This window comes from Hemitrygon akajei, chromosome 27, assembly GCF_048418815.1.
Source record: "Hemitrygon akajei chromosome 27, sHemAka1.3, whole genome shotgun sequence".
NCBI lineage: Eukaryota > Metazoa > Chordata > Chondrichthyes > Myliobatiformes > Dasyatidae > Hemitrygon > Hemitrygon akajei.
The window spans coordinates 6,840,692-7,108,408 of NC_133150.1; the positions used below are offsets into that span (position 1 = coordinate 6,840,692).

The 267,717-nt window shown below is 41.4% G+C and overlaps 2 protein-coding genes and 1 pseudogene across 4 annotated transcripts; 2 read left to right on the plus strand and 1 right to left on the minus strand.

Moving 5' to 3' along the window:
* Window positions 1–72,116: 72,116 nt before the first annotated feature.
* Window positions 72,117–227,011, plus strand: LOC140717103 (bridge-like lipid transfer protein family member 3A). 2 transcript variants are annotated; one of them, XM_073030318.1, is made up of 21 exons: window positions 72,117–72,312; window positions 119,917–120,079; window positions 121,742–121,780; window positions 122,573–122,664; window positions 137,557–137,746; window positions 139,706–139,843; window positions 144,307–144,477; window positions 147,303–147,480; window positions 151,454–151,540; window positions 153,829–153,999; window positions 167,202–167,356; window positions 173,116–173,257; window positions 185,647–185,840; window positions 190,820–192,342; window positions 198,045–198,232; window positions 209,051–209,226; window positions 210,290–210,440; window positions 217,545–217,801; window positions 219,133–219,241; window positions 220,674–220,834; window positions 221,946–227,011. In XM_073030318.1, the coding sequence occupies exons 1-21, from the start codon at window positions 72,269–72,271 to the stop codon at window positions 222,060–222,062; spliced, it is 4,446 nt and encodes a 1,481-aa protein (XP_072886419.1). In that variant the 5' UTR covers window positions 72,117–72,268; the 3' UTR covers window positions 222,063–227,011. The 2 variants fall into 2 exon arrangements, with proteins under 2 accessions (XP_072886419.1, XP_072886420.1); XM_073030319.1 differs by having other exon boundaries at window positions 167,205–167,356.
* Window positions 122,131–122,250, plus strand: LOC140717450 (U6atac minor spliceosomal RNA; annotated as a pseudogene).
* On the minus strand, window positions 207,486–239,611 carry taf11 (TAF11 RNA polymerase II, TATA box binding protein (TBP)-associated factor). 2 transcript variants are annotated; one of them, XM_073030321.1, is made up of 4 exons: window positions 239,246–239,611; window positions 231,187–231,274; window positions 230,077–230,173; window positions 207,486–207,635 (listed from the first exon to the last, which is right to left on the minus strand). In XM_073030321.1, exons 1-4 carry the CDS (start codon window positions 239,584–239,586, stop codon window positions 207,607–207,609), a joined length of 555 nt encoding a protein of 184 aa, XP_072886422.1. In that variant the 5' UTR covers window positions 239,587–239,611; the 3' UTR covers window positions 207,486–207,606. The 2 variants fall into 2 exon arrangements, with proteins under 2 accessions (XP_072886422.1, XP_072886421.1); XM_073030320.1 differs by lacking the exon at window positions 207,486–207,635 and adding an exon at window positions 227,362–228,616.
* Window positions 239,612–267,717: the final 28,106 nt, after the last annotated feature.

Consider the following 267,717-nt stretch of genomic DNA (forward strand, 5'->3'; position numbering starts at 1 on the left):
GATCACTGCTACTCTTCACGTTATATCTGGAACCATTAGCTCAATACATCAGACAAAATGAAGATATCAGGGGAATTACCATTAAAGGGACAGAGCATAAATTGGCTTGTTACGCGGATGACATTTTGATCTATCTAGGGCAACCAACAAACACTTTACCTAAATTGATGCAATCCTTTGAACAATATGGTCAATTATCAGGATACAAGAACAACATAGATAAAACCCAATTACTTTCATATTACTATAGCCCACCAAGAAAAATTGAAAGTAGATATCCCTGGGCATGGCAAACAGAGTCTTTCAAATATTTGTACATCATTATACCAAAAGATTTGGCAAAATTATCAGAATGTAATTATCAGCCTTTATATAAAAAAATTAAGGAAGATATGGCAAGATGGAACCTGATTCCTTTTTTCAGTCTCAGTTCAAGGATTGAGTCTGTTAAAATGAATATACTGCCCAGGATGTTATATCTCTTTCAGACCCTACCAATAGAGATTAATCAAAATCATTTTAATGAACGGAACAAGATGTTATCAAGGTATATTTGGCAGGGTAAAAGGCCTAGAGTTCGTCCCAAAACTTTGCAATTAGCAAAGGAAAAGGGGGGATGGGACCTACCTTCTCTTAGAGATTATTATTTTGCAGCACAGTTGAGAGCTGTGATATGTTGGTGCAACCCATCATATGACGCTCAATGGAAAAACATTGAGGAGCGGGTACTTCCCATCCCCAGACAAGCAATTTTGGCTGATAACAACCTGCAAAGGTACATAAATACTATTGATAACTCATGGGTGAAATTGACTCTTAAAATATGGAAAACTACTATAAAAGAATATAACCTAGAGGGAGATATTGCAATTCTTAAATGGTGTGCATATGACTTGGATTTTACACCAAATAAATTGGAAGCTAGATTTAAGGACAAGACAGCTAAAGGAATAACAGTTCTTTGTGCATAATGAAAGAAGGAACACTGTTCAGTTTTGAAATGCTTAAAGAGAAACACTTATTAGAAAAACAAGATTTTTATCGATATTTACAGATGCGACAATATGTTAATAAGATGCTTAAAAATATAACCAAGGCAAGTATGTGCTTGATCGAGCTATTTAGAAAAGCATATAATTCAGATAACGGTAGTAGAATCATTTCAAGCATGTATAAGGGGTTGTCAAATCTTAAAACACATTCGACTTCATACATTAAAAGAAAATGGGAGAAGGAAGGTGGGATAATTATATCTGAGGAAGAATGGACAATAATATGGAGGTATCAATGGAAGCGTACCAGTTCACAGAAATGGAGGGAGTTTGGATGGAAAAACTTGATAAGATATTTTATTACACCCTCTCAGAAATCCCATTATGATAATAACCTCCCAGTTTGCTGGAGAAATTGTGGAAATCAAAATGAAAATCATTATCATATTTTTTGGGACTGCCCTGTTATCAAAGACTATTGGAGGGGGATACACAATGCCCGACAAGACATCTTTAAATGTGAAATACCCTTAGAAAGTAAGACCATATATTTTGGATATATACCTCAAGAATGGTTGAAAAGAAATAAATATATAATGAATATACTGTTGGTGGCTAGGAAATGGTTATCACAGGGGAGCCCAACTTTAAATGCATGGATGGAAATTACAATGGACATTTACAAATGGAGAAGATAACAGCATCTGTTAATCATAAGCTGGAACAATTTGATTCATACTGAGAAAAATAGTTTAACTACGTAATGCCTCATAGGCCTGATTTTATTCTCACAAATCAACGAATATGTTGTAAAAAAAAGATCACTCCTTACTTGTACATAGTTTTTTTCCTTTTGCTTGTTTTTTTTCTCCACTCTTTTCTATAAGTGGACACCTCAGATAAATACTTTGTGGAGATTTGTAACATATATGTTTATGATATATATGTACAATGTCTGAAATACATCTTATAGAAATGTTTGTTTGATGATGAACTTCAATAAAAAACATAAATTACAAGAAAAAGAACAGAGGAAGGTATAAGAAAGGAAATTATAAGCCAGTTCACCTAGCCTCAGTGGTTGGGAAGATGTTGGAATCCACTATTAAGGATGAGGTTTAGGGGGACTTGGAGGCGCGTGATAAAATAGACCGAAGTCAGCATGGTTTCCTTATGGGAAATTTTGCCTGACAAATCAGTTGGAGTTCTTTGAGGAAATAACAGGCAAGGTAGACAAAGGTGAGTCAATGGGTGTTGTTTACTTGGATTTTCAGAAGGCCTTTGACAAGATGCCACATGTGAGACTACTTAACAAGACAACAACACATGGCATCACAGGAAACATACTAGCATGGATAAGATTAGCTGATTGGCAGGAGGCAAACAGTTGGAACAATGGGGGCCTATTCTAGTTGACTGCTAGTGACAAGTGGTGTTTGCAGGGGTCGGTATTGGGACTTCTTGTTTTCACGTTAGATGTCAATGATTTGGACAATGAAATTGATGGCTTTGTGGCAAAGTTTGCAGATGATACAATGAGAGGTGAAGGAGCAGGTCATGTTGAGAAGAGGGTTGTCTATAGAAGGACTTGACAGATTGGGAGAATGAGCAAAGAAGTGGCAGATGGAAGATAGTTTTGGTAAGTGTATGGTCATGTACTTTGGTAGAAGGAATGTAAAAATCTGAGTTGCACTGGGACTTGGGAGTCCTTGTGCAGGATTCCCTAAAGATTAGCTTGCAGATTGAGTTGGTGGTGAGGAAAGCAAGTACAATATCTGCATTCATTTTGAGAGGACCAGAATATAAGTGCAAAGATGTGATGCTGAGTCTTTATAAGGCACACTTGGAGTATTGTGAGCAGTTTTGGGCCAGTTGTCTGAGAAAGCCAGTTATCTGCTGGCATTGAAGGTGGTTCATGAGAATGGTTCCAGGAATGAAAGGATCAATGTACGAGGAGCTCTGTGCTTGTACAAAGTTAGAAGAATGAGGGGAGATCTCATTGAAAGCTATCAAATATTGAAAGGCCTAGACAGAGTGGATGTGGAGAGGATGCTTCCTACAGTTGGGGAGTCTATGACTAGAGGGACGTCCATTTAGAACAGAAATGAGAAGGAATTTCTTTAGCCAGAGGGTGATGAACCTATGGAATTCCTTGCCACTGATGGCTTTGGAGGACAAGTCACTGAGTAAATTTAAAGCGGATGTTGATAGTTTCTTGGTTAGTCAGGGCATCAAAGACAGGAGAGAAGACAGGAGAATGGGATTGAGAGGGATTATAAATCAGCGATGATGGAATGGTTGAGCAGACGTGGTAGACCGAATGGCCTAATTCTGCTCCTATGTCTTATGGTCTTCATACCTTTAAATCAGTTGGTTTGTCCATGATCCATATGGTTCTTATTGGGCCAAATCAGTAGTTTAAGTATGTTTCAAGAGGTGTTAAAACCCCTTGTCCCTGTGGCATTTTCAGACTTCTACTGGACCACTTTTTTATCTCTACTCCTGATATTCTCCCTCAGTTGTGTTTGTGTTGGGCAGAGGCCTGCATCAAGTCCACTTTGCGTGAATGAACCCCAGTCATACATTCCTTTCCCCAGAGAAGACACGATTTTTCTTGCTTATCCTGTGGAACACACTGTTTTTCAATGTTCTTCCGCAAGCAATGATTTCTAATTTTACGACAAAGCTGTTTGGTTTGAGTGTGCTCAGTAAAAGGCCAGAATGGCAGCTTAATGTTCCATAGTACAAGTACTGTAGGTGAGAGAGAGGCAGAGGAAAGAGGGGAGGGAGATTATTTGATTAAGAGGAACCTCGTAGTGTGGTCCAAAATAAGATTACTGATGGCTCATCCAGAGAGGTGTTATGGGTGAGCGGAGATATAAGAAGGCGATGACCACATTGTTGTTGTTGTACATTTTTATATTGTCCTTCGAGGGAGAGGGCAGAGCAGGTCCAGTGCCTGAATTGACAGTGGTGAAGTACTTTGGGACCAGTGACCATAGTCTTAAAATAGTAATGGAAAGGGACGGGACTGGCCACAGGTATAGGGTGGTTTCCACGGTATGAATCAGGAGCTTGTTAGAGTTGATTGGAGTAGGTTATTTGCAGGCAAAAGCACCACAGGTAAGTGGGAAACCTTTAAAGGTGAGATGGTGAGAGCCCAAGGCCTGAATGATCTCGGTAGAGTGAAGGGCAAGACTATTAGGAGTATGGAGTATGGATGATGAGGGATATTGAGGCACCAGATCAGGAATCGGCTGCTGGAGGAGTATGAGAGTGCAGAAATGTAGTCAAGAAGAAATCAGGAAGGCAAAAGAAAGGGCATGTACACCAGAAATGATGTTAAACACTGCTGAATCTTGAATCTTTGGCAGAGAAGATTAAAGTAAATCCAAGGAGATTAATTAAGTTCATTAAGGGGAAAAGAATAACTGACTACCCCTAACCAACCACTGTCTTTCCAGATGTATGCTTATCTTGTCCCTCAGCACCCTCTCCAGTAAGCTCCTTGCAACAGATGTTAGATTTATTGGTCTATTGTGCTTAGGTTTTTCCTTACTGCCCTTCTTAAATTAAGGCACAATATTTGCTACCCTCCAGTCTATTGAAACATCACTCATGACTATGGACAATAGAAATATCTCAGCTAGAGCTCCTGTAATTCTTCTCTAGCCTCCCACTATGTCTTGAATATACCTGGTCAGGTCCTGGTAATCCGTCATCCAACACTTCCCCTGTCATGCAGTCTATTTACAAGATCTCCCCATTTATATTTCCTAGTTCTGAAGTTTTCGTTTCTTTTTCCACGCTAAAATTAGAGGAGAAATATTCATTAAGGACCTTGCCTGTTTCCTGCGGTTCTGCACAAATATGTCCCCTTTGGTCTCTGAGGTGTCCTTTTTTTCTCTACAATTACTCCTTTTCCCTTAATATACATGGTTTATATCAACTTTTGATAAGGATCCATGTGATCAGCTACACTAGAAAGTTAGATTGCATGAAATCATTAGATTATCATTATCCAATACTAACTGGATACACATTTGGCTTATGGTAGAAACCAGAAGGTAATGGTGAAAGTTTGTTTTTCAGACCGGAGGCTTGTGAGTCGTGGTGTGCCTCAGAGATCAGAGCAGTTCCCTTTGCTGTTTGTCACCCATATCAATGTGGTGGATAAGGAGGTACAGAGCATGGTTAGTAGGCATGCAAATAGGTGGCATTCTGAACAATGGAGTTTAATTTAGGTAAGAGTGAGTCATTGCATTGTGGGAAGTCAAATCCAGGTTGGACTTTCACAATGAATGGCAGAGCCCTGGAAAGTGGTGTAGAACAGAATAACCGCGGAAAAAGTATACGGTTCACTAAAGATACTAAAGTCAGGGCATCGAGAATAAAAGTTGTGAGGTCATGGTGAAGTTGTACAGACACTGGTGAGTGTGCACTTGGAATATTAGGTCTCCCTGTCATAGGCAAAATCTTATCAAACTGAAAAGAGGGCAGAAAACACTTACAATATGCTGCCAGCACTTGAGGGACTGAGTTAAAAGGTGAGGTTGTATAGGTGAAGACTTTTGTTTCCTTAGAGCAGAGAAGGCTGAGAAATAATCTTTTTGAGGTGTATACAGACAGAGTGAATGCATTCAGTCTTTTTTCCAGTTGTGGTATCAAGAATTCGAGGGCATAGGTTTAAGGTGAGAGCAGAAAGTTTTAAGAGGGCCACTTTATTTGTTGCACTCTGTAGAATGATTGACCAGAGGAAGTCATTAAGGCAGGTACAATAACAATTTTTAAAAGGCAGTTAGACAGGTATGTGGATTGGAAAGGTTTTGAAAGTTAAGGGCCAAATGTCCACAAATGCAAGTTTTATATATACTCCTGTTCTCCAACTCTATATCACCACTTTTTCTGATCCTGTTGAGTATAAAGTTTTGTTTCAATTCCTGTATTTCCTTCTATTTCCCCCATTTGTCCAAAATCTAATTGACTGTTCATCCAATGGCATAATCACATTCTGTAACATTCAAACTTCACTTATTCCTGGATTTCCCAGATGAAATCCTGACATTGCTGCATTAGTAACAGGCTCTGCATGAACAAGTAGGGTTCCTAACCATTGTGGACATTTTCACAGTCAGTTGGTCTCAGGTCTATTACTCCTCCCTGTATTTTAAATACTTCTTGGTGCAGCACAATTTGTACAATGAAATTCAGAGAATCGTCTTTCCCTTATCCACATGCATACCTCGTGTCATTTAATATGCTCTCAAATTATTTCAATTCAAGTCGCTTTTTATTGTCATTTCAACCATAAACTGCTGGTACAGTACACAGTAAAAATGAAACAACATTCCTCCAGGACCATGGTGCTACATGAAACAACACAAAACTACACTAGACTATGTGAGACAGCACAAGGCTACACTAGACTACGTAAAACAACACAAAAACTACACTAGACAACAGACCTGCACAGGACTACATTAAGTGCACAAAATGGTGCAGGGCAGTACAATAATTAATTAATAATAAACAAGACAATAGGCACAGTAGAGGACAATTTCAATATAATAATGAATGATGTAGATGTCAGTCTAGACTCTGGGTATTGAGGAGTCTGATGGCTTGGGGGAAGAAACTGTTGCACAGTCTGGTCATGACAGCCTGAATGCTTCGGTACCTTTTGCCAGATGGTAGGAGGAAGAAGAGTTTGTATGAAGGGTGCATAGGGTCCTTCATAATGCTGTTAGCTTTGGAGATGCAGAGTGTAGTGTAAATGTCTGTAATAGCAGGGAGAGAGACCCCGATGATCTTCTCAGCTGACCTCACTATCTGCTGCGGGGTCTTGTGATCCGAGATGGTGCAGATTCCAAACCAGGCAGTAATGCAGCTGCTCAGGATGCTCTCAATACAACCCCTGTAGAATGTGGTGAGGATGGGGGGTGGGAGATGGACTTTTCTCAGCCTTCGCAGAAAGGAGAGACACTGCTGGGCTTTCTTTGCTATGGAGCTGGTGTTGAGGAACCAGGTGAGATTCTCCGCCAGGTGAACACCAAGAAATTTGGTGCTCTTAACGGAGGAGCCATCAACGTTCAGCAGAAAGTGGTCACTCCGTGCTCTCCTGAAGTCAATAACCATCTCTTTTGTTTTATTCACATTCAGAGACAAGTTGTTTCCGGTCATTTACACTTAGTATTCCAGCCAATATTGTCCCATTAAAATGAAAGCAAGATATATTGTCTCCCCATCCTCAACAGAACCCTGTATTACAACTAATGCAAAAGGTCACCTGCCCACATGAATTTACTCAGTTATCGTTAATTGTGAGGGAGCACACGCTTGGTCGTAAGCTGGCTTCATCGGGTCTCCCTCTTTAATAGAAGTTGTTTTTGTGTACCTAACTCCCTGTTTTGCTCTGCTATTTTTCTTTCACCTTCCACAGCTTTCTTCTCTTGCTTCTGTCTATTATGTTGTCTCAACATTTCCTTCACATAACTCAAACACACTTCTACGACTGAAACTTCTGCAGCTGTTCAATCTCTCATCATACTCTGAAAGATCAGCACATGCTCCAAATTCCTTTTCTGCTCTTGCAGCACCCAAAGGCCATTTTTAAATCATTGCCCTCCTTAAATACCTCATTACCTTCTCCCCTTTTATCAAAGTTCAAAGTAAATTTATTATCAAAGTACCTATATGTCACCCTATACTACCCCGAGATTCATTTTCTTGCAGGCATTCATAGCAGATACAAACAAACACAAAGAATCAACTAAAAGCTAAACATAAACAAAGATGAACAAATAACCGATGTGCAAAGCAAGACATATTGTACAAATACAGAAAAAAATGGTAATAATATATAACATGAGTTGGAGAGTCCTTGAAAGTGGGTCCATAGGTTGTGGAGTTACTGTTGAGTTCAGGAGCCTGATAGTTAAAGGGTAATAACTGTTCCTGAAGCTCATGGTGCAGGATCTAAGGCTACTGTACCTCCATCCAATGGCAGTGGTAAGGTGGCAGCTTGGCTTTGATGGTGGATGTCACTTCCTTGTGGCAGCACTCCTTGTGGATGAGCTCAGTGGTGGGGAAGGCTTTTCCTGTGATGGACTGGGCTGTATCCACTCTCCACTTTCTTTCCATCAGTCTTACTGATAGCGTATTCAGAAAGAGGAAGTCAGAAGAAACCCCTGCCCCCAGAGAGCAGTGAGTAATGGAAAGGGTGAGCAGCTTCAGGTGTCTGAGTGTCAACATCTCTGAAGGTCTATCCTGGACCCAACACACTGATGTAATTACAAAGCTTGCAGCTAGATTTCATTTGGAGTTTGCATCCATACTCACCAACCAGGAAATTACTTTTATTTCTATCTTCTTTTCCTTTTCAGGTTCTTCTGAAGACCCTGACCTGGAGTTACACTCTGACTTCAGTTCTTTGCAGGAATGGGACCTGCTCTCAGGGTCTCACGACCAGCTGCTTTTTGATATCCCAGGGATGCGGCCGGGAAGACTAGCACACCTTCAGGGTTCTGGGATTTTGTGACGCTGGGTATGTGCTAATTCTAGGCCAGCGCCCTTGACTGAAGCATTGTGGGAGAACACGGAAAACCAGGAGCAGTGGGTTAGCCGCCAGGGGTTGTGTGACCAGACAGCTGCGCCGTTCTGGGGCCAACTCTCCCGTCATAGAGCTCAGAAAAAGTGGCACAACAGACTTCTAACATAATAAATCAGCGAGTTGTTTGTTATCTCTCCCCCTCACTATGAAACAGGGATACCTCTTTTTCCCTTATTAGGGAGTGAGAGAGAGAGCCTGTGGTATGTCAAATTATCCTGTGAATGAGTAGTTCTTGGGGTACAGCAGGTCTGTGTCTTTATTGATGCTTTGCTGCACGGTGGAAGGTGCCGATGCTTTTCTGCTGGGGGGGTGTTGTTGTCTTGCTGCTGCCTGTGCATGGGAGGGGGAGCTGGAGGGGGGGGGGCTTTGGAGTTCTAACATTTAACTGTCATTCATTCTTTGGGGCTCTCCTCTGTTTTCGTGGATGTCTGCGAAGAAAAAGAATTTCAGGATGTATATTGTATACATTTCTCTGACATTAAATATACCTATTGAAACCTAATTGTTAGCATCAGAGAGGAGCTACAGGAGACATAAAGTTAACATCTTAGGAACAGCATTTTCCTCTCTGCCATCAGATTGTTGAATGAACCATGAACCATGAACACTACCTCACTTTTTGCTCTCTATTTATATTTCTTATTACAACTTAAAGTAATGTTTTATGCATTGCCCTGTACTGCTACCACAAAACAAAAAGATGAAATCCTTCCGTCAGTGATAATACACCTTATTCTCGTTCTGATATGCTTGTCCTGCAACCTGTCATTGCAGTCTTGTACTTCTTCCTGTTTTCTGACCTCATGGTCACCTTGTTTTTTAGGCAATGACTTGTTTCTTTGTTGACAATGTCACAAAGTTGGGGCTTAAAAGCCAAGATTTTCTTTGCGTAAACAAAGGGTTTCCTTTCCACCTTACTGCTTGCTTGAAAAGTTCAGTACTGACATTGAATCCCCACATAACCTTGGGAGAGAAATTGATGTCCAGTTTTGATTCATGGTGAGTTAAGCATTCTTGCTGAAGGCATCCTTCCTCACCAGCGTGTGTGCTAATGCAACATGAACTTTAATTACCAACTCAGCTACTCACCATTCAGCAGAAAGGCAAAAATACCACGGCCTCACATTTTTTTCCAAGTCTACGTACTATCCTGACTTAGACATAAGCCATCCCTATTTTCTCAGTTCCTTTGTCTCCGCTGCATCTGTTCCCAGGATGAGGATTCCTTTCCAGGGCATCAGAGATGTGTTATGGGACATTCCCAACTGTGCCAGCTTCCTGGATTTAGATGCCTAAATTATCCAGAATATGGATAGCTAGCGTGACCCCTTTAAGAGTTCAAGAAGGTCTGGTTAATGGGCAATCATGTTTTGGGTGTGCCATCTCAATCAGTGCTCAATTGTAAGCCTACTAGTGATATCATCTGACATTTGTTTTATGCTTAGTTCTTGATCCAGTTTGATATCACGTCTCGATCCTTGCTTTGGAAACTCCAGCATCTGAGTCCAAACCATCATTGTCAAGGACTCTCGTCACAGTATGATTGAGCCAACATAGACACATCTGAGTTTTGGAGCCTTTTATCAACTGTGGCCAGCCACAGCAAGAAAATATGAAGACAGGGCCACCATGTGTCAACCATTGCAGGGAGGAGGCCAAAGTTGCTCTGGTGAGGCTGTCGGCCGCTCTGCAGAGCCAGTCCATCTTCCAGCCCCGGAGAGATTCAATGGTGACCCAGGTTCTTGGCACGGCTTCGTCGTCCAATGCTCATTAGTGTTCAAACTTCAGCCATCCCAGTTCCCTTCAGAGTGCAGAAAGGTGGCCCTCATTATCTCCCTTCTGACTGGAAGAGCCCTGGCCTGGGACACCGAGCATTGGGAAAAAGGTCTGAGATTTGCTCAGGTGTTTCGTCATCCAGCTGGAGCCAGCCAAGCCTGGGGGGGACAGTCAGCAGCTGACAATACAATTGAATTTCAGACATTGGGCAAGGAGAGTAGCTGGCAGAGGGAGGCCTTGGTCATTCTATATCACCATGGATTCCGAGATGAACTGAAAAGTGCTCTCACTGTGGGAGAGCAGCAGAGAACTTTGATCATCGTCTCATATTCCGTCTTGGGATCCTCCAACCTGATGGCATGAACATCGATTTCTCCAGCTTCCAGTAATTTTTCCCCTCTACCTTTCTTCATTTCTCCACTCTGGCCTCTTATTTCTTCTCCTCACTTGCCTATCACCTCCCCCTGGTGCCCTCCTCCTTCCCGTTCTCCCATGAACCACTTTACTTTCCTCTCAGGTTCCTTCTTCTCCAGCCCTTTGCCTTTTCCCCTAATCACCTCCATCTTCCTACTTCATCCCCACTCCCCCACCCTCCTGGCATCACCGATCACCTTCCCCTCCTCCCACTTTCTTATTCTGGCATCTTCCCATTCCTTCCCAGTCCTGATGAAGGGTCTCAGCCTGAAATGTGGACTGTTTATTTATTTCCATAGATGCTGCCTGGCCTGCTGAGTTTCTTCCTCATTTTTGTGCATTGCTTTGGAAATATGAAACTTCCTTCAGTGCTGATGAGTACAAATTCCAAATCTCCTGACCTAACAGCATAACAGCAATGCAAAAGAAAGCAGCAATTTGAAAAGGCGATTCTACATCAGTCAAGGGAAATTAGAAATGTGCAATAAATGTCAGACATACTAAAAAAAAAGGAGGATTTTGTGCACGAAATCAGGATGCACAATCATTTGCATGTTTGGTTGGAGCTTCCCAACTACATTGCAATTTCTTTACTGTTCAGAATATAATTTTATAGAAGTTTTAATTTTTCTGTTAACTCACACAACCAACTCTGTATTTGGAATATACATGTCGTTAAAACTACCAGATGTAATTTATAATCTGGCAGGCAAGTCACAAGTCAAGACAATCTCTAGAAAACTTTAAATACTCTTTCAGATCAAACCCTCAGACTTCTCTGAACAAACCAAAATATCAAGCCTATTCATTCTTTCTTGATAGAAAAAGCTTTATATTTCTTTATATTTCTTCAGTGTGCCTACACCACTTTTTAAAATAAAACAACTACTTTTACCTGAACCAAGGTTGACATAAGTTCAGCAGTACTTTTCCATTTTATCATATTCTATGATAATATTCATATTCTATTCTATTTTATCTTTTCCTCTTAAAATCAATGGTTACTAATTTAGCTATCATGTGGCTTTATTAACTACTGGTGTTACATTGTATATTTGTCATTCATGGTAAGATTTTTCCTTAACATATTTTGATTCTTACATGCCAAGTGATAAATGACTGCCTTATTTCCCTCAATTTGACACAATTATCTATTTCGGCCATCTATCAGTTATATGTTCTTTCTGCAAATGTATTAAAATCTTGAAATTTGTTGCAGTTCTTCTGAATACTGACAGTTCCTCCCCCAGCCATCTGCTATCTGCTTCCATCCACAAATTTAGAAATTATACGTTCCAAAGTTTTTTTTACAAAGTTACATATATGTAACCGGGTGACTATCGAATGCTATTCAGTATCGTTAAAAGTCTACTTAGGCATTCATCCAGGTAATGCTAGAATAGTTGTCTGTGCCTTTAAGTGGAGATGGTGACGTCATTATGCACATGCGGGACAGTGGGGAGACCATTTTGTTTTCTGCTGCCGAAGCTGTTGGAATCCAGGTCCCCCAGAGGTGCTAGGCATGGTGAGGAAAGGTGAGCATTAATTTACAATATCCATGTGAATTCATTTATGCTTGTTGGCGAATCGAGAACATCAGTAGTTTGACATGGTTTACATGTGGATGCTTTAGATTTTCACGAGTAAAGGTCTCGACGCTGGATAGCATGGCTTGCAAAGTTCCTTACCAGCCAAGCAGGTTAGTCTTCCTGTAATTTAACTATCAGGCAATATCGTGTAAAAGTTGTGCCAAAGCGTACCTTTTGCCTAACTTTATTGTATCATGACTGATTGTACATGTAACCGCGTAATGTGAACGGCAGGACCTGATTGAAAGTTGTTCATTTTGTTTTCAGACCCTCTTCTGGCACTTAAACATCTAAAACAGATGAAGGAATTAAAACCTGAAAAAGTGTTTGTTGTCCTGAGTGTGTACTTTTCCCCGGGCTACAACACATAAATTCTGAACAACAAAGATCCCATCTGGGGATTATCACTAACATTGCCAATTTTAAATATTTAATACTCATTGCACTAGCCTCATTCTGAATGGTACACTGTTCCGGCCTACCCTGGCTTACTTTCACCTCTAGTCCTGGCTCTGACCTTTGCAGGACCCCACTTTCCAACTTTATAAACTTTTCATTACTTTCTCATTACCTTCTGTCCTGAAGCATTTTGCAACTTGTCTCATGATCTTGCATCCTCTGATATCTTTAGTCCATCATGTGTATCTTGAGTTTTAGAAATCTAGATAAATTACATGCAGATCCCCTTTTGATGTGGTCTGTCCTTCAAAGAAATCAATCAGATCAGTCAAGCAGATCCTAGTCTTCTGAAATTGATTCCGACTATTCCTAAGAACATCAGAAAGAGGACCCGGAATAAGCCTTTGAACCTGCCTGTCAGTCACTGAAATTGCGGTTGCTCTTGGCTATGTGCTATTTTCCTGATCTATCCCTCCATCTCTTATTTCCTTCATTAATCAGGATCTATCCATCTCTATTTGAAGGAACACAACAAATGAGTCTCCACAACCATCCAGAGAGGAAAATTCACGATTATATTTCAAGTTTCTAAATGCATTTCCATTTGTTTTCCTTTGGTACAGATTCCCTTTTCTTTCTGGCCACTGCAGAAAGCTTGTTCAGCTATTATTTCCTGAGCATAACATTCTTTTTAGAAATATCTGCCAATCCTCTGGTACAAAGTATTCACAAATATTGTTAAAGTGTCTCATCATATTCTTTTCTGAATTCTTTTAAATCAAACCAGATCCATCTGGACCAGTTCTATGTTTCACTTTGTTTAATAAGTTTACTTTTTCAGCTCTTCCTATTTGACTTTTATGGTGACTATATTTCCAATCCCAAATTCTGATGTCAAACCTACCTGGCCCATCTCCCTGGCAGTTGTTTAATTTTGGGCATTTCACTTTCATTTCCCGCCACTTATCCAATCCAGTCCTTGGTTGCACTAAGTCCCTCCAAACCTTCCATTTTGATTAACATACCTGCTGACATACATTATTATTTTGTTTTAAGCATCTTAACTTTTACCCATAAAACTGTTTTTGAATCCTCTCCTCATCTTCTCATTTTCAATCTTATACTTTTCTCTTCTGTCCTGCACTTTGAGTCTCTTTCCTTCAATTGTGTTTTATGATCCATAACTACATTGTTACTTTTTTATGAAAATATATTTTTCTTAGGCTCTATTGGGCATATTTAAAACTATTTACATTTCCATCATCATTTGTTAATACTGTCCTTAGGTGCTTTTCCACTGATTTATTTTCAGCCCATAAATATTATCTAGCTCCAATCTTTTATCCTGCTTTTTGTTATGCATGTGGTCATTTCTGTGATCATCATAACATACGTTATTTTATGTTCCCTAACACCTGGATATTCCCATACCTCCTCTGGTTTATTCCTTATTACTATGTATATCCCTGGTCAAGCTTCTCATATACTGAGTTGAAAAGTGGAGGAACCTCATCACTTTATCCCTCAAACCTATCATGAGGGTAATTGAAATACACTGCACCTATTTTTCTGTGGTTAACTTACAGTGTTTTGCAAATATATTTCCACGTCTTCTTCCATTTGTGTTCCAGAAGGTATTTTATTCAGTTGTGAAATATAACACCCCAGCTGGATTTTGTGCTCGAGTGGTTTCAACATATTCTGACTCAGAGTCTACTCATTGGACGTAAATCTAACACATTTTAGACCATACTCAGGTCAAACAGCATTTGAGCTCTAAGCACTGAGAAGTAAATTAGATATTTGTGGTTTAGTGGCAGTACGATGAAAAATCATAAAATTGATTCTTGGTGTCAATAATTAAAGAGACGAATATGAGTTCTAATGAAAGTGAGTAGGCACATATTTAGGCTTCCTTCTCTTCCCAAGCATCCACCGTGAGAATGGAATGTGCCATTGATAATTTATCATGACCTGCCAGCTTGTCCATTCACACATGAACAAGTCCCTGGTCATCCATGGTTTTGTTGTGGATTTACTGCTGAGAAAGGGAAATTTCTTTGACATCAACACCTTGTGCTACTTCCCCCACCCAGTGCATGCAACAGACAGGAAGTGCTGTCTCTCATGTGGGACATTAATCAAATGTTTAATATGTTCTCACAGGTAGACATAAAAAACACAATTTCACAAATATTTTTTTTTAATTATCCCTTGATGTTCTTTACATTGTCTTTCTCCTCTGAACACAGTTGATACTAGAAAATGCTCTTTCACACACCATGTACTTTGCTATTCAATTTCCCTTTCCTAACAGGTACATTTTTCTTTAAATTTTATGTAATTCTTTAATTTTGTGTAAAATATACTTTTATCACTTTGCTGTCTTTCATTTTCTTGCTATCTTTTAATCCTGAATGTCCATTTGTTGAGATTCATTTTCCATAATTTAAATTTTATTTCCTACTTTCCTAATCTGGCTATACCTAATTATAAATTTGGAAATGTATTCATTACTTTGGGCTTTCTGGCATCAGTTTTCAACCACTTTCATTAAAAGATTTGAAAAGAAAGTTTTCAACCATTTCAAATATTCAGTAATGTAGTCCCCTTTTTGGAAGACATTCTAACATGTTCCTGCAGAGTAAACATTTCTTGTCTGCAGAGAGCAATGCATTTACAAATACTATCAAATGTTACATTTTGGCAAATAAGTTCTGCAGTAATGTAGGGAGGGATGAAAAATGAATTAAAAATAAAAATCACACAATAGAAAACTCCCCATAATATGTGCAAAAAAGTTGGATTGACTCTGATGTCCAAGAAAGACATGTTAGTCAGAGCTTCCTACGTGATGGTATTGAGGTTACTGCCTGCAAAGCCCTAAATTCAAAAGGAGATTCGAAGCCCTAAACGATACAGTTATCTATGGTTATTCTTCCTAGAGAGAGGTTACACAGTACCAAGCTTCTATTTAATATTTCAGTAATATTGTAAATATATTGGTTGATTAAGCATTCTTTGTTCATTTCAGCAATTCATAATGGGTTATATGTAGAAGTACATGAATGGCATACGTCATCATGTCACCATGTCATCTGTGTGTGTATTGCTCAATTAAAAGCAAAACAAAATGAGACCTGCATTCCTGACGCTGTGTTTCCTTTCAACTCATTTTATGTTTTGGAGTTACAAAAAAAAAACAACTGGCCCACTTCCCGATGTCATTTCCACTGCAGCTCCTGAAAGGCTCTTTCAGTTCCGGTTCCCTGCCAAGGAAGAGATACTTCCAGCGAACAAAGCCGTCTAAACACAGTTCATTTTATTTTGATTGATACACATTTATGTACAGGCAAATAATCTTTTACACATATTTAACACCCACAGAGGACTTCTGATTTACAAAAGATTTACAAATTTTAAAAAAAATTATTAACTACTAAGGATTTCCAAACAAACTAAAAGAACATACCAACGAGAGGCAGATGAACAAGTCATCCAGCACTGAAACTGAATGATGAGGAATGAATTCCAGTTCTGTTTACTGTCACTCCATTTCTTTTGTCATTCAAGTCAAGTCAAATCACTTTTATTGTCATTTCGACCATAACTGCTGGTACAGTACATAGTAAAAATGAGACAATTTTTTTCAGGACCATGGTGTTACATGACACAGTACAAAACCTAGACTGAACTACATAAAAAAAAAACACAGAGAAAGCTACACTAGACTACAGACCTACACAGGACTGCATAAAGTGCACAAAAACAGTGCAGGCATTACAATAAATAATAAACAGGACAATAGGGCGAAGTGTCAGTCCAGGCTTCGGGTATTGAGGAGTCTGATAGCTTGGGGGAAGAAGCTGTTACATAGTCTGGTCTGGTCTGGTTGTGAGAGCTCGAATGCTTCAAACAAACATTTATACTGTTTTGCTGCAAGTTGACACCATCCACATGTCTTGTTTTTCAGATACCTTTGCTGGGACAAAGTAACTCACACAAATGGTTTAAAAGCTCTGGAGTCAGAGATTCCAGACAGCCAAAATTAATGCTGTTGGGTCTGATTCTCTGGGTACACAAGTATCCTGAATATTGATTGATCAACTGTACCTGTGATCATGGTTGATGTGCTAAGTGACAAAACCAGTCTGGTCTCCAAGCTTCCTTGAATTCAGTCACTATGTTTCAAATAACCTACCCAGTGTTGTCTCGTTGATACAGGCCAATTAACATAAACCCATTATCTTTTGTTGATAAAACATGGGCCTACAAGATCTCACTGTTTACTTGTTTACAAGAAGCTGAGCAAAGAATATTGGTTAGAAATTTAACTTTGTCAAAAACAACTCTGACCGTTTGAAAAGGACATGCTGCACTGCCAGAAAGCTGAGGGACTCGCAAAGTGAGTATCCATCACACCTACTACAGGTAATAAACTGGCCTCCTGTGATTCCCTGATTCCTACGAATAAGAAGAAAATTCAGCTGAGGTATACCACAGCAAGTAGTTCTACCATCAACTGCTTTATCAATGTGGTAGGTTCTACCAGTGTTTATATTAAATTATAAATCAGGAAACAGACTTAGCTCAAAAGAAAGGCCCGGGCTCTCTGAGAAATCACACATTCTCAGATACCGTTTCAGAAGAAGAACTTGTAATTACTCAATAGAATATCACATCATATTTACAACCAGTGGATTGTTTTCATGGGGATTCGCTATTTTTATACATACTGTATGTCACACAAATCAAACTGTTAATTTGATTTTGTTTGGGGTTGAATATTGACACATCTCCTGCTCTATTTCACAACATGTTACAGGATTCCACCTAAACAGGGATGTTGGTTTAATTTTTATCAAAAGCATAGCACTTCAGACCTTACAAAATCTCAGCCATGAGTATTTGTTCCAGTGCTTCGCCTGAAGCCTTTATCTTCTGTCTCTGAGGTGAAAATGCAACCGCTGAGCCAAGCTGTCACTGGACACAGAACTGGGCTCACAGACTGTACATCCAGCAAATTGAGGTCACTGTCATGCTCTGAACAAAAAACCTGAGCAAACAAACACATCAAAAGCTGGGTTATCAGGTTAACATTTAATGTTAACATTGAAACAAAAACTGAGTGAGTTAGCACAAACATTACTCACCGGTGTGATCATCCATGTGGAACAAAACAAACAATCAAGACATTTGGCCCCACAGGGTGCCTACAGAAAAAATGCCAGTTGCTCTCTGATACAATTTATTGGGTGTTGTGAGCCTCAGGGATTCTTACAAAATGGAAGGCAGTACATGAATTATGAATTCATTTCTTTGAAGCAAGCAGTATGTACTGGGGGGATAAAAATGAATAATGTGACATTAAAACAAGGATTGTGCAAACATGGAAAATTCTACAAAAGATATTGAACAGGACATTTCTACTCACATACATATAAAAAGATATTGAACACATACATGTAAAAAGATATTGAACAGGTCATTTCGGGTAGATGGAGTTCGTCTGCCTAGGAATGCAGTCCATCTTAGAGAGGGAATTTTTTTTTCCTGATTTCAAAATTTTCTGATTTCAAACCTCCACTGCCTTGCGGCCATGGGAAAGGCTTTGGGAGTAAACCCTGAGGACAAATCCGGAGCTGGAGTCCCTAAGGCAGTCCGACGTTGCCTTCAATCTCATTCTGGCAACTCCTGCGACGACACTGGTGCCGAGCTGTATCGGCCCTTGCCCTTCCCCTGGACAACATTGGTGTCGTGGAGAAGGGAGACTTGCGGAATGGGCAACTGCCGGTCTTCCATACAACCTTGCCCAGGCCTGCGCCCTGGAGAGGATGCAGATCCATGGTGTCGCGAGACTAACGGATGCCACCATCACATGTAAATAGACAACTGAACATATTCTTCTAAAGTTGATATGTAAACTGCAAGAACATTTAATTTTATTAGATGTAACCAAAAAACAGTGTTGAAATGTTTTCCCTTTTTCATTTCAGTGAGGTTGTTGGCTCTTTAGTTTCTTCGGTTTTCAAAGCAAACACACTCCATGATTTCAGGTAATTAAGAGGTATAACAATGAATAATCTTTTGAGTTATTCAATATCATTTAGCTGTAACTTAAAAACAGAGAATGCAGGAAATGCTCTGCAGCTTCAGGGAGAGAGGGGCGGACTTGATGTGCTGGAAGAATTCCAACATTCTCTGATATTGTCTTGGATGTCCGGTATCTGCAGAATTTTGTTCACAGTTGAATAATGTTTTATTTTGTTATATCTTTTGTTATAATTGTATGGAAATACATCGTCACTGATGGTAAATTACATTCTGAAAAGACTGAAGCTCCATAAAAGAGAGGAAAATAAAAATGATGCAAAGACAAATCTGCCTTCCATTTTGCAGGAAAATTCCGACATGAGAGCACTCAAAATGAGATGTGCTCTTCTGTAATATTTGTACTTCTTTAAACTTCAAACAAAATACCATTTTGGGGCCATGTTTGTAACCATGGTTTTCACGTCAGTAGAAATAGTTCCACTGGGCTGAGTAGCTAAGACACGCATGAAGGCCAGGAACTGGACTTGGTTGTCAGAGGCTGTTTGAGGCGCATGCCAATGGGAACATTTAATAGGCAATGGCTGCTAGTCCCCATTCCCACCCCCCGGCTCTAACAATCTTAAGGAACCGTTTCTAACGAGAGCAGAAGTGGCAAAGGTGAGTTACTGGCACCTTAAAACCAGTCACTTCAGGCAAATGGGATTCATTAGCCATGGTTGACAGCTCTTCTCGAAGAAGGAAAACTCTGATCTCAAACCTCCACTGCCTTGCAGCTATACTCACTCACAGGGAAGGCTCTGCGAGTAAATCCTGAGGAAAAATCTGGAGCTGGAGTCCCAAAGGTAGTCCTACGTTGAGTTCAATGCAGACAGACAACTTCTGCGACGCTGCTGGTACCAAACTGTATCAGTCTCTTCTGTTCCTTTGGGTTCATTAAATGCATGGAGAGGGGGAGCTGGCTCCACGGGCAGCAGCTTGCTCTCCATATCTCACTGCCCAGGCTTGCGTATCTAAACAGCTAGGCTGCAATATCCATGGTCAGCTCAGACCGACGAAGGCCATGCTTATAAATATTCACCTGAAGCTTGATTGAAAGATATTTAGTTTAAACTTTAAGAGCATGAGGTTGGGTGAGACTAGAACTAGAGGTCATAGGTTAAGGGTGAAAGATGAAAAGCTTAAGCTTCTTCACTCAGAGGGTGGTGAGAGTGTGGAACAAGCTGCCATTGGACGTGGCGGATGCAAGTTTGATTTCAAAATTTAAGAGAAGTTTGGATAGGTACACGGATGAGAGGGAGCATGGACGGTTATAGACCAGGGAGATTAATAGTTCGACATGGACTAGATGGGCTGCAGGGATTGGGAAGCTTTTAAAAACCTACAGAGAACAACTAAAAGAATCATGGTGGGGGGGGGGGGGAAGATGAACTATGAAAGCAAGCTAGCAAACAATACTAAAGTGGACAGTAAAAGTTTTACCAAGAATGTAAAAAAAAGAGATGAGAGTGGATATAAAACCGCTAGAAAATGAGGGCGAAGAAATAATAATAGGGTCCAAGGAGACAGCAGATGAACTAAATGAGTATTTTGTGTCAGTCTTCAATGTGGAAGACACTAGCAGTGTGCCAAGTGTTGAAGGGTGTGAGGGAAGAGAAGTTACTATTACAAGGGAGAAAGTGCTCAAAAAGTTGAAAGACCTGAAGGTACATAAGTCTCCCGGACCAGATGAACTGCACCCTAGGGTTCTGAAAGATGTAGCATTAGAGATTGTGGAGGCATGAGTAATGACCTTTCAAAAATCATTGGACTGTAGCATGGTGCCAGATGACTGCAAAATTGCAAATGTCTCTCCACTCTTTAAGAAAGGAGGGCAGCAGAAAGGAAATTATAGACCAATTAGCCTGACCTCAGTAGTTGGGAAGATGTTGGAGTCAATTGCTAAGGATCAGGTTATAGAGTATTTGGAGACACAGGACAAGATGGGATAAAGTCAGCATGGTTTCCTTAAGGGAAAATCCTGCCTGACAAACCTATTGGAATCCATTGAGGAGTTTACAAGTAGGATAGATAAAGGAGATGCAGTGAATGTTTTATATTTGGACTTTCAGAAGGTCTCTGACAAAGTGGCTGCTTACCAAGTGAAGAGCCCACGGTATTATAGGAAAGTTACTGGGATAGTTAGAGTTTTGGATGATTGGTAGGAGACAGCAAGTAGGAATAAAAGGAGGCTTTTCTAGTTGGCTGCCAGTGACAAGTGGTGTTCTGCAGGGGTCAGTTTTGGGACTGCGTCTTCTTATGCTGTATATCAATGATTTAGATAATGGAATAGATGTCTTTATTGCCAAATTTGCAGACAATACCAAGATTGGTGGAGGGGCAGGTAGTGTTGAGGAAACAGGTAGGCTGCAGAAGGACTTAGACAGATTAGGGGAATGGGCAAGGGAGGGGCAAATTAAATACAATGTTGGAAAATGTATGATCATGCACTTTGGTAGTAGAAATAAATGAGCAGACTATTTTATAGATAGGGAGAAAATCCAAAAATCTGAGATGCAAAGGGACTTGGGAGTGTTTGTGCAGAACACCCTAAAGGTTACCTTACAGGTAGAGTCAGTGGTGAGGAAGGCAAATGCAATGTTAGCATTCATTTCAAGAGGTCTTGAATACAAGAGCAGAGATGTGATGCTGAGGCTTTACAAAATATTGGTGAGGCCTCACCTTGAGTATTGTGAACAGTTTTGGGCTCCTCATCTAAGAAAAGATGTGCTGGCATTAGAGAGGGTTCAGAGGAGGTTCACAAGGATGATTCTGGGAATAAAAGGGTTATCATATGAGGAATGTTTGATGGCTCTGGGTCTGCACTCACTGGAGTTTAGAAAGATCAGGGGGGATCTCATTGAAACCTTTTGAATGTTGAAAGGGCTAGACAGAGTAGGTGTGGCAAGGATGTTTCCCATGGTGGGGAAGACTAGGACAAGAGGGCACAGCCTCGGGATAGAGGGGCATCCATTTAAAACAGAGATGTGGAGAAATTTCTTTACCCAGAGGATGGTGAATTTGTAGAATTTATTACCACAGGCAGTATGGAGGCCAGGTCGTTGGGTGTATTTAAGTCAGAGCTTGATCGGTTCTTGATTGGACATGGCATCAAAGGTTATGGGGAAAAGGCTGGGGAGGGGAAAAAAGGATCAGCCATGATTGAATAGTGGAGCAGACTTGACTGACCAATTGGCTTAATTCTGCTCTGATGTCTTACGGGATTGTTTCTGTGCTGCTGCGCTCGATGCCTCTATTACTCTAGGACATACCAAACATAACAAGCTTCTTCTGCCATTCCATGAGAATTCTGCCATTCCATCATGATATTGATGATACTTTACATCAGCTCTACACTCTGCCTCTATCCTGATGTTTCGTGACTGATTGAGAGTCTACATGTCTACCTGATAAATATTGTGAGTTTTCAGAAGACTGTAGGTGGGTATCCTAATTATCACATCTCTGAAAACCCTTCAAAGTTCAAAGTAAATTTATTATTAAAGTACATATTTGCCACCATCTTCAAATCTGGCATTTATTTTCTTGCAGGCATACTCAATAAATCCATAATACGATAATAACTATAATAGAATCAATGAAAGACTGCATCAACTTGGGCTTTCAACCAATGTACAAAAGACAACAAACTGTGCAAATAGAAAGAAATATTAATAATATATAAATATCAAGAATATGAAATGGAAGAGTCCTTGAAAGTGAGTCCAAAGGTTGTGGGAATATTTCAATGATGGTGCAAGTGAAGTTATCCTTATTGGTTTAAGAGCCTAATAGTTGAGGGGTAATAACTGTTCCAGACCCTGGTGCTCTGAGTCTCAATGCTCCTGTACCTCTTCCTATTGGCAGCAGCAACAAAATAATTTGTCCTGGGTTGTGAGGGTCCCCGATGAGGGATGCTGCTTTCCTGCTTCATGTAGGACATGACAGCTTTACCTGTGATAAACTGGGCTGTATCCATTATTTTTTGTAGGATTTTTCATTCAAGGGCATTGATGTTTTCATACCAGACTGTGATGCAGCCAGACAATATACTCTCCAACACTCCTACAGAAGTTTGTCAAAGTTTTAGATGTCATGCCACATCTTCACAAACTTCTAAGGAAGTAGAGGTACTGTCGGCTTTCTTCATAAATTGCACATACATGCTGGGCCCAGGACAGATCCTCAGAAATAATAACACCAAGGAATTTTAAGTTACTGCCCCTCTCAATCTCTGATCCTCTGATCAGGATCAACTCATGGACCTCTGGTTTCCTCCTCCTGAAGTCAATCATCAGCTCCTTAGCTTTTGAGTTTAAGATTAACTATATTCCTTCTCTTTTAGCACCAGGATTAGGTTTGTGATGGTCCACTATCTTTTCACATAGGATAATTATACGTTGAGTAAAAACCTTGGGCCTCAGTAATTAATGTTCATTGCTAAAATGGAGAACTCAGCAGTAATTATTTTTCAATTACTGAAATTAATTATGGGAAATTAAGTGGGAAATTATGGGCTAGTAAAACTGACAGGAGTAGAGGGTAAATTTTTGAAGGTATTCTAAGGGACAGGATATAATATTTGGATGGACAAGTTCTGATTAGGGATAGTCAGAGTATCTTTGTGTCTGGTAGTCTGTATCTAACCAATTTTATACAGTTTTTCAAGGAAGGTTGAGAAAGGAGAGGCAATGTATATTGTCCACATGGACCTTAGCAAGGCCTTTGACAAAATCCCATGTGTGAGGCTAGCCCAGAAGGTTCAGCCATTTGGCATTCAGGATGAAGTAGTAAATTGGATTCAACATTAGCTGAGCGGGAGAAGCCAAAGAGTGGTAATGCGTGGTTGTATATTTCTGGAGGTCTGTGCCACAGAGATTAGTGCTGCGTGCATTGTTGTTTGTCAACTACTTTTATGATAGAGTGGTAAACTGAATGAGCAGATTTGCAGATGACACCAAGATTGGAGGTACAGTGGACAGCAAGGAAGGATATCAAGTCAAAGCTTGCTGTGGGATCTGGACCAGCTGGAAAAGTGGGCTGAAAAATGGCAGATGGAATTTAATGCAGACAAATGTGAGCTGTTGCACATTGGGAGGACAAACCAGGTAGGACTTACACAGTGAGCGGCAGGGTACTGATGAGTGTGGTCGAACAGAGGGATCTGGGAAGACAGATCCATCATCCTTTGAAAGTGGTATCAAAGGTAGATAAGGTCGTTCAGACCTTGTTGGCAGAATGGCCTTTACAAATCAGAGTACAGGAATTGGGATGTTACGGTAAAGCTGTTTGAGTCATTGGTGAGGCCAAATTTGGAGTACTGTGGGTGGTTCTAGTCATATACCTACAGCAAAAGGTATCAGTAAGATTGAAAGAGTACACAGAAAATTTACAACCATGGTGCTAGGACCTGAGGACCTAAGTTATAGGAAAAGGTTGAATAAATTAGGACTTCATTCCCTGGTGTTTTAGAGAATGACGGGAGATCTAAAAGAGCTGTACAAAATTATGAAGGATATAGAAAGGGTAAACGTAAGCAGGTTTTTCCCACTGAGGTCATGGGTTAAGGGTGAAAGGTGAAATATTTCAGGGGAACCTGAGAGAGAACTTCTTCGCTCAGAGGGTGGTGCGAACATGGAACAAGTTGACAGTGGAACTGGTGAATGCAGGTTCAATTGCAATTTCTAAGAGAAGTTTGGACAAGGAGTACAGATGAAAGGGCTAAGCAGGACTATGGTCCAGGTGCAGGTTGATGGAACTTTGCAGGATAACAGTTTGGCATGGAATAAATGGGCCACGGGGCCTTTTTCTCTGCTGTAGCGTTCTACAGCTCAGCAGAAATCCATTAGCATTGGAAACAAGAGTTCAGAAATTCATTGCCATGGCACTCAGGGAGGGAAGCTAAAGCTTGTTGCTCAGGAAGTCAATGTTTTCTTTGGTTTCAGCACTCAAGGCTGATGGCATCAGTATTTATTGAATGCCCTTGCACATTTTGTGTAGATTTTCAATTATTGCAGGCACTGCAAAGGAAAATGTCAGATAGATCGGGCAGCAGCTGGGTTTGAGCATTTTGTAGGACTCTGTCTAAGCATTGGTAAGGAGTCTAAGGTTGTCAGGACTTGGTCAGGTGTTGTTCCGTGATTTCAGATTTGCTGTTTGGTGGATGATTCAACCTGGAAATCGAAGCAACCATGTTCCATACATGCAGCATTGAAAAAGATGATAACATACAAAAGTTTTAGGTCAGGCTGTTTTATAAAGTTGATGGAAGTGTTCTATGTATTCCAATGACGGAGATTCCTGTGAACAGCCTTAAGCCATAAAGGCTTAATTTGATCCTTCAAATAAAAGTACAACCGACCTGAATGGAATACTTGACTGCAATGACTGTGGGTTTCTGCTGGGAAAGCTGAGGAGATATGACATAAATTAAGACATTTCAACAGAAATTGATTAAAGAATAAATCCAAATACTGAAGAATACTATTGAATAAATTAATGAAGAATGTAATCAATTACATCTTGTAAAACTGAGATTAAAAAGTCAGTTCAATCCTATAGAAACATAGAAAACCTACAGCACGATACAGGTCTTTCGGCCCACAAAGCTGTGCCAAACATGTACCTACTTTAGAAATTACCTTGAATTACCCATAGCCCTCTATTTTTCTAAGCTCTATGTACCGATCCAGGAGTCTCTTAAAAGACCCAAATATATCCGCCTCCACCACCGTTGCCGGTGGTCCGTTTCACGCACTCACCACTCTCTGTGTAAAGAACTTACCCCTGACATACCCTCTGTAGCTACTTCCAAGCACCTTTAAACTGTGCCCTCTTGTGCTAGCCATTTCAACCCTGGGAAAAAGCCTGACTATCCACACGATCAATTGCTCTCATCATCTTCTACACCTTTATCAAGTCACCTCTCATCCTCCGTCGCTCCAAGGAGAAAGAACAAGTTCACTCAATATATTCTCATGAGCTATGCTCCCCAATCAAGGCAACATCCTTGTAAATCTCCTCTGCACCCTTTCTATGGTTTCCACATCCTTCCTGTAGTGAGGTGACCAGAACTGAGCACCGTACTCCAAGTGGGGTCTGACCAGGGTCCGATACAGCAGTAACGTTACCTCTTGAACTCAATCCCACGGTTGATGAAGGCCAATGCTCCTTATGCCTCCTTACCCACACAGTCAACCTGCACAGCTGCTTTGAGCATCCTATGGAGCATCCCCAAGATTCCTCTGATCCTCCACACTGCCAAGAGTCTTACCAGTAATACTATATTCTGCCATCATATTTGACCTACCAAATTGAACCACCTCACATTTATCTGGGTTGAACTCCATCTGCCACTTCTCAGCCCAGTTTTGCATCCTATCGATGTCCTGCTGTAACCTCCACACTATCCACAACACCCCCAACCTTTGTGTCATCAGCAAATTTACTAACCCATTCCTCCACTTCCTTATCTAGGTCATTTATAAAAATCATGAAGAGATGGGGTTCCAGAACCGATCCCTGCACAGCACCACTGGTCACCAACCTCCATGCAGAATATGACCCGTCTACAACCACTCTTTGCCTTCTGTGGGCAAACCAATTCTGGATCCACAAAACAAGGTCCCCTTGGTTCCCATCCCTCCTTACTTTCTCAGTAAGCCTAGCATGGGGTACCCTATCAAATGCCTTCCTGAAATCCATATAGATAGATAGATAGATAGATAGATACTTTATTCATCCCCATGGGGAAATTCAACTTTTTTCCAATGTCCCATACACTTGTTGTAGCAAAACTAATTACATACAATACTTAACTCAGTAAAAATATGATATGCATCTCAATCACTATCTCAAAAAGCATTAATAATAGCTTTTAAAAAGTTCTTAAGTCCTGGTGGTAGAATTGTAAAGCCTAATGGCATTGGGGAGTATTGACCTCTTCATCCTGTCTGAGGAGCATTGCATCGATAGTAACCTGTCGCTGAAACTGCTTCTCTGTCTCTGGATGGTGCTATGTAGAGGATGTTCAGAGTTATCCATAATTGACCGTAGCCTACTCAGCGCCCTTCGCTCAGCTACCGATGTTAAACTCTCCAGTACTTTGCCCACGACAGAGCCTGCCTTCCTTACCAGCTTATTAAGACGTGAGGCGTCCCTCTTCTTAATGCTTCCTCCCCAACACGCCACCACAAAGAAGAGGGCGCTCTCCACAACTGACCTATAGAACATCTTCAGCATCTCACTACAGACATTGAATGACGCCAACCTTCTTAGGAAGTACAGTCGACTCTGTGCCTTCCTGCACAAGGCATCTGTGTTGGCAGTCCAGTCTAGCTTCTCGTCTAACTGTACTCCCAGATACTTGTAGGTCTTAACCTGCTCCACACATTCTCCATTAATACACTACATCTACTGCTCTTCCTTCATCAATGTGTTTAATCACATCCTCAAAAAATTCAATAGTCACGATCTGCCTTTGGCAAAGCCTTGCTGACAATTCTTAATCATATTATGCCTCTCTAAATGTTCATAAATCCTGCCTTTCAGTATCTTCTCCATCAGCTTAACAACTACTGAAGTAAGATTCCTTTTTTTGGCTCCTTATTTAAGAAAGGATGTGCTGACATTGGAGAGGGTTCAGAGAAGATTCACTAGAATGATTCTGGGAATGAGAGGGTTAACATATGAGGAAAGTTTGACCACTCTTGGACTGTACTCCTTGGAGTTTCGAGGAATGAGGGGGAACCTCATAGAAACATTTTGAATGTTGAAAGGCATGGACAGAGTGGATGTGGCAAAGTTGTTTCCCATGGTGGGGGAGTCCAGTATGAGAGGACATGACTTGAGGATTGCAGGGCGCCCATTCAGAACAGAGATGCGAAAAAAAATTTTTAGCCAGAGGGTGGTGAATCTATGGAATTTGTTGCCATGGGCAGCAGTGGAGACCAAGTCATTGGGTGTATTTAAGGCAGAGATTGATAGGTATCTGAGTAGTCAGGGCATCGAAGGTTATGGTGAGAAGGCGGGGGAATGGGACTAATGGGGAGATTGGATCAGCTCATGATGAAATGGCAGAGCAGACTCAATGGGCCGAATGGCCAACTTCTGTTCCTTTGTCTTATGGTCTTATGGACTCACTGGTCAATAATTTTCTGGGCTATCTCTACTCCCTTTCTTGTATAAGGGAACAACATCTGCAACGCTCTAATCCTCGGGAACCTCTCTTGTTCCCATTGATGATGCAAAGATCATTGCCCGAGGCTCAGCAATCTCCTCTCTTGCCTTCCACAGTAGCTTGGAGTACATCTCATCCAGTCTTGGAGAGTTATCTAACTTGATGCTTTCCAAAAGCTCCAGCACATCCTCTTTCTTTGTGTCTATAAGCTCAAGCTTTTCAGTCCACTGTACGTCATCTCTACAATCACCAAGGTCCTATTCCATAGTTAATACTGAAGCAAAGTATTCATTAATACCTCCACTATCTCCTCCAGTTCCATACACACTTTTCCACTGTCACAATTGATCGGTCTTATTCTCTCACATTTTATCCTCTTGCTCTTCACATACTTGTAGAATGCCTTGGGGTTTTCCTTAATCCTGCTCACCAAGGCCTTCTCATGGCCCATTCTGGCTCTCCTAACTTCATTCTTAAACTCCTTCCTACTAGCATTATAATCTTCTAGATCTCTATCATTACCTAGTTTTTTGAATCTTTTGCAAGGTTTTCACTTCTGCTTGACTAGATTTTGAACAGCCTTTGTACACCATGGTTCCTGTACCCTACCATCCATTCCCTGTCTCATTGGAACGTACCTATGCAGAACCTCGTGCAAATACCCTGCCCAATAGCTTTATATTTCCCCTTATTCCAATTAAACATTTCCCTAACTTGTCTGTTCCTATCCCTCTTCAATGCTATAGTAAAGGAGATAGAATTGTTATCTCCAAAATGCTCTCACACTGAGAGATCTGACACCTGACTAGGTTTATTTCCCAATACCAGATCAAGTACAGCCTCTCCTCTTGTAGGCTTATCTACATATTGTGTCAGGAAACCTTCCTGAATACACCTAACAAACTCCACCCCATCTAAACTCCTCGCTCTAGGGAGATGCCAATCAATATTGGGGAAATTAAAATCTCCCACCATGACAACCCTGTTATTATTGCACCTTTCCAGAATCTGTCTTCCGATCTGCTCCTCCATGTCCCTGTTACTATTGGGTGGTCTATAAAATCACGTAGTAGAGTTATTGACCCCTTTCTGTTCCTAACTTCCACCCACAGAGACTCGGTAGACAATCCCTCCATGATTTCCTCCTTTTCTGCAGCCGTGACACTATCTCTGATCAACAGTGCCTTGCCCCCACCTCTTTTGTCTCCCTTCTTGTCCTATCTGAAACATTTAAAGCCTGGCTCTCTAAGTAGTCATTCCTGCCCCTGAGCCATCTAAGTCTCTGTAATGGCCACAACATCGTAGCTCCAAGTACTGATCCACATTCTAAGCTCATCTGCTTTGTTTATGATATTCCTTGCATTAAAATAGACACATCTCAAACCATCAGTCTGAGCACATCCCTTCTCTATCACCTACCTATTCTCCCTTTCACACTGCCTACAAGCTTTCTCTATTTGTGAGCCAACCACCCCTTCCTCCATTTCTTTCAGTTTGGTTCCCAACCCCCAGCAATTCTAGTTTAAACTCTCCCCAATAGTCCTCGCCAGGATATTGGTCCCCCTGGGATTCAAGTGCAACCCGTCCTTTTTACACAGGTCACTCCTGCCCCAAAAGAGGTCCCAATGATCCAGAAATCAGAATCCCTGCCCCCTGCTCCAGTCCCTCAGTCACGCATCTCACCTTATCCTCCACCTCATTCTATTCCTATACTCACTGTTGCATGGCACAGGCAGTAATCCCGAGATTACTACCTTTGAGGTCCTGCTTCTCAACTTTCTTCCTAACTCCCTGTAGTCTGATTTCAGGACCTCCTCCCTTTTCCTACCTATGTTGTTGGTACTGTTATGACCCCAGCCCCCTCCTTTGTGAGATTCGCAAGAGCCCTAGTCAAGGGGGGGTCAAATGACCCAAGAGAGAGAGGGAGATGTGCTGAAGACCATGTTCCCCAGGGAAGCAGAATAAAGCGACTCTTTGACTATTGTCTCATGAAAACCACGTGTCCAATGAAATAGAAACTTTAATTCAAAAAGGAAAGATTAAAAAATTTATCTCTTGTATGTATAATTTGATTCAAAAACAGGCAATTAAACAAGGAGTCCATAAGTCAAGACAAAAATGGGAAAGTGATTTGAATATCAAAATTGAAGAAAAAAACTGGTCAAGACTATGTCTTGAGAGTATGACAGATGCAATGCTCCTCAGACAGGATGAAGAGGTCAATACTCCACAATGCCATTAGGCTTTACAATTCTACCGCCAGGACTTAAGAACTTTTTAAAAGCTATTATTAATGCTTTTTGAGATAGTGATTTAGATGCATATCATATTTTTTACTGAGTTAAGTATTGTATGTAATTAGTTTTGCTACAACAAGTGTATGGGACATTGGAAAAAAGTTGAATTTCCCCATGGGGATGAATAAAGTATCTATCTATCTATCTAAACGTTCGATTAAGATTAGTGCAATACAATTTTTTACATCAACTATATATTACACCACAAAAAATAAATTAATTAAACCCAAATTTATCTGATCAGTGTTTCCGATGTAACCAAGAAATTGGTACTTTTTTACATTCTACTTGGTCTTGCTCTAAAATTCAAACTTTTTGGACAAATTTAAGAGTTTTACTGGAACAAATTATTGGAATACAACTTCCACACAACCAAATATTACTTTTACTAGGTGATATTGAAGGGATAAAACCGATATCCAAATTGAATAAATATCAGAAAGAATTTATAAAAATTGCATTGGCAGTAGCCAAAAAAGCTATTGCAGTGACTTGGAAATCGGATACATATCTAAGTATAGATCGTTGGAAGAACGAAATTTATGGCTGTATTCCACTTGAAAAAATTACTTATAATTTAAGAGATAAATATGAAACATTTTTGAAAATTTGGCACCCTTATTTACAAAAGACAGGATTAAATATATAGGTGCTCCGAAGATGAAATAATTGGTTACTTGGGGAAAGAAATAAATATATATACTAAAGTTATTACGAACTCCATGGAGCATGTGGGGATCCTCCAATATCCAGGCATTCCTTTTTTTTTTTTTCTTATTTTTTTAATAGGGATGTTAGGGGGGAGGGGTTAAGGGGATGGGGGGCTGGGTAACACATTTTTTTATACATATTTATTCTGTAACTATTTGAAAACAATAAAAAAAAGTTTTTAAAAAAAAACCATGTGTAAAGCCCTCGGGCAAAGTGGGCTGGTCGCTCAACAAGACAAAAGCCTCGGACATAGCCATTGTCTTGGGAGACACTTTTGTGGGATAAGGAATTGGCCTACGTGCAAAATCTCAGGGCAATGTGAGATGGGTGATGGGGGAAGGATTGCCTTGCCCCCCTACCCTGATGGACATCTACAACCCTGCCAGTCCAGATAAAAGGTGGGCTGCCAAGGCAGGGCGCCAGACGCACCAGAAGACGCACTTGAGATCCTGTGACAGCGTTTAGAGAGTGACAGCCGGTGGTGGGGTTCGTGTGCGTCTTTTCCTTGCCTGGGATTGGCGACCCCACAACGGAAGAATGGCTTTGCTACAGGGGAGGCCACAGATGAGCGTTCATTCCCCCAACGAGGCTCCGACAAACCGAACTCCTCCAGGTTGGAAAACCTGTCGGGTAACTCTTTCATCCCCCCTCTCTCTCTCTTTCTAACAAAAGTGCACCAACGCGACACCACAACCAACGGCGGCTGGTGGAACTGCAGTGATCTAAAAGACTTTTAGATATCCAGCAAACGATATATATCTACATTACCCCTAGACAACTGTAGAGCTTATTTCTGATTGATTATTACTATACCTGTGCTTTAGATTGAGTTGTGTCGACGTATATGATCTGAATGTTTGGTATTAACCATACGTTTGTGCCCCTTTATAAATAAAAATGTTTGAAAATAGTAGCATCAGGCTTCGGTGGATCCATCTATCTTTGCTGGAAATTTACCCGGTTACTGGGGAACGTAACAAGTGGGGTGCTCGTCCTGGATTTGAAACCAAAGGGGAGGGTCAGTGAATCGGGCTGTAAGTCCAAACTTAAATCTGGTTACGCAGGTAGCCAGACAGGAAACCAGCAAAGATGGATGTGGGTGAATTTATGAGAAACCCGACTGTAGAGGCGCTAGGGGCGGCTACCAAATCAGACTTGGTAAATCTGGCAAAGGGGTTAGGCCTCGCAGAGGTGAGGTCATCAATGAAAAAGCAGGAAGTGCGAGGGGTCATAAATCAGTATTACATTGAAAAGGAGGTGTTTACAGCTGAGGATTTGGAAAATATCCCCGAAAAGAGATTAGCGAGTGGGATAGATCAGGTAGAGTTGGAGAAAATAAGGTTGGACCATGATCTTAAAGTAAAGCAGCTAGAAGCAGCTGCAAAGGAAAAGGAAAAGGCTGAGGAAAGGGAGCAGGTGTTCAAACTAAAGGAATTAGAGATGAAACGGGGTCATGAACTCCAGCTAAAGCAGCTAGAAGCAGAAGCAGAAGAGAAAGAGAAACAAAGGAGCCATGAATTGGAGCTGGACAGGTGAAAGCAAGAGCGAAGAGCTCAAGGGCAAGAGAGAGAGGAGGGGTTTGATGTTAGTCGGGCGTTGAGGTTGGTCCCCCCGTTCGAGGAGACGGATGTTGATAGTTATTTCTTGCTTTTTGAAAAGGTGGCAGTGAATCAAAAGTGGACCAGAGAGCAGTGGGTGGCGTTGTTACAAAGTGTGTTACGAGGGAAAGCACAGCGGGCATATGCCGCGTTGCCCCCAGGAGGGGAAGGGAATTATGATCAAGTAAAGGAGGCCATTCTCCGAGGTTACGAGTTAGTACCTGAGGCGTATAGACAAAGGTTCCGAAATAGAAGAAAAGGATGGAATCAAACATATACCGAGCTAGTCCACGAGAAGGGTGTGCTCTTGGATCGTTGGTGCACCGCGGAAAAGGTGGCCGAGAATTATGGGCGCCTCAGGGAGTTATTTTTGATTGAGGAATTTAAAGGTTGTGTTCCGGAAGAGATCCGAATGTATTTAAATGAGAGGACGAATCAGTCCATCTCAGAGATGGCTAGGTTCGCAGATGAATATGCCCTAACCCACAAGACAAAGTTTTCCTCGCCATAAAGTTACCAGAGAGACCGTGGGAACGGTAGAGAAAGTCCGCCGGCTGAGGCGGAGATCCCGCTGGGAGCTAGTGGTAAAATTGAGGAGGAGAGGCAAGACGGCAGGAGAGGTCCTGGCTTGACCTGTTTTAATTGTGGAAAGGTGGGACATATTGCATCTAAATGCTTTGCTCCGAGAAAGGAGCCAGAGAGAGGGAAAGCAGCGATCCCTATCGGGTGTGCAGTGGTAATCAGAAAATCGGCAAGAGGGTCCCAGGGGAGCAGAGAGCGCGAGGGGTCGGAGATTTATATGTCACACGGAACCGTGTCTGTGAGGAAGGGGGACCCGCCAATTCCCGTACGGATTTGGAGAGACATGGGGGCGGAGCTATCATTAATTAGCCGTAACGTATTACAATTCGGACCTCCGACGGGTGAGGTAGCCCTGAGAGGAATAGGAAAAGGGACAGAAAGGGTGTCTTTGCATAGGGTCATTTTGGATTGTGAGCTTGTGTATGGATCAGTTGAAATGGGGGTGCCATCAGAATTCCCGAGAACTGATGTGGATGTCCTCCTTGGAAACAATTTAGCAGGAGGAAAAGTTTGGTCGGCCATGACTATGACCCGCCGACCGGTGCATGTTGAGGCCCCGCCCCTAGAGTCCCCAAGCTATCCCGCATGCGCGGACACTCGCAGCCTGTCGAGAACGGCAGCTGAGAAAGCGAGCAGTTTAAAATTGGCTCAGACATTTTTACCGACCCTGTGCCACGAGGGTTTCGAGAGCGGTAGAATGAGGAATAGTAACGTAAAAGGGGGTAAGGGAGAGAAGGTAGATCCTCCCTTAGTGAAGAGAAAGATCCTAGAGGTAGGAAATAAAGATGAGAAACAGATAAAGCTGTTAAAATGTCCAGGGTTGGACATGGATGATCTGTCTGGTTTGGCAGGACTGTTTGAAGAAGTTGAAAATTCTAAAGGTGTTCCCGATAATGAAATGAGGGCAGGCCTAGATGAAAAGGATGCCATTACCTTGAAGAAGTCTGCTGGGTTGGCAGATGGGGTTGTTTCAGCCCGCGGGGTTGAGTTTACTCCGGAAGTGGGTTGCCCAGAGAGTAACTGGGAGGATCAGGGGAATTTAGAATTTGAAAGGGGTACGGGTATTGAAAGCCTGGAAGAGGCCAATGCCCCGTTTGAGTGTGTCCAAGATGGGGATGCACGTAGTCCTGAACCTAGTCACGGAGCTCAGAAAAAGTCTGAGGTATTTGACTCAGCTGGACGAGACGGTCGTCCTTTTGGAGCAGATAGACTTGGTTCGGGAAAGAAAGGGTTAACCTTGGGGAGTGCGAGTTCCCAGATGGTTGTGCTGAAGGGGGTGTTCAGAGATAATGTGGAGTTTACGAATGGGGAGATAACTGTTGTTGTGGAGGAGAATGGTAAATCTGTAGTTCCCAAATCGAATGAAAAAAAGTTAAAGTCTAGATTGATGCCTGCACATCGATTACAGGTTGATTTGGAATGTAAGGGTGCCTCACATGCTATTGTTATTCAAGAAAGCGCTGTGAGGAAGCCAAAATTTAAATGTGGCCGGAGAAAAAGGTTCGAACTGAAACACATCAGCCTGCATGGTCTTGACAAAAGGGTTAACTACCTGTATAGCATTAAAGAATTGGGTGGAAATTCCCATGATGGACTAGGTTGGGGACACGGAGTTAAGAGAATAACCCTTGTGGAAAGGAAAGGCGGGAGAGTACCTCGCCAAATTACTCAAGTTCCCCACAGGGAGACTCTCCGGAAAAGAGGCGATGGTTAATAGAAAATGCCATTTTTAAACAGCAACGCCAGTTGTACGGGTTTGCGCCAAAGCCTGTGACTAATAAAGACAACCCCTTTGGAGACCTGCCGGTAAAATAACATGACCGAAATGATTAGTATTTGTATAAACTTTTGTAGATGCACCTAAGCTAAGATCACACCTCCTTAGTTTTGTTGCTGAAGAAAATAAATAAATAGGTGGTTATTGAGCTGAAGTTTGATGCTACCAGACTTTAGTACGGTAAGCGATGTTAAGAATTTAAAGAAAGGGACACTGTAATTGTTACCTGTTTAGATACTGACTTGAATGTATAACGGTAGTACTCTGTGAAGAGAGGAGCTTGTGTATTGTGTTAGAAAAAAAATCCTATAAGACTCTGTACCAACTTGTTTTTAACCGCTGGTAAAAAACTTTTAAGAGGGGAGGTGTTATGACCCCAGCCCCCTCCTTTGTGAGATTTGCAAGAGCCCTAGTGAAGGGGGGGTCAAATGACCCAAAAGAGAGAGGGAGACGTGCTGAAGACCATGTTCCCCAGGGAAGCAGAATAAAGCGACTCTTTGACTATTGTCTCATGAAAACCACGTGTAAAGCCCTCGGGCAAAGTGGGCTGGTCGCTCAACAAGACAAAAGCCTCGGACATAGCCATTGTCTTGGGAGACACTTTTGTGGGATAAGGAATTGGCCTACGTGCAAAATCTCAGGGCAATGTGAGATGGGTGATGGGGGAAGGATCCTACCCTGATGGACATCTACAACCCTGCCAGTCCAGATAAAAGGTGGGCTGCCGAGGCGGGGCGCCAGACGCACCAAAAGACGCACTTGAGATCCTGTGACAGCGTTTAGAGAGTGACAGCCGGTGGTGGGGTTCGTGTGCGTCTTTTCCTTGCCTGGGATTGGCGACCCCACAATGGAAGAACGGCTTTGCTACAGGGGAGGCCACAGATGAGCGTTCATTCCCCCAACGAGGCTCCGACAAACCGAACTCCTCCAGGTTGGAAAACCTGTCGGGTAACTCTTTCATCCCCCCTCTCTCTCTCTTTCTAACAAAAGTGCACCAACGCGACACCACAACCAACGGCGGCTGGTGGAACTGCAGTGATCTAAAAGACTTTTAGATATCCAGCAAACGATATATATCTACATTACCCCTAGACAACTGTAGAGCTTATTTCTGATTGATTATTACTATACCTGTGCTTTAGATTGAGTTGTGTCGATGTATATGATCTGAATGTTTGGTATTAACCATACGTTTGTGCCCCTTTATAAATAAAAATGTTTGAAAATAGTAGCATCAGGCTTCGGTGGATCCATCTATCTTTGCTGGAAAATTACCCGGTTACTGGGGAATGTAACAGTACCAATATGTACCACAACCTCTGCCTGTTCTCCCTCCCACTGCAGGATATCGTGGACGTGATCAGAAACATCCTGGACTCTGACACCTGGGAGGCAAACTACCATCCATGTTTCTTTCCTGTGTCCACAGAATCGCCTGTCTGAACCCCAACTATAGAGTCCCCTATCACTGCTGCCATCCTCTTCCTTTCCCAACCCTTCTGAGCCACAGGGCCAGACTCTATGCCAGAGGCACGGCCACTGTTGTTTCCCCAGGTAGGCCATCCCTCCCAACAGAACTCAAACAGGAGTACTTATTGTTAAGGGGACAGCTACTGGGGTACTCTCTAGTACTTGACTCTTGCCCTTCCCTCTCCTGACTGTTACCCACTTATCTGTCTCCCGAGGCCCTGGTGCGACCCTGCCTATAGCTCCTCTCTATCACCTCCTCACTCTCCCTGACCAGATGAAGGTCATCTAGCTGCATCTTCAGTTCCCTAACACAGTAAGGAGCTGCAGCTCGATGCACCTCGCACAGATGTGGCCGTCCAAGAGGCTGGGATTCTCTAGGACTTCCCACATCTGACATCCAGTACAGAACACCGGCATCACAGACATACTTCCTATTCCTATTCTTCACAAGTAACTTAGCTCGCCTCAACCCGTTATCACCAAAGCCCCGTTGAGCCAAAGCCCTCCTACTCTGACTCCCTCCACTCTTTCTGTAAGGATGTTTTTTTAAAAAAAATTCTTCCCACCAGTCTAACTTGCTGATGTCCAGGTGCCTGCACGGTCATGCCTCAATCAAACCGCCAAAGAAAAACTGACCTCTTTTTAAACTCTTCCTGCCGGTCAAACTTGCTGATGTCCCCGCACTTGTGCAGTCGTTCCTTGATCCTATAACTTTAAAAAAATCGTTGTTGCAAGGAGTTATGCTTAAATGCCACTTGTTGATATTGAGTTCCCCGATCTGCACACAACTCCCCCCCCAACACACACACACACACACACACACACACACACACACACACACACACACACACACACACACACACACACACACACACACACACACACACACACACACACACACACACACACACACACACTTATTATTAAAGTACACAACTCTGAAATTCCTCTCTTTCGGGTAGCCATGAAACCAGGCAAGAAAAGAAAGACAGCACGATCAACAACCGCCAAATCCCCCCTCCCACACAAAAACCAAGCAAAACAGATCAGACACATCATCCCCCAAATCCCTCTTTCCACACAAAAAAGAAATACGAACAAAATGGATCAGACATATCAACCCCCAAATTCCTACTTCCGCACAAAAAAACTGAACAAAACAGATAAGGCATTTCAACCCCCAAATCCCCCTCCTTAAACAAAAAAAACTGAGAAAACACAGAAGATAAAAACTAAAAGATTGAAAAAAAAGTCTATAGTCCAAGTCCACATCCAAAATGCAGAAAAAACCTGGCAACACTGCCTGGGTGCAGTGGCAAGCTCTTCTCTCTCTGGTTCAGAATAACCAATCAAAAGGCAAACAGCTGGCACTCACCTTCTGCACTTGCTTCTCCATTGTCACATTTATTGACGAACTATGGAAGCTTTAATCAGTGAAATGGAGCCAAACATCAGCTTGCACCACTTCTGGCAGTTTGCCTGTTACAAGGACCATGCATGCAGCCTCTGCCTCCGGAATCCTTTCAGAGACTGCAGAGCGCTGAACACCCAGTCTCCACACTCACCTTGATGTTTCAATCGCTGCGCTCACTTTAATCGGCGAAACGGAGACTGCAGAGCGCTGAACACCCAGTCTCCCCACTCACCTTGATGTTTCAATCGCTGCGCTCGCTTTAATCGGCGAAATGGAGACTGCAGAGCGCTGAACACCCAGTCTCCCCACTCACCTTGATATTTCAATTGCTGCACTCGCTCTAACCGGCGAACTACAGAGGCTATAATCGGTGATACGGGATCAAACGTTGGTTTACACAACATCCTGCAGTTTCGCACCATGAGGTTCGTGCACGCTGCCCTTGCCTTCTGGAATCCTTTTGGAGACTGCAGAACATTGGAACACCTAAACAGTCTCCAAACAGCAAAATACAGGCTCCAACAGTTCCAGAATCACCTTCAAGATAAGAAACAAATGTAAAACACATCCAAAATGTCTTAGGATAGCGGAGCATCCATTTAAAACAGAGATGTGGGGAAATTTCTTTAGCCAAAGAGTGGTGAATTTGTTACCACAGGCAGCTTTGGAGGCCAGGTCATTGGGTGTATTTCAAGCAGAGCTTAATTGGTTCTTGATTGGACACCACATCAAAGGCTATGGGGAGAAGGCTAAGGAGTGGGACTGAGGAGGGCAGAAAAGAATCAGCCCTGATTAAATGGCAGAGCAGACTCCATGGCCAAGTGGCCCAAATCTGCTCCTATGACTTATGGACTAAAAGACATAAAAAAACTGAAAAAGATGGTTTCTTGATCTATCCAGAAGACATTGACCAAAGGAGCCCCAGATGTTAATTCCTTTTGGCTATGTGATCTGCAGGCAACAAATAATCCTTGTATTTAAGGTCAGTGTAGTCAATATGCACTCTCGGGTTTAGAACATACGCATCAGTTTAATCAACAAGCAGTTTTGACAGGCAAGCCACAGTATCAATGTTATGCTGATTTTGCAATAACAACTACATTTCACATCAAATGTTAAAAGAGATCTGCATCTTCTGGATTAACTTCAGCCTCTATATTAATGCCAAGCACAGTCAATGGATATTGAGCTGTCCAATTTGCTTCGAAAATAAACATTTTCCACCCAACAGTTATTAAAATATTTTATTTTGCGGCAATTTGTTTGCAGTAATTTAAAAAGTCATTATTATCCTTAATCATCTTTAGGGGGAGATAATTACTTCAGGATTGGGCATTGCCCAATTCTCGTATTGTTAGTTTGTTCATTATGTGCCATGTCATATGATGTAGACAATCATTGTCTTTCCATGACCAAGATTGTTTTTGGCAATTTTTTCCACAGAAGTGGTTTGCCATTGCCTTCTTCTGGGCAGTGTCTTTACAAGACGGGTGACCCCATACATTATCAATACTCTTCAGAGGTTGTCTGCCTGGCTTCAGTGGTCACATAACCAGGACTTGTGATATGCATCAGCTGCTCATACGACCACCCCCCATTTGCTCCCATGGCTTCACATGACCCCAATCGGAGTTGGGGGGGGTGGGGAAGCTAAGCAGTTGCTACACTTTGCCCGAGGGTGACCTGCAGAAACACCTTATACCTCCTTTGGTGGAGACCATCTCCACCCTGCTGCTCAAATTCTCAAATACGTAAGATGAAAAATAGAGTATAGTTATATGAGCTTAGAAGAACATGGGATATGCAAAGTTTAGTGTTTTTCCACTTACAGTAGTTCCAACATCATTCAAGCACTGCACCAAATAACTGCCTGGTTTGTACAGTGAAGGTGGTAAACAGCCTCCTAGCTGTTTTGCTCCGGCAGCACCGTCACCATGATAATTACATTGAAAGCTCCATTTCTGTCTGAAGTCATCATTTATCACTATTCAAATTAGATAAAGTCAATGAAATGACTGATATTTCACTTAGGAAATTGTTGCTGATTGCTTTGACTCCAAACCTTATTGTAAAATATCCAAGTGTTGAATTTCTGTTAGAGATTGGAGTTTTATGAAGACGATGCAAACTGCACCGCACTACAGATGGCCATCCAGTACAATCAGTAACTCGATGAGTATCAACTCACATGTCAGCAGCAACGAAAAGTCGGACTTGTAATCCAGCAATGAATTTATTCAGTGGCCTATGATTAACAAAATAGCAAATTGCTTGTGTTTTGCCACAACAGCCGTCTGGGTTGTTCCCAGGACCCTCGTGTTCATGCTGGCCAAACACAGATCCTGTCCTGTTTGCTTCTTGAATTCCAGTTTACTGAGTTGTTGTATTTGCATGCTGTTGAAATTCTTGCAGCAGGCCACTGACATATGAAGCCACGTATTATTGAAAGGAACAGATAAAATAATGAATAGGCTAAAAGCTGCCTAATGTGTTTGGGATTAAATATCTGTCTATTTCATATCGTCTTTCTGTCATGTTTATATTTCCAGAACAAGGCCTTCTCACACAGAACATTAAATATTGAGGATAAAGACATAATTCTTTGCTGAGTGGCAGCAGCATCTGGTAACAAGCCAACAAATGCAAGAACTTGTGATTTTAAACACAACCATTACAAATCAGAGTCAGAACGAGTGCAGCACTGTCTGTGTAGCACAAATCCTGTTGAAAAACAGAAGATTGTGTTTAATGTATTGCTTTGTTACCATAGGCTTTGGATTAAAGTGTGAGTATGAGAATAAATTCCTGAGAGCGAGAAAACTTCTAAAACAAGCAAGAGACAACAGAAAAGCAAAACCAAGAAACAGAGTCCACTAATGTAAACAGGATAACACCAAAGGTTTTGGGGTAGGATTTCCAAAAAGCAGAAGATGTTTGGCATGGAAAGGGAAGTAAAAGATAATGGAAAAGTTCAGCCACAGTTTTATTCAGTGGCAGGTTTGATGGGCTAATTTCTGACTCTTGTCCCTCGGAAAGTTTGGGACTCACACTCATTCAACAAAATCGTGGTCTCCACTCTTCCTTTGGGATCTGTTTAGGAATTAGACCACCAGCATTTTTCAATGTCAGATCAGGAGTGCTAATTAATGGTAACTTTGCAGCTTACTTAGCACATCTTTGTTTACCTGCAGTGGGATAGGCTGAGAGCAAGTACTCATTTGGAGAGAAATTTCGTGAATATTTCTTGAGAAGATGGAAGCACTTGGTGAAAGTGACTTCCACATTCTAATTGCACTCTAAATTCCCTATTGGCATCATTAGTTTTAATAATGATGCACCTTAGTTCAAATTCCTTTCATAAGTTGAAACATCTTGTTTACATTTACCCTACCAAATTAATGAGACAAAGATCTGTAAGGAATGAAACTAGTCTGAATATAAATAAACAGAAGATAACTACATACAAACTTAACTAAAGGAGGCTGCTAAAAGTCAGGGTACATACAAAATCACAGAACTAGAGTATAAAAAGAGAGAGTTTAAAATATTATTTATTCGTGGGGAGAAACTGCAAATAAGTATGAGTTAAACTGAAACACACACTTAGTATGGGTCACCGGAGCAATACTTTCTATGGAAGTTGATAAAAGAGGGGCAGGAAAAAAAATTGTGAAAGTCAAATAATAAAACTTTAATGACATCAATAAAATAGTCTGATAATGAAAGGAAAGTGACAGAAAAATATTCGAACAAATTAGAGACATGAATAGCTGAACGGTGGTAGAGCAGCGTCTGCAATGGACCTGTAGGCAAATGGTTCTGGGTTCGAATCTGCCCGGCTCCTTGCACGTTTTCCATCTGCACTGGGTTGAGCGTCAAACCAGCAACTCAGGCTGATAAAAAACAGACAATTGCTGAAGAAGCAGTAAGGTTGCCACCCAACGTGCCGCAAGGCACGGAAAGGAACACAAGAGACATAAGTAAACTGCAGAAATGCCAACAGTCCTGACAGAACTGTCATCACTTCCTCTATTACCAGACAAAAGTTTAGGATTCTCGGGCAAATGCACAAGTCCTAAACTCCTACAGAATTGATAATTGAAGATTTTTTGATTGTTCTCTGACACTGGACTCCACATGGAGTCCAACAACAAAGTGCAAGCTTTCATTAGTGATGTATCGGCATATAGGAAGGAGGCTGAAAATCAGGTTGAGTTGTGCCACTACAACCACTGGCTCAATTTCTGTAAAACCAAAGAAATGATGATCAAGTACAGAAGGAAGAAGCCAGCTGTTGACATCTCCTAAGAGCCAGTGCTCATGAGGGGACTGGAGATGGAGAGGGTCAGTAGCTTTAAATTCCTTGGCATTAACTTATCAGGGCATCTGTCCTGGAACCAGCACCGAAGTGTCATCACAAAGAAGGCACAACAGAAACTCTGCTTTCTTAGAAGTTTGCATAGACTCAGCATGTCATCTAAAACTTTGACAAACAGCAATGCCCAGGAATGGAAAAGACTACAGAATGTGGTGGATCCAACCCAGTCCATCACAGGTAAAACCATCCCCGCCATTGCGTATACTTACATGGAGCACTACCACAAGAAAACAGTATCCATCATCAAAGATGGATACCAGCTAAGTCGTGACCAAGCAGGAGCTACAAAGCCTCAGGTCCCATACCATCAAGTTCAGGAACAGTTATTATTTTACAACCACTAAGAATCCTGCTCTGGCATGGATAACTTCATTCACCACTATGTAAACCGATTCTGTGACCCACAGACTCACTTTCAAGGACTCTTTACAACTTAAGTGCTCTACTATTTTTTTATTTGCACAGTTTGTCTTCTTTTGCATATTGCTGTTTGGCAGGCTTTGTTTTAGCAAAAGTTTTCATAAATTTTATTGTATTTCTTTTTTTTCTATAAATTCCTGCGAGAAAATGAATGTTAATGTAGTCTATGATAACAGATATGTACTTTGATAACATATTTATTGAATTGAATTAAATTGACTTTATTACTTACATCCTTCATATACACATGAAATAAAAATCTTTACGTTATGTCTCTGTCTAAATGTGCAATGTGCAATTTATGGTCATTTGTAATAAATAATATGTACAACAGGACAGTCAGTATTGCATTGAAATACAATTGTATCAGCGTGAATTAATCAGTCTGATGGACTGGTGGAAGAAACTGTCCTGGAGCCTGTTGGTTCTGGCTTTTATGCTGTGGTACTGTTTCCTGGTAGCAGCTGGAACAGTTTGTGGTTGGGATGACTTGCGTCTCCAATGATTCTTCAGACCCTTTTTACACATCCGTCTTTGAAAATGTTCTGAATAGTGGAAAGTTCACATCTACAGACACGCCGGGCTGTCTGCACCACTCTCTGCAGAGTCCTGTGATTGAGGGAACGACAGTTCCCAAACCAGGCAGTGATGCAACCAGTCAGGATGCTCTCAATTGTGCCCCTGTAGAAAGTTCTTAAGATTTGGGAACCCCTACCAAACTTCTTCAACCGTCTGAGGTGAAAGTGGCACTGTTGTTCTTTTCTCGCCACACTGCCGGTATGTACTGACCACGTGAGATCCTCGGTGATGTTTATGCCGAGGAACGTAAAGCTGTTCACCCTCTCAACCCCAGATCCATTAATGTCAATCCAGGTTAGCCTACCTCCATTCTTCCTATGGTCCATAACCAGCTCCTTTGTTTTTGCGACATTGAGGGAGAGGTTATTGTCCTGACACTATTGTGTTAAGGTGATTTCTTCTCTGTAATATTATTACACTGGACAACAAATTTTTTCAAAAGTGTTGCTTCCTCAGAATTTTTTTTGTTTATTATAGACCGCTTGAAGATGAACACATATAATTTCAGACTACTTGTATCATGTAGGAATTTGGAGAAACAACAAATTAACTTTTATTGAATATAATGTGTTTAATTGCATAATGGTGCTGAAGCTTTGCAGTAGTTCAACTAAGTTAAAATATTTTGTTAATGATTTTCATTTGTACTCAGTGTCTGAGGCTTCTCGCTTAAGTGTCCAACAATAATTCGCCAGCATTGATGGATTCCAGTTGCCCTGGTATCTTTTCTCCATGACCGCAATGTCCTGGTGAAACCTTTCACCATCTCGTCACTAACAGCACCAAGATTTGCAGGGAAGAAGTCTAAATGGGAATGCAGAAAATGAATCTTTAGTGACATGTTGCATTTCATGGTTTTATGTGCTTGAAGCATGCTTTCAAACAGCTGCATGTAGCTTGGTGCTCTGTAGATGTTGAGAAAAATTTCAACTTCCTTGAATACCTTCCATGTGATTTTCTCTGGTCCCACTAGAAATCCTTCAAATTGCCTGTCATTGATGACCTGTTTGCTTTGTGGACCAACAAAAATGCTTTCCTTAATCTTGGCATCAGTTATTCTGGGAAGCATCTGTCTCAAATATCAAAATCCTTCATAGAAAATTTTGTGCCTGGTGATAGCAAATTCTATCCTTATAGTCCTGAACCCAATAATTATTACTAAAACCTGTCCTGCCATGCAGCAGCCACACTGCCTAAGCATGCCCAAGCACACCTGGACAAGATAGGAAACTTTCCAGCCTACGTTAAGTATACTGCAGATACTGTGGTCAAATCAAGATGTACAAACAAGCTGGATGAACTCAGCAGGTCAGGCAGCATCCGTGGAAAGGAGCAGTCAATATTTCGGGCCGAGACCCTTAGTCTGACGTTCATCCAGCTTGTTTGTACGTCTTGTTTCCAGCTTACATTGTAGGCAATATTTTAATAGACTTGAATTATGAATTGAAATAATAAACATAAGTCATTTCAAAAAATGGTGTGTGGTGGGGAAATTTCATGATGATTTTCATGATCAGTAGCCCATAATTCGTAAGAGACACCTGAAGGTATTCAGGAAGCAAAATCTTTGTTGTCCAATGTTATTTGAGATTAGGCCAATCAAGTATTATCATCATCAAAGTTAATTAGCAGATTGGAGCTGTGGGTGGAAACACAGTCATGGGTATACAGAGAGTAAAGGAGGGGACTTAGTACACAGCCCTGAGGGGCATCTGTACAGTATTGAGGGTCAGAGGGGCAGAGGTGAGGGAGCCCACTCCTACTACCTGCCAGCAATCTGACAGGAAGTCTAGGACCCAGCTACACAATGCAAGGTGGCCAAGGTCTCTGAGCTTCTTGTCAAGCCTGGAAGGAATTATGGTGTTGAATGCTGAACTGTAGTCTAAGAACAGCATTCTCAAATAAGCATCCTTCTTCTCCAGATGTGTAAGGACTGTATGTGGAGCTGTGGCTATTGTGTCATCTGTTGATCGGTTGCGTCAGTAGGCGACTTACAGAGGGTCCACTGTGGGTGGTAGCACGCTGCAGCTGTAGTCCTTGACCAGCCAGTCTCAAAGCATTTGCTTATTATTATACACAGGATGCCATGTTGCACTCACCTCAATAATGTTGTTCAGACATGTTACCTTGGTCTTTTTAGGTACAGGGACAATGGTGGATGTTTGGAAGCATATTTTGAACTTCACAAATTTCCAGGACCTAGACCAGGGAACCTGGGTTGCCATACCAACTTACAAATTTACCAAGTTAGATTCTTGAAGGCATTGGTGAACATTCCTCTTATCCTGTATTCATTTGACTGGAAAGGAAAGTATGCTATTTTAATCATTGCCAGAAATTAAACATCTTTACATTTTCAAATATTTGTGATTCAGAGAAAGTCTTCACCAGCCTTGTTACCTGGGTAGACTCAGGGATCTGGCTTAACTTGATGTTCATGCAATTTTGTGGATAAGGTTCTTTTAAGGATAATTGTAAGCCCTTTTATGCAATGAGCCTTATAAATCACCACAGAGAATGCTTTACTGATGAACTTTACAGTGAGGACTCACTCCAAGAACATATAAAAACAGAGCATGAAACATCAATAGCATCTGGTAGCATTTGAGCAGAGAACCAGAGTTAATGATTTTAGTCAAGGTCCTTTTGGCAAAACGAGGAAAAAGAGATTTCTGCATTTTTGTTTTGCATCCCGGCAAATAAATTTGTGAGCACAAACATGATCAAAGAAAATCCAAACCATAGATAATGGGAATTTTAACTACTCTGATGTTAATTGGAGAGAAGTGTGTAAATTGACAGAAGAGTGGAATTATTTTCATGCAGAGAGGATCCATTTCAAACCCAGTGTTTAAAAAGCCAAACAAGACAGAATTTGGTAATGGGTCTGAAAATGGATATAAACCAGAGTCAAAAAGAACAAAAATACAGGAACCGGTAAGAAATAGTGGCCAAAATACAATGAGCTGAATGCAATAATGGTGGAAAGCCTTTGTTCAAAAAATACAGGACAATAGAATGGAGAAAGCCAATGTCAATGGATGAAAATAGATATGAGAACATAAACATGAATAACGATACAGTATTGGCAGATAATGAATAGGAATAACCAGAGAAGCTATGTATTTAACAGAATTCAGGATAAATATATCAAGTTATAAACAAAAATAAATTCAACGCCAATGAGAACCATAGATTCCAAGATACAGCCTTCTGTAATGATGTAAATTCAATAAACTAGCAACACTGATTCTTTATTTAGTACTGCTGACACCACAAATTGCTGCTGATGAACTATAAATTCCCCTTGGAGAGTTAGTTCATCTCAAATTTCAGAGTAGGATGGGGAAACTCTCGTGCTTCTGAGTGTGTCCCAACCCAGCTCTCATGGTGAACTGGCCTGTTCATTTTGCTATATTGTCACTAGCATGAGTGACTCATATCAATTCTTTCACTGTCTCGAGTAGTTGATGCGTGAAACAATCAGAAATTCAACTGTTCAGTGATAAGTAAAAATAGCTTTGAGAAGCTGAAAAGTGCTTTGACATGCATCTAACCAATTTTATACAGATTCATGGGTGCCATACATTTCAGGGCAAAATTCTCTGACTTCCATAGTAATCAACATAAAATAAAATTTATTTCTGTAACATACACTTAGTGGCCACTTTATTAGGTACACGTGTACACCTGCTTGTTCATGCAAACATCTAATCAGCCAATGACACTGCCTATAAAGAGTATTTACCACCCCCCCCCAAGAAGTCTCCATGTTTTGTTGTTTTATGACATTGAATCACAGTGGATTTAATTTGACTTTTTCATGTCAAAGTGAAAACAGATCTCTACAAAATGATCTAAATTAATTACAAATATAAAACACAAAATAATTGATTGCATAAGTATTCAACCCCCATTTAATATGACACACCAAATCAATATTGGTGCAGTCAATTGCTTTTAGAAGTTACATATTTAGATAAATGGAGATCTGTTTTTGGAGACCTGTGTGCTGACAAAGCATTTCAATTGATTGTGAAAAAAACACACCTGTATCTGGAAGGTCCAACTGCTGGTGAGTCAGTATCCTGGCAAGAACTACACCATGAAGACAACAGAATACTCCAAGCAAATCAACAAAAAGGTTTTTGAAAACCACAAGTCAGGAGATGGGTACAAGAAAATTTCCAAGTGTCTGAATATCCCTTGGAATACAGTTCAGTCAATCAAGAAATGGAAAGAATATGGTACAGCTGTATGTACACCTAGAGCAGACCATCCTCAAAAAGTGAGTGACTGTGCAAGAAGGGGCTAGTGAGAGAGGCCATCAAGAGACCTTTGACAACTCTGGAGGAGTTACAAGCTTCTGTGGCTGAGATGGGAGAGACTACGCATAAACAACTGTTGCCCAATTGCCTCACCAGTCGCAGCTTCATGGGAGAGTGACAAAGAGAAAGCCACTGTTGAAAAAAAACTCACATGAAATCTCAGCTAGAGTTCGCCAGAAAACAAGTGGGAGACTTTGAATTCAGCCAGAAGAAGCCACACACCACACATCATCAAAAACATATCACCCTGTGGTGAACTAGATATACCTGTCTGACTGCTCCTGTGGCTCCTCCCACAGACCCTGCTGACTGCTCCTGTGGCTCCTCCCACAGACCTCTGTATAAAGGCGACCGTGGGCTGCTGCTCTTCCTCATTTTCCCCAGGATGTAGTGTTGTTTATTCTTCCAGTCAATAAAAGCCGATATCTCGCTTCCTACGTCTCAGCGTGAGTTATTGATGGTGCATCAATTTTATTGACTGGAAGTTAAAACATGGAAACCATTTTACGCCCAGAATGTTTAGATTTGGACCCCCAGGACCCTGACGCAGCTCTTGCCTTTGAACACTGGCTTGTATGCTTCCACTCATACTTGGAGGAGGTTCGTGCAACCGACCCAGCTGTTAGGCACAGACTTCTCCTCTCGAGGGTCGCCCCAAAAGTTTATTCATTCATCAGGGACCTCTCGACCTACGAAGGGGCGCTTGACGCCCTCAAAAGACAGTGCCTGCGGCCGGTGAGCGCAGTCTATGCCCGGCATCGCTTGGCTACCCGAAAACAGCGGCCTACGGAGTCGACTGCTGAATTTCTCCGAGCTCTACAGGCACTCGCGCGGACTTGTGACTGCAAAACGCTCACAGCGGAACAGCATGCGGAACTCTTGGTCCGAGACGCCTTTGTGACCGGAATCCGGTCAGTGTATTTGCGCCAGCGGCTGCTGGAAAAAGCTGATCTGACCTTACGCTCAGCGATAGAGACGGCTGATACGTTGGAGGCTGCACAGCTGTACGCCGAGGCGGTCCAGCCACGCGATTCCCCGCCGCCACCGGTTCCTGCGAGCGAATTCACCAACGCCGCTGCCAGTCGCGGTATCACGAACTCCCCGACCTCGTCAGGCATAAAACTTTGTTACTTTTGTGGGCTTCGGAAACATTCCAGAAACAGCTGCCCGGCTCGCGAAGCGACTTGTTCCAGCTGCGGGAAAAAGGGCCATTTCGCCAAGGTCTGTAAGTCTAAACCGCGCCCGGGGTCGAGCAGCGCTGCGTCTGAGACCTGGGGGCTGCCATTTTGCATGCCCGGATGTGAACAACCATCTTTGCCAGCGTCACCATGCCCCGCCCCTACCTACCCGTGTGCGACCTGGGAGCCGCCATCTTGCATGCCCGGATGTGAGCGGCCAGAGGGAGATGGACCGGATGGTGGACCAGTACAAACTGAAGGCCACATTTCCCTATCTAGATAACATCACCATCTGTGGTCGCGACTGGTCGGATCACGACGCCAACCTACAACGATTTTTCCAAGTGGCCGAAGCTTTGAACCTTACTTATAACAGGGACAAGTGTGTGTTCAGAACCACACGACTCCCTATCCTTGGGTATGTCGTGGAGAACGGGGTCATTGGCCCTGACCCCGACCGTATGCGCCCCCTGTTAGAACTCCCTCTTCCCACCACTCTCAAGGCCCTCCGGCGGTGCCTGGGTTTTTTTTCCTATTACGCCCAATGGGTCCCCCATTACGCAGACAAGGCCCGCCCCCTGGTCAAGTCTACCACCTTTCCCCTCTCTGCTGAGGCCTGCGCGGCCTTCAGCCGCATTAAAGGGGACATTGCCAAAGCAACGATGCATGCGGTGGACGAGACCATTCCCTTCCAAGTAGAGAGTGACGCCTCTGACTTTGCGCTGGCTGCTACCCTCAATCAGGAAGGCAGACCAGTGGCGTTTTTTTCTTGTACCCTTCAAGGCTCTGAACTTCGGCACTCCGCGGTGGAGAAAGAAGCCCTGGCCATAGTGGAAGCTATTAGGCACTGGAGGCACTATCTCGCCGGCAAAAGGTTCACCTTGCTGACCGACCAGTGCTCGGTTGTGTTCATGTTCAGCAACCAGCAGCGGGGCAAAATCAAAAATGATAAAATTTTGCGGTGGAGAATAGAACTCTCCACCTACAATTATGATATCCTGTACTGGCCTGGCAGACTCAATGAACCCTCTGATGCCCTATCCCGGGGAACGTGTGCTAGCGCACAGCTCGACCAGCTGTATGCCCTTCATGCCCATCTTTGCCATCCGGGGGTCACCCGATTTTACCATTTCATTAAAGCCCGGAACCTGCCGTACTCCCTGGAGGACATCAGGGCGATGACCAGGGACTGCCAGATCTGCGCTGAGTGCAAACCGCACTTCTACCGTCCTGACACTGCGCAGCTTGTCAAGGCCACCCGCCCTTTTGAGCGACTGAGTGTTGACTTTAAGGGCCCCCTTCCCTCCACCGACCGCAATGTCTATTTTCTCAGTATTATTGACGAGTACTCGCGATTCCCCTTTGCCATTCCCTGCCCCGACACTACTACCACGTCTGTCATAAAAGCCCTGCGCCAGCTCTTCACTCTGTTCGGATATCCCTGCTATATCCACAGTGATAGAGGGTCCTCCTTTATGAGTGACGAGTTGCGCCGGTTCCTGCTGGCTAGGGGCATTGCTACTAGTCGAACCACGAGTTATAATCCCCGGGGGAATGGCCAGGTGGAGAGGGAGAATGCCACAGTGTGGAAGGCCACACTTTTAGCCCTTAAGTCAAAAGGGTTGCCGGTCTCCCGATGGCAGGAGGTCCTCCCTGAGGAACTCCACTCTATCCGCTCCCTGTTGTGTACGTCCACTAATGCCACCCCTCACGAACGCCTATTCTCTTTTCCCAGGAAGTCTGTCACTGGGACCACCCTACCGGTTTGGCTGACGTCCCCGGGGCCAGTGCTGCTACGTAAACATGCGAGGAGTAATAAGTACTCCCCGCTGGTCGAGAGGGTTCACCTCCTGCATGCTAATCCCCAGTATGCCTACGTGGTCTTGCCTGATGGGCGGGAGGACACGGTCTCTGTCCGCGACCTGGCACCCGCCGGAGCAGCAGACCACCACCCCGTACACTCCACGGTAACTATGAACCCTGTACCCGAGGTGACACCGCACGCACCGTGCCACACCCAGACTCCTCACGACGCTCATGTACCGGGCATCTCGTACGCGTCTATTCCGGGGGCCTCGCACACACGCGAGGGATCCCTGACACCTCCAGTTGGGACAGAACCAACCCACTCTCCGCCTCCGGTGCAAACACCACCTCCGGCACCTGTGCCATCACCACCTCCGGCACCTGTGCAATTGCAGCCGGAGCTACGTAGATCGCAGCGAACGATTCGACCACCTGATAGACTTAACCTGTAAATATACTTGGGGACTCTTTTAAAACAAAGGGGGGGTGAATGTGGTGAACTAGATATACCTGTCTGACTGCTCCCGTGGCTCCTCCCACAGACTCCTGTATAAAGGCGACTGTGGGCTGCTGCTCTTCCTCATTTTCCCTAGGATGTAGTGTTGTTTATTCTTCCAGTCAATAAAAGCCGATATCTCGCTTCCTACGTCTCAGCGTGAGTTATTGATGGTGCATCACACCCCTACCATGAATCATGGTGGTGGCTGCATCATACTGTGGGGATGCTTCATAGCAGTAGGCCCTAGAAGGCTTGTGAAGGTAAAGGGTAAAATTAATGCAGCAAAATGCAGGGTAATCCTGGAGGAAAACCTGATGCAGTCTGCAAGAGAGCTGTGACTTGGGAGAAAATTTGTTTTCCAGCTAGACAATGACCCCAAGAATAAAGACAAAACTACATAAGAATAGCTTAAAAACAACAAACTTGAGTGGCCAAGTCAGAGTGCAGACCTCAATCCAATTGAGAATTTGTGACTGGACTTGAAAAAGGCTGTTGACTCATGCAATCTGACAGGCTTGAGCAGTTTTGTAAAGAATGGGTAAAAATTGCAGTATGCAGTGTGATGTGCAAAGCTGATGGAGACCTATCCACACAGACTCAAGGCTATAACTGCTGTCAAAGGTCCATGCACTAAATACTGACCTGAAGGAGGTGAATTCTTATACAATCAATTATTCTGTGTTTAATTAATTTAGATCACTTTGTGGAGATCTGTTTTCACTTTGACATGCAATAATCTTTTTCTGTTGCTCAGTTTCAAAGAATCCAAATTAAATCCACTGTGATTCAATGTTGTAAAACAATAAAACATGAAAACTTCCAAGTGGGGTGAATACTTTTTATAGGCACTGTATGTAGCAGCAACTCAAAGCATAAAAGCACACAGACATGGTCAAACCAAACATCAGAATGGAGAAGTAATGTAATATAAGTGACTTTGAACATGAAATGATTGTTGGTGCCAGTCAGGGTATTTTGAGTATCTCAAAAACTGCTTATCTCCTGAGATTTCAGTGCACAACAGTCTCCAGAGTTTACAGAGAATGGAGCAAGAAACAAAAAACATCCTGTGAGTGGCAGATCTGTCAGCAAAAATGCTGTGTTCATGAGAGAGGTCAGAGGAAATTCGCCAGAATGATTCAAGCTGACAGGAGATCAACAGTAACTCAAATAACCATGTTACAACTATTGTATGCAGACGAGCATCTCTGAACGCACAAACTTGAAGTGGATGAGCTATAGCAGCAGGAGACCATTAACATACACACAGTAGCCACTTTATAAGGTGCAGGGGGTGCCTAATAAAGTGGCTACTGAGTGTATTTAATGGCTATTCTCGTTTCTGATTCTTACATTTCTATTCCACTCTCAATCGCTGGGTATTCCCTTGGTGAGATGCTGATGGGTTAACATTGGCAGACACAAGTGAGTATGATGCAATCTGACTTGAAGATGCAACAAGAGAAAAATTAGAGTGTTAGCAGGAAGAGCAGGGGAACAAAGACATAATGCATAATTCTGATTGCAGGTTGTCTTAATAATAAAGTTTAGATCAATTTTGCAATTCTTTCTGGGGACTCAATTGGAAGATAGCACGGTGTGCAGTGAAACTGGGTGAAATCTAGCTTCCAGGTACTAGTGGAGGTTGTTTCAAAATGTTATCATACTCTAGGTCAAGCACAGAGATATACTGTCAGAATTACAAAGTATGGTGTACGGATGTCTCTCTGAAATTTCAGATGATTGCCTCTCTCCAGAAGAAGTGTAATTGTACAAACCATCGAAACCATTGCACCAATTTGATTGAGGGTTTGTTTTGTTTCTGGTGTTTCATCTCTTGCTCTGTTGTGTTGTGCATAATCAACTCCTTTCTGTAGCTTTCCTCTGCAAATTTTTTAACCTTTTGAATGCATGATGGATTTCTCAGAGGCTGAGCTCAGCCGCTTTTTTGTGGAACTTCTGTTGCTCCCTACCACTCTGAGATGAGTGACACTTTATGGAGTATTTGATATTTACAAAACTCACCTCTGATGTGCCTAATGATCTCTTTAAGTCACTGAATTATATCTATCTTCATGCAGTATCCCTTCATGACCTAACCAATCAAGAATCTATCAACCCCTGCCTTAAATATATATGAAGACTTGGCCTCCACAGCTGCCTGTGGCAAAGAATTCCACAGATTCACCACTCACTGGCTAAAGAAATTCCTTCTCATCTCCACTCTAAAAGAACACCCCTCTATTCTGAGGCTGTGTCCTTTGGTCTTAGACTCTTCCACCAAAGGAAACTTCCTCTCCACATTCACTCTATCAAGTTCTTTAAGCATTTGATAGGTTTCAATGAGGTCACCCCTCATTTTTCTGAATTCTAGAGAATACAAGCCCAGAGCTATCAAATGTTCTTAATATGACAAGCCATTCAATCGTGGAATCATGATTGTGAACCTCCTTTGAACCCTTTCCTCTTTCAGTACATCTTTCCTAAGAAAAGGGGCCCAAAAGTGCTCACAATACTCCAAGTGCGGCCTACCAATGCTTTATAAGGTCTCAACGTGGCATCCTTGCTTTTATTTTCTAGTCCTCTTGAAATGAATGCCAACATCCCATTTGCCTTCCTCACACACACTCAACCTGCAAATTAATCTTTAGGGAATCCTGTACAAAGACTGCCAAGTCTTTTTTTTGTATTTTCTCTCCATTTCAGAAAAAGTTAACCCTTTCATTTCTTCTACCAAAGTGCATGACCATACACTTCCCCACACTGTAGTCCATCCGCCACTTCTTTGCCCATTCTCCTAATCTGTCTAAGTTCTTCTGTAGCCTCTCTACTTCCATAAAACTACTTAGCCCTCCACCTTTCTTCATATCGTCTGCAAACTTTGCAACAAAGCTGTCAATTCCATCATCCAAATCATTGACTTATAAAGTAAAAAGAATCGGTCCCAACACCGACACCACTAGTCACTGGCAGCCAACCAGAGAAGTCTCCTTTTATTCCCTCTCTTTGCCTCCTACCAGTCAGCCACTGCTTTATCCATGCTGGCATCTTTCCTATAATACCATGTATTATAGTTTGTTAAGCAGCCTCATGTGTGACACCTTGTCAAAGGCCTTCTGAAAATCCAAATACACAACATCAACTGATTCTCCTTTGTGTATCCTCCTTGTTAATTCTTTAAAGAATTTCAACAGATTTGTCAGGCAAGATTTTCCCTTAAGGAAACCATGCTGACTGTGGCCTATTATCATGTGCCTCCAAGACCTCAAAACTACACCTTTATCAATCGAGGCAAACATCTTCCCAACCACTGAGGTCAGACTAACTGGTCTATAATTTCTTTTCTTCTGCCTCTTTCCCCTCATGAAGAATGGAATGACTTTTGCAACTTTCCAGTCTTCCAAAACCATTCTAGAATTTAGTGATTCTTGAAAAATCATTACTGATGCCTCCACAATCTCTTCAGCCACCTTGTTCAGAACCCTGAGCTAAACACCATCTGGTCCAGGTGACCTATCTACCTTCAGGCCATTCAGTTTCATCAGCACCCTCTCTCTAGTTATGGTAACTTCACACACTTCATGGCACCTAACATCTAGAACTACCTCCGTACTGCTGGTGTCTTCCATGGGGAATACTTAGTTCATCCACCATTTCCTTGTCCCTAATTGCTAACTCTCCAGCGTCGTTTTCCAGCTGGCAACTCCTGACAAGTTCTCTGGGGTGACCTCCAGTGTACTGTTCAACAAAATAGAGGCATAGCTATCAGTCTTGCCTTCAACACTATTTTCAAAGCCCTCATTTATTGTAATAATGCTTTATTGATTCCGAGTAGGAATTTCTTTTGTTACAGCAGCAACAATTTAAAACACAACTTAGCAGTGTGCAGACTTAATGAATAATAATGTACAGAATAATAATACACACAATAAGGTACTAAATAATAAAACAGAGACTATTGTTTGATGAAGTGTATTCTCCGGTCACACAGAGATGAACTGTTGTATATGCTTATTGTATTTGATAGGAAAGATTTTTTGTAACGATCCTTGTGTCAGTGGAGCTGAATGAGTCTGTTTGTAAAGGTGCTCCACTGCTTATTCAGTAGGTCATGGAGAGCATATGCCAGATTGTCCATAAATGACAGATCTCCATCAAAGATTTGAATCTTTCAGGCAAACATGAAATGCATTGTTGAACCAATAGGCTTGTTATTTCATTTTGCTTCCTCATATCAATAGTCCTATTTTGACCTCGATTACCTAAAACAAGAGTGTTTCCATGCTGTAAGTTAATGTCCCCATGAGCCCTTTGAACTGTTAGGTATTACATAGGTTCAGAGTGCCCCCTTGGTGCAGGCCGACAGTGAACACACTGAACTACCTCTTGGGGGTTGAAGTTATGTTTCACAGAAGTTTGAGGAACAAGTGAATCAATATTGACATTGAGCATGTTGGGCTTCCTCTGTGCCTTCTCAATATAGGAACTCACACCACAGGACTGTTCTGCTTGAGCACTTTTAACACTCACCTTACTTGAAGTCCTTGGCACATTAACTTTGGTTATCTGTGCAGCAATTTCTTCCTTCTCCAAAGCTGTTTCTCTTGCACTTCCGGAGGATGTTTGTCCTTTAATAATTGCCATGTAATTAAAGCAGTTCAATCAGCCTGTTTCAATGACAAATAAGAGGAAATCTGCAGATGCTCTTCAGATGTTTTGGATTGAGTCCATGGCATTTTCAAGGGTGAGGGTGAGCAGCCAGAAGTGTTGGTGCATATTGGCACCAATGACATTGGCAGACAAGGTGAGGAGGACCTGAAAGGAGGTTTTAAAGGGCTAAGTAGAAAGCTGAGAAACAGGACCTCCAGAGTAATAATACCTGGATGGCTGCCTGTGAGGGTAAGAATAGGATGATTCGGAGGTGAGAGCATGGCTGAGGAACTAGTACAAAAGGCAAGGGTTCAAATTTCTGGATCATTAGGATCTCTTCTGGGGAAGATATGACCTGTACAAAAGGGGTGGATTATACCTGAACCCTAGGGTCCAATAGCCTTGCAGACAGGTTGACTAGAGTGGTTCGGGTGGGTTTAAACTAATTTGGCAGGGGGATAGGAACTGGAGTGATAGTGCTGAGGATGAGGTAGTTGGTTAACAAACGGACAATGTGTAGTGAAACTCCAAGCAAGGAGAGGCTGTTGATTGGGCAAAATTGCAGTCAACAGGATATTATAGGTGGAAAAAATCAAAAAGGATAATAAAGAACTTAAGGTGTCATATTTGAAGTGCTCTGTAAATGGAATGTGTACAGGCAGATAAACTTGTAGCACAGTTATAGATTGGCAGGTATGATGTTATAGGCATCACTGATTCCTGGCTAGAAGAGGATTATAGCTGTAAGCTTAACGTCCAATGATACACATTGTATCAAAAGGACAGGCAGGAAGCCAGAGGGGGTGGCATTACTCTGTTGATGAAGTATTCTAAAGGTAAGATGACACAACTGAGGTTAAAAGAGAAGTCAAAGCCAACATTAAAGCCAAAGAGAGGGCACATAATAATTAGTGGAACGTTAAAGGATAGGGAAGGTTTCAAATACCAACAGAAAGCAACTAAAAAGTCATTAAGAAGGTAAAGATGGAATATGAAAGTAAGATGGCCAATAAAATTAAAGATACCAAAAGTTTCTTCAGATATATAAAGTGTAAAAGATAGGCGAGAGTGGATATCAGACCACTGATGACACAGCCTTGATGAAGGATGTCATCTCCAAATGTTATACCCAAAGAGAGCCAGTGGAGGATCTGGAACACAGTTATGGGAAAGTTTGGTATATTCCACATCATGGTGTTTATCACCCCAGAAAAGGGAAAACTTTGTGTTGTGTTTGACTGTGGAGCAACTTTTCGGGGAATATCATAACGCTCAGCTTTTACAGGGACCAGATCTTACTAGCTCACTGATTGGAGTTAGAACCAGATTCAGAGAAGAACCAGTGGTGATCCTGGTGGATACCGAAACAATGTTTCATCAGGTTAATATAACAGCAGAAGATGCAGTTCTGCTGAGGTTTCTCTGGTGGCCTGATGGTGACCTCGGCCAACATATGGTGAACTTTAGAATGGTGGTACCTCTCTTTGGAGCAATTTCATCACTGAGCTGTGCCAACTTCACTCTTAGGAAATGCGCAGAGACAATGAGAACATTTCAGCTGCAAGATGGAGTATAAAGTTTCTGTATTGATGACTGTGTCAGTGTCCTCTGAGGAAGAAGCAGTGTCGCTCTTTCATGATCTTGTATCCATTTGTGCTAAAGGCGGTTTTCCATTCACCAAGTGGGTAAGAAAGACATAGCATACTATCTGTGATACCAGAAGAGCAAAGAGCAAAAGACACGAAGGATTTAGACAATAGACAATAGGTGCAGGAGTAGGCCATTCGGCCCTTTTCACCAGCACCGCCATTCACTGTGATCATGGCTGATCATACACAATCAGTACCCCGTTCCTGCCCTCTCCCCATATCCCTTGACCCCGCTATCTATAAGAGCTCTATCTAACTCTCTCTTGAATGCATCCAGAGACTTGGCCTCTACTGCCTTCTGGGGCAGAGCATTCCACATATCCACCACTCTCTGGGTGAAAAAGTTTTTCCACATCTCAGTTCTAAATGGCCTACCCCTTATTCTTAAACTGTGGCCTCTAGTTCTGGACTCACCCATCAGCGGGAACATACTTCCTGCCTCCAGCGTGTCCAATCCCTAATAATCTTATAATTTAGATTTGGATCAGGATATACCTTTGGTGGAGAAAGTACTGGGTGTGAAATGGTGCATTTAGTCTGATACTTTCAAGTTTCAGATCATGATCCAAGATAGACCAAATACCAGTAGGGGGAATTCATAGTATATGTCATGAAATTTATTGTTGTAATGCAGCAGCAGTACATTGCAATGTATCATAATGAAACTGAAAATTATGTTAAGAAATAGATAATGTTGAATTAAACAAGTAATGCAAAAAGAGAAAAAAGTAGTGAGGTTGTGTTCATGGATTCAATGTCCATTCAGAAATCTGGTGGCAGAGGGGCAGAAGCTGTTCCTGAATTGTCGGCTGTGTGCCTTCAAGCTCCTGTACCTCCTCCCTGATGGTGGCAATGAGAAGAGGGCATGTCCTTAATGATGGATGCCAGCTTTTTGATGCATCACTCCTTGAAGATATCCTGGATGCTGGGGAGGCTAGTGCTCCTAATGGAACTAATCAAGTTTACAATTTTTTGCAGCTTATTTTGATCCTGTGCAGTGTGCATCTACCCCCCTCTCCCACCAAAAAACCAGATGGTGATGCAGCCATTGAGAATGCTCTAACTGTAGAAATTTGCGAGTTTCTTTGTAACTGCATCAATATGTTGGGCCCAGGGAAGATCCTCATAAATGTTGACACCGAAGAACTTGAAACTGCTCATTCTTTCCACTTCTGATCCCTCTATGAGGACTGGTACATGTTCCTTTGTCTTACCCTTTCTGAAGTCCACAATCAAATCTGACTGACATTGAATGCCAGGTTGTTGCTGTGACACCACTCAACCAGCTGATATATCTCACTCCTGTACAGCTTCTCATCACCATCTGAAATTCTGTCAACAACCGTTGTGTTATTAGCAAATTTATAGGTGGCATTTGAGCTGTGCCTAGCCACATAGTCATGAGCATAGAGAAAGTAGAGCAGTGGGCTTATCACACATCCTTGAGGTGTGTCAGTGTTGATTATCAGTAAAGTGGAGATGTTATTTCGAATCCATACAGACTGGTCTTCCGGTTGGAAAGTGGAGGATCCAGTTGCAGAGGGGGGTACAGAGGCTCAGGTTTTGGAGCTTTTTGATCAGATCTGTAGGAATAATTGTGTTAAAGGCTGAGCTGTCGTCAACAGACAGTAGCCTGACATAAGTATTGGTATTGTCCAGGTGACCCAAGGCCGCATGAAGAGTCAATGAGGTTGCATCCACTACAGACCTATTCTGATGAAAGGCAAATTGCAGTGGGCCCAGCTGAGGCAGGAGTTGATTCCAGCCATAACGAATCTCTCAAAGCATTTCATCACCATAGATGTGAGTGCTACTGGACAAAAGTCATTAAGGCAGCTCACCCTGCTCTTGTTGGGAACTGGTATAATTGTTGCTCTTTTAAAGCAGGTGGAACTTCCAGCTGTAGCGATGAGAGATTAAGCATGTCTTTGAACACACCCACTAGTTGCTTGGCACAGGTTCTCAGAGCCTGACCAGGGACACCATCTGGGCCTGTCACCTTGGAAAGGTTCATCCTCTTGAAAGACATTCTAATGTTGGCTTTCGAGACAGAGGTTACTGGGTCACTGGGTGCTATAAGAATCCTCATAGCTGTAGTTTTATTCTCCCTTTCAAAGCATGTATAAAAGGCGTTAAGCTCATCTGGGAGAGAAGCATCACTGCCATTCATGCTGTTTGGTTTTGCATTGTAGGAAGTAATGGCCTACAATCCCTATCAGAGTTGACATGCATCCACTTCTGCCTCTAACCTCCACTGGAATTGTTGTTTTGCTCTTGAGATAGCCCTCTGTAAATTGTACCTGTCCTTCACGTATAGTCCTGGGTCACCAGACCTGAATGAATCAGACCTATCCCTCAGCAGACTATGAATTTCCTGGTTCATCCAGATTTTGATTTGAGTATGTACAGTATTTTCTTGTAGATACATGCTCATGCACACAGGTTTCAATGAAGTCAATAAGAACTGCGACATACTCATTCAGACTTGAAAGTGGATCCCTCGATATGGTCCAGTCCACCGACTCAAAGCAGTCCTGTAAGCGTTACTGCATCTCCCAGTACTTTCTTGGTCCTCTTTACTGGTGCTGCAGTCTTCAGTCTCTATCTATATTCAGGGAGTAGAAGTACAGCCAGCTGATTAAACTTTCCAAAGAACGGGCGTGGGATGGCACAGTAAACGCTCTTGATGGTAGTATAACAGCAGTTCAGTGTGTTGGATCCTCTGGTTCTACAAGTGATATGCTGTTAATAATTATTTAGAGACTCCTTCAAGCCAGCCTGGCTAAAATCCCCCAAAATGATGGGGAAAGTATTGGGTGGGCTGTTTCATGCCTGTTGATTATGTTGCTCAGTTCATTCAGAGCCTGTTTGACACTGGCCTGAGGTGGGATGTGCACTGCTAGCAAGATGATCACTGAAAATTCCCATGGCAGATAAAATGGATGACACTTGATCATGAGATGTACCAGGTCGGGTGAGCAGGACTGGGACAGAACTACCACGCTTGTACACCACAAGGAGTTAATCATAAAGCATACTCCACCTTCTCTGCCTTTAAAAGACTCAGCAATCCCATCTTGGCAGTGAATTGTGAAGCCAGCAAGCCATATTGTTGCTTCCAGAATGGCGGGGGATTACCATGTCTCCACGAAACAAAAAACATGGGAGTCCATAATGTCCTCTGGTACAGCAATGAGATCTTTGATTTTATTTACCAGAGACTGTAGGTTTGGAGCAGAATAGTCAGTAGAGGTAGTTGGAATTCTCTTCTCCTTAAAAAAGCTTTTAATCTAGCACAGCATCCTCTCTTCCACTGTCTTAAAGGGGAATCGCTGTCTTAAAGACTTCAAAGTTGTGAGATGTTTGAAACCCTTGGATTTTGGAAAAGTTACTGCTGTACAGTTGCACCACTTTACAGATGCAAGTGAAAATGGCTATGGAGGACTGGCCTACCTGTGTGCTGTCAGATACACAGTTTTTTTATCATGGGAAAATCTAGGGTAGCTCCATTGTAGTCAGTTTCCATCCCTTGTATGGACCTGATCATTGCAACAATGGCAAGCCATAGGGACACATTGTGGAGGAAGGAGTTTCACGTGCAACTTCAGGACTCAGTGTTTTGGATTAATAGTACTTCTGTGCTTAAGTGTTGTTGTTGTCGTTCGTCCTTCAGAGTCGAAGACGATCACGACTTCTGTCAGGTGGAGGGTTTGTGACTGTGAGGCCAATTCGGGCCCTGAAAGCTCGCCCACATGTGGGACACAGGAGGGTAGGTGCTGCAGTGGAAGTGGAGGTAGCTCGAGCCATGCGTGTGGCGCGTTTCCTCTGAGCCTATGTGGTGTGTCTGATTTCTGCTGCATACGCTCCTTTAGTGGTCCTGTTCCATCAAGTTGGGCGGTCCAGAGCAATCGATTCCCAGCTACTGGGATTGAGGTCTTTGAGGCAGTCTTTGAAATGTTTCTTCTGCCCTCCAACTGAGCGCTTGCCCTGGCTCAGCTCAGCAGCTGTTTTGGTAGTCGACTGTCAGACATCCTGATGACATGGCCAGCCCATCTGGCTTGGGCTTTCTGTAGGAGGGTGTAGACGCTGTGGGCGCTAGCCCACTCCAGGACCTCTGTGTCTGGGACTTAAGTATATCAAGAATGAAACTTCAAGGTTCCGTACTTTTGTTGCTAACAGAGTTTCAAACATTTTTTAGATCTCACAAGAATCTCAATAGAGGTATATAAACACTTCAAACAATCCAGCAAATGTGCCCTCTAGAAGGTTGAAGGTAAAGGCTTTCCCGAAGAATGAGACATGGGTGTTAGGGCCTCAGTATCTTCTTCTGCCTGAAGGCAAGTGGCCTGTGAATCCTGACTGTTCTGGAGAACTTCTGTGAGATGATCTGGAAGTCAAGAGGATTGTTATAAAGAATGCCATGCAGACTGAAGAGGAGCTGGGTGCATTAATATGTATATTCCATCACTTCTCGTTTTGGACTTGTTTGAGGAAGGCAATGGCCTGGATTCTTACATTTAAGAATCTGCTCGTTTCTTAGTCGGAAGAGGAAGCAATTGAACATTGTTCTTACTTTGTTTGACTTGGATGAAGAACAAGGGTATTCTTTGGAGAAGTAGATAAAGAAGGCCAAAGGTCAGATCAGCTGAGATTGTCTCACAGTGGAGGATCTTCGAAAGACTGAATCATTGTTTTTTTCCAAAGAAGGATTATTGGTTTTTAGCAAAGAAAGAGTTTTCCAGATGAATTCTCACATCATGCAGGAACATGGGAGAGATTGATCAGGTCTGTGTGAAAGGTCCTCAATTCCACCATGAAGGTACAGAATGTTGACAAAGATGGTTCACAGTTCCCTGTGAAGTAGAGATGATTATCAATGGTTGGCCAATTACTAAAGCATCCTCTAACCCCAATGATTTGGAAGCATTAACATCTAACCATCTGTTGCTTCTGAAGACCTCACATTCCCTAGCACCAGGAGAGTTCTAAAAGGAAGACATTTATGCTCATCATTAATGGAAGCAGGTCCAATACATGTCAAACTTGCTTTGGAAAAGGTATATTCCAAGGAGTATTTACCACAGCTACAGGAACACCAGAAATGGTCAGGTATAAAATGCAATATCCTCCCAGGAGACACTGTACTTATAGTTGACAACACAGCACCTCAAAACTCATGGATCATGAGTAGAGTCATCCAAGTCTTTTCAGACAGAAGACGATTTGTGCAACAGGTGTGCATCAAGACCAAGACCTAGACAGGCCTATAACCAAGTTTGGTCTTCCACAGGAGACAGACATTTGAGGAGTTACAGCTCTAAAAACTTCATGACTTTGACTTGATAGAGAATGGTGGTAAAGATCAGATTCAGATTCAGTTTATTGTCATTTAGAAACCACAAATGCAATGCAGTTAAAAAATGAGACAACGTTTCTCCAGAATGATATCACAAAAGCATATGACAAAACAGACTACACCAGAAAATCCACATAATGTTTGGCAATCCCCAATCCAGAGTCCGGAGAGGCTGCTGTGTATTAATATCGTGCTACCGTCTTAGCGCGTTCTCCGGAAAGGAGCTCCATATCCACCAGACAAAACAAGACCAAAAACTAAAGCTGCAAGACCTGCACAAAACCACATTGTTACAACAGTGCAAACAATAGCATAATTGATAAAAAAAAAACAGACCATGGGCACAGTAAAAATAGTCCAAAGATGTGTGTGTACAGGGCTACGCGCTGACAACCTCTGGCCCAGATGACTGTTGCACAACTTGTCTGGAAGAAGAAAGAGGATATCTGCATGAATGTTAAGACGTTTGCCCTCGAAGATTTCATACATCCTATTTGAAGTATTATGTAGTTGTAATTATTATAGTGTAATAATCAGGGGCTGGGATGTAGAAGCCATGTATCTATTTTTTGTCTGTCTGTATTGTATTTCGTGTTGCGAGTTTATTAGAGGTACGGTAGTCTGTCACATGGGTTGGGGCATAGTTAGCTACTTGTTGTTTGGCTGCAGTCTGAACTGAAACTCGGCTGTTGAAACCCTGGCATTTATCTCTTCAGTACTTGACTAAAAATATCTGTATCTTGTTACATATGGCTAAATTAAAATGGGTTTCACAAGAATGGCCTCAAGGATGATTCAGAATATCAGCCTGGTGCTCTCAATCTAAATATTGTGCACCATTGCTCTAAATGTTGAAAATCTCTCCCTACCAACTCTGTGGGATTTTATTCACATGAGAAGGCAGCTCACCACCATCAAGGCTTCTTTGCAGTGGACCATAAATTCTGACTGTGACTGTGTTGTCAACATTTTATTAAAGAATAAAAATGTGATTTTTTCCCTCCGTTTTTCTTGCTTCATTTAAACATGAGCTCCTGCTCCTGCCTCCCTTATTACCATAACACAAAAGTTCAGGAACACCACCACAGCGAGAGTGAACTCAGGCAGTTGGTTTCCATTCTATTGATTTCTATTCTCTATAAGTGGACTGCTTTCCCAAGATAACGAGAAAATTCAGTCCCTGCTTCTGATTTCAACTTCAGAAATTCAGACTTGTGATTATCAGTTAGGCTATGGTTAAGCTTCATCTTCCAGGCAGCTGAACAGACTACTGTTAGGTCTAAGGTCACACATTGAAATCTGCTGCTTGAGACACTTGGGGGAGCTAGTGCTGTAAAATATGTGGACTCAGTTTTTAATCTTTAACAAAGCCAGGTTTACAGACTAAATAGTACTCATGAGTCACAAGGAGTTCACTGCATCTAATTTATTCAAAGCTTCTTTACAAAATGCCTCAAGAATTTCCAGCGTACATTACTGCAGACTACATGACATAATCTTTTAAAGGATGACAACCTGAAAGCAATATTTCACAAATGACTCAACTTCCTCTGAAAATAGACCTGAAACGATCCATCATATTTATCTAAGTCAGCAGATTTGGAATCATTGGTGTCATGTGAGCTGAAGTCATAATGCAGTACAATCGATCTCCACACTATCTTCTCACCTTGACAATAATCAGGCTGGTTACTCCTGAACAGTACCATCAGAATCATAAAGTCACACAGCACAGGAACAGGCAACAAGTCTGTGTCAACCCATTAACACAAATCCCATTCATTCTCCCCATATTTCCACCGCTTTTTCACAGACTTTTACCACTCAGCTGCTTACCAGGGGAAATTTACTGCACTGAGATCAGGAACTCAGCAGTTCTCGTGTTATTGTGCCACTCCAGCTGCACTACTCCTACAGCTGGACTTACCCAAGAAACATCATCACTCTTGCAGTCTTTAAGGTTAAGTTGTCAATACAGATTTTAGTGAATTTCTATCCAGATGTATATAATTCCAATACCCTCTTACTTCTGTTCCCCATGGATGCAGACTGAAATTCTTCTCCCCTAGTCATGTGGTGTAAGGCTTTCCCTGTGCAAATTACCTCTTGTCCACTTCCCATTCCAAATTAATGAAGAGATTTAACTGTATATTATATCCAGTAGGATTATACTCAAATTTGGAAAATTGCTCTGTCCTGCAGCCTAGGAAAGATATTTCACAGCAATGTTTGATTGACCGTGATGGGTCAATCGTGCTTCAACCGTGATGAAGCATCGTGCAGGGTGCTTCGATGCTTTCTTAGCATGTGTTAAAAGGATGGGAAGGACAAGTAAAACAACATTTTATTTTATTGCCCTTTTATAAATCATTCAAATCATGACCTAAAATGTAGATTATCTGATATTTGTGATAAAATTCATGATAAATCACAATTCTGATGTGTATATTCTGATAGCACACAAGCCTGAAAGCTCTATTTCAATTAGCTGCCATTAATTCAGTACTAACCACGCAGATCAGCTGGATTGGCCTTTTTTGCTACTCCCACTCCCCATTGCACTTCCTTTTTTAAATTGGTAAATGCCAGGCCAGGAGATAGATCCTCTATTTTCATTTAAATATGGGACGCCTCAGTGCCAAAGTAGCACTGCTAGAGCTTGGAGCTCAATTCCAGCAACCTTTGTGAGAAAGTTTGTACGTTTTTCCAGTTGTTCGTGTTTTCCCTGGCTGCTCTGGTTTCCTCCCACAGTAAAAGTATGTACCAGTTAATAGGTTAATTAGTCACTGTAAATTGTCTTGTGCGTTAAATCAATGGGTTGCTGGGTGGCGTGAAAGGGCCTGATTTATGTTCTATCTGTAATTGATAAATAAGTGCTCCTAATAATCGCTTTTTCAAATTTCCAGTGCCACTACCTTGTGTCCCCACTTTCTACAATCTTAGTTGACAATACACAACATCCAAGATGAAACAGTTTTATATCTTCATTCAGAATTTGTCCAATGAAGCAATACATGCAAAAAGAGAAGCTAATTGTACCAAACTAATGTGGCTGATCCACTGCTCAGTAAAATTCGTGACCCACACTTTCAGAAAGTGATCAAAAGTGTAGCATTCCATTGTGTTCTTTGAAAAATGCGGGCTTTATAAACATTCAAGCCGAGAGGACACGCGGAGAGATAGTTTAGCCAAGTTTCTTCCTTCTCTAATAAACTGAGATTTTTTTTGTTGCTCAATAAAACTATGATCATATTATGACTCATAGAATGTGTGGAACTCTTTCGAATTATTTCTTCATAAGTTATGAAGGTCTGTTTAACTCCTTTGACAGTGCTTGATAACACATTCAATCAAAATAAAGGTTAAATAGAGAGTAGATGCTGGGAATATTTTACCTGCCCTAGATATCCGCAATGTGAATGCGAAATTCCATTGAAAATACTCCGCACTCAATCCTGTTGAAGTGTAATGTATAACATACACCCATTGTAACCACTGACGTTCTACTTGAAGACCTGCACAGTAATTTACAATTGTGGCTTTGTTACATTTTGAAACAGATACTAGACAGGAGAGGAGTGGACTCAGCACCAGTTGCTCAAGACAGGAAGGGTGTGAGAACGCAAAACTTTCTGGAAGTTCTGAGAGGAAGCAGCAGTTTCAACAATTTGGCAAATGGAGATTTAATCTGAAAAGTAAGATCTCTCAGAAACAAAGATATTCAGATCAAAAGGAAGAATAGCCAGGACAGTCAAGTCATACTGAACCTGTATCGATACACTCTTGTATGTAGAGATAGCATTCAGCTTGAGAGGAAAGGAGAATTGTACATCAATTCTCTCAATCTCAAGTGAAGATATTTCTCCACAAAATACAGAATTCAGAGCCTTAGTTATTAAAATTCTTGGTCAGGACCATCTGTGCAATTGGTAGGAATTCAATTATCAAACTATCATAAATGAAGGTGGGAAAGGGACACTGGTTTTATGCAGCTGTCTTAATCTGTATTCATACACTTACACCAAGGATATTTTTCTGTAGCTCAGTCTATTTGTAGTTTGATAGTGGGGTAAATTATCTTTTGACCTCTGTAGACGTTATTCTGATCTGTGCTCAATGTGATGTAGTGTCCTTTTAATGACATGGTATCCACCTGAGCATTATGTCTGAATGCTCTATAATCAATATCACAGTCTTATTGAGGCAGGAGGAATCTCTGATGCTGCTATTGTGGGAATGGCTGACTCTAGTCTCAGAATAGTCTTAGAAGGACTTTATTCCCTGGAACATAGAAGAATGAGGGGAGATTTGATAGAGGTATATAAAATTATGATGGGTATAGATAGAGTGAATGCAAGCAGGATTTTTCCACTGAGGTTAGGGGAGAAAGAAACCAGAGGTCATGGGTTAAGGGTGAAGGGGGGAAAGTTTAAAGGGAACATGGGGGGGGGGCTTCTTCACACAGCAAATGGTGGGAGTGTAGAATGAGCTGCCAGATGAAGTGGTAAATGTGGGCTCACTTTTAACATTTAAGAAAAACTTGGACAGGTATATGGATGAGAGGTGTATGGAGGGATATGGGCCAGGTGCAGGTCAGTGGGACTAGGCAGAAAAATGGTTTGGCACAGCCAAGAAGGGCCAGAAAGCCTGTTTCTGTGCTGTAATGTTCTATGGTTCTAATAACCAACAAAACCTTGTGGTTAGTATCTAATATGAAAAGTCATCACAGTAAAAAATGAGCACACACTTCCAACTCTGTCTGGGTGTAGTTTTCTCACTTACAGTCAGTGTTCACAATGCTTAAGCAACAGTTGATTAAAACCCAATAGTTTGGAAGATTGTGACGAAGTTTTCACACAAAGCTTATACTTCAGTACAAAATTTGATGCACAGCGTTTTTTCCCCAAACAGATTTTTGGCCTTTTGTCAGTTTTACCCATGACCATGGCTCATATCTCTTTGCAGGTTGGTGAAGCAGGGTTAACATTGTGACAAATTGGGCATGATCTTCAATAACATCTAAAAATGAATGGACTTGATTCACGTATTTCCTTCCTCTGTTGATGGTATCAACTTACAACTTAACGAATGTGTTCTCAAACAAAATTCCTTTTTCACAAACTGACAATTAATCCTTTTTAAGTTTTGCTTTACATTGATGCAGTCTTCTCAACACTTCCTTAAGTGCATTAAGGACTCCATCCTTTTTGCTGTTGACATTGGACTACTGTCATGATTACACAGGTAGCACTGAATGCCATGCAGCATCTTATCCATTGGTGTCTGAAACATTTTAAGCAATAATTTTGTTATACAAAGCAGCTTGGTATATGAATACAATCCCATATGGATGATCATTGTTAAGAGATGTTGATTCCTTTCAAAAAACATGGGGAAAACCGAAATAGTGATGACTGCTGTGTCATTCCAGTGTTCTAATCTTGATAAGTTGGATGGGGATATTTCTTGTCACCTTCTGTTTTGTTAAGTGTAACATTACATCCATGCAGTCTTATCTGATCTGATGAGTACTGTCCAATCAATTTGTGCCACAAATATTCTGTATGGCTTTAGCCTATTTAATTGAGCTTTCAGTGTATTGTTGCGCTGGTTTAATTCTATAGGTCATTTTGTTACATATGTATGTAAGCTTTCTGATGCACCATCAATAACTCTCGGAGACGTGAGGTGAGAGATAGGCTTTTATTAGCTGGAAGAGAGAGCACTATCAGAAGCAAGAGACCATCACACAACATCCTGGAGACTGAGGGAGGAGCAGTGCCTCCAATCGCCTTTATACAGGGGTCTGTGGGAGGAGCCACAGGAGCAGTCAGCGGCGGGGGGGGGGGGGGGGTGTCCAGACAGGTATATGTAGTTCACCACACTTTCTGCACTTCAATCTCATTTAGGAATCCTTCAATATGCCTCATTATTGTTTTGGATACTTCCTTAGATGTCACAGTGGATCCACACTAACAATGTTATTCCCCTCCAGCCACAACCATTCCAAGCAAAGTTGGTCTGTTTACATGATCTGCCTCAATAATTGGTAGTCTTGTCTTTTGCCTCGGATACACATTCCACTTGTTCTAATGTTCTCAGGGTCTCACTCGGGTATGTTCTCATTTTGTATCAGGGTAAAGGCACTTGAATATTTCTTTTTATTTATAAAGATCAATGAAAAGCAACAACTTGGCACTCAATGTCAGTAAGACGAAAGAGCTGATTGTAGACTTCAGGAAGGATAAGATGAAGGAACACAAACCAAACTTCATAGAGGGATCAGAAGTGGAGAGAGTGAACAGCTTCAAGTTCTTGGGTGTTAAGATCTCTTAGGATCTAACCTGGTCCCAACATACTTTGCTTAGAGTTTGAAGAGGTTTGGCATGTCAACAGATACACTCAAAAACTTCTATTGTACTGTGGAGAGCATTCTATCAGGCTACATCACTGTCTGGTATGGAGGGGCTACTCCACAGAACTGAAAAAAGCTGCAGAAGGTTGTAAAACTAGTCAGCTCCATCTTGGGCTCTAGCCTACAAAGTACCCAGGATATCTTTAGGGAGCAGTGTCTCAGAAAGGCAGAGTCCATTATTAAGGACCTCCAGCACCCAGGGCATGCCCTTTTCTCACTGTTACCATGAGGTTGGAGAGACAGAAGCCTGAAGGCACACATTCAGCAATTCAGGAACAGCTTCTTCCCCTCTGCCATCTGATTCCTAAATGAACATTGAAGCTTTGGACGCTACCTCACTTTTTAAATATACAGTATTTCTGTTTTTGCACATCAAAAAAAATTTATTCAATATACATAATTGATTTACTTGTTTATTATATTTTATTTTATTTATTATTATTTTTCTCTCTCTGCTAGATTATGTATTGCATTGAACTGCTACTGCTAAGTTAACAAATTTCATGTCACATGCCGGTGATAATAAACCTGATTCTGATTCTGAATTCCCACAAAGAAATTCTCTGCATCTGTGTTACTATTCAAGTTGATGACTTGATAGAACCATAGAACATTACAGCACAGAAACAGGTCTTCTGGCCCTTCTTGGCTGTGCCGAACCATTTTTCTGCCTCGTCCCACTGACCTGCACCTGGACCATATCCCTCCATACACCTCTCATCCATGTACCTGTCCAAGTTTTTCTTAAGTGTCAAAAGTGAGCCCACATTTACAACTTCTTCTGGCAGCTCATTCCACACTCCCACCACTCTGTGTGAAGAAGCTCCCCCCCCCCCAAAGTTCTCTTTAAACTTTTCCCTCTTCACCCTTAACCCATATCCTCTGGTTTTTTCTCCCCTAACCTCAGTGGAAAAAGCCTGTTTGCATTCACTCCATCTATACCCATCATAATTTTATATACTGTACCTCTATCAAATCTCCCCTCATTCTTCTACGTTCCAGGGAATAAAGTCCTAACCTATTCAACCTGATGAATAATCTTCACTTAAAACTTAAATTTTTACCAACACCAGCAAGAAGAATACAAAATATAATGTCCTCCTGACATTGTTTCTTTATAATACCATTGTGTAAACTTCCCTTCTGTGGCTTGGTATGTAGGTGCTTTCCTTCCATTGGGATACAGCTTGACTGCCCCCACAGCACTCAGCCTCCTGTACTCAGTTCAGACTTGCCAATAGTAACTGTACACCCTTGCTCTCTACAGTCAGAAATCCGGCAGATCTTTACTGAGACACCAGGGCTCCGTGGTTCCTCCAGAAACAGGGCACAGGCTATTTGCATCACTTACATTCACATGACCCAAATTTTTCAGCCAGTGTTGCTGTTTTCTGTCGATATATCATGCTTACACAATTGTTCTTTGCCTGCTGAAATTCCTTTCTATTTTTAGGGGTCATTTCCTTTGGTGTAGCTAGCTCGCCTCTCTATTTGAATATTAGATCTTGAGTCGTACCAGATGTGCTCATTCACTCGTGGACAAATAATCTGTTGGAGGAACACTGCAAATTGAGCACCATCTGTTGGGGGAGGGGGGGGGGAGGAGAGGAAGAAATTGCTGGCGTTTTGGGTCAAAACCCCACATCAAGACTCCAACCTGATGCATGGTTTTGATGCAAAGTGCTGACAGTTCCTTCAGTCTCTCCCCCCTCCCCCCCAACCAAAAAAAAATTTACTTTCCTGCGAGGTGTCTCCAGCAGACTGTTTGTTGCAGTGGATTGTAGCATCTGCCCTCCTGTGTCTCCAGCTGACAAATCTGTCTCCACTGTATGAACCAGGAACTCATTAAAGTTACAATGTCATTGTTAATTGGTTTATCATTGTCATACATACAGGGAAACAGTGAGCAGCTCTTGTTTGCAAGTCCTTCATACAAGATTACCCCACACATCGAGGCAGTACAAGAAAAAAAATGCAATTTTCTGAACAGTTTTATAGTTGTTTCTCCTAAATTCTGGTGAAGGTTTTCCCTCATCTCTGATGGCATTGGACTGAACTCTTACTTTATTAAAAGTGTCATTCACCAGCTGGTTGAGTTTTCCAGCATTACACAAAAATATAGTCCTATTTTGACTAAAGCAATCATCTTTTTAGGTTCATGTATAACTTAATTCCAAGATCTTGCCTTGCTATCTTTATCTATCTTATTGTATGAAAACACTTCCATAAATTTATAAATTGAAGAAGCTCCTACATAGAGTAAAAGCATCACCAATGTTTCTGATCTAACTGGTCTGGGATTGGGCCTCCATTTTGAATTGTTCACCACTTCAAGTTTACTGTATATTTAAAATCTACAGCCAGTTTTGTTTGCACTGCCTTTCACATTCCTGATTCAACAACAGTAACTTGGCACAATTTATTGTTAAATTATTTTTGACTGATTGCAGATATTCAGGCCAACCCTATCAAGTAAACATTGCAGCCACCTCTGGGCCTCGACGACTTTGTCACGTGGCGGCAGATTCTTTTCAATCCCCAAAGTAAGTGATCCAAATGAGTTTAATAACCTCTGGAAAAGTCTAGTTGACCATCCAGAAACACCGTGACAACTGGAACTCCAAGTTTGTTAAGTTTATTCGAAGGATCTTCTCAGACTACCCTGTCCCTTCCTTGGTACAGTACTGGCCAAAGGCACAATCCCCAAAGTCGGAAGGCTTTGTCCTTCACAACAGACTTTACATGCAAGCGTCTTCAGATTTAAATGTGGGGGAAAGCCGTGATTTTCCATACAGGATGGAAAATGAAATACTTTCGATTTAGCGAGCGCTAGAGATTGGTGCGTGCACTCACCGAGAGCCCCGGGTCTCGGAGGAGGTCTGAGGCGGCCGCCTCGCCGGGGTTCCGACGCTGGCCGCCAGGTGGCGAACGGGGGCCCGGTCTCCGCGGTGCTCGCCCCAGCCCATCTTGCCGGCAATGGGCGGTCATTTCAGTGGGATGGTTGCTCGGCAAACGGAGAGTACAACCGGCGTCCGGGCGTCGTGGCCGGCGGCCTTGGGGAGATGCTGAAGGCCTGACCGGTTTGGCGGATCTGCGGTCGGGAACGGGCGCAGTATGGCTGGGCTTATCAAGAAGCAAATTCTCAAACACCTGTCCAGGTAGGAGGCGGGCAGGTTAGTGTGGGCGGGGGTCGCTGAGGACAGAGGGAGGTGACCGGAGGGGCAAGGTTACCCAGGAGACAAGGTCAGGGAGGCGGTGGGAGTCACCGAGGAGAGACGGGGGACCGAGGTCACGAAGTGGAGAGGGAGCAAGGAGGTGTGGGGAGTGGTTTACCGAGGGGAGAGGGGTCAAGGTGTTGGACAGTGCCATGCTGAGGGTCATTGAGGGGAGAGGTGTATGGAGCAGTACAAGTGGTCGGGGTAGTGGGAGCTATGGAGAGAACAGGGGGCAAGGAGTGGGATAGAGGGTGGTGGTAGTGATGGAGGAGGGAGGGAGGAAAGTCGCAGTGGAGAGAGGGCAAAGAGCTGGGTAGGGGTGTGGGGATCATGGAGGGGAGGGGATAAAAATTTGGACAGGGGTTGTTGGAGAGATGAATGGTGGGAGATCACAGAGGGAACAAGGAGCTTGGGGTGAATGTCCCAGTGATGGTGGAGAGATAGGAAGAGAGAGAGATTATGAGGAGTAGGGACAAAGAGCTGGGCAGGAAGATGCTGGGGTCATGGAGGGGTGCTGAAAGGAGCTGGGTACAGGGACAGGAAAGTGTTGGGGTCAAGGAAAGGAGAAGGAGGGAGAGTGGAGGTTTTATAGATGGAAGGTGGAGGGAACAATGGAGCAAGAAGTATAATGGGCTTCAGAGTCTCAAGAGAAGGGTGGAGGTGGTCACAGAGGAGCGAAGGGGCAACAGGTAGGGGCAGAGGATTCTGGACTAATGGAGGAGGAACTGGGTATTTGGGTGCTGGAGGTCATTGACTGGAAGGGAGGTTCTGGAGGGGAGATAGGCTCACTGATGGGAGGTGGGATAGGTTTTCTGAAAGGATACATGACCTACATTTGATGGATATTTCCCTTTTTTTAGTAAAATGTGTTGGGGCCTTACAGAGGTTAAAGGAATAGATATTGTGACTCCTCTTCCAAATACTATGGTTTATGAAACATTCCTGCAGATCTGAGGGTGGTAAATGTCATGGGATAACAGAGAGAAGTTTGGGGACCGCAGACCAGTTAGCCAAGCATCAATACAACTGGAAATACAACAGTCTATTATCAAGAAAGTGATGACAATGCTTGTAATACGTTAGTGGGATTAGACATACTCAACATGGATTGAAAAATGAGTAGTCATAATTGCCATGAACTGGCATTTCCTGAGGATAGAATTGGTAAAATGGATAAAGTTGAACCATGGTGTACTTGGATTTTCAGAACATGTTTATAAAGTCTTATGCATAATTTTGCTTAGCGTGCAAAATTAAAATGAATTGATGAGAGTAATGTATAGGAAAGAATTGAAAATTCATTGTCAGATAGGGAACAGAGAAGTAATAAATGGGGCTTTTCAGGATGTCAGGTGCTGAATGGTGGGATCTTATGGGGAGCAGTGCTTGAAACCCTGCTGTGAGCCACAGTTATCAATGATTTAGATGTGGCACCCAAAATGTAATTTTTTTTCTAAATTTATCATTGAGACAATGGCTGAGATTGTGATTTGTGAAACAAACGCAAAACGTTCTAAGGCAATTTCGACAAACTGAATGAGTGGCAAATGCAGTATAGGTTGGATAAACATGAAGTTCTGTACTACAGTAGGAAAAAAGGACAGTATTGTTTTAACAGATGTACAAAGGGATTATGGAATGCTTGTATACTAGTCACCGAAAGCAATGATACAGTTGCAGCAAACAGTTTGAACAAATGGTATTATGACCATTATATGAAGAGCACAGGGACTGGCATGCATTAATTCAATTATACAAATTTTTGGTAAAATCATACCTGGTGTATTGTGTACAGTTATGGTGCCCTTGCTTGCTATTGAGGGAATTCAATGAGGATTCAGCAAAGAGATTCTTGGAATGAGGGGAACTGTTGAACGTTGGGAGGTTGGGTCCAAGTCGCACTTGAATTTGGGGGAATGAGATGAAATATTGAATCAGAATTTTGAAAGTTAATGCTTTGCAGGTTGATACAGGGAGGATGTTTTCTCTGGCAGAGCAATCTAGAACAAAGGGTCAAGGGGCCTCAGTTGATGAAATTTCTTCACTCATGGTGGTGAACCTATGGTATTCTTGTCTATAGAATTGCTGAATATGTGTGAGGAGAAAGATGGATCACTTGACACAAAATGTATTAATGTAAATAGGGAGTGGAAGATGGTATTGAGATAGATTGTGTTGAATTACAGAATAGGCTCAAAGGGCCAGTGCCTGCTTGAGCCCTTTATCTCTTCTGTTTCTAGGAATGGATGATAAATTACTGCAGCAGTTTGATTGGAAAATACTTATAATTTTGACTTTTTAAGACTGTAGCATTACCGACAAAACTGAAACAGTGAGAACCAAATCTGTTTCTCCATTCACTAAAGTGTGGTGTGTTCTGTGTACTGGAACTGAGCATATAGAAACAGGAATAGGTTGTTCAGAGTCTTGCATCTGTTCTGCCATTTAATTAGATTATAACAGATCTTTACCTTTGTGCCACTTTCCTGCATTAACTCTGAATTCCTCGATTCCTTTAATATCCATAAATGTTTTGATCTCTTTCTCAATTGCACTTGGGGATTTAGTCTTTACAGTCCTCTAAGGCAGTAAATTCCAAGGGTGTCAAACTCCTTGCCTCAGTATCAATAGCTGATATATTTTGAGATTAGACAGTAAACTATGAAATCAATGTCAGCCTGCTTTTAATCCCCAAATTAGAATCTTGTTTTAGTTTTTTTTGTTCTCCTTAACTGCTTAATCTCAATCTGTATAATCCCTTCATCCCAAAACCCCAAAACAATGCAACTGCTGGAAATAGCAACCTTAATTGGGGATGTGACATGGTAGTGTAGTGGTTATCATAACGTTTTTCAGTGGCAATGATCAGGATATCAACAGTTTGTACATTCTCTCCATGACTGCGTGGGTTTTCTCTGGTGCTTCAGTTTCTTCCCACATTCCAGAAACGTGTGGGTTTGAAGGCCAGAAGGGATTGTTACTGTGCTGTATCTCTACGAAGACGTTTGGAACAGGAATTTATCATTCTGATAGCTTGGTATCAACAGATTCAGTGTTCCTTCTATCTCAATTGGTGAATGGACGTGTGATTGAGATACACAGATTCACAAGTCATGAAAGGTTGAAAGACTCGTCAGATTGACTCGTCAGAGATGTGAGGTTTGGTTCGAGGAGATGAATGGTAACGTGAGATTTTGGCTGTATCCAATTCTGTTATCCTTTGTGCATGACTGTTGGCTGAGAGCAAAAATTGACCGAACTCTGCTTGTAGCGTATTTGGCCAGATACCACTGAGTGCATTTCATAAATATGGGAAAGATGAAAACCTTGAGAAGGGAAAATAGAATGCTAATTCTGTTTTGTTTTCATGTTTTTTTTGTAATGATTTAACATGAAGACATGCCGGAGTCTAATTCACTGTACTGTCAATGTGTCATGTTGGAATTCTTTGTTGCTTGTTATGTATTTTTTAAACTTTGAAGCCCAAGTTTGCAATGAGAGACTAGACTTAAATCATTGCTAATGAGTGTTTTTTGTGCTTTTGTTGTTGTGATGTTCAGTGCACGTATGGTAATCTGCTAATAGGTTGGAATGCATAGCATTGTAAAAACTGGATGTGTGCCTCATGAAAATTAGCTCAGAGGGTATGACAAGTGTTAGAATATGGAGTAGGAAATATAAAGAGATTTGAGATGTGGCACATTGAAGTAGGCTCAGTTGAGGCATCTGAATAAATAGTCTTGATCTTGTTGACTAAAATCCGGAAACTGCTTGTGCTTGTTGGTGTGGGCGATGGTTTGTTGTGGAACTGAAATGCCAGAAGTTATTTTTCCCACTCTTTTGAATTGTCAACACTTTGAGCAGCGGAGAGCATAATCCAAATACGTAGCCCAACTAGATCTGTCGGTGGATGATTGTAAGTCTGCTGAAAATATAAAAATCTGTGCCCCTTGTTTTTGAGAGACTGGAAATGAGGGCAATGCTCGGTAATTGTCGGAAAGAGGGTAATTGAAGTAACAATGACAATTTAAATTTGGGGGAAGACATTTAAGATGTTTGAGCTGGTATTGCTGAGTGTTCCCTCAGTCAATTTTCCAATGCCCCTCCAACAGCTCCCTGCCCACCCTGTTCACAAAGGACCTGTCCTAGACCTTGTGCCATCAACAAGTTTTATTCAAGGAAAAGATTATATTGTGACCTCTTCAAGTCATGCCAATCTTGCTTTACAATTTTTGGCCATAAATCTTTATTGAAAAAAATTGTTTATTAAGATCAGAAGTTGCACTAATTATGGCCATTCTTAAACATTCTCCTTGCTTTTTTGTAGCCTTCATGCCATTTTCTAGCTGAGAAGAACAACCCTTGTTTTATTTTATTCCTTGTTACTGAATCATGATCAGCATACCACCTGCAAAGCCTTGTCTTTTGTAGACCCTGGAGCCCTTCAGTGACTTTTTGTTCCCTTTGTACTTTTCATTTACTGAGGTGAAGCCATCCCAAAAGACATCTAGGCACTTGCTTGCCCCTCGCTGCCACCCCTCAAGTATTTCACGCTTCTGACATCCAATATTGGGAAAGCAAAAGTGACTTCTATACAAATCATCAAGAAGATTTATTGTCCGACTATCAACTCCACTTTCAGATCACTGTTTTATACCAGATAGTGATCTGGTGATGAGTCAGGTAATTTGACATCTTGCTGTTGCTTTCAACTCCAAAATGAACTTATGACCATCTATCATTCAGGTGTCTATTTCATCACTATTATCACAACAACTACATCACTGCAGCAAATGGGATAAAGCAAAATCCTCAGCTTTTACATTTTTGTCTCTAGACTGGAATATTCTGAGGCCGTCTTTCATTCTGTATAAAGTTGTATCCATCCAAGTTTTGCTCTATGTACACTGTAGAAGTCTTGTTCATCATTTAGCATTGTGATTTGTTAAATTGTACTTGTCTGAAAACACTTCCATTTTGATATACAAGTCTTTGATTTCAAAGTTTCCCAAGTTGTTTAGTCTTCCTACTTCTGTATACTGTACTGCTTCAATATGCAAGTATTTAATTGTCTTCTCTTTTGTGAGTAATTTATTTAATTGTTTCACCATTGGCAGTTCTGCCATCTTTGCCCTGTTCTGGAATTTTCTCCTTAAACTTCTCCTTCCATTTTTTAAAATTCTTCTTCAAAAAACACCTTCCTCTTTCATGCAGCATTTAGACATCTGTCCTGAAATTTCTTGATATCTGATCAAAAATTATTGTTACTGATCTTGACAAGTGATCACATGCTTTCTTTATTGAAGACACTATGGATGCAAATGATCCCAGTTTACGAAGTGAAGGTGGTCATGTAACAAATAATACTAATATGTAATCAATGCTGTTTTAAAGTAATTTTGTTTTAAGAAATTACATTTCAAACAGCTAACGTTTCTAATTTGTCTTTGCATAATTAATAGCTGAGAGCAGATAATCTCAAATGAATATTATACTGTGTCCTAAAAAGCCTACTGAATGCTACATGCTCCTGTGTTTTGCTGTGTTAATCTTTGACTTTTATGTAATGTATTGCATTTAATTGTTTTGATTTTAGTAATTATGCATTCAACGATTGTGATTTGGTAATACTTGATAAAAAAATATTCCTGCAAATATTTATAACAGTGTATGGGAACAAATGATTTGTCAATCTTCAAGAAATTAAGGAATTGAAGAGGGGATTTCATGGAGGAGCTTCAAAGTTTTTGTTGGCCAGATAAGGATGTTTGGTGTTTGGGACTTCATTTGAGTTAAGTTATGAGGAGCAAGGTTTTGGCAGAATTCAAGCAATGGAAGAGGTTTGAAATCCTCAATGTTTTGTTATTTGAGCTTTTGATTTACATTTTAATCTCGTTTTCCTGCTATCTCAGTAGGAGTTGGTGGTGAAACAATTTATGAAGCAATGTTTGTGATTTTTAGAAATTAGTTGGATGAGGTATAATCTCCTGAAAGCCGTCTCATGGGCGAAGGATATTCCAAACCAAATTTGAGTCAACGGAGAATGTTAGACAGCTGCGGCAGGGATTGAATGCTATCACCTCCTCCAAAGCTAAATCAAGTGATATGGGAGACATCAGGGTCTCGCTTCCAGATGAACTGAATGCCTTCTATGCTCACTTTGACTGTCAGAGCATCGAGAAACAATTGCAAACCCCCACGTCTCCTGATGAATCTTTTTTCTCAGTTTCTGAAGCTGACGTGTGGGCTGCCTTCAGGAGGGCGAATCCATGGAAAACATCCGGACCAGACAGGGTACCTGGCCACATACTAAAGACGTGCTGACCCACTGGCAGGTGTTTTCAGAAGGTAGTGGATTTGGCCCAGTACATCACGGGTAAATCCCTCCCAACCATTGAGCCCATCTACATGGAACACTGTTGTAGGAAAGCAGCATCCATCATCAGAGATCACCACCACTTTGAAGCTCTTTTCTTGGTGCTGCCATCAGGTAGAAGGCACAAGAGGTCTCAGGGCTCACACCAGTAGGTGCAAGAACAGTTACTACCCTCAACTATCAGGGTCTTGAACAAAAGGGGATAACTACACTCACATGCCCATGCATTGAGATGTTCCCATAACCAAGTGATCTCACTTTAAGGACTCTTTGTCTCATTATCTCATGTTTGTGTTATTTATTTCTATTTGCATTTGCACAGTTTTTTGTCTTCTGCACTCTGGTTGATCTTTCATTGATCCTGTTGTAGTTACTATTCTATAGATTTGCTGAGTATGCCCACAGGAAAATGAATCTCAGGGTAGTATATGGTGACATATTTGTACTTTGATAATAAAATTTACTTTGAAGTTTGAAGTAGAAGGGTGGGTTAGTCAGTTTGCAGCTGATACGAAGGTTAGTGTGTTGTGGATAGTGTAGCAGGCCGTTGTTTGGATGTAGACGTGGGTTGTGCAGTGGCCGCTGAAGTTCTTGGAGGAAAGTATGGAGAAATTCAGAGGTTTTGTTTACACAGAGCAGTAGGGGCATGGAACACACTACCGGGATGGTGGCAGTGACATTTAAGAGATTGTTAGAGAAGCACATGAATGAAAGAGAAATGGAGGGTGATGTGAGAGAAGAGAGTTAAATTGTTCTTTGAGTAGGTTAAGAGCTCAGCACAACACGGTGGACTGTTCCAAGTTCTGTGATAAACACTGACAAAATGCTGGTGGAACTCAGTAAGTTAAGCAGCATCTATGGAGGGAAATAATTAGTCGGTGTTTCAGGACCAGACCGTTCATCAGGATTGGAAAGAGAGGACAGAAGCTAAAAGCCTTTAATTGTTCTTCAGCAGTTGAGTTCAAATGCAATATGAAATCCTGGAGCTACAGTTTAACCAACTTGAAGTGGTTTGTTCTTTTGTATATAACCTCGAACTTTAATGTATCATTACACATAGTACAGGATTAATGGGTTTATCCAATTTGCAGATCTGAATCAAGCCTGATGATGGAGGGGGAGAAGTTGTTGCTGAGATGGTGGAATCTATTTTCCTTGAAAACGCCTGTTAATGTATGATTTAGATCAAAAGACACAGGAGCCGAATTAGGCCATCTGGCCCATCGAGTTTGCTCCACCATTCAATCATGGCTGATGCACTGTTTTCTTCTTCCTCCTCAACCTAGTTCCTGGCCTCCGCCCTGTAACCTTTGATGCCATGTCCAATCAAGAACCTATAAATCTCTGCCTTAAGTACACCCAATGACCTGGCCTCCACAGCTGCATGTGGCAACAACTTCACCACCCTTTGGCTAAAGAAATTTATCTGCATTTCTAAGGTCATCCCTCTATCCTGAGGCTGTGACCTCTTGTACTAGACTCTCCGACCATGAGAAACATCCTTTCCACATCTACTCTGTCTTGGCCTTTCAACATTGAATTTCTTCTGGCATTGCATTCCAATTTTGCAGCAGTTTCCTCTGTTTCTTGTCACAAAGTGTGAGCTCTGTCACTGGTTCATTTTGCTGTCATTCAAATAGATATTTGCTGGGACTCCTTTACAATGATGAAGCAATTGTATGGAAAGGCAATTAAGTGTTAGTTGTAAGCAGTAGTCTCTATACTTGGGTGTGATGAGGAACTTATTCCAATTTGTTACTTATGGAAAGAAACGTAAAAATATGAAAGCTTGAGGTACATTGTAGTATTCAAACTTGCGGAATGTTACAACCATCCCAAACTTGTGGAACTCGCTTATCTACTTTACATCATGTATTTACATAATCTTTTTTTTGTCAGTTATTTGACCTGTACATTCAGGAAAGCTTCTGTTCTTAAAGGACATTGGTATTGTAGAATGCTACAATATGAGAGGAGGTGATTCAACCCATCAGGACTGATATTTCCCGAAAGAGCACTAATTTAGTTCCACTGATTTTTTTTCAATTTTACTGTAACACTTTTTCTCCTTGGAAAAGAGTTTCTTCTTAATGAAGCAATCATATTAATTTTTGAACAATCTGATTGAACCTGCCTCAATGACTATCGTCCAGTAGCACTTACATTCATTGTGATGGTGCTTTGAGAGGTTGGTCAACTCCTACCTGAGAAGCGACTTGGATCCACTCCAATTTGCAGACTGTCACAACAGGTCAACAGCAAATGCCACTTCATTGGCTTTTCACTCAACCCTGGAGTATCTGGACTGTGAGGATGTATCCATCAGGATGCCCGTCATTGACCACTGCTCAGCATTCAATCACCCCCTTAAAACTAATCAGTAAGTTTCAAAACCTGGGCCTCAATACCTCCTTGTGCAACTGGATGTTCAGTTCCCTCACTTGTAGACCTCTGTTAGTTTGGATTGGCAATAACTTCACCTCCACAATCACCATCAGCACGAGTGCACCACCGGCTATGTGTTTCGACCCCTGCTCTACTCGTTTCATACTTGTGACTGTGAGGCTAATCACAGCTCCATTGCTATATTCAACTTTGCCGATGACACCACTGTTGTGTGATAAATCAACATAAAGGAGGGAGATTGAAAGTCTGACTGAATGATGCTACAGCAACAACCTCTTACTCAGTATCAGCGAGACCAAGCAGCTGATTTCTGACTTCAGGAGGAGGACACCAGAGGTCCGTGAACCAGTCCTCTTCAGAGGTAGAGAGGGTCAGCAACTTTAAATTCCATGGTGTTATCATTTCAGAGGATCTGTCCTGGATCCAACAAGGAAGTGTCATTATGAAGAAAGTATGGCAGCACCTTTATTTCCTCAGAAGTTTGCAAAGACTCAGTGTGACATCTAAAACTTTGACAAACTTCTGTGGATGTGCAATGGAGAGTATATTGACTGGTTGTATCTTGGCCTGGTATGGAAACACTCACGCTGTTGAATGGAAAAGCCTACAGTCCATTCTATCACTGGTAAAACCCTCTCCACCACTGAGCACATTTACAGCGAGCACTGTTGAAAGGACCTCACCATTCACGCCGTGCTCTCTTCTTGCTGCTGCCATCAGGAAGGAGGTACAGGAGCCTCAGGACCCATAGTACCAAGTTCAGGAACAGTTATTACCCAACCGTTAGACTCTTGAACCAGTGGGGATTACTTCATTCAACTTCATTTGCCCCATCATTGAAATATTCCCACAGCCTCTGGACTCACTTTCACGGACTCTTCACGTCCTGTTCTTGACATTTATTGCTTATTTATGTATTAATAGTACTATTTATTTTTCTCTTTATTTTTATATTTACACAGTTTGTTGTCTCTTGCACACTGTTTGCTTGTCCTGTCTTGTCGGGTGCAGTTTTTTTTATTGATTCCACCTTGTATCTACTGTGAATGCCCATAAGGAAATAAATCTCAGGGTTGTATATGGTGACATATGTGCACTTTAATAATAAATTCATTTTAAACTTTGAATCAGTTCTTGGCTTAATCTGCTTTGAAGAGAATGACTTTATGTAAGCTAGTTCAGTAAGCTGCATAACTGTAATTATTCTTCCCTGGCCACCACTTCAATAAGTCTTTTCTGCCCAAAATTGAATGCGCAATTCCACATGAAACTTGTTAGCTTATAAAGATGTGGCATAATTGTTGTCTGTACTCCACCACCTTTTTTACAAAAAAGGCTGAGTATCTGCAGGCTTACCTGGCAATCATATCATATTTTTCAATGTGTATTCACATCTCTGCTTCGAAGTTCCATATCCATTTTGAAATTGTACTATTTTGTACATCTTGCCTTCCAATTCTGCCAAACAAAATATATCATTTCACCCTTCTCAATGTGAAGAAGACACACCTGCGAGGTAACATTAACCAGTCCGTGACCATATGCCATTCATTGCAACCCTACACATTATATGCTATATTTGAGTTTTATGCCACTTGCAGGCTTAGAAATTATGCTCTGTGCACATACTCATCAAAATAAATAATGCTCCAAATGCCATTTTCAGTGGAATGCCACGCAAGTTCCAGTGGCCTGAAAGTTGACCACTAATTTGCTAATTTATTACTTAGCCATTTTCTTGATCTTGACTTTAAAAAAAACACTAACATTTTTTATTTCATTTCAGTGCTTTATGAAAACACATCAAAAACATAGCATGTTGTTGGTTATTTAAATAAATTAATTTGCAATTCTCAACACAAAAGTTGATTCTACTAAATTGAAAGCTGTGATGACAATTACAGATTAGTTTTGACTTAAATTTGTCAAAGAAATAATTAAAGTAGTTTTTCTTGTGAATGTAATTTTGTGCTTTAATTTGCCTGTTTCCAATCCATTCCCCTCCACTTTTGAATGGAGTAAAATGATTGAAAATATAACGTCATGATTGTGTATTGCAAAAATTTATGTTTTATCAGTGGGGAAAGGAAACATCTTTCCAGTTGTGACCTTGGTTTTTTTTTAAAATCATGGTCAATTAAAAGCAACAAATTTGAATACTGTTAATTTTGTGTGCATGATGCTAGAATACTTCATCCAATGGGGATTTACTTTGCAACTGTATTTAAGGTGGAACTGCACCTACATAGTAACATTGTGAAATGTATAAAAAGATAATTCTGAAAATTACTGTTACAAGCTGGCTAATATGCAGACAAAGTTATGACATTTGTTTATGACAGTTCTTTACATTTCCTCCCCTGAAGCCATTTGTGACTCCTCCTGTGCTACTAAACTTTAGCGAATCTGTATAGGGGACCATGGGTAACTGTGGTTTTAACTTCTTGACAAAATTGGTCTTCGTAAGTTATCGTCTAAAACAGGTGGCCAATCTTTTACATTCCATGTGTAAATTTTTTCCACGCATGAGTTCAGATGCAACATACAACTCTCATACCCCCATTCAATTCTTGTAATAATATGTTAATAAAGATATGTTTAGCATTTTACATGATATATTTATTTAATATAGAAGCAAGATGAACACTACTTAAGGAGACTTTTAACAAATATATTTTGTCTTCTTTTGATTTCTTCCTTTTCTTAATCACATATCCTTTCCGTAACTCAGACCCAAGCACTAGCTTCAGTTTTCCTTCTATTTCAGTCTGATGTTGTGTTTTATAGTGTCTATTAAGATCATGTCTTCTACTGTGTGAGAAAGTGTTTTCACAAACAATGCACAATGGTTTTCCTGACAGACCCGCTATAAATAAGAACTCATTTTCCCAGTGTTCATTGAATTCATGCTTACTATCACTTTCTACTTTTCTTTTGCTCATTTTCTTTTGCACTGTGATGGGTAACTGAATGTAAAAACAAGGCTTAATTTTTGAAAAAGTACAAAACTACAAATGTTCACAAAGGGTGAACAAAGCACAACTCCGTAGCGCACGAGTGTCAATTGTAAACTGACTGGCAAAAACCTGCGACGCACCGCCGGTGCAGACGCCTGGCACCTCAGGATCAAACAAGTATCAAACGTGTATTGAACAGTTATGGAACAACTGCAGAACAAAAGTCCTTCTTTCCCAGTTTGACTCATTGAACATTTTTAAAATTGAAAACAGATTAATTTGAAAGAAGATAACATTTGCCAAAAGATGTGCATGAAATAATAAAATCATTAAAGATAATTGCTAAGTTTTAGATTTATTCTCAGTAAAACATTTCCAAGATGGCGGTGCGATGTAGCTTGCAGTGGCCACTCTGGAGCTGATTATCTGTTATTTGTGAAGTGGGGTGCCGTGCGCAATCATAATCGATTGAAAACGGACGTGGGAGCACGGAGGAACATCAGGAAATCTCCAGGAAGACCTTCTTCGTTGCTGCTTCTGCTGCTGTGAGGTCCGGGACTCTGGGAAGGTGGCCGTTGGCGGGGCCATCTTAATACGCTCGGCAGAGGATGGTGCTCGGAGAAGCTGTGCCAGAGGGGATTGTCATCGACTCAGAGGTTCGACGGACTCGGAGTCCGCTGCAGTCAGGTCGCTTTCGGTGTGTGCTGCGTCTGCAAGGCTGAGTTGGGCGGCGCCATGGAAGCCCATAGCGGGGGTATTCCCTTCTGCCGCCGGTGTGGGATGGCGGGTCTGTCGGGACCCTGGGGACTTGTGGAAACTGTGTGGTGATTTCTTTTGAACTTACAGTCCTTTAACATCTTTGGACTATTTTTACTGTGCCCATGGTCTGTTTTTTTTTATCAATTATGCTATTGTTTGCACTGTTGTAACAATATGTTGTAACTATGTGGTTTTGTGCAGGTCTTGCAGCTTTAGTTTTTGGTCTTGTTTTGTCTGGTGGATTTGGAGCTCCTTTCCGGGGAACGCGCTAAGACGGTAGCGCGATATTAATACGCAGCAGCCTCTCTCCGGACTCTGGATTGGGGATTGCCAAACGTTATGTGGATTTTCTGGTGTAGTCTGTTTTGTCATGTGCTTCTATGATATCATTCTGGAGGAATGTTGTCTTATTTTTTAACTGCATTGCATTTGTGGTTTCTAAATGACAATAAACTGAATCTGAAAACCCATTTCTAGTTCAAAGCTACTTGAATTCCTGTTACAGATTTTTTTTCTACAGATCGGTGTGTGGTTAATACTTCTGCCGGATGGTCAAATATTGAACAGGTGATTACTTGGACGGGATGAGCCCATCACCATTTTGCAAGCATGCCGTAGACATCACAAGTTGTAGATGGTTTCCATGTCTGGTAGTTGTTTCCCAGCGATGTTCTATGCAGTTCTGATCATTTGCTGTACTGATTTGTGGTTGATCTTGTTGTAGCTAGTGCACCATTTTATCATGCAGTAGGTCAGTATGCTCTCAATTACACATTGGTAAAGATTTACCAGCAGCTTTTTGGACTAATTTGCTGTCGCTGAACTCTTGAGATAGTATAGGTGCTGCTGAGCCTAACCTGCTAATAAGGAGGTGTTGGTGTTCACTCCCGAGAACTTAAGGCTGGAGACCCTTTTCCACTGTTTCACTGTTTGAGTAGTGGAGCTTCTTCATACTTTTTTTAATGTCCTGAAATCAATAACCATTTCTTTGCTTTTTAAAAAAAATGTTGAGTGAAATATTGCAATGTTATATGAAAAATTCAGTCCTATTATTTTATTAAATAAAATTGCTCAATTCTTCTTCATTTTACCAGTCCCATTACTGGGAACACTTAATCGTTGCTGTGGAATTTTTTTGACAATCCTGATGGTAGTCAGAAACCAATTCCTGGAAGTAATAGTGGACATGACAGACAGTAATGTTTCATCCAGCTGCTTTTTCAAACTTCCCAGTAAATCTTCAAAGTTTGAGAACATATTCCGAAGATTTGTGATCTGCTGTGAAAGAAAAGTGTTCCAGTCATCTAACGACAGGTCCATGCTTGCTTAAAGCAAGCACACCACCTCTTGTTTTAACTAATCTCAGTCAAATAATTTTGTGTACATGCTCAACAGTTAGCCTCATTGTCAATCTATGTAGTTTAAGTCATCACTTTTCCTCAGTAGAACATTTGCTCTTTCTGTCTGTGTGATAACTACAGGTTATTAAAATAGGTATTAATCTTGTGGCTTTCTTTGCATTTTTTCCATGGTCTTTTTTAAACAAACATACAAAAGGTCCTCATCTACCACCCCAGTATCTTCCACGACCAGCATATAATTCCGATTCCCGTTTCTCCCCCCTCACTTTATCTCCTTCCCTACCCATCACTCTCTCTGGTGCTCCTCCCCCTTCCCTTTCTTTCATGGTCTTCTGCCCTCTCCTACCAGATTCCCCCTTCTCCAGCCCTTTTATCTCTTTCACCAATCAATTTCCCAGCTTGTTACTTCACACCTCCCCCATTCCCAGATTTGTCAATCACCTACTACATTGTACTGCTTCCTCAGTCCTGATGAAGGGTTTTGGCTTGAGACGCCCGCCGACTGTTTACTCGTTTCCATCGATGGTGCCTGGCCTGCTTAGTTCCTGCAGCAATTTGTGTGTGATGCAAAAGGAATGTTGGATATGCCCCCCCAGTCAAACTTTTGAGTGAGTCACAGTACATTTTGATTTCTGAATTCCATGTTGACATTTGAATACACAATTTACTTTCAGTACAAGCCTCTTTTTTTTCATTCTCATTTATTAACATGTCATCTCTCCTGTTCAAAAGTGTTAAGTTATAGACATTTGTACATTTATTTGGATGGCATATGTGAATAACATCAGATCTATCTGCAAGATGAAAACTCATTTTTCCATTGTATCCAGGACATTATGTAAGAGCAGCAGTGGCCCCCTGGGCCTCAACCTTGCCCTGCAATCAATATCATCATGGCAGGTTTGCTCTGAATGTTCTAACTGTGGCCCAAATTGTCTGAAAACTTGTGGTTTGCATGTCTTGGGGCTCATGCAAAATTATCTCCTGTCTCCCATCTTGTCAGAAACTTCCTGAAAATCTAGATTTGTCAGTTAAGTAGTGTTAATCCTACAATCTTGGTAGGGCTGTTCATGAAATAAAACCCTTGCCAAATATGTTCATCATACAAAGATTCAAAACAACGAGGTGACATGGTGGCTCCAGGGATCTCTGGTTTGATCCCAACCTTGGGTATTGACTGTGTGGAGTTTTTATGTTTCTCCTTTGATTGTGGGTGCTGGTTTATAATAATAATAATAATAGTACTTTATTGATCCTGAGTGAGAAATTATTTTGTTTCAGCTGCAACATTTAAAACACAGCAATAATAATTACATATAGTGAGAATATCAATTAGTAATAAAGTGCAGAGTAATAATAATATACACAATAATTTACCAGTGTTCATTACTGTGCAATAATAATGTATGAAATAATAAAACAGACTATTGTACAATGATGTGTGTACTCCTGTTACACAAAGATGAACTGTTGTACATGCTTCTCGCATTTGGGAGAAAAGATTTTCTGTAACGATCCTTGTGTCAGTGGAGCTGAATGAGCCTGTTCAAAAGGGGGCTCTGCTGCTTATTCAGTAGCTCATGGAGAGGATATGCCTGAGTGTCCGAATGGATTACAGTTTGTTTAGTAACCTCCTCTCCACCACTAACTCAAGAGTCCAGGTTGTAGCCAAGAACAGATCCAGCCTTTTTGATGAGTTTATTTAGCCTTTTTGCATCACCAGCACTAATGCTGCCCCCCAAATGTAAACCACGAAGAAGAGCTCAGTTGCTACAACAGACTGGTAAAAAGACTCCAACATCCTGCTGCACAGGATCTCAGCTTCCTTAGAAAATAGTCTGCTCATCCCCTTCTTGTAACAGCCTTGGTGTCAGTTTTCCAGCCGAGTCTGTTGTCGAGGTGTATTTGTACTTCACCCACCACCACAACTTCTCCCAGAATGTATGCAGGACTTGTCTTAGTCCTCTTCCTCCTAAAATCACTCACCATCTCCCTGGTTTTGACTACATTCAGGAGTAGGTGATCCTCCTGCACCACCTGACAAACTTGTCCACCAATCCTCTGTACTCTGATGTGTACCCCATCTCTTATTCAGTCAACCACCACAGAGTCATCAGTGAATGTCTGCAAGTGACGAAACTCAGAATTCTACTGAAAGTCTGAGGTGTACATTGTGAACAGAACCAGAGACAGGACAGTCCCTTGTGGCGCTCCGTGCCACTCACCACCATCTCAGACAGAGAACCAGAGAACTACCCAGCCATACAAACTGGGGTCTATCTATTAGGTAGTCAGTAATCCAGGAGATAGTGGATTTGTCTTCGACCATCCTTTTCAGCTTCATCCTCAGAAGAAGTGGCTGGATTGTATTGAAGGTACCAGAGATATAAAAAATTATGGTTCTCACAATGCCACCAGCATCATCCAGGTGGGAGTGAGCTCTCTGTAACAGGTAGATGATGGTATCACCCATTCCCACATGAGGTTGGTTGGCAGACTGTAGCGGGCCCAATGAAGATCTAAGTCAGGACCAGCCTCTCCAGCAGCTTCATCAGGTGAGATGTGAAGGTAATTGGTCTGTAGTCATTAAGTTCAGATAGAGTCACCTTCTTGGGTATAGGAACCAAGCAGGCCCTCTTCCATAGCACCAGTATCTTTTCCTGACTCGGACTCAGATTGTAAAGGTGCTACAAAATACCAGACAGCTGGCTAACATGGGTCTTCAGGACCCTGGGGCTGATATCTTCTGGTCCAGCAGCCTTGCCTTGATGTGGTCTCTCCATCTGTCTCTTAACCTGACCTGTCAGGCAGAGGAGGGTGCTCAACCCAGTGGAAGCAGGATACTCCAGAGTTGGAGGGTTTGGAACACTAACACTCACTGGAGGGGTGGGGACAGGGAGAGTGTGTGGTGTCGACAAGTGGGTGAGGGTGACAGCAGGAGGTCCCATGCTGAATCTGTTGGAAAAACAAGTTCAATTCATTGGCCACATTCGGACAACCCTTGATCTTCCTTTGCATTACCTTGAAGCCAGTGATCTGCTTCATGCCCGACCACACACCCCTTATGTTATTCTGCTGGACCTTGTACTCCAGCTTCCTCTTGTAGGATCCTTTACACCCCCTCAGCTTTACCCTTATTTCCACATATGCTGGTTGGTGAATTGGCTGCTCCATGATTACTCCAAAATGCTAGGATGTGGCCCCAGAATCAGGAGTTACTGGACAGGCAAGGAAGACTAAGTTTTATGTCTAGCACAGAATTAAGAGACAACTGGTGAAATTGTTGGTTTTGGAAGCCAGTGTGGGCCTGATGACCCACATGACCTTGTGTTGTAACAAGTACTTATGAGATTTTGAGGCTGAATAATGTTCAAAATAAAATTGTAGACAATACTGAAAGCAAACCTGATTTACTGACCCTTGGAACAGTGACTTGGAACATTCACTGTGGAGTACAATATATTGCACAATAAAATCTGCTTTTACTTGTCATGAGCTACAAAATTAATACGGTATACTGCAGTGGTCACCAACCTTTTTAAGCTCAAGATCCCTTACCTCGGCCTTAGTGAAAGGCAAGATCGACCCCAGATCGATTAGTTACACGCATGCGCACCGGGGCAGAAAAGACCGGAAGTAAAACCCCGCAACCCGAAAGTAGAAATAATGTATGTACACCAGGGGTCACCACCATTTTCTGCACTGCAAACTGGTTTAATATTGACAATATTCTTGCAGACCAGCTGACGGGGGGGGGGGTTGTTAAACACGACCAGAATACAGCAATACTCGAAGCAGGTCCCTTATGTCCAATCTATTCCACAATTTAGTTTACGTGGCTCTCAGCAGTTAGCTTCTGTCCCACTTGCTCATGTTTTTTTCCGCTGAAAAAACTCAGTGGGTTTGTCTTTAAGTGCAGGGTGCTTGGACTCAGGGTACCGAAGCAGTTTTGAGTGCTTCATTACCTCATTAGACAGCCTCCGGGCCCGAACTCCAGCCTTCCGCCTGCCCACCGCCAGATGCCTTGGCCAGGTGCGGCAGGTCATGGGTGGGGTGAGAGGACAAGGTAAGGGGTAGAGGTCCCCTTCCAGGGCCACGGCGGTCGCAGTCTGGAGAGAGTGACTGACCGAGTGAGGAGTGCGACAGGGCACGTGTCTGCCCCCCTTGTAGGACCTATCGGCTGACAAAAGTTTGGCTCAAGGGATGACTTTCAGTAGATCGCAGCAAGGTAGCTGCTCTGCTACTTACGAAACCCTGAGCCTGAATTAGATTGTCTGCAAATATTTCAGCACCGGGTTCCCCATGAACATTCGGTGTGCTAAACAGTTTTAGAGGTGGTGCCCATCTGTCCGTGCTCCAGGCCAGTAGCAACAGCACTTCTCGCCAGCCGCATGAGGCACCAGTGGTCCCTGGCGTGAGGGTATCACTGCGTTTAAGTGACTGATGACCTTGTGTGCGTTCAATTTCAACAATGGGCATGACAGGGAATGAGGAAAGGTGCAACTGAATCATATCGTTTCCTCGCGGCCCGGTTGTTGGGGACCACTGAAGTACACTGTAGTGCGTGTCGGGGGGAGCTACACACATGTGCACTGGGCCGAAAGAACGGAACTAAAACACCGCAACCCGGAAACAATCTCTCAACAGTATTTGTGTGTTTATTTTTCATTTTTTCGGGATCTACTGGGAAAGTCTTAAAGATCTACCAGTCAATCGCGATCGACGGGTTGGTGACCACTAGTATACTGTATCAGGAATTCACTTTCTATCTGCTGCACTTGTGGAAGAATAATTCAGAGAAACTGCTAAGAAAGCATCATAATCAAAAATATTCACATTGTTTACACATTACATTCTGTCTTACAGTCTAACTAGGAATTGAGTTTGCTGACATGATTAAGATTTCTAAATTGAAGTCATTCTTGCTGCCTTTGCTTTGTGAATTCTGAACTATTCAGACACATTCCACAATTAATGTTGTCCTTGGTGTGGGAATTTCACTGGTAGCACTTTTTTAAATGTACCTAGTATTTTTGGTGGTTGCAATCCAGATCTTTCCCACACATGTCGAAGGTGAACTTGACTACTGAGTGTGCCAGTTGTTGGCCAGAAACTCAGTGAAATTAATAAGCACTTCCTGAAATACAAAGAAAAGCAAGCCAGTAATCTACCAAAAGTTTTTTTCAGATACGTTGAGAGCAAAAGAGAGGTGAGGGTAGATATTGGACAGCTGGAAAATGATGGAGTGGTAGTAATTGGGAATAAACAAATGGTCGACAAACTTAATAAGAATTTTGTGTTGGTCTTCTCTGTGTAAGACCCTAGCAGAATGCCAAAACTGCGAGTGTGTCAGTGGGCAGAAGTGAATGCAGTTGCTATTACTAAGGAGCAGGTGCTTGGGAAGATGATGGTAGATAGGTCACCTAGACCAGATTAATAAAACACCATGGTTCTGAAAGATGTAGCTGAAGAGATTGTGGAGGCATTGAAAGTGATGGTCATAGAAAAGTGCAGCACAGAAACAGGTCCTTCTGCCCATCCAGGCCATGCTGGAACTATTTAAAATGCCTGTTCCCAATGAATTGGACCAGGACCAAAGTCCTTCATATCCCTTCTATCCATGTACCAATTCAAACTTCTCAAACTTTGAAATCAAGCTTGCATAGGCCTCATGCTGGCTGTTCATTCCATATTCTCAGGACTCTCTGAGTGAAGAAGTTTCCCCTCAAACTTCTTACCTTTCACCCTTGAGCCACAGCCTCTGGTTGCAGTCCCACCCAACCTCAGTGGAAAAAGCCTGCTTGCATATATCCTATCTATATCCCTCATAATTCTTTATACATCTTTCAAATCTCCTCTCCATCTTCTACGTTCTAAAAAAATCCAGTCCTAACCTGTTCAATCTTTCCTTTTAATTCAGGTCCTCTAGACCCGGCAGCATCCTTATAAATTTTCATTGCACTCTTGTTTGCATCTTTCCTGCAGTTGGTGACCAAAACAACTCATAATGCCTCACTGACAAATTATGCCTCACCAACATTCAACATAAGGTTCCATTTTCTGTACTCAGAAATTTGTTGATTTATGAAAGCCAATGTGCCAAAAGCTTTCTTTACAACCTTATCAACCTGTGATGCCACTTTCAACAAATTACATACCTGCCATTCACGGTGTAAAACTGACCCTGGTTGGTCCTACTGTAGTGGAAAACCTCACACTTGTCAAAATGGAATTCCACCTGCCATTTTTCAACTCACTTTTTCTTTTTTTTTGTAATTTATTTTTTTATTGAAGTTCATCATCAAACAAACATTTCCATAAGATGTGTTTCAGACATTGTACCTATATATCATATAATCATATATATCACAAATCTCCACAAAGTATTTATCTGAGGTACACACTTTTAGAAAAGAGTGGAGAGAAAAAACAAGCAAAAGGGAAGAACTATGTACAAGTGGGAGTGATCTTTTGTTTTTTTACAACAGATTCATTGATTTGTGAGAATAAAGTCAGGCCTATGAGGCATTATTTAGTTAAACCATTTCCCCCAGTATGAATCAAATTGTTCCAAATTGGATAAAATTCTCTTACGTTTGATTGGATTTAATAGCCCATTGACATTAAAAGAAATGAATTTTACCTCGTCCTTGGCCATCTGTATTTATCTGTCAATGTATCATTGAAATTAGAATAAAACTTCATCGATCTACTCCCTGAACAAATACGAACCAAGAAACACAGATAATAACAAAAATGGCAACGAACGTGTGATTCCAAGGCTGAGGTCACTAGTAGATGCCCCTGCATTGAGCTAGAGGAAATGTCTAGCTGTGGGGGATAACCCCTTCCTACTTGTGAGTTGAGGGCCCCCAATGCAGTATTCATAAAAGTCAGTGAACAAATCCATTACACGCACGCACGCACACACGCACACACACACATCATACGTATATATATATTCTCATTTTGGTGGGGAAAAAGGTGTAAGTGAGCAAATAAAGAATAACAACTAAGTAATATAAAAGGCAACACGAGTGAATCTGCAGATGCTGGAAATAAATAAAAACACAAAATGCTGGCAGAACTCAGCAGGCCAGACAGCATATATGGGAGGAGGTAGTGACAACGTTTCGGGCCGAAACCCTTCATCAGGAGTGAAGTAACATGGGATGGTTGTGGGAGGATAAGAAGTGGGGGGAGGGATAAAGTAGAGAGCTAGGAAGTGATAGGCTGGAGGGAAATGGGCTGGGGGAAGGTGGAGAATTATGGGAAATAAAAGAGAAAGAAAGGTAGGGCTGGGGGGAGATTATAATGAGGGGGGGAAAAAAGAGAGAGAAAGAGAACCAGACTAAAATAATAGATAGGAATGGGGGGGCAGGGGTATCAACAGAGGTCTGTGAGTTGGATGTTCGTGCCGGCAGGTAGGAGGCTACCTAGGCGGGAGATAAGGTATTGCTCCATCGACCTGCGTGTGGCCTCATCTTGACGGTAGAGGAGGCCATGGACAGCCATATCGGAGTGGGAGTGGACCACTTTACGTCACCTCTGTAGATGCTGTGTCTGTCTCCCAAGTAAATACAGATGCAAAGATGTTAAGATCTCGCCCATCTGTTTTGATTCCACACATTCTGATCTCCAGAAGAGTACTTCTGCCCCTTGCAATCCTTTTGCTCTTAACATACCTGTAGAATCCCTTTGGATTCTCCTTCACCTTGTCTGCTAGTGCAACTTAATGCCACCTTTTAGCCTTCCAGATTTCTTTCTTAAGTGTTCTCTTGCATTTCTTATTCTCCGTAAGCACCTCATTTGCTCCCACTTGCCTACACCTGATATGCACCTCCTTTTTTTCTCTTTACCAGGGCCTCAATATCTCTTGAAAACCAAGGTTCCCTGCACTTGTTGTCTTTAATTTTCATCCTGACAGACTTTGAGAGTAGAAGCTTTGTACTCTCAAAATTTAGTTTTGGAAGGCCTCCCACTTTCCAAGTACACCTTTACCAGAAAACAGCCTGTCCCCATTCAAGCTTGCCAGATCATTTCTGATGCCATCAAAGTTGGTCTATCTCCAAATTAGAATCTCAACCTGCATATCAGGTCTCTCTTTGTATATTTACTTCGAAACTAATGGCATTGTGGTCACTGGATGCAAATTAGTTCCCTACACAAACTTCAGTCACCTGCCCTGTCTCACTCCCTAGTAGCAGATGTAGTATCACATGCTCTCTCATTGAAACTTATACGCACTGATCAAAGAAATTTTCCTGAACACGTTTGATGAACTCTATCCCGTCTAGTCCTTTTACAGTATGGGATTCCTGGTCAATATGGGGAAAGGTAAAATCACCTACTATAACAACCTTGTGTTTCTTGCAATAGTCTATGATCTCTTCACAAATTTGTTCCAAAATCCCTTGTACTGTCGGGTGGTCTGTAATGTAGCCCCATTAATGTGGTCAAACCTTTATTATTCCTCAGTTCCCATAATGCCTCACTAGTTGAGTTCTCCAGTCTCTCCTGACTGAGCACTACAATGACATTTTTTCCTTACCCATAACGCCATCCTGAAAACAAGGGAACCCCGAAATAGTGAGCCCTGCCCCTCCTGCACCCAAGTTTCACTAATGGCTACAACTTCATAATTCCAGGTGGCACTTAGAGTATTGTGAGTAGTTTTGGGCTCCTTATCAAAGAAAGGATGGCTGGCATTGGAGAGGGTCCAGAGGAGTTTCACACGAATGATTCTGGGAATGAAAGGGGTGATGTATGAGGAGCATGGACCTGTACTCGCCGGAGTTTCAAAGAATGAGGGGGGATTTCATTGAAACCAATGAAATATTGAAAGGCCTAGGCAGAGCAGATGTGAAAAGGATGTGTACTATAGTGGGTGAGTCTTGGGCCAGGTGGCACAGCCTCAGAACAAAGGGATGTCTATTTAAAGTGGAGATGAGAAAGAATTTTTTTAGCCAGAGGGTGGTAAATCTGTGGAATTTGTTGGCTCAAGTAACTGTGGAGGCCAAGTCATTGGGTATATTTAAAGCGGAGCTTGATAGGTTCTTGATTACTAAGGGTTTCAAAGGATACTGGGAGAAGGCTGGAGAATGGGGTTGAGAGGGATAATAAATGAGCCATGATAGAATGGTGGAGCAGTCTTGATGGGCTGAATGGCCTAATTTGTTCCTATCATAAGGTCGTAATAGGTCCTCCGCAAATTATTAATAGGGCAAGCACCAGTAATATTTGCCAGTAGGTATTTACACTGGGGCCGGGAAGTATGTACTAGTTTGAAATGACTTTGCAGCTTTGTAGTCATTGTGTTCTGTGTGACGTGCCTCTTGAGTGCTGTTTATTTGCAGTTGTGGTCACCCGCCCACAGCAGTGTGTGTGATTACGATAAATGACTGTCCAGTGAAGGTAGTTCATGTGAGTGTGGATGGCTTGTTAATGTGTTGTGAACTGTAAGCAGTTGCTCAGCATGACTCCATTGTTCGGTTACTGTACCCAGCAAGTGTACTCTCGGGAAATATTGGAGAGCCTCATTGAAATGCTTTTAAATTTGCTTGATGACACCACAGTCATTGGTTGAATCAAAGGTGGAGATGAATCAGCATACAGGATGGAGATTGAAAATCTGAATGAGTGGTGCCACAACAGAAACCTCTCACACAATGTGCCCAGCAAGCCCAGGGAGTTGATTATTGACTTCAGGAGAGGCAAACCAGAGTCCCCATTGGGGGATCAGAGGTGGAGAAGGTCAGCAACTTTAAATTTCTGAGCCCAGCATGCGAGTGCAATTACAAAGAAAGCACAGCAGCACATCTACTTATAACCATATAACACTTACAGCACGGAAACAGGACATCTCGGCCCTTCTAGACCGTGCCGAACGCTTACTCTCACCTAATCCCACAAACCTGCACTCAGCCCATAACCCTCCATTCCTTTCCTGTCCATATACCTCTCCAATTTTTTTTTTAAATTACTTACTTCCTTAGAAGCTGGCGAAGATGTGGCGTGACATCCAAAAGTTTGACAAACTACTATAAATAACATATTTACTGGTTGCATCACAGCTTGGTATGAGAAGACCAATGCCCTTGAATGGAAAAGCCTGCAAAAAATAGTGGATACGGCCCAGTCTGTCATGGGTAAAGCACTCCCCACCATTGAGCACATATATACAGAATCTGTTGCAATCAAGAGCCCCCACCTTCCTGGCCATTTACAATGACCAGTTAACCTACCAGTACATCTTTGGACTGTGGGAGGAAACCCACATAGCCATGCGGTTAAGTACAAACTCTTCAGTGAGTGCCCATCCAACTATATATGCACATATCATGCAGTTAAAAAGTTTGATTTCCAACCATAGCTAAAGCCTAATTCCATTTCCTGTAAGTTTTAATTTGAGTGTGGAGTGGGAAATTAATACAGGAAGTGTTCAGGACTGCAACATATTCATGTGGTAATTCAATTTTCATTTTAAATTAGTTTTGAATTGGTTTACCAGTTATGCATAACAATATTACATACTCTAGAGAGAATTGAACTGTGGCACTTTTACTTTTGGCAACAAATTTAAACCTTGACCTACGTATCATTGTGGTTGAGTTGCTAAGTCATGAATATGTTGCATGAAATCCTCTTGAGCTTCCAGCCGGGTATAAGTGTCGATTTTTACTGACTCTTCGATGACAGGCTCCACCATCTTCATCAGGGATGATGCAAAGGCATGGTCTAGTCCAGTGGTATACAGGTAATCCCCGAGTTACGAACGTCTGATTTACAGACAACTCGTACTTACGAACCAAGGAAGGAGAATGCTGTCCGCCATTTTAAGTCATTGCCGTTGACACTGTGTTGAGTGTGTAATTTGTATTTTGCTTAAATTTTTCTTAGCAAGATTCACCCTGACCCCAGCCGCCCTGTTCCGTGGTGGCACAGTGAGATCAGCACTGTGCTTGAGAACAGAGGTTCCTGAGTTCGATCCAGTGACAGATCACCCCCATGTTGGGTTACTGTCGATCCAGTGACTCCCATACCATCCGTGCCAGGTTGGTGTCGAGCTCGCAACTCGACCTCGTGAAAAAATCACTGCCATCTCCAGTTTAAATTCCCATGCGGAATATTGTGGAGGATCAAATATAGTACCCAAACCCAGCACAGCCCCCACTTGTCCCATTTAACCTGTCTCAGTGCGGTGGACCTTAGAGTGCGGTGGACCTCAGGACCCTGTGGACCTCAGGAGCCAGTGGAGGTCGGGACCCGCCACCCACAGTGTTCCTGTTCTGTTGATGGGAAGCGATCGCGATTGAAAATAAAGTGGAAATAATAAAGCATTTGTAAAGAGGTGAAACGCCATCGGTCATTGGAAAAGCATTAGGCTATGGTTGGTCAACGATTGGAACAATTTTGAAGGATAAAGCATGTGAAAGGCCAGCCCTGATGAAAGCTACAATTATTACTAAGCAACGCTGTGGTTTAATTATTGGAATACATACGTTTCTTAAGTGTATATGCTTAGAAAGGTAAAATATGTACTATATACTAAGACAAATGTTTGACTAACTGATGCTAAATAATACCAGATGTACTTGTTCCGACTTATGTACAAATCCGACTTAAAGACGGACTCAGGAACAGAACTCGTCCGTAACCCAGGGACCGCCTGTATCTACTGAAATCCCATTCTCTATCCTTCCTGATTAGTTCATCCTCAACCAATCAGGTTTCCGTTGTCCCACCTTTAAAAAAAATTTTATTGCCGTTCTTACATCGAGCGAGACCTTCATCTTTGTTAAAATTCTGATACTTCAGTCTTATTTCAGTGGCTTCCTTCAGGCAGTTCCAAAAGCCATTGAAGAAATACCAGATTTTTGCCATCCACACATCTGTAAGGAAGCTCAAATCCCAGTTTATGTGTGTCAAAGATGACCTGGGACTGAGGACTGCTGTGAACACAGAACCGTATATATCAGCTAGATGGGGTGCCCTATGGAGCGCATTTCGGTAATAGACAATAGGTGCAGAAGTAGACCATTCAGCCCTTCGAGTCTGCACCGCCATTTTGAGATCATGGCTGCTCATCTACTATCAATACCCGGTTCCTGCCTTGTCCCCATATCCCTTGATTCCCCTATCCATAAGATACCTATCAAGCTCCTTCTTGAAAGCATCCAGAGAATTGGCCTCCACTACCTTCCGAGGCAGTGCATTCCAGACCCCCACAACTCTCTGGGAGAAGAAGTTTTTCCTTAACTCTGTCCTAAATGACCTACCCCTTATTCTCAAACCATGCCCTCTGGTGCTGGACTCTCCCAGCATCTGGAACATATTTCCTGCCTCTATCTTGTCCAATCCCTTAATAATCTTATATGTTGCAATCAGATCCCCTCTCAATCTCCTTAATTCCAGCGTGTACAAGCCCAGTCTCTCTAACCTCTCTGCGTAAGACAGTCCTGACATCCCAGGAATTAACCTCATGAATCTACACTGCACTTCCTCTACAGCCAGGATGTCCTTCCTTAACCCTGGAGACCAAAACTGTACACAATACTCCAGGTGTGGTCTCACCTGGGCCCTGTACAAATGCAAGAGGATTTCCTTGCTCTTGTACTCAATTCCCTTTGTAATAAAGGCCAACATTCCATTAGCCTTCTTCACTGCCTGCTGCATTTGCTCATTCACCTTCAGTGACTGATGAACAAGGACTCCTAGATCTCTTTGTATTTCTCCCTTACCTAACTCTACACCGTTCAGATAATAATCTGCCTTCCTGTTCTTACTCCCAAAGTGGATAACCTCACACTTATTCACATTAAACGTCATCTTCCAAGTATCTGCCCACTCACCCAGCCTATCCAAGTCACCCTGAATTCTCCTAACATCCTCATCACATGTCACACTGCCACCCAGCTTAGTATCATCAGCAGACTTGCTGATGTTATTCTCGATGCCTTCATCTAAATCGTTGATATAAATCGTAAGCAGCTGTGGTCCCAATACCGAGCCCCATGGCACCCCACTAGTCACCACCTGCCATTCTGAGAAACACCCATTCACCGCTACCCTTTGCTTTCTATCTGCCAACCAGTTTTCTATCCATGTCAATGTCTTCCCCCCAATGCCATGAGCTTTGATTTTACCCACCAATCTCCTATGTGGGACCTTATCTGGGGAGATCAGTCAAAGCAGAACATTGCAACGCAATGACCATGTGATTGACTTTGGCACAAAACCACTGTGCTGCGCCAGTGGCTTTGGGACCTCCTGGTGAAGGAAGCCATTGAAATAAGACTGGAGAATAAGAATTTTAACAAAGACAAGGGGAAAGCGGAAGCATGATTGGTTGAGGGCGAATCAATCAGGAGGGACCGACAGAGTTCAATGTATATTTTGCGACTGGATTAGACACACCTATGCATCATCCCTGTGAAGATGGTTACCTTTGTCATTGGAACATCAGTTAAAATCGACACCTGTGCCCGCTGGAAGCCCAGGAAGAGTTTATATGTCATATATGCCAGGAAAGCTCAAGATTTTGCATGAATATATAGTAATAGAATAGTTTAAAAAAATTAAAAGCAGGAGCACGCTATTCAACTCCACAATTTTCAATTTGCATATGAGAGCAGGTGATTTACACTGACCACAGTTAATTGTTAATTCATTTATTGAGCTATTACCATGTGCAAATTCACCTGTCCAATTTTCTGTGCTAACTTCTGGATATTTTAACACAAGTATGAACACAAAATAAAAGAACACAAAATAAACATGAAGTATAACATTAAAAATGCTGAAACATGGCGGGGAGCTGGAAGAAGTTCTAATATCAAGTGATCATGCTATAACTGAGGAAGCAAAACTAACTTGGACTGTTTTTCTGAAGAAGAACATCTTGAAAGTAAACCCTCTGAAATTGAACAGTTAACACTGCAGTGCATGTGCTGTTGTGGTTCAGCTGCAAAGTACGTGAATATATATTAATAGAATAGTTTAAAAGAAAATAGAAGCAAGAGCAGGCTCTTCAACCTCACAATTTTCAACACTTTCAAAGAGACTACACCAGTTGTATTTTTTCTCTCCTCTCACTTTTTAACATTCCTAACATCCTAAAGCAGGGTCTTGGCCAGAAATGTTAGCTGCTCATGACCATGGATTCTGCTCAACTTGCTGAGTTTCTCCAGCATTTTGCGTCTGTTCCTATGGAGCAGTTCCCTTCCATCCCCATCAATCACTCCTCAACACTCTCCTAACTGAAGGATGCAACACCTGTACTTTTGTCTTAACTTTTAATGTCTTTCGATAAAGCAACAATTCACTTCCACTTCCATCTGGTGATGTGCATTCAGTTTCCCCTACAAAGGAAACACAGGTGACTATTTCAGTTCCCTGTTGTTTCACTTCTCTGTCCTTTCTATTTTCTGATCATTCTGTCTGAGCTACTACATCGTTCCAACAAGGCCAAGTGTTTGTTTGAGGAGCAACACCTCATCTGATGAGCCATGTTGTACCCTTTGTTACTCAAAGTGGAGGTTTAAAATTCGAGATGAATCAAGTTAGCCAGTTCTGCAATGAAGTTATCAATTTATATTATCTCAACACTCTCTTCAGGCATTGCCTATTATTTTTAAAACAGAGAAGGTAGAACAATACAGCACAGGAACAAGGCCTCAAACACATTGTGCCTGCATTGACCATGATGCCAATCTAACTTGCCCCATCTGCCTGCACGAGATGCATAGCTTTCTATTCACTATCTAAATGTTGCTATTAGATCTGCTTCTACCACCTCCTTGCTATATTGTTTCAGGCATCCACCATTTTACTTCTTGCACATCTTCAATCTTTCTCCTCACCTTAAACCAACTCTGACTGTCCTTTCTGTCTGTGCCTCTCATAATTTTTATCTCTTTCTGTCAGGTCCCCCCCACCTCTAATTCTTCAGAGAGGAAAAATATACTTGTTTAATCTCTCCTTGTAGTAACTAAGGCAATATATCGGTGAGCTGAGCCTCTTCTGCATCCTCTGCAAAACCACCTAATCCTTCCCACAGTGTGGTGACCAGAACTGTGCACACATCCCAAATGAGGTCTAATCAAAGTACTGTATAGTTGCAACATTGAGACAGCATTTTGCAGTATGAAAACGGGTCCTTTGGCTTAACTTGTCCATGCTAGTCAAGGTGCCATTTATTAACCTGAATTTAGCCCATATCCTGATCTTTTTCTATTCATGTATTTCTCTAGATGTCTATTAAACATTGTACCTGTACCCTCCTGTACCTGTTCGTCTGGCAGCTTGATCCACATTGTGACTTCCCAACTTTTATATTCAAAGCTCTAACCAGTGATGGCATGCATGATGTACAGCACCTTTACCACCCTTTCCGCTTGTGTTGTTATTTTCAACAATGGTCAGACCCTAAAATTCCTGTCATTTTTCTGCCCAAATTTCCAACTGATTAATATCATCAGCCCAATGTAATGCTGTAAATATAGCAAGATTCTAGTAGTGGAGCAACTAATGAATTTGACCTTCTGAATTGTCAGGTGCATATTGCTGCATGCAAAGAAGTGTGGGATTTAAAATAGTTCATTATAGGAGTCATAGAGCACTACAGCATATAAAAAGGCTCCTCGGTCCACTAGACTGTGTCAAACTATTATTCAGTCTCGTCCCATAGGCGTGCACCTGGACCATAGCCCTTCATAACCCAACCTTCTGTTAAGTGTTATCCAACCTTCTCTTAAATGTTGAAATCAAGCTGGCAGCTTGTTCCACACTCAAAACATCCTTTGTCTGAAGTACTCCCCTCAGTTATTGACTGCAGGAACGGGGTAGTGTGGTACATATGATCCTTTCTTTCTTTTTACAATATTTTTATTCAGAAGAAAAAAAAGATTTACAGAGTGCAACACATAGATACATCTCAACATAACTTGTGTACATTCATATATTGTAATAAAATTGATCAAAATGTTATAGCATAACACAGAGTATACCACTCTGTAATCAAAAATTTAAAGATAGGTCATACATCATAAAATAATTTTTTTTATATTAAAAAAAGTCAACCCCCTACCAACTACCAAAGAAAAAAGCTGATGGATGACAATGGATAATTAGAAAAAAAAACATTCACTTAAGAAGAGAAGATAAAAATATACATTAAAAGTCTGTGCACTGTTAAACTTTATAAATTGGAAAAGTAATTTAGGAAAGGTCCCCAAATATCATAAAAAGATTGTTTCGAATTTAAGACTGAGCAGCGGATCTTTTCTAAATTTAAATACGACATAATATCACGTAGCCATTGAAGATGTGTAGGAGGGGTAGACTGCTTCCATTTAAGCAAGATTGCTCTTCTTGCTAAAAGAGAGGTAAAAACTAAAACCTGTAGGTTAGGAGTATTTAAAGTTATAACTTCATTTGCAATAATACCAAACAAGGCAGTAAGGAGATTTGGGTCAAATTGGACCCTAAAAAGTTGAGAGAAGGTATGAAATACTTCCCGCCAAAACTTTTCAATTGTAGGGCAAAACCAAAACATATGAATTAAAGAGGCATCAGCAGAGTTGCATTTATTACAAAGTGGAGAAACATTCGGGTAAAAACTGGAGAGCTTGTTTAGAAATGTAAGCTCTATGAACCACTTTAAATTGTCGAAGAGAATGACGAGCACAGAAAGATGATTTATTAACCCATTTAAGAATTTTATTCCATCTATCATCAGAAATCTGACAATTTAGGTCATCCTCCCAAGCTTTTTTTATTTTATCTAAAAAGTCTTGTCTAGAATCAATCAACAAGTTATAGATACCGGTAATAGAACCATTAACAAAAGGTTTTAAATTTAAAAGATCGTCCAGTAAATTTTTATCAGGACCTATAGGAAAAGTAGCTAATTGGAAATGTAGAAAATCTCTAATTTGAAGGTATCTGTAAAAATGTGATTTGGGAGTGCAAATTTATTTGATAGTTGGTCAAATGAAGCAAGAGATCCTGAAATAAATAGGTCCCAAAAACACTTGATACCTAATTCATCCCAATCTTTAAAGACTTTATCAGTCATGGAAGGAATAAAAAAAAATTAAGGAGAATGGGAGATGATAATGAAAAATTCGCTAAACCAAAAAATTTTCTAAATTGAGACCAGATCTTTAAAGTTTGCTTAACAATTATGTTATCTGTTGTTTTATTTGCTGAAAAAGAAGAGTATGATCCAAGAAGAGAGATAATAGAGGAATTTTTTACAGAATTAACTTCTAAGGAGACCCATGATGGGCAATCTTTATGATAAATATAATAGGACCAAAAAGTAATATTCCTTATATTGGCAGCCCAATAATAAAACCTAAAATTGGGTAGTGCTAGTCCACCCATCTCTTTATTTCTTTGTAAGTAAACTTTACTTAAACGAGCTTGTTTATTATTCCAAATATAAGAGGTTAAAATTGAATCTAAAGAATCAAAGTACGTCTTAGGAATTAAAATAGGTAAGGCCTGAAAAAGATATTAAAATTTAGGAAGAATCTTCATTTTAATCGAATTAATTCAGCCAATTAGGGATAAAGAAAGAGGGGACCATTTAGAAAGTGTCTTTTTCACATAATTCAATAAGGGGTTTAAGTTTTCTTTGAATAAATTCTTGAAGTTCTTAGCAATTGTTACACCTAAATATGTAAATTGACTTGTAACAACTTTGAATGGAAATTTGGCATTTGATGACATTAGGTCATTTAAAGGAAATAGCTCACTTTTATGTAGGTTCAGCTTATATCCTGAAAAAGAACTAAACTGGGAGATTAAAGAAAGAATCAAAGGTAAAGAAGTTTCAGTGTTAGAGATAAAAAGTAAAATATCATCAGCGTATAATGAAATTTTATAAGACATACCTTCCCTTAGTATACCAGAAATGTCCTTAACTTCTCGAAGTGCTATTGCTAAGGGTTCTATAGCTAAAGCAAAAAGTAAAGGACATCCTTGTCTAGTTCCCCGCTGTAATTTAAAGGGCTTAGAAATTTGGGAGTTAGTAATAACCTGAGTGGTAGGAGACAAGTAGATTAATTTAACCCAACGAATAAAATTAGGCCGAAAATTAAACTTTTCTAAGGTCTTAAAAAGATAATTCCACTCAATCCTATCAAAGGTTTTTTCTGCATCTATGGATAATATATACTCTGATATTTTTTTGGATGGTGAATATATCACATTCAATAACAAACGTATATTAAAATGTGAGTAATGATTTTTAATAAATCCTGTCTGGTCATGTGATATAATAGATGGTAGAATATTTTCAAGTCTTCGAGCTAAGATTTTGGCTAAAATTTTTGCATCAGCATTTAATAAAGAAATCGGTCTGTATGAAGAACATTCAGCTGGATTTTTATTTTTTTTAAGAATAAGAGAAATAAAAGCTTCATAAAAAGATTGAGGGAGTTTACCTGGTTTAAAGGACTCTGATAAAACAGAGGATAAATAAGGTGTAAGTAACGTAGTGAAAGTTTTATAAAACTCCCCAGGAAAGCCATCAGGTCCTGGGGTCTTACCAGAATGTAAAGCACGTATAGCCTCAGCCACTTCTTCATTGGAAATAGGCTGATCTAACTGTGTTAGACTATCAGCAGACAATGTAGGAATGTTGATATTACTGAAAAAAGCATTCATATAGGTATCATCTGAAGAAGAGTCAGACTGATACAACTTAAGGTAAAAGTCTTTAAATACGTTGTTCATTTCAGAATGGTCGGATGTCTTAGTTCCATTATCTTAAAAAATTTCTGTGATTTGACGATTAACTGTAAAAGATTTTAAGCGATTGGCCAATAAACTACCAGTTCTATCCCCGTGAATGTAAAATTGAGTTTTATCTCTCAACAGCTGTCGTTCAATTGGGTAAGTCAGCGGAAGATTATACTTGGATTGGATTTCAATACGCTTATGATATATACTTGGATCTAGAGATAGGGCATACTTTTGATCAAGATCTTTTAATAGCGCTGCTAGGTCAGACCTTTCTTTGTCAGCTTTTTTCTTTATATAGGTAGAGTAAGAGATAATTTCTCCACGAATATGCTTTAAAAGTATCCTAGACTATATTACCAGCAGTATCTCCTTTAAAATTTTCTTTAAAGAAAAAAGTAATATGGTTTTCCAAAAACTTCAGAAAATTTTTATCAGATAACAATGATAAGTTAAAACGCCAACTTCTGTTTGGTACAGAGTAAACAGGTAATCTTAACAGGTGCATGATCAGACAAAGCAATCTGCTTATAATCACAGGATCGTACCAGTGGAAGCAAGTTTCTATCTATAAAAAGAAATCAATCCGAGAGCACATATGATGAACCTGAGAGAAATATGAATATTCCTTTTCTTGGGGGTGTAAAAAACGCCACACGTCAAGAATACCACATTGAGATAAAAAAGATATAAAAAGTAAGACTGATTTATTAGTGACGGGTTTTACTTGAAGAGCGGTCTAATATAGGGTCAAGCCAAAAATTAAAATCTCCACCCATCACGAAGGAATACCGATTCAAATCAGGCAGAAAAGAGAAAAGACGTTCAAAGAACAAGGAGCCATCTGTATTTGGAGCGTATACATCCGCAATGTTACGAACCCCGTAACTGGGTCACTTACCAGCAAAGATAGAGATGTCCGTTGAAGTTTAATGGGACTATTTTTAACAGTATTTATTAGTAAAAATACACAAAAATAATATCAATGCAAACATACAGATAATATATGTCGTCAATACTAAATCTAAAAGTGCGGGTATAATAATAATCAATAAGAAATTAGCTCTATCATTGTCTAGGGGATAACGTATTGTCCGATGGAAATATAAAAGTCACTCAGTTCATTCAGGCTGCAGCTTTTTGGTTGGAGAGAGAGAGAGACAGATTTTTGAAACTTGCCGGCTTTCCTTTATCCGATCTTGATCCGTATTCGTCCTTTAGCGAGGCCGTTCCATGGAAGACTTGTCATCCGGGCAAGGATGGACACACACAAGCCCCCACCGGTCTCATACATTTCTCCTGGTGCGTCTGAAGGGGTTGTTCCCCAGACCCTCTTTTATCCTTACTCACGGGGTCTCAGATGTCAGTCAGGTTGGGATGATGCAATCCCTCAACCAGCCCACTCAGGTCACCCCCTGAGGGCTTCAATGAATAGTACAGTACTCAATACACAATTCCGTCTCCAAGAGGCAATAGCCGTTATCAATGGTTCCGCCTTTCGGAGGCCAGGACACATTCCAAACCTGTCTATTCTGGACGTGTCTCTCTCATTTCCTGGGTCCCTGACCCGAATTAATAGCGATCTTGCGATTCTCACAAAGGAGGGGGCTACTTTGTACCCTCAGAGTTGTGGCACATTCGTAACACCCCCTTCCTTCAACGCGTTTTTACCATCGGTAAAAATGAAGTAATACAGAGTCTTACAGGATTTTAGAATCTAACACAATACAAAAGTTTTTTTTTCACTACAGAGTAATAGTTATACATTCAATTCAGCATCTAAACAGTTAATGATTACATTGTCACTTCCTTTAATATCTTAACATCTTGTATCTTACTAAAGTCTTGTAGCTTCAGACTTCAATTTAATAACCACCTATTTTTATTTCTTTCCTTCAGCAAACAAAAACTAAAGAGTTGTGATCTTAGCTTACGTGTATACTACAAAAGTTCATGCAAATACTAATCTTTATTTTACTTTCAAACTTAACAGTCAATCTTCCATGGGGGTTATCTTTATTAATCACATGCTTTGTCGAAATCCCTTAAAACCGGATCCTGCTATTTAAAATGGCAGCCCGTCAACCCTCGCCCCTTTTCCAGTTAACTCCCACGTGGTGAGCTTGTGCACCATGGCGAAATAGGCTTTTGCCCGCTCCTTTCATAGGAGTTATTTTATCAACAATGTTTTCCAAACTTAGACCATTTTCCGAATTTCCACACAATTCTTTAAGTTTAAGCAAGTTGCTAGTTTTCTCTTCAGGACCCTTCATGCTATTCTCAATTTAAACTCTTTGTTCAAACAGCATTTCGAATTCTGCTTTTTCACACCACACTCTTGAATAACAATAGCGTGTGGGGCACCTTTACATTCCAACTCAACCTGTAATTGATTCGCAGGCACCGTGTTACCAAGCCCTTGTCTCTGTAGCCTGGTTGCTGCTTTTGACCTCAATCCAGACTTTAAATTTTCTTCATTCAATTTGGGAACTACACTTCCCTTTTCCTTCAATAATAATATTCACCTCACCACCTTTTATCTCCTCACTAACTTTTAACACACCTTCGAGCACAAACAACTGGGAATTCTCACTTCCCACTATTACCAAGGTTAATCCTTTCTTCACTGAACCAAGTCCATCTGACCCACAAGGACTGCATTCCTTTTCAACTGAATCAAATACCTCAGACTTTTTCTAAGCTCCATTACTAGGTTCAGTACCACGTGCATCCACATCTTGAACACACTCAAATGGGACATTTGCGTCTTCCAGGCTTTCAATACCTGTACCCTTTTCAAATTCTAAATTCCCCTGATCCTCCCAGTTACTCTCTGGGCAACTCCCTTCTGGAGTAAACTCAACCCTGCGGGCTGAAGCAACCTCATCTGCCAACCCAGCAGACTTCTTCAAGGTAATGGCATCCTTTTCATCTAGGACTGCCCTCATTTCATTATCGGGAACACCTTTAGAATTTTCAACTTCTTCAAACAGTTCTGCCAAACCAGACAGATCATCCATGTCCAACCCTGGACCTTTTAACAGCTTTATCTGTTTCTCATCTTTACTTCGTGCCTCTATAAATTTTCTCCTCGCTAAGGGCAGGTCTACCTCCTCTCCCTTACTCTCTTTCACTTTTCTATTCTCCGTTTTTCCACCCTCTAAACCCTTGTGGTACAGGGTCGGTAAAAACGTCTCGGCCAAATCGATACTGGCCTGATTTAAACTGGTCTCTTTCTCAGCTGCTTTTCTCGACATGCTGCGAGTGATCGCGCATGCGGGATAGATCTTGGAATCTAGGGGCGGGACCTCAACACTCACAGGCTAGCTCGTCAGCTTCATTGCTGACCAAACCTTACCACCGGCTAAATTGTTACCAAGAAGGACGTCCGTGTCAGTTCTCGGGAATTCTGATCACACCCCTATTTCAACTGGTCCAGATACCAGCTCACAATTTATAATGATCCTATGCAAGGGCACCGTTTCTGTCCCTTTTCCTATTCCTCTCAAAGCTACCATTCCCATCTTGCGACCAAAATCCAGTACCTTACTGCTAATCAATGACAGTTCAGCTCCCGTGTCTCTCCAGATCCGCACTGGAACTGGTGTGTCTCCCTCTCTCAAAGACACGGTTCCTTTTGAAATACATTGCTCAGACCCTTCTCGTACTCTGTCTACCTGGGGCTCTCTCGTCGATTTACTGATTACCACAGCACATCCTATGGGGACTGCTGCTTTCCATTTTCCTGTCTCCTTCCTCGGAGTAAGGCACCTAGATGCAATATGTCCCCCCTTTCCACAATTAAAACAGGTCAAGCCAGGAACTCTCCTGCCGTCTTGCCTTTCCTCCTCAATCTTACCACTAGCTCCCAGCGGGACCGCTGCCTCAGCCGGCGGGCTTTCTCTACCGTTCCCACGGTCTCTCTGGTAACTTTCATTTGAGGAAAACTTTGTCTTGTGGGTTAGCGCATATTCATCTGCGAACCTAGCAAATTCGGAGATGGACTTATTCGGCTTCTCATTCAAATACATCCGGATATCCTCCGAAACACAACCTTTAAATTCCTCAATCAGAATTAACTCCCTGAGACGCCAAAAATCTTCTTCCACTATTTCTGCTGCACACCAGCGATCCAAGAGCACACCCTTCTCATAGGCAAACTTGGTATATGTCTGATTCCACCCTTTCTTTAAATTTCTGAACTTTTGTCTATAGGCCTCAGGTACCAATTCATAGGTCCGGGGAATGGCCTCCTTTACTTTCTCATAATTCTCAGACTCCTCCTCCATGGACAACGCCGCATATGCCCGTTGTGCCTTCCCTTTTAACACACTTTGTAACAACGCCACCCACTGCTCTTTGGGCCCCTTCTGATTCACTGCCACCTTTTCAAAATGCAAGAAATAACTATCAACATCCATCTCCTCGAACGGAGGTACTAACCTAAACTCCCGACTAACATTAAACCGCTCCTCTCGGTCTGACCCTTGAACTCTTCGCTCTTGCCTTAACTTCTCCATATCCAAGTCATGTTGCCTCTGTTTCTCTGCCTCCCTCTGGTTCTCAGTTCTTTCCCTCTCCTTTTCAGATCTCTCCTCTTTCTCAGCTGCTTCCAGTAGTTTTAACTGAATTTCATGCTCTCTTTGTTTCTCAGCTCAGTCCTGTTCTTTTTCAGCTCTTTCCTGCTCCCTTTTCACCTCTAACTCCTTTAGCTGGAGCTCATGCTCCCTGTTCCTTTGTTCTGCGTCCAGCCTCAGTTTCTCCAACTCTAACTGAGCCTTCCCACTAGATGGTACCTTTTCAGAGATATTTTCCAATACCTCAGCCGAAAACACATTCTTCACAATATAATACTGAGTAATGGCCCTCCGCACCTCCCGCTTTTTCATTGACAACCTCACCTCTGCGAGGTTTTGTCCTTTCGCAACATTTATCAAGTCCGACTTTGTGGCCGCCTCTAGCGCCTCCAGAGTCGGGTTTTCTATAAATTCATCCACATCCATCTTTGCTGGTTTCCCGTCTGGCTACCTGCGTACCAGATCCAAATTTGGACTTACAAGCCCGATTCACTGGCCCCCCCAATTTGGTATCAAATCTCGAGACGAGAACCCCAAGTTGTTACGAACCCCGTAACTGGGTCGCTTACCAGCAAAGATAGAGATGTCCGTTGAAGTTTGATGGTACTATTTTTAACAGTATTTATGAGTAAAAATACACAAAAATAATATCAATGCAAACATACAGATAATATATGTTGTCAATACTAAATCTAAAAGTGCAGGTATAATAATAATCAATAAGAAATTAGCTCTATCGTTGTCTAGGGGATAACGTATTGTCCGATGGAAATATAAAAGTCACTCAGTTCATTCAGGCTGCAGCTTTTTGGTTGGAGAGAGAGAGACAGATTTTTGAAACTTGCTGGCTTTCCTTTATCCGATCTTGATCCGTATTCGTCCTTTAGCGAGGCCGTTCCGTAGAAGACTTGTCATCCGGGCAAGGATGGACACACACAAGCCCCCACCAGTCTCATACATTTTTCCTGGTGCGTCTGAAGGGGTTGTTCCCCAGACCCTCTTTTATCCTTACTCACGGGGTCTCAGATGTCAGTCAGGTTGGGATGATGCAATCCCTCAACCAGCCCACTCAGGTCACCCCCTGAGGGCTTCAATGAATAGTACAGTACTCAATACACAATTCTGTCTCCAAGAGGCAATAGCCGTTATCAATGGTTCCGCCTTTCGGAGGCCAGGACACATTCCAAACCTGTCTATTCTGGACGTCTCTCTCTCATTTCCTGGGTCCCAGACCCGAATTAATAGCGATCTTGTGATTCTCACAAAGGAGGGGGCTACTTTGTACCCTTCGGCCCCTCAGAGTTGTGACACATTCGTAACAGCAAATACGATTAGTTTATTCCCAAGTCTACCCGAAACAATAGCAAAGCGCCCATTTGTATCAGAAATCACATTATGTGGAATAAAGGATAAATTCTGATCAAACAGGATAGAGACGCCTTTCGATCTAGATTGAGAGGGTGAGTGAAAATGTATACCCTTCCATCCTTTGAAAGAACGTGAAATATCATCTTTACGAATATAGGTTTCTTGGAGAAAGATTATATGAGTTTTAAGTTTCCGGATATAAGAGAAAATCTTATTTCGTTTAACAGGGTTATTTAGACCTTTCACATTAGAACTGAGTATATTAATAAAAGAATCCATCAAGTATCCTTTAGTAATGTATAAAAGGTAATCACAGACATGTATATAGTGAATAAGTAAAACAGTAAAAAACATCCAATCAGCTTTATAGAAGAACCCATTTCCCCCCTCCCTCCCCCCAAAGAGAGAAATCAGCCAAGGGAGGCTGGAGACTAATTCTAACGTTCCCAACCCAAAACTCCGGTGGCTCCAGAAAATATATATGTATAACTGCGCTGAATAAACGATTGTATATATATATATATACACACAAAAAAAATCAAAGTAAATAAGTTTGCTAATTACGATTAAAAAACCATGGGAAAATATAAGTATTAGTCTCGGTAAAAAAGGAAAGACAGATAAGGAAAATCAAATATGGAAAATCAATAAGTAAAACAACATATACTCGCGGGTGCAAAAAAAGAGTAAAGAAACAAATAGAAGATAATTAAAAAGGGAAGTGGTTTAGATAGCTTCCTACATAACACTGAGAGAATATAACGTATTGTTTAAAAAGAGCTGCGAAAAACAGCAAAAGAGAAAATGGATGCAGTCTGCCTGCATATTTTGCATAGTTTGAAAGATAACAAGGCGCCAGTTACTTAGTCAAACAAATGATTAAGACTTTGTAAAACCAAGAAACTTTGTTATCAACAAAATGCCAATTACTTGATTGAACACCTGAAATTAAAACATTTAACATAAAACAACTCAAAGTTGAATTTAAGGATGGAGACTTCGTAAAAGTTTCTTAACTTCTTCAGGCTTCGTAAACCAAGAAACCTTATTATCAGAAGTAGTAACCTTGAGTTTACACGGATCTCTGGGAGAAAGGTGACAGCCAAGCTTAAAAAGATCAGACATGACCTCTTTAAAAGCCTGTCTAGCTCCAAGAACTTCGGGTGGATAATCTTGAACGATCCGAAATCGTTGATCACAAAATTGTAATATACGTTTCTTCCTTGATTCACGCAGGATCTGTTCTTTAATCTGATAGTCATAAAAGCGAATGATAATAGAGCGAAGTTTGGCAGTGTCCCATTGATAGGTTGATTACCCTCCAGTTTTTCAGGAAGTCCAAGAATTCTTATATTGCACCTTGGGTTCCTGGTCTCCAGATCTGTAAGTTTCTTCAGTAACGCGTTGTATTTTTTAAGCTGTTCCTTAGAAATTCTCTTGAAACCTTTGATATCCTTCTGCAACACCAGCAGAGATTCTTCATGTAGCTTAATACGAATTTCGTGGTCATTCACAGTCTGCTGTATACTTCCAAGTTTCCGATTAAGCGTTTTCAGTTCAGATTTAACCAGGTCGAAGGAATTCTGTAACAAATCAAACTTGGATTCCAAGTCATCCAGTTTATCCAATTTTTTTTGAGTTTCTCTGACATTTGTTGAATTATTTCAGTCAAAGTCTCTAAAGTAGTCTCTTTTTTGACAGCTTTCTACTCATGGTGCTCTCACCGAGATAGGTTTAAACAGCAAAGTAAGCAAATAATTTTGGAGCACGTAGCTAGTGCAACCTACTCCATTACAGCCACCGGAAGTCCCCCAAATGATCCTATCTACATTGACAGTGTTAAGATTAAGAAGGCTGAGAGCTTCATTTTCCTTGGATTGAAAATCATCAACAGACTGTCCTGGTCCAACACAAGGATACCGTGGCTTTCTTGCTCACCAATGCCCCTGCTTCCGCTAAAGAAATTGTTCTATCCTCATTGGCACTGAATGATTTTATTGATGTACCAGAGAAAGCATTCTATCTGGATGCATCACTGTTGTGATGGATGACAACTTCTCTGTCTGTGATTGAAACTGTGAAGCATTGTGGACACAGCTCAACACATCATGGAAACGAGCCTCATCTCCATTAACTGTCTACTCTTTTCTCTGCCTTGGTAAAGCTGCCAGTGGAATCAAAGACTCTTCCCATAGAACCATAAAACACTACAGCACAGTACAGGCCCTTCAGCCCTCCATGTTGTGCCGATCCATATAACGCGTAAAAATGAAACATACCTTTTTTTAGTAGAATATAGTACAAGGCAAATAGCGAGTCATTAATGAACTGGGGCGGTGGGGGGGGGGGAGGAATCTGAACACATCTCTAAATAAGTAAATGACTAATTTTAACCACAACGCACATTCATTACAAAATAAGCTTGCTTGGCACCCAATATTAACTTTTATTTTTGTTTAAAATTTTCTTCTCATCACATAAACAATAAATTTGCAATTCAAAATTAATTTCACTTTAACAAACATTGCTTCCTTTACCCTAAATGATCTTCCTTTACCCTCATGACAGGCAATAATTAAGATAATGATGTTGAAGCTTCTTCCCCATCTCAAGCATTTAATTTTAAAAACTTGCATTTAAACAGTATCTTTCACATTATTTTCAGACACATTTAAAATGCCAATAAGATATATATCTAAAGTATATCTGTACTGCTGCTAATACTCAGTGCCTTGAGGTCGCGCTTGCAGGTGTCCTTGTAGCGCAGCTGGGATGTTCCTGTTACATATATTCCGTCATACATTCCTCTGATGTTGCCTGTGTTAGCAAGCAAAGCCCCTACCACCCAGCACAAGGAGAGCTTCTACATCTATTATAAGGCTGTCGAATGGTTCCCTAGTACAATAAGATGGAGTCTTGGTCTCACAATCTACTTTGTTATGACCTTGCACCTGATTGTCTACCTACTCTGACATTGTTATTGTTTTACATTGTACGGCGAATGAATTATTCTGTATGAACAGGATGCAAGTCAAGCTTTTCATTGTATCTTAGTTCTTATGACAATAATATTACAATTACATTGGTCTCTGTGACTGAAAATTTACGGTTCACATCAGAACTAGTGGCAAAACTATTTGGTAAACAGTATAAAAAGACTTGGACCAAGTTACATTTGGTTTAAAAGCAACCAACATTCAGTGTCCATTTTATTAGGTGCACCTGCTTGTTAAAGCAAATATCTAATCAGCCAATCATGTGGCAGCAACTCAAAGCATAAAAGCCTGCAAAGGTTCAGTGACTTTGACTACAGCGATTGTTGGTGCTTGATAGATTGGTTTGAGTGGGATTTTTAAGCAGAGCAGTGAAGTCAGAGGAGCAGGGTGGCCAACCTTTTACATTCCATGTGTCAATTTTTTTACGCATGAGTTCAGATGCGCCATACAACGCTTGTACCTCCATTCAATTCTTGTAAAAATATGTTAACATAGAAATCATGTGAAAAAATTCACGTACGGAATGTAAAAGATTGGCCTCCCCTGCAGAGGAGAATGGCTGGCTGGTTCAAGCTGACCATGTGTTACAACAATGGTGTGCAGAAGAACATCTCTAAATGCACAACATGTCAAAGCTTGAAGTGGATAGGCTCCAGTAGCACTCCTCCCTCAGTGGGTCATGAGTTTGTGCCTCTGGACACTGTGACTGTGGAGTCCAATGAGGAGTGACAGTCCTTGCCACACTGTATAGCAGAATGCTGAGGCAGCTTGGGCACGGAGCATTCAGCGGGCTTTCTTTTTCTCTGCTTGCTGCATCAGAGTGGTCTTGTACCTCGAGACTCTTCTTCACCTCCTGCTTCCAGTCACACTTGTCTGAGGTGACTGACTGCCATGTATTAGTGCTAATACTAAGGGCCTTGAGGTCACGCTTGCAGGTGTCCTTGTAGCGCAGCTGGGATGTTCCTGTTACATATATTCCGTCATACATTCCTCTGATGTTCCCTGTGTCAGCAGCCTCCTGGACCTTGGAGCAGAGCTGGAGCCAGTAGTCATTGGCACACTGCCTGGCAGCCTTTTGAATGTTGTTCCGGGTGCACCGGAGCACTTGCAGGTTCTTCTCTCTAGGAGGGGATTTGTACACTGTCAGTGTTTTTCTCTTCTCCTCCATCAGACGCAACAGCACTTCAGAGTGAGCCTCAAACCAGTCAGCAGACTTGACTGTCTTTTTTCTGAAGGCAGATATCACAGTGTTGTAGATGATGTCCTGCAGGTTTTCCCATTTCTTGCTGACATTGGTGTTGGGAGAGCTATATTCGGAGAAGACAACAAACATGCACTTTATTAGGTATAGGACAAATACAAGCTATTTCAGTACACTAAAAAAAAATTGTAATTTTTAGGCCTCCGCATTTAAAATTGCACGACATGAAAGCTATTGATTGCTATTTTACAAAGGTCTACATTGAAATATTCAAATTTTAAACCTCCTTGTTAAGCATTGACAAGTTTAGCTGCTACCTTTTGGTAATTTATTGTTTATAATTGCAATGGTGTCATGCAGTGAAGAATTTTGACAGCTTAAATGCAGGCTCTGTTGTAATGAAGTGACATTAGTAACTGCAGCAGAGGCACTTGCCATTGTTGTTGATAAAGCAGCCTGTTATTTGTTTGTCAGTTAATTGCACAAGTCATAAAGTCACATAGAATGAGAACGGACCTTTCAGCCCAACTTATCCATACTAATTAAGAAACCTATGCTAATCCCAGTTTTGTGCACATCTCACTAAACCTTTCCTATTCATGTATGTGTTGAAATGCTTTTTTAAAAAACTATTTCTTTCAAATGATAGAATGATAGATCTTTCAAATATTTCTCGTTTCACCTTCAACCTTTGTCCACAAGTGTTATGATTCCCCCTATCCTTGGAAAAAGACTAACCATCTACCCTACCTATGCCCCTCAAAATGTATAAACTTGCTGTTAGGTCGCCCTCAGTCTTCTGGACTGTAGCACATAGTTCCAACTTATCTTAGCTCTCCTTGTAATTCAAGCCCTTCATTCCAGACAGCACCCTGGTGAATTATTTCTATACTCTTTCTAGCCCTACCATATCCTTTTCTATTGTTTGGTGACCAGAATTGTACAAAAAAGTCTAAGTGTGGTCGAACCAATGTCTTGTACGTGATGTCCTATCTTTTTCTCAGTACCACTGTCTATGCAGGTAAGCATGCTAAACACCTTCAGTACCAAATGAACTCTTCTTGGGCTTCCAGCCGGGTACAGATATCAATTATAACCGACGTTTCAATGACAAACTCTGCCAACTTTATCAGGGATAATGCCCTAGCATGTCTAGTTTGCTTGTATTTATACCCCTGTAGTCTGTCCCTCCTGATTGGTTAGTCTTGATCCAGTCAGGTTTCCGCTCTCCTACCTTGTCTACAATCAAATTTTATTGTCAACAATTTTTAGTTGGAGCAAGGCCTTTGTCTTTGTTAAAATTCTTTTCCTCTGGTTTTATTCCAATGGCTTCCTTCATCAGGCAGTCTCAAAAGCCACTAGTGTGGCACAGTAGTTTTGTGCCATCAAATGCAGTGTTCTGCTACCGCCAATTTCTCCAGGTAACCCAACGGCTACACTTGCTATGCTCCTTGATGTGGGTTTCCACCATGCATCCCATCTGGCCGATATACGCTGCTCCACATTCACGGGGAATCCTGTAAATGGCAGCCAACCTGAATCCCAGGTCATCTTGGATTTGAGCTTCCTTATGGGTTTGAGGATGGTATTAATCTGGTATTCCTTCAGGATCCTGGCGATCCTTCCAGAAACTGGGAAGACAGGTGGTAGGGATGGATTCCTCCTCATTATTAGGTTTCCTGGTTTTTCTGTCAGCTCTTTTGAGGGCCTGATTAATTTCCTTCATTTTGTAGCCATTCTGTAGAAATGTCATGTGTAATCGTCTTATTTCCTCAGGAAGACTCTTCAGGTCCGGAGAGTGCATAGTTAATCAAAGTAGAAAGAACTGCTTTACATTGGGAGGCATAATGATGACTGTTATTTTTGAGCTATAAGTATGTGTGAGTGGGATTTCTTCTAAATGTCTTGTTCTTTATCCAGAGATTATGACCCCTCTAGATTTCTTAATTCTAGATTTCCAAGTTAGGGAAGCATCCTGGATTTGGTCTCTTTCTCTGTCAGTTTTTAAAATTTCAGTTGGATTCACTTTCATTTTAAAGTCCAGAATATACATATCTTGTGTCTTATTTATCCTTGCATTGCAATTCAGATATTTCAAAGACCATATAATGTACCTGCCTCAATGAAAATGTATCCCTCCGAGGTTAAAGAGAACAAAACTGCCCACAATACTCCAGGTGTGATGTCTCAAAAGCCCTTCCTAATTGGAGCAGGATGTCCTTAATATTACTGCCTCATTTCCATTTCTCCCACCAATGAGTAACTTCATATTCATTCATATTATATTCCACTCCCAGTCCTCAATAGAGACCCAGATGATATTTTTTGCCCACCTATCTAATATAGTTGAGTTATCTTGAAACCTTTTGCATCTTCCTCACAATTCATAATCCAATCCAGTGTGGAGGCATCAGCTGACATTAGAAATACCCTCATCAATATACATTCTGAATAACTGAACCCAAAGCACTGATCACTGTGTTTTGACCTCAGTTGTTACCTGACACCCCAATAAATTTCTGTTTTCTGCCTTTAACCAATTTTCAATTAATGCCAATACAGGGCGTTTTAATTTAATGCTTTTAGCTCAGGCTTTTGAAACATTTCAGACCATACCTGCTCATTTTCACTGAGCTCTTTTACTTGTTACGTCCTCAATTATTTTTCTGTGGAAAAACACTCTGCCTTCCAGAAATCCATGATTTTCATTTTAAATCAGTTGGTATTTCCAAATTCTACATCCGTCTTATTCTTTATGATAGCCTTAGTATAGTTCCCAAAGCTGACATTTGGCTAATCAATCTATTGTTTTCAGTTTTCTCTCTCCACCCTTTTTCTTGAAATAGTGGTCTAGCATTTGTCACCCTTCATCTGTAGAAGTAAATTTTCTGGAAAATAATAACCGGTGAATTTACCGTTTCCATGGCTACCTCTTTTAAAAACCTGTGATGAAAGGAATCAGACCCTGGAGATTATGTGTGTTTATTTTATCTAACATGACTTTTTATTAATAATGATTGAGAATAATTTGTCACCTTCATTAGATCCGTGGTTCCCTAACATTTCTGTGAAGTTATGTGTGTCCACTTCATGGAAAACACAGCAAAGTTTTCTAAGTTCTTGAACCTGAGCAGCATTAAGGATTTTCTGCAGTTTGCAAGATTTAATGCAGTAACAGTCAACTTTCTGATCACTAGATGGATTAAATTGAGCAAGTGATATAACAAGTGCATATGGAAATTTTAACTCCAGATTTAATTGGATGATGTTCTCTAATATGTTGTTCTAATTTGTCTGCCATTGTATAGTGTAAACTTTTCCTTCTATTCTTTGGGCTTGCCTGGAAATCCAGTGGCTTCATGGCTTCACTAAACATTTTGGAACTTGCTGACATGTTTATCGTGTTTCATTTCAAACTGCCACTGGAATCTTGCTCCAAACATTTGTCTCACCAGCCTGTAAATTGTCATATAATAGCAGTCCTGAAAGGGATGATGTAAATAAAGGTATAATTAATATCCGTACAATGCATATACAGTACGAAGTAAGAATTGGAGAGGTTAACTAATATTGGGGAGGAAGGGTGGTAATTTGGAAATCCTGAAGGGTATTTGTTTTTGATGGGGCTGATGACGATTTATAAAATAGACATGCCAATGGATTTGCACTGCACATCATAAATTGATGTGTTGACTGAAGGTGTGTTCGCAATGATGCAATTGAGTCCAAATATTTAGTAATCAAATATTTGGAAGTTAAGGTCTTTATTGGGCAAATTAATGACCAAGGCCTAATGAAGTGAACACAAACACAGGCATGGTTTAGTGTTTCTGAAATCCTTTGCTAGGGTCAACAGTAAACAGAAACTGTATTGTTAAGGATGCATTAACATTTTTCTTGACATTTTTGGAATATAAGAATCCTGTGTGAAAGATTGCAAAAATGAAAGCTATATCAAAATATCTGAAAAATTTGAAAGCATTTGTGATCTGCATACTGTATTGCGATGATATTAGTTCATCTGTTAAAGTAAAATAATTTACCTGATGCTAAGTTCTTGAACATTGTGGTGCAACTTTGAGTAGCTGTCACATGCTGCTTAATTGTTGAATTTTGCTGAATAGAATAAATGTACTCTTTCAAAACCACAAAGTTTAACACTAGAATTTAACTATGTGGGTTGCACACAAGCTTTCTATATGATCAATGGTCCATTGAAGTCAAGACTTAACATTTTGCTTAATTGCAAATCCATCGAATTGCATTGCTGAAGAATCCATGAAAAGTTCCATTCTCCATCTTCCATAAACTTGTAAACAGTTGAAAAATCAGCAACTTGCATAAAATCTCACTCTAACATTGTCGTTCTACAAATTCTTTCAGGTGCTCATTCTAAAATTCCTTTTGAGCTTACCTTTCATTCATTCTCTCAGTCTGTTTGCTCCATTTTTGTGGGGACCAAAGATGGCTGATATGTTCAGTTTTCTATTTCTGTTCTATTTCAGTTGTTAAGATTCAGCTTTAGTTCCTGCTTTTATTGTCTACAGACCCTTGCCAACGTCCAATGAGTTATTTTTGGTTTTATTGTTTGTTCCTTTTGCTGTTTAGTCTATCATCTGATGTGCCCCTCCTCCCCTGAAAAGAACAAGTACAAGTGCAGATCAGTGTATTTTTTGCTGCAATAGTGCCTTTGTTTAAATTTACTTTGGAAGGAGAAGTTTTAAATAATAGTCCAGAAATCTTAACTTCTGATATGATTTGAATGATGTATGTAATTGACAAAATTAATTTTTCAGGTTTACAAAGAACCTCTCACCTGACAAAATCAATCTAAGTACGCTCAAAGGGGAAGGTCAACTGACAAATCTGGAGCTTGATGAAGAAGTATTGCAAAATGTCCTAGATCTGCCCACGTGGTTGGCTATCACCAGAGTGTACTGCAATAAGGCAGCCATCAGGGTAAGTTGTATATCTTTGGATCTTCACTGGCATGGCTATGCATTTCATCATGAAATATAAAATTGTAAATCTTAGAAAGCATGACAAGATTTTTATTTTTGATGTGGAGGTAATTTTTTATTTTATTTAAAAGATCTTTACCAGTTCCATTCTACTTCATAAAGGTTATTCCATAAAACATGATCTAACACTAATTGATTGTGGTTTCAATTGACTTTAAACTGGCTGGACCTTTTATGGGCTGTGTGCCAATCATTGTTGTGAGCGATGGCCAAGTAGACTGTCTGCTGCACATTGATCTTGTTATAACAGAATAGCGATGGAGAATTGATTACGCTGTTCTTCATCTAGATTGTAATTGACATTGCAAGTACTTGCTTCTGGCATCTGGTGCAGCTCTAGTTCATACTGGTTTTGATGCTATTAATCACGGGCTACTCAGAACATTTATGAGAATTTCAGATTTATTTATTCATTTACGGAATGCGGGCATCGCCAGGTAAGTCAGCATTTATTGCTCATCCCTAGTTGCCCTTGAGAAGGTGGTGATGAGCTGCCTTCCTGAACTCCTGCAGTCCCTGAGTTGTAGGTACACTCACAGTGCTGTTAGGGAGGGAATTCCTTGATTTTGACCCAGTGACAATGAAGGAATGGCAATGTGTTTCCAAGTCAGGATGGTGAGTGACGTGGAGGGAGACTTCCAAGTGGTGGTGTTCCCAGGTATCTGCTGTTCTCATCCTTCTCGGCACAAGTCCCCAGATGTTAGTAAGGAAGACTTTGCAGGGTTGACAGGGCTGGTTTTGCTGCTGTCGTTTTCAGCGCTGAGATCAATGCTGAATTGTCCGTCTGGGTTCATTCCTTTATTATTTTTTTAGTGGTTGGATGCAACTGAATGGCATGTCAGGCCATTTCAGAGGGTGTTTCAGAGTCAACCACATTGCTGTGTGTCTGAAGACACATAAAGTCCAGACCAAGTAAGGAGGGCAGGATTCCTCTCCTGAAGGACATTGTGAACCAGATGGGTTTTTATGACAATCAACTTAGTTTCATAGTCATCAGATATTTTCATTGATTACAACATGAACAGCAGTGAAAAGAATCCTTCTGTGGCAAATATTAATGACCATTTTAAAGTAATTTAGTTGTACCAACAAAGGATCTTTGAAAGCTTAATGGATGAAATAAAACAAATCCATTGATGTTATCCTGTAATGACATTAATGTGGAAAAAGCTATCTATTTCTTGAGGTATTGTTCCTGAATGATGACATCAAAGAATGTTAAAAATATAGATTAAGAGGAGAAATATTATTATGAGGCACATGCAGTTTAACTGACATTATTGATGTAGCCTGTTTTGGAATTAAAAATTGTAACTTGAAGAGAATTGAATTGATTAACGTCCTTGATGGAATTAATCAATTCAATTCCCTAATGTCAATCATAATTTAGATTTTATTTGCAGCTGTTAAAATAAATATTCATGATATTGCAATCATGCTTTATGGCTGGGTTAAAATTTTGTCTTGTGGAATTGCAGAAGAAAATAACTTTGAGATGAACAGGAAACTGAACTGCATAGCTCTTCATTTTGAAGTCTGCAATGGGAAGAAGGTGCTGCTTGCTAATTTGTTAAACAAACTGCATTCTTTTTTAATTCAGATACAATGGACGAAGCTCAAGACCCATCCTATTTCTCTGGTAAAGAGGATTTTCTCGATTTAGATCACATCAGTTTAGTTCAGCTTTAACTAAGTACTGCATCCCATAATTGCCAATATTATGTATTGCTTAACAATTTGCCTGTTAGATTTGATTTTAAGTTTAATATGGGTTGGGTTTTGTCCTTTCTCTCTCTCCATACCAAGATATCCCCAGCACTCCTCAATCTTCCTACAGCTTTAATTTTACAGGTAGGATTTAAACAATTGCCCATGATTTGGAATGCATATCAAAATTAAAATGAGATTAGTGTTTTATTTGGTAATGCCCTCTATCTTTAATTTCTTGATCTAATTATTTTCTTTTGGCAGCAAATAACTAAAAGATTAGTGTGGTATGAAAGGAGAGAAGGTTAGCACTCCCCTTGATAAGGGTGGAAGGGGCCCTAGTGGCCTTACAACACACAAATGGTTAAGGCATTGCTTTTATTAATTAAAAAAAAGATTAATAGCCTCATGTCATGCCTGAGAAGGTCAAAGACAATGCTGATAATATCAAGCAAAGTTGAAATCTGCTATCAAATAAGTGTATCTTCCTAAGATGAAATAATTAAGCAATAATCACTTGTTGCAAGGAAGGACTATTTTGTATTTGCACTTGGTGCTTCTATCACTCTAAAATAGTAACATTCAGATAATTTGGTACTGTATTTCTAAATGAAATCTCGATCAGTTGTGATGTAGCTCTAGAAATTTTCTCTGAACTTCAGGGTGAAATTATCATTTATTTGCATTTGAGCATGTTCAAAACTGTTCCTCCTCTTTTCTGTAGTTCCTTGATAGAGTTGAGGTAGCAATGAGGACTTGTGAGGAACCTCGTCCTCCAAATGGGCCCTCTCCAATTGCCATTACAGCAGGTCAAAGGTCAGTATGTATTATTGTATACATGGAGTAGTCCTTAATGTAAAGCAAAAACATGACAACCTAAATGAATGCAAGGACAACTGATGTATAGTACTCTACTGTAGTATGCTTAACTATATTATATGTACTTAATGTCTGTGATTCTCAAATTGGGGAAAATAAGCTTTACATTTACTCTGCATCTCTGCATACCTCCAATACCTATCACTAAAAACTTAGCATTTGAATTACAAATTTAGTCAACCTGTAAATAATGATTTCACCAAAGAGCAATGAGGTTTATTGTAAGCTCATCTCAAATCTTGTGTTGACTTCAATAACTTAGTTGTGATCTTTTTATCTAAATAGTGTCTTAGATCTTTGAATAGAATTGTACTGACATTACTGGTTCAAACAGATTAACATTTCATTGAGAATCTGATACCTCTGATAATGAAATACTCAAATAACATTGTTTGTCAATCAAGTCATCTGCTGACCTTGACGAGAAACTTTCTGGATGAGTCACATATGGTGGCTAGAGAACATGACAGAAGCCATCCCTCTGCCAAAATACAAAGGCTAAGAGTGTTATGGAATGCACTCTGTTGCTGAAAAGAGCAAAATTTCAAGACTTGAAGCCCAAAGCAGCCAACTTGCAGTACTGCAGTTGCCACTTGAATGTTCACTCCTGCTATCATAGCTATCTCTCTGCTATCACAGCTGCAGAGTTGACTGTCAAGAAAATGGTGTGCAGGTTTCAAAGCTTCATCAACAGTACCTCCTGAATGTTTAATCACCACGTTACAGCACAGAAACCGACTCTTTGGAGCATCCAGTCCATGCTGACCTGATCTTCTGTCAATTCCCAACTACATGCACCCAGACTGCTTCCCTCCAAACCTGTCATTCATCCAAACTTCTCTTAAATATTCATTTGAACCAAAACTACCACTTCCGCTGGCAGCTTGTTCCATACTCACCATCTGAAGTTTCTCCAGATTCCCCTTAAATATTTCACATTTCACACAAAATCTGTGTGCTCTAGTTGTAGTCTCACACAACCTGAGGCTGCATACATTCACTCCATACCCCTCATAATTTTGTACACCTCAACAAGATCACCTTTCATTCTCTTGTGTACCAGAAGCCCTTGTCTATTCAACCTTTCCCTATCACTGATGTCCTCAAGTCCGGACAACATCTTTGTAAAGTTTCTCTGCCCTCTTTCAAGCTTATTGGTATGTTTCCTGTAGGTAGATGATCAAATTGCACACAATACTCTTAACTTCAGCCACAACGTCATCTCATCAATGCCAAAATTAAAATTTGGATTAAATATTATCCAGAATATGAGCAAATAGTTGGTCATTTTAACAATTTTCATATAAAAATTAAACAATATGCTTTTCTTGCCTACAAATGATGATTTACTTTGGTACATGTGCAGAAGGTAGATTCTTCAGTATTGAGGTTCTGGAGTTGCCATAATGTGAGGGTTGTAATGTCAGAGTGCTGTTCAGAAATTGCCAGCAGAGTGCAACCTGAAGGTTTGGACATTTACATTTGTACTGCTATTGTCAACCTTGTGGGTTCTTTATGGGGAGTTGCTAGCATTGTTTTTTAATATTCACTTATGGGATATGGTATTGTCCCAGGATTTGGAAACACTGTTGATTAAGGAGCAGAAAGTATGTGACCTGAGGGAAGCTTGCAGGAAGGCAGTGTGCCCTTAACCCAGTCACCCATGTTAAATCTGTGGAAATAGAAGATTGACATGTTTGGCCTCAGCAAATAATTAGTGATCACTTTGCAGATCATAGTGTAAGGACAGTGTTGGGAGTGATTGTTCATGATGGTGCATTGTCTTCACTCCATGAGAATGTTTTCCGACAGAATTTCCTTTAACTTCAGTTATAATAGTTTCCTTCATTCATGCACTGCATTCATGTCTGAAGCCTTTCATCCAGAATTCAGTCTGGAGCAAAGTAGGCCTGGACTTGCACCCATAATTTTGAGAGTAGCCAAGGTAGTAAATAACAGAATTGAAATCTGAAGCACCTGGATAATTTACCACATTGTTTGGTAACTATGCTGGAACATTTTGGTTTGTGTCACACTAGTTCTGGAGAGCATGTCGTCAAAGGTACAGCTGAAATACTTTCATGTCCTAAGTCCTTTCCTGTTTCTCACAGCATCATTTACTTCCTCGTATCAAGTGCATTATTTAACTTTTTAACGAAATGCTTCTCTAAACAAGGCTGCAGCATATGTGACTATATTTAGCTCAAAGTGATACTTGAATAATCTTGTTCAGCATCCTTCTGCGATCTCCTGCCATAAGCCATCCAAGGAATTTGATTTGCTTCACTAGTTGGATCAATTCAGATAAGAAATGCAAGAAAGATATGTAACCAATTTACAGCATAAGATTTCAATTGTCCCTCATTAAAGATGGGATAAACAACACTTTAAATGCATTGGTGTCGTAAACATGAAGGTTATTGCCAGAAGCTTAATATTAATCAAAATGTTAAGTCAATTTTTTTTTCAGAAAGGCATTAACAGCTTTATGGTTCTTATTGGCAGTCATTCCGAATAGCTTGAAATTCAAAATTTAACCAGCGGATGATTTAAGAATTAATTTTCATAACATGATATGTACCCAATGAGCTGGTGGTACAAAACAAACTTTGACTATTTTTGTATCTGTTTGAAAATGTTGAGATGCAATCCAGCTTTCTGTCAGTACACCTCAGTATTTCTTGCATATAATTAAAGGTTCATTTATTATCGAAGTATGCAACTCTGGATTTCTTCTTCCCAGGTAGCAATGAAACAGAGAAGGAAAAAAAGGCAGCTCCCACGTCCCACCCACACACATAAAAAACTGAACAGGCACATAACCCCAAAATCCCCCTCCCCACTCAAAAAAAAAGAGAAAGATTGGGTGAAAAGCACAGAAAATTTAAAAAAAACTATAAGACTAGGGGGGAGAAAAGTCTGTAGTTCAAGTTGTTGCGAACGTGCCACAACTCTGAGGGGCCGAAGGGTACAAAGTAGCCCCCTCCTTCTTGAGAATCGCAAGATCACTATTAATTCAGGTCTGGGGACCCAGGAAATGAGAGAGAATCCTCATGGGTTTGGAATGTGTGTCCTGCCCTCAGCGAGACAAAGCCACGGATACCGGCCATTGTCTCTTGGAGCCGGAATTGTGTATTGAGTACTGTACTATTCACTGAAGCCCTCAGGGAATGACCAGAGTGGGCTGGTTGAGGGATTGCATCATCCCAACCTGATTGACATCTGAGACCCGGTGAGTAAGGATAAAAGAGGGTCTGGGGAACAACCCCTTTAGACGCACCAGGAGAAACGCTAGAAATCCCGTGACAGCGTAATAGCGACAGCCGGTGGAGAGCCCACGTGCGTCCTTTCCCGTTGCTGGGATTGGGGCCTTACCACGGAAGAACGGCTTTAGCTAAAAGGAGAAACCACCACCAATGGAGCTCTGGAAGGATTGACATCATAAAAAGGAAACGCTGGCAAGTTCAAAAATCTGTCTCTCTTGACTCCAACCAAAAAGCTGCAGCCTGAATGAACTAAAGTGACTTTTATATTTCCATCGGACAATACATTATCCCCTAGACAACGATAGAGCTTATTTCTTATTGATTATTATTATACCCGCACTTTTAGAGTTAGTATTGACAACGTATATTATCTGTATGTTTGCATTGATATTATTTTTGTGTATTTTTACCAATAAATACTGTTAAAAATAGTACCATCAGACTTCAATGGACCTCTCTATCTTTGCTGGTAAGTGACCCAGTTACGGGGTACGTAACAACGTCCACATTCGAAATGCAGAAAACCTGGGCAGAGCAGCAGGCTCTCCCCTCTCCGGTAGCAAAACGATCAAAAGGCAGGCAGCCGGCACTCATCCTCTGCGCTCGCCACGATCTTTCAATCTCCCTCATTGCTTCAATCAGCGAAATGGAGTTGAACATTTGCTCATGCACCATCCCGCTGCCTGTCCGACACAAGGTTCACGCACGCTTTCTCTGCCTCCCAGAATCCTCTCGGAGACTGCAGAGCACTGGAACACCCAAATGATTGCCAAACAGCAAAGCACAGGCTCCAACAGTTCCAGAATCGCATCCAAGGTGAAAAGCAAATATAAAAGGCAAAAAAGAAGTGAAATATATGGTGCACAAATGAGAGAAAGTCTGCAGATGCTGGAAATGCAAGCAACACGTACAAAATGCTGGAGGAATTCAGCAGGCCGGCAGGATCGAGTAAACAGTTGACGTTTCAGGCTGAGGCCCTTCATCCCAAGAGTTCTCTAACTAGAGTTGTTTTTTTTTAAGAAGCTGCAACATTACCTTGTCAGTCGTGAACTCAGTCCTGCAGCTGATGAAGGCCAACACATCATAGGCCTTCTCAACAACCTTTTCAACTTGCGTAGACACCTCCAGCAATCTATGCTTCATCTGTTGCTCCACACTGTTAAGAATCCTACCATTAACCCTGTATTCTGCCTTCAAATTCAACCTTACAAAGTGAAACACTTCACACTTTTTTTGGATTGAATGCCATCTGCCACTTCTCAACTCTGCATCTTGTCAGTGTCTCATTTCAACCCATGACAGCGCTCCACACTGTCTAGAAGTTTTGCCCCAGCAGAACTGCTCTTGCATTTCAGTCTTTGAGCATACTTAAGTTCAGCACAGCGTAGCTTGTACCAGAGTGGAAACAAAAGCGAATCATGATTTGCACCCCCAACCACTGACTGGTAAGAGACAAAGAGAAGCAGTTCAAACAATAATAGGCCAGTGCCAAGATGGATGAACCAATAGCTGTTTTGTGAGATGGTATATGTTTGTTCTACAAGACATGTTCTTCACGTTAAAGAACATTCAGTGGTCTTCATATTAACCAAATGATTACAGCTTGATTCAGAGACACAAGAGAGCAGATGTTGAAATGTGGAGTGTTATGATATCAGCCCCCTCCTTTGTGAGAATCGCAAGAGCCCTAGTGAAGGGGGGGGGGGGTGTCAATGACCCAAGAGAGAGAGAGACGTGCTGAATGCCGCGTTCCACCGGGATGCAGAATAAAGCGACCTTGACTATTGTCTCATGAAGACCACGTGTAAAGCCCTCGGGCAAAGTGGGCTGGTTGAGAGAGAGATTGACACCTGCGATCCGGTGAGGAAGTATAAAGGAGGGTCTGGGGGGGACGACCCCTCCAGACGCACCAAGGAGACACGATAGCAATCCCGTCGTAGCGGGAAGCCATTTTGAAGGAAGCCACGTGTGTTAGATTCCGAATCGGGAGTCTGTGGCTGGAATCACGGAAAATTGCTTTTAACTAACAACAGGAAAGCCGGCTCCCCTGATTCCACGGTTTTGCTTCGTAAGGACCCGGGCAAGTGTTCCTTTTCTCACCAATCTCTCTCTCTCCAACACGGGAAACCCAGCGGTTCCCAAAAGGCTGAAGCCTGCCGACTTTTGAATGACTGTTATATTTCCAAATGGACAAGATATTATCCCCTAGACAACGATAGAGCTTATTTCTGATTGATCATTACTATACCTGCGCTTTAGATTGAGTATTGACGACGTATGTTATCAAAATGTTTGTATTAACCTTCCTTTTGTGCCCCTTTATAAATAAAAACGTTTAAAAATGGTACCATCAGACTTCAGTGGACCTCTCTATCTTTGCTGGTAAGTGATCCAGTTACGGGATACGTAACAGGAGCAAAAAAAAACTAACTGCAGAAGGATTCAGCAAGTCAAGCAGCACCTTTAGAAGCAAATGGGTTGTTGACTTTTGAGGTCAAGACCCTGAAGCAGGGAAGATGGTGCATTGATGCATGATGCATGCATGCCATTTGGAAAAAGACACAATTTATTTCAGAGGTAGACACAGAATTAATTAACATATAGGATATTGGTCAGTGATGAGTTTGCTGAAGATACCACACACTCACCTGATCGAGTAATAACTCCATCTGGAACTCTAGTATTTCAGTTCCGAAATGAATAACATAAGATGGTCTCACAGATTACCTCTGTCTTGAGGAGAGGATGACGTTAAATGGATTTATTCATCATGTTGGTCCTGCTACAGACCTCTGGTATTTATCTTCAGGTTGCAGTGCATGGTGGCTCTATCAAACCGCTCATATAAATGGGCATTTGGTGTACTCCATCCAGAGTGCATTTTCTGCCTTTTCTCTTCTCACTGCATCTGGCAAGTGATGGTCAACATCAAGGAGAGTTTCATCAGCTGAGTGAAGACTAATGGGTGAAAATTAAGACATGGTTTCCTTGCGCATTTATGATCTGATGCCATGTGACTTCATTGTACTTGGAGTTACTACTAAAGATTCCCAGACACACTCCTTTTGCATAACCTTGAACCTTGTCCAGATCTGCCCTGCCAGTAGGGAAGAATGAAACCAATGATTTTTGTGGAGGAATCAAGCATGTTATTTGTGAACTGTGATTCTGTGCTAATACTCTCAGATTTTTGAAGAACTCTGTCTCAAGTTAAACACCAGTCTTCAGATGTTCATGATCAGGACTTGGCAAGGTTGACAAGGTTATAAGTGATTTTGCTTTGTCTGAATATTGTGCCACATTCAATGTTAGATGTTTTGTTGGATTTTTATTCTGGAATTTTGATTTCCTTTTATTCTGGGGTTTTCTGGTACAGAACTATCAACACTTCCTCAGAAAATTTAGGTTGAAATGCTATAAGTTATTCAAGAGATTGGGTGTGGTATTTGGACCCTCTCAAATGTATGCTGTTTTGTATTTGCATAGAAGTAAAGATGTGCTAACTCTGTATTGTTAAGACCATAAGATATAATAGCAGAATTGGGCCATTTGGCCCATTGAGTCTGCTCTGCCATTTCATCTGGCTGATCTATTTTCCCACTCAGCCCCAATCTGTTGCCTTCTCCCCGCATCCCTTCTTGTCCTGACCAATCAAGAATCTTTCAACCTCTGCCTTAAATATACCCAATGACTTGGCCTCCACTGCCGCCCATGGCAACGAATTCAACAGATTCACCATTCTCCTGCTAAAGAAATTCCTCCTCATCTGTTCTTAAAAGACATCTCACAATTTTGAGGTTGTCCTCTGGTCTTAGACTACTCCATCAAAGGAGACGTATTCTCCATTGAGGCCTTTCAACATTTCATAGGTTTCAATGAAGTCACCCCTCATTCTTCTGAATTTGAGTGAGAAGAGGCCCTGAGCCATCAAATGCTCTTCCTGTAACAAGCCTTTCAATCCTGGAATCATTTTTGTGAACCTCTTTTGAACTCTTTTCAATATCAGCACATGCTTAGATAAGGGGCCCGAAACTCCTCACAATACTCCAAGTGAGGCCTCACCAGTACTTAAAGTCTCAATGTTACATTCATGCTTTTGTATTCTAGTCCCTTTGAAATGAATGCTAACATCGTATTTGCCTTCCTCACCACAAACTCAACCTGTAAATTAATCTTTAGGGAATCCTGCACATGGACTCCCAAGTCCTTTTGCACCTCAGTTTTTTTTGTATTTTTTCACCATTAGGAAAATAGTCAATCCTTGCATTTCTCCTACCAAAATCCATGACCATACACTTCCTGACACTGTATTCCAACTGCCATTTCTTTGCCCATTCTCCTAATCTGTCTAAGTCCTCATGCAGCCACTTGACTTCCTCCTCCACTCTACTTACCCCTCCACTCGTCTTCATATCGTCTACAAACTTTGCAACAAAGCTATCAATTCCATCATCCAGTTATTGACATACAAAGTAAAAAGAATCGGTCCCAACACAGACCCCAGTGGAACACCACTGGTCACTGGCAGCCAACCAGAAAAGGCTTCCTTTATTCCCACTCTTTGCCTCCAGCCAATCGGTTACTGTTTTATCCCTGCTGGAATCTTTCATGTAATACCATGGGCTCATAATGTATTCAGTAGCCTCATGTGTGACACCTTGTCTTAAGTATACAACATCCACCAATTCTCCTTTGTCTATCTTGCTTGTTATTTCTTCAAAGAATCCCAAAAGATTTGTTTGGCAAAAGTTGAACCTTGAGGAAACCATGCCGACTATGGACTATTTTATCATGTACCTCCAGGTACTTGAGACTTCATCTTAATAATGGACTCCCAATCTTCGCAACCACTGAGGTTGGACTAACTGCCCTATAATTAACTTTCTTCTGTCTTTCTCCCTTCTTGAAGAGTTGCTTTCTGTTGATTTTTAAAAGCTAGCCATCCTCTAATATTTGCAATTTTCCATTCCTCTGGAGCCATGCCAGAATCAACTAATTCTTCAAAGATCATTATTAATGCCTGCACAATCTTCTCAGATACCTCTTTTGGAACGCAGGGGTGCAAACTATTTAGGCCAGGTGACTTATCTACTTTCAGACCTTTCAGTTTCCCTGAACCTTCTTCCGAATAATGGCAACTTCAAACACTTCTGCCCCGACACACTCGAACTTCCAGCATGCGACTTGTCTTCCACAGTGAATACTAATGCAAAATACTTACTCAGTTTATCCACCATTTCCTTGTCCCCCATTACTACCTATCCGTCTTCATTTTCTAACAGTTTGATATGTGCTCTTGCCTCTCTTTTTTTTCATGTTATATATCTGAAGAAACTTTTGGTATCCTCTTTGTTATTGGCTAGCTTACCTTTGTATTCCATCTTTTCCTCTATGACTTTTTTTAGTTGCCTTCTGTTGGTTTTTAAAAGCTTTCCAATCCTCTTAACTTCTCACTAATTTTTACTCAATTATGTGCTCTCACTTTGGCTCTCATGTGTTGGCTTTGGCTTTTCTTGTTAACCACAGTTTTGTCATCCTGTCTTTGGAATACTTCTTCCTCTTTTGGATGTATATATCCTGTGCCTTCCGAATTGCTCCCAGAAACTCCAGCCATTGCTGCTCTGCCGTCATCCTTGCTGGTGTTCCTTTCCTATCAATTTTGGCCAGCTCCCCTCTCGTGCCTCTGTAATTCCCTTTACTGCACTTTAATACTGATACATCTGACTTTACTTTCTCCTTCTCAAATTGCAGAGTGAATTTGATCATATTATGATCACTAGCCCCTGAAGGTTCCTTTATCTTAAGCACTTTACTCGATTACAGTTCATAGTGCAATACCCAATTCCTTAGTGGGCTCAACCATTAGTTGTTCTAAAAAGCCATCTCATAGGCATTCTAGAAATTCTCCCTCTTTGGAACCAGCACCAGTCTGACTTTTCCAATCTCTTGCATATTTTTGATATTTAAGACTTCTGCAGAGTCTTGCCATCTTCAGAAGTTTTCTGATGACTCTGCCATAGTTGGATGCATCAGCAAGGGAGATGAGGCCGAGTACAGGGCTACGGTGGGAAACTTTGTCACATGGTGTGAGCGGAATCATCTGCAGCTTAATGTGAAAAAGACTAAGAAGCTGGTGGTGGATCTGAGGAAGGCTAAGGCACCAATGACCCCTGTTTCCATCCAAGGGGTCAGTGTGGACATGGTGGAAGATTACAAACACCTGGGGATACGAATGGACAATAAACTGGACTGGTCAAAGAACACTGAGGCTGTCTACAAGAAGGGTCAGAGCCATCTCTACTTCCTGAGGAGACTGAGGTCCTTTAACATCTGCCGGACGATGCTGAGGATGTTCTACGAGGCTGTGGTGGCCAGTGCTATCATGTTTGCTGTTGTGTGCTGGGGCAGCAGGCTGAGGGTAGCAGACACCAACAGAATCAACAAACTGATTCATAAGGCCAGCGATGTTGTGGGGGTGGAACTGGACTCTCTGACGGTGGTGTCTGAAAAGAGGATGCTGTCCAAGTTGCATGCCATCTTGGACAATGACTCCTATCCACTCCATAATGTACTGGTTAGGCACAGGAGTACGTTCAGCCAGAGACTCATTCCACCGAGATGCAACACTGAGCATCATAGGAAGTTATTCCTGTCTGTGGCCATCAAACTTTACAACTCCTCCCTCGGAGTGTCAGACACCCTGAGCCAATAGGCTGGTGTCTTGGACTTATTTCCACTTGGAATAATTAACTTATTATTATATAATTATTTATGGTTTTATATTGCTATATTTCTACACTATTCTTGGTTGGTGCGACTATAACGAAACCCAATTTCCCTCAGGATCAATAAAGTATGTCTGTCTGTCTGTATTAAAATTCTCCTTGACTATTGTAACCTTGCCCTCTTTGACATGGTATTTTATCTCCTGTTTTAATTTGTCGACCACATCTTAACTCCTGTTTGGAGGTCTGTATATATCACCCATTAAGGTCTTTTTACACTTGCAGTTCCTTGGCTCCACCAAAAATGATTCAACACCTTCTAATCCTATGTTACCCCTTTCTAATGATTTGATTTCATTTTTTTACCAATGGAGCCACCCCATCACCTCTGCCTATTTGCCTGTCCTTTTGGTATATTGCTGTATCCTTGGATGTTCAGGAAAGGGGTGTTGGCAACATTTAATTTCAAACTGCAGTGGATTTGATTTGAAATTTTTAAGGCATTCTGATTGATCCTGTTTCATAGCTGCTGTGTGTCATTGCATCTCACTGCATCCATACATGTAGTTGGTGCTGAGAAGTAACTACCTGACTTGATAAAAAGAAATTACAAACAACTTTTTATTTGTGACATTGGCACTGGTGTAAATATTACTAAATTGGCTCTGGTCTTGTACCCCAGTTATTCTGTCAATGTTGCATAAGTAATGCAGTTTATTTATGTAAATTAATGAAGTGATAATGGTTTTGATTACTCCTTATTGTTCCTGCCCCTTAAGGCCAGTGGTCCCCGAAGGTGGCAGCACAGTTCAGGAGATGTAGCAAACACAGGGATGTTGACTTCATTAGTTAACACAAAATTCCAGCTGTATCCTAATTAAAATTTTATATATTTTCACTGGAACCTTCCATATTCTCTATTTCCTGGCTAATGGAGATAAGCATTAGGTATAAAAGTCAGGGTTTCTTGATGCAACTTGTATGAAACTTCAGGACATAGCTGGAATATCGGATGGATTTAATTGCACTGGAAAAGGTGTCAGAGGTGACCCACCAGCATGTTGCTTGACAGGTTGATAGTGTAAAGAATGAAATTTTTCCCCATAACAGAGGTGTTTAAGGCTAAAGACCTTGGGTTGAAAGTAGGATTTAGAGGCTGAGAAGAGATCTGAAGAATTTTTTTTAACCTTGAGTGTGTTTGCGCTCTGGAATGCACTGCCTGAGAAGGTGAGGTCAACGCTCCTGCAGAATTTCAGAATTATTTGGATGAGCACTTGAATCACCAAAGTAGAGTCCACTCCTGCTGCTGTAAACTGGTAGGAGGTGAAAGGTCCTTGATGGTTGATGTACATGTAGTGGACCAAAGATCCTCTTTCTGTGCTATAGGCATACATTGCCTATATATATTGAAGTGTGGAATAGCTAAGATTGTTTTCCATTTCTGAAGAATTACTAGTATTAGGATGTTCAATGTGATTGATTGATTGATTGATTGATTGATTAATGTTAATATCATTATTCTTTGACTGTGTTCTTCCATGATAGAAAATAGAGTTCTAAATCAGACTCTGGATTTTACTGAGATGGTCTATTTTTTTTTAAGTATCCATGCTATTTCCTTTTTAATGACCTAATAGTTATAGCATCCAATTTTCATGAGATAATCATCTGAAGTAATCACCTAGCTAACTTAAGGCTTCAATGTTACAATAAGGTACTGCAACCTGCAATTATTCTAATAGTACCTCATCTTGATTTAGTTCATAATTTGTGAATCAGAAGTCACATAAATTAAGGAGGAAATCACATAATCACAGGGAAAATAACCTTCATTCAAATGGCACGATGATTTAAACAGTTTCAGAATTTGTATGAATATTTATGTATGTTTAAATGTATTGATGAACTCCATCAAAAGCAAGAATAACATGGACCTAAGCAGTTAAATTATACAAAGTTTTATTTTTACCATTTGAATGGTAACTAACTGTTGTTGGAAATTTTCTTGAAACTATCCATATGCTTGTGTCACTTGTGATAAGTTAGTTAATGAGGGAAAAAAATGAACATAATTGAAGTAGTCCCAGTCAATGGAATAATTTTTTCTCTATATTGTTTGTGAGTTGTCACTAAGCAAGCATGTAATGATGTGTAAGAAATATATTTGCTATATATTTCTCCAGTAAAGGTGTGTACCTGAGAGAGTGACATGGATGCTTAATTGTAATTAATGGCAAGAGAAAAAGGGAAATGTAATATTGGGTTTGCCACTTACTTGGTCATGAAATCCAACACGTTTCAAAGTGGCGCGCTCCTCTGTGCATGTGCACATATTCTTGCATTGAGAGGGAAGTTGTTCAGCAACTGTTCAGCCCATTCATTGTTTTTTAACTGGCTGTACACACCTTTCAGGCATCTCCTACTCCCACATTTTGAAACATGGACTCATTCTGTCTCATCCAGCTTAACAAATGCAGTACTTAAAAGTATTGAGTTTACTTCTGAATCGTTCAGGTTTATGTGCAGTTGCCAAACTTTAGGAGGGAGACTGAGGCAGGGATATTATTTCAACATATCTTGCAGTGCAGCATGTGTGCACCTGCTCATTTAAGTAACATTTTGAAATTGCATTTGTTTGGAATAAGAAATTGGTACTGATCATAGTTACTTTTTATATAGTGACAACCTGTTTTGTACACATTTTAAAGTAGCTGAAGGAATGAAGCCCAATGTTAACTTGAGCACTTGCCTTTCAGTTAGGCATGGTGCAAGCCTGAGTTCATACTGGTTTCAGCAAATTCTGTTAAATCAGCTATTTCTTTTTGTAATTAGGGGCACACCATTTCTCCCTATCCCATGTATCATTCTCTGTCGCAATCAACCTTTGTTTTGTATTTCCTGAAGCACCATAAAGAAATTAAAAAATAAATTAGGATAACCACAAATGTGCACAGAAAATTTTGACAGGTAAAACGAGGCAAAAATGCTAAGGTATTTGATAAATATTTGAAATGAAAGAGAAAGAGGAGTGTTGGTCCTCATGAAGAAGAGTGAAGTTCTGAATGAGTACTTTCCATTGTCTTCATGGAAATCGAGTGCAAGGAGGAAGCACATTGGAAGAGGAGTAAAGATGTCCTAATATTGGAATCTAAACATAAATAGGATCCCTCGTAGGGTTTTATTATCTTTAAAAATAAATACATGGCTATACCTGGGTAAAATGATGTAAAAGTTGATAAAACCAACAAGGGAGGAAATGGCATAGCTCTGATACTGGTGATGAATACCATCATTTGAGAGATTTCAGTGGGCAAATTATTGGAAAAATTCTGAGGGTGTGGAAGGACTTGGGCCACAAGGATTGCAACGGTTCAAGGTGCTCCCATGTGTTGTGAGGCAATTAATGGTGGGTAAGAGATTTTGAATTTCTTTTGTAAAGTTCACAATGGAGATTTGATGGAAATTTAACTATTTTCCACACAGTGCTAAGAAATTCATAAGTTCCTCTTTAACTGAACTTAGTGAACATGAAGTGTTTTTCTTGTAGTCAAGTTCCAATGTATTATTTGATTATAAATAAATTGCCTCTAACTTCCACCCTGCCCTTAAATTCACATGGTCCGTCTCTAACACCTTCCTCTCCGTCTCCATCTGTCAACCAACATCTTTTATAAACCCGATTCCCGTGGTTATCTCGACGATAACTCTTCCCACCCTATCTGCTATTAAAAATACTATTCCCTTTACTCAGCTTCTTCACTTCATCGGCATCTATTCCCAGGATGCAACTTTCCGTTCCAGGACATCAGATAGTGTTCCCCTTGTCCTTGCCTCCTACCCAATGCCCTCCGTATCTAACACATTATCCTCCGCAACTTCAGCCATTTCCAACGGGATCCTACCACTAAGCATACCTTTAACTCCTCCTCCTTCCTGCTTTCCACAGGGATCGCTCCCTCCACGATTCCCTTGTCCATTCATCCCTTCTGGCACTTATCCTTGCAAGCAACCTAAGTGCTATGCCTGCCAAACACCTCCCCTCTCACCTCCTCAGGCAGTCCTTCCAGGTGAGGCAACACTTCACCAGCGAATCTTCTGGGATTGTCTATTATGTCTGCTGCTCCCAATGTGTCCACCTCTACATTGGTGAGACCCGTCATAAATTGGAAGACTGCTTCATCAACCACTTCCGCTCTATCTGCCACAAGTGGGGACTTCGCATAGGCCAAACATTTTAATTCCAATTCCCACTCCTGTTTCAATGTGTCAGTTTGTGGCCGCCTCTTGGGCCATGATGAGAGGCCACCCTCAGGGTGGAGGAGTAACACCTTATATTCCATCTGGGTAGCCTCCAACCTGATAGCATGAAGATTGATTTCTCCTTCGGGTAAACAAATACCCCCACTTCCTCTAAGCTTTTACCTTTTCTCATTTGCCTATTATTTGCCCCGGGTCACCTGCTGCATCCTTTCTCCCTGGTCTACTGTGCTCTCCTATCAGATTCCTTCTTCTCCAGTCCTTGACCTTTTCCACGCACCTGGCTTCATCTGCCACCTTCCACCTCCCCCTCCCCCCTCATTTTATTCTGGCATCTTCCCTCTTCCTTCTCAGTCCTTCAGTAGGGTCTCAGCCCGAACCATTGACTATTTATTCATTTCTATGGATGCTGCCTGACCTGCTGAGTTCCTCCAGCATTTTGTATGTGTTACTATGTTTCCAGCATCTACAGAGTTTCTCATTCTTATAATTAGATTTAATCAATTAGAATTCATTGTGTTTTTTTAAATAGAGGCATTCAATTTCATGGTAGCAAAATATTGTTTTGTTTGTTTCTACAGTGAATATGGCTTTGCTGAAAAGGTTGTAGAGGGAATGTCCATTGTAGTAAATTCTATTGTTGTTAAAATTGAAGCAAAAGCATTCAGCACTTCGTTTGAGCTATGGCAGCTGCAAGGTTATAGTGTAAATCCCAAGTGGCAACAGAGTGATTTACGATTCACAAGGATTACAGATCCAGAACGAGGGGAGGTAAGGATTCAATACTTTTTCCAGCTGCTAACTTGACACTCATGGGTAGTTGAAATGGTTTGAACTGGCCCATAATGCTGAATGAGCTGATTATGATAAATTAAATCCCATATCTTCCACTGAGGCAGTTCAATGATTATGCTCACAGATCCAGTTGTAGAAATGCTGTCCTGCTTTTCAAATTGAGATGGTAGAATGCACACCTTTTTTTTACTGGTGTGTGTGTTTTTACTTTGTCCACGTGGTAATTTTATGGTATAGGACACCCTATCTATATGCAGGGTCATGTTCTGATGGGTGAAGCGGACTCTGGACTTAAAACCTTATTACCTTGGCCAATAAATATCCTTTCTCATAGCACTGGGAACAATGTTTAAAGTTTGGGTAGGAGTGGGTACTTGTTTTTCATGATAACCAGCTTCTAATCAGTTGATATTCAATTAACCCTGTCAAACCTTTCAACTAACAATGTGGTCTCTCACCTCTTTCCTCCAATGCTGTGAGATAAACAACTGTATATCTACCACCCACTCCATCATATCAACTGTAAACTTCATTTGCCAGTGGTGTGAGAACTATTTTCTGAGTCAAAGGATAATCGCAGCTCAGTTCATCACAGGAGGCTTATCAGCAAGCTGGTTGGTGTTTGGTCACAGGATTGACATGCTGGACTTATTCAGTCATATGAGCAGAAATGAGGAAAGACCAGAGCAGCATTCAGCTGTTGTCCCCAATTGTAACATTGGGAAAATGTTGTGAATTCAGTGTGCACATCTTCTTTGCACCAGCGTTCCTAGCAATTTAACCATGTTGCTTACAGAGGTACAGTAACAGCTTTGGGTTAATGAGGTTTCCTAGTCTGCTTCAGAGTGAATTCTTAGAAGGAAGTTCATGTGTAACTTTGTTAAAAAGATAAAATCAATTCCTCTAATTTCATTAAGACTTCACACAGAAAAGGATAGCTGAGAAAAGTTGGTAACAGTGATGAATGTATGGGCAGATTGTTTAGCATTTCTTGACTGGCCCTGTTTATGTTCCACCTTTTTCTGGTGTTGTTTGTATGAAACCACATTTTTGGTAATAACCCCATTTCACTTCTGCATTCTAAAAAAGGCAGTCTGAAAAAAATCTTTTATGTTTGCAGCATGTTAGCAGGGAAAGTTTCTGAATTAGACTACAATGGAAATAGTGAGATTTTTCAACAAAACTGAATCAGTGTATATTCAGCATCAAAATTGGTTTCCCAAGTTTGAGATATAGTGATCATGAGTTGTTACTATAAATTGTTAATATTCAAAGTGTCTTTTTAGAGCAATGTTGAGTTAAAAGCTAGTGCCTGCTTTCTGTTTCAATAACTCTTCTATTGGGATAATTTTATTTAAATATTGTACATGAATTGTTTTGCTCATGGTAGCTCTGGCGAGAAAAAGCACAGTTGTTTTGTGAAGTAAGGGCATGGATCTAGGAATACTAGAATGGTCTCAGGAGCCCCTTCTGAATACCAGTAAGATTATCTCCTATGGACTCAATACACCTCCCAAAATAAATGAGTTGAATGTTTTGATAGCTGCAAGAAATTAGTTTTGAAATTAGGCAGTACAGCTGTGTACACAAGGACTATTCTCTATTGAAACTGCGATTTCAAAGGAGCTGCACCATGCAGATATTTGTGAACTGATCATGTTGTCTATCCACCAAAGACATCTTTAATTGTCAATGGATATTCATCAAAAAATAGAATTTTACATCTGTTTGCGATCTGTTTTTTTGGGGAGGGGGAGACTTTTCAATGCTTTTTACTGCAACTCGAAGCTTTTGAAAAGATTTGGGCCCTGTCCTATGAGTATGCCAATCTGTGGATAGCAAATCAATGGAGGACAAGGGTTATGTGTAATTTTAGTGACTCAGTACTTTTTAGAATTAGAATATTCTAATTTGAATTTTGCCATGTTTACACAGGTTTTGACTTTTAAGGAAATAAATTGGCAAACACTTCGTATTGAAGCTGATGCCATCCCAGGTGATCAGAGCATTATCAGCACACCGCTAAGACTCATCACCAATCAATCAAAAATCAGACTTGTACTTAAGAGAAGGGTATGTACTTACCAGTTTTCACTGTCATATCCTTCGTTCATTGAATTGTCTGGTGATAAACAGACCAAAACAAAGTGCTTTAGCACTGCTTTCTTAAGTGTTCCCAAAGCCTGTGCTTGTTAGCAGGTGTATTATGTCAAGTTCCTTTTGGCAAAGCAATCACTTGAGCATTGTGCTTCGCGGTATCATTGTTGGTATGGATTGTGTTAACGTGAGAATACCTTGTACTGTTTTATTATATTAAGAGACGTCAATTAAATATTAAAGCATTCCCAAAAAGCACAACAAAAATGCACATCTACTTAACTCTTGAAGGAGATGTTGCTCAGTGATGCTTCCAGTCATTTTAGTAGTTTCTCAGGTTACTGAAGGAGGCCAGTGAAGGAACTGAAGACTTAACCATAGATGGAATGGAGGTTGGTTGATAGTGAGGTGATGCACTTATGCACTTTGTGGAGACCTGAGAAATGATGAGATGGACTTATGCGCCTTGTGCAGGTTTGAAGGATGATAGCAATTGTGTATTTAATATTTCAGTGACATTTGAATAATGTTTAAGCATTCTTGTTCATTTGAATAATTTATTATGGATTATATGTAAAGGTACGTGAATGGCATACATTATCATGCCATCAGTATGCACCTCCTAAAAGTGAAAATGAAACTAAGACACCTCCTGGTCTTCCATATTTTTGTTGCAATTAGTTTTATGTTTTGGAGTTGCAAAGCATAACAATGATTCGTGCATAATCCTGTGTCCCTTAGTTCCCACTGTCAGCTCTTGGGTCCTTGGAGACTCCATCTATCTTCTACTCCACCTTCCCTGAAAACCACAACCCTCCCCTTTCCTGAGACACTACAAATCCTCTTTCCCCTCTCTGATCCCAGCTCTCAACTATGCTGGGTCTTCCCTGTTCCTTCTTACCTTCTCCTCCCTGAGGCAGAAACGTTCTTTCCTCACCTTTGTACCCCTGTGCCCACAGCTCAGTGCTTTCTGTGCCCACAATGATGCTGAGCTCTCCTGCCGCCTCCATTTTCGTGCTTACCTGCACCGATGACCCATTTTCCTATCTTCAACCCTCCTCCTCTTCCAGGACACACTGCTCTGGTCTTCTGTCTGCCATGGATCTTTTCATTAATAACAGCCAATAAGACATCAACCGTCTTGACTTTACCACTCCTCTCCAATTCTAACCTCACTCCCTCCAAAAGCACTGCTCTACTCTCTGCATTAATCCAAACCTCACCATCAAACCCGCAGATAAGGGGGGGATTCTGTAGTAGTCTAGTGGACTGACCTCTACCTTTCTGAGGCCAGGTGACAACTGTTAGACACCTCATCTTTCTTACCCCTTGAACAGGATCCCACTAAGGAGCACCAGGGCTTTGTCACCCGCACCATCACTGACTTTATTATCTCTGGGGATCTCCCATCCACTGCCAGCAAACTCATTTCCCTTACCCCGCACCTTCAATTTCTACTTCCTACCCAAGATCCACAAGCCTGTCTGTCCAGGTAGACCCATCGTTTCAGCTTGTTCCTGCCCCACCAAGCTCATATCTGCATAACTCAACTCTGTTTTATCCACCCTGGTCCAGTCCCTTCCTACCTACATCTGTGACACTTCACACAGTATTGATCTTTACAAAGATTTCAAGTTTGCTGCCCCGATCATCTCATTTTCATTATGGTTGTCCAGTCCCTATACACCTCCATCCTCTATCAGGAGGGCCGTACAGCTCTCCACTTTTTTCTTGACAAAAGACCCAACCAGTTTCCCTCTACCTCCACTCTCCTCCATTTGGTGGAACAGGCCCTCACTCTCAATAATTTCTCCTTTGGCTCCTCACCCTTCATTCAAACCAAAGGTGTAACCATGGCCTTTCGCATGGGTCCCAGCTGTGCCTGACTTTTTGTTGGTTATGTGGAATATCCCATGTTCCAAGCCTACACCAATGTCACACTCCAACTTTTCCAGTGCTACATTGATGACTACATTGGTGCTGATTCCTGCGCCCATGCTGAGCTCATCGACTTCATCAACTTTGTCTCCAACTTCCACCCTGCCCTCAAATTTACCTGGTCCATTTCCAACACCTGTCTCCCCTTTCTCGATCTCCCTGTTCCTATCTCTGGAAACAGACAGTTTATCTACTGACAGCTTTTACAAACCCACTGATACTCACAGCTATCTGGACTATACCTCTTCCCACCCTGTCACTTGTAAAAATGCTATCCTCTTCTCTCAATTCCTCTGCCTGTACCGCGTCTGCTCTCAGGATGAGACTTTTCATTCCAGAACTAATGAGATGTCCTCCTCTTTCAGAGAAAGTGGCTTTCCTTTTTCCACCAGCATCTATCCGGCAATGTGGAAAAACTCCAACCCAGCCATTTACCACCTGCTCCCAATCATCAGCACAGTAATGGAAGGGGTCATCAACAGTGCAGCATACAGCAGCTACTGGGCAATAATCTGCTTACGGATGCCCAGTTTGGGTTCCGTCAAGGCCACTCAGCTGCTGACCTCATCACCTCCTTGATCCAAACATGGACCAAAAAGCTAAGCAAAGAGGTGAGGTGAGAGTGATTACCCTTGATATCAAGGCAGCATTTGACTGAGAATGGCATCAGTGTGCTCTAGCTATAATGGAGTCAATAAGAATTAGAGGGGAAACCCTCTGCTGGTTGGAATCATACCTGACTCAAAGGAAGATGGTTGTGGTGGTTGAAGGTCAATCATCTCATCCTCAGGACATCACTGCAGGAGTTCCTCAGGGGAGTGTCCTAGGGCCAACCATCTTCAGCTGCTTACTGACCTTCCTTTCTTCATAAGGTCAGAAGTGGGCATGTTCGCAGATGACTGCACACTGTTCTGCACCATTCGTGACTCCTCAGATAGTGAAGCAGTTTATACCCAAGTGCAGAGGGATCTGGACAGTATCCAGGCTTGGGCTGACAAGTGGCAAGTAATGTTCGAGCCACGCAATGACCATCTCCAACAAGAGAGGCTCTAACCTACGTCCCTTGACATTCAGTGGCATCACCGTCACTGAATCCCCTACTGTCAACATCCTGGGGGTTACCATTGACAGGAAACTGAACTGGTCTAGCCATATCAACACGGTGGCTTCCAGAGCAGGTCAAAGGCTAGGAATCCTGTGGCGTGTAACTCACCTCCTGACTCCCCGAAGCCTGCCCACCATCTACACGGCTCAGGTCAGGAGTGTAATGGAATACTCGCCACTCGCCTGGATGATTGCAGCTTGATCAACACTCAAGAAGCTTGACACCATCCAATACAAGGCAGCCCACTTAACTGGTACCCCTTCCACAAGTATCCAATCCCCCCCACCATCGACGGACAGTTGCAGCAGTGTGTACTATCTACAAGATGCACTGCAACAACACATCAAAGTTCCTAGGGCAGCACCTTCCAGACCCACGACCACTACCATCTTGAAGGATGAGAAGAGCAGATACCTGGGAACATCTATCACTTGGAAATCTCCCTCCACGTCACTCACCATCCTGATGTGGAAACATATTACCACTCCCTCATTGTCGCTGTGTCAAATCATGGAATTCCCTCCCTAACAGCACAGTGGGTGTACCTACACCTCAGGGACTGCAGCGGTTCAAGAAAGCAGCTCACCACCACCTACTCAAGGGTAACAAGGGATGGGCAATAAATACTGGCTTAGCTGGCGACACCACATCCCAGAAATTAATAGATAAAAAACACTGCTCTCTTCTGCATCCCTTCCACTTTGCGCACATCTGCCCTCACCCATCCTCCTACCACTCCACCAGAGACAGGGTTCCTCTTGTCCTCCAGTAGGCTCAAGGTCCAGCACATAATTCTCCATACCTTCCACCATCTCCAACAGTGTTCCATCACCATGCCTCCAACTTGATGGTATAAACATCGATTTCTTGAACCTCCAGTAATGCCCCCCACCTCCTCTCCTTCACCATTCCCCATTCCCATTTCCCTCTCTCACCTTGTCTCCTTACCTGTCCATCACCCCCCTCTGATGTTCCTCCCTCTTCTCCTTCTTCCATTGTCTTCTACCCTCTCCTGTCAGCTTCCCCCTTCTCCAGCCCTTAATCTCTTTTGCCCATCAGCTTCCCAGATCTTTCCTTTACCACTCCCTCTCTCCCGATTTCACCCATCACCTGCCACTTTGTACTTCTTCCTCTCCTTCCCATAGCATTCTCTGTGTTGCTTGGATTTCCAGCATCTGCAGATTTTCTCATCTTAATGATTAGTACAGGTTTTGATGTGGTTGCTATCAGTTAACTACATAAGGAAATAGTTCCTTAATGGAAGAAGGGAGTCAGAATGCCATTGGTAAACGTCTGGGCTTTGACCACTTTGATTACTAGCATACAGGGGAAGAGTTTTACAAAGATTACTCCTTAAACAGCTGTAGGAAAATAATAACTTCTGCTTTCTTCCCAGGTGAAGGATTGCAATGTAGTGGGCTCAAAGCTCATGTTCCTGTTGGATGATTTGCTATGGGTTCTCACTGACTCACAGCTAAAAGCAATGATTGAATATGCTCAATCTCTCAGTGAGGCCATGGAGAATTCTGCCAAGCAGCGGAAGAGAATGGCTCCAGACACGGCAGGGGTTAGTGCAAATAAAAATGAGTGGTTTGTTTCTAAGTAATAAAAATTAAGAAATGTATCAATTTGCAAGTTTTCTACATTTCATTTAACTCTTAGATTTTTTTTCAGTGTAATTCATTCGATGTTATTTTAAATTTAGAAGACTTTATGGCAGTGATGAAGTATTTATTTACTAAATAACAGTGGTATTTTTATGCATCCACCTAAAATGGAAAGGTAATTTTTGCTGGAAATCGACAGGCAATAAAACCAACCATCAGCCTTGCAGTATTTTGCAACTTACCAGATTGTAAGTGAAGGAACCATGTAATACTGCATCACCCTAACCGAGGGTGAATTTTGCAAGGACTGCAAAGGAACGCCATTAAACAACACATTGTTTGTCCAGTTACATTCAATCAAAATCTCAGCTGTATTAAGTAATGACCATGAAATTTGAATATCTCCAGCTAAAACCACAAATAGGAGACCAAACATGTAAATTTTTTTCACTAGCAGAGATGATACGGGGGACTACTTTAAACCAGGGGTCACCAACCTTTTTTGCATCGTGGACTGGTTTAATATTGACAATATTCTTGCAGACCGGCTGACGGGGGGTGAGGTGTTAATAACGACTGGAATATAGGTGATAAGTCAACTATGAGTCACTTATAAGTGGCTAATACACTCAACTTTGTTTCTAATCTAATGTTTCATATCTAATGAATTTAATGTTAAACACACAGTGCATATTTTCCTCCCATGAATATAGTGATAAGTCAATTATAAGTCACTTATAAGTCAATAGCATCATAAAATTTTAAGTAACGTTTGGATATTAAACACACAGCGCATATTTTCCTCGTATGAACATAGAAAATCATTGCAACACACCAAAATCACTGAATCTGTGGGAGCCCTGGGCTTGTTTCCCTGCAGCGAGGCGGTCCCTTCGAGAGGGGTGATGGGAGACAGCAGTACTCAAAGGGGGTTCCTTATGTCCAGTCTATTCCCCAATTTAATTTTCATGGCTCTCAGTACTTGCTTCTGTCCCACTTGCTCACATTTTTTCTGCTCAAAAAATTCAACGGGTTTGTCTTTAAGTGCAGGGTGCTTGGACTTAAGGTGCCAGTTCTGAAGCAGTTCTGAGGGCTTCATTGCCTCATTAGACAGCCTCCGGGCCTGAATTCCAGCCTCCTGCCATCAGATACCTTGGCCAGGTGTGGCTGGTTGTGAGTGGGGTGAGAGGACAAGGTAAGGACCGGAGGTCTCCTTGCCGGGGCCATGGTGGTCACAATCCGGAGAGAGCGACTGATCGAGCGAGGAGGAGTGCGACAGGGCGCGCGCCCGCCCCCCTTGTAGATAGGTAGGATCTATCGGCCAACAAAAGTTTGGCTCAAGGGATGACTTTCAGTAGATTGCAGCGAGGTAGCTGCTCTGCTACTTACGAAACCCTGAGCCAGAATTAGATCGTCTGCCAATATTTTAGCACCGGGTTCCCCACGAGCATTCAGTGTGCTAAACAGGTTTAGAGGCGGCGCCCATCTGTCTGCACTCCAGGCCAGTAGCAAAGGCACTTCTCGCCGGCCCTGTGAGGCGGCCAGTTACCCAAGGCCAACCAGTGATCCCTGGCGCTAGGGTATCACTGTGTTTAGGCGACTGATGACCTCGCGTGCATTCAAGTTCAACAGTGGGCGTGACAGAGAATGAGGAAAGGTGCAGCTGACTCGTATCGTTTCATATCGTCAAATCATATTGTTTCCTCATGGCCGGGTAGCACATGCTTTGCAGCCCGGTACCGGTCCTTGGCCTGGTGGTTGGGGGCCACTGCTTTAAACAGTGATTTGCATTGTTGAATATACTTTGTCATGCAAGTACAGAAACATAACCGATGAATGTAGTTCGATGGGGAACGAAATATTGAGTACACTCTTATTGTGATGCTGATGGCCTTGAAAAATAAAATTGCAATAATTTTGATTTCTATGCTTTATCACTCATCTATTCTCAGCTATATTTGTAGAGGTATTTGTGAATGTTTGCCACAAATTATAGTCAACTTATTTTTTTTCAGAACATACAACTAATAAATCTAAAAATATTTAAAATTTTGGGTGGGTGGAAGCACTTTTGTGAACCCGTATTGTTTTTTAATGACCTGAGAGGGGGAAAAAAACAGTATAGTTTCATTTGCAATGTTAATTTGCAATTTATTTAAAAATTAATTTACAAATTAATTTTTGCATCCTGTCTCTGAAACAATGATGACAGAATTCCAGACATGGTTTCAAATCGATAGAGTGCTTGGGTAAATGATCTTTTACGGTATAAAATGTAGGTAATCTCCTTACTACATTAAGTAAAGAAACCATTCCCTGAGTGGTACCATGAATTGGATTTTGCCAATTTTAGTACATATGTGATCACAAATCACTGCCTCCTCCATTTCAATATGTACCTCTAGCTTTCAATTCCGTTGCTTGAAATTCTGGGAATGGCTTCCAATGTGAAAATTTGAGAGGTCTTGTGGAGGGTCTTAGTTCCAATCACCGACCGTTCGTTTCCCTCTAGCTAATCCAGTATTTTGTGTGTGTTGCCCCATCAATCATTTGCTAAGTTATGCCTGCATTGAGTGCATCCAGCAACATTCATTCCCCTACACTGGGCAACACCGAGTCTTTGGCAACTTATGTGAGATTTTTTTTTACAAATTTTATACTTTCAGAGTTGATGGTTTTTCAATCAGTTAAGTAGTTGCATGACTGTATTTGTATTTTATTAACAGTTTATTGCAGGTGAACAATAGCCTGCACCAGTTAAAGTTGTGGATGTCATCTTTTACAGACTAGTGGCCTAGCAACTAGTACTCACCAGCAAAGAACACCTCCAGCACATACAAGTAACAGCTCAAACAGCATTAGCCAGTACTTTGAATTATATGATGTGAAAGAATCATCCTATCATAGTCAAATCTCACGGCTGGATTTACATATTTGTGACGATGGTCTCCCAGTGGAAGAAGGTACTACTTATGCTTGATATATGACAATAGCCAATTTACGTAGACCAGTGGTTATTCAGTAACATAGCTTCTTGGGAGAGGAGGTTTCCCATGAAGAAGGCACATAAAGTTATTGTGCTTAATATTGTTAGGTGTAAAGAAATGTGACATCGAAGTAATTGTATGTACCTATTTAAAATTCTGTTTTAGGGATAGTTTGATGTCCTTTATAGCTATTCTTTAAAACCTCAAAAACAATCTTGGCCTTCAGTGCAAGAAATTCTCTGTTGTGACTAACGTGAAACAACGGCCTTGAGTGCTTTTGGGTGTGTCAGAAAGATCACATGTTGTTATCTTTGAGAAAAGCAGATAAATCAGATAGAAACAAAATATGCTAGAAATACAGCATCCTTGAAAACAGGGCTGACATTACATTTAGACTGCCAGTACCGCCATTAACTGTAATGCAAGGATGTAAATGTTTCTCACTTTGATCCTCCCAACAGGATGAGTAGTTTAAACATTTCCTGTGTTAATTTCAAATTTCTACTATCCTACATAATTTATTTCTGCTAAATTGTGCAAAACTTCCGAGATGTTAATCCCTTAACTAATATGCAAAGAAAAAGATAGGTCTGGTCTGATGGTTGAGATTCTGAATTGGAGAAAGGCCAATTTTGAAGGTATCAGAAAGGATCTGACAAATGTGGATTGGGACAGGCTGCTTTCTGGCAAAAGTGCACTTGGTAAGTGGGAGGCCTTCAAAAATGAAATCTTGAGAGAACAAATCTTGTATGTGCCTGTCAGAGGTAAAGGTAACTGGTGTAAGGAACCTTGGTTTTCAAAAGCCATTAAGGCCCTGGTTAAGAGGGAGGGGGAAAGGAAGTGCATAGCAGGTATTTGCAGATATGAACACATGAGAAAGTACTTATGGACTACAAGAAATGCAAGAAAACACTTAAGAAATCAGAGGGCTAAAAGAAGGCATGGGGTTACCCTAGCAGACAAGGTGCAGGAGAATTCCTGGATTCTACAGATATGTTAAGAGCAAAAGGATTGCAAGAGACAAAATTAATACTCTCGAAGTTCACAATGGTAATCCATGTGTGGAACCAAAAAAGATCGGGGAGATCTTAAATAAATATTTTGCATCTGTACTTGCTCAGGAGATGGACATAGCGTCTGTCGAAGTGAGGCAAAGTGGCATCAGTTTCATGGACCCTTTATCAGATTAGAGGAGCAGTTGTTTGCTGTATTGAGGCAAATTAAGTTGGATAAATCCCTAGGATCCTTGGACCTTGCGGGAGGTAAGTGTAGAAATTGCCAGGGCCCTAGCAGAGATATTTACGTTATTCTCAGTGACAGATGAGGTACCGGAGGATTGGAGGATAGTCAGTGTTGTTCCGCTGTTTAGGAAAGGCTCTAAAAATAAACCAGGAAATTACAGAAAGGTGTGCTTGACATCAATAGTGGGAAAGTTATTGGAAGGTATTCTGCATGAACAGATACATGAGGAAGTTATCAGGAAAGTGGATAAAGGCAAAGCAGTGGATGTAGTCTACATGGACTTCAAGGCATTTGACAAGGTCCCGCATTGGAGATTGGTGAAGAGGGTTCAGTCGCTTAGCAGTCAAGATGAGGTAGCAAACTAGATTAGACATTGGCTTTGTGGGAGAAGCCAGAGAGTGGTAGTAGATGGTTTCCTCTCTGAATGGAGGCCTGTGACTAGTGGAGTGTAGCAGGGATCAGTGCCGGGTCAGTTGTTGTCGTCATCAACATTCTGGACGATATTGTGATTAACTGGATCAGCAAATTTGTGGATGTCTCCAAGAATGGAGGTGTAGTGGACAGCGAGGAAGGCTATCTCTGCTTGCAGTGTAACCTGGAACAGCTGAAAAATGGCAGATGGAATTTAATGCAGACAAATGTGAAGTTTTGCACTTTGGTAGGACCATCTAGGGTGGGTCTAACACAGTGAACGGTAGGACACAAAGTGTGGTAGAGCAAAGTGATTTGGGAATACAAGTCCATAATTTGTTGAAAGTGGCGTCACAGCGAGATCGCATCATAAAGAGAGCTTTTGAACATTGGCCTTCATAAATCAAAGCATTGACTACAGGAGATGGAATGTTTCTGAAGTTGTTTAAGACATTAGTGAGGCTTAATTTGGACTATTGTGAAGTTTCAGTCACTTATCTACAGGAAAGATGTAAATAAGATTGAAAGAGTGCAGAGAAAGTTAACAAGCATGCTGCTGGGTCAGGAGGACCTTAGTTGATAAGGAAAGATTGAATAGGTTACAAGTTTATTCCTTGGAATATAGAAGTTTGTGAGGAGATTTGATAGAGGTATACAAAATGAAGGGTAGATGCAAGCAGGCTTTTCCACCGAGGTTAGGTGGGACTATAACCAGAGGTCATGGATTTAGGGTGAAAGGTGAAAAGTTTAAGAGGAACATCAGTGTAAACTTCTTCACTCAGAGGGTTGTGAGAGTGTGAAACAAGCCTCCAGCATAAGTGGTCTATGTGAGCTTGATGTCAATGTTTCAGTGAAGTTTGGATAGGTAAATTGATGGTAGGGCTAAGGTCCTGTTGCAGGTCAATAGGAGTAGGCAGATTAAATGGTTCATAATGGACTAGATGGGCTGAAGGGCCTGTTTCTGTGCTGTACTTTTCTGTATCTATATAGCTAACCTTGATAAAGCAGATTATCTCATATTTGTGGAATTGTGTTGTGTGAATTATCTAGTTTCTATCAATAACTGTACTTAAAGTGTTTTAGCAATTATGTGCTTCCAGTTGTCCTGAAATTGAGAAAGAAATTGAATCCAAGTTTTGATTCTACTTCTAATTTTCCTTGCAAGAACTATAATTTGGGGAGGGTGTTATGTCATTCAGGGTAGCCATTTATTCAAGCCTGCTCTTAGAGAACAAAAACAAATAGAGAAAATAGCACTGCAGCTTAATAGCAGCAGGAGACTGCTGCCAAGCAGTTTCTAACTAGCGTCAGATGCATGTACTTGTGTAGTGGTAAGATACTAGACAGTGCTCAGAGCAAAGAGTTTTTATATAGTGTCAGTTGTGTGTGCCTGTGTTCAAAAAGCAGTGATTTCTGTCACTAATAGTTGGTGAGAAATAAGCAGTAAGACAATTCAGAACTGTTTTGCTCACTGCAGTTTCAAGCATTCAGGCTTGGAGATACCAGAAACGGCCGGCATTGAAAATGAAATGATTTCACAACTTCACCAAATTAGGAATTACGAAGAATTTGAAGGTATCGACAATCATCTTGAATGTTGTAATGAAAACAAAGATTTGGAGGATGAAATTGGATGCAGTAGCATTGTGTGAAGGCAGTCCATTATCTACATGAGGTTTCTGTGCTGATTTCTTAATCAAAAGAGCGTGGCAGTGTTTGCTGAACTGCTCTCGATAACTATAAGGAACAGTTTTATTTTTAGTACTGCACAGTTTTTATAGTACTGTAGTAGTATTGATGGTGTTCTAATTTGTTTTGTATTTCATTTCAAAATATTATTTGTTACTCGTTTAAATGGTAGTCTGTCTTTTTTATACTTTTTAAACTATTTCCGTGAAACTTCGGCTAATTGGGACTAATTGAGCCAAAATGTACTGGTACTGATCAGCCAAATTAGCTGGAATCCGTTTTACATTCTTGAGGGACAAAGTAAAATCTACAAATGCTAAAAGCACTAAGTGTCTCATACACCCTTGCCAACACAAATGATACAAATCAAAACAAGAAGCTGCATTGTTGGAAATGTAAAATAAAAACATAATACTGGAAATACTTATTAACTCAAAGCATCTGTTGAAGAGAACTGAGTTTTGGGTCAAAATGGTAACTATAAACCTGAAGATCTGATGAAAAGTCTGTGATTTGAAATGTTAAACTGATTTTCTGGCAATTCTGTTTTTTATTACTTAATTTGCACCTCAATTTTACCTGTAAATTCTTCTTATTTTTCGTGCAGGAGGGTCCAAACATCGAATAGCTGGAGGAGCTATACAGTTAACATTTAAAAATTTGAGCCTGGATTACTACCCCTTCCACTGGGCAAGTGAGTGGTTTTTAGGCTAAAAGAATTAAAACATCAAATAATCAGCCTTTTTTTTTAGTAAAAATAGTGAAAGGTAATAGAGGAAGCACTAATGGAATGGAAGTTTAAGGAAATTTGATTTGCATTGAAGTATTTGCTTGCTGTTTCTGGTTAGGGTAGAAGGTGGATATGTTTTGGTACAGAATGTGTTATATGTGAGTGAACACAATATATGGAATATGGTACATGATCTTGTACCGCAGTTTGAGATTAGCAGGTATGACGTTGTGGGCAACAGTTGTGGCTGAAAGAAGATTATAGTTGGGAGCTTAACATCCAAAGGTACAGGTTGTATGGAAAGGACAAACAGGTAGGCAGTGGGTGTGGCGTGTCACTGTTGGTTAAAAAAAAATCATATCCTTAGAGGTGACGTAAGTTAGGAAGATGTAGAATCCTTGAGTATGTTAAAAAAAACTTCAAGGGTAAAAAGGCCCTGGTGGGAGTTACCTACAGGCCTCTGAACAGTTGCCAGGATGTGAGCTACACTAGGAGATAGAAAACACATGTCAAAAAGGCAATATCATGGGGGATTTCAATATGCAGGTAGATTGGGAAAAGCAGGTTGGTGCTGGATGCCAAGAGAGAGAATTTGTAGAATTCATTGAAAGCTATCGAATGATGAAAGGCCTAGAGTGGATGTGGATAGGATGTTTTCTATACTGGGGGAGTCTCGGGCCAGAGGGCATTGCGTTAGAATAGAGGGATGTCCATCTGGAATGGAGATGTGGAGGAATTTCTTCAGCCAGAGGGTAGTGAATCTATGGAATTTGTTTCCATAGGTGGCTATAGACGCCAGATCATGGGGTGTATTTAAGGCAGAGCTTGATAGGTTCTTAGTCAGGGTATGAAGGGTTACAGGGAAATGGCAGAGAAATAGATCAGCCATGATGAAATGGTGGAGTGGACTTGATGGGCCAAATATCCTTATTCTGCTCCTCTGTTTTAGGATTTTATGTATGTTGCCTTGAGTTATGCAAGCATATAGAAAGTACACATTCACATTCCTATTAAAATGCAACAATTCCAGGCTGCTGGTGGTAATAGTCCACAGGATAGGATGGAGAATTTAGCTGACAAATGTGCTAATATTATCCACTTCCCTCAGACCAACAAAGTTATAGTTGAAGAAGAAACAAGAAATTTTAGATGTACAAAAAAGCTGAATGAACTCAGCAGGTCGGGCAGCATCCATTGAAAGGAGCAGTCAACGTTTCGGGTTGAGACCCTTCGTCAGGACTGATGAAGGGTCTCGACCCAAAACGTTGACTGCTCCTTTCAACGGATGCTGCCCGACCTGCTGAGTTCATCCAGCTTTTTTCTACATCTTGATTTGACCACAGCATCTGCAGTGCACTTTGTGTTTAAGAAATTTTAGCTTGAGTACAATAAATCCCCTGAGGCTGAACACCAGAAACTTTCATTCAAGAAGCTCCAGTATAAATGTGGGCTTAGTTATACTGCTGATGTAGATGGTCAGACCCCTGAGTACATATACCTGGGGATACGAATGGACAATAAACTGGACTGGTCAAAGAACACTGAGGCTGTCTACAAGAAGGGTCAGAGCCGTCTCTATTTCCTGAGGAGATTGAGGTCCTTTAACATCTGCTGGACGTTGCTGAGGACGTTCTACGAGGCTGTGGTGGCCAGTGCTGTCATGTTTGCTGTTGTGTGCTGGGGCAGCAGGCTGAGGGTAGCAGACACCAACAGAATCAACAAACTCATTTGTAAGGCCAGCGATGTTGTGGGGGTGGAACTGGACTCTCTGACAGTGGTGTCTGAAAAGAGGATGCTGTCCAACTTGCATGCCATCTTGGACAATGTCTCCCATCCACTCCATAATGTACTGGTTAGGCACAGGAGTACATTCAGCCAGAGACTCATTCCACTGAAATGTAACACTGAGCGTCATAGGAAGTCATTCCTACCTGTGGCCATCAAACTTTACAACTCCTCCCTCGGAGTGTCAGACACCCTGAGCCAATAGGCTGGTCCTGGACTTACTTCCACTTGGCATGATTAACTTATTGTTAATTATTTATGGTTTTATATTGCTATATTTCTTCACTATTTTTGGTTGATGCGACTGTAATGAAACCCAATTTCCCTCAAGATCAATAAAGTATGTCTGTCTGTCCGTTTAACATTATTCCAAGAGAGTGTTTTTTAACTCACCAAAGGGATTTTGATCTCCATTCCTGAAGTTTTAATTATCATTGAGTTACAAAGCTATGTGTCTCCTTTTGCAGATGATAGTTGTAAACACTGGGTTAGGTACTCTGAAGCCATGGAATCCAGAGCACAATGGGTCCAAGACCTGCTGCAAGAGTTTCAGTCCAAAGTACAAACAATAATAGATCACAGTGAGGATGCAACAGGTGGGAAATCTCCAATGAAAGAATCGCCCAGTAAATGGAAAGGTATGCACTTTACAGCTGGATTTTCATAAAAATGGCTGAACTACTTTTTCTATGGATACTCATTTGAGAATATTGAAGTCTAAGATTGATGGAACTTCAAGTACAGGATTAGCATGATATTACTGAGTGGCAGAGGAGATTTCAGGGGCTTGTAACTTATTTTTGTTACAAATTTTTCTGTTCACAAGGGTACTCTAATACTTAAGTTCTGACAAATCACTATAGTTTTGTAATGTCTATTTGTTAAGAAGGGCAACAACAAATTAAAGATTTGGTTTGTGTTTCAAAGCCCAATTTTATCTCTACTAAAATATCATATTTTTGATCTTGGTCTTGTGGAAGTTATTTCAAATTTTATGCAAAGAAAATATCTACCGGTAATTTACACACAAAAGACAGTTCATTTGACACAAACACATACCCTACATAGCAGTGCTCCACAGAATGCTCGTTTGTTATACTGATCTTAGTCCTCAGGTCCGAACACTTGTGTATCCTGTGCTTTAAGAAAACGGCATCTCCTCAGCGATGCACGGCTCTGCTGAGAGCCTGGTGCATATCCTTAACAGTAGCCACATCATTCTGGAGGAACTTAACAGGTCAGGTGGTATCTGTGGCAAGAAATAAACAGTTAACATTCCAGTACAAGGCCCTTAGTCAGGTTTGGAAAGGAAGGGGGCAGAAGTCAGAATAAGAAGATGGGGAGGGGGAGCAGTATTAGCTGGCAGGTAATAAGACAGGTGAAGGGGAAAGTGGGTGGGGAGGGGGTAATGTGAGAAGCTGGGAGGTGATAGCTGGAAACAGGAAGGACTGAGGAAGGAGTCTGGATAGGAGAGGACAGTGGACTATGGAGGAGAAGGAAGGAGGTAAGGGCCAAGAGGGATGTGATGGGGGAGGGGAGGTGAAGAAAAGGAGTAGAGATGGTGCAGAGGAGTTTCACCAGCTTGATTCCAGAGATGAGAGAGTTAGACTGTGAGGAGAGATTGAGTAACCTGGGACTATACTCGCTGGAATTCAGAAGAGTGAGAGGAATTATTAGAGAAACATATAAAATTATGAAAGGGATAGATGAGATAGAGGTAGGGAAGTTGTTTCCACTGGTAGGTGAGGCTAGAACTAGGGGACATCGCCTCAAGATTGTGGGGAGTAAACTAAGGACGGAGATTAGGAGGAACTGCTTTTCCCAAAGAGTGGTGAATCTGTCCAATGAAGCAGTGGAGGCTACCTCAGTAAAGTATATTTAAGACAAGGTTGGAAGATTTTTGCATTGGGGAATTAAGGGTTATGGGAAAAAGACAGGCAGGTGGAGACGAGTCCATGGCCAGATCAGCCATGATCTTACTGAATGGCAGAGCAGGCTTGACGGGCCAGATTCCTGCTCCTATTTCTTGTGTTCTTGAGTTCTTATGTTTCTTCAAACTGAGTTTGCCCTTATTGTGGTAGTGGAGGAGATCATGAACTGTATGGGAGTGGGAGGTCAAATTGAAATGGGTGTCCGCCCTTGGCTGTTGCAGAAGGATGAATGAAGTTACTCAGTGAAGTGATCCCCCAATCTGTGTTAATCTAATCAATGCAGAGGAAGCCACACCAGATACAATTAAATGACTCTGACATACCATGCAGGTGAAATTCTGCCTTACCGGAAAGAACTATTTAGGGTACTAAATGGTGGTCGGGAGGAGGTGCGGGGGCAGATACAACATTGGGGTAAGTGGTGAGAGATGAATGGATAAAGTAGTCTAAAGGGTGATCTCTGCAGACTGCGGAGAGGGAGGTGAGGGAAATGTGCGTGGTGGTAGAGTCTTGTTGAAATTGCAGAGAATGATGTGTGGGGTTAGACAGTCTTAGCTCAAAATGTCGATTGTTTATTTCCCTTAAAGATGCTACCTGACTTCCTGAGTTGCTTCAGCAATTTGTGTGTGTTGCTGAAGATTTCCAGCATCTGCAGAATCTCTTGTGTCTGTTTTGGTGAATATCCTTGCTTCCTGCTTGATTTGCTCGAGCAGTGAGTTGTTCATGGTTCACTGTGCAGACCAGTGGTTGCTCACCATTGACCTATCATGGCTGTGCAATTGATCAATGTATTCCAGATGGACTGAACCAGTGCTGTTTGAAGATTGAATACAAACGACAGGGTTCTATTTCAATCCCTGTATTAGCTCAGAATCTGAAGTGCGGTGTTTGCCGCCTTGCTGCCTTGAAAAGAAGTTGCACATCTGCATCCCGAGGTGGCTGTGTTCTTGGACCCATTTAAACTTGCATCCTTTAGTTTTGTAATTTATTTTTTTATTGAAGTTCATCATCAAACAAACATTTCCATAAGATGTATTTCAGACATTGTACATATATATCATATAATCATATATGTCACAAATCTCCACATAGTATTTATCTGAGGTGTACACTTATAGAAAAGAGTGGAGAGAAAAAACAAGCAAAAGGAAAAAACTATGTACAAGTAGGGAGTGATCTTTTTTTTACAACATATTCATTGATTTGTGAGAATAAAATCAGGCTTATAAGGCATTATGTAGTTAAACCATTTTTCCCAGTATGAATCAAATTATTCCAGCTTATGATTAACAGATGCTGTTATCTTCTCCATTTCGTAAATGTCCATTGTAATTTCCATCCATGCATTTAAAGTTGGACTCTCGTGTGATAACCATTTCCTAGTAAGAGTCTTTTTACCAGCCACCAACAGTATATTCATTAAATATTTATCTCTTTTCAACCATTCTTGAGGTATATATCCAAAATATATGGTCTTACTTTCTAAGGGTATTTCACATTTAAAGATGTCTTGTTGGGCATTGTGTATCCCCCTCCAATAGTCTTTGATAACAGGGCAGTCTCAAAAAATATGATAATGATTTGCATTTTGATTTTCACAATTTCTCCAGCAAACGGGGAGGTTACTATCATAATGGGATTTCTGAGAGGGTGTAATAAAATATCTTATCAAGTTTTTCCATTCAAACTCCCTCCATTTCTGTGAACTGGTACACTTCCATTGACACCTCCATATTAGTGTCCATTCTTCCTCAGATATAATTATCCCTCCTTCCTTCTCCCATTTTGTTTTAATGTATTAAGTGGAATGTGTTTAAAGATTTGACAACCCCTTATACATGCTTGAAGTGATTCTATTACCATTATCTGAATTATATGCTTTTCTAAATAGCCTATCAAGCATGTACTTGCCTTGGTTACATTTTTAAGCGTCTTATTAACATATTGTCACATCTGTAAATACCAATAAAAATCTTGTTTTTCTAATAAGTGTTTCTCTTTAAGCATTTCAAAACTGAACAGTGTTCCTTCTTTCATTATGTTGCAAAGAACTGTTATTCCTTTAGCTGTCCAGTCCTTAAATCTAGTATCCAATTTATTTGGTGTAAAATCCGGTTCATATGCACACCATTTAAGAATTGCAATATCTCCCTCTCGATTATATTCTTTTATAATAGTTTTCCATATTTTAAGAGTCAATTTCACCCATGGGTTATCAATAGTACTTATGTGCCTTTGCAGGTTGTTATCAGCCAAAATTGCTTGTATGGGGATGGGACGTACCCGCTCCTCAATGTTTTTCCATTGAGCATCATATGATGGGTTGTAACAACCTATCACAGCTCTCAACTGTGCTGCAAAATAATTATCTGTAAGAGTAGGTAGGCCCCATCCCCCTTTTCCTTGGCTAATTGCAAAGTTTTGAGACGAACTCTAGGTCTTTTACCCTGCCAAATATACCTTGATAACATCCTGTTCCATTCATTGAATTGATTTTGATTAATCTCTATTGGTAAGGTCTGAAAGAGATATAACAGTCTGGGCAGTATGTTCATTTTAATAGACTCAATCCTTGAACTGAGACTGAAAAGAGGAATTGGGTTCCATCTTGCCGTATCTTCCTTAATTTTTTTATATAAAGGCTGATAATTACACTCTGATAATTTTGCCAAATCTTTTGGCGTAATAATGCTCAAATATTTGAAAGACTCTGTTTGCCATGTCCAGGGATATCTACTTTCAATTTCTGTTGGTGGGCTATAGTAATATGAAGGTTTTATCTATGTTGATCTTGTATCCTGATAATTGACCATATTGTTCAAAGGATTGCATCAATTTAGATAAAGAGTATGTTGGTTGCCCTGGATAGATCAAAATGTCATCCGCATAACAAGCCAATTTGTGCTCTGTCCCTTTAATAGTTATTCCCCTGATATCTTCATTTTGTCTGATGTATTGAGCTAATGACTCCAGATATAATGCGAAGAGTAGCGGTGACCATGCACAACCCTGTCTCATGCCCCTTTCTAGGGTAAAACTATTTGATAAATATCCATTGATTTTAATCCTAGCAGTAGGGTTGTCATAGTGTCTGTATAGTTTTAATAATTGTGACATCCTTTAGTTTTGATTGTCTCAATTCATTCTTATTTTTACAGGTGCTGTTTATCCCCCATATATTGTTGAGCACCGATGTTGGAAAATATTATTGCTTCAAAACATAATCATTTACAAAAATTTTCTAAATAGATTTTTCTGGATTTTGGTGCAAAGGTGGTCTGTGCTGCAACATTTATGTTTAATGATTGTGATCCATGCTGTTCTAGTGAGTCATTTGTCATTGGAGTGATTATAATCTAATGTACATTTGTGATAAATTAAGTTGCTATATCAATAGATGAGACACTTCTGATATCATAGCTAAATTGCATTTCCTCTTGGTTTTCACAACTGCAAAAGGACTCCACAATTGCAGTTCTTTGTAGAATCTAGCTGTTAGCTTTGTGCTACAAACATGGAATTTGGAGAGGGGGTGGAAGATGAATGTCATTCATATTTACTTTGATCAGCATAAATTAAGCTAAATAAACTGGTTAATTTCTGCTTTAAACTGATTTTAAAATATATTTCACTGCACATAGAATGGGATACTTCAAATTAAATATTTTTTACACTAGAGATTTTCCATTGCCAACTGGATTTTAAAGTGTTTTTGACTTTATTTTGATAATTCACATTATGAATAAATGGAAATCCCCTGCACTTTTGTAACTTTTTGCTTTGAAATGCTCTTGGTTGTTTTGCAAGTAATCACAGCAATCACTCTAAGCTAATCACTTAAATTTACCTTTACCTGTTATTGGCTGAATCCATTATGCTAAGAGTTCGCACCAATGGATCTACAAGAAGGACTGGGGCAGATTAGTACAAATCCAATTATTGAAAGCATCTGCTACTACTGTACATCCATTACAGCTTTTCTTTCAGGGTGGCACTGGATCTGTTTAGATGACTGACTTGAGCCAGCTGTGCATGTTGTGTTATTAACCTTCTGATCAAAAAGCAAAAGTTATGTTATGGAAAAGTAGCATGGCAAATGGCAATTACTTTTCCTAAAGTATCTTAAAGGACGTGCCATTATATACTGGACTTCAGTCTTTGCGTTTCTACCATTCCGAGAAAATCCATAAATGGTAGATGTACTATATTTTCTTTTGTGTTCCTATTAAGCAGAAAAATTCAAAGAATTTCCACTGATAAGCAATAATAAGTCAAGTGCTAAGCTCATATGAAAACTGATGTTTGTAAGTTCCTTGTACAAATATGGGACATTCAATACTTGAACTTTTCAAGTTTAAGTTCAAGCTCATTGTCATTCAACCATATACATGTCTACAAACAAAACAGGGATCATCTGGACCAAGGTGCACAACACATCTGGCCAAGGAAGGGCATTACAAGTTGCACACAGCCTGTAATGGTTAGCTCATGTTACTTTTATAATTTTTGGATTAATTAGAACTTGAAGTGGCAATATTATGAGTTCTGGAGTATTTCACAACTGAATTGTCAAATAAACACTGTTTGGTTCTGATGTTTTGGAATGGCAATGCAAATGTTGATCTAAAAAGGCCATAAAAAATTGATTCTCTCATCCGGTTTGTTAGTCTGGGAGTTCAGCAGCAAAAAGGTGAATGCTTTCTATGTGCATAAATTTCAGGAAAAAATTATTTATCTAAGCTACTTCTAATTAAAGTTTGAATTAGAACTTTAAAAAATTAATTATTTTTGGTTTGAGTTCTCACTTTCCTGTTGGTTTGCCTATACAGATGAATGAGTACTTTTTATTTTCTCAAGCACAAAAAAAACCCTTTAAATTATCTGGAATAAACCGTCATACCTATCATGTGCTCAGAGTCAGCCAATGCACTTTACAATGAGTAACTGTAGAATGAATTTGAAACATCATTGTCTGACAGTAGGTTGCACACATGACTTAATATTTGTTTGAGTGGGAGTATTTGCCAGCAATCTGTGAGAGTCCCTTCAGACTGGGAATTTCGTGGTTTCCAGCCCTGTCCTCAGCCGCCCCCACGTCCAGGCAGAGGACTTTCCCACTGCCACTGGGACCTGAGCTCCGGACTCCCCTTCCCTCATCACAACTCCCCAGTTCCTTGTCTTTCAGACTCCCCGTCACCCTTTTGGTTCTAGAATCTCCATCTTCCTCCCACGCTCCCTTCCCTAAACACCTCACCCCTTGCCTCTCCTCTAATGTCACTGACACTTTTCCTGCCACCACCCCCCCCCCCCCAATCCCACCTCTTACCCCTGCTGTGTCTTCATTATTCTATCTGGACTTCCCCTCCCTGAGGCAGAATGTTCTGTCCTCAGCAAGGGCTTGCCATGTTCCTTTTTGCCTCTACCTTGGTGAGTTCTGCGCCAGCCATGACGTCGAGCTCTTATGTCAGCTCCATCTCAGAGCCCACTTCTTTGGCAAGAATTCCCCACCCTGCATCGATAGGCCCTTCTCCCATCACCTACTCTCCTTCTCTTGTTGACACCTAGCTTTGGCTCTTTACTTGTTCTGGATCTTTACATCTCCACTCGTCTTCAGCACTCTTCTCTTCAAACCTTGTGCCTTCCCACTACTCTCTCTGCACCAATCCCAATCTCACCATCAAACATGCAGACAAGAGGGGCAGTTGTAGTGTGGCAGACTGACCTCTGCCTTGCTAAGGCCTGACAGTAACTCTTATTTACCACTAGAAGAGGACTGCACTCAGGACCATCAGAAAGTTGTCTCCAACACCATCATGAACCTCATCAACTCTGGAGGTCTCCCATCTGCAGCCACCAAACCCATAGTTCCCTTACTCCACACTGCTCATTTCTTCCTCCTACCCAAGATCCACAAACCCAAATGTCCAGGTAGGCTCATTGTTTCTGCCTGCTCCTGTCCCATGGAGCTCGTGTTCTCACATCTTGACTCCATTTTATCCCCCTTCCCACCTATATCTGCGACACTTCATGTGCTCACAATCTTCTCAACTATTTTCAATTCCCTGCCTCTGATCAACTCATTTTCATTATGGGTGTCCAGTCCCCATACACTTCTATACCCCATCAAGAAAGTCTTAAAACTCTCTGCTTTTTCTTGACAATGGACCAGACCAGTTACCCTCCACTAGCACCCTCCTCCGTCTGACTGAACTGGTCATCACAACTAATGATATCTCTTTTGGCTCCTTTCACTTTCTCCAAACTCAAGGGCACCCACATGGACCCCAGCTACGCCTGCCTTTTCAATCCCTATGTGGAACAGTCCATGTTCCAAGCCTTTCCCGGTAATGCTTTCCAACTCTTTCTGTGGTACATTAATGACTGCATTGGTGCTGCTTCATGCACCCGTGCTGAGCTCATCAGTTTCATCAACTTTGCCTCCAATTTCTATTCTGCCCTTAAATTCACTTGGTCCAGTTCTGACACTTCCATCTCCTTTCTTGATCTGTCTCCATCACTGGAGACAAACTGTATCCTGATATTTTTAGTAAAAAGGCTGGATCATTTTTGGCTGCAACCCAGACTCTTTTAAGTTAGTGGTAGAGATGAGTTCACTTAGAACACTGTTATTCATTATGGACGATCAGGTACATCCTCTCCATGGCCAATTGAGTAAGCAGTGGAGCCTCACACTTTTGAACAGGCTCATTCAGCTCCACTGTCACAAGGATTGTTACAGAAAATCTTTCCGACCAAATGCAAGAAGCATATACAACAGTTCATCCCTGTAACAGGAGTACACACATCATTGTACAATAGTCGACTTGTTATTTTGTACATTATTATTATTGCACATTGGTAATTTATTATTTTATATATTATTATTTTGTACTTTATTAAATTTTGCAGACTAAGTGTATTTTTAACTGTTGCTGCTGTAACAAAATAATTTCCCACTCAAAATCAATAAAGTAATTATTATTATTATTATTATTATTCGTAAGCCACCAATTCCCACGGCTGTCTTGACTCTACCTCTTCCCATCCTGTCATTCCCTTTTCTCAAATCCTCCTTCTCTATGCACATCTGTTCCTATCCTTTCCTTTCCAGAACATGTCTTTTCTTCAAAGAACGGGGTTTCCCTTCCTCCACCATTGATGCTGTCTTCATCTTCTCCTCTATTTTCTGGACATCCACACTCATCTCATCTTCACAACACCTCAATGGGAAAAGAGTTCCTCTTCTCCTCACCCACCATCCCGTGAGTCTGTACGTCCAACACACAATTCTCCACAACTCTGCCATCTTCAACAGGACCCTGCCACCAAACATGTCTTTACCTGCCCCTCGCTCTTCTCCTTTCACAGGGATTACTCTCTTCATGATTAGTGTGTCCATTTGTCCCTCTCCACTAATCTCCCTCCTGGCACTTACACTCTTATCCCCACAGTATTAGAGGTGTTACACGGCCAATTTGCCTCCTCCCTCACCTCCATTCAGGGCCCAAACAGTCCTTCCAGTTGAGGCAGCATTTGACATGCAAATCTGTTGGAGTCTTCTACTGTAACTCGTGCTCCCGATTTGGCCTCCTCTACATTGATGCGACCTGACATAAATGGGCAGACTGCTTTGTCAAGCACCTCAGCTCCAGGTGGAAAAAGCGAAATTACTCAGTGGCCAGCCATTTCAATTCCTGTCCCTGTTCCCATTCTGACGTGTCCATGGCCGCCTCTTCTGCCACGATGAGGCCACTCTCAGGTTGGAGGAGAAACATCTCACATTCTGTCTCAGTAGCCTCCAACCTGATTGCATGAACATCAATTTCTCCAACTTCAGGTAATTTCATTCTCCTCCCCTTTCCCTATGGCCTCTTTCCTCTTCTCCTCACTAGCGCATCACTTCCTTCGGTGGCCCTCCTCCTTTCCTTTCTCTTATGGTCCTCTAGCCAAAGAGTCCCCAACCTCTTTTATGCCATGGACCAATACCATTGAGACCATAAGACAAAGGAGCAGAATTAGGCCATTCAGCCTATCGAGTCTGCTCTGCTATTTCATCATTCAACTCCATGCACCTGCCCTCTCACCATATCCCTTGTTAATCAGACCAGTCAGGAAACTATCAACTTCATTTTGAATATACCCACAGACTTGTATTTCACTGCAGTCTATGGCAGAGCATTCCAGCAAGGTGTCTGTGAACCCCTGCTCTATCTCTCTTTTCAGATTCCTTCTCCTTTCGACTTTGCCATTTATCACCTCCCATCTTAATTCATCCTCTCTCCCACATGCGCCTGACTTCACCTGTCACAATCAAGCTTGTCCTCCTCACCCTCCCCTGACGTGTCTTGGCTTGCTGATGTTGCCCGATGAAGATGATGCTTCCATAGATGCTGTCTGACTGCAGAGTTAGCCAGCATTTTGTGTGTAGATATCATCAGGAGGTTTACATTATCCATGTGTAATGCCTCATGGAAGTTGGTATCATCAACATCTAATGTTAGTTTAATGTCTGAGTGCTGTAATTTTTTGATTAACTTCAAAACTCATGAGATGTTAACTGGTTCAAGTGCTCATTTCCAGTTCCCTGAGAGTCATGTAGATTTCTAATAGTTACCAGTCTTAATAGAAGAAGCATTAAGTATTTTTTGAATGATTATAAATGAAGGCATTCTCCTTCCATGCATTCTTAATGCATGATTTGAATTACTCCATTTCCAATTAAGATGGTGCCAACTTTGTGAGTGATACGAATGAAACATTTTTTCAGCAATGTCATTTTGGCATTCTTACAGAAATTAACTTCATAGTGTACACTACAAGAGGCCAAGTTTTTTGTCAGGCAAGAAGGTTTATGATACCTGGGTTGATTTTTTTTAGATTATCATGGAAGAAAATTGGCCTGGTGACGAGAATTAAAATTGACAGCTGAACCAATTTTCATTACACTGATGTTGCAACCACATTTTGTTTCCAATTACTTTCTAAGTAATACAGTGAATTCACACTTCATGATAATGCAATATTTTTCTTTTTGGTATCCATGTTCCAAGTAGTAAGGTGGGTGGCAATTTCTGCTTTGCAAGCTACTGACAATTCACATGACGTGATCAAGGTTGCAGAGTATGGCACAGTAACAAATAAAAGGCCAAATTTTCAACAAAATTAGTGAATGTTCACTTGGGAAAGATAAAGCTGGATTGTTTTCTAAACTAAAACTATACTGGACACAATTATTCCCCTTAATAACATTAAAATAATTTATGAGATGATGAATTTGCTTTCAGGAAATTACACTTTTTAATTACTCCTTTTGCTGTGATGGTTTTTTCAATCCACTTTCAAAAGATTTGAATAAAATTACAGGGACAAGTATGAAAGGCATAGTAGAATGCATGTCCAAAATGATTCTATTAAACATCTTGCTGTTAGCAATGACTCTTCTGAGTAATGTATTGGGAGAGAAAATCTGAATAGAATGGGTTTGAATTTCATTCTCGGTTGGTAGAAACTGTGTTTTTACACATTTTAAGTTTGCCTTTTCAGATATGTCATTCTTCCAATCATTAGACTAAAGCCATGTTTTGTTTTTTTGCTCTATTTTAGCTAATTCATAATGATTTTAATTTGACTAGTAATGATTAACAGGTGATCTTGAGCCTAAGCCCTAAAATGTACTTTAAGAAAAATAAAATGCTTGTATTAATGGAATTATTTAGCAGAAGTGTTCTACTGGAGCTTCATGTTAAAATCTGAGATTACCTGGCAGATGCGTGAAGCTGTGTAATGTCTTGTATTGCTACAATCTTGATTTTTCAGTTGGTATTATTGAGACGAGTTATCCTACTTTGAACTGTAAAGCATTAATCCAGTGTTACAGGATTACTCCCAGGCAAATCGAATGTGACATGCTTCAGGTTTCAATTTTTTGAGTTCTTCACTGATAGCCAACGCTATCTGGAAATACATCAGTGAATCCACCACATTGGACTTTTCTGGTATATAAAAGTAGCATTAAAGTGCTTAGGAGATTAGGAAGGCCAAAAGAGATTGTGAAGTGCCCTTGGTGAGCATGGTCAAGGATAATCCAAAGGCATCTTGTGCTTGTATTAATAAAGAGGATAACTAAGATGGTGCTCAAATGTGAAGGAAGGAATTTGTGCTTGGCGTCAGAGTAAGTGCTGAGGTACTAAATATGTGCTTTGTGTCACTGTTTACTGAGGAGGAGGATTTGGAGGATAGTGAAAACACAGTGGGCCATGCTAATGTGCTGAGAAATTTTGAGATTGAGGAAGGAATTCTGGATCTTTGAATAAGCATTAATTTAAATGAGTCCTCAGGGCTTTATGGCATATATTCTAGAATACTGAAAGAAGCAAGTGACAAGATTACTGGGGCTTTGACAAGGATTTTTGTGTCCTCACTAGCAACAGGTGAGGTCTCAGGTGAATGGAGAGTTGTAAATCTTGTGCCTTTGTTCAAGAAGGCAAATGGGAATAATCCAGTGTGCCTTGCATCAGTGGGACCGAGACTATTGGCGAGAATACTAAGGGGTAGGATTTATGCCTGGCTTTCTTAGGGACAGTTAGCATAGCATTGTGCAGGGCAAGTCATGTCTTACAAGCTTAGTTTTTTTTTGAGGAGGTGACAAAGGTGCTTGATGAGGGTAAGGCAGTGCAAGCTAGCAACATGAACTTGAGTAAGGCCTTGTGCTATTTTAATTCAGAAGTTAAAGATATATGAGAACCAGGGTAAATTGCAAATTTGAATTAAGAACTGGCTTGCCCACAGAAGAGAGAGAAAGGCTTGAGGGGTGGTTGCTGTTGTTGGGGATTAATGAACATTGGTGTCGCACAAGGATTGGTGCTGTGATCTTGCATCAATGATTTGGATGAAGAGGTAGATGGATGGATTAGTAAATTAGACTGCAAACAGTAAAGGACTACTAAAGTACAGCAGGAAATAGACCACTACAAATATAGGCAGAGGAGGAGTAGCAGATAAATTTTAATCCAGACAAGTGTGAGGCTCTTTGTGAGATCAAATGGAAGGAGAAAATATAATGTTAATGGTAAACCCATTAATAACGCTGATGTTCAGAGGGAGCTTGGGTGTCAGTCTATAGTTCATTGAAAGTGCATTGACAAGAGGATAATGATGACAAATGATGTTTAGTATCAGGTGAAGAAGCTTACCCGGATGTTGCATGAATTGGAGGCTGTGAACTATAGAGGAGGGTTGGACAAACTTGGATATTCTCCTTGGAGAGTTGAAGGCTGAGGGGAAACCTGATGGAGTTGTTAAGAATTGTGAGTGGTGTGGACAGTTGGCATGGGATGGAAATATAAAACACCTGAGGACATGCTTTTTAGGGAAACAAATAAATTCAAAGGGAATGGATGACACAAAGGAGAAAGACATTTGGTATAAATCAGCATAATATTGTACACCTCATGACCTGTCGAGTGCCATACTGTTCCATGTAATCTTAAGTGAGAACAGCCTTGTCTTGTTTTCAGCATTTGAATGGCCTGAGGGCATTCCAAACACCCATGAACCAGCAAGAATAAAAGGAGAAAGGAATCTGTTATGCAGCTCTTGAGACTAGAAGTTTTTCCCTTAACTTTTTATCGCAAATGTTTGTCGATTGAGGTTTTGGATACAACTATTTTATGCTTTTTGCTCCTGAATGGCCGTATGGTTTGTTTTGAAAAATATGTACCCTTTATTTCTAGGCTACCCTGCCAGAAAAAGAACAAATTTATTGTGTCACAACATTAAATCATGCATCATGTTTTAAATTTGTCACATAGAATTGAAGCCCTGTGCATAAAGTACCTGAAATACAGAAATTTATACCTTAAGCAGTGACTTTTAGTTTTGGCTGTTAAAATTTCTGTTCTTGTTGACAGTAGGGTCACCAGGTTGGAAGGCTAGTTCTGCTTATAAAAGACGAGCAAGTGACCAATCGACAGGAGCTACTTCTCCTGATTCTTGTAAAGTGCCATGGAGTAAGCTGCTCTCCAGTTGTGTGGTTGTCCGTGTTGATGACTTGGACGTTTATCAGGTAAGGATGAAGAATTGACATTGACTTCATGTCTTTTCAATCTAATAATGATTGGTTCTGCATTTATGAAGTATATATTCATGGATCTGTCAACTTTAGAGATGAGGAATAACTTCAGTCTTGACTCTTTATAACCAGACTTTTCTCAACTCAAAGTAAAAGGATTTCAATATATTATGCATTGTAAATACATAATTTTTTCTCTAGAGCCATTAATCTAAATTGAAACTTGCAATTCTGTTTCAATTGACGAGTTAATGTGGAGCCACCATCGACTGTTAGATGTAGTACCAAACTAGCAAGCTTAGCCTCTGAGGTCTTGCTGACAGTGAGTGAGAGGATGTTGATGTTGTGGCACCACTTGGCCAGATGTTCAATCTCCCTCCGATATGCTGATTCATCAGCAAACCTAGGTATGGCATTGGAGCTGTGCTGAGCCTCACAGTCATAAGTAAAAAGCAAATAGAACAGAAGGCAAAGCAAACAACCTGTGCTGATGGTGATTGTCATGGAGATGTAGTTGCCAATCCAAATTGACTGGATCTACAAGTGAGGAAACCAAGAACCCAGTTGCACAGAGATGTATTGAGGCCTAAGTCTTGGAGCCTATTGATTAGTTTTGAGGGAAATGTCAAACTGTTGTCAATGAAGAGCATTCTGATGTATGGATCCTCAGTGTCCAATTGTTCCTGCAGAGTGAAGAGTCAATGAAATGGTACCTGCTTTTGAGCTGATGTGATGGTAGCCAAATTGACAGATTATTCATTACATAACAAATGAGTATTATCTGTCATTCTAAATAGTGTAAGAATTTAATCCAATGTGAAGGCATCTGTTCCTTTCATGTGTTCTGAGTCTATTTTACATGCCTCTGTTTAATAACCTATTTCATTACATTAATCTGTTGGAAGTTGTTCAGAGAAAGTTTAACTTCTGACTTTTATTCTCAGATGGACACTGACTTCACAATGTTAGCTTTTTACTTTTAAAGTAACTAAGTCAATAATAAAAATGTTTTTTTTGTTTAGAGCTATTGATGTTAAGACACCTTACTCCATTGAGTGCACATTGAAAATCTGCAAGAAGTGTTTCAAACTATCTGGAATGCTTGAATTTCTCTTAGATATTTCAAATAATATAATTGAGTTGATTTGAAATGCACGTATCCAAATTTTTTTAACAAAATAGTTAATTTAACAAAAAGTAGTCCATTTAACAAAATGTAGTGCTACTCATGAGCATCTGTTCCAAATCCCTTTTGCAAAGGACAAAGAAGATAGCAAATTTGCAGCACAACATACAAGTCAAGTCAAGTCACTTTTTATTGTCATTTCGACCATAACTGCTGGTACAGTGCATAGTAAAAACAAGACGCCGTTTTTCAGGACCATGGTGCTACATGAAACAGTACAAAAACTACGCTGAACTACGTGAAAAACAACACAGAAAAAAAAAACACTAGACTACAGACCTACCCAGGACTGCACAAAGTGCACAAAACAGTGCAGGCATCACAATAAATAATAAACAAGACAATAGGACAGTAAGGTGTCAGTCCAGGCTCTGGGTATTGAGGAGTCTAATAGCTTTGGGGAAGAAACTGTTACATAGTCTGGTCATAAGAGCCCGAATGCTTCAGTGCCTTTTCCCAGACGGCAGGAGGAAGAAGAGTTTGTATGAGGGGTGCATGGGGTCCTTCAAAATGTTGTTTGCCTTGCAGATGCAGCATGTTGTGTAAATGTCCGTAATGGCTGGAAGAGAGACCCCGATGATCTTAGCTGACCTCACTATCCTCTGCAGGGTCTTGTGATCCAAGATGATGCAGTTTTCGTACTAGGCAATGATGCAGCTGCTCAGGATGCTCTCAGTACAACACCTGTAGAATGTGATGAGAATGGGGAGTGGGAGATGGACTTTCCTCAGCCTTTGCAGAAAGTAGAGACGCTGCTGGGCTTTCTTTGCTATGGAGCTGGTGTTGAGGGACCAGGTGAGATTCTCCATCAGGTGAACACCAAGAAATTTGGTGCTCTTTATGATCTCTACCGAGGAGCCGTCAATGTTCAGCGAGGAGTGGTCGCTCCCTGCCCTCCTGAAGTCAACAGCCTGACGAAGGGTCTCGGCCCAAAGCATCGGCAGTGCTTCTTCCTATAGATGCTGCCTGGCCTGCTGTATTCCACCAGCATTTTGTGTGTGTAGCCATCTCTTTTGTTCACATTCAGAGACAGGTTGTTGGCTCTGCACCAGTCTGTTAGCCCTGCACCTCCTCTCTGCAAGCTGACTAATCGTTCTTGTTGATGAGACCCACCACGGTCGTGTCATCGGCGAACATGATGATGTGGTTTGAGCTGTGTGTTGTGGGTCGTGGGTCAGCAGAGTGAACAGCAGTGGACTGAGCACACAGCCCTGGGGGGCCCCCCGTGCTCAGTGTGACGGTGTTGGAGATGCTGCCTCTGATCCGGACTGACTGAGGTCTCCCAGTGAGGAAGTCTAGGATCCAATAGCAGAGGGAGGTGTTCAGGCCCAGTAGGCTCAGCTTTCTAATCAGTTTCTGAGGGACGATAGTATTGAATGCTGAACTGAAGTCTATGAACAGCTTTCGAAAGTACGTGTCCTTTTTGTCAGGTGTGTTAGGGCCAGGTGGAGAGTGATGACAATGGCGTCTGTTGAAAGGTTGGGACAGTACGCAAACTGCAGAGGGTCCAGTGAGGGGGGGGCAGCAGGGTCTTGATGTGCCTCATGACGAGCCTCTTGAAACACTTAATGATGAGGATGTGAGTGCAACGGGACTGTAGTCATTGAGGCAGGACACTGAAGACTTCTTCGGCACGGGGACCATGGTGGCGGCCTTGAAACACGTTGGCACGGTGGCGCTGCTCAGGGAGATGTTGAAGATGTCAGTGAGAACATCTGCTAGCTGGTCTGCACATCCTTTGAGCACTCTGCCAGAATATTGTCTGGTCCAGCAGCCTTCCGTGGGTTGACCCTGCACAGGGTTCTTCTCTCATCAGCCACAGTGAGACACAGCACCTGGTCATTTGTAGGAGGGGTGGACTTCCTCGCCGTCACGTCATTTTCCGCCTCAAAATGAGCGTAGAAGTTATTCAGCACATCTGGGAGGGAGGTATCACCCACACAGTCAGGTGATGTTGTCCTGTAGTTGATGTCCTGAATGCCCTTCCACATGTGCCGCGTGTCGCAGCTGTCCTGGAAGTGGCTATGGATTCGCTGGGCGTGTGCACACTTTGCCCCTCTGATGGCCTGGGACAGTTTGGCCCTCGCTGTTGTTAGAGCTGAATTGTCGCCTGCTCTGAATGCAGAGTCACGGGTCCTCAACAGCGCACACACCTCCGCTGTCATCCATGGCTTCTGGTTAGCACATAGAGTGATGGTCTTGGACACAGTGATGTCACTGATGCACTTGCTGATGTAACTAGTCACTGATGCCGTGTTATACAAAGTATAACAGCAAGTTGAAGAAAAACTAGAATGTTTACAATGTGTTTATCATGATATAGAATGATTACAGAAATTGGAACATTTAAAAATCTGTCTATCATACACAAATGCAGTGACATTGCAGACGGACACTGGGTGCAGTGGACAGTATAATGATATTTGTTGGATGATTTGGATGCATGGCTTTATAGTACCATAGGCACTGGTTCAAATTACATGCAGCAGTTTATTAATTAACTGAATTTAATTCAATCAGCATTGGTGGCAACGAAAGGGCAAGCCATTGTAAACTAGTTCACCAACGTCTTTTACAGCCAGAGTCTTTTGATGTTGGCTTAGCTGCCCTTTGACCTCAGACCTGCAGTAATACGGTTTACTCTTAAGTCTTTGAAATGATAGAGCCAGTCTTTCCAATAAACCAAATCACTGCAGTGAAACAAGACCTCTGTAGTGTTGTTCTCACAGATGTACTGGATACTTCATTTGTATAAATGTCTAGTAGACCAGTCAAGACACAATATGATGTTGTCATGCAACACACACAAAATGCTGGTGGAACACAGCAGGCCAGGCAGCATCTATAGGGAGAAGCACTGTCGACGTTTCGGGCCGAGACCCTTCGTCAGGATATTGCCATTCTCAGTTTCATAGTTTTCAGAATGTGACTAGTTCGAACAAGACACGTATATCTGAGGTAGTGCTATTCTGGAAGTAGGAAGTCATGGGTGTCCTCAGTATTAGCCTGGCTCTTTGAAGCCTCGTGGTTTAAGTTCAACTGAGGAAAGCAAATCCTCCTCTAGTTGCATCAGCTGGCTTTCCTCAATGGATGAATCTGGCTGAGTAAGTCAACACAACTGGGAAATTCCAAGTCCATTATCTCAGGCAGCTTGTTGGTGACTCTTGCTGCCAAGCTAGCCAAGTCTTGAAGTCTGTAATTGCCGGAATGAGCCTGCATTAGTTAGCAGGGAAAGCATAGGGATAGGTTTGGATGTATGCAATTGTCAGAAATCCTGAGTATGATGGTGTACAGGCGAACATTACACAGAACTGTAGAAGTAAATCATATCTCCATACCAAAGCCATTGTTACTGTGTTAGTTTGTAGTAGCACTATGCTAATGAGAAAGATTCAGAATTAATATGTCAGTATAAAACCAGATGTCTGTAAGGTGCCCTGGGCCATCAGCAATAAAACTGCATTGCTGCACAATCTGTATTCCTCGTGTTCTAGTGTATTCCTCACACCACCATTACCCTGAAGCCAGATAATGAATCCTCCTTCAATGAGTGCAGTCGAATATCAGGAATAACCCTGGGTGGATTTAAAATAGGTGCCAATGTAAATGCGAGTATTTTGCTAAACAGCTTGGCAAACCTGCAGTCTTGCTGCTTCTGTCGAAGTCACTAGTGGGGTAAATGCGAAAAGATCATGCTGAAACATTTCCAACCACCTTCAAGTGGACGATTTAGCTTGGCCTCAACCTGAAGTTCTTACTAATTCAGAAGCCAGGCAGTTCATTCAGTCCACGTAGGACATGTAGATTATGGGGTTGGCAAGATCCCAGCTGGAAAGCTGAAGGCCTAATTTCTAATCACTGATGTAAAGGTATCATCAACTGCACCTTTAAGTGGTATTGACTTACCATTAACATACATGTTTGTTCAATTTGTGGCTTGCCAGGAGCATACCAGTCCAGGTGCAAGACAAAGGAGCTTGTAGTAGGACAGCTGCAAGTATTTTTTGAAATCTAAAATATTTCAAGACATATTAAACCACATATTAATATCAATATCACAGATTTAATATTTTTAGAAATCTGTGCTGTTATGTTTAACATTGTAACAGTAGAGGTGTATTTCTGAAAAATCATCCACTGCATTTCTCGATCTCATTAGAGTAACTGAGACCCAGTACCTTGAGATTCAATTTCATCAATAATTGACCTGTAAATCTGTTTTCTACCACTTTCGTCCTGGCAGTCAGGAGAACAGCTGCATCTGCATCTTGGTAGCTTAAGTTTTCATGAGGGGCGTTTTGTGTGTTTTCCAGATCTGTCATTCCACAAAGCTGTTTATAATTATCACATAAGTATTTAATGTTTTACCTGCTGAATCTGGCAAAAAAAATCCCAATTGTGTGTTGTTTGAATTTCCAGCATCTGCAGATTTCCTCGTGTTTGCCCAACTGACATCGTTTGTCTCACTATTGATCTACCTGGGCCAGATTTTAATAGTGGTTAAGAAAGAAAATGAATCCTAGTGCTGTGTGTGCTGATGCTATTTCAGTATTTTATTTCATTCAAGGTCTCAGCAGCAGGACAGCATGGTAAGAAGCCTACAACCTTACTCTCCTGTAACAGGGTATCCTACCATCTTCCACCCGACATGTCAGCAATTCACATTGAATTTACTGAATACTATTTCCCTGACAGTAAAGAATTTCCTGGTAAGATTTTGATTAAATAATTTCTCAAAATGCATTATATATGTGCCAAGCTTCAAGGTAATTGCTGTATATATTATTGATTATTAAAATGTTTTGCTATGCATCCAGTTGCATAATTACCATATGTTGCTATTTTATGGGGAAAGTCATGTTTTATTATCCTCAGAGCAGAGAAGCTGATACATAACAACGAACTATGATGCGTTCAATCAGTATGGCAATTGAAATATGCACTGGAATCAATTTAAATTCATTTGAATGGAGTTCAGTGTTTACCTGTGTCTTAACCACTATATAGTATGTGATTTGAGTAATATGTTGTATGAATTTGATGGAATATATTTGGAATCTGTGGAATTCCTTGTCACAGACAGCTCTGGAGATCAAGTCATTGGGTATATTAAAAGCAAAGGTTGATAGGTTCTCTATTTGTGAGGTTGTGAAAGATTACAAGGAGAAAGCAGGAGAACAACATTGAGAGGGATAATAAATCTGCCATGAGGGAATGTGGAGATACTCAGTTGTCCGAATAGCCTGATTCTTCTCCTATGTTTTATGGACTTAGAATGATTGGGAAGTGAATTTGTTTTATTGAAGCTCTCAGTCTATAAGCTGTAATAAATGGAGAACAGTAAAATCAGAATTGGTTTAATGCCACTGACATATGTCATGAAATTTGTTCTGCAGCAGCTATCGGGTTGTAAACTCAAAGCTGAGTTTATTGTTAGATCACAAGTATATGTGTGGAGATTGAGGATGATGAGTCCACTGTAACACATCCTCAGGGGCATTCAATTGTCCTCAGCCGTGAGCACAAGAGTTGTGTCTTATAATGGGTTAAAACAGTGAAATACCTAAATGATCAGAGCTGGTAATGAGATTGCATGAATTGACAGGAGCAATCAATTTCCAGCTCAGCACCAAGAACTATGATGCTCAGTATTTGGTGAAGGAAAATGGAGAAGAAAAGCTACAACAAGATGAAGATGGACTAAATAGGATTGAGTTGAGTCTGGGTCTGACACAGTACCATTTCATTGGAGGATAACAGAAGAACTAGGTGGAAGATGGATTTTGAAAATAGGATTTACCTGCGTATCAAATTCTGGGACGGTATGCAAATCTGTGATCACAGAGAACAAGGACCGACCCTAATGAAGAAGGACTCTGAGACCGTGAATCAAAGACAAATCAAGAGACCAAACTTAAGTTGATCAGCTTGTGTTTTGGACTTTGTGTAAATTGTGCAAGGTCAAGGAGATATCTCGGAACAAGATAGATTAGCTGGCTGAGTCGTGTCGCAGCAACAAACTCATACTCAACATCAGTAAGACCAAGGAAAAGTAAGTCCAGAGAGAACATGGCAAGGGATCAGTGGTGGAAAGGGTGAGCATCTTAGTCACCAATATCTGAGGATCTATCTTTGGCCCAACACACTGATGGTGGCTCTAATTCATTAGCAGTTTGAGATTTGGTATGTTATCAAAGACTAGAAAATTTCTACAGATGTATGATGGACAGCATCTTGACTGGTTGCATTGCTGCCTGGTATGAAGGCTACAGTGTGCAGGATAGAAAGAGGCTGCAAGTTTGTGGCCTTGGGAAGCTTCAACATGGGCACAAGCTCCCCACTATAGAGGATATCTTCAAAAGGAGATATCAACTTCATCTTCAACAAGTTGGTATCCATCAAGGTGCAGGAGCTTGAAGATGCAAGCTCAATGTTTTTGGAACAGTTTCTTCCCCTCCACCATCAGATTACTGAGTGATCCAAGAGTACTATCTCCCTTTTCCTCCTTTGTACTATTTATTTATTTGCTTTTTGTAACTTAAGGTAATTTTTGTCTTGCACTGCACTGCTAAAACAAAGCAACAAAATTTCATGAAATATGTCAGTGATAATAAACTTGATACTAATTTCAAAGGTGTTTGAACTGGGAATGTTGCCTTTACATTTAAGTGTTTGAATGAAGTCAAATGTATCCTTCATCATTTGTCAGTGGTGTGTTTCTAATATTACTTCAATTAAGCACAGTACCTGAGCCATGTCCTCTGCTCTCTGTGATAAAATGGAGCAAAAGGCTGACTATAAATTTGCTCCTATGGGTGTTCTTCAGAACTAAATTAACCCTATCCTTGTGTTCTTACTCAATGGTCCTGGATTTTACCCTCCCAAATATTTATCTAGCTTTTTGATTGTTATTATTTGTTAGTACAGTGTATTCCAATTAGTTGGGAGTCATCGGGATCAGTACATGTTGGCCCAATTAAGCAGCTGCCCCAATTAGCCGAAGTTTCGTGAAAATAGTTAAAAAGGTATTAAAAAGAGACAAACTACTATTTAACTGAGTAACAAATTACGCACTTAAATGAAATACAGAACAAATTAGAACACTATCAATACTACTACAGTATTATAAAACTGTATTAGCTCCTGATAGTTGTTGACGGAGGAATTCACCCCGTGTATATTGCCATGTTTTTTTTGATTGACTGTAAATGAACAAAATCAGCACAAGCATCTAGTGCAGGTAATGCCTTCATACAATGCAGTTGATGATTGCATTCTCCCAATCTCACTTTTCATTGTAACATGATTGTTGATACCTTCAAATTCTTTGTTGTTCCTAACTTGTTGAAGTTGTGAAATCATTTCATTTTCACTCTTGGCTGTTTCTAGCATTTCCAACCCTAAATTCTCGAAACCACAGTGAGCAAAACAGTTCTAAGTTCTCCAACTGCTTATTTCTCACCAGATACCAATGAAGAAAATCACTGCTTCTTGAACACATACGCAGCTGGCGCTATTTGAAAGCTGTTCACTCGAGGCATTCCAGTACACATGACTGACATTAGTTAGAAAATGTTCAGTAACAGTCTCATGTCCCAATTAAGTCCAAGTTTAATTGTCATTCAACCATACATTAAAACCCATATGTAGGAGCCATGCATCTGGTCTCTGCATTGTATTCTGTGTTGAGCATATTTTTTATATGGTAACTAGTTACATGAGTGTGGATGTGGTAAAAGCAAAGAAAATAAGTTACATTTTCATGCTTGGTTCTTTGCAGTTTGTAGCTCCGGACCAGTGGATGTTGTATCTTTTGCTGATCGCTCAATAACACTCAGCTTACACTTAAATATGCTTAAGTTTCATCACTTCAAGATTACATATTTGCTAATTGCGAATAAAGGATTCGACTTTTGGAATGAGGCGCATCATGGAAGTATAACAAATCCTCAGGATTGTTGGCAGTGGTAGTTGTATGTTGTGTGTTTGGGTTTGAAATGCAGTTTTGAATGGTCAGTGCTGCCTGTCCATTAGAGACTGAAAGCTGTAGAGTGGTGTTTGCCTAATAGTTCAACCCTTGGTTCTGTTGAAATACTGAATTGAATCTGTTGTTGCTTTGTCTGGATCGTACACTTGGAAAACAACTGGAGTCTAGCTGGAAGCAATGACCATGAAGTCAAGACTAAGGGAAATTAAACAAACATGCGATATTGCTAGAGAAAATGAAAATATTTATAAAGCCACAGACAGGCTGTGACTATGTATAAAGCTGAAAACAGCATGTCCAATGTGTGTGCAGCACATTATATTGCTAGTAGAGTGATCTGTACGTCTGATACCTCAGCATGTATTAGTTTGAGTTTGAGCCCCAAGGGGTAGTTCACAGTGCTCATTCTCAGCCTGCACCAAGGAGGCACTCTGAACCTCTCCCACATCCAATGGTACAAGGGGCTTCTGAGGACATTATGATAACACTCATGTTTCAGATGATAAATTGAATTGATTTTATTACTTACATCCTTCAAATATGTGAGTAAAAATCTTCACATTATGTCTCCATCTGAATATGCAAATTATAGCAATTTGTAAAGGTCTAAATGCTGCGCTGGAGGCCATAAGGACGCGAAAGGAAATAACAAGCTGGTGATGCAACAGCAATGCATTGCATCTCTGCCGAAGAGATTCAGATCTTCAATGGCGATCCTGTAGTATCATCCCTTTATGAGAGCTTTCAAGAACAACATTGAGGGCAGGTCTGATAATTATGGTGACTGTCTCAATTTTCTCAAACAGTTCATTGAAGGTTAACCTGGAAAGCTCATCAAAAGTTGCCAGTGGGCCGTCCAGGAGCAAGGATATCGAAATGTCCAAGCTTTACTACAGGAGCATTTGGAGGATGAGTGCAAAATTGCTGCAGCTTATATGGAAAAGGCTCTTTCTTGGCCACATATCAAATCAGAAGGTGTGAACACATTTCAAGATTAGTCTTTTTCTTAGGAGTTGTTGCAATGCCATGGAAGATGTGCAGGACATGTGAGTTGGACATGCTTGCTAATATGACAATTGTCATAAATTTTTTAAAAATGAAGATCAGTGGTCTAAAAACTGCCAGAAAGGCACAACTGTAAGGTTACTTTCACTGTCATTGTTGATTTTATTGAAAGCCAAGTAAAGATTGCTATTCACCCAATGTTTGGAAAAAAAATACAATGCTACATCACCAGCAGTAAGTGAAGGTGTGAACGAAACTGGGTCACAAACTGGCTCTCAAGCTAAAGGAAGCAGCTTTGCCACTACTGTGGCTACTATGGAAAGCAAAGGTAAAACTGAGCCTGGAACTGATGAAAAGGCTGCAGATTCAAAAGAAGCTGTGAATGAAGCAAACACAGCAGTGAATACTGCTTTAGCATCTAATGGCATTAGGGGACTGGTGATCATGATTGTAAACTTCCTATATTTCCAGTTTGGGTGAAGTCAAAGAAGAGTAACAAGACAGTGGTTATTCATACTTCCCTCGAATAAGGAAGTACAGCAGTGTTCTGCACAGAGAGCCTCATGAACAAGCTCAACCTAACAGGAAAAGGAACACTCGTTCAATTACGCATGAAGGGTCATGAAAAGGTTGTGAGCAGCAATGCTGTTTTAGGATTGGAAGTGGCTGGCTTAGACTGTGAACGCTTATTGTGAATTGCCTAACATCTGAACACAGGAACGTATGCCTATCTACAAAGGGAACATTCCTCATCAGATCTTCAGGAGTGGTCTCACCTGAAGCATATACTGTACATTTGCTGGAAATTGAGCTGGTGAATGTGTCTGAGGCTTTGGTGCTGTTGCAAGTGATTTGCATTGTTAATGATCAACCCCATTCAATCAGAACAATGTAGGGTTGGACTGTTAATGAATGGACCATTGAAAGCAGGCTGTGGTGGTGAAAGAGACTACACTCGGCCAGAGCTGACAGTTAATAGGAATCTCAGTTTTGTGCTTGGAACACACACAAAATGCCGGAGGATCTCAGCAGGCCAGGTAGCATCTATGGAAAAGAGTACAGTTGATGTTTCGGGCAGAGACCCTTCAGCAGGACTGAGAAAAAAATGAGAAGTTCATCTCATCTCAGTTCTTCTTATCTTTTTTCCCAGTTTCGATGAAGGGTCTTTGCCCAAAACATCAACTATTTACTTTTTTCCCTAGAAGCTGCCTGGCCTGCTGAGTTCCAACAGCATTTTCTGTGTGTTGCTTTGGACATCCAGCTTCTGCAGATTTTCTTCACTTTGTGCTTGGATGAGCTTTGGCAGCAGCCATTTAAAACAGTTCCTGGAGGCAGTCAAGAGGAACTATCTGGGAGAAGATCACGATCCAGGACAGACTCCTTCCCAAAAGAGAAATTTGTGTAAATGTTGAACTTTCACATCTCCTATCTTGGAAGCATGTAGTTGCAATTAATATAATAATTAGGGGGCTAGAATGTAGAAGCCATGTATCTGTTCTCTATCTGTATTCTGTGTTGTGCATTTATTATGTTTTTTATTGTAAATAGTCACATGAGTGGGGGCGTGGTGAAAGCAAAGAAAATAAGTTACGTCTTCATGCTTTGTTGATTGTAGTTTGTAGCTTGGGACTGGGGGATGTCGTATCTTTTGCTGATTGCTCAGCTACACTTAGCTTACACTTGGGGTCGCTTCAAAATTGTATGTTTGCAAATTGCTAATAAAAAATCCAATATGGGATTCAGTTTTTGGTGTAATGACTATTGGAGTGAGAGCATCATATTGCAAGTATAACAAATCTGCAGGGTCGTTGCCAGCAGCGATTTTTTTTTTTTGTTTGGCCACAACAGCATTATTCCAGGGCCAAGGGGCAAAACAAAGTACCAACAGTCATACACAGCAACAGGTGCAAATAGCACGTCTAAGACAGCAGTAAAAATACAGTCACCCAGAAAAATATTGTCCAAGTCCCCAACTCCATGAATGTTGCAGCAGTTTGCAGTCAAACACAATACAGCTTATCTTCTGTCAGGGAAACACAGGTGGGGGAGTGGTGAGAGGACTGCACCAACTCCCAACATGTACACCACACCATGCCACGTCACCTCTAGTGGAGTACAACGACTCCGACACCTTCCCCCAAGGTGGCTGCAGATAGTTGGGTTGAGGCCTTGTCACGACCAAGGCCACACAGCTCCCCCATCGTCCAGTCCTGCTGTTCGCTAGCAAATCAGTGAATTGGACTTCTAGCATTCCACATTAGCAATATCCAACAGGGTCTTGCAATCACAAGAAAAGTGACCAAGGTGATCATCTGCAGTTAAGCTGTGTACCAGCTTCGTGCACCAACACCTCTCTAATGCAGGAAGCCGTGGGATCTGCACCGTTCAGTTCCTTCAGTTTCTCCACCAATGGACAACTTGCTGATGGGGTAGACCTACAGTACGTGAAGTTCTTGATGTCCAGCAGGGTCTTGCGATCATAAAAAAAAATACATTTCAGAAAGATAACACCTTTGGTTGGCCCCGCAGAAGCTGCTGCATCTGAGCGCAATACCATCTCATCAATTGATGGAAGTAGCATAGCATCCCAAATAAACAAAGGGAATCCCAGCTGTTTTCTCAATTAGTTTTCTTTAAGACTTACCCCAAATAAGCGGCTACCCCAATCAACCGATGATCCAATTAACTAGAATCCACTGCACTTCCAATAGCCTATCAGACAAGGCATTCAGGTTGCCATAAGTAACAGAGCTTTTTGAAATATTTCTCGTCATCTTCCCTCTGTTGCCTTCATTGCTTTCTAGTTACTGATCTTCCGTTAAGGATACGTTACAAAATTATTGGGGGAAAAAAAAGTCTTATTTAAGATTCCACAGCATGAAATTGCATCTGTCATGTCGTATTTCATTTACCCAAACTATAAACTTAATTTCCTGGACAAACTTCAAGTCAATGAAACTTTCATAAGCAAAGGAAAATAATCCTTTTAGAATGAGTGAACATAATTTGCCAGTTTTTGATGAATTGTGTTTTGTGACCATATTCATTTGGATGGTCAAAATAAGGACTGCTGTGAAAACAAATCCAATTGGAGTACAGTTAGACGAGAAGCTAGACTGGACTGCCAACACAGATGCCTTGTGCAGGAAGGCACAGAGTCGACTGTACTTCCTTAGAAGGTTGGCTGCTGAAGATGTTCTGTAGGTCAGTTGTGGAGAGCGCCCTCTTCTTTGTGGTGGCGTGTTGGGGAGGCAGCATTAAGAAGAGGGACGCCTCACGTCTTAATAAGCTGGTAAGGAAGGCGGGCTCTGTTGTGGGCAAAGTACTGGAGAGTATAACATCGGTAGCAGAGCGAAGGGCGCTGAGTAGGCTACGGTCAATTATGGAAAACCCTGAACATCCTCTACATAGCACCATCCAGAGACAGAGAAGCAGTTTCAGCGACAGGTTGCTATCGATGCAATGCTCCTCAGACAGGATGAAGAGATCAATACTCCCCAATGCCATTCGGCTTTACAATTCAACCGCCAGGAGTAAGATATGTTAAAGTGCCGGGGTTAGGACTCAATGTATTTAAGTTAACTACTTAAGAACTTTTTAAAAGCTATTATTAATGCTTTTTGAGAGGGTGATTTTAGATGCATATCATATTTTTACTGAGTTAAGTATTGTATGTAATTAGTTTTGCTACAATAAGTGTATGAGACATTGGAAAAATGTTGAATTTCCCCATGGGGATGAATAAAGTATCTATCTATCTACCTATCTATTATTTAAAAATTTTGGACTTTATTAAAACTTTTAAATTTAAAGGCAATATACAAAATACCAACTCCTTCCTTATCAGGTTTATTATCACTGATGTACGTCATGAAAATTGTTGTTTTGTGGCAGTAGTACTGTGCAAGATATTTAAATTACAAAATACTAGAAAAAGTAAACAGTGCAAAAGAGCAGAAGCAAGGTAATGTTCATTTGAAAACTATGGTCATAGAGAAGTACAGCACAGAAACAAGCCCATCAGCCCATCTAGTCCCTGCTGAAAGAATTTAAACTGCCTGCTCCGGGACCATAGCCTTCCATGTCCCTACGATCCATGTAGCTATCCAAACTTCTCTTATATGTTGAAATTTAATTCACATGCACCACTTGTTCTGGCAGCTCTCACAACCTTCTGAGTGAAGAAGTTTCCCCTTATGTTCCCCTTAAAATTCTCACTGTTCACCTTTGACCTATAACCTCTAGTTGTAGCTCTAACCAACCTGAGTGGGAAAAGCCTACTTGGATTTCCTCTATCTATACCCTCATATTTATGTATACCTCTATCAAATCTCCTCTCAATCTTCTACATTCTAAGAAATACAGTCCTAACCTATTCAATCTTTCCTTAGAACTCAGCAACATCCTTGTAAATTTTCTCTGTACTCTTTCAACCTTGTTTACATCTTTCCTGTAAGTAGGTGACCAACACTGCACACAGTACTCCAAATTGGGCCTCAGCAACATTTTGTACAACTTCAACATAACATTCCATCTCCTGTACTCAATACAATGATTTATGAAGGCCAATGAGCTAAAATCTATCTTTACAACCCTAACTATATGTGACTCCACTTTCAATGAATTATGTAGGTGTATTCCCAGATTCCTTTGTTCCACCATACTCCTCATTCTCCCCCCCCCCCCCCCCCCCCACCGTATGTGTAAGACCTTCCCTGGTTGTTCCTACCAAAGTGCAAAAACACACACTTGTCTGGATTAAGTTCCATCTGCCATTTTTCCAGCTGATGCAGATCCTTATGCAAGCCATGATAGCCTTCCTCACAGTCCACAAAGCCCTCAATCTCATTATCATCTGCAAAGTTACTGATTCAGTTAACTATACTGTCATTCAGTTCATTGATACAGATGACAAACAACAAAAGAACCAGCACCAATACCTGTGGCACATCACAAGTCACAGGCTTCCAGTCAGAGAGACAACCCTCTACTTCCACTTTCTGGCTTCTCCCACAAAGACAATATCTAATCCAATTTGTTACCTCATCTTGAATGCCAAGCGACAACCTTTTTGACCAGCCTCTCATGCAGGACCTTGTCAAATGCTTTACTAAACTCCATGTGGACAACATCCACTGCCTTGTCTTCATCCATTTTCCTGGTAACTTCCTTGAAAAACATTCTAAGATTGGTTAGAAGTTACCTGCTGCACATGAAGCCATGTTGACTATCCTCAAGCAGTCCATGTCTATCCAAGTACTTGCATATCTGCTCCCTTGGGCTACCTTCCAATAGCTTTCCCACAACTGATGTCAGACTCACCGGCCTATAATTTCCTGGATTCTGTTTAGAGCCTTTTTTTTTAAAGCAGAACCACAGTGGCTTTCCTCAATCCACCCATACATGTTCTTTTGCCTCGGATGTTTTAAATATCTCTGCTAGGGCATCGGCAATTTCTGCACTTGACACCTGTAGGGTCTGAGGGAACAGCTTGTCAGGCCCTGGGGATTTGTCCACCCTGATTTGCCTCAGGGTAGCAAGTGCCTCTTCCTCTGTAATCTCTGCAGGGTTCATGAGGTTGATGCCGCTTTGCCTCACTTCCATAGACTCTGTATCCATTTCCCAAGTCAACACAGATGCAAAGAATGCACTTAAGATCGCCCCCCTCTATTTTGGCTCCACATGTGAATTACCATTCTGGTCTTTCAGAAGACTATTTTTGTCCCTTGCAATCATTTTGCTCTTAACATATCTGTAGAATCCCTGAGGATTCTCCTTCACCTTGTCTGCTACAGCAGTTTCATGCCTTCTTTAAGCCCTCCTGATTTCTTTCTTCAGTGTTATCTTGCATTTCTTGTACTCCATAAGCACCTCATTTGTTCCTACTTGCACCTTCTATGCACCTCCTCTTTTCTCTTAACCAGGGCTTTAATATCTCTTAAAAACTAAGGTTCCCTACACATTATCTTTAGCTTTCATTCTGACAGACACGTACAAGCTTTGTACTCTCAAAGTTTTGTTTTTGAAGGGCTCCCACTTTCCAAGTACACCTTTGCCAGAAAACAGCTGTCCCAATCCACACTTTCCAGATCATCCCTGTCACATCTAAATTGGTTTACTTCTGTCACCTGCCCTCTCTCATTCCCTAATAACAGATCCAGTATCACACACTCACTCGTTGGGACTTCTACATATTGATGAAGGAAACTTAACTGAACACATTTGACAAACTCTATTGCATCTAGTCCTTTTATAGTATGGGATTCCTAGTCAATAAGTGGAAACAGAGAGGCAAGATGGCGGCGCGACGCAGTTTGCAGCAGCCTCTCTGGAGTCGATATCTGTTACTTGTTAAGAGGGGTGCCGTGCACAATCCTAATCTGATGAAAGACGGACGTGGGAGCACAGTGGAACATCTGGAAATCTCCAGGATAACCTTCTTCGTTGCTGCTGCTGTTGCGAGGTCCGGGTCTCTGCTGAGAAGAACAGGCCCCCAGTCCTCGGGGTCGCATTGCTGGTGGCTGTTGGGGGGGGGGGCGTCATAGTGCGCTTGGCAGAGGATGGTGCTTAGAGAGGCTGTGCCAGAGGGGATGGTTGGAGGCTTGAGAAGTTCAACAGACTTGGAGTCCGTTGTGGTCGGAGCGCTTTCACTGTGTGCTGCGTCTGCGAGGCTGGGTCTGATGGAGCTTTCACTGTGTGCTGCGTCTGTGAGGCTGAATCTGGCAGCGCCTTGGAAGTCCATAGCGGGGGTATTCCCTTCTGCCGCCTGCGTGGGATGACGAGTCTATTGGGACCCTGAGGACTTGTGGAAACTGTGTGGTGGTTTCTTTTGAACTTATGGTCTTTTAACATCTTTGGACTATTTTTACTGTGCCCATGGTCTGTTTTTTTTTTAATCAATTATGGTATTGTCTGCACTGTTGTAACTATATGTTAACTATAACTACATTTAACTATGTAGATTTGTGTAGGTCTTATAGCTTTAATTTTTGGTTTGTTGGTTGGTAGAGTTGGTCTCCTGACTTGGTGTGTCTGGGTAGTCTTGTTTTGTTTGGTGGATTTGGAGCTCCTTGCCGGGGAACGCGCTAAGATGGTAGCGCGATATTAATACACAGCAGCCTCTCCGGACTCTGGATTTGGGGATTACCAAATGTTATGTGGATTTTCTGGTGTAATCTGTTTTGTTGTGTGTTTTTGTGATATCATTCTGGAAGAATGTTGCCTCATTTTTTAACTCCATTGCATTTGTGGTTTCTAAATGACCATAAACTGAAAATGAACTGAACTGAAAGTTAAAATGACCACTGCAACAACCTCGTGTTTCTTGCAACAGTCTGCGATCTTTTTCCAAATTTATTCCTCTAAATCCCTAGGACTTTTGGGTGGGTCTGTAATGTAGCCACATTAACGTGGTCAAATCTTTATTATTTCTCAAAGGCCTCTGCAGTTGCATTCTCCAGTCTGTCCTGATGAGAGCACTATGGTGACATTTTCTCTGACTCATAATGCCATCCATCCCTCTGCTCTGTCACATCTAAAACAACAAAACCTCAGAATATTGAGCTGCCAGGCCTGCCACTCCTGCAACGAGGTCTCACTAATGGCTATAATTCCAGGTGCTGATCCGTGCCCTGAGCCCATCCGACTTTCCTTCAATACTTGCATTGAAATATACTCAGCTCAGGACACGTTGCACCATGCTCAACCTTTTGATTCCCGGCTTTGTCTGAGGATGTCTGCGTCCACAACCTCTCCACTAACTGTTCTGGCACTCTGGTTCCCATCCCTCTGCAACTCCAGTTTAAACCCCACTGTGCAGCATTAACAAACCTTCTTGTTAGGTTAATACTAATAACAAAAATGTTCCTGCTCTCACTGTTGAAATAAGGATTTCCAAATATAAATAAAGTGACTAAATTGCATTCACAATTATCTGTGAAAGCTTGATTTTCTTTCATTAGGTTATCCGGATTTAAACAAAGATCTCTGCTAATTAAAATATCCTTTCCCTTTTGATGAAATTTCCATGCTAATTTTTTTGCACTTTATACTTTTCAAGTAGTGTTTTATTGTTTGCTTCCATTTCACTTTCTTCTCTGTTCACAGTGCCTTGCCCTAATCTTTATGTGAAGCTGAATGCCTTGCAATTTACATTGGATCCAGTGAGCTTGTTGTGGGTGAACTCCTTCACTTTGGACCTGTATCAGACCCTTCAGCAGTTCAAAGCCATCTATAAATTGAATAACTCTGTGAAAGTGGATGAACATGTTGATTTTTGTATGAATGGGCTCGTGTTGAAGGTTCGTCATCACCTCACTATTCAATAATGAAAAATGCATTCATAGTTTAAAGGGGATGTGGAATAATGATAGCGGTATGATTTTGTTTTTGTCTGAGTAGGAAACAATTTCTACTTTCGAAAGAAGGAAATGCATTTCAGTTTTGCTTAGCTCTGAACTCCATCTAGGTGTTTTCACTGTCCAATCAACAAATAGCAAACTGTGCAAAAAGGAATCTCTTAATATCACATATTCTATTATTGTTTTATGTTTATACTTGAATAAGCACAGCCTCTATTTACAGTATGTGTAAGTGCACTATATGGATGGGTAATTAATAAAATTGGCTTTCTTTAAAGCACATAAGAGAATTTTGCCAAACTTTTGTTATTTATACAATGTCCAGTAAGCGCACACATTACTTTCAAGTTCTGGGCCTCTTCATATAAATTCAGTTCACAGTGAAGTATTTTAAACAGTATAATTCTTATTTTGTCTCCATTCTTTTGCTTCTAACCTTTTAAAACTGATGTACTGTGCTTACTGATGTGTCTTTGGTTACTGTCCTTCATACTACTTCAAATAATTCACCATTTAATACCATAAAACATAAGAGCAGAGTTAGACCACTCAGTCCATTGAGTCTGCTTTGCTCTTTCATCATGGCTGATCAGCTTCCCTCTCAACCCCATTCTCCTTCAGAACCTTTCACACCCAGACTAATTAAGAACCGATCAACCTTCACCTTCAGCACCTAGGTTACAGGGAAAGATTGAGCAAGTTAGGTCTTTATTCTTTGGAGCGTAGAAGGTTGAAGGGGGATAGATAGAGTTGATGTGGATAGGCTTTTTCCATTGAGAGTCGGGGAGATTCAAACAAGAGGACATGAGTTGGGGGCAAAAGTTTAAGGGTAACACGAGGGAGAATTTCTTTACTCAGAGAGTGGTAACTGTGTGGAGTGAGCTTCCAGTAGAAGTGGTAGAGGCAGGTTTGGTGTTGTCATTTAAAGTAAAATTGAATAGGTATATGGACAGGAAAGGAATGGAGGGTTATGGGCTGAGTGGGTCGGTGGGACTAGGTCAGAGTAAGCGTTCGGCACGGACTAGAAGGGCCGAGATGGCCTGTTTCCATGTTGTAATTGTTATATGGTTAAGTGTGCCCTGTGACCAATGTTCCCTCTAATTTGTAATGACCAGTGTGCACAAAAATCTTGTGCTGTACCACATTTTTCCCAGTGACAAAAATGTGTGCACTGACTAATTTCTTGAATAAAAACATTATAAATAAGCCAGTTCTAAAATCTGCAGACAAACCATCGCAAACTCCACGTTGTCAACACCGCCCGCATCAGAAACCAGAAAAGGAAATGTGATTATGTACGATCATGAAATATACTTAATGTGCCAACGAGGTAGAGGGTGACAACATTTTGTGAGCTAGTAGCAAAAGATGAGTACGCACACACACCTTAGAGGGAACTTTGCACGTGACCTGACCTTCACAGCCTCTTGTGGCATCAAATTCCACAGATTCACCACCCTCTGGCTAAAGAAATTCCTCGTCATCTCCTCCTAAATGGATGTCCCTATATTTTTAGGCTTCCTCCTCTGGTCCTGGACACCCCCACCAAAGGAAGCATCCTCCGCATTCACTTTGTCTGGGCCTTTCAACATTCAATAGGTTCAATGAGATTCTCTCTCAATCTTCTAAATTCCAGTATAGGTCCAGAGCCATCAATCACTGCTCATATGATAAAAAGCCTTTCCTTACAGGAATCATTCTCATGAACCTCTTCTGAAACCTCTCTAAAGTCAGCACATCCTTTCTTAAATAGGAGCCCAGAACTACTCCCAATACACGTGAGGTCTTGCCAGTGCTTTATACAGCCTCAACATTACATCCTTGCTTTTATATAGTAATCCTCTTGAAACGCACGCTTACATTGCATTCACCTTCCTCACCACTGATTCAACTTGCAGATTAACCTTTAGGGTATCCTGCACAAGGACTCAAATTCCTTTGCACCTGAGATTTTTGAGTTTTTTTCCCCATTTAAAAAAAATCTCTATTCCTTCTACCACAGTGCACGACCGTACACTTCCTGACACACTATTCCATCTGTCTCTTCTTGGTCCATTTTCCTAATCTGTCCAAATCCTTCTGCAGTCTCCCTGCTTCCTCGGCACATCCTACCCCTCCATATTGCTCACACATATCTTCGTATTGTCCACAGATTTGGGCATAAGGTTTCAATTTCATCATCCAAATCACTGACATACAATGTAAAAAGAATCATTCCCAACTTAGAGCCTTGTGGAACACCACCAGTCACTGGCAGCCAACCAGAAAAGGATCCCTTCACTGTCTCCTGCAAGAATCTTTCCTGTAATACCATGGGCTTGTAGCCTGTTAAGCAGCCTTATGTGTGGCACCTTGTCAAAGGCCTTCTGTAAAACCACGAACACAACGTCACCCAATTTTCCTTTGTCTATCCTGATCTGTCAGGCAAGATTTTCCCTTGAGAAAACAATGCTGACTACAGCCTATTTTACTATGTGCCTCCAAGTACCCTGAGACCAAATCCTTAACAATTGTCTCCACTATTTTTCTAAATTCCTCTAATCTCTGTCCTAACTGGACATCCCTCTAGTTTGAGGTTGTGCCCTCTGGTCAGACTAACTGGCCTAACTGTCTTTTCTTCTGCCTCCCTCCCTTCTTGAAGTGTGGAGTAACATTTGCAGTTTTCCAGTCCTCCAGAACCATGCCAGACTCTAGTGATTGTTGAAAGATCATTACAAATGCCTCTACAGTCTCATCAGCTACCTCTTTTAGAACCCTGGGCTGCAGTCCATCAGCTCCATGTGACTTATCTATCTTCAGACCTTTCAGTTTTTCAAGCACCATCTCCCTGGTAATAGCACCCGCACTCACTTCTGCCCCCAGCACTCTCAAACTTCCAGCATACTGCTGGTGTCTTCCATAGAGAAGGCTGATGCAAAATACTAAATCAGTTCATCTGCCATTTCCTTATCACGCATTACTCTCTCTCCAGTGTCAGTTTCTAGTGATTCAATATCTACTCTCGCCTCTCTTTTATTCTGGAAAACATTTGGTATAATTTTTGATAATATTGGATAGTTTTCCTTCATATTTCATTGTTTTCCCCCTTATGGTTTTTTAGTTACCTTCTGTTGATTTTTTTAAATTACCCAATCCTTTAACTTCTCACTAATTTTTACTCTATTACATGCCCTCTCTTTTGCTTTTATATTGGCTTTGACTTCCCTTGTCAGCTAGGGGTTTCATCCTGCCTTTAGAATACTTCCTCTTCTTTGAGATATATCTATATGCATCTTCCAAATTGCTCCCAGAATCTCCAGCCAGTCCTCTACTGTCATCCCTGCTTGTGTTTCTTTCCAATCAGCTTTGGCCAGCTCCTCTCTCATGTCTCTGTAATTCCCTTTACTCCACTGTATTGCTGATATATCCGATTTCAGCTTCTCCCCCTCAAATTGCAGGGTGAATTCTATCATTATTATCACTGTTGCCTACGGGTACCATTACCTTAAGCTCCCTAATCATATCTGGGCTCAACCACAAGCAGCTCCAGAAACCCATCCCGGAGGCATTTCATGAATTCTCTCTCATGGGATTCAGAATTAACTTATTTTTCCCCAATCTTTCTGCACATTGAAATCCCACGTGACTAATGTATCGTTGCCTTTTTGGCATGCTCTTTCCATCTTGCACTGTAATTTGTAGACCATATTCTGGCTACTGTTCAGAGGCCTGTGAATAGCTCCTATCAGGATCTTGTTACCCTTGCAGTTTCTTAACTCTACCCTCAAGGATTCTACATTTTCTGATTCTATATCACCTCTTTCTAAAATTTGATCTCATTTTTTTGCCAGCAGAGCTACTCCACCTCCTCTGCCTGTTACTCTGTTAAAGTTAGCCACCACTTTTGAACTCCTTGGTAAAGTGTCCTCTTGGCTTTTATTTTAAGAGCAAAAAAGTTATGTTCTGAGAATGCGGTGTCTCTAAAATTGCAGATAATTCTTGGTTCTCTTTTTCTAATGTTGATCCAGTGATCAACTGCTATTTTTTTTATGGAAACTGACCGTAAAAATTGCCTTCGATTGTGCTGAGAGAACTCATTTCTGCGGTGTCCAGTCAGCTCATTGGTGTCTCTAAGTGATTAGCTGTCTTATTTTCTATTTACATAAATGTACTATAGAGAATATAGAACAGTACAGTACAGGAGTAGGGTTATGTCTGTGCTGACCAGGATGCTGTTCCATCAGCCTCCATGTGATTCTTATCTCTCCCTTCCCTCCTTGTTTATGAATCAGACTGCCTCTTAAATGTTGCCATCATATCGGCTTCTGCCACCTCCCCTGGCAGCCTGTTCTAGCATCTTACACTCTCTGGGTAAAAACAAGGCTTTCCTTTCACATCCTCTTTAAACATTGCCCCTTTTACCTTAAAGCCATGCTCTCTAGTATTTGATATTCTGCCCTGGGGAAAAAGTCTCTATCATCCCTGTATGCCTCTCATAATTTTATTTACTTCCATCATTTCATCCCTCACCCTCTAACACTCCAGAGGAAACAATTTAGATTTGTCCAGCTTCTTCTAACAGCAAAACTCTCCAATCCAGGTAACACCCTGATGAATTTACAGTATACACCCTCTCCAGAGTCTCCATAGGCTCTGTATCCTGTAATGCAGCAATCAGATATGCACACAATGCTCCAAATGTGGCCTAACCAAAGTTTTACACAAGTACCATATGACTTCTGACTTGTCTACTCAGTGCCCAACTGATAAAGGTAAGCATACCATTCTTTGGCCCCCTTTCCACTTGTGTTGCTACTTACAGAGAGCAAAGGATGTGCTATGTGTTGTACATTTTACCGGCATTCAAAATTTGTTTAGTTCCATGATCTGATCCACAAAATAGTTTTAGATTTACGTTTCTATCTCTCTCTGTCTTCTAGCTTGTAATTCCAGTGGACCAGAATGTAATGGCTCATCCAGATAAGCCAGAATACATTACCATTCAGACTTCAGATGTTGTGGCTACAAACACGCGACACTCACCAAACTGTAAGCACTCTGATCTCCAAATGATGCTGAAAGCCTTTAAAGACTGTGAATTTTTTCATGTGTCTTATAAGGAGTTCCCTAAATCTGTAGACAGTTTTGATGTGCTTCAAACTGTATTTTTTCATCATGCTTATGAGCAACAAATCAATCTGGACAGAATTAACACTCAGAAGAACCTTACTCCTGATGCATTAAAAACATCATCAGCTGCAGACACATGGTCACTCCATTTTTCTCAACTTTGGCTGGACTTTGAAGGTAAAGAGAGCTCAAAAGACAAGCCTTTCAGCTTTGTAGATGCGTTTCCTCTTTCCATATGGGTGTCTCGACCATCTAAAGCACAATCAAGTTATTCAACATCTGAATGCACTACTAATTTAGAAGATTCCAAAAATAGCGTGGATCATAAATTTAATATGTTCAGTTGTACAGAGTCCTTTGGAAATGGACTGCAGGATTTCACAGCCACGCAAGCATTCAGGTCATCCGAAGGGATTGCTTCAGATCTGACCACTCAGCAGGCAAGAGTGAGACAACCTAACAGAAAGGATGACTCTGAGGCAGATGTTCATGTTCTTGTGTACAGTACTGCCCATGTAAAAGCACGCATGAACCACTACCATTACCTTGTATTACTGCGGCTAAAGGAATGTCTTGCTCAGCTACAAGATGACTTGACTCAGGATAGGGAAAGATTGACTAAAAATATTGTTAAATCTGGTAGTATTTGTATAGGATTATTGATTAATAGTGCTGAAGTTGCTTTACTGCTTCATCCAACTCCAACCACAGATTGTGACCTACAGTCCCAAAACTCAGAAAGCACAAGCCTTGCTGAGTCCGAGCTTTCACCTTCTGAGAGTAGAGAAAGATTGGCTGAGGAGGAGAAGCCTTTGGACAGAATAAATGATCAGCTGGATAATACCATCAGGTCTGTGGATGATAGTGGAATTCACAGTGGGGACTTGAGTATGGTTACCTTATTGGATCATGGAGTTTCAGCACAAGATGGAGCAATTGTGAGTGATGCTCCTTTATCTAATGCTCAGGCAGTAGGAAATCAGTCATCTGAAAAAGGACCTGTGGAAGAAGCATATGAAGCAGTAGAATCTCTAGCAACGGAGGTTTCTGAAGATAGCAGGATTCCAAACACCACTTTAGAAAAGAGTGAGCCTTTGGATCTACAAACAAGTAGAACATCAAGCAACATAGCGCAGACGGATCTTACTCCTTTTGAGAATGTTGAGGTGGATTCAACTCCATTGAGTGTGTCAAAGGATGTTGCTAAAGAAGCTCTGCTAATGACTGTGGACTTAACTAAAGAAGCTGTTTCTCTGACAAAGGATGCTTTCAGTCTCAGCAAGGAGAAGATGGCTAACACTATGCAAAAGATGCTTTCCTTGTCTTCCTCCAGGTATGAAAATTTACTGTTGGCGGTAAATGATGCCTTTTAGATTGTTTAAATGTAATCAACTTATATTACACAAAGGTGAAAGTGTAAACTGCCACGTCCTTTGCCTCAACATTAAAACGTGTGGAGTTTTACTTTTGCATCGGGCATTCTCTTGAAATGAAAGGATCAGCTTTAATTCTGAGAATTTCTTTCAGTTCCGCTTCTACCACTTCTTCCCAAAAAGTAGCAAATTGTGGTCAACAGCTTGTAAAAAGTTACGTTTTTTTCACCAAGAACTGTTGGCTGTGGAATTGTGGCTTAAATCCTCTATAACTTGGGGAACATAAAGTATACATGCCTCTTCTCATAAATTTCTAAGAGCAATTGCCTGCCCAAAAGTTAATTTATTGGTGTAGAGATTGGCTTTGACAATTCATGGAAGTATTTGATGCTTTCCTGAGAACTTGTCCTCAAGTTTTCATCACAGAAGGTCAAACATAAGGTGTTACTCCATATAGATTCTATCTTTCATTCACCTTATGTTGTTAGAATGTATTCAGCAGTTTGTAATTTTAAATTAAACAATTATTTGATGTCCACTTAATCAGTTGGAATCAAATTTAGGTTTTTCATATTTTGTGAGATTAATCTGGAGAAGGTGTGGATATCAGAAGCAGGCCACACTAGATGACTAATGCCCACAGAATGCCAAAAATTGGTTCATGTGTCTAAACATGGCTGAATTATCTGTGGATGTGGTCCTTACTCATTCTGATTTTTGCACATTAAAATGACAAATCCATATAACAATTACAGCACAGAAACAGGCCATCTCACCAGCCTAGTCCCACCGACCTGCACTCAGCCCATAACCCTCCGTTCCTTTCCTGTCCATATACCTATCCAATTTTACTTTAAATGACAATATGGAACCTGTCTCTACCACTTCTACTGGAAGCTCGTTCCACACGGCTACCACTCTCTGAGTAAAGAAATTCCCCCTCGTGTTACCCCTAAACTTTTGCTCCCTAACTCTCAACTCGTGTCCTCTTGTTTAAATCTCCCCACTCTCAATGGAAAAAGCCTATCCACGTCAACTCTTATCTATCCACTCATAATTTTAAATACCTCTATCAAGTCCCCCTTCAACCTTCTATGCTTCAAAGAATAAAGACCTAACTTGTTCAACCTTTCTCTGTAACTTAGGTGCTGAAACCCAGGTAACATTCTAGTAAATCTCCTCTGTACTCTCTCTAATTTATTGATATCTTTCCTATAATTTGGTGACCAGAACTGTACACAATACTCCAAATTTTGCCTCACCAATGTCTTGTACAATTTTAACATTACATCGCATCTCCTCTACTCAAAGCTCTGATATATAAAGGCCAGCACACCAAAAGCTTTCTTCACCACATGAGATACCACCTTCAGGGAACTATGCACCATTATTCCTAGATCACTCTGTTCTACTGCATTCTTCAATGCCCTACCATTTATCATGTATGTCCTATTTTGATTATGAAAGAATGTATTTTGAGGTCTCGCCATGTCTCAGTGTGTTTTACAGTAGTGCTTCCTTGTTTTGTGACAATTTATGTGCAGTATTTTGTGATGTAAATCATTTTGTTTAAATGTATAAATAAGGACCAAGAGACCTAAGGGAGCACATATGGATTGAAAAGCAAGGGATTGCTGTGTACTTTATAAAGCATTTAGTGTCTCAGTACAATCTCTCATGTGAAAGATGGCATTTCTAACAGTGCAGTACCTCATTGAATACAAATGTGATTAACTCTAAGACATGGCTATATTTGTGGGAAAGTCAAATCATCAGTGCATTGAACATTGACTGAGGAAAACAATTCAGCTTGCTGAGGAGTATTTTGGCATTTTTTGACCCTCCCTAACCAGAGACATTGTTATTTCCATTTTGAGAACAAAAAGGGATTCTCGAGCAAATATTTGGCTTATCACTTAATTATATGAGTGCTTTACCACTTTGATACAATTGTGGCAATACTTCATTGCTTACAAATTTAAATTGGATTTTGTGTGAAATGTCCGGACAAGATAAGCCAAATGAAAATACTAATCCACCATTTGGTTTCTGCACTGAAAGTGATACTGAGTAACTTCTGAGCTGTGCTTAAGTGGTTCAAAATAGATATTAGCCAACCATTTAAAGCTATGAAGTAAAGAAACAGTGAAATTGGGCAAAACTAGCTCAATTTTCAGAATAAGCTACAGTCCTTGATTTCCTTGCTACTTTAAGAATGCTTTAAATTCAGCTTTTGTTCCTTCTACTTGTGAATTTGAGCCACAATCACTGGTGATAAATGTGTCTTTTGATTTCGGCAGCAGAAATTCCTCTTAGTAATGATTCTCTTCCCTTCAGTCATGATGATTGATACAATGGAAAGCAGATTTTTAATAATCTATTTTGGATGACCTGGGGGATAACAGGCATATCAACTGTGACATCAGAGACACTTTGTTACCTATGAAAATAGAATTTGGTTTTGTGAAGTTTCATGAGTCAAGTTAACAAGACTTCCTTTGCGTAAGTGTTCAGGAGTCCAAACAAAAATGAGGTCCAAAGATGTTTGTGTTCTGATGGGGACAGCAATACTGATGGCAAATTTCCACCATTAATGCGGAGAAGCCAAGTTAGTACATTCTTTTGCAACAAACACTTTGAAGTTGTCACCACATGAATAGCTTGAGCAATTTTGGATGGTTTGTAAGTTCGTAAATTGTTGGTATTGCAGATAATACTGAAGATAATACGTGCAATAAACGGTGAAATTGTTTATCAAGAATTGCAGCTTTATCTTGATGAGCTAGGAAAGTGGGCCCAGGAATGGTAAATGCCATTTAATTTGGTTAAGTGTGAGGTGTTGTATTTTGGAAAGTCAAACCAGTGTATGACTTTAATCATTAATGTTAGGGTCCTGAGGAATATTGTAGAACAGAGGAAATTCAAGTACATGATTCCTTGAAAGTAACATCATGGACAAGCAATTGGTTGGTGAAAAAGGCTTTTGGCACATGACCCATCATTAGTCAAGGCATGTAGTGTCGAAGCTGGCATGTTATATTGCTATTGTGCAAGACTTGAGGCTACATTTGAAATATTTTGTTTCGTTTGATCATCTTGCTATTGGAGAGATACCATTCAGCTGGAAAGAGTGCAGAAAAAACTCAATCATTGTGAGGACCTGAGAAACTGGGTTTAAAGGAGAGGTTTAAAGCTAGGATTCGATTCATTGGTGCATAGGGGAACGAAAGATGATCTTAGAGATGTTTAAAGTTATGAAGGGCATAGACAGGATACATGCATGGTCCTTTTTTCTCCAGTGTTGGGGGATTTGAGAACTAGAGAACATAAGTTTATGGTGAAATAGGAGAGATTTAATTTGCAACCCAAGGAGCAACTGTTTCATCCAGTGTATGGTCTGGTATATAGAACGAGTTGCCAGAGAAAGTGGTTGAGACAGATATGTTAACAAAATTTAAAAACATTTGGACAAATATATGGAAAGGAAAGGTTTAGTGGGACATCAGCCAAATACAGGCAAATAAGGCAATTAAAGGCACTATCGTGCTTAGTACAGATCAGTTGGGCTGAAGGGCTTGTTTCTTTGCTGTACGACTCCTTGGTCCTATTTGTCTTCTGTTTACAGGAAGTATTTGGCGATTGCTCTGCATCAGTCCACAGCAGCTAAATCTACATAGTACGTTAACTCAATGAAGTCCTATTTAGAAAGGTTCAGTGTGAAGGGATCATTCATCACTATTTAGTTTGACTAAATAATTAATGAATAATTTTAAAACACTTTCACAATAATGTATGTCTCTATATTCTGCAGAGATGATAAGGATTATTTAGACTGACTTTTGTCAGATTTTTCCCCCAATAGGCAGGATAACAGCACCACCATGTGGTGACACTGTTCAATGCATGGCAACAGTTTTTTCTTACATCCCAGACACACCAAATGTTTGTCAGGTTAATTGCCTACTATAAATTACCACAATAGGTGGGTGGTAAGTAAATTGGTCTTGAGCAGGTGAGAGATGAGGGGTTTCTACGGCAATCAGGAAAGGATTTATGGATGGCACAGTCCTGCGAACAGAGTTGCTCTCTCGTTGTTCCAGCAGGCTGGGTTCAGTCAGAGTTGCTCTCTCGTTGTTCCAGCAAGCTGGTTTCAGTTAGACCTCCCATCCGAATTGTATGTGACCATATTGCTTTCCCCATTTTCCTCCCACATCTTAGATATGCAGGGTTTTCAAGCAAATTGCCCCCTGTACATTGCTTTTGGGGTTTGGGTGAGTGGTTACTGAGCGAGATCTTGAGATCCAATGCAAGAAACTTAAACATGCCGTGTAACTACCACAAATATTTAAAGCAAGTGAAGTGTAACTCTTTACGAAGGAGTGAGTAGAAAGCACTGGTGAGCGCGTGTTGAGTACCCAGTTTTGGTTTCCTGTGGAAGGGTATGCTTGCTGGGGAGATGGTGTGTTGAGTGTTTACCCCTTTGATTCTCGGAATGAGAATACTGCCCAAAAACTATAACTTGAGCAGAGCACTTAACAGCATTGATATGCAGAGAGATCTTGAGGTCCAAGCCCTTGGCACTCTGGAAGTGGCTGCAGAAATTGATAAGTTGGCAAAGAAGGCATATGTCATGCTTGCCTTTATTAGTCGAGGCATTGAGTTCAAGAGTCAGGACGTTCTGTTGCAGCTTTAATCTATCTGGAATATTATATTCAGTTCTGATTGCCTCATTGTGGGAAGGATGTGGAGGCTTTGGAGAGGATGCTGAAATGTGCCTGGATAGGATGGCATGTGCTAGCTGAAGAGATTGGATGAACTGGGTTTTTTTTCCTCTCGAGTTGCTAAGGCTGATGAGATATTTGAAGTTTCTAGATTTGTGAGGCATAGATAGACAGCTGGTATTTTTATCTCAGAGTTGAAATGTCTAATACTACAGGGCATTTAAGGTGAGAGGGGGTAAGTTCAAAGGAGATGTGTGGGCAAGTTTTTTTTTACACAGAATAATGGGTAACTGGAATGCACTGCCGATAGTGATGATAAAGACGTGTAGAGGTGTTAAGACACTTGAATATGCAGAGAATGGAGGGAGAAAGACCAAGAGAAGGGGGAATGGTTAGTGTAATAGGATATCGGTAGTTTAATTAGATTGGCACAGCACCAAGGGCCGAAGAGACTGTCCCTGTGCCATGAGGGACCAAATGGATCATTAAGACAATGCCAGGTTGCGATTCTTCTCACAGCTCTCAATTGTCAGTTATTCTGTTCTGCTGCCTGCTTTAATAACTTGATTTTAGAGGTGAGGAAGACAAAAATCAATCACTAATTTGAACATGCCCCTCAACTCATCCATTCAGTTTAAAAGATAATTGAAAAACATTCCTTCTCTGCCTTTGCTAAAGGAGTAGGCTTTTTGCTTAAACAGGCAAATAATGGTGGCAGTATGTGCATGTAGACTTTCTTTTAGCATTTACACTGTTTTTCTGATGTATTCTTCACTGATCTAACAGATTTTTAGTTGGTCTTTGTTCGCTATTGAACTGAGGTAGAATACTTTCCCCACCCAGAGGTTGCTTTTGAGTCTGTGAAGCACGTTAATTCTCCAAAGTACAGCATTGCTATCTTTTACCACTGAGTAAAACAACGTTTCCTTTCTTTATTAAAGAGAACAGATCTCTAAAGGTGAAGAAAATCCACCCTCATTATCCAGCACTAAACTCCGTTTTTTAAACATGAAGCGCACCTCATCACAGCATTCCTTAGACACTACATCACTTGATGGCAGCCTGACAGAAGATCGAATATCTGTCGACAGTGACAACAGTGAGAAATATGTCATTCTCCTTGAAGCAGGTACGTACTGAGTTTACATTTAAATGAGCATGAAATATTGGCCTGATTTCATGATTTCAACAGAAAACTTGAGTGAAAGTAGCTTCCTTCTTCCATGCAGTTTAACATAGTTATCTCAGAAATATTTGTGGCTAAAACCAGTCTGATTCTTTTTAACACAACATTAAAAAAATAGGCAAGGGATTAAACTTCTGTAATCTTGGCTGATCTCTCCCAGATCCCTTCTCTCAGGTACCTCTTCTCTTTAGTCCTCAATTACCCAATCTTTCAAATACCCCCAACGATCTTTCTCAGAGATTTGTCATCCTCTGTGGTTCATATGCACCTCAGTTTCAAATGATTGCCCTCCAATCTTGCCCCTTGTTTGAGATTGTCTCAGAATGGAATCATTTTGACATCTACTGTCTCATCACCCCAAAGGCTTTTGTATCTCAATAAGTTCACTGCTCATTTTTCTAAACTGGCAATGATGAGGTGTACAAGAGTGGGACATATCAGCTGCTTGAGTGATGTCATAACAACGACCTTGCACTCAGTCAGTAAGAACAAGGAATTGATTGTTGACTTCAAGAAGTTCAAAGTACATTTGTTATTCAAGTATGTATACAACCTTGAGATTTGTCACCTTGCGAGCAACCACAGAACACAGAAACAGTGCTTGTTGAGGGTCAGTGGTGGACATGGTGAGCAGCTTCAAGTTCCTCGGTGCCAACATCTCAGAGGATCTAACATGGGCACAGCACGTGGAAAAAGACAGCAGAGGGTTGTCGACTCAGCCAGCTCCTGAACAGCCATGATCATTGCAACCTTCAAGAAAATTTTCAAGTGTCAGTGTCTTAAAAATGTGGCATCCGATGTTAAGGACCTTCACTATCCAGAACATGTGCTGTCTGCATTACTATCACTGGGCAGGAGGTACAGGATCCTGAAGACTCACATTCAACATTATAGGATAAGCTTCTTTCTGTCTGCCATCAGGTTTCTGAATGGTCCATGAACTCTACCTCATTACACCTCTTTTGCACAATGTATTTACTATTGTCATTTACAGCAATTTTGTCTCACAAAACAATTCTAACCATTCTGTAGATCTAATTGATTTGGCTGCTTGTGATAACACAACCCTCTCAATCCAGTAGTTAGCCTAGTGAGTCTCTTGTGAGTTGCTTCCAAACCAATGAAAGTTTATTTTTTAAATAAGAGTACCAGAAATGCACGGTACTCCAGGTGTGGTCTCAACTTGGACATCCGTAACAATTTTTACCTACCGTAGATTTCGCACTACAGAGCGCACCTGATTAAAAGCCGCTGGCTCTAATTTTAGAAAGAAAATCAATTTTGTACTTGTACAAGCCGCACCGGATTTTAGGCCGCAGGTGTCCCACGTTGTAATATGAGATATTTACACAGAAAGATATTACACGTGAGGATTTTTTAACTTTTAATTAAATCCATATGGTAACATAAACAAATACATATTGCAAATGCTTTTTTTCGAACCGTGCCTGTAACACGGCTACTTTTAAATATACATACGTATCGGTAACACACAAATTACGTTGCGTATGCATTCCAATATCTCCTAACGACTGGTAAAAAAATATATACTGCAGCCTACCAGGAAAAGTTATTGATCGCCTTTAACTTAAAAGCAGCGTTTCGCGCAGGTCTAATGCCCCCACCTTCCCGTTTATCGCAAACCGGTATTTCCCACAAGACGCGGCGAAACCGGATGTGACGTCATAGTATCCCGGGATGTAGTACTTCTAACTTTAACTAGAAAATACTAACAAATGAATTACTAAGCGAAAATATTATAAACTAAATAACTGCCATAAAGGCAGCACAATGCTTTTCTTCGAGTGTTTTCCATGTTGATGAGGGTGAGTACAAATGACTGATTTACAATAATTTAATTGTGAAAGTGCGCTTGATTTATCGTACAATTTTATTGGTCTACTGTTACGAGGCAAAATGTTTTTGGCGGCATGAAAAAAAATCATGCATTAGCCGCACCGTAGTAAAGGCCGCAGTGTTCAAAGCTGTTCAAAGCGTGGGAAAAAAGTAGCGGCTTATAATCCGACATCTACGGTATTTCTCAACCCAAACCCTCAATATGCTATTTGCCTTGTAGCACTTGCCCACTCATATTCTGGGATTCACTCACATAAGCACAAGTTATCTGTCCACTCTATCAACCGGCGACCAAATACTGCTTCACAACATGACCTCCCACCTGTTTTCCTATTACCGCCTCACCAGGCGCCTTCCTCCAATGCCCCTTTCAGGTCCTTAATAAAATTGTAAATAATTGAGAGCAGGAACTAATCTTCAAAGGCATCCAGTGGTTACATCCTTCCAGCCTGATAAGGGCCCATTTATTCTGATTTCTGTCATCTTTGTGATAATCAGTCTTCAATCCATGCAAGTATTTCTCCTAATAAGATCGTAAGATATAGGAACAGAATTAGGCCTTTTGGCCATCGAGTCAGCTGTGCCATTTCAACATGGCTGATCCAGTTGTCCTCTCAGCCCCAGTCTCCTGCCTTCTCCCCGTATCCCTTCATGCCCTGAACATTTTTTGAGCTCTTGTGCTGCAGCCTTCTGTGTAACACCTTATTTAACGCTTTAACTAAATCCAACTTAATCCCCCATTGACTCTGCTTTTTATGTCCCTGAAGAACTCAAGCAAACTTGCATATAAAGTGTCATTTACCTTTCATAAAACTGTTGAGGGTTTGACTATATTAAGCTTTTGTAAATGATGAGCTGTTTCTTCCTTGATTTTAGAGTCCACCTTGCTTATGACAGACTTTAGTGCTTTTAGTTTCTCCCCAATACCATGTCCATTGTGGCAGTGATAGAAGTTCTTTTATCATGTTTGAATTAGCTCTTTAGACAAGGTGTAAAAGCATCACCAGAAGTCACCTGGACCGGATGAACTGCACCCCAGAGTACTGAATGAGATAGCTGAAGAAACTGTGGAGGCACTAATAATGATCTTTTGAGAATCATTATATTCTGGAATTGTTCTGGAGCACTGGAAAACTGCAAATGTCACTCCACTCTTTCAGAAGGTAGGAAAGTTGAAGAAAAGAAATTACAGGCCAAGTAGTCTGACTTCATTGATGTTGGAGTCCATTACTAAGGATGAGGTTTCAGGTTACTTGGAGGCACATGATATTGTAGGCCAAAGTCAGCATAGTTTTCTTAAGGGGAAATCTTGCCAGACATATCTAATTGAATTCTTTGAGGAAAAAACAAGCAGATTGATTGCCAGTAGATGTTGTTTACTTAGACTTTCAGAAGGCCTTTGACAAGGTGCCTCACATGAGGCTGCTTAACAAATTAAGACTCAATGGTATCGCAGGAAAGATCCTAGCATGGAATGAAGTTTGGCTGACTGGCAGGAGGCAAAGAGTGGAAATAAATGGAGCCTTTTCTGGTTGTCTGCCGGTGACTGGTGGTGTACACAGCTGTTACAAAGTAAGGTGGAGGGGCATCTGGTGATGATACAGTGAGTCTCTAGAAGGACAGACAGATTGGGAGAATGGGTAAAGAAGTGGCTGATGGAATGTAGTTTCGGGAAGTGTATGATCATGCACTTTAGCAGAAGGAATAAAGGCATGGACTATTTTCGAAATGGAGAGAAAATTCAAAAATCAGTGGTGCAAAGAGACTTAGGAGTTCTTGTGCAGGATTCCCTAACGATTAACTTGGCAGTTTGAATTGGTAGTAAGGTAGGCAAATGCACTGTTAGAATTCATTTTGAGAGGACTAGAATATAAAAGCAAGGACAAAATGATGAGCAAACACAAGGAAATCTGCAGACACTGGAAATTCAAGCAACACACACAAAATGCTGGTGGAGCGCAGCAGGCCAGGCAGCATCTATAAGGAGAAGCACTGTTGACGTTTCGGGCCGAGACCCTTCGTCAGGACTAACTGAAAGGAAAGATAGTAAGAGATTTGAAAGTAGGAGGGGGAGGGAAAAATGCGAAATGATAGGAGAAGACCGGAGGGGGTGGGGTGAAGCTGAGAGCCGGAAAGGTGATTGGCATAAGGGATACAGAGCTGGAGAAGGGAAAGGATCATGGGATGGGAGGCCTCAGGAGAAAAAGAGGGAGGGGAGCACCAGAGGTAGATGAAGAACAGGCAGAGTGATGGGCAGAAAGAGAGGGGGGGAAAAAGGAGGGAGAAAAAACTAAATATATTAGGGATGAGGTAAGAAGGGGAGGAGGGGCATTAACAGAAGTTAGAGAAATCAATGTTCATGCCATCAGGTTGGAGGCTACCCAGACGGAATATCAGGTGTTGTTCCTCCAACCTGAGTGTGGCTTCATCTTGAAAATAGAGGAGGCCATGGATAGACATATCAGAGTGGGAATGGGACGTGGAATTAAGATGTGTGGCCACTGTGAGATCCTGCTTTCTCTGGCGGACAGAGCATAGGTGTTCAGTGAAACGGTCTCCTAGTCTGCGTCGGGCCTCACCAATATATAAAAGGTCACACTGGGAGCACCGGATGCAGTATACCACACCAGCCGACTCACAGGTGAAGTGTCGCCTCACCTGGAAGGACTGTCTGGGGCCCTGAATGGTGGTGAGGGAGGAAGTGTAAGGGCAGGTGTAGCACTTGTTCCGCTTACAAGGATAAGTGCCAGGAGGGAGATCGGTGGGAAGGGATGGGGGGGACGAGTGGACAAGGGAGTCGCGTAGGGAGCGATCCCTGCGAGAAACAGAAAGGGGGGGTGAGGGAAAGATGTGCTTGGTAGTGGGATCCCATTGGAGGTGGTGGAAGTTACAGAGAATTATGTTGGACCTGGAGGCTGGTGCGGTGGTAGGTGAGGACAAGGGGGACCCTATCCTGAGTGGGGTGGTGGGCGGATGGGGTAAGGGCAGATGTGTGGGAAATGGGAGAGATGCGTTTGAGAGCAGAGTTATTGGTGGAAAATGCTGAGGCTTTATAAGGCATCGGTCAGACTGCAGTTGGAACATTGTGAGCAGTTTTAGGCCCCTTATCTCAGAAAAGATGTGCTGGCATTGGAGAGGGTCCAAAGTAAGTTCACAACGATTCTGAGAATGAAGGGGTTAATGGACGAGGAGTGTTTGATGGCTCTAGGCCTGTACTCACTGAAGTTTAGAAGACTGAGGATGGATCTCATTGAAACATATCGAATATTGAAAGGCCTAGATAGAAAGGCCTAGGGAGAGAATGGTTCTTACAGTGAGAGTGTCTTGGACCAGAGGCACAACCTCAGATTAGAGTGATGTCACGTCAAGTCAAGTCACTTTTATTGTCATTTCGACCATAACTGCTGCTGGTACATGACATAGTAAAAATGAGACAACGTTTTTCAGGACCATGGTGTTACATGACACAGAACAAAAACTAGACTGAACTACGTTAAAAAACAACACAGAGAAAGCTCAAACGAGGAAATCTGCAGATGCTGGAAATTCAAACAACAACACACACAAAATGCTGGTGGAACACAGCAGGCCAGGTAGCATCTATAAGGAGAAGCACTGTCGACGTTTTGGGCCGAGACCCTTCATCAGGACTAACTGAAAGGAAAGATAGTAAGAGATTTGAAAGTAGTGAGGGGAGGGGGAAATGTGAAATCATAGGAGAAGACCGGAGGGAGTGGATGAAGCTAAGAGCTGGAAAGGTGATTGGCGAAAGTGATACAGAGCTGGAGAAGGGAAAGGATCATGGGACGGGAGGCCTTGGGAGAAAGAAAGGGGGGGGGGGGGAAGCACCAGAGGGAGATGGAGAACAGGCAAACAACTAAATATATCAGGGATGGGGTAAGAAGGGGAGGAGGGGCATTAACAGAAGTTAGAGAAGTCAATGTTTATGCCATCAGGTTAGAGGCTACCCAGCCGGTATATAAGGTGGTGTTCCTCCAACCTGAGTTTGGATTCATCTTGACAGTAGAGGAGGCCATGGGTAGATGTATCAGAGTGGGAATAGAATGTAGAATTAAAATGTGTGGCCACTGGGAGATCCTGCTTTCTCTGGCGGACCGAGCATAGGTGTTCAGCGAAACGGTCTCCCAATCTCCCAAAGTTACACTAGACTACAGACCTACACAGGACTGTGTAAAGTGCACAAAAACAGTGCAGGCATTACAATAAATAATAAACAGGACAATAGGGCAAGGTGTCAGTCCAGGCTCTGTGTATTGAGGAGTCTGATAGCCTGGGGGAAGAAACTGTTACATAGTCTGGTCTGGTCTGGTCGTGAGAGCCCATCTAGATGTCCATCTAGAACAGAGAAGAAAATAAATTTCTTTAGTCAGAGGGTGGTGAATCGGTGGAATTCATTACCACATATGGCCGTGGAAGTCAAATCATTCAAAGCAGAGCTTAATTGATTCTTGATTAGTAAGGGTGTCAAAGGTTATGGGGAAAAGGCAGGAGAATGGGGTTGAGAGATATTTTTAATCAGCCATGATGGAATGGTGGAGCAGCTGAATGGCTTGATTCTACTCCGATGTCTTATGGTGGTGAGTTTGCACTGGGCCTTCTAATTCATTGTTTAATTGAGAACAGTCTAGGGTGAAACATTGGACTGGTAAAAGGTGCTGATTAATTTCAGAGTGCTAATATTAATATTTACTTATTATAATTTCATAAAAATTTACACTGATAATCTCAACAACAATTACCAGTAATGATATAACAACTTGTAATGTGTCAAAAACACCCCTAAGTACATCACAGCACTGCCATGAATTCACTTGAGATTATTGAGCAAAAGAACAAAAGCCTTGTCAAGGTAGGATGTCAGATGGGTTAATGCAGAGAATTGTCGACCCTTCTCATTTAAGGCATGCCTGTCTCTCATGAAGTGACTGTAAATGGGGATGAATGAGACAGAATGAAAAGAGGACAAGAATCTGCAAGGACTATTGGCATTGAGAAACTAAGACAGGGCATGATAATAGATGGGTTTGAAATCTTAAATGACAATTTTTAAGATCAAATTTGCTTAACCAGGCACCATTTTAGGGAAATTTTAGGAAACTTATAGTGGAAAGGGCAGTGAGGGTTTAGATATTTGAAAGTAGAAAGATGGGCAGGGGCAGATGATGCTGCAGAGGTGGAAAAAAGCCTGTCTCGATTCCTGCTGTAATCCACAATCAGCTTCTTTGTTTTTTGGACATCGAGGGAGAGTTTGTTTTCGTGGCACCACTGTGTCAGGGTGTCAGCCTCTCCTGTAGGCTGTCTCATTTACCACAGATGGAGAATCTAAATGAGGGAATTTCAAGATAAAGGGCCAGTTTTTTAAAAAACTGGGGAAGTCAGTCTTAGGAATTTTATACCTTGGAGGGAGCTACCACAAGAAAAGTACCGTAGATTCCGGACTACAGAGCGCACCTGATTAAAAGCCGCTGGCTCTAATTTTAGAAATAAAATCAATTTTTTACTTGTAAAGGCCGCACAGGATTTTAGGCCGCACCGGATTTTCGGCCGCAGGTGTCCCACGTTGTAATATGAGATATTTACACAGAAAGATATTACACGTGAGGATTTTTTAACTTTTAATTAAATCCATATGGTAACAAAAACAAATACATATTGCAAATGCTTTTTTTCGAACCGTGCCCGTAACGCGGCTACTTTTAAATATACGTTGCGTATACTTCTTTACTGAACAACATTCCAATATCTCCTAACGACTGGTAAAAAATATATATACTGCAGCCTACCAGGAAAAGTTATTGATCGCCTTTAACTTAAAAGCAGCGTTTTCGCTCCGCCGTCCCGTTTATCGCAAACGGCATTTAAAAGCAGCGTTCGCTCAGATCCAATGCCGCTCGCGTAATGCGCTCCCCCCCTCCTTTCCGTTTATCGCAAACGGCATTTTTCCCACAAGACGCGGCGAAACCGGGTGTGACGTCATAGCATCCCGCGATGTAGTACAGAAAACAAATATAGTTAAAACTCTTCTAACTTTAACTAGAAAATGAATTACTAAGCGAAAATATTATAAACTAAATAACTGCCATAAAGGCAGCACAATGCTTTTCTTCGAGTGTTTTCCATGTTGATGAGGGTGAGTACAAATGACTGATTTACAATAATTTAATTGTGAAAGTGCGCTTGATTTATAGTACAATTTCATTGGACCTCTGTGAACTACTCATCAATTTTATTGGTCTACTGTTACGAGGCAAAATGTTTACGAGGCGGCATGAAAAAAACCATGTATTAGCCGCTCCGTTTTAAAGGCCGCAAAGTTCAAAGCTGTTCAAAATGTGGGAAAAAAGTAGCGGCTTAAAATCCGGAATCTACGGTATTTAAAGTGCAGTTACAGAGGTTTGAAAGATGAGGGAATTTAGGACAATGGGGATTTGTCACAGAGGAGGATTTGGGCCTTGAGGTGCATTAGTCATGCTTGGATTGAATTGTGGAGGCAAGCTTGAGGGGCCTGGTGGCTTATGACTGCTTCCATTCTTATGTGCTGTTGAATAATGCTCTGACATTCTTGATTGCAACAGTGGTTGCAGCCTTCGACTTGTCTAATAAAAATTGTAAATGCCCCTTCCTTGCTTTTTGAGTTCTAAAATTGTTAAACTTGATCATTTTTATTCATTTAAGTAAATTCAAGTGTCTCCAAATGTTAAGATAAATAAAACAGCAGATTTTGGAAATCTTCAAAACAGAAAATTACTAGCATCTCTCAGCACTTGTCGAAAGAAAAACAACTGAGGTTTCAGGTCGAAGACCTTCAGGTCAAAGAACCCTGAAACACACACTAAATGCAAGAACTATTCTAAGAATTGTCAGCTTCAACTTTTTTTTAAAAAAATGAGTGCTAGGGCTACTTTCAATTCTGGTTTCCAAATTGCTGGACAATTCTTGGCATCAAGACTGCTTCTTGAATGATATTAGACTGAGCTGCTGTGTCTTCATTCTTCTGCTGAGTTGATGAAATGTTGTGGTGAACCTGAGTCAGCTTGCAGTCGCTCCTGTTGTGCTTGTGATTGACAAAGTTCCAGAGCCTCCTCCTTCACCTTTCATCCATTTCCCTTTGAATTCAAGACTTTATGTAATGACCAATAGTCTTGACCAAAACCTCGTCTGCTGTGGAAATACCTTAGAGAGAGAGAGAGAGGGGGGGGGGGGGAGAGGGGGGGGGGAGGGGGGGGGGGAGAGAGGGGGGAGAGAGGGGGGGGGAGGGGGGGGGGGAGAGAGAGAGAGAGAGAGAGAGAGAGAGAGAGAGAGAGGAGAGAGAGAGAGAGAGAGAGAACGAACGCACTGAAACTCTTAGTACATTGTGTTTCCCTTGTGTCTGCATGGGGTTCTGTTGGTGCCCTCTGGTTTCTTCTCACACCCAAAACGTGGGTGTGTGGGTTAATTGGTCACTGTAAATTGCTCCTTGTGGTGGAATCTGGGGAGAATAAAGAAAGAATTAATTACTGTAATTATAAATTGGTGGTTGCAGCCATTGTGGACTTGGTGGGCCGAAGAGCACTTCTGTGTTTTTGTCTCAATTCCTGTCATCAACATTGATTTTGTGACCTAATTAATTATACAGGGCAATAGGCTGCTTGAAATTGTCATGTTATCTCTGAATGTATGAGTAATAAATAGTAATAAATATGCAGCAAAACATATTGAAATTATTATCTAATGTTAACGATTATTTTAATGCTGAAACTTGTCAATATTGCTGCAGCTCCTTTGCAAGTTTAATTTGTATAGATGATTTTTTTCTGTAACTGGAAAATTTTGTTAAATGTCATCATGATGTCCTTGCAATAGTTTTATTTCTTTATGCACTGCACACAGATATGGACATTTAAATAGCATATTTTAATGTACCTACATTTTGGATGCACACATAAAGCTATTGACCTATAATTTGTTAATGTACTGAGAAATTGTAATTTGAGATGAACCCCTTTGCTTTTCCAGTGCCTTAACTCTTTGTGCTTCAGTTATTTCTTTGTGAGTTTGTTGAAACATTTCTCAATTCCCCAGTGATTTTCTGAATTTTTGTTAACTCCTTCCAGTGCCAATTAGGATCCCTGCTTGAAACCACATAACAGGAGTTGATAGCACTGACCTCAGAACTTGTTATAAGTCTTTGGAGCCGCACAAAAAGATCATTTAAAGCCACATTATCATTAAAAGCCCTATAATTGTACAATCTACACCATATCCTGGCGTCACTTTGGTAAATAGCATAGACTCCTCTAGAACCCCTTGATCTGTAAATATCACTTATGCTAAGCTTTACTCTAAAGATAAATCTAAAGCTTGTCTCAAAGATTTTATAAATGTGATGAACAACCTCGTGGTTAATTTTTTTTTCAGAATCATACCTTGAAAATTTCTAATCCCACATGAGGTGAAACACTGCTTGAAACTCCAAAGAGAGACTATCAAAATCTGACTCAAAGATTTCCAAATATTTGGGCCCTTCCCAACTGATAATGATGCCAAAAATATTTTCCTCAGGTTTAAAAAATGATTAATTGTTCCTTCATCTTTGTTTTGTAACTGCCATGATGAGGAGCTGCATTAATTTCTATGTGAAGTGTTTTAATTCACTCTAAGTTAATTAAAATTTTTGCGTATGTTATAGAGACCATGAGCTTTCATAACTAGTTTATTCAATCCAGTCAATGTCTTCCGAATGGCACACTTTAATACTGCGAGTCACCATGAGGGGAAGAAAAATACAGTTGCTGAATCTCTCAAAGTTAATGATTGTGCTCTTTATTTTCAGTCAAAATAAGTTTAATATATTAAGTAACTTTAGTAGCTTTTTATGTTGACTTCTAAACATATAATTCTTAGAATCAGGGCAAGAATCACCTCTCCCAAACACCAGCATAGATCAGATACCAACAATGAGCAGCAATCAGAGTCTTCCAGAAAGTGCAGATGGAGGGCACAGAGGAGAGGGATTTCACGAACACTCGACAATCACCAACTCCCTGACACCAACTGAGGATGATTCAAATGCTGAACAGGTAAAGATCTTTATTCACAACTTCAGCTTTTGCAGTTGGTGTTTCTCGTGCAGTTTTTTTACTTAGCGGCCAAACTAATTATTTTAAAGTTTGCTAATATTAAAAAAATTTACTAGATTTGTACAGAAATGTGATAATACGTGTTGGCATTCATTTGTTTCATGCCTTCCTACTGCAACCTATGAATGCAAAGTGATGAAGAGATCTGTGTGATTTGGAGCATTTCATCCTGTCATCTAATCAACTTTGTAAATTGGCATGAAGGGGCAAAAGAACTGATGTTTGACAATCTTTAAATAGATGTTGGGAGGTTGTGGTGTGCAAGATGCATTTGGGGCTGGCTGTATTGGGGAAAAATTGCTATAAGAATGATGTTATTAAGTGTTATTAGATGTTATTCAGCAAGAGTGCAGGAGAGATTAACATGGATATTGCCTGGATTCACAAACTGAGTTACAGGGAGAGTTTGGATCGGCAAGGATGTTTTTCCTTGGAGCTTTAGACCCTGAGAGGTGATCTAATGGAGGAGTATAAAATCATGAGGGATACAGACAGGGTGAGTGAACCTCTGGCTGGGGAATCAAGAACTAAAGAGCATAGGTTTAAGGTGAGGGGGAGAGATGTAATAGGAACTTGAGGGGCAGATTTTTGGTTTGCACAGAGGGTGGTATGTAGGTTGGAATAAGCTACCAGAAAAAGTGGTTGAGGCAGGTACAATAACAACTTTGAAAGGAAGGTTAGACAGGTAAAAAGATAAGAAGTAGAAGGTTATGAGCCAAATAGGGAAAGTTTGGATGGGTGTATTGTTTGGCATGGGCCAGTTAGGCCAAAGGGCCTTTTTTCTGTGTTGTCTGGCTCTTTAAAAGCAGATGGGTAATTTTTATAATGAATTTGCAGCTTTCTATCCAGAATTTTCTGCTCCTAGCTCCATGGCAGCAAACCTAGTACCCATTGACAAGGAAATAGGATGCAAAATTTCTTGTGCTGCTGGATGAAGTATTGCTGCATAATTCTGATGTTTATTTTGCAGTGTTGAAATGTAAGTTTCTGCTTTGGTTCCCAGGCTTCGGTGCTGTTACTGCAAATACTTGATGTGAACTGTGAGATTGGTGTAAGAGGGGATGATGTTGCTGTCAGTGTCCAGGTGAAGGAAGTGATTCCTGATCATTTGGGTAATATTGAAGTGCAGAAGTTTCTGAGCAGCTATGCAACTGGTGAGAAAAGGTTCTTATTTGCAATGTAATCAGTGGTTTTACTGCAAATTGTTCTGTTACAGTTTGGTTAAAGCTCTTTCCCGCAAGTACAACATTTGCGAGCCACACCAAAAAATGGCATTTTTAGATTTTTCTTGTTCCCCTGTTGAACCACATGGTCATAGGCCATTGTAACTTGTGTCTGACGAAATAACAAACAGCACCTACCAATTAAAGGGAGATCATTAATTATCATTACACCTTTTTTCACAAGTTCTGTGATCTCTTGACTCATGAAAACACAGAAAACATAAAAAAGAAGAAAACAGCTTTCTTCTTTATGATTCAAAATAGGTATGCTTAAGTCTTTAAAAAATCCTCAACTTTTGAGATTTTAATGCCAATAGAAACTGAACCTAAATGAGAAAAATTATGAAAGAAACCTGTCCTCCTTGAAGGAGTTTTCGGTCATATTAAAAATAAGGAAGCTGGTATGGTAGGAAAGCAGCTAAAAAGAACTTTAATCATGTTTCCCCAAATGGAAATTATTGAAAAGGGAATAATGGTTACATTAGGGAAGCATTCTAGTTTTGAGCTCAAAATGAATGAGTCACTAGATTAATTACCACAGAAAACATCCTGACTACAGAACACTGAATGCAAATCTAATTGGCTGAGATCGTTTGGAGTGCAAGGGAATGAAATGTAATGGAGACTGTCTCCCAGGGGGAATACAGTGCTGTTCAAGCCAGTATACAGTGTCTATGAAAAGTGTTCATCCACTTAGAAGTTTTCACGTTTTATTATTTTACAACATTGTATCACAGTGGATTTGTTTTTTTTACACTGATCAAAAGAAAAAGTCTCTTTCATGTCAAAGTGAAAACAGATCTCAAGAAGGTGATCTAAATTAATTACAAATATAAAACACCAAATAACTGATTGCATCAGTATTCCCTTAGAGTCAGTATTATTAGGAGATACACCTTTGGCAGCAATTAAGCTTTGCGTCTATGTGGATATGTCTCTATCAGCTTTGCACATCTGGACACTGCAATTTTTTCCCCATTCTTCTTTACAAAACTGCTCAAACTCTGTCAGATTGCATAGGGATCATGAGCGAACAGCCCTTTTCAAGACCAGTCACAATTCTCAATTGGATTGAGGTTTGGACTCTGACCTGGCCACTCCAACACATTAACTTTGTTGTTTTTAAGCCATTCCTGCGTAGATTTGGATTTTGCTTGTGGTCATTGTCTTGCTGGAAAACAAATCTCCCAAGTCACAGTTCTCTTGCAGATTGCATCAGGTTTTCCTCCAGGATTTCCCTGTATTTTGCACTCATTTTGCCCTCTACCTTCACAAGCCTTCCAGGGCCTACTGTAGTGAAGCATCCCCACAGCATGATGCAGCCACCATCATGCTTCATGGTAGAAATGGTGTGTTTTGATGATGTGTGGAGTTTGGCTTATACCAAATATAGCATTTATTCTGAAGACCAAAAAGCTCAATTTTGGTTTCATCAGACCACAGAATCTCTTCCAGCTGACTTGATAGCTTTCCACATGCCTTCTGGCAAACTCTGGCTGAGATTTCATGAGTTTTTTTCAACAGTGTCTTTCTCTTTGCTACTCTCCCATAAAGATGCGACTGGTGAAGCACCCGGGCAACAGTTGTTGGATGTCTCTCCCATCTCAGCCACTTCATAATGCCATCTCAGCATGTAACTCCTTCATAGTTGTCATAGGTCTCTTGGTGGCCTCCCTCACTAGTCCCCTTCTTGCATGTTCACTCAGTTTTTAAGGACAGCCTGCTCTAAGCAGATTTACAGCTGTGCCATAATCTTTACATTTCCTGATGATTGACTTAACTGTACTCCAAGAGCTATTCAGCGACTTGGAAACTTCCTTGTATCTATCTCCTGACTTGTGCTTTTCAATAACTTTTTGCAGAGTTGCTTGGAGTGTTCTTTTTTCTTCATGGTGTAGTTTTTGCCAACATACTGAGTCACCAGCAGTTGGACTTTCTAGATACAGGTGAATTTTTTCTACAATCGGTCTCCAAAATCAGATCTCCATTTAACTAATTATTTTACTTCTAAAACCAATTGGCAGCACCAGTGGTGCTTTGGTCTGTCATGTTAAAGAGTCCTTTTGACACAGAAGAGTTTTTTTCTGTTGATCAGTGTCAAAAAAGCCAAATTAAATCCCCTGTGATTCAATGTTGTAAAACAATAAAACATGAAAAGATTTTAAGGGCACTATACAAGTTAGTTTAGATATGGTCATGTGTAATGAGACTGAATTAATTGGTAATCTTGCTGTAAAAGATTCTTTAGGGGAGAATAATCACAGGATTGAAAGTATTTGTGAGGATTGAGAGTATTACAAAAAACCAGAAAAGGATTACTTCAATTGAACACCAACTCTTGAAGAGCAAGAGCTGGTTCTATATTCATGGTGACAAATCTGGTAAATTTTTAGCCAACCAATCAAAGCCAAACAACACATCACAAAAATTTGAATGGAAAACGGAAGTATCACCTCGAATCACTCTGAAATCAACGACACATTCAGGAACTTTTATTTCTGACCTTACACCTCCGAATCCCCAAGTGATAACATTTTGGTCGAGAATTTGTTAAATAGCTTAAAGATCCCTACGCTCTGTCCTGATCTCAAAATGAGACTGAATGAGCCAATATCATTAGAGGAAATATCCTCTAAATCTCCGGGACCCGATGGATTCCCTGTAGAATTCTTTAAATCATTTTTGTCACTGCTCTCACCTCAACTAACCTTGATTCATTTAAACAAGGTAAACTGTCAGCATCATTTAATAAGGCATGCATCATTCTTCTGGCAAAGAGAGGCAAAGATCCAACAGAGTACTCCTCATACAGGCCAATCTCTCTGTTAAATGTTGATGTCAAAATCTTAGCTAAAGTTCTGGCCTGTAGATTGGAGAACATCCTACCCTCTATTATTTCTGAAGACCAAACTGGTTTTGTCAAAAACCGCCTCCCCTTTTTTAACATACGCCATCTTTTAAATATCTTATACTCGCCTTCAGTTGGGATTCTTGAATGTGTTATCTCCTTAGACGCAGAGAAAGCGTTCGACTGTGTGGAATGGAATTACCTCTTTCCTGTTTTAGAAAAATTTGATTTTGGACCAAGTTTCATCACGTGGATTAAACTGTTATATTAGTGTCCACAGCGCCTCTGTTTTGACAACTCTCAGCAATCCCAAGCTTTCAATCTCAAACGTGGAACCCGCCAAGGGTGCCCCATAAGCCCGTTACTTTTCGATCTGGCCATAGAGCCACTGGCGATTGCGTTCCGCTGTTGTGCAGATCTGACGGGGATTTGGAGGGAGGGATTTGAGCTGACGATCTTTTAATTTTTATATCAAACCCGATCACCTCCTTACCTCCTGTGTTCTCACTCCTTAACAAATTTAGCCTGTTTTCAGGATATAAACCTAATTTACACAAGAGCGAACTTTTTCCAATAAATGGAGAAGCACAAGCATCAGAGTTCCATAACCTCCCTTTTAAGTTAGTGAATAACCAATTTACTTACCTTGGCGTCACAGTTACAAGGAATTATAAGCGTCTTTTTGGAGAAAATTCCATTAATTTGTGAAATCATACAAAACAGAGCCTAGCACAGTGGTCACCGCTGTCCATGTCCCTGATGGGCCGAACTAATGTTGTCAAAATGAACATCCTTCCTAAATTCTTATACCTTTTTCAATCCATACCAATTTTCATTCCTAAAGTCTTCTTTGACTCGCTAGACTCAGTCATATCACCCTACTTATGGAAGGGCAAACGTCCTCGACTGAATAAAGTCCATCTTCAAAAATCTAAGAAGTGTTGAGGGTATGGCTCTGTCCAATTTCTGCTTATATTACTGGGCAGCTAACATACGCTATCTCATCTTTTGGTCTCATTTCCACAACCAATCTGACTGCCCAATATGGGTGGCAATGGAGCTGAACTAATTCTATTAAGAATCTATTTCCGCACTTCTTGGATCTTACACCTAAACCAATTGCTGATCCTGTTATCAGGCACACCCTGAGAGTATGGGTTCAATTCAGAAAGTATAGTGGTCTCTATGGCTTCTCTCTTTCAAGTCCTATTCTACATAATCACCTCTTCCAGCCTTCTATACATGATCCAACATTTCAAGACTGGTATAGAAAGGGCATCAGGCGTTTTAAAGATCTTTTTATAGACAACTGCTCTGCATCATTTCAACAATTGTCCGCAAAGTTTAACTTACCCAATACTCATTTCTTCAGATATTTGCAAATTAGACATTTTATCAGCCGTTTGTTATCAAACTTCCGAGGCACCCGACACAAACGTCGTTGATGTGTTTCTCTGCATGAATCCATTACGCAAAGATCTAATATCTACTACTTGTGACAAGCTAGCGGTTCTGAGGCGAGCTCCCCCCCCCCCCCCTTGACAAAATTAAAACTGCCTGGGAGCAAGATTTAAATTTTTCACTGTCAGACGATGTATGGGATTCAGTTCTCAATTTCTTTACGTGCCCGCCACTGCCTGTTACAGTTCAAGGTCGTACACAGAGTCCATATGTCTAAAACTAAATTATCTCGCATTTACCCAGATGTTAATCCCTGTTGTGACAAATGCAAAAGGGGCCAGGCTTCCCTTATTCACATGTACTGGACGTGCCCTAGCTTGGAAAAATACTGGAAAGATGTTTTCCAGACTCTATCCCAAATACTTAATTACAATCTGGAACCTAACTCTTTGCTCTTTTCGGCACCTCTGGAGAGTGAGACACGTACCTAAGTCCGACCAAACGTCACATACTGTCCTTTGCCTCTCTTTTGGCCAGTCACGCAGTCTTGCTCAGGTGAAGGGATGCTGCCCCGCCCACCCATGCTCAGTGGCTCGGGGACATCATGTCCAGTCTATACCTTGAGAAGATCCATTATTCAACTCTCAATTTGGACATAAAGTTCCAAAAGGTGTGGGGACCCTTTCTTGAATATTTTCAGAATTCCCAGCCAAACTAAAGGTTCATCCCTTCTTCCTCTTCTCTGCATATAACTCCCTGACTTTCAGCATTCTCCGGTAAAATTCTATGAACTCAGACATGTAAACATACAACAGTTTGTGTTAGGAAAATACACCTTCTCTATACCAATGCAGCTCTGTGTGGATAAAGGTTCTGTTCAACCCTTTTTGCTAATGCAATAATGGCTTGGAGATGGGAATTGGGAGGGGTAGGTCGGGGCAGGGAGGCAACCAAAGCATGATTGTACTATGGGTGCATCTCTTTCATAGATGTGAATTGTACATTTGTCACATGTACTGCACAATCCTCCTTTGTATGACGCTTTCTTGATTTAACAAAACCAATAAAAATATTGCTGAGAAAAGGATTACTTCACAAAAACTAATAACCCTGTCGCAAATATAACATGTAAACTCACAAGAAGTATAAAATCAGATTTTAAGAATCTCTGAAGTATATGTAACAAAATTGAACAAACATTGAATTGACAGCAAGGTCATGCCAAAACATAATTATTCAAGAGACAAAAGAAAGTAAAGAATTTAAAACAATGAGTAACCCTGGAGAAAATGTACTAGGAAATCTGAAAGACTGAAGGCTGAAAAGTTCCTTGGACCTGATGGGATTTGTCAACATTCAAAAGTTCTGTAAGAGATAATGAAAACCAAAATCATGCGCAAGTTCCACAGTTTGGGGGAAAATGCAAATGTAACACTTATTCTAGAAAAGAAAAAGAAAGAAACAGGGGCTACAGACCAATCACAAAGAAGAGGCTCCTTCTCATTTTTTTTCCAGTCCCGATGAAGGGTCTCAGCTCAAAACATCGACTGTACTCCTAACCATAGACGCTGCCTGACCTGCTGAGTTCCTCCAGCATATTGTGTGTGTTGCTGGGACTACAGGCCAGTTGGCTTAACTATGAAAATACTGAAGGCTGTTTTTAAAGGAGTAATAGCAGAACATTTGGGAACAGAATATTATGAGATCATAATAGTGAAAGTGAAATCATATTTGAATTTTATTTCTTTGAATTTTTTTGAGGATTAACAAGTAGAATGGAAAAAAGGGGGTAATAATTGTAATATTTTTATTTCCAAAAAACATTAGGAGTCATTTAAGGATATTAGAAACTGAATAGAGTAAACAAAGGGTCATGTAGAGTTGGCTGCCTTGGAAGGACAGGTGTGTAAAAAGGGCGCGTAGGATCATTGGGAACCCAAAGCATCCCAACCACAATCTATTCCAGCTGCTACTGTCCGGGAAGTGGTATCACAACATAAAAGCCAGGATCAACAGGCTCCGGGGACAGCTTCTTCCACCAGGGCATCAGACTGATTAACTCACACTGATTTGAGTGTACTCTATATTACATTGACTGTTCTTTTTATTATTATAAATTACTATGATTGCTCACGACACATTTAGATGGAGACGTAACATAAAGATTTTTATTCATGTATGTGAAGGATGTAAGAAATAAAGTCAATTCAAATAACTGGGAATTAGTCTTGGGTTCTCATTGTTTGTCACTTTACCTCTTTTTGCTTTATTTGTAAATCATCTACATCCATTTGCAGACTGTGTACATCCCTCACAACTTTCCTATCCACCTTTGTATCAACAAACTTTGTTAAAAAAGCTGTTATCAAGTCATTGACATGTCAGAATCAGGTTTCCATTGTTTGTCAGGTATAATTTCACAGTTTGTAAAAATCTCTTAACCCCCTCCCTAACACAAAGTGCAACCTACAGTAGTTTCCATTCCATGCCTTGGGATGTAAGCATCTTTAGGAAACAAAAATATAAATTTCAAAAGAAGAACTTCCGCTGCTATATGTATAGTACGCAAGTTAATTGTAAATGTAAAACTTACAGATCTAATTGGACTGAACATTACAAGCCTCAAAACAATGCTTTCATTCTCTTCAGCTGTTTGTTGATTGTTTGTATTTCTATTCGCAAACTTCTTTACAATTATATGATTATATTGTTTAAATGGTATTGCATTTCAAATCTTCAAAAAAATTGAATCATTTTACTGTTTTGCTGATTTTTGTTTCTAACAGGCTTCCAGAAGGCTTGTCCAATAGAGTCTGACAGAACACAGCCTGCTGTATGTTTGAGATTTGAATCAGGGCCACACTCATCCGTTCACTCTCCACTTGCTGTTAAGAATGGCTTTCTGCATTTTCACATCAGTAATTATAGTGCAGAGCTGTCAATGTCTTCACTCGCAAACTTAGGTCCTTTCTTGGAGGATGAGATGATTCCAGAAGTTATTCCAATGAAGATAGAACTCTTCGACTGCAACATTACTCTTAAGGTACTAAAAGATTTGTTATTACCAAGGAACATTTTTGGGAAGGGAAATGCACCATCCAGAGATTTTAAAATTGCATGTTGCTGTAAGTGAAAGATAAGAAATGAAATTTTTATTCAAAGGTACAATATCTCAAAACTGATATAAACCAAGAATAATCTTTATAAATTCTATGATCAAGTATCTTGGGTGGCAGGGTGGAGATGCATTTTTGCAAAAGAAGGTGTAAGGTGCTCCTTCCCTCCACTGACCTGCAGGTCACCCTTGGGCAAGATGTAGCACCTGCTCAGTCTCTCTCCTCGCCCCCTTCCTCTGATCAGGGTCACATGCAGCCATAGGAGCAGGTGGTAGATAGTTGTATGAGCTGATGGTGCATATCACAAGTCCTGGTTATGCATTCATTGACGTCAAGCAGACAATCTCTTTGTATTGATAATGGCTGGGGTCACCCATCTTGTAAAGGCACTGTCCAGAAGAAGGCAATGGCAAACCATTTATGTAGAAAAATTTTCCAAGAACAATTATGGTCATAGACCGCTATCGCCCACATTATACAACACAGCATATGGTGATGATGAAAAGTATCAAAACTGTGTACAGGGGTAATGCTGGCATTATATTGTTGGATTTTTGGAAAAAGCCTTCATTAAGATGCTTCTTGGTAGACTTGTGACCAAGATCAAAACATTTGGAAGAAGGATTATCAGTAGGATTACACTCTTATGAAGAGACTGGTTGTCTTTGAGCATCAGTATTTAGACCCCTATTTTTCCACTATCTTCCAACTGTTTTCACTGAAAATGAAAATGCTTTCCATTGACATGAAATGGGATTATATTTGGTGTGGAAAAAGACATTAAGCTTGCAGAATGTATATGCAATTGGCAATGAATTATAAAAACAGTAACACAGTAAATGAAAGCAATACTGTAAATGGTAACATTTGGACTTCCAAAGGTGATAGAAGAAGGCAGTGTGTTTTAAGGAGAAAACAGGCATCAAGGTCTTGTGTTGTGCAGTGGACAGCGTGATTTGCAGATGCAGATTGACAGGTCACTAGATGCTAGATTTCTTTTTACAGTGAATATTGCTTATTTATAGAGCAACTGGAGACTTGAGAATTAATGCTCAAAATTTATGTCGAAACTCAGCTGGGCTGCAGCTCCTCACAGAGATGTCTGCAAGGTGACTTGATAAAGCTTACACTGTTATGGAAGGGTTTGCCATGCAATACGTGGTTATCTTTTCCATTCTAGTACTTGGAAACAAAAATACAAAAGCTTTGAATAAATCCATTCAACAATTGATTTTATGTTAATTCTTGATACTTGAAGGATGATGGCCCAAGACTGTATCCGACATCTCCAGATCCTGTACCCATAATTCTTCATGTTGATCACCTGATGGTAGAGCGAGTTGATGATGGAACATTTTGTTTAACAGGTAAGTAGGTCACTGTGATGAAAACTCTCCCAACACTGGAATCTGTCTTCATCCCCATTATACACATTATGGGATTGCCCAGTAATGATGCTTCATAATTTTGCATATCTAATTTAAAATCTAGTTGGATGCCCATGTTATTTTTGCCTCTTGTTTACATTGCACCTTGTACATAGAATTCATTTCTCTCAGACACCATCAAATAGTAGTCAATAATAGGAATAGGTTAAGAAGATTATGATGGGAGTTAACATTTTGCTGCAATATTTAAAATTTGAATGCTTGTACCAAATATAATTCAGTGAGGGCGGTTGTGGATATATAAACAGAACCTAATACAAGATAGGAACAGACTTTTCATTAACGTCTTGTATTTACCAGATATGAGTGACCACAGGACCATTTGACATTTGGGAAAGGAATGGGTGTAGGACTGATGATTTTAATTTGAGGCAGAAGCCACGAGAGAGAACAATATAGTGGTGGAAATAGATAGCCGTAGTTCTGGGTAGGAGGTGCACAGGTTGGAAGCAGCTGGAGAATGCTAGCAGTCTACAGCTGGTGAGGGAATCCATAGAGAGCGTGTAGCATTTCTGGGCAGTGATGGCTTTGGGAGTATCAAACAAGACCCATCAAGAAGTACACTGAAAATATTAAGCTTTGTGTAGGATATTCTTAAAGGAGGATAGAATTCCCTCCATATTTTAAAACTTTGATATTTCATCTTTTAGTTTTGTTTAGTGTTTTATAAATGCTTTAAATACTAGTTGAAAAGTGTACTTTCACTTCCTGGTTTAATGACTGAGCATTCTTCAATATAATGTTTTAGCTCAGGGGTGTCAAACTCATTTTAGGTCACGGGCCGGATTGAGCAAAATGCAGCTTCATGCGGGCCGGATCAGTCGGACGCGTGCGAACGCAGCTTTCGTTGCCTCTGTTTTTTCAGCCTGCTCTCACGTGTCTCAGTCTCTGTTATAACTACAAAGTGTTTCACTTTACAAATTCCGTTTCTTATGAAGAAGACTGCCGAATAAACACTAAAAACCCTGAAAACCTGGTACCTGAATAAACTCAGCATTAGCCATATCATACGCCATAGGCGCTTCGATTACTGGGGCCAGCTTTAATAGTAATTAGATATTATCTCGCGGGCCAAAGATAATTCCACCGCGGGCCGGATTTGGCCCGCAGGCCTTGAGTTTGACATATATGTTTTAGCTCAAGCAGCTTGATGAAATATGTCGAGGCTTGCATTGCAAAACTGGATGCCAAAGACTTCTGTGAATAGCAAAGTTGATGCTCTAATTTGAATGCTTTAATTCTCAATGTTGAGTAGGTAGTTACTTTAAGAACAAAAAAGTTTCCTGACATAATTAAATGCAATGGAACTTGATTTATTTATTCAATGGCTTTGATTTGGCTCACACATCAGCTTTGCAGAGAAGCCCAACTAAAGCAGATGTGGAGAAGAAAGAGGCTCTTTCAGTCATAAGTGGATCTCATCTGGTCAAATTTGGAATGAAGAAAGGTGGAGGAATGCAGCCACAGTCAGATGTTCAGAGTGCGTCAGATCTAACTCTTGTGAAGGACATGGTATGTATGAGCATAGAGATGGATAGCATCCCAGTTCATCAAACTAGATCCTCTTGCTCAGGAAGGCCACTCTCTGAGCACATTACAATTGGCCCAATCAATATTTACTGTTACTGCTTTTCCTCAGAGCTTCCTCTTTTGTATTTAAGAATATGGGTCTAGTTGCCTCAATGACCATTTCTACATGATAATTGCTCGCTAGGTTAAGGATTTTTTAAATATCTACGATGCTATAATGGATTTTGTTTTTTGTTGAAATACTTCATTTTTATTGCTCTCAATTTTTCACCCCTCAGAAAGGACATGTATTTTAGATCTTGATCCTCTTTCATTCCAGTCTTTTTAAATTATGGTTAAAGATTATTTATTACCAAGGTCCTACAGGTTATCCGGGACATGCACTGCCTGAAAAAAAACCTCAGTCGTAGCTAGTTGCACTGATTGAAAGGTGCTAATTGTTTCCTACTCCTTGGAGAAATTGATTGTGTCTAAACCAATACCCAAGACAGAGTATTCAATTTCTTATTGCAATTTCAGTAAAGGATCATATTATTCTGATTCTCCTGCTCATTTCTGGTTGACTTTTCTCCATTCAAGTAGTTATGCAGTTTATGTTGCTTCCTTGTAAATATCTACTGAATCTGCTTGCATCACTATTCCAGGCATTAAAAACTCTGTGCATTTTGCTTTGAAACAGTGCCCATATTTAAATACTAAATTGTACATTTTTCTATCAAATACCTTAATCAAGGATTGTATAACTATTATTTTTTCTACAAGACAAAATGGATATTTCTCATGTTTGCAATGCATATTTTTGTCATTGGCATAAATAGTTCATACTTTCAAAAACACATCAATCAAATCGATGCTAATTTGAATTATGAAAATTTATCTAAAGAAAGAAGCTCAAACAGTAAAACTTTGCAGCAGTCATTCATTGGCTGAGCAGCAATGTGCATGAATCAGTGTTCCAAGAATGTGATGCAGCTTTTAACTGCAATGTAATCTAACCAGTACTTCACTGATCAGGCAATGATCCATCAGTGTAGTAACTCTTGTGTTCGTTTTTTGTTACTCTGTTTATTGATAATTCTTTTCTTTCATGCAGAATGAGCTTCTTAAGCAGGAACTTGCCTGCACAAAGGAAGCTCTGAAAAAGGCAAATCAAGATAGAGAGAGATTGCTGCAAGAAATAAAGAAACTAAATCCTGATTTTAATTTTTGAATATCACAGTTCGGCATATTGTTATCACTACCAACAGCCAAGACAACAAGCAACTAAAGAAACATTACTCAATGATTTGTTACTGAAGAGATCAGCATAATAAACCTCAGCCACTCACCAACATTATGTGAAAGAATGAAGTTTTCAAGTATGCATAGAAGAAACTGAAGTAATATTTTATTTTCATTCACATGAAGAACACAACATGTTGGCTATTGCAAGTAGCACAATTGAAGAGGTTTTATTGTGTAACAATTACAATTCCATATGGTAAGGTTGATAACCATCTTGGTTTTAATAAAAATGAGTTTGCAGAATGAAGGCACTATGGTAGGAGATTCTGACAAATGATGCAGAAGGTTGAGAGTGCTTACAATGTATTATGTTTACAATGAAAAATTGGGTGAATTAGTTTACAGCAAAATCTAGTTGATATAATAGATGCAGTATCAACTGCAAGCAGATTATTTATTGGTGACCTCGTGCACTAATATTTATTGTTGTACTGTGCTTACCTCTTCAAGTTTTACAGGTAAAAGTCCAAGTGTAAAATGTCCTCGCAAACTAGATGCTGTCTTGGCCAGCTGGCATTTGAAGGCCTTGAAGTGGTTCTTTCTGCATTTGAAACTGTCATTGCAAGGTCTCTCAAGAAAATAGTAATTGACTAACAAATAAATTGTAACAGAACACCAAATACAAACACCCCTGACACAAATTGAAAGTTGTTTTAAGTCTCCTGTGGTCTTCCCACTTAAGAGCACTGTTATATAGATATATTGGCAAACACTTGCTTTAGTGAGAATTCCTTGTGAAGGGCTCATTTTCAGAGCTGTGGTTGAAGCAATCTGTATTGATAGAAAGTTTGTTTTACTGCTTTAGGCCAGGCTTTAAAATCTGTCATCCAGTATGTGATCATGAGATACTATCATGGTTGGGAATGTAGCAGAGATTTACTAAGTTACCTTCTGAACCCAGTAGGACTTGATGCAGAACAACAGAATTCTAAAGCAGTACATACAGTAGCTCGTATTTATAATTTTGCTTTTTCCTTTTCTGTTCTCCTGTTAGGAGTTTGTGCAGATGAAAATGTATCTTTTGTTTTAAAGAGCTGCTAATTTTCAAACATGAAGCGAAATGTACTCTAAATGAAGATTTAGAATTAGTTGGAAAGTATAATACTAGTTAAAATATTGGATACACCAAACAAAATCAAATTATTTGAATGATGACTTAGCACGATAATTGCAACAGTATACTGTGTGATATAAGGGACACACATGCAAAGAACTGAACAAGAGAAAGTATTGTTCAACTCTCTCTATAGTGACTGCAGAATAAATTCAGCTTGTGAAACTCCTCCAGGTGCTTTACTCCATGCAAAACTAGATGGAAATGTATTGAGTGCTGCTAATAGAAATGCTCCCAATTTTTAAACACATTATTAATTTTTAAGAGTTTTATATCTTGATTTCTGGCATGCTAGATATTGTCCATTAATGTTCCTACTTGCATAATTGTAATTCCCTGTTGGCTAGTTGCAGATACTTGGACATATCAAATTTTCATATTTCTAGTGGGTTTGGAGCAATAGACTTGCTTCTGTAGCAGTCACCATTCTGTGGAAGTTGGTCACAATTTGGTCTTAGACACTAAATTATGGTGTGTTTCATCTGACTTGAGTTTCGACCATTGTGTTCTATTTTTCAGCTGATAAATTGTCATAACAGAAAAACCATTGTCATAATCTCAACCATTATTCAAGGGTCTATTTTAAAGCATAATATTAAAAATTAGCCAGCTATGCTACTCTGGAAAACTTCCCAGTAATTTAAAATTAATACATGGGAATGCAGTATTTTAATCTTAAAACAAAATGCATTGGAGAAGTTGCAGTCTACTCAATTATGGTTAAAAAGGAATGTTGGGTCAGTTTCATTCTTTTCAGTGCAAAAGTTCTTGCTCTTTGCAGAAATGGAGTGCAGGTAAATGCTGGTGAAATCAGGGTCATTTTACTCTTGTAAAATGTTGTAAGTCTGTTTACTTGCCCGAATGACCACTTGCTAGGTGCTGATGGGACTGGAATGTCTGGGTAGGTTGTAGAGGATGAATTGAATGTATTTCTGGATAGAAATGCAAACACATGCTCCCATGACCCAAGTTTATTTTTTATTTATGGAACATAGCTCTTTTCAAAGACCTGACTAATTTTCTTGTTAGCTACAGAATAAAACATTATTTTGAATATTTTTTATGTATGTGTTACTTGAATATACTGTTTTACACCTAATTACTTCTATCTAAAGGGAGAATGCATACATCTGATATTTTTTTGATTGTTCGCTGTGTGTTCTGACCAGTCATGAGATATTTTGAGTGGGATGCATTGTTTGAAGTCAACTTACTGCTTCACTGAGATGTGAGGAATTCAGCGATCAGTGATTCTTCTACTTGATGGCTTTATTTCATTAATATTAAAAGTACTGAATTCCCTCACTGACCCAGTGTGTGAAAAATCAAAAGTTTTATATATTTAATTTGGAAGCTTTACTGACATGAATTTGCCCATATTACAAAAATAAATTTGCCCATTGCCTTCTTATCTGGACATTCAATTGAGAAGTAAAAAGATGAATAGTAATTGTCAATTTTATTTAGCATAAATCTGTAATGTTGAAAGCCCTAATACTTACAATTTTGTACATTCACCCCTTTGTGGAAGTTTACCTTTATCTCTTCACATGATTTTTTTCTAATAAACATGAAAATATAGATATTGTTGGGTTGGAATTGAGGAATGAGGAACCATTTACTTCAGATATTTCAGCTGCAGTATTGTGTGTCTCAGTAACCTTATAGCACTATTGATTACACTGAATTCAATAACTGGGTACTCCCCAGGCTTGTTCTTTTAAAGATGAAATGGTTTTGTATTTTATGACTGAATAAATTTCTAAAGTATTAAATTGTTTACAACGTGCCAAACGGCTAACCTGGTAGTTTATGAAATGTGTACATATGAATTGTATGCTTCTTTGCAAGTCTAGAAGGTTCAGTGATGGGATGATATTGCTGAGTTTGATCATTTCTATACCTAACCATTCAAATTTTGAAGTGGAATACAACTATTGTCACAGAAGTCTCGACATTTTTTAAATAGGTTTACTCACTGCCAGCATTATTCCCTTAAAGAGAGTTATACAGAAATTAGCAATGTTTGATGCTCTGCAGTGTTGATTGCCAACTTAGTTTTGTCACTTATTTTATCGGCTTACTATTTTAAAAAAAAACTAATGGTACTACCATATATTTGGAAAGGTTAAAATGCAGCTATTATATTGATTATCTATGGGTCAAGTGCCTAATTTTGCACCTTACTTGAGAAAATTATTAAAAGAACTTGCATGCACCTTGGTGTAAAGCAGGATTATTTTGGTCAAGAATGATGCAATCCACTTTTAAACATGATCGTTTATATTTTCCAAAACCATAACACAAGTTTATAACAGTGTAACAAGATGTATCTGGATTCAGTAAGCCTCTGCATTAACTGTGGAGAAACTAAGCTGAATCAAAACATCAGTGAGTCTTCGAATTCCAGTATTTACTGTTTTCATGAAAGCTCAACTCTTCCTCTGCCTAATTACTCTTCTATCATCACTAGACCATGTATTGTTCATTGAAGTAAGACAGACTACAGCAAAGCTTTTTCTTGTGAACATTATAGTTCATGCTGTTGAATCAGATTCTACCATCATACATTAATGCTCTAACACTGTACTGTTTCTTAAGGTATATGATTAGAAGTTTGCAAATGCCAGGAATTTTTACAATAATCACCTTCAGCACTAGGCTTGAACCATGTCACTGTTTTAACTGAACACTTTTGGTATGCACATACAAAAAATCTACCATTGTCTTTTGTAATAAAATGTTGAATAGGTAGAATTATGCTCTAAAAGCACAATCGTTTAGTAAATCTGAACTGTTAATTTCTGATGAAATTTCCTTTTCTCCTGCAGATTTCACTCTTGTTCTGTTTAATTCTTTTGGTAGTGCATATACTGTAATGCTTTGTTTCATATCTAAGTGCAATTACTGCCTTGATCTGTTGGATTTAAGCTAGCACTTCCAAATGTTCTGGAACCACTTGGAAAACATCTTTCTGGTAACACCAGTGTTTTGAGTTTTGACATTAAATACTAGAATTTTAAATTATATGATGGGGACAAACTCATTTTTCCAGCAAAATTAATTTTTGGAAAGAAAGTTATACAAATAGGTGTTCTAATAAATTCATTGTTTACTAAGTAATAAGCCACACCGGAAAATTGAAAAATACCACCTTTACCAAACAGAAGGCAATTCTAAATTTTCCTCAACAACTGAATACAATATTCAAACAGCTTGTACTTCTGCCCAAAGCTTGTGAGCATCAAGGGTTTTGGCAAGTACAGACCTCACTTGTCCCCATTCTTACAATTGTCCCACTGATCTTTACTTTATCATTTTAAATTATGGAAAAGATGTTCAGTTGTTGAAATTGAATTCTGTTGACAGTCTTGTCACTGTCAAGCCAGCTTTTCTTCTAATGACTCTAAACCAAATTTAGATGATGATTCAACTGCAGTAACCAAATGACTAAAAATAATCCATTACAATTTATGTTTGTGCAATTGTTAAAATCTATTGTAGATATTGAGTCATGAGTACAGGAACACTTGGTTATATTTAATACTCTGCAATTATTTTAGTACTGTACAGTTAGTGCATGAGCATTGTAACAAACTGGAAGTTAAGTGGTTTACAATGTGTATTTGAAGCATTTATTTTGAAATTCTGGTGTGTGGTATTTTGTTCCAATTTTGTTTAGCACCACTCCTGTACAAGTTGATAACTGGTTCTGTGAACCAGTAATGTTAAGTATTTTTGAAATAAATTTGTCATCTAAAGAGTCTCTGGTATGTTGCTGATAAAACTAATCCAAACTAATTGGTATGAATTCTGCTTGCTGCTTAATGTTTTGGTAAACATTCTAACAGTGCAGTGGAACAAGTTAGTTGTTAGTTGGTCAGGTAGTTTATTCAGATGACTTAAGGATTCTGAATTCTGAGACATTCATCACAGTTCCAGATATATTTTGGAAAAAAAGGTTAACCTATACAAAGGCAGCCTGCACTTGCCCTGTTAATTATTTAACTTGTGCATAAAAACAAATCTGCAAGAACACACTAATACACAAATATTATTCAAGTCTATAGTAGCACTACAACAAATTAATAAAAGTGTTACAGCAGACCAGTTTGAGAAATTCGTCTTTATTTAGATACATTGGGTTGGGGAAGGGTGAGAAAGATTATTCAAAACAAATTATGACTTCCTCTATTTAACACAATTTATAGGGGGAGGGGGAGGCCAGATTTTTTTTGGCAGTAGTTCCAAATAGGCAGCCAGTGTTCTGCTATTTCAACAGCAGCAATTCTTGGACTGCTGTGTACAGCTACACGAGGAGTGATTAATCTACAGCCTCAAAGCCAAATTCACCTATCCCTCCAAAGTACTCCAGTTGGAGTTCAACCAATAGGGTCCCCTCCCGGTTGGTTCCTCAGCATTATGTTGGGGAACTACATTTGCTGGATGGACCAAATCACTGGATCACTATGTGGTGGCTGACTGAGATGACCCCTCCACATCCAGCCCCTAAAGTGGATGTGTAGCAGTGGGTCCAATTTAACTCCTAGCACTTTGTTGACAAATCAGACAATTTTTGCATTAACAACTTAATTGTCCTTTCTATATTTTAAGGAGAGCCTCTAAATGGTCACATTATTCTGAACAATGACATTCAACTAGCAGATTAAACAAATTATTTGACTTGTCATTGCTGCCTCCCATTATTATTGACTGCTGAGGTACAATCTTCAAGTATATTAAAATGCATGCTCTAATTGCTCATCTGAACAGGTTATTTACATTCACAAATAGATTACTTTATTGACAATTTTTCAGCCATCCACTTCCTGAGCAGAAAACTAAACAGTCTGGTAATAACACCTCCAACCAATCTGCTTTTGCAGCTCAATGTCCCAACACTCTATACTAGATTGGAGTAAAACACCTACAATAAAGTTTCCACCACGAGTGTTTTAGATAAACCAGTAAAACTGGATATTTACAAAATGGAATTCTCATATTTTCAAGATTAATTTACTCAAGAGTATCTGTACTTTGCAAGATTATGATATTTTTCAATTGGGACAAATGGACTTTTCAAAATAATCCAAGCTGTTAGGAGTTCCACAACTTTAAGTGAAGCAGCCCGGATGGAGATAAAACTATTCAGGAAGCACGTCATGGAAATATAAAAGTCATTGATGTACAATCAAGTTTTGGTTCAAAGTCTAAACAATCACTTGTGCTGGTCTATTAATAAAATGAAACTTTCTTGTACTTTGTGTTTGGGATTTGTCCACGTAATTTAAGTCGTCGTACTGCTTCTCGCATGTGCTTTGGCTGCAATGGTGGTGTTTCTCCCCATTTATCACAAACGTCCAGGGCTTGCAATTGAAAAAGACAAAACAAACAACTGAACTTGGGGAAAAGATAAGATCAACAGCATACCACCAACAGAAGAGCTAAATCTAACGATTTTCTGGTGAATTGGCATAGAAAATGTAATATTAAATCACTACCTACGCATTCAATACTTTGTAAACTAGAAACCACATTCGTAACTGATTTGTTTTAGTAAATAGCTTCTGTTATGGTTTCCAGAAATTTCCTGCAATAATGCCATTGGCAAATCAAAGATTATTAATTCATCAACTTTTAAGGATATCCATGATATCTGTGTAAACCTATCCCTGTGTTTAAGCATATGCATTGAACTATGCAGTCCAAATTTGATTGCTATGCTAATTAATTCATAAATAGAAAATCAGATGAAACAGGCTTTATAAAACTTAATATATTTACTGCGAGAAACAGGACGTAAAGTGTTGGAGCTTCTTTGTAATGGTAGTACATAGGAGGAAAGCAAGGCTGCTATTTAAGATTTACCATGAAGTTAGGAGACTTGTTTCAGGATAGCCAAAAATGCTGAAAGGAGGTGGTCAGACTTTAAGATGATCAGTAATTGTGAAAATAGAACTGTACTGTAGGTGGAGGGATTCTTGATACATAATTCTCAGAATCATGGAAGCTTCTGCATATTCATCTAAAAAAGGCAACAGGCACTAAGAACTCTACAGCAATCATTCAGCGCTGAGCCTTGGTGAAGGGCATCTCAACTTCCCAGCAGACCATAGTTACTACTAACTGCTATTTCATCTGTCTTGAAATCTAACTGAATGAGATGTAATGCATCTGAAACTAGTCAATTAAAAAGCTCAAATATTCCTTTTTTTTAATAGTCACTCTCCCAGCAGATAGACAGTTTATTATAATTGTCCAAATTAATATTCAAATAAGAAAGATGTGTCTTTTTCAATACAAGGTTACTGTAGTGCATTATAATTGGTAATTAATTTATAACTAGCATTTTAATTCAGTTTGGCAAGGCTATAATTATATACTTTTCTATTTACAGATAAGTGAAACATTTATTAAGCATTTTACCTTCACTTTAAAATCTCCATCTCTACATTCAGGTAACATGCAAGTCACTTCCACATTTTCTGTTCAGAAAATTAATGGAGGTGCCCCAAACAGGAGAGTTCCATAAGCTGACAGTGCCACTGGGGTTTCTGCAGCCCACAATATTTGTCTAATGCTTTTTTAAAATAAATTGTTTTTTTAAGATTTTGATATCTTGGAATTTCTAACTTCAGTAGTTGTTGTGGACCATATAAATGAACATTTCTTTTTAGATTCAACAACAGAGTTCAACTTGCATTAAATGTACAAGTAATCTGATCTGAAATTTTCTGATGAGTACTTTGGTACTCAGATTTCCAAACCCTACTCCGTTGATTTGATCTTCTCACTTTTACTTCAATTATCTCTTTAAAAAACTTACCCTCTTCCATTACTTCACCCACAAAGACTTTTGAAATGCCTGACATGGCAATCACTACATTCTGAGATACAGAGCACCCAGTGATTGACTGAATCAGCTGGAAGAGAGGATAAAAATCACAAATAGAGTACACAACATTTATATGAAGATATTTCTTAATATAATTACCCTACAATTTATATTAGCCACCAAAATGTTAATTTTTAATCATTGTTAATGTATACTGGAAGCAATATTACAGAAATATCAGCAAAGACTCTGTTCACATGTTCCATTATTTATGACAATTGAATTTAGGTACTAAATTCTAAGGACAATGCTAATGTTTCAGTTAATTAGGCTACAGCAACTGCAACATTTATACTGATGGGCAACAAAAATTTTTTTATAGTTACCTATACCGTTAAATCCTTGAAATTTAATTTGAGCATTATTATCAAGACAGACTGAAAAGAAAATTTGTTTGCAAAATTGAATTGAACATTTTGAATAATGAAAGATTTTTTTCAATTTGCCTGTCAAGTGAATAGGTACAAAAATATAACCTATGGAACAGAATGTTACTTCAAATCTAGGATCACCATCCTTCCAATCTGTAAGTAAGTGAATAGAGATCAGAGAGACAGAGAATCTTGCATCTTCAACGTACCTCTGCTCATGGCAGATGACATTACACTCACACTTCATGAGTGAATTCAGCTGTTTTTGTAATATTAAAATTTTAAATACTTCAGTTCAAAGCCCTGACTTGGGCTGTAAATTGACATATATGCTCTTGTTACATTGTAAAACAAAACCACTTGATTAATTATGTAGTTGGCATTGAAATGCACCAGTCAGATTGTCATACTTTAGAACCGCAGCACAAAACATGAGTATTCAGTCTGAATCTTTTGCATTGTTATCAAAGTCAAACCTGTCAGTGGTGCACAGAGATCTGTTCATTACCCGAGAACCTTCCCAGCATCATGTCAATGTTTAAAAAAAAATAATGGATTTCAGAGGTTTTTGGCCTTTGGAATTTCAGATATGGGGTATTCTACCTGAACTATTTTAAAATAACAACTGACAACAAACTCCATATGGCTAAGTGACTGCAGAGTAACTGACCCTTTTTATGGCGGCTTTGGGAAAAGCAGAACGGCGATACATTTCATAGCGATTTAACTGTTCCTCCGAAAATGATGAAACCAGGATCCTAGAAAAACAATACAGTTTAAATATATATTATTTGCCATCTGCAGAATAAACTGACATTACACAATGTGTGAGGACAAGTTCTACAGTAACACTCAGATGGTCAACACTACCCGTACCAAAGCAGTCCACTGGATTATCAGCCTACACAGCATTCATTAACCTCTGCCCCAGATTGTACACTGTGCATCATGCACTGTGGCAACTCAGCAACTGTGGTTGAGGAAAAATATTTTCAACCACAACTGCAGGGTGGGAGGCATTGTATAGAAGAGAGAATGAATTCCAAATTTTTTTTTTAATTTTTATTAATTTTAAACAAACATAAATGAAACATGAATACAGAGAGTTTGAAAGTACATAATAATAGGTTAAGTATACATTCATATAGATGATAATCCATATATAATAACCTCCCAAACTCATAGTAATTACAAAAAAATGGAGTAAATAAGAAGAAAAAAAATCCCCAAAAAAGAAGAAAAAAAAACCTAACCAACATGGGCCATTGCATTATGTCAAATATACACAGTAGTGTCAATAACTCCGCACCTCCATCCAAATAATTAAGGATAATAGAAGCAGGGTTTAGGAAAAGTCAGTTTAACTGATATGAAAATGTTGGATAAATGATCTCCAAGTTTCTTCAAATTTAACTTAAGAATCACAGACAACACTTCTAATTTTTTCTAAGCTCAAACAAGAGTTAGTTTGAGAAAACCACTGAAATATAGTTGGAGGATTACTTTCTTTCCAGTTCAATAGGATAGATCTTCTTGCCATTAATGTAACAAATGCAATCATCTGTCGAACTAAGGGGTATAAACAAATATTATCCAACATTGGTAAACCGAAAATTGCAGTAATAGGATGCGGTTGCAATTTGATATTCAGAACTGTTGAAATAATACCGAAAATATCTTTCCAATAATTTTGCAAACAAGGGCAAGACCAAAACATGTGGGTCAATGAAGCTACTTCAGAATAACATCTGTCACAGGTTGGATTAACATGAGAGTAAAGAATTCCAAATTCTATGCAAGAAAAGATTTAGACAGAAACCTTTATCCCGTTTTAGCATAATAAGCACCTGGCGTGCTGTAGCTAATAAGAATGCAAACTAAAAGCTAGAACAAATGGAACTAGTACAAACAGCTCTTTCTTTGCCAACACAGATACATTGAGCCACATCTTCAGAATCCAAAGTGTTGTTTAACACATAATTACAGCTTTTTTTTCTTGGAAGTTCAACATTCCAGCAGAGATGCACATTTAAGCTACAGCCCTTTTTGAGTCTGTGGCCTAATAGTTAACACGAGGAAATCTGCAGATGCTGGAAATTCAAACAACACACACAAAATGCTGGTGGAACACAGCAGGCCAGGCAGCCTCTATAGGGAGAAGCGCTGTTGACGTTTCCTGACGAAGGGTCTCGGCCCTGCTATGTTCCACTAGCATTTTGTGTGTGTTGTTGGCCTAATAGTTACCATGGTTTGTTAACAGACCAGCTCCTTTACTAAGGGTGTACACACACACACACACACACACACACGATACCACCTGTTAATTCTGATCATCAATTTCAGCTATGCCAACTTGACTCTTGAACAAAAGGGGATAACTACGCTCATTCTACTAGTGTTCCCACACCCAATGGCCTCACTTTAAGGACTCTTGTTATTTCATGCTCTGCTTATTTACTGCTATTTATTTATTCTTCCATTTGCACAGTTTGGTGTCCATTGATCCTGTTTACAGATACTGTTCCATCAATTTGCTAAGTATGCCCTTAGGAAAAGAATCTCAGGGTTGTATGTGGTGACATGTATGTAATCTGATAATAAATTTTACTTCAAACTTTTTTGAATGAAGATGTCCTCCTCCTTCAAAGAAAGAGGCTTCCCTTCCTCCACCATGAACGCTGTCCTCAACAGCATCTCTTCCATTTCACATATGTCCGCTCTCACCCCACCATCAATAGAGTGCCTCTTGTTCTCACCTACCACTCCACCAGCCTCCATATCCAGCAGATCATTCTCCGTAACTTCCACCATCTCCAATGGGATCCCACCACCAAGCACATCTTTCCCTCACCCTTACTTTCTGCTTTCCAAAGGGATTGCTCCCTAAACAACTCCCTTGTCCATTCATCCCCCGCCCCCCCACCCGACCTCCCTCCTGGCACTTAACCCTGCAAGTGGAACAAGTGCTACACCTGCCCCTACACCTCCTCCCTCACTACCACTCAGGGCCCCAAACAGTCTTTCAAGGTAAGGTGACACTTCAGCTATGAGTCTGTTGACTTGGTGCTCCCAGTCTGGCCTCTTGCATATCTGTCAGACCTGACATAGATTGGGAGAGCACTTCACCAAGCACCTATGTTCCATCTGCCAGAAAAAGTGAGATCTCCCACTGGTTGCCCATTTTAATTCCACTTCTCATTCCCATTCCAACATGTCCATCTATGGCCTCCTCTACTGTCACAATGAGGCCACGCTCAGTTTGGATGAGCAGCACCTTGTTTTCCATCTGGGTGGCCACCAACCTGATGACATGAACATCGATTTCTCAAACTACCCCTCTCCCTCCCTCTCTATTCCCCATTCCCATTTCCCTCTCTCACGTTATCTCCTTGCCTACCCATTGCCTCCCTCTGGTGCTCCTCCCCCTTTTTCTTTCTTCCATGGCTTTCTGTCCTCTCCTATTAGACTCCCCCTTCTCCAGCCCTGTATCTCTTTCACCTATCAACTTTTATGCTGGAGATTCAAAGCAAAACACACAAAATGCTGGAGGAGATCAGCAAGTCAGGCAGCATCTATGGAAATGAATATAGTCAATGTTTCAGGCCAAAATCATTCTTCAGGACTGAGAAGGGGGAAGATGTCAGAATAAAAAGGTGGGGGAGGAAGCAGGAAGATATCTGGAAGGTAATAGGTGAAGCCAAGTGGGTGGGAAAGGTCATGGGCTGGAAAAGGAGGAATCTGATAGGAATGGAGGGTGGACCATCGGAGAAAGGGAAAAAGGAAGAGAACAAGGGGAAATAATACGCAAATGAGAAGAGGTAAAGTTCAGATTGGGGAATGGGGGCAGGGGGGTTGTTTACCTGAAGGAAAAATCGATATTCATGCCATCAGGTTGGAGGCTACCCAGACAGAATATAAGGGGTTGTTCCTCCACCCTAAGGGTGGACTCATCTTGGCACAATAGGAGGCCATGGACTGACCTGTCGGAATGGGAATGTTTGGCCACTGGTAAGTCCCACTTTTGGCAGATGGAAGAGATGCTTGACAAAGTAGTCCTCCAATTCACGATGGATCTCACCAACTTAATGGAGGCCACATCAGGAGCACCAAACACAATAGATGGCTCCAGTGGATTCGCAGGTGAAGTGTTGCCTCACCTGGAAGGACTGCCTGTGAAGGTGAGGGAGGAGGTGTATGGGCAGGTGTAGCACTTATGCTGCTTGCAGGGATAAGTGCCGGGAGGGGGATTAGTGGGGAGGGATGAATGCACAAGGCAATCATAGAGGGAGGGAGCAATCCCTACAGAAAGCAGAAGTGGGGAGAGGTAAGGGTATGGTAGGATTCCTTTGGAGATGGCAGAAATTGCAGAGGACAATGTGTTGGAAGTGGAGTTGATGGGGTGGTAGGTAAGGACAAAAGGAACTCTATCAGTGTAAAGGCAATGGGAAGATGGGGTGAGTGTGGATGTTCAGGAAATGGAGGAGATGTTGGTGAAGGCAGCATCAATAGTGGGGGAGGGAATCTGTGTTCTTTAAAGATGTCCTGAAACAGAAAGCTGAAACTGGTGGAGGCAAAGAAACTGAGAAAAGGCAATAGTATATTTACAGGAATATGAGGTGCTGCACCTCCAATTTGAGTTTGTCCTCATCATGGCAGTAGAGAAGGCCCTGAACAGACATGCCATAATGGGAATAGGAAGCTGAATTGAAATGGGTTACAAGAAGAACCCTCCCTCTTTCTCTATTTCCTTTTCTAATTACCTTCCCTACCCCCTTCTCTTCTATTCACCTGTCCATCATCTTCCACCAGTTCCTCTACTTTCTTTTCTTCCATTGTGCAATGCCTTCTCCTATCAAGTTCCTTCTTCAGCCCTTTCTTGCACCTGCCGCCTCCCAGATTCCCCCCCCCCCCATCCACCCACCTTCCAGCTCACCTGATCTCACCTATCACCTGCCAGCGTGCACAGCTTCCCCTCCCCTCCCCATTCTGGCTTCTACCCCCTTTCTTTCCGGTCTATAGACTGTTTATTCCTCTCCACAGATGCTGAGCATTAGTGTGTGTTGCTCTTCACTTTCCAATTGTATGCTCACAGACTCCTTCATTCACATTGAACTACACAACTTTCAAGCTAAGAACTTTATATATTATCGTCACTCTTTCCGAAGCAGAGCAGCATAGCGACAGTGATCTGGGTTCAATGCTGCTTACTGATGCAGTCTGTAGAGTTTCCATGTTCTGCCTGTGTACTATGGGTTATCCACAGGTACAGTCGGCCCTCCTTATCCGCGAGTTCCGCATGCGCAAATTCAACCAACCGCGAATCGAGAAAACCCAGAAGTGCTTTTCCAGCACTCGTTTGAGCATTGTTCACCTCACACCTCTTCGTTCGCTACTTTGTTCCTGTGAAAAAACAGCCCCTAAAAAGCAATTACGTGATCAAAGCAATTCCTCAAAGGCTAAAAGTGATATCTCTCGCCGAATGCGTTGCTAGAGAACATGTCACAGAAGCATATCCCTGTCAAAGGCCAAATTATACGTGAAAAAACTCTTAGTCTCTATGAGCACTACTGTGACGGTGTTGATGAGAGCGAGAGAAAAGAGTTTAAGATTAATAAGGGATGGCTGGTGGGCTATGTAAAGCACTACAGCCTCAAGAACGTAAAGATCACAGGAGAATTGACATCGGCTAATGCTGAGGCCGCAGCAGCACTCCCAGAGGAGCTCAAGAAACTCACAGAAGAGAAAGGCTACCTTGCAAGATTTGTTTGATGTAGCAAAGAAAAAGAAGAGACAGCTTCCTATAACAATGTTTCTAACTAAAGCATCTGCAATTCTGAAGACTCGGCATTCAACACTTGAAGATCCTCAACGCTCAACCTCCACAGTTCCTGACTTTAGTATTATTGAACCTCCTCCAAAGCGTCCTTATTCCCTAAACAAGACAGTTCAACAACTACTGTGCAGGTATTACAAGTTTTACTTGTTGTTTGATCATTGTTCATTCGCTGCTTGTGTTGTGAGCGAGAGGAACATGTAGTTTTTTTTTCTTGTCATTATTCCCTAAACAAGTCAGTGTAACAACTATTTACATAGCATTTCCATTGTATTAGGTGTTATAAGTTCTGTAATCTAGACATGATTAAAAGTTTTCTCATTGATCATTGTTCGCCTTGCGTCTCATTCATTTGCTGCTTGTGTTGTGAGCGAGAGGAACATGTGCAGTTTTTTTCTTTCCAATATTCCCTAAACATTACAGTATAACAACTATTTACATAGCATTTACATTGTATTAAGTATTATTAGTAATCCAAAAATGATTTAAAGTGTACGGGAGGATGTGCGTAGGTTATATGCAAATACTACGCCATTTTATATAAGGGACTTGAGTATCCGTGTTGTTTGGTATCCACGGGGGGTCCTGGAACCTATCCCCCGCGGATAAGGAGGGCTGACTGTACTCAGTTTTTCTTCCATGAGCTGGCTAGCAAGTTCCTTTGCTCTTGTAGCTGGGTGGCTGATCAATCAGAGAGAGAAGTCAACAGGGGATTTGAAAGGGAAATGGAGTTGGTGGAGATGGGTGCCTGACACAGTGGGTTGAAGTGCCTGCTTCCACAATGTACAGATAAGACAAGATTATGAATCAACTCCTTCTCAATAGATATTTTTTTCAAATCAGGATGATACATGACTTGGAGGGGGAGATAAAGGTGCTGGTATAGCAATGCATTACAATAATATTCAAACTTATCTTATAAGTTTTGTTGGTATTGAATTGGTTTGGAGCCTTGCAGCATTTTACAAATGAGATCTAAAGCAGCAACACAATATCTACAAAACACAATCCTGTCCAAATCAAGACTAAATTATTGCTTTGTTGGGAACATGCATTCTGCCCAGGGACTGAATTATAAATCACAAACAATTTGTTAGATGATGTTCGTCCTCATCTTGTAATGAACTGTGCTACTGCTGCAAAGATCTTATTTTCATGGCATTTTTCTCATGTGTACGTACAAAAATCGACGTGAACTTGAACCATGAGCTTCCCCCGGCTGGCACTTTAAATGTCCATCCCATTCCCACTCTGACCCGTCAGTCTATGGCCACCTGCAGCGTATGGAGCCTCGTATGGAGCCAGTGATCATTAATGGAGAATGTGTGGAGCAGGTTAAGACCTACAAGTATCTGGGAGTACAGTTAGACGAGAAGCTAGACTGGACTGCCAACACAGATGCCTTGTGCAGGAAGGCACAGAGTCGACTGTACTTCCTTAGAAGGTTGGCGTCATTCAATGTCTGTAGTGAGATGCTGAAGATGTTCTATAGGTCAGTTGTGGAGAGCGCCCTCTTCTTTGTGGTGGCGTGTTGGGGAGGAAGCATTAAGAAGAGGGACGCCTCACGTCTTAATAAGCTGGTAAGGAAGGCGGGCTCTGTCGTGGGCAAAGTACTGGAGGGTTTAACATCGGTAGCTGAGCGAAGGGCGCTGAGTAGGCTACGGTCAATTATGGATAACTCTGAACATCCTCTACATAGCACCATCCAGAGACAGAGAAGCAGTTTCAGCGACAGGTTACTATCGATGCAATGCTCCTCAGACAGGATGAAGAGGTCAATACTCCCCAATGCCATTAGGCTTTACAATTCTACCGCCAGGACTTAAGAACTTTTTAAAAGCTATTATTAATGCTTTTTGAGATAGTGATTTAGATGCATATCATATTTTTTACTGAGTTAAGTATTGTATGCAATTAGTTTTGCTACAACAAGTGTATGGGACATTGGAAAAAAAAGTTGAATTTCCCCATGGGGATGAATAAAGTATCTATCTATCTATCTATCTACAATGAGGCCCAACTCAAACTTGAGGAACTGTACCGGATCTTCCATCCGGGCACATTGCAACTCCTGGACCCAGTACTGAATTCTACAGCAAAGGGTAACTTGACTATCAGGTGTATCAGTTGTCCGTCTGTAATACTGACACAGCTTCTCCATTATTATCTTTCCTCGTGTAGTGGACAACACATCCAGCCCGATTGCACAGTTCACAACTTATCCCTATCAGAGGCAACCTCTTTTCTCTGTCCTCCCTGATGCTTCTTTTCTCAGTTCTAATTAAGTGTCTTTAACGTGAAACATTGACTCTGCTTCTCTACCCAGAAATGCAGCCTCAGCTGTCGAGTAAGTCCAGCCTTTTCTGTTTTTAAATGTAGATTTCCAGCATACTGTTATCAAAGCATGGTAAATGATGTGAAGGAATGAAGTTCAAGTTGGATTTTGCATTTAGTGCACCATTTAAAATGAAAACGGGAAGTATTCAACAGGTCCAAACGCATCAGTAAAGAAAAAGACAAGAAGAATGCAAGTTTCAGGACGGCCAACTTTCATCAGAGTGGAGTCTGAGGTCGCTGAAATTTGAAGCTGCACACTAAAAGCTAAAGGAACTCAGCGGGTCAGACAGCATCTGTGAAGGAAATGGACGGTGAAGACCCATCCTCCGGACTCATTAGAGGTAGAAACGGTCCGTGTGGAAAGTTCTGTCAAAAGGAAGGATCTCGACTATCCATTTCCTTCCAGAGCGGCTGGGTTTCTCCAGTTTGCCGAGATTCCAGATCCTGCAGCTTTTTGCTGAGAGACCTGCGCCCACCCGTGTCCTCAATTGGCCTCCCGCACACCCGGCTGTTGCTAGGACAACAGTTGCTAAGGCCGCGCCGCGCCGCGCCAACTCACTGCATCTTCTGTATTTCATCTTCGTCCACTTTCTGCTTCTTGTCCTTTTTGTCTCTGGGTGGCTCGATCCGCAGCTTCTTTGCCTGTTGGCTACCGTCTCCGTCCTCGTCCTCCTCCTCCTCTGCGCCTTCTTGGCGCTCCGAGCCTTTCTCAGCGCTCTCTCCGGACGCCTGGCTCCCTGCGCCCGCCACTGCCTTGGGTACCGCCTGCTCCACAGCGACCTCTGCTTTTCCCGAGGGGGCAGCAGGAGTCACCGCCGCTTCTCCGGTCTTGGGTGGGTCGGTGGACACGGCTGGTCCCAACCCGGCGGGTTTAAACTTCGGCTCTTCGTCTGACTCCATGGAACCTGTAGCTCAGGCCCCGGCGTACGGGTAAGGGGGAAGGACAAACTACGCGGAGAAAACGCAAATTCAAAATACACTCTGATCTGGGCCTTCAAGTAGTCCGTCTCCCCACAGGAAGAACCCACAAACAACCATCTCACGAAGGCCAGACCATCTGTTACTAGGATACTGATTGACTGAGAATGGCCAAAGGATTGGGAAAGGGAAGAAATAAGAAACTAACAACCCATCAAACTATTTAGAGTGGATTTTAAGATTCTGCCCAGACCATCTGCAATCAAGTCCAGTCTGTTCTAGGACAGGTGATATCCTCAGAACAGAACTTCACCATGTTCAGCTGAAATATCTCCTGACAGTGTTGAAATTCTTGGGGATACAATTGCCAACAAGGAGGACAGGGGGTTGACAGAAAAGTGCTCATAAATTGGATAGGCACATTTGTTGGGAAGGGAATGCGTAATTGGGTTTGGTTATTCTGCATGAAGATCAGAAGAGCAATGGAGATTAACAGGATCAGAAAGCTTCCTGATCAAATCTGTAGCCAGGCAAGGCTGCCGGTTCTCATCTTTCTTGTTTGTGTGTTACATAAAACGTTTTGCACATCAGTTGAGAAGGGACAGGCGTCAGGGGAAAGCAAAACCTCCCCTACGTGCACAACAGCATCTTCCACTCTTACTTAGCAGTCTACAGATTGATGAACTTTTACAATCAGGTCAAACTTGTCTTGGGAATTTGGTTGAGTCTTAATCACAGCAAAAGTCCTTTGGCACTCCTCTGACCTGTCCTTCAATGTCAAGTGTTAGGGAAAATGGTTTAAAGGAGCAGGAACTATATATTAAGAATTGGGTGAAAATGGGCAATTCTGAATTTGCAAAATTTGTTTCTATTATATTTGGTACTGGCCGCTGCCCATGGTACCCCTCCACTCCCAAAGCAACATTAATATTTTCTTAAAATAGACCAAGAGTTTACACATATTTGACAGAAGGAGAAATGTCCCAATACATGTGCAGAGGGATACTATGCCACATGAAATTGACAACCAAAAGTTAAGCACTTTACCTAAGAAGTTCACTAGTAAACACAGATCCTAAAGGCAGGATAGGTTATTTGTTTCGGAAACTGAAGGAGCAAAAATAATATATTTTCCTCTCAGGATTCACCACATACCAAGTATTGGAACTGGAAGCACCTGAGAAAAGAGAGTGATAATATCCACACCATATGTTGTCAACAGATTCTGAAAGTTCAGACATTTCAGTAGGTTGATTTGGACCCTCTTTACGAAAAGTTTTTCATGGTTACAAATGCCAAGTAACAAGAAAAGGTAATCAACATGAACACTTTAGGATTGACTGGAAGAATTTCTCCCACCTGTCACTGTTCTTTCTCCTTATCTCATGGGAATTCCTGACAAGAAAATCAGCATCATACTGCAAGACATCACAACACATATGGACCTCTCAAACTATATAAGAACTTAGTGTGATTTTTCAAGAATGTAGTAAAATATCTTGTAAATTTTCAGCAACCTCTCCATCGGCTGATCCTATCAATGACACTCATCATGTCTACCATTCATATCATTTATCTGAAATTATATGAATGCCAGACAAAAGATATTTGCCCATATGTCACTCTAGAAACAGATTCAAAATACTTTGCACCATCTTACATGTTTCATCCTGTGTTAAGATAATGGGCTTGGCTTCTTCACAAATTTCCATTGATCTACTGTTGCTGATTTCAAATAATTATTTGAAGAAGTGGAATGCTATAAACAGCTTGTCCAATTGTTTACAAGGACTGGATATGCAATGAATACAGCCTTTCTGTAGATGGAGTGGATGAATTCCAGGATATGTAGTGCATTGCATTGTAGAAAACTTTTAGGTGGTTATGTTGGAGTTTTAAAATGTGCATAGTGCCAAAAGGACGGTTGCTGTTGGAATAGGCGTAAGGGTTCTCACATTCCAGATCTCACGCTTAATGTTGTGGAAGGAAAGCTGCCTATGCATGCAACAAAGCAGTGGAGGCTACCTCAGTAAATATATTTAAGACAAGGTTGGATAGATTTTTACATAGAAGGGGAATTACGGATTATTGGGAAAAGGCAGGTAGGTGGAGATGAGTCCATGGCCAGATCATCCATGATCTTATTGAATGGCGGAGCAAGCCTACTCCTGCTCCTATTTCTTATGCTTACTTGAAAATGGAATAGCTGTTGCCTGGCAGTTATCACATGGGTTTTACAAAACATCGTCTTGATCCAATGGCAAGGAGTACGAACATAACAACCCCTGCCTGTGGCCAAAGAGCACCTTCCATTCATGTGTGTGTTCCATTCACCAAGGTGCACAAGGGACATAATCTTCAGTGCACAACAAGTCCAAGAAAAATTCAGGCAGCAGCACCAGATACTATATGTGGCTTTTTTTCCCACCACACAAAACCTTTGACTCCATCAATCAGGCTAGACAATCAAATGACCCCCTCCATTTCAGATGTCCCCAGAAATTCACGACTATATTCCATCTGTTTTATAATGGCATGTATGTCATGATCAATAGGTCTACATTCTCGGTTGAGGACTGGTATCACCTTCTCAGTCTATCTTGCTGTAGTTTTGCACCTAATCTTTAATGTATTTCCCAAGGGAAGTGAGCTAATCTTCACAAATAGAGTAATGGGAAACTTCAATGCACAGCAATGTCCTAGAACCAAGGTAACTTGACTCTTATGCTGGTGATGTTTTAATTTCTACACTCTGAGAGGCTGAGCTTCATACCATCATTGACAAAATCAGTGAAGGGCCTTTAATCAACATTACAAAAGAGAAGTCTTTATCAGCTGTCTCCCAAACACAATGACGTCCTCTGACACATTTCATGGCAAGACTGGAAAATGTGGGCAGTTCTCAATTTCTTGGGAGACGCTTCTCAGCCAGGGTAGATATTACTGTGCCAGCCTTTGGTTGATTGAGGGAAAGAGTATTTGAAGATTAGGACCCTACAGTTGGTACAAAACTTGTGTTTTTTTTTACTTAGAGATGCAATGCAGAATAGGCACTTCTGACCCTCTGAGCCATGCTGCCAGCAACCCTAGCCTAGTCACAGGATAATTTACAACAACCAATTACCCTTATGTCTTTGAACTGTGGAAAGAAACCCGAAGGAAACCCACACTTTCCATGAGGAGGACATGCAAACTGCATACAGAGGGCACTGGGATAAAACTCTGAACTCCCACACCCCGCCCTGTACGAGCATCATGCAAACTCCATACAGAGGGCACTGGGATAAAACTCTGAACTCCCACACCCCGCCCTGTACGAGCATCATGCAAACTCCATACAGAGGGCACTGGGATAAAACTCTGAACTCCCACACCCCGCCCTGTACGAGCATCATGCAAACTCCATACAGAGGGCACTGGGATAAAACTCTGAACTCCCACACCCCGCCCTGTACGAGCATCATGCAAACTCCATACAGAGGGCACTGGGATAAAACTCTGAACTCCCACACCCCGCCCTGTACGAGCATCATGCAAACTGCACTCTGCCGAGGCACCAGTGAGCAGTGATTGCTACTTCATCTTGGGCTACCCGTAGCAAACATATTAATGGCAATGTGTAAAACCACTCATGCTGTGTCTGTAAAATCCTCCAAATTCACCGGAAGGTTAAGCAAGCCCACATTATGAGCAGGCTCTCTCCTACCAGTATCCCTAGCCGTTAAGCCTTAATTATACAATCCACTTAACTCACATGTCTAACACTAGATTTTGAAACTTCTGTCACTGTAAGAGATTACCAGATGGAAAGAAAATTAGGTTCAAGAATGTGCACCAGCCTCCTTGAAAATATGCCATATCTGTACCGATTCCGATAAACCTTTGGCCCATGACCACTCAGTGTGGATAAGGAACAATCAGGATGATATTTACAACATTGATTCAATGCACTGAGAGCACAGAGAAGCTCAGTGTAAATGGCTAGAGGAGGACACGCTGAATCCACCTCTTCAGGTTCCCTTCAGAACCCATAAGACCAGAAATAGGAACAAGCTATCCTCGATCCAGAGGGACAGCTCAACAAGAATAAAAAGACCTGTGTTGAAAATTAAGTCTGACTGCCCCTTAAGGTCTCGTTTGTAATTGACCTAAATTACAGAACAGTCTCAATGGGCCAAATGGCCTAATTCTGCTCCTATAGTTTATAGTCTAAATTGCCACATCAAAGGTTCCTGAATTAAAAAGTAATGATCTCGTGGGCTGATTTAACCCAAGAGTCTCTTAGCATACAACACTGACTTACATATAGTAACTGCTAATCACAGTAAAAAGTCCAAAAACTGTTTCACAAGGACGTTATCAAACATCAAAATTGTGAAAATGGATGAAGTGGTCTCCTTCCTCATTTCCATTCAAATTGTGGTTTTGTTTGGACAGGAGGGGAATTAGATTGGGACATCAATCCCTCTGTGTTCAAACTTAAATTCATAATTGCATAACTTTTATTTCATAATAATGCAGAGCATTTTAAAACTAAGGTGTTGCTCAAATGAGAGTCAATGCCAATTATAAAGTGCCAGCAAGTAATGGCATACAATATGAACAACTGGGATGCAGAAAAACTAGATTTCCAAAGTTTTCACGTTTATGAAATGCAGAACTTCAGAGGCTGGCCAAAAGTGTGTTGAAATAGCCAAGACTGGATATAGTTTTCAGCCGTAGATAAACAATGGCAATATTAGTGACGGTGTAGAGATCAGATATAAATGATGTCGACAGTCCAGTTTATTTTCAGTTGGTCACTATGGAATAACGTTTCTACATATCCTAAGATGACAGCATTACCCTTCACAATACTCCCTCAGGGGAAATTTCTCTTCATCTGCTATTCAATTTTGGACAAACATTCTAGCAGCTTGGAGACGGTAAGACATCAAAGATGGTGATGTAGAACTGGTTATTGTCAACATACATTTGGGCATTAACGCTGTTTTTAACTGTTGTCATGTAAATAAAATTATCTATTGGTCTAAATTACAGGAAATATAAGCCTATTCTATTCAAATTCTCATTGGCTAATGTCCCTCAGCCCTGTAATTAACCTTGTAAACCTTGATGATGCTGCCTCTGTCAAGTATATTCCACATTGGGTACAGATATGAACACTGCACAAATTACTCCAAGGGTGATTGCATCAAAACCCTGTTCAGTTGTAGCAAGATTGCATGATTTCCAGCATATCTCAATGTAATATTTGCTGCTTTAATTAGTTACTGTAAATACAAACTCAGTGGCCACTTTATTTGGTACAGGAGTGAACCTCATGTCGTCTTCTGTATCTGCAACCACTCCATTTCAAGGTTTGATGTGTCCTGAGTTCAGAGATGCTTTTCTGCTCACCACTGTTATAACGCGTGGTTATTTGAGTTACTGTCGCCTTCCTGTTAGCTTGAACCTGTCTGGCTATTTTCCTCTGACCTCTCTTATTAACAAATTTCTAAGTAAATTTAGCATCAAAGTACATATCTGCAATCATACACAACCCTAAGATTTATTTCCTTGCAGGCATTCACAGTAAATACAAGAAAAACGATAGAATAATGTTGTTGAAGAATAAGGAAATGGTTGCCTTATTAAACAAAGCAATGCTTAGTAACAGAATACATTATAATTCCAATGTGCCCAATGAGATTAGCTGCATACCTGGGTGCCTGAGGAACTGGAAGCCACTAAGTATCAACACAAGAGCCCGATAGACTTGCAGGTGAAGTGTTGACTCACCAGGAAGGACTGTTTAGAGCCCTGAATGGTGGTGAGAGAGGAAGTGAAGCAGCAGGTGTAGCATTTGTCCTGCTTGCAGAGATAAGTGCCAGGAGGGACAGATGGACATTGGAGTCACCTCCCTCCAGTGTCCCACCTTTCCTTTCTCCCAACGTCCGCTCTCCTCTCCAGTCTTTTCCTTTCCCAGTTTCTTCTTCTTCAGCCCTTTACCTTTTCCACCTATCAACTCCCAGCTTCTCATTTCATCCTACCTACCTCCCCCCCCCCCCCCCCCGGCCTGGTTACAACTATCACCTGCCAGTCTGTACTCCTTCTCCTCCTCCACCTTCTTATCCTAGTTTTTTCCAGCTTCCTTTCCTGTCCTAATGAAGGATTTGGTCGGAAACATTGATTGTTTATTCCCATCCATGGTTGCTGCCTGATCTGAGTTCCTCCAGCATGTGCTGTGTGTGCCTCGAATTAAGGATTATTTTTTAATTCACCTGTTATATAAAGCACATCATTATTGTTCACTAAAATCAGGCAGAAAACACTTTTATCTTGAGACTGAACCAGTCAGGGAAAGAAACCCCAATAATAAATGATTACTGATATGGGAATTCTATGGTGTCCCTGATGACTACACCTGCAGGAAGTGCAGTCAACTCCAGCTCATGAAAGACCACATTAAGGAGCTGGAGCTGGAGTTGGGTGAACTAAGGATAATCCGGGATGCAGAGCAATTGATAGATGAGACTTTTGAGCAGGTGGTTACACCCAGAGTGCAGAATTCAGGGAGTAGATGGGTGAACACCGAGAGGTAAAAGGAGAAAGCAGTCAGTGCAGGGTCCCCCTCAGCAACAGGACACTGCTGACAGGGTGACCTATCTGGGCAAGGCAGCAGCAGCCAGAGCAATAGCAACATGGTTGGCTCTGAGCCTCAGAGCGGTAGGGTGAAGTCAGGTGGAGCAACAGTCATAGGGGAGTCAGTAGTTAGGGGGACAGACAGGAGATTCTGTGGCATCAAAAGAGATGCCAGGATAGCCCACCTACCACCCCACTAGCCTCCGGGTCCAACGTATAATTCTCCGTAACCACCGCCACCTCCCACTACCAAGCACATCTTTCCCTCCCCCTTCTTTCTGCTTTCCGCAGGGATCGCTCCCTACGTGACTCACTTGTCCATTCGTCACCCCCATCCCTTCCCACCGATCTCCCTCCTGGCACTTATCCTTGTAAATGGAACAAGTGCTACACCTGCCCTTACACTTACTCCCTCACACCATTCAGGGCCCCAGACAGTCCTTCCAGGTGAGGCGACACTTCACCTGTGAGTCGGCTGGTGTGGTATACTGCGACCGGTGCTCCCAGTGTGGCCTTTTATATATTGGTGAGACCCGACGCAGACTGGGAGACCGTTTCGCTGAACACCTACGCTCTGTCCGCCAGAGAAAGCAGGATCTCACAGTGGCCACACATCTTAATTCCACGTCCCATTCCCACTCTGATATGTCTATCCATGGCCTCCTCTACCGTTAAGATGAAGTCACACTCAGGTTGGAGGAACAACACCTGATATTCCGTCTGGGTAGCCTCCAATCTGATGGCATGAGCACTGATTTCTCTAACTTCCGTTAATGCCCCTCCTCCCCTTCTCACCCCATCCCTTATTTATTTATTTATTTATTTATTTATTCCCCCCCCTCCTTTTTTTTCTCTCTCTGCCCCTCTCACAATCACTCTTTGCCTGTTCTCCATCTCCCTCTGGTGCTCCTCTCCCCCTTTCTTTCTCCCTAGGCCTCCCGTCCCATGATCCTTTTCCTTCTCCAGCTCTGTATCCCTTTTGCCAATCACCTTTCCAGCTCTTAGCTTCATCCCTCTCCCTCCTGTCTTCTCCTATCATTCTGGATTTCCCCCTCCCCCTCCTACTTTCAAATCTCTTACTATCTTTTCTTTCAGTTAGTTCTGACGAAGGGTCTCGGCCTGAAACGTTGACACTGCTTCTTCCTATAGATGCTGCCTGGCCTGCTGCGTTCCACCAGCATTTTGTGTGTGTTGCCTGAATTTCCAGCATCTGCAGATTTCCTCGTGTTTGCCAGAATAGTGTGGTGCCTCCTGGGTGCTCGGGTCCAAGATGTCTCTGAGCGGTTGCAGAATATTCTTGAAAGGGAGGGTGAGCAGCTGGTGGTCGTGATACATGTTGGTACCAATGACATAGGCAGGAGAGGGCTGGAGGTCCTGCGCAGTAAGTTTAGGGGGTTATGAAGATCAGGACTCCAAGGTGGTAATCTCCCAATTACTCCCGTGCCATGAGCTCAGGAAGGTCAGAACAGCACGATAACACAGATGAATAAGTGGTTGAGGGGGCAGGGGTTCAAGTTTTTGGAACCTTTGGGAAAGGCGTGACCTCTACAAGTGGAATGAGTTGCACCTAAACTGGAGGAGAACCAATATTCTGGGAGGGTGGTTTGCTAATGCTGTTGGGGAGGGTTTAAACTAGAATTGCAGGGGATGGAATAGCTGGAAAAAAAGTACAGAATTTGAGGTTTGGATGGGTTAGTATTTAATAGGTGCATTCAGGAAGGTTTCCTGACTCAATATCTAGATATGCCAACTAGAGGAGAGGCTGTACTTCACCTGCTACTGGGAAATGAACCTGGTCAACTGTCAGATCTCTCAGTGGGAGAGCACTTTGGAAGCAGTGATCACAACTCTATCTCCTTTACCAATGCATTGGAGAGAGATAGGTGCAGACAATTTGGGAAAACATTTAATTAGGCTGGGGGAAATATGATGCCACTAGGCAGAAACTTGGGAGCATAAGTCGGAATAGACATTCTCAGGGAAATGCATGGCAGAAATTTGGCAAATGTTCAGGGAACATTTGCATGGCATTCTGCATAGCTATGTTCCATTGAGGCAGGGAAAGGATAGTAGGGTAAAAGAACCATGTGTACAGTGGATGTAGAAAGGTCACAAGGTTACAAAAGGTTCAAGGAACTAGCTATTGGTAGAGCTCTAGAAAATTACAAGGTTACCAGGAAGGAGCTTAAGAATGAAATCAGGAGAGCCAGGAGGGGCCATGAGGCCTTGGTGAGCACGATTAAGGAAAACCCCAAGGCATTCTACAAGTATGTGAAGAGCAAGAGGATGAGCCATGTGAGAATAGGACCAATCAGGTGCGATAGAGGAAACATGAACATGGAGTCGGAGGAGGTAGCTGAGGTACTTAATGAATGCTTTGCTTCAGTATTCACCAGGGAAAAAGATCTTGGCAATTGTGGGGATGACTTACAGCGGACTGAAACACTTGAGTGTATAGACATTAAGAAAGAGGAAGTGTTGGAGTTTTTGAAAAGCATTAAGTTAGATAAGTCATTGGAACTGGACAAGATATACCCCAGGTTACTGGGCAAGCAAGGGAGGAGATTGCTGAGTCTCTGGCAATGATCTTTTCATCATCAATAGGGACAGGAGAAGTACCAGAGAACTGGAGGGTTGCAAATGTTGTTCCCTTGTTCAAGAAAGGGCGTAGAGATAACCCGGGAAATTACAGACCAGTGACTCTTACTTCAGTGGTGGGCAAGTTGTCAGAGAAGATCCTGAGAGGCAGGATTTATGAGCATTTGGAGACACATAATCTGATTAGAGATGGTCAGCATGGCTTTGTCAAGAGCAGGTCATGCCTTACGAGTCTGATTGAATTCTTTGAGGATGTAACAAAACACATTTTTGAAGGTAGAGCAGTGGATGTAGTGTATATAGATTTCAGTAAGGCACGTGATAAGGTTCCCCATGCAAAGCTCATTCAGAAAATAGGGAGGCATGACATCTAAGGAGACCTTGCTTTGTGGATCCAGAATTGGCTTGCAGACAGAAGTGGTTCATGTTCTGCATGGAGGTCAGTGACCAGTGGTATTCCTCAGGGATTTGTTCTGGGACCCCTCCTCTTCGTAATTTTATAAATGACCTGGATGAGCAAGTAGAAGGGTGGGTTAGTAAGTTAGCTGATGACACAAAAGTTGGTGGTGTTGTAGATAGTCTGGAGGGTTGTCAGAGGCTACAGTGAGACATAGAAAGGATGCAGAACTGGGCTGAGAAGTGGCAGATGGAGTTCAACACAGTTAAGTGTGAAATGGTTCATTTTGGTAGGTCAAATTTTGAGACAAAATATAATATTAATGGTAAGACTCTTGGCAGTGTGGAAGATCAGAGAGATTTTGGGTTCCATGTCCACAGGATACTCAAAGCTGCTGCGCAGGTTGACAATGTTGTTAAGAAGGCATATGGTGTGTTGGCCTTCATCAACCATGGGACTGAGTTCAAGAGCCGTGAGCTAATGTTACAGTTATATAAGACTTTGGTTAGACCCCACAGAGTACTGTGTTCATTTCTGGTCACCTCACTACAGGAAGGATGTGGATATTATAGAGAGAGTGCAGAGGAGAATTACACAGATGTTGCCTAGATTGGAGAGCATGCCTTTTGAGAAGAGGTTGAGTGTACTAGGCCTTTTCTTTTTGGAGCAACAGAGATGACCTGATAGAGGTGTATACGATGATGAGAGGCATTGATTGTGTGAATAGCCAGAGGCTTTTTCCCAGGGCTAAAATAGCTAATATGAGGGAGCATGGTTTCAAAGTGCTCGCAAGTAGGCATGGGGAGACGTCAGAGGTAAGTTTTTCACACAGAGAGTGGTAGGTGCATGGAATACACTGCCAGCAGCGGTGGTGGAGGCAGATAAAATACGGTATTCTAAAAGACTCTTAGATAGGTACATTGAGCTTAGAAAAATGGAGGGCTTTGTGGTAGGGAAATTTTATAGAGTGTTACGTACTCGTGACACGTGACAGTGGTACCCTTGTCACGTGACTGGGGTTGAAGTTATACTGGACGAGGTAATGGTCTTGTGATGGTGGAGTGACATCATTTTCCCGCCAGTAGAGATCATGTGACAGGTTTTTTTTACAGGGTATAAGAGGAGGACCCCTCCCTGTGGGGTGGGGCAGTTTGTGGCTGGATTTGCCATGTTGACTTCATGCCACTGCGTGATTTAATGTGATGACGCAGTTTAGTTGAAAAATGAAGTTTTATCTAATGCCTAAAGTTTAAAAGGTCATTGCCAGCAGTTTCTTTACTGTGGAGAGTGAAGATAAAAGTTCGGGAGTTAAAGATCGAGGAGAATCGAATTTCAACGGTGGAATGGTTTCGACCTTGTGTGATCCTCATTCGGAAGGATTTCATTGACTATTCTTGTGTTAATCCCTGGGATGACCAGAAAGGATTTGAGAATAGTGTGGAAGGAAAGGTCAGTGCCTTTAAACCGTTACGTTTCATAAAATTCTTCGTAGGAAGAGTTCGACGCCGGGGATTGAAGGAAAACGACGTGGAAGAGAATTTAAATCGCCTTTAAAAAGTCTCCCCTTTTGAATGGACTGTGAGCATTTTGAACTTCTGGCAATATCACTTTAAAGAACTGTTTTTGCAACATCGCTTTAAGAACTGTTAGAGCTGCATCGCTTTAAGAGCTGTTAAGCTGCCGCACAGCAGCTGTTTTCCGGTTATGTTAGTGTTTGTTTACTTTTGGGGGGTTTGTTTTCAGTGTTTAATAAACGTGTTATTTGTTATAAAAACCCTTGCCTAACTCACATATATTTATTGTTGCCTGAATACGTAACAAGAGTTTCTACAGTAGGTTACAAAGTCAGCACAACTTTGTGGGCAGAAGTGCCTGTAATGTGCTGTAGATTTCTGTGTTCTGTGACTGCTCTATGTGCTTAAGTGTGTGGCATGTACGTCTAGCTGTCCTACCTGCCTCTTAACTTACTCCCCTCTCAGTCCACCAAATTTCCTCATAGTCCTTTCCACTCCCCTTCTCCTCTCTATCTTGCCTATCAACTTTCAGTCCTGATGCAGAACTTTGACCCAAAATGATGATAGTTTCTTTTTTCCCATTAATGCTGCTCAGCCCACTGAGTTCCCCTAGCAGATTGTTTGTTACTGTAAATTTCTTCACATGACTATTCACTTATCCCATTTTGACTTATTATGCAAAGGAGAGGGAAGGTTTCAATTTATTGGCAGGCTTCTTTCAGGATGCAGCGTCTGCACCACCAATCAATCTCATTTAACTCGATGAGGGATGTGACCCAAAGACTGATTCTGTGGGAAGATAACTTATTGGATACATGGCATTGCTTGTATTTTCTGACTTTTATAATCAACCTGAAAGTTCTGCAGAGAACTCTGAGGATTGCAACACACACAAAATACTGGTGGAACACAGCAGGCAAGGCAGCATCTATTAGGAGAAGCACTGCCGACATTTCAGGCCAAGACCTGTCCACAGTGCTTCTCCTTATACGTGCTGCCTGGCCTGCTGTGTTCCACCAGTATTTTGTGTGTGTTGCTTGAATTTCCAGCATCTGCAGATTTCCTCGTGTTTGCTCTGAGGATTGCTGTAGTTTATTTTGACCTCTGATTTCTTTGACCCTAACAGAGCTGTGAATAGTGAATTTGTACAAGGAAGTTATTTTCCAAAACATTCAAACAATGTCAGATCCAATCCAAGAATAAACATGCCTCTCTAAGATAACACTGCTGTCTAAGATGAGATTGGCATTTGTGCAATAGTCATCCCCTCGAATTCTTGGAAATTATTGAAATCATAGCTGATGATCCTTTCATGATTTAATATATATGAAACCCAGGTTTCATAGCTGGACAGAAGGGCTGGTAAGACTATGTCAAAGATCCTGTGTTGGAAGTTTTTATCCATATTTACTTCCTAAGAAAGAAAGCCACTTAAATAAACAAAAAGTCCATGTTTTTTTGAAGCCACAAATCTCAACCACGTGATATGGTGGAAAAGAGGGGGAGGACAGCAATGACACCAGCCATAAGGTTGACTTTGCTGGCTGGGAAATAGATCTATCAGATCCTTTTCAAGTATCCTTTCATACTTCATAGTAAACACTCGATTCTACATGAGTAAACAGCATGAATTTCATGGAGATGGGTTTCAGATAGTGTTGCATAATAAGACCATAAAACCATAAGATACAGAAACAGAATTATGCCATGCCGGACCATCAAGTCTGCTCCTGCCATTTTGTCATGGCTGATCCATTTCCCTCAGCCCCAATCTCCTCTCTTCTCCCCGTAACCCTTCACCCCCTGATTAATCAAGAATCTACCAACCACCACCTTATATATACCCAATAACTCAGTCTCCACAGCCACAAGTGGCAATGAATTCCAAAGATTCACCACTCTATGGCTAAAGAAAATCCTCCTCATCTCCGTTCTGAGTGGATTCCCCTCTATTCTGAGGCTGTGCCCTCTAGTCCTAGACTCCCCCACCATAGGAAACATCTTCTCCACATCCACTCTATTGAGGCCTTTCAACATTTGACAGGTTTCAATGAGATCAGTCCCCATTCTTCTGAATTTCAGTGAGTGCAGGCCTGGAGCCATCAAAAGCTCCTTGTATGATAAGCCTTTAAATCTCAGAATAGTTTTTGTGCACCTCCTTTTAACTTTTTCCAGTGTCAGCAGAGGTCCCAAAACTCTTCACAATACTCCAAGTGAGGCCTCACCAATACCTTATAAAGCTTCAACTTTTCATCCTTGCTTTTATATTCTCTTCCTCCTGAACTGAATGCTGACATTGCATTTATTCAACCTGCAAATTAACCTTTTGGATTTGGAATTCCAAAGGATTTGTCAGGCAAAATTTTTCCTTAAGTAAACTATGCTGACTTTGGCCTATTTTATCATGTGCCTCAAAGTACCCCAAAATCACACCCCTAACAATTGACTCCAACGTCTTCCTGGTCACTGAGGTCAGACTAACTGGCCTATAATTTCCCTTCTTGAAGAGTGGAGTGACATTTGCAATTTTCCAGTTCTTCAGAATCATGTCAAAATTAACTGATTCTTGAAAGGTCACTACTAACACCTCCACAATCTCTTCATCCACCTCTTTCAGAATCCTAGGGTGTAGACCATCTGGTCCAGGTAATTTATCTACTTTCAGACCTTTCAGTTTCCCAAGCACCTTCTCCCTAGTTGTAGCAACTTCATTCATTCGTGTGACTCACAAATTTCCAGCATACTGCAAGTGTCTTCCACAGCAAAGATTGTTGGAAAATATTTATTCAGTTCATCTGCCATTTCCTTGTCCCACATTACTACATCTCCAGCATCATTTTCCAGTGGTTTGATATCTACTCTCAGTTCTATATATCTAATGAAACTTTCGGTATCCTCTTTAATATTATTGGCTAGCTTACCTTCGTATTCCAGCTTTTTCCTCTTTATGACTTTTTTAGTTGCCTTCAGTTGATTTGTAAAAGCTTCCAAATCCTCACTAATATTTTGCTCTATTATATGCCCTGTCTTTGGCTTCTGTGTTGGCTTTGACTTCCCTTTCAGCCACTGCTGTGTCGTCCTGCCTTTAGAATACTTCTTTGGGATGTATCTATCCTGTGCCTTCTGAATTGCTCCCTGAAACTCCAGCCATTGCTGTTCTGCTGTCATCCCTGCTGGTGTCCCCTTCCAATTAACTTTGGCCAGCTCCTCCCTCGTGCTTCTGTAATCCTCTTACCCCACTATAATATTGATACATCTGACTTTAGCTTCTCCTTCTCAAATTGCAGGGTGAATTCTGTCATGTTTTGATCGCTGCCTCCCAAGGGTTCCTTTACCTTAAGCTATCTAATCAATTCCAGTTTGTTGCATAACACCCAGCCCCCAGAGGGCTCAATCACAAGCTGCTCTAAAAGGCTACACGTACATCAAGCTGGAGGAATTCAGCAGGTCGGGCAGCATCCGTGGAAACGAACAGTCTAAATAAACAGCCCTAAAAAGCTATCTTGAAGGCATTCTACAAATCCCCCCTCTTGGGACCCAGCACCAAGCTGCATATTGAAATCCCCCATGACTATCGTAACATTGCCCTTTTGACATGTATTTTCTATCTCCTTTTGTAATTCGTAGCCCACATCTTTGCTACTGTTTGGAGGCCTGTGTATAATCCTTGCAATCTTTTTACCCTTGCAATTTATCAGCTCTTACAACAATTCTACACCTTCCAATCCTGTTACCTCTTTCTAAGGATCTTATTTCATTTTTTACCAACAAGACAAGCCCACCCCCTCTGCCTACCTGCCTGTCCTTTTGAAACAATGTGTATCTTGGAGGTTAAACTCCCAGCTATTATCTCAGCCACCATTCAGTGCCTCCCAAACTTGAACTGTGCTGCAAATTCATCTGCCTTATTCCATATACTGTGTGCATTCAAATATAACACCCCCTGTCCTGTATTCATCACTCTTTTTTATTTTGTCCCCGTTTTACATTGCAACACATTCCAATGACTACAATTATGCCCCATCATCAGTCTGTCTTTACTAGCATTCTCACTACACACTGCCTCTGTTTGTAAACCAACTACCCCATCCTCAGCCCTATCCCAATTCCTATTCCCCTGTGAAATTAGTCTAAAGCAGGGATGGCCAACCTGTGGTGCACTGGATGATTAGAAGTGGTGCATTGCACCCCAGTGATAATAATAAAAGAGTCAGCCTACTCATGCAAAAAGTATTAACCAAAAACCGATTTGTAGAAAAAAAATCAAGTAGCTTTGACCTAGAAATGGGTTTTACTGAGAATAAATCTAAAACTTAGCAATTATTTTTATCGATTTTATTTCTTGCACATCTTTTGGCGAGTGTGTTATCTTCTTTCACACTAATCTGTTTTCAATTTTCAAAAAAATGTTCAATGAGTCAAACTGGGAAAGAAGGACTTTTGTTCTGCAGTCGTTCTATAACTGTTCAATACACGTTTGATACTTGTTTGATCCTGAGGCGCCAGGCGTCTGCACCAGCGGTGCGTTGCAGGTTTTTGCCAGTCAGTTTACAATTGACACTTTGTTGTGCTTTGTTCACCCTTTGTGAACATTCGCAGTTTTGTACCTTTTCGAAAATTAAGCCTTACATTCAGTTACCCATCACAGTGCAAAAGAAAATGAGCAAAAAGAAAAGCAGAAAGTGATAGTAAGTGTGAATTCAATGAACAGTGGGAAAATGAGTTCTTATTTATAGCGGGTCTGTCAGGAAAACCATTGTGCATTGTTTGTGAAAACACTTTCTCACACAGTAGAAGACATGATCTTAATAGACACTATAAAACACAACATCATACTGAAATAGGTTGGCCACCCCTGGTTTAAACCCTTGCAAACAGCTCGAACAAACCTGCCCGCAGGGATATCGGTCGTCCTTGCCATCAGGTGTAACCCATCTCCTTTATACAGGTCGTACCTTCCCCAGAAAGTATCCCAGTGATCCAGAAATTTGAACCCTTGCCCCTGCGGCTGTTTCTCAGCCACACACTTATCTGCCAAATGCTCTTATTTTTACCCTCACTGGCAGTAATCCAGAGATTACTACCCTGGTGGCCCTGCTTTCAGTTTTCTACCTAGCTCCCTAAAATTTATCTTCAGGATCTCCTTGCTTTTCCTACCTATGCCATTGGTGCCAATATATACCAAGTCTTCTGGCTGCTTACCCTTGCCCTTTATAATACTGTGGACCCAATCCGAGATATCCCTGACCCTGGCACATACCCTCTGGGTGTCTCTATCATGGCCACAAAATCAAGTCTCTATTCTTCTAACTATTAACTCTCCAATCACCACTACAATCCTCTCCTCCTCTCTTCCCTTCTGATCCACAGACCCGATTACAGCAGCTCTCCCCTGGTAAGTCATTCCCCTCAATGGTATACTTACTATTGAGGGGAATGGTCACGGGGGTACTCTGTATCGGCTGTCCATTTACCTTCCTTCTACTGACAGTCACTCAGTTTCCTGTCTCCTGCAACTTAGGGGTGACTCTCTCCCTGTAGTTCCTATTTATTCCTTCCTCGGCCTTCCATACGAGCTGAAGGTTATCGTTCCCCGAGGATCTACACACCTGCTGCAGATGTGGTTATCCGTGAGGCTAGAGATCCCATATCCTACACGAAGAACACAACAGAACCCCTGGAACCATTCTCACTGCACCAACTGTGCCAAACAAACAATGAATGAAGAATAAAGAAGAAAAAGCTTACTAGATACTTAACTCGCCCAAACTGGAACTCACTCAAGCTTGATGAGCCAAGGCCAAAACCTCCCTTGCAGTTGCCATCAGCTCAGCTTCCCAAGGACTCCTGCTTCTTTCTTGACCACTGGACATAAAAGTTATGCTCTCAAGCTTACAAGAAGGAAACCAATAGTTGAAATAGTTTTTCCAAAATTCCAAAATATGTAATTTTTATATCAAAGTGTTTCACCAGCTATCAAACAGGATGCAGCTGATTTTCACATGATGAAGCTGTACAAACAAGAATGAAATATTGATCAGATATTTTTGTAACTGCATCGATCATTTTTATATAAATATATTGATTAAAAATCAAATTTTACACAGTGTTTGTTGGTTCTTTCACAAAGTTCGAGTATTTTATCAATCTTAGAAAGCAGATAGAGTTTTGGTTTAGAGTTTGGGACACGTTTTTCTCTGTTTGCAATGGACCTGTCCATTATTTCATCCTCCGTCGGATCCTTACGTGCAATCCCTGTTTCTTTGACTTTATCACCTCCTGCAAGGATCGCAAGATCTTCCATCTGCAGACCCCGGAGCCTGCTGGTTCCACCACTAGCAGTCATGGACTTCGTATTGCAGCCCCGGGCCCGGCCGTCGATCTCGGCTGCCCCAGCAACCCAGGGCATATTCACAACCTGGACTCCAGCACCATCAACGCAGGTTCCAAAGACCACGGACAGCTTCAAAGCGATTGCGCAACCACCAACTGCGACTCCAGCCTTGAACTCCAGGCCGGGTCTTCACATGCTGCGATTGTCTCCCCTTCCCCCACCACCACTCTGCCATCCCCTCTCCCTCAGATCCCATCGTCAGCTCCTGGGCCCTCAGAGGCTCCATCTTCCTCCCACCCCAACCCTCCCCTCCCCACCACCACCACCAGCCTCCCTCCCCCCTCTGATCCCATCTCTCATCTGTGCCGGGTCTTCACCATTCCCTCCGACCTTCAACTCTCTGAGGCAGAGCGCTCTGTCCTCAGTAAGGGCCTCACCTTTGTCCCCCTTCACCCACACCTCAGCGAGTTCCGCGTACGCCATGATGCTGAACTCTTCTTCTGCTGGCTCCGTCTCCGAGCTTACTTCTTTGACAAGGACTCTCCTACACCCACCGATGACCCCTTCTCCCGTCTTCAACCCTCCTCCTCTTCATGGACACCCTGCTCTGGTCTTCTGCCTGCTCTGGATCTCTTTATTGCTAATTGCCAACGGGACATCAACCCTCTTGACTTCACCACACCCTGTTCCAATTCCAACTTCACTCCTTCCGAACACTCTGTTCTCCGCTCCCTCCGCACCAATCCCAACCTCACTATAAAACCTGCTGATAAGGGGGGAGCTGTTGTTGTCTGGCGTACTGACCTCTACCTGGCCGAGGCACAGCGACAATTCTCTGATACCTCCTCTTATTTACCCCTTGATCATGACCCCACTAGGGAGCACCAGGCCATTGTCTCCTATACCATCACCAACCTCATCAACTCTGGGGATCTCCCATCCACTGCCACCAACCTCTTAGTTCCCACACCCTGCATTTCTCATTTCTACCTCCTACCCAAGATCCACAAACCTGCCTGTCCAGGTAGACCCATTGTCTCAGCTTGCTCCTGCCCCACCGAACTCATTTCTGCATACCTTGACACTGTTTTTATCCCCCCTTGTTCAATCTCTTCCCACCTATGTTCGTGACACCTTCTCATGCTTTGAATTTTTTCAATGATTTTAAGTTCCCTGGCCCCCACCGCCTTATTTTTACCATGGACGTCCAGTCCCTATATACCTCCATCCCCCACCAGTAAGCTCTCCGCTTCTTTTTGGATTCCAGACCTAACCAATTCCTCTCTACCACCATTCTCCTCCATCCAGCGGAATTAGTTCTTACTCTCAATAATTTCTCCTTTGTTTCCTCCCACTTCCTCCAAACCAAAGGTGTAGCCATGGGCACCCGCATGGGTCCCAGTTATGTCTGCCTTTTTGTTGGCTTTGTGGAACAGTCCATGTTCCAAGTGTACACGGGTATCCGTCCCTCTCTTTTCCTTCGCTACATCTACGACTGCATTGGTGCTGCCTCCTGCACGTATGCTGAGCTTGTTGACTTCATTACCTTTGCCTCCAACTTTCACCCTGCCCTCAAATTTACCTGATCCATTTCTGACACCTCCCTCCCCTTTCTTGATCTTTCTGTCTCCATCTCTGGAGATGGCTTATCTACTGATATCTACTAAAAGCCTACAGAATCTCACAGCTACCTGGACTATTCCTCTTCCCACCCTGTCTCTTGCAAAAATGCTATCCCCTTCTCACAATTCCTCTGCCTCCGCCGCATCTGCTCTCAGGATGAGGCTTTTCATTCCAGGACGAAGGAGATGTCTTCCTTTTTTAAACAAAGGGGCTTCCCTTCGTCCACCATCAACTCTGCTCTCAAACGCATCTCTCCCATTTCCCGCACACCTGCCCTCACCCCATCCACCCACCACCCCACTCAGGATAGGGTTCCCATTGTCCTCACCTACCACCCCACCAGCCTCCGGGTCCAACGTATAATTCTCTGTAACTTCTGCCACCTCCAACAGGATCCCACTACCAAACACATTTTTCCCTTCCCCCCTCTTTCTGCTTTTCGCAGGGATCGCTCCCTACGCGACTCCCTTGTCCACTAGTTCCCTCCCCCCCCCCATCCCTTCCCACCGATCTCCCTCCTGGCACTTATCCTTGTAAATGGAACAAGTGCTACACCTGCCCTTACACTTCCTCCCTCACCACCATTCAGGGCCCCGGACAGTCCTTCCAGGTGAGGCGACACTTCACCTGTGAGTCCGCTGGTGTGGTATACTGCGTCCGGTGCTCCCGGTGTGGCCTTTTATATATTGGTGAGACCCGATGCAGACTGGGAGACCGTTTCGCTGAACACCTACGCCATATATGTCAAACTCAAGGCCCGCGGGCCAAATCCGGCCCGCGGTGGAATTATCTTTGGCCCGTGAGATAATATCTAATTACTATTAAAGCTGGCTCCAGTAATCAAAGCGCTTATGGCGTATGATATGGCTAATGCTGAGTTTATTCAAGTACCAGGTTTTCAGGGTTTTTAGTGTTTATTCAGCAGTCTTCTTCATCAGAAACGGAATATGTAAAGTGAAACACTTTGTAGTTATAGCAGAGACTAAGACACATGAGAGCAGGCTGAAAAAACGGAGGCAACGAAAGCTGCGTTCACATGCGTCCGACTGATCCGGCCCGCATGAAGCTGCATTTTGCTCAATCCGGCCCGTGACCTAAAATGAGTTTGACACCCCTGACCTACGCTCTGTCCACCAGAGAAAGCAGGATCTCCCAGTGGCCACACATTTCAATTCCACGTCCCATTCCAATTCTGATATGTCTATCCATGGCCTCCTCTACTGCCAAGATGAAGCCACACTCAGGTTGGAGGAACAATACCTTATATACTGGCTGGGTAGCCTCCAACCTGATGGCATGAACATTGACTTCTCTAACTTCCATTAATGCCCCTCCTCCCCTTCTTACCCCATCCCTGATATATTTAGTTTTTCTCCCCCCTCCTTTTTTTTCTCTCTGCCTGTTCTCCATCTCCCTCTGGTGCTCCCCTCCCTCTTTCTTTCTCCTGAGGCCTCCCATGATCCTTTTCCTTCTCCAGCTCTGTATCCCTTTTGCCAATCACCTTTCCAGCTCTTAGCTTCATCCCATTCCCTCCGGTCTTCTCCTATCATTTTGGGTTTTCCCCTCCCCCTCCTACTTTCAAATCTCTTACTATCTTTCCTTTCAGTTAGTCCTGACGAAGGGTCTCGGCCTGAAACATCGACAGTGCTTCTCCTTACAGATGCTGCCTGGCCTGCTGTGTTCCACCAGCATTTTATGTGTGTTGCTTGAATTTCCAGCATCTGCAGGTTTGCTAGAGTTTTGGTTCAGCTGTTCATCTTGTCTGTACTGTGACAGTCTTTTATTCCTTCTAAAACTACAGAGCCATTTATATACTCAAGTTTCCAGACTAGATAGGTTTGAACCTAAGTTTGCAGAAGTCTTTATTGCACTTATGAGTGTCCAAAAGTACTGAATATATTTATATATATAAGCAATACCTAAGCAAGCTATTTCTTTGTTCAGTTGTGGTTGGGTTCTGCACTGCCTGAACCACTCGGATGAATCACTTGTTTCTTGGTTACCAGACGTGAAAATGGTCTTTGAAGTGTGGTTTGACCATTGGAGAACACAGCCTGATGACAACTTCCTCTGCTGAGTAACATTCTTCATTTTAAAGTAGTTTGACAAATTATTTGATTTTGATTTCTGTGCAGTATTGGTTGAACTTTTGAGATACAACACCCTTAAATCTCTTTCCGTTTCAACATTGAAGAATTTTGCACTTTTCCTCAACAGTTAAAGCTGTCCTTGCATTAAATGTCATCTGCTAATGTGCCCCACATTAACTAACATGTTTTATATTCCTTTGGAGTTCTGAGCTGCCTGTCTGTTTCAGCCCCCAAATTTAGCTGAATTTATGAATACAAGTTACTGATGTGAATTAGTGAAAGTAATAATTGTAAGTCTGTGCCTTGACTCACTCCAACAGAGATCCTCACCAATCCACTCCTTCCCACACTGCAGCAGCCATACATCTCCCTTCCAACCAATACTCAATCTTTCTTATCCTTACTTGTTTTGCTCTGAAGTCCAACAACAGTGGGATTAGTTAGTAATCCAATGTGATAGATTTTATCACGTGCCTTTTTAAAGATACACATTGCATGATTCACCATTAATCACTTAAAAGGAGTGATTAGACAATCTTAGATGCTGTTCACTGTTATATTTAGGGTGCATGGGAGGGGAGGGGTAAGATGGGGGCTTGTCGCACTCCTTGGAGTAGCTCGTCATCTATTGGTCCCCACCATCGCCCAGCTCTCACCTGCGTCTTCTCGTAGCTATTAACATGCGACAGCAGCCACACCCCGGGCAACGGCTTCAACAGGCCGGCTAAACCAAGTGAGGGTAGCCAACGGGTCTGAAACCCTTGGTGAGATAGGAATTTGCTCATCCCAGCATGCGAAGACTGCTTCGGTGGATCAGGCGGAGGAAACCCCAGGGGTTCAACGGCTGAGAAGGCGTTGCAGCAGCTCACTGTGGAATGCATGGGGCACGGCAGAGCACTTAAGAAGATGCGGCCATCCAATGCAGCCAAGGAAGCTGCCAGATGTAACGATTCTTCGTGCCACTGGATCCTGATTTCTGAGGCCGAGAGAGTGGGATCGTCTCTGTACAAGGCTTTTCCACTTTAATATCTTTCATGCACTGGTTACATTGTGAAACATTCATCTCCCAGCTTTCAATTCCTACCAGTCTTCTACAAGACCTATGGTGATGGGAGAGTGGCAAAGCAACAGGTAGAGTTGACCACTGGGAGTTGTAGTCACAAACCTGCACGTAGGCACCTTTGGACAGGTGGTCATTCTTCTCTGTACCCAGGGCAGCAGAGGGGTCGGACAGCAGAGGAATCGGACAGCAGAGGGGTCGGACAGCAGAGGGGTCGGACAGCAGAGGAGTCGGACAGAGGAGTCGGACAGCAGAGGGGTCGGACAGCAGAGGAGTCTGACAGCAGAGGGGTCGGACAGAGGAGTCGGACAGCAGAGGAATCGGACAGCAGAGGGGTCGGACAGCAGAGGAGTCTGACAGCAGAGGGGTAGGACAGAGGAGTCGGACAGCAGAGGAGTCTGACAGCAGAGGGGTCAGACAGAGGAGTCGGACAGCAGAGGAGTCTGACAGCAGAGGAATCGGACAGCAGAGGGGTCTGACAGCAGAGGGGTCGGACAGCAGAGGAGTCGGACAGCAGAGGAGTCTGACAGCAGAGGGGTCAGACAGAGGAGTCGGACAGCAGAGGAGTCTGACAGCAGAGGGGTCTGACAGCAGAGGAATCGGACAGCAGAGGAGTCTGATAGCAGAGGGGTCGGACAGCAGAGGAATCGGACAGCAGAGGGGTTGGACAGCAGAGGGGTCGGACAGCAGAGGGGTCGGACAGCAGAGGAGTCGGACAGCAGAGGGGTCGGACAGCAGAGGAGTCTGACAGCAGAGGAGCCTGACAGCAGAGGGGTCGGACAGCAGAGGAGTCGGACAGCAGAGGAGTCGGACAGCAGAGGAGTCGGACAGCAGAGGGGTCGGACAGCAGAGGGGTCTGACAGCAGAGGGGTCAGACAGAGGAATCGGACAGCAGAGGGGTCGGACAGAGGAGTCGGACAGCAGAGGAGTCTGACAGCAGAGGGGTCTGACAGCAGAGGGGTCGGACAGCAGAGGAATCGGACAGCAGAGGGGTCGGACAGAGGAGTCGGACAGCAGAGGTGTCGGACAGCAGAGGAGTCGGACAGCAGAGGGGTCGGACAGAGGAGTCGGACAGCAGAGGGGTCGGACAGAGGAGTCGGACAGCAGAGTGGTCAGACAGCAGAGGAATCGGACAGCAGAGGGGTCGGACAGCAGAGCGGTCGGACAGCAGAGGAATCAGACAGCAGAGGGGTCGGACAGAGGAGTCGGAATTCAGAGGAGTCTGACAGCAAAAGGGTCGGACAGCAGAGGAATCGGACAGAGGAGTCGGACAGCAGAGGAATCGGACAGCAGAGGGGTCGGACAGAGGAGTCGGATATCAGAGGAGTCTGACAGCAGAGGGGTCGGACAGCAGAGGAGTCGGACAGAGGGGTCGGACAGCAGAGGGGTCGGACAGCAGAGGAGTCGGACCGCAGAGGAGTCTGACAGCAGAGGGGTCGGACAGAGGAGTCGGACAGCAGAGGAGTCGGACAGCAGAGGGGTCGGACAGCAGAGGGGTCGGACAGCAGAGGGGTCGGACAGAGGAGTCGGACATCAGAGTGGTCAGACAACAGAGGAATCGGACAGCAGAGGGGTCGGACAGAGGAATCGGACAGCAGAGGGGTCGGACAGCAGAGGGTTCGGACAGCAGAGGGGTCGGACAGCAGAGGAATTGGACAGCAGAGCGGTCGGACAGAGGAGTCGGACAGCAGAGGAGTCTGACAGCAGAGGGGTCGGACAGCAGAGGAGTCGGACAGCAGAGGGGTCGGACAGAGGAGTCGGACAGCAGAGGGGTCGGACAGAGTGGTCGGACAGCAGAGTGGTCGGACAGCAGAGGGGTCGGACAGCAGAGGAATCGGACAGCAGAGGGGTTGGACAGAGGAGTCGGACAGCAGAGGAATCGGACAGCAGAGTGGTCGGACAGCAGAGGGTTCGGACAGCAGAGGGTTCGGACAGCAGAGGGGTCGGACAGCAGAGGAGTCTGACAGCAGAGGGGTCAGACAGAGGAGTCGGACAGCAGAGGGGTCGGACAGAGGAGTCGGACAGCAGAGGGGTAGGACAGAGGAGTCGGACAGCAGAGGGGTCGGACAGAGGAGTCGGACAGCAGAGGGGTCGGACAGAGTGGTCGGACAGCAGAGTGGTCGGACAGCAGAGGGGTCGGACAGCAGAGGAATCGTACAGCAGAGGGGTCGGACAGAGGAGTCGGACAGCAGAGGAATCGGACAGCAGAGTGGTCGGACAGCAGAGGGTTCGGACAGTAGAGGGGTCGGACAGCAGAGAAGTCTGACAGCAGAGGGGTCAGACAGAGGAGTCGGACAGCAGAGGAATCGGACAGCAGAGGGGTCGGACAGAGGAGTCGGACAGCAGAGGAGTCTGACAGCAGAGGGGTAGGACAGAGGAGTCGGACAGCAGAGGAGTCTGACAGCAGAGGAATCGGACAGCAGAGGTGTCTGACAGCAGAGGGGTCGGACAGCAGAGGAGTCTGACAGCAGAGGAATCGGACAGCAGAGGGGTCTGACAGCAGAGGAGTCGGACAGCAGAGGAGTCGGACAGCAGAGGGGTCGGACAGCAGAGGGGTCGGACAGAGGAGTTGGACAGCAGAGGGGTCGGACAGAGTGGTCGGACAGTAGAGTGGTCGGACAGCAGAGGGGTCGGACAGAGGAATCGGACAGCAGAGGAATTGGACAGCAGAGGGGTCGGACAGAGGAGTCGGACAGCAGAGGAGTCTGACAGCAGAGTGGTCGGACAGCAGAGGAGTCGGACAGCAGAGGGGTCAGACAGAGGAGTCGGACAGCAGAGGGGTCGGACAGCAGAGGGGTCGGACAGAGGAGTCGGACAGCAGAGTGGTCAGACAACAGAGGAATCGGACAGCAGAGGGGTCGGACAGAGGGGTCGGACAGCAGAGGGTTCGGACAGCAGAGGGGTCGGACAGCAGAGGAATCAGACAGCAGAGCGGTCGGACAGCAGAGCGGTCGGACAGCAGAGGAATCGGACAGCAGAGGGGTCGGACAGCAGAGGAGTCGGACAGCAGAGGGGTCGGACAGCAGAGGGTTCGGACAGCAGAGGGGTTGGACAGAGGGGTCGGACAGCAGAGGGGTCGGACAGCAGAGGAGTCGGTCAGCAGAGGGGTCGGACAGAGGAGTCGGACAGCAGAGGAGTCTGACAGCAGAGTGGTCGGACAGCAGAGGAATCGGACAGCAGAGGGGTCGGACAGAGGAGTTGGACAGCAGAGGGGTCGGACAGAGTGGTCGGACAGTAGAGTGGTCGGACAGCAGAGGGGTCGGACAGAGGAATCGGACAGCAGAGGAATCGGACGGCAGAGGGGTCGGACAGAGGAGTCGGACAGCAGAGGAGTCTGACAGCAGAGTGGTCGGACAGCAGAGGGGTCGGACAGCTTCCTCACCACTCTTTATCTATTTTCTATATTTGCTGAATGCTTAATATCTCTGAATCACAATCATTGACATCTTCTGAGTTTATAATTCTGATGCTCCCACATGAAAGATCTCCATTGGTTCTCCAACACCTACTTTCCATAATCTTTATTTCCAGAGTTTCAACTACACTTTCCTAAGCAATTCATACTTTCTTAGATAACAGTCAAATTCTCATTGCAACCAGTGACCTTAAACTGCAAATGAAAAAAATGTCTCATTGTCTCATCCACATACATTCTTCATATGTAACAGACATGAGTTTTAACCAAAACTTTGATGGTGATGGATGCAACAGCAGAGCTCAGTTGGTCAGATGGAGTCATTGAATGGTGGGATTAGATTCAGCTACTTTTTTTCTTCTTCAAGAGCCTGATCTTGAAATCAACAGCAGAAGTTCAACTAGTGCCTGAGCAGAGGAGGCCATGGATTGATACATCAGAATGGGAATGTAGATAAAATTGAAGTGGGAGGTCACCAAGAGATCCCACTTTTTCTGGCAGATGGAGCATACGTGCTCAGCGGAGCCATCTCCAATCTACATTGGGTCATATAGTAGATGGCCCCAACAGAATCACAGGTGAAGAGCTGGTAGGACAGTTTGAGGCGCTGAATTGTAGTGAGGGAGGAGGTGTAGGGGCAGGTGTGGCACTTGTTCCAATTGCAAGGATAAGTGCCAGGAGGGAGATCAGTGGGAAGGGATGAATGACAAGGGAGACATATCATGGAAAGCAGAACGTGGGGAGGAGGGAAAGATGTGCTTGGTGGTGGGAACATCGAAACATAATGTGCACCACTGACGGCACCATTGTTATGGGTCAAATAAAAGGTGGTGACAAATCAGCATTTCGGAGAGAGACTTAAAATCTGGTTGAGTGATGTCACAACAGAAACCATAACCCAACATCAGTAAAACCGAAGAGCTCGTTATTGACTACAGGAAGAAGAAGATGGGGGTCCATGAGCCTGTCGCATCAAAGGGTTCAAGGTGGAGAGGGTCAACAATTTTAAATCCTTGTATACCAGACAATCCATCCTGTGAACAGCAATACACTCATTGGTCATTTTATTAAGTACTTCTCTTTACCCGTTCATTAATGCAAATATCAAATTAGCCAATCATGTGGCAGCAATTCAATGCATAAAAGCATGCAGATCTGGTCAAGAGATTAAGTTGTCGTTCAGACCAAACATCAGAATGGGGAAGAAATGTGATCTAAGTGACTTGACCATGGAATGATTTTTGGTGCCAGATGGGGTGGTTTGAGTATCTCAGAAACTACTGATCTGGGATCTTCATGCACAACAGTATCTAGAGTTTACAGAGAATAATGTAAAAAACAAAAATAAAACATCCAGTGAGTGGCAGTTCTGTGGGTGAAAACGCCTTGTTAATGAGAGAAGTCAGAGAATGGCCAGACAGCTTCAGGCTGACAGGCAGGCAACTTATAACCACGTGTTACAACAGTAGTGTGCAGAGGAACCTGTGAGTGCATAACGTGTTGAACCTTGATGCGGATGGGGTACAGCAGCAGAAGACCATGAACATACACTCAGTGTCCACTTTATTAGGTACAGGAGTTGCCTAATAGTCACTGAATGTACTTTAAGTGTCATTATAAAAAAGGCACAACAGCACTTCTACTTTCTTCGAAGTTTGTGTAGTTTCAGCATGCCACCAAAATTTGACAAGATGCATAGTGGTAAGTACCCTGCTGGGTTGCCTCATGGCCTGGTATAGAAACACCAGTGCCCAGGTACAGAAAAGGCTACAGGAAGTGGTGGATACAGCCCAAAGAAGAGAAAATCTGCAGGTGCTGCAAATCTAAGCAACACACACAAAATGCAGGAGGAACTCAGCAGGCCAGGCAGCGTCTATGGAAAAGAGTAAACAGTTGATGTTTCGGGGCAAGATCCTTCATCAGAACTGGAAAAAAAGTTTAGATAGATACAGCCCAGTCCATCACAGGCAAAACCCTCCCTACCACTGAGTATATTGACATAGAGCACTGCCACAAGGAAGCAGCATCCATCATCCAACACCACCATTGTGGTCTCTTCTCACTGCCACCATCGGACACGAGGCACCACACCACCATGTTTGGGAACCATTATTACCTGCAACCATCATACTCCTGGACAACTACATTCACCGTTACCCTGAACTGATTTTATAACCTACAAACTCACGTTCAAGGTCTCTTCATTCATGTTCTCAGCATTATAACCTACAAACTCACGATCAAGGGCTCTTCATTCATGTTCTCTCTTCTCATTGCTACCATCAAGGAGGAGGTACAGGAGCCTGAAGACACACTCTCAATGTTTCAGGAACAGCTTCTTCCTCTCTGCCATCAGATTTCTGAATGGACAATGAACCTATGAACACTACTTCAGTATTTTCCTCACTTTTTGCACTACTTATTTAATTTATATGCATACACATTGTAATTTATAGTT

Excerpts from the sequence above, each read along its gene's own strand:
- taf11 (XM_073030320.1), bottom strand. The coding sequence starts at position 239,586 with ATGGAGTCAGACGAAGAGCCGAAGTTTAAACCCGCCGGGTTGGGACCA. Across the intron at positions 230,174-231,186 it reads CCAAAGCCGCCATAAAAAGG|CTGATTCAGTCAATCACTGG; the intron begins GTCAGTTACTCT and ends CCTCTCTTCCAG. Across the intron at positions 228,617-230,076 it reads GGGTGAAGTAATGGAAGAGG|CCCTGGACGTTTGTGATAAA; the intron begins GTAAGTTTTTTA and ends TTCAATTGCAAG.
- LOC140717103 (XM_073030318.1), top strand. The coding sequence starts at position 72,269 with ATGGCTGGGCTTATCAAGAAGCAAATTCTCAAACACCTGTCCAG. Across the intron at positions 120,080-121,741 it reads GCAATAAGGCAGCCATCAGG|ATACAATGGACGAAGCTCAA; the intron begins GTAAGTTGTATA and ends TTTTTAATTCAG. Across the intron at positions 122,665-137,556 it reads GCCATTACAGCAGGTCAAAG|TGAATATGGCTTTGCTGAAA; the intron begins GTCAGTATGTAT and ends TTGTTTCTACAG.